Below are 246,584 nucleotides of genomic sequence, written 5' to 3' on the forward strand. Positions count from 1 at the left end.
GCCTTCTTTGTTCTTAGTGGCTCCTAGTAATTGAGGGTCTGCCAAGACCTGTCAGTGTCTGAAAGGATAGGATATCAGGCAGCACCTAGATGCAGGCTGATTAGAAGCCAGACCCTCAGGCAGCAGCTTTTAAAGTATGCAAATATACCTCTTTCAGAGGAAGACCAGGAGGTGGAAGTTTCTGTCTGATCCCACTGCACTGAGTCCTGGGGTGATGGCGAGTTAAGAACTGTTAATTTGGGGCCAGCCCGGTGGCTCAGCAGTTAAGTTTGCACGTTCTGCTTCTCGGCGGCCCAGGGTTCACTGGTTCGGATCCTGGGTGTGGGCATGGCACTGCTTGGCATGTACTTTATACATGCGTCCCATGCATAAAGTAGAGGAAGATGGGAATGGATGTTAGCTCAGGGCCAGTCTTCCTCAGCAAAAAGAGGAGGATTGGCAGCAGTTAGCTCAGGGCTAATCTCCCTCAAAAAAAAAAAAAAAACTGTTAATTTATTGGCTATAGTCCCATTGAACCAGTGGACACAAGCTGCCCACCAGAACTAGGTGATCAAAGGCTGTCCCCTGGGTGGCAGCTGCAAAAAAGCAAGATGCCAGATGTATGTACAAGCTTCTTACTGGGGGATACCAGTGACCTGGAGCAAGGCAGAGGGAGAGAGGGAAGATGGCACCCACCCACCTTGCCAGTCTCTGGAGAGTATTGTAGTCGGCCCGGGATATGTGTGAAATGAGAAACCTGCCCTTCAGGCTGTGGCTATTAGGATAAGCAAATAGGCTGTGTCACAGAAGACTGGTTTTAGTCTGCTTCCTCTGCTGGGCCCCAGGGGGTTAGCCATGGTGAGTCTTCCTGGTCACATTCTCTTCTCCCCAAATACACAGAGAAACCTGATTTGTAAGTCTGAGACTTCCTCTTCCGCTACAAGATATTTTGCTTTGTAAGCCATTCTTGGAGCTTGGCCAGTGACAAAACATAGCTATGGGTGAGGCTGAGGAAACGAGACAGAGCCGCAGTGGACTCAGTGCTGTGTATTTCTTACTGATGCAGGGTTGGTCGGCGAGCTGAAGAGTCGAAAGAAAGATTTCTTGGACTCTCAAGGTCTGGCAGTAGTGCTCTTTTATTTAGAGAATAGTGTGGAATAGCATGGGGATAGGACCCATGGGCAGTCAGAGCTGCTGCTGCAAACATGGGTTGAGAGTAGGGCTAAATTTAAGGCATAAGTATGTGAGTTATCTCCTTACAAGACAAAGGAAAGACTATGTAAAAAAAAATTGTTAAAATGGTATCAGTGCAGGTGGGGTCTGGTTATTGGGTGGTCTTATAACTTTTAGATAAGAATCAAACCAGATTAAGTAAATGGCAGAAGCCACAACCTTAAATATTATCTTCAGCGAAAGACAAAGGAGGAATGTTGGGGGGGTGGGTCAGTTACATGAGGTTACCAGACAGTAAATGACTTAAGTCCTTGCCTTCCCCATTAAGAGTTTCCAGAGATAAGGCCATCCCCCCTTCCTCCTGGTGCAGACAGGGAGACACCCCCACAGATGGAGACTTCCTTCACAAATGCAAATGTCTCTCATCAAAGGGCAAGCAAATTCCACTCCTCAGAGCTTGCTTCTCATCTGCAGTTTTTAAAAGTAACCAGCCTAAAATAATCCTCATCATTATGACTTCCTCCTTGGATCCCAAATGCTAGAAACAATCTATGGCTATCTTCTTATATAAAGCTATTTATTTATTTATAGATTGGCACCTGAGCTAACAACTGTTGCCATTCTTTTTTTTTTAATCATTCTCCCCAAAGTCCCCTAGTGCATAGTTGTCTATTCTAGTTGTGAGTGCCCCTGGTTGTGCTATGGACACCGCCTCAGCATGGCCTGACAAGTGGTGCCACGTCCACACCCAGGATCTGAACCAGCGAAACCCTGGGCCGCCAAAGCAGAGTGTGCGAACTTAACCACTTGGCCACGGTGCCGGCCCCTATAAAGCCATTTATTAAGCAGAACTCTGGAGCATTAATGGTATCAGATTTCATTCTTTTTTTTTTTTTTTAGTAAGACTGGCCCTGAGCTAACATCTCTTGCCAATCTTCCTTTTTTTTCCTCCCCAAAGCCCCAGTACATAGTTAAAGATCCTAGTCGTAAGTGCTTCTAGTTGTTCTATGTGGGACGCCTCCACAGCATGGCTTGATGGGTGGTGCCATGTCCATACCCAGGATCCAAGCTGGCAAACCCTGGGCCACTGAAGTGGAGCACATGAACTTAACCACTCGGCCACGGGGCTGGCCCCTCATTCATTTTAATAAACCAAAAAGTGGTTAAAGGTCACAAGTCTCATCAGAGGAAAGAGACAAGGTATCACGGGGTATGAGTAAGTAGCATGAACTTGGCTGACTGTCCTCCAAGAGGCACAGGTCTCACTGGGCGAAAGCAGCAATTACCCAGCCTCAGAACAGCTCCTTGTGTGCTGCTGCCTTCCTCGCCTCTTCCCTTTATTTGTGGCAGAGCTCCAAAAATGTTTACAGCCAAGTTTATTTTTACTTTATAAAATCAAACATATGAATATTTTAAGAAATACTATCCTGAAGTTGAGAAATCAGTTTAAAAGCTTATTTGATAGGCCTTAAAGGAATATCCCTCTGCTTCAGCTATTATGAAAATGAAAACCATAAGCTATAAGACTTTACTAGTATAAAATACAGCTCTGGAAGAGAATTCTAGGTCACAGGGCAGTGTGCTTGATGGCAGGGAATGTGCATCCTCTGAGACTCATAAGGTGGTTCTATGACCATTGGCATGGCTGACTAGAGTCCACAAACTCTCTGGGTAGCCTGCTCCAGCCCTCATGGGACTACCTCCTCTAAGAATTTTTATAGCTGTTCTGTTTTTTTTTTTTTTTTTTTTTGAGGAAGATTAGTCCTGAACTAACTGCTGCCAATCCTCTTTTCACTGAGGAAAACTGGCCCTGAGCTAACATCCGTGCCCATCTTCCTCCACTTTACATGTGGGACGCCTGCCACAGCATGGCTTGGCACCCAGGATCCAAACTGGTGAACCCCAGGCTGCCAGAGCGGAATGTGCGCACTTAACCGCTGCACCACCAGGCCAGTCCCTCTGTTTACATTTTTTATCTGTGGTCCACAATATATTGGCCTTCTTCACAGACATGATTGAAGTTCACATAGAATTGAATATTACATGTTTCAGCATTTTCCCATTTCCCACTGTTGACTGGGGCCTCTGTGGGGGTGGGGAGGGGAGACAGAGTTGTCAGGCGCTTTTGTTAATGCTTTACATCCAGGGAAAGGCACTGGTGGGAAGCGGGCAGAATGAGAAAATGTTTTAACAAACTTAAGGGAATGTTTAATGAAATTATTTCACAGCATTATCAGAAAATGGAGTCTCTTTTTCTTGTGTGTGTGGGTCTGAGTGAATGACAAAACTTTATTAATAGCTGATCTAAAAGGGAGGGAAAATAATTATGAAAAGTATACTGGAAGCTTCCTATATTTCTTTGGTAAAATAGGTCCAAGTTTCGACACCCTCACAGGTGACAGTTACTGAAACAGCAAATGAATTTCACTAAAAGGCAGCTGATGGGGCTGGCCCTGTGGTGTAGTGGTTAAGTTCAGTGCACTCTGCTTTGGTGGCCCAGGTCCACAGGTTTGGATCCCAGGTGCAGATCTACACCATTCCTCAGCCATGCTGTGGAGGTGACCCACATATAAAATAGAGGAAGACTGGCATGGATGTTAGCTCAGGGCTACTCTTCCTCAAGCAAAAGAGGAGGATTGGCAACAGATGTTAGAGCTCAGGGAAAATCTTACTCAGCAAAAAAAAAGAAAAAAGGAGGGCTGGCCCCGTGGCCGAGTGGTTAAGTTCGCGCGCTCCACTGCAGGCAGCCCAGTGTTTCGTTGGCTCGAATCCTGGGCGCGGACATGGCACTGCTCATTAAACCACACTGAGGCAGCGTCCCACATGCCACAACCAGAAGGACCCACAATGAAGAATATACAACTATGTACTGGGGGGCTTTGGGGAGAAAAAGGAAAAAAGTAAAATCTTTAAAAAAAAAAAAAAGAAAAAAAGAAAAAAGGCAGTTAAGCTACAGACTTGAGGACGGAGTTATAAGGGAGGCAATACCTGCAGAAAAGGAAACCAGAGAGATGCTAAGTGCCTAAAACTGAGCTAGTTTTGGGCATTTGTGTTGAATAACCATTAGTCTGGCTATGTCCAATTATAAAGAGGTTAAGCAAGATTATTCTGTTGAGAATATTGTGTCCAGTTACCATGATGAGAAAGATGATAGCACAGAACTTAGAAAAGGGAGAGTAACAGAAAAAACATTATTGGCCACTCACACAAGGGTAAGAAAACCCTAATTCTGAGGACTAGCCCCAGCCTCCCAAACAAGAAAAGATCCCCCGAAGTGAGGGTGTATCATGTCTCCACGTGACTTAGGAGAAGTATGTGCAGAGACATGATTTGTATCTCTTTGATTCCATATTTACCACGTAACTTTCAGAAAACCAATCCCCCCGGTATTTGGAAGTACTGAATTTGGCAATGGAAGACCTATTTCTGGTGTATAACCAGGTGAGCTTTCTATGTTAAAATAAGACACTTTTTTCTATTGAAAAAATTGGTATTTAAGTTTTTAAAAAGCAATAATGTAATTTTTGCTTTTCCTCTGGCTTCAAGATTAATTATATCTAAATGAAAATGAATATGGAAGATCTACTAACAAGCGGATTCTTAGAACTCTAAAAGGATGAGAGCTTGAGAGCTAAATTTTTCCTATACTACTTTTGCTGCCATTTTTTTTTTAAATTCTAACGTTTGGTAAGGGAATTGCAACATTAATTAGGATGTGACAATGAGATAAATTTACCTCAACTTCAGAAAAGGGTAGGGTAAGATGTAAGCAACGCAGGCTTATAAAACAGATGAAGATAATACCCTTTATAGAAGATAAAATCACATGGCTGTATTTCATATTTTATTCAATTTTAATATGGTTTCCATTATTAACTTTTAAAACAAAATGATTTCCAGTTTAGAAAACAATGCACTGACCACATAATTCCTTTTTCATTTTATACAGTTATACAAATATTCTAAATACACATTTTGTGTTCAAGATGATGGCAAATAAGATTAACTGTACAGTACATAAGGAAAGAAAATATTTTAAGCATATTTAGAAGCAATAGAAATGTCTATACAAAACAAGCAAAAATGGAATAAATTTTTTTATTTTTAAAGTATTGCAACAGGCCCACAGGTTTGTAACAAAAATGTCTTTGCACAGTTCCTCACAATGCCCCATTAATAGCTAAAGCAAGACAGCGGTTTTAGAAAATAATGTTTCAAAATGCTACACATGGTACTATTGTTTGCACAGTTTGATCAAAATAACAACTCTACTCTGAGTCAAGCAAAACCTAGAGGAAATATACCAAACAACTTGAAAATCATTTGTATAAAATTCATTGCACATTATTTTACTCAGTTGTTTGAAAAGTAAAAAAGTGTATTTACAAAATATTTCGCAGTCAAATTATGAAGTGAATGGGTTATCTCTAAGTAACACGTCTTGATACAGACAGTTCAAGGAAACACGAATTTTTTTTTTTTTAAGAGGTTTTCAGTGCTCCTTCCACAGGGAAGTAAATATGATCTACTCAAATGGATTTACAAGATGTTACACATACTGGAGCAAATTCAACACCTGCATTATAAAACAATGTTAAAAAGGTGAAAGGATGAAGACTTTGTACATTGTAAGAAGTGAGCTATTCAGAGATCAACTAGTACAGTTTTTAATTCAGTTAGCATAGAAGTCTTCATAGTCTTCAGATAACAGACAATGACATACTTGACTCAATGAAAGTTGAAAAAGCACCATGCACAACAGTCTAGTGGTAAACACCGAAAAAAATAGCACCTGGGATTTTGTGATATTGACAATTTAAAACTGGTCTAGTAACTGCCGGAGATACGGTGCCTTGGATAATTCTCTGTTTACTTGGGAGAGTTTGAAAAGTACTGGGCAGTTCAGAGAAACACATGGGATATGTCGATCAAAGCAACCTGTACAGTTCTTGCATATCTGAAAGCACAAGAGGAATATATAAAACAATAGGAAAGAAAGTGCCTATGTATTTGTGTAAACAACGAACTTTTACAATCCCTCTGTTCTGACCCACCACCGATTACTGGCGAACATACGACACGTAATACGTTACACAAAGTTTCGTTAATTTTCATCTCTTTGAAGCCTAGACTACCCCATGTTGAGACATTTTGAAAGGATATTATTTCACAAAACATAGAGCACAAAATTCCGTAAGGATTCATTTCATTCCAGAGATCAACTTTCATTTACAGTAAAATTCTATTATATTAAGATCCACATATCATTCAGAGACTGTCTCTTAAATGAGCTATAAACACTATTTTTTCAAATTACTCAGATTTATCTTTTTATATGCCAATCATAAAAAGTTATCCATTTTCTTATTTCAAAGAAAATGCCAGTATGAAAAAAAATCAAACGATGTCAATGTGAAAGTAGTAGTTTAGACTGTGGGTCTCAACCCTGGCTATACACGAGCTTAAAAATATATACGGATGCCTAAGCTCCACCCTGGACCAATGAATCAGAATCTCTGGGCATGAGTGCCTACGAATCTGTACTTTTTAGGGCTCTCAGGTGATTCTGATGTAGAATACGATCTGATCTAAAGGAAAAATAATACATCATAAAGCAATCTTTAAAGAGCAGAAGCATTATAATGTCTTACACTACGACCAGACTTTAAACAATAAGTCTCAATCACATATCCGGTTAAAAAAAGACTACAAACATGAAAAACATCCAAAAATCAGGGAGGATACTAGTGAGGACCCCAGGGGTCAAGAAAGTGCAGGCTGATTTTTCACTTGAATAGTGTATCCAAGTGATTAAAAAAAGGGAACCCCAACAGCAGCTATTACTCTAGACTGTCTTTTCAGAGGAAATTAGCCCACTCTACTTAGTTCTCTGATCTACATCAAAGAGCTTCTGTTTCAGAGGTGTCTCACAGGGAATCCAGTTTTGTTCTTTGCCTCAACTTCTTCCAGGCAACTGAAGGGCATGTTTTCCTGGATCTGACGCTGTGATACAGGAAACTGCTGAGACCTGTGCTTCAGGGTGCTGTCTGAAGACTGCGTGTGCTGTTCATCATGAAGCCTTTCACTAATGAGATCTCTGCCAAGAGACTCAAATCTATTCCCAGATACAGAATTTCTGCAGTACATCTCTATGTACTGCAGCTACACGCAGGTGCCAGGACAAACCGATAAATATTTATGCACCCTCTGTGCCTGTCTGATAAATACGCCAGGATGGAATTACTTGCCTCACTGAATTTAACTCAATGTTTAGTTTCAAGATCCTTTTCTTGGTGATTTAAACCTGCAGCATTGTAGCTCAATTCAGCTTACATTTAAAACTTTAAACACCACAACCAAGCCACTTACTTTTTAGCTCCTAAGGAGGCAGACATTTAAAAAATCTGCTTTAATCTTCATCGATTCTTTCTTTTTGCTATCCTTTGGTATACTTTCTTATTCTTTCAAAAATTTTCAGTCAGATGCTTAATTCATTTATTTCCATTCTTTCATGTTTATTATCACAAGTGTTTAAGGTGATGAATTTTCTCTGAGATCTGCTATGGCTGTCTAGAATCTTATATGTAGTGTTTGTTTAATAGGGTGTATTAAAATTTCGAAGTGTTAAGGATCATTTTGTTTTCTCAGTTTATAATTAATTACTCATTTTATAGCATTGTATTGGTAAAATGTTTTTATTTGTTTATTTGGTGAGGAAGAATGGCCCTGAGCTAACATCTGTGCTAATCTTCCTCCATTTTGCATGTGGGACATCACCACAGCGTGGCTTGATGAGTGGTGGGTAGGCCCATGCCTGGGAATCGAACCCGCAAACCCTGGGCCGCCAAAGTGGAGCATGCAGACTTAACCATTACGCCCCTGTGCTTGCCCCAAATGTCATTTTTAATATTTCTACTTTTTAAAATTTATTGTTTTCTTTACAGACTAAAGATACAGTTAAGTTTTGAATATTCCATAAACACTTGAAAAGAGTGTATTTTCTAATATTGGGTTACAGAGTTAATATATAATCATCAGTTCTACCTTATAATGTTGTTTAGATCTTCCATAACTGTACTTATTTCTGATCACTTGATTGGCCTTGGGCTAAGGAAGTGTATCAAAGTCTCCTGTTACTAAAGTTTCTGACCATTTCTCATTACATCTCCTATAATTTCCACTTTATGAAAATTCCTACAGATTATTTAAGTACAAGAGACACATTTTGGGGCCGGCCTCGTGATCGAGTGGTTAAGTTCACGCGCTCCGTTGCAGCGGCCCAGGGTTTCACTGGTTCGGATCCTGGGCGCAGACATGGCACCGCTCATCAGGCCACATTGAGGCGGTGTCCCATGTGCCACAACTAGAAGTACTTGCAACTAGGATATACAACTATGTACCAGGGTGGGATTTGGGGAGATAAAGCAGAAGAAAAAAGAAAAAAAAGATTGGCCACAGTTGTTAGCTCAGGTGCCAATCTTTAAAAAAAAAAAGAGACACATTTTAACTCTCTTAAACAAAACCCCTAAAGTCAAAAATATCTCTTGAAAGATGATGAACCATCTTTATTTATAAACAGCATCACTTCTTTTAAACTGCATTATTATAAGAAATAAGACCTAATATTGAAGAAGGGTTCTGGTTAAATTGATGGCACCACCTAGTGCAGTGTCTGCTGCTGAGGGCAAAAGACAGGAAGCTCAGGTAAGAGACCACCCGCAGCCCGACTGCAGTGGTGCTCTGGAGGTTCTGCTCACGCTTGCGCCTTGCACTAGGAGTGAACAAGGGAATTTCCTATGAGGGGTGGTGCTGCCCTCAGGAAGCTGGAACACCCAATGACTTCAGTGGTTGCACTGACTAGACTGCGATACGTATTTACAGACCACCACCACAGGCTGGACTCCATGCTGGGCACAGCCGACTCAGCAGTGAGGGGCGGGTAGGGCTCTGCCCTCACTGGGCTCACTGCTGTCTGGTGGGGAAGACAGACACATGTAACCAGAGGAAAGCAGAGGAGGTTACGGCAGGAGCCCACCGCAGGGAAGGCTTCCCCTGGCCTGGGGGTGAAGCTGATTCCTCTCAGATGATGATTAGCCGGGGCAGAGGGCAACATTCCAGGGAGAGGGAACAGGGTGTCTAAAGGCCAGGACGCGGGACGGACTAAGGGGCATCACAGCCTGAAAGAAGTTCATGGTTGGATGATAGAGTGTGACAGGGAAAAGGGCAAGAAACGGTGACAGAGAGGTGGCAGGCAGGGGCCAGAATGGAGAAAGACTTATAAAGCATGCTAAGGAGTTTGAATTTTATGAGAGAGTGAGAACACCGGATTTGTACTTTTAAAAGATTGTTCTAGCTACAGCGTTGAGAATGGCTAGGATGGCAGGGGCTCAGGGCAGGAGGCTGCCGCAGGAGTTTAGGGGAGACAGAATGGTGGTTTGGACTAGGATGGCCACAGAAGGGAAGGAGAAAGATGAGGGTATTTAAGAATTCTTTAGGAGATGGAAGGGGAGAGGGAAAAGTCAACCTATCATTTCGACAAGCTAGGCTTCTGTGGTTGCATCAGAATCATCATACCTTTTAGATCCCACCATCCTTAATGAGATCTGTTTCTGGTTGACTGGCTATCCTCTCTAAAAGTAAAGCATTTTCTGCCAGTACAAATTGAGCAGCTAGAATGGTGCAGAGGAAGCAGTCTATACTTTACCAGTCCTTAATCACCTTTCTATAATCATTCAAATTCTTAAGAGCCTAGTCTCCTAAGAGACGGTTTCTCTCCCTGGTCACCTGCAGGGCAGCTAAGTTCTCCTACTAAGAGGCTGTGGATTGATACTATGTCTTGGTTCAAAAGCTTGATACTATGTCTTGGTTCAAAAGCTTCTTACCTTGAGGACAAGGTGCAGAGACTGGCCTTTACCTACTGCTGGCTGGGTTACATGAGGCCTGTGAGCTGATGAGCTGCTAGGAATGACTGTATAACGAATTTACAAGGTTACAGCTGATGGAACCTATGAAACAGCATCAGGTCACCATTTGCATTCTGATAAAACTGAGGCCAAGGGACATGGCCGTTATTAGGAAGTCCAGACCAGAATCCTGATTTCCTATCAGCATGTTTCATTTTCCACAAAATCACACTGCCTCTCAATTATTTGTTGGTTTTAAAACATTTCAATTACTTTATATACTGCTCTTCTAAAAGAAGACAAAACACAACAAAACAAACTCCACCTCAAAATTGTTCTTCTCTAGCCTGAAGTTAAAAATGTAACTTGAGTAGCCAGCCTGGTGGTGCAGTGGTTAAGTTCACGCGGTCGGCTTTGGCAGCCCCGGGTTGGCTAGTTGGGAAACCTGGGCGCAGATCTACGCACTGCTTATCAAGCCACGCTGTGGCAGGTGTCCCACATATGAAAAATGGAGGAAGATGGGCACAGATGTTCCTCAGGACCAATCTTCCTCAGCAAAAAGAGGACTGGTGGCGGATGTTAGCTCAGGGCTAATCTTCCTCAAAAAAAAAAAAGTAACTTGAAATATGATGGTATAAGATATAATCATTCCTTTAAGAAATATACTTTGTTTTTTAAAAAATGTGTTATGATAATTTTTTTCTTGAGATTTCATTTTCCAACTTATTTCAAGAGATTTCTGTTGTTTATTTCTGCTAGAATTCCTGCATTTGAAAAACCATCTCTGCATTTTAGGTCTTTATCTAGCTCAGCCACTTATTAGCAGTGTGACATGGGGCCAATTCCTCAACCCCTGTGTCAGTTTACTAACCTGTGAGAGGGCCTACAATAATCTCTGGCATATAGTAGACTTAATCATGTTAACTGTTAATTTTCTATCTGGACTCTCAGAATTGAGAACCTTCCAAGTTTACTAGCAATTCTCTAGGACAACCAGATTTTTATGGGAATGGTGAGTAGATATGGCAGATATAGCAACTGGTACTCTTCTTTCTCTATTTTTAATATTATTATAAAAGAAATTGGGTGTATGGATGTTGTAGTTCTGGGATTTAACAAACACAATACAATGCTATATACAATACTATATACAATACTATTTCATAAAAACCAAAATATAAATTATAAAACAAATTAAGCCATTTTTAATATCCTAATTCAATTATGATATTTTAAGAAGTTTATTAACTCAGAATTCGTACTCCATTTTTCACACCACTTTTGTATCTCATACTGTATACCTCAAGAATTGATGACATTTCCCCAAAGAATTAGGCTGCTTGGGATTCTGGGTCTCTTGAACAAGGTCATACCTTTACAAGCTGCTCCTGTTTACGTTCCAGCTCTCGAATCTCTTGGTTGAGGATCACTGCAACATGCTGAGGTTGGCTCCGACATTTATTACAGATGCCGTGCTGAGTCAGGTCATCACACACAGGACAGCGTAAGGTAGTGAAATATTGTGAAATAGTGCTTTTCCGCCCTCCAGGTTCACTTCGAGAGGAGCTAGTGGCTTTCTGGATCTATAAAAACATCAATTCAGAAGTCTGGGCCAGCTTCACAACAGAGCTGCTATTCTCCTGCTAATTACAGGTTTACTAAGGCATTATTTCACTCGTTCAACAAATATTGAGTAGCTTCTAGGTGTCAGGCACTGCTCTAGAGAAGGCAGCCACAGAAATGAATAAAGACCTTCCTTTCACAGAGCTTACATCTCAGTATCATCAGACATATTGTTTTTTTCTTTTGGAAGAAAAGATAGTCTCCTATGGCTCAGTTTTCGGGCTGAGATACATAGATGTGTGAGATCCTACAGGGCAATGGAGAGCAGAGAGGACAAAAGAAGAAATCCAGTTAAGTGTGGATACTGTTTAAGGCTGCACAATTTGAGCCATGGAAACAAGGCAAATGGAAGGTTAAAAATAACTTGTTAGGCAGTAGGGTGCAAAATTCAAGCAAAAGTAAACCTGGAGCATTTCAAATGTCATTAGATATAAGTCACCCAAGCGTTCTTCATTTGAAGCTAATACTGGTCTCAGAGATCTGTCTTCTGGGACTCTTTTTACTTTGACATAACATTATCATATTATTATACCCTTGGCATATTCTCCTGGTGTCTTATAAATCACTTTGCATAAAAGTTATTAGGTCAACCTCTTATAAATGCCATTGGTTTTTCTTACTGGTGACGAAATAAAAAATAGTAAGAGCTTTCTGGTGTAGAGCCAGGGTACAGCACTAGAGAGGTCAGCCAGCACAGATTCTCTGGAGCACAGCTTCAACCAGTTTCCTAGCTTATTCTTTTCCTTGAGGTCATACTGAGAAAGTAAAAATAATTTAAGCATCAACTTTTATCAGTTTGCCTGAATACCATCAGCCTTTCATAGTCTGAGATAACAGCAAATGACTGAGCAGATCTAATTCTAAACAGTAGATAAAAAACTACTACTCTCAGGCCAGCCTGGTGGCACAGCAGTTAAGTGCGCACGTTCCGCTTTGGCGGCCCAGGGTTCACTGGTTCAGATCCGTGGTGCGGACCTACTCACTGCTTACCAAGCCATGCTGTGGCAGGCGTCCCACATATAAAGTAGAGGAAGATGGGCATGGATGTTAGCTCAGGGCTAATCTTCCTCAAAACAAAACTCCCAAAAAACTACTACTCTCCTAGAGTAATCTATCCCTGATTATTACAGAATCATACATCGCTCCTTCAGACTTCTACTGAAAAAACTAAGAAAGAAGAGTTCAAGTGAAACTCCCTTTGCTAAGATTCCACACTGCATCTTTTCCTTTACTATAATCCTATTTTAACATTATTTTTTTAGTCTGGTTTCCTCAGGTCTATGTCCAGATACTACATCTTATACATTTCTTAGACACCCATATCGAAGGAATTTTTGCTCTCCATTTGTTTTTTATTAGCTGGTTTATTCTGAGTTATTTTGTAGCTAAGTGTTTACCACTGAATAGTTGTGGGATTTATTTTAGTATTCTATAATTTGGTCAGTCTGACAGCAGCTGGGAAGGTGTCTAGAAAACTTAAAAGTTTCTTTTAGGAAACTGGAGGAGTGTGGCACCTTAGCCAGTTTAAGATGACGAGCATCTGCTTTGCTTCTTATAGCACATAAATAAAATCTTTAGCTCCACTGGAAATTTTAAGCCAAGTCTTTCTACAGTCATAGAACGGGTACTATTTAGTAGGCTTACCCTTGGTAATTCATGATACCAGTTGAAAACATCAATTCCAATAAGTGAGAAGATTCTTGCCAGGGGTGGAAGGATTTGCTTGGTGATATAGTAGGTGGCATTCAGTCTCAGGGTTGGGTCCTGCAGGACTTCCACAGGACGCCTTACCAGCTGGATAAGTGGTACTCCAGGGGTCCCATAAATGATGACGTATGGCACTCGCTCCCCAACTCGAGGCTCAGAGCGCCGGTCATAAGCAACCATTTTCCTATTTAAATGTAAATAAAATACGCAAAGACTGTCATGGAAGGCATCTTTCCAGAAAATTACATGAGAATTAAACAGTAATGAAAGTATGAGAAGTCTACAAGGGGTACCTTCAAGTTAGAGTTACAACTTTTTTTCAGAACTATATACACTTCACGTAGTTGGCACCAAGGGGATATCCTCTAAGAGTTTAAAACTTACTCTGAATCATTGCTACCTGGAAAACAATATGAGTTGGCAGATATCAGCTAGCTTAAAATGTTTTCTATCCTCTAAGGGTAAGAACTATCATAAATCTAACACTGAAAGATAAGAGAATATTTAGCTGATTAAATAATGAGACTCCAGAATGGTACCATCTACGCAGCCAGCCCTGGTGGTCTAGTGGTTGACATTTGGTGCTCTCACTACCACGGCCTGGGTTCATTTCCCAATCAGGGAACCATACCACCCTCTGTTGGTTGTCATACTGTGGTGTCTGCGTGTTGTTGTGATGCTGAAAGCTATGCCACTGGTATTTCAAATACCAGCAGGGTCACCCATGGTGGACAAGTTTCAGTGGAGCTTCCAGACTAAGGCAGACTAAGAAGGACCTGATCACCCACTTCCAAAAAATTGGCCATGAGAACCCTATGAATAGCAGCGGAGCACTGTCTGACATAGAAGGTAAGAGGATGACACAAAAAGACCAGGCAGGGTTCCGTTCTGCTGAACACAGGGTTGTTATGAGTTGAAATCCACTCGACAGCACTAACAACCACAACCATCAAAATGCTTTAGTAGATTAATATTAAGAACTATGAAGTGATTTTGATGTGACAAAAACAAAAGATTCAAGCTCTACACCGATTACAATTTCACTGAATTTAGTTTCCCAAGGGAAGCCCAGAAGAGGAGCTCCTTCTTCCTCTTCAGAGCTTCCATGGGGAGCACCATTCACCTTTAGTGAGGCTTCATGTGGGCAGGTGAAGAAACAGCTCTGTGTCTGTGCCTGTTGACTAGGTGTCCTTCCATCCACTTGGAGTAGGTGTCCACTACTCCAAAGTGTTCAGAATCCCAGGACTACATTTGCTAGGTATTGAGAGTTGTGCTGTTGTGAGCATCATTACCTTGTAAGTTCAAGGGATGGCACACAAACTCCAGGTTTATAAGAGAAACTTCCTCTGTATTCCTTGGCAAAGATAAAATCTTGTATGCTGGCCTTTCCTTCCAGAAGCTTCATACATTGTCGTTGAACATACTGTTTAATTAAACTTATATCTCTTGTTTCAAATAGCAGCTTTAGAGAACGCTCAAGTATCTTAAAAAAAGAAAAAAGAAGGGATAACCTCACAAAGATAAGACATCTCCTAGTATATTTCCTCATTATTGTTATACTTTCAATTATATAACTACTGGGTAACTTGTTGATCTGCCTTAACAACCTGCTATTTACAATGATTGAATAATAAAAATTATTAGAAATGGGAAAATATTTGAGACTTTATAGCTTGCTATTTCTAAAAGTAGAATATCATGCAGTTTGAGGAAAATGAGATTGGGATGACAGGCGATGAAATACTTGCTATGTGATGAGCAACATGAAACATTTACATTTTCTTAAATAGCCAAAAGCACTGTAGGCACAAGAAGCCAGACATGATTTCATGTATTGTTTTTATCTACCCTGTTATAGAAAGGACCTGATTGAGGTGGACAGAGAGAAGTTTAAATATCACCAAGCAGTGAAGTCAAAATCAGTTTTCTGTGTCAATAAATATATACTAATTGTGACAAGTTTCTGTACTAGAAATATTTCTATTAGGAAATGACTGACATGCAATGGGTTTACGTAGTGGATTGAACTTAAATTAGTTCCAGGTGAAAGTTCTGTATCTTATTCTGAGTACTGGAACCCATACATATTTACAAAACAAGTTTGCTAATTTAGCCCAAGTACAATTCTGCCCTCAAAGAAAGAATGCACTGGATGATATCTCTTCCAGAAACTAGTATTAAACAATATCTCAGATTCACACATTATATCTATATTGACATAATAGGTGGACTGTTGTCTAATGCTCTCATAAAACTCAGTTTGTAGAGTGCTATTCCACTTATACCACTTACTCTTGGTTTGTTAATAGAAGGAATTTGGACTTGAGTAAAGAAAAAATATAAAATACTATGGTTAAAATTACTATGGTTGAGAAATTTAGGTAATTTATAGTACCATTGTTTAGAAATCTTCCTAACTTGTATTTGATAACTGAAGTAAAGAAAATTTCAGCTAATCTAGGCTGGATTATATTACTTATGAAATGCCTCTGTTGCCAGTTCCTCTTTTTTATCTTGCTCCCTAGCTTTTGGGTGTTGTCATATGATAGCATGTATTATCATCTCCAGGTGATCAGGCAGGAAATTCTTTCACGTGCACATACTGTTTTTAGCGATTGTGATAGAAGGAAGGTATGGGAAGAAGTCAGTAACTACTGACTAAATTTTTCATTAGAAATGAAATTCTCAAAAATCATATAGTTCCTCTTAGAGTTATACGGTCATATAGGCTACAGCTCCTCTACCTAGATGTGTGCTTAAGGATTTTCACCAGCTTCTTTAACCATTTATTTCTTAAAGATGAAAATAAGATAGATAAAACTTACCTTAGAAACAGCAGGGCAGGAATCTCTTCTGACTGTTTCTATTCCTTTTGCATCAAATACTGGGTCCTTTTGATCCAGTGTTTCATACATGTAACCCACATACCTCTTTTTTGTTTGTAAGACACAGGGCAAATATACCTGTGATGAAATTAACAAAATGCCTTTCAATAACCACTTTTTCCCTACCACGAATGTATTATTTTTATGTCTTTTTCTCTCTTAACCAAATGTCAATTACAAAAAAAAAAGAAAGAAAGAGAAAAAGAAAAGAATTCTAAATATGGCTTAGGGCCCAAAAAATTCATGATACAACAAATTCACAATTCATGAGAATACACAAAATGAGTTGTCTTTACTTCCCTACCACTCACTCACTCACTCCTTTACTTGCACTATCAATTTTGCTCTGTCCTCAACTGACACTTCTCTCTCAAAAATCAACAATCATCTATCTTTTTAAACAATGAAAAAATTACTTTAGTAACACCTACACATGGTACGAAATTAAAGCGTTATAAGAGAAGATAAAATGAAAAGTCCTAGTTCTCCAGCCTCTACTTTCCCTACCCTAGAGGCATCCTTTGTTATTGATTTCCTGTCTATCCTTCCAGAGATATTCCATGCAAACACATGTACTTATACACATAACAGTAGCTTACCATATACATCATTCTGCACTTTGCTTATTTCACTTAATAATTTATCTTGGAGAGCATTCCATCCATCATTTTGTTTTGTAGCTACACAGTCATCCATTATGTGAGGGTATCCTAATTTATATAACCAGTTACCTACTACGATCATTTAGGATGTTTCCAATCTTTTGGAATTACAAACAGTGTTCTAGTAAACAACCTTGCATGGATTAATCCGTAGGATAAATTCCTTGAAGAGGAATTCCTGGATCAATGGGTGTGTGCCCCCACCCTTTTTAATGTTACCAAGTTGGTCCTTTCCTCTGCCCTCAAGCTTTATCAATAATCGCATTAAATGTAAATGGTTTAAACATGCCAATTAAAAGGCAGACATAGGGGCTGGCCCGGTGGCAGAGTGGTTAAGTTCACATGCTCTGCTTCGGTGGCCCAGGGTTTCACTGATTTGAATCCTGGGTGTGGACATGGCACTACCCATCAAGCCATGCTGAGGTGGCATCCCATACGGCATGACCAGAAGGAACTATAGCTAGAATATACAACTATGTACTGGGGGACGTTGGGGGGGGCGAGGAGGAGGAGGAGGAGGAGGAGGAGGAGAAAGAAGGAGGAGAAGAAGAAGAAGGAGAAGAAGAAGAAGGAGAAGAAGAAGAAGGAGAAGAAGAAGAAGGAGGAGAAGAAGAAGAAGGAGAAGAAGAAGAAGGAGAAGAAGAAGAAGGAGAAGAAGAAGAAGAAAGACTGACAACAGATGTTAGTTCAGGTGGCAATCTTCAGGAAAAAAAAAAAGGCAGACATAATCAGGTTGGATCTAATCAAAAAATGAGACTCAGTGATAAGCTATCTACCAGAAATCCACTTTAAACATAAGGACATAGAAAGGTTAAAAATAGGGGCCGGCCCAGTGGCGCAGTGGTTAAGTTCGCATGTTTCGCTTCTCGGTGGCCCAGGGTTCGCTGGTTTGGATCCTGGGTGTGGACATGGCACCGCATGGCACGCCATGCTGTGGTAGGTGTCCTACATATAAAGTAGAGGAAGATGGGCACGGATGTTAGCTCAGGGCCAGTCTTCTTCAGCGAAAAGAGGAGGATTGGCAGCAGTTAGCTCAGGGCTAATCTTCCTCAAATAAAATAAAATAAAATAAAATAAAATCTTTAAAAAAAAAAAAAGAAAGGTTAAAAATAAAACCCAGAAAAAGACAGACATGCTAACATGAATCAAAACAAAGCTGAGTGGCAATATAATAATATTAGAAAAAATAGATTTCAAGACAAGGAATATTATCAAAAATAACATATAAATTCATCAAGAAGATACATAATCCTAAAAGTGTATGCACCTAATAAGAAAAATTCAAAATGTATGAAATAGAAACTGACAGAACTAAAAGGAAGAAACAGGCAAATGATTATACTTGCAGACTTGAGCCACTTCTCTCTTAGAAACTGATGGAAAATCACTAAGGATACAGAAGGCTTCAACAACATTGTCAATTAACTTAACCTAAGTGACATTTATAGAACATTCCACCCAACAACCAGCATACATGAGGCTCTTCAACATCACATGGGAACATTCACTAAGATAGACCATACGCTGGACCAAACAACAAATTACAATAAACTTAAAAGCATCGAAATCATACAGAGTATGTTCTCTGACTGCAATGGAATTAAATTAGAAATAATAACAAAACAATTTCTAGAATATCCTTAAATATTTGGAATTTAAACAACACCCTTCTAAATAATCTACAGGTCATCATCATTGAAACAAATGAGTAATAATGAAAACACAAGCTATCAACATTTGAAGCTAAAGTAGTATTTAGAGGGAAATTTATATCTTTAAATGCTTATATTAAAAAATATTTGTTTAAAATTAATGATTCAAGCTTCTAAATTAAGAGGACAAGAAAAGCAAACTAAAACCCAAAGTAAGTATAAGGAAGGAAATAATAAATAGTGAAAATTAATAAAATGGTTCTTCAAAAACTTCAATAAACAGATAAACCTCAAACTAGAATGATCAAAGGAAAAAACCCCATAAATTATCAACATCAAAAGTGAAAGGAGGGCTGTCACTAAAGATCTTACAGATATCAAAATCATAACAAGGAACTAAAAATAATTCATGCCAATAAATGTGACAACTTAGGAGAAATGAACAAATTCTTTGCCAACACAAGTTATCAAAACATGGGAGGAAAATGTGAATAATTCAATATATATTAAGGATGTTTAATCTGTAATTAAAAATTTCTCCCTAACCCCAAAGAAAATTTCAGGACCAGATGGCTTCACTGGTGAATTCTATCAATCATTTAAGAAAGAAATAACTGTACACACTTTTTCTTTCAGAAAATAGAAGAGGGAACCCTTCCAACTCATTTTACAAGGCCAGCCTTTTTTCTGTCCCCAAATCAGAAGAACGCAATGTAAGGAAAAAAAAAAAACTACAGACCAATATTCATCATGAACATATGCATCACAATTCTTCTTCTTCTTCTTTTTTTTGGTGAGGAAGACTGGCCCTGAGCTAACATCTGTTGCCAATCCTAGTCTGGCTCAAGGAAGATTGTTGCTGAGCTAACCTCTGTGCCAATCTCCCGCTATTTTGTATGTGAGATGCCTCCACAGCATGGCTTGATGAGCAGTGTGTAGGTCTCTGCCTGGGATCCTAACCTGCAAACGCCAGGCCGCTGAAGCAGAGTGTGTGAATCTAAGCACTACATCACTGGGCTGGCCCTGCATCACAATTCTTAACATACGTTTGTTTTCTTTGAGAAGTTCTGTAGTTTTTGCTTTTATGTTTAGGTCTGTCATCTACTTCAGGTAAATCTTCATGTCTGGTGTTATTTTCCAAGCAAATTACGCTCTTCACTTTGCCAGCTGTCCACAGTACCATACACATACCTCTAGAATAGCATCCATGCTCACTCTGTTTTCTAATTTTTCTCTCCTCTCTCTCCCCCAAATAGAATGCTCTTTAGGGCAGATACCATATTTAAGTCCTCTTTGAATCTCTTCTAGCACAATCCTCACCTCAGAGTAGGTACACGATAAACATTGGGAGCCACCCTTGATTCTTTTCTCCCTCTTTCTTCCTCTCCACATCTGTTCTGCTAAATCAATCACTTATAACTCCTGCCCATACTTCTTTCTCAACAGCTCATGAACTGTTCTTTTGTTATTTTTCACTAGTTCAAGACTATTCAGGTTGCAAGAAGCATCCTGTCTTGAGATTCTCCTCTTCCCAATCTGTCTCATATGCCACTCGCCCAACAGCTCTGACCATGTCATGCTCTTGTGTGATAAACTTGCCTGAATAAAGTTTAAACACTCTAGCTTGGCATTCAAGACACTCTACTATCTGGTCTTAAATTTATTTTTCCAGATTTCTTTCCTGCTACTCTGTATTCCCATACTGTGCTTTTCCACCTCCATATCCTTCTACGTGCCATTTTCTTCCATGCAGAATTGCAGCTCCATGGTGCCTAGTGAAATTCTAACCATTTTCTGAGACACGGTGCAATACGACCTCCTACATGGAGTCTCCCCATCCAGCCCAGGAGGACATCATACCTCCCTTTCTTTGTGCTCTTACAGTGCTTAGGCAGACAGCTCTCATGAGACTTCCGTAAGTTTACAATAAAAGAGATCACTTATATACATTTCTAATCTTTCCTTTTAGATTACCGGCTCTTAGAGGGCAGGACTGTGTTTCATGCTTCTTTGCATTCCATACCTCTCCTAGCTCAGTATCTTTTACATAGAAAGAACTAAATACAAATTTGATACCTAAAGTAAAATGAAAATAGTCAAAGATCCTTGTGGCAGACTAGATTTTCCAAAGAACTAATATCTCCCATCCCACTTAGTCTTCTTACAATGTGACTGACATTCTTCCCATTAAGAGATTCGGGGGGAGGGGTCTGTGTTCCCTCTTAAATCTAGATAGGTTATGACGCTGTGTGACTTTGAGACTAGATCATAAAAAGCAAAACAGCTTTCATCTGTTTCTCTTTGGGATGTTCACTCCTAGAATTCAGCCATCAAGTTATAAAGAAGAACAAGTAGCCTCAGGGAAAGGCCAAGAGTAGGTGGTGCAGCTGACGGCCTGAGCTGATGTCCCAAACAGCAGCCAGTATCAACCCCCAGACATGAGAGTGAACAAGCCCGAGGCGATTTCAGCCCTGAGCTGTCAGTTGGGTCACCTCTGGCCTTTAAGTTTTCCGAGCTGAGGACCTAGACATTGTGGAGCAGAAACATGCCATCCTGCTGTACCCTTTCTTAATTCCTGACCCATAAAATCTGAAAGCATAATAACTCGGTGGTTGTTTTACACCATTAAGTTTGGGGTGGTCTGTTACACAGCAATAGTTAACTGGAACAATCATTTATATAAAGACATTACTAAAAAAATGGAGAAAATTATGGGAAAATATTTTAAATTTAACACTTTTATAGACCCATACAGTGTTACTAATTCTCAAAATGTATCGAGCAAGTCAGAAATCTCTAGAAGGTATGTGTATTTCAGATGTGATTATTAGTATTACATTTCTCTTACCTTTTCAAACTTCAATTTCACTGGTTTAGGGTTGGTAGCAGTTACCGCTTCAGCAATTTCCTGACCAATCTTAAAAGACTGCTCCTTAGTGGCTCCTTTCAGTAGTACAAACATACTAAGAGGATTAAAAATAGAGTAGGGTAATGAGGAAGTCACGGTAACAAAAATGTCATCAAGAGTAACTTTCCTGGCTACTACTCTAATACCAAAGAACACCTTTTTCCTTCCTTACTCTTCCTTATTAAGTTGCTTCTTATCTAAGCTTTGTGTTATTACACTTCCCTTGTGTACTCATGGTATATCTTGTTACAGATCATTAAGACTTAAGACATCTAATATTTCTAGTTTAGCTACACACAGACCAGCTCAGCGATCACAGTTGCCAGGAAAGGTCCTGGGTCATTTCTAGACATTTACAGCTTTGTATAACACACAATTACGTCAATTATAAAATAAGAGAAAATGTGATCATAAAGAAATGGAAATTTATTTGTTATATGGGAGGAAATTTCCTTCTAGAATGACCCAACTTTAAAAAGACACACATACTCTGTAACATATGCTCCCTGAAGAACAGTTAGGAAACACAAAAAGGCACAAAGAAGAAAACAGCCATCTATAATCTTACCATTCAGAAAAAAGACGCTACAAATCATAGTGTATATCTGTAAATCTTTTCTCATTTGGGATAATAGATCATACTGTTTGGTAACTTTCTCCTTTCATTTAACGGTATATTGTGAACATTTTCCCATGTCACTTAGTTCTTTTACATCATTTTAATAGTTGTACTGTATTTCAATTATGATATATTATAATTTAACCAAACCCCTATCACTGAAAATTTAGGTTAAATTTTTTTGCTAATATTTCAATATATAATAATAATTTGGCATGCTCTGTGTCCTTAGAATTCCTAGAAATGAAATTTCTGGATAAATGATATACACCAAGAATATTTTTGGTAAGATACTGCCGAACTGAACTCCAGAAAGATATTTCTGATGTACATTCCCACCAGCAATATATGCAGGTCAAGAGGGGAGGATTTCTAAGGTGGCCAAAAATTCCAATATTAAAAATACTAAAAAATAACAGATAAAACAAAAGTATTGGGCTTTTTTTTCCTAATGCAATCTGGTTAACTTTATAATAGCACTTGACATTTCAGTATATACCACAATTTGAGACTGATAGAAACAACGGCTAATAAATATACTTAAGTAGGAGAACTTATAAAGTTGATCTTCACTTATAGTTTTAGTGGAAAGACAAAGTATTGGAAATGAACAATATCCTGAAACATGAATTTTGGATTCTTATTTCTAGTCTTGGAGCCACATAAACCAATCTCATATTTCTTAATTGTTTTTATATTGGACTTTAAATCTCATTTGGATGGTTTCTTTGGAAAAACTCTTTCTCTGCCAATACTGTAGACAGCACTTGCCTTAGAGTCTGATATGAAAAGCTTAAGAAAAGGAATATTTATTCAATATTACTTAAGGTCTTTAAAATAAAAATGGTCTCAGTCTGAATTAATTTTAACATTCACTAAGGCAGAACCAACAGGGCTTAGATAGTCAATTATACGTTTAAGCTATGCTACACTCTGAACCGCTTGAAGCTTTTTATAATATTTTCTTTTTAGGCTCTTCTGATGCTCATTACACTAATATAGCCTTATTTTTTGAATAGATTACTATGAAATCTCCTTTTGAAATATTATTTTTAAAATCAACTTTGTTGAGCTATAATATGCATATAATAAAATGAACATATTTTAAGGGTACTCCGTGAATGCTGACAAACGTATAGATGTGTTATGGGCTGAACTGTGTCCCCCTAAAATTCGTATGTTGAAGCCCTAACCCCTGATACCTCAGAATGTGACCATATTTGGAGAAAGGGCCTTTAAACAGACAATTAAGGTGAAATGAGGCCCTAATTTCAGTGGTTAGGGCGAGCCTAATCTGACTGGTGTCCTTACAAGACGACGAAATTTGGATATACAAAGAAAGACCAGGGATGCACATGAACAGAAGTTCATGTGAGGACACAGCAAGAAGGTGGCCACCTGCAAGCCAAGGAGAGAGGGTTCAGGAGAACACTTTGATCTTGGACTTCAAGCCTCTAAAACTGTGAGAAAATAAATTTCTGTTTTGTTTAAGCCATCAAGTCTGTGACAGCCCTAGAAAACTAATTCACTTGTATAACTACCACCATAATCAAGATATAGGACATTTTCATCATCCCCCAGAGTTCCCTTGTACTCCTTTGCAATTATTCTCCACTCTACTCCCAGCCCCAGGCAACGTGTGACCTGCTTCCAGTTACTATATATTAGTTTTGTTTTTTCAAGAATTTTATATAAATGGAACTACATAGTATGTGCTCTCTTATGTCTGGCTTCTTTCACTCAGTATATTTTTTAGATTCATTCATGCTTTTTAAGTAATAGGAACTGGTTCCTTTCTCTTGCTGAATTAATATTCCATTGCATGGATATGCCACGTTTGTTTATCCATCACTCATTGATGGACATTTGGATTCTTTGCAGTTCTGGACTATCATGAATAGAGCTCCAATGAAGATTTGCATTAAGTCTTTGTGTAGTCTTAGTTTTCATTTCTCTTAGGTATATCAAAGAGTGGAATTGCTGAGCCATATGTTAAGGGTATATTTAATTTAGATCTAACTGCCAACCTTTTTTTTTTTTTTTAAAGATTATTATGCTTAAAATGTTCAGATGCGATGATGAATGAAAACATTTTGAAATTAAATGTTTTACACACTTCTATAAAGTTCTAGAACAGGCAAAACTAAGCTGTGGTAACAGAAACCAGTTAAGTGGCTGCCTAGGGGTAGGGGATGAAAGTGAGGGATTGACTGCAAAGGGGCAGGAGAGAACTTTCTACAGTGACAGAAATGTTCTCTATCTTGACCGGGGTGTTAGCTGGTTACATGGGTCTATGCATTTGTATACTGAACCACACACGGTGCACTTTTTTTGTTAAAAAGTAAACCTTAATAAAGTTGATAAACATTAAAGGTATACATACTTCACATCTTAAAAGTTATTATTATAGCGTATATATTTGAGAATTTTCCCAGTAGTGTTAGTGGGTTTATCTGAGTCCGTCTACACTGTTTTGGCCAGTTTTATCTGGAGCTAAGTTTCAAAAGAGCTGGCCAGGATTAATGGAAGTTTTTTTGTTTTTTTTTAATGGAAGTTTTTGGTCACTTAAGAATGCAAGTGACTAGCCTACAAAGAGAAAGACTATTTTAAAATAAGTTTCTATTTGTCTGGCACTGATGCTTTTAATCTAGTTAAATAACATTTATCTTTAGGTTTAGAGATCCAAGTACACATTTAGAGCCATGAAAATCACATGGCTTTTCTCAATTATACTCAGACGAATTTCCCAAGGAATTCTTATTTTAGCTCCCCACTGCCCTTCTGCTGCCCTGGACGTGTGTCTTGCCAAATGCCCTTGCCTATACTGTCTGAGAATCACTACTATAGAGAGCTTCACTAACTGATAGAAGTAGGTCAGATTAGTAAGTCATAAATATTATTGAGAACCACATTGTTTGAACCACTATAATATAAAAAATACAGGGTTTATTTATTATACTTTCTAAATGGACAATAATGTGTAATTGCTTTAGAAAGAGAGACACCCTTCTAACAGAGTAATTTTGATGCTTTGGTAACCAATTTCCCTTAGCTAGGCCCCAAGATTCATAAAATCAGCAGTCTTGAAGTTTGAGGGAGGCAATGGTCATTCACCATCATCTATCAGATTTCCTTCATTCTGATGATGATGCAACTTAGCCTCAGAGAGCTAAGCAACTTGTCAATGGCCATGCAATAGCTAGGAGTATATCTAGAAAGAGAATTCAGATTTCCTCACTTTCACTTAAGAACTATTTTTCATTCCACCAGTATTATCTATTATCCCTAAGAGGAGTGTTTCTCAATCTTTTATCATTATTGTCCTCCCAAAGGTAAAAGTTAAAAGTAGATTTAACAAGATAAAGTAATTACTAAGGAATGAAAGGTTGTTGGGTAGGGTTGACCTTTGTGGGGCCAAAACCCACTGTAATATTTAACTATTTTTGCTCCCCAAGGACAAATTTGTATCCTGTTGGGGCGATATTATTACCATTGAGAATGCATGCTTCAGACTGAATTGCCCTCATCTAGTATATTTCAATAAACATTTGTTGAATGAATCAGCTAATGAATAGTGATCAAAAGTTCTAATGATATTGCAAATAAATTTCCTTCATCAGAATCATAAAATACCTAGGAAGTCTGATGTAGAGACAAAGCATCAGCTAGAAATAAAAAAAAACCCACTGAGTACCAATTTATAGCTCTGCTACTGACTAGTTGGGTGATCTTAGACAAGTTTCTTCTTTTTTTTTTTCCTGGTGAAGAAGATTGGCCCTGAGCTAACATCTGTTGCCCATCTTGTTTTCGCTTGAGGAAGATTGTTGCTGAGCTAACATCTGTGCCAATCTTCCACTATTTTGTATGTGGGACGCCACCACAGCATGGTTTAACGAGCAGTGTGTAGGTCCATGCCCAGGATCCAAACCTACGAATCCTGGGCCACCGAAACAGAGCATGCAAACTTAACCACTACACCACCAGGCTGGCTCCTTAGACAAATTTCTTATCCTAGGGGAATGTGCTTTTAAGCAGCACCTGAGAATGTCTCTCCTAGGGTTCCTCTTAATAGCATGAAAACTGCTGACCTAAATAATACCAAAGTCCTCTTCTAGCTCTGACATTCTGTGAGTCTGTGTTTTTTGGTTTGTTTGAATTCCCAAAGATCTGAAAGGTTAAATAACAACTACAAGCAGAATCATGCCAACTGCTGATTTTGTGTGTGTGTTGTTAACCACCGACATGTATGACCCTGAATTAAACTCAACAATTTGTAACTTTTTCCTCTTCCCTAAATACTTTGCAAGGAGCTCTGCTAACAAGGTACAAAACTATGTTCTAGTAACTTTTATTTTGCTAGACTACTCAGTTGAAGTGGTTTTACAGAGATGTGAAATACTCTAAGTCAAACTAAGGCACAGCTTTTGATGGGGAACAGGAGAGACTATGGATAATTAGGGCCTGGATAACCTGAAACTATCCCCACCTGTTGGTAAACGAAACAGCTGCTATAAGAGGCAAGGTTTCATTCAGTATTAATATGATTATGCTGATTGTATATTCATTAAAGAACTGAAGAAGATTAAACACTGTTTAAAGATTACCTAGAATCTATTTTTTTTATTGAGTTCATAAGAGTTTACATCATTGTGAAATTTCAGTTGTACATTATTTCTTGACTGTCACCACATAAGTGCTCCCCTTCACCCCCTGTGTCCACCTCCCACCCCCCTTCCCCTGGTAACCATTGAACTGTTCTCTTTGTCCATGTGTTTGTTTATATTCCACATATGAGTAAAATCATCTAGTGTTTGTCTTTCTCAGTCTGGCTTAAGGATTACCTAGAATCTATTTTTAATAATTAGAAGCATTATCTCCTATTGCTTCGTTGGACTGTAAAGTGATCAGAGCTCCTGAGGTAAGTGCTCTTAGCATGATCACACTGTGACTCTAAGCCTTCAATATGAAAAAAATTTCAGAGAACTAGAAATTTGTGTAATACCTATATTCTAGAAGAATTTTAATAAGTCATACAAATAAGATGTTACACAAATAACTGGACCCTGAAAAATATCAAAGCAAGCAAGCAGGCTGAGGTTATTAATTCAGGATTCAAAGGCAGTCCTATCCTTTGTCAGTCCGTGGATGTTGGGCTTCAGGAAGTCTATGAGTCCTCTGGAATCAAATGGAAAACTGTATTTGCCTATACGAACTTTTTGTAGAAGGTCAACAGATTTTGGGACCTAGTGAAAAGTTAACTACTCAGAGCTTTGGCAACTGTCTTTCAAAATGTTTAATTATTTTAAGACAGATGTTTAAATTCAGAGAGCTGCAGCTTTTTGAAGCATCATTCACATTAAAAGCTGTTTCTTTAAACAGAATAGACTCCGGTGTGTGCAGTTTTTTGTAGATCACTATCTACTTGGCTACCTGGAGGGATGCCATGGGAATCTTCACAGTTTGTGGCTCAGGATACTTACATTTTCTGTCTCTTAAGATCATATCTGGTAAATCAGGACCTCTGCTAACTCTGATCAAGAGATCATAAGGACTGGAAAGAACTTAAGTAGAACTCTACTTTTAGGAAGGCTTCTCCTTAAGCGATTTCAAACATTTAAATGAGTATCTGAGGAAATGCAAAAAGACAACTACAAACAGAAAGCTCATTACCTGTCAGTATCACCGTATACAACTCTAGCACCCCACTTCTTGGTATCATTCACCAGTTTAATAGCTTGTTCCAAGGTCTCTCTGGCTTTGTGAACAATACTATCCCCAACCTGTTGGTACAAACACATTGGAAATAATTTCTTAACATAGCTTAGTATAAGTCAGTAGACTTTAATATATATATTACTAAATATTTCTCAAAACAAGGAGAAAAGAACATAAAGAAGAAAATAGTCACCAGTGTCATCATTCTTTCCACAAGTACTCAAGAAGAAAATGAGGTGGATGAAGAATTTAAAAGAAGGAACCAATCAATCTACAGACTTGCCTGTGAGTCTATCAGTAAGTACAATGGACTGCACTTTATACAAGGTACACAGCTACATTTGATTCCGAAAGAAAAAGCCTTGTTTATTCACGGACTTTCTTATATGCCTTTTTAACCAATTCAGCAGGAAATTACTCTGTGTTTGTGCATGTGTGTGTATCTTTTAAAATTATTCTGCTGGAGTGTGATGATAATTTCTTTCAGTATCATTAAAAAGTTAATGCTGGGGCCGGCCCCGTGGCTGAGTGGTTAAGTTCCCATGCTCCGCTTTGGCGGCCCAGGGTTTCGCCGGTTTGGATTCTAGGCAGGGACATGGCACCGCTCATCAGGCCATGCTGAGGTGACATCCCACATGCCACAACTAGAAGGACCCACAACGAAGAATATACAACTGTGTATTGAGGGGTTTTGGGAAGAAAAAGGAAAAATAAAATCTTTAAAAAAAAAAGAAAAGTTAACGCTGAACTTAAATCCCAGTGACTGTTTATCCATAATTTTTAGATAACACTAAATCTAAGGAGAAATGTATAATTATATAATGGAAAATATATTACAAATGTTCAGGTTAAATCAAGGAGGCAGATATATGTCTAACAAGCGTTCTTTCATTGGTGATTGGTGAGTTTTAACAATGATCATGGTATAAGCTAAAACAAAGACTGGTACATCTTGACAAGTATGAGAAACAAGCTAATTATATTTCATAATTAAGTAAATTAAGGAGACTAGTATAGCATTGCTGCTTCATTTATTAAACTCATTAAAGCTAAGAGTAGGGGAAAGTTGCCCTTCAGTATAAATGGAGCATTCCTTTTAAAATAAAAATCATGTACTTTTTCATTTCTGTTAAGAAGGAAACAACAGTTTCAGTGCTCCATCTTCTTTTACTGTAAAATTTGAATTACTTGAACTAAATGTAGGATTGAATAGTATTGAAAAGCCTGTTTAAAGTTGCTTTACAAAGGAAATATTAAGTGTATGAACAAAGTAATAAAAAACTGGTAGCAGAAACAATTTGGGTTTTAAATTAAGATCATGAATTCTGTTGAGACCTTTAGTGCATTAGAAAACTTTGAGAATGTGAACTATAACCTAATACATTTTAAAAATCATGCTAATTGAAATTCAACATTGAATAAAATGCTCAATTTGTCATCTGTTGCCACTTTCAAACAAGATAAACTTTAAAATATGTGACAGCACATAGCTGGATGGGTGAGCCATCTAGTGTCAGAGTCTAATATGCTTTTGAGATATACACATACAAATAAATACATACACACACTGATCATAAATGTCTGCCTCCTGCTGCCTACTCTGACCCATTGAAGTTACACCTGGAAGTGTAAGTCAGAACTCCTGCCCCTGAAGACCACGCACTGTAAAGGATTCAGTGGCATGTGGGGGAGGGAGGGGAGACAGAAGGGGGGGCAATTGAATTAAAACTGTTTCTGCTACTTTGTGCCATGGTTTCTAATTTGAAAAACATCACTTCATTATGTGGCTAAGATACTGGATTTAAAAAAAGGAAAATTGGTTTCACAATTTAGACAATGGCTGGGATCCTGAAATGTCACATTAAGAAAAGTAAGAAAAATATTTAAAGTAAAAATCCTCTGAAAGGAAATAGAGTGTGGGTGAAGATGCGGAGAAAAGGGAATCCTTGTGTACTGTTGGTGGGAATGTAAATTGGTGTAGTCGCTATGGAAAACAGTATGGAGGTTCCTCAAAAAATTAAACAATAGAACAACCATATGATCCAGCTAGCCCATTACTGGGTATTTATTCAAAAGAAATGAAAATTCTAACTGGAAAAGATATATGCACCCCCATGTTCACTGCAGCATAATTTACAAGAGCTAAGACATGGAAGCAACCTAAGTGTTCACTGATGGATGAATGGGTAAAGAAAATGTGGTGTGTGTGAATATATATACATACATACATACATACATACAATGGAATATTATTCAGCCATAAAAAGATGGACATCTGGCCATTTGTGACAACATGGATGGACTTTGAGGTAATTATGCTAAGTGAAATAAGTCAGTCAGAGAACGATCAATACCATATGATCTCGCTTATATGTGGAATCTAAAAATAATAACCACCTAAAACACTGAACTCATAGATACAGAGAACAGACTGGTGGTTGCCAGAGGCAGGGGGTGGAGGGTAGGTAAAATAGGTGAAGGTGGTCAAAAGGTACAAACTTCCAGTTACAAAATAAACAGGTCTTGAGGATGTAATGTAAAACGTGGTAACTACAGTCAATAATATTGTATTCTATCTTTGAAAGTTGCTAAGATAGTAGGTGTTAAAAGTTCTGATCACAAGAAAGTAAAATTTGTAACTATATGTGGTGATGGATGTTAACTAAATTTGCTGTGGTAATCATTTCACAATATATATAAATACTGACTCATTATCCTGTATACCTGAAACAAACATAATGTTATATGTCAATTATCTCTCAAAAAATAAATAAAAAGGAAGAGACAATGAATAGCCAGTTGAAAAAAAAGTCAAATATACATGTATACTGAATATGAATAGTAAATCATTTAGGAGAAAAATGTGAAGACATCAATTTTTTCTTTTGCTGGGAAAGATTCACCCTGAGCTAACATCTGTTGCTAATCTTCCTCTTTTTTTTTTTCTCCCCAAGCCCCAGTACACAGTTGTATATTCTAGCTGTAAGTCCTTCTAGTTCTTCTATGTCAGCCGCTGCCACACATGGCTACTGACAGACAAGTGGTGTGGCTCTGTACAGGGGAACTGAACCCGTGCTGCTGAAGCAGAGCACACCAAACTTTAACCATTAGGCCATCAGGGCTGGCTCTAAAAATTTTAATTTATGAAGTAAACAAGTCAGTGACGATGTCGAACTGAGACAGAGAGATTAACCTACAACTATTAGCTACATCATTTATTCACCATCTTCTTTTTATAGGAATTCTTACTTACAAAGTCTTGTCTTTCTCTATGAAAGTCCAAATCTAGCACGTTTTGTGGTCTTGGTGGTACTGTCAAATATTTTTGATTATGTGTTCACTGAAGGAAAGCAGGTGGCAGCAGTCAGTAATCCACTTGCGATTTTAAAAATGTGACTAACAGCTTCCATTTTGACTCCACTGGCCCTAACTTTTCACTTGTTCATTAGAGGGCCTTTCTGTTAACAGCTTTTTCCCACTCATGATTTCACATGTAAGTTAACACACATTGTATTGTTGGCATATAAAGAACGGCCAAACACAAGCTTGCAATCATTAACCTCAGAATAACTGAAAAGTCCAGGGTCAAGGAGGCAGACGTTGCTTGGCAGGCAGACTTCAACATGCAGGTAGCAGCATTCTTCCTGGCAGAACTCTATACCCAAATTTCCACTGCCAGATCAAAACTTCCAAATTCCAGTTATTCTCAGGTTAGAATATTTACATATTTTAAAAAGAAGAGTTAATTCCTGCATTGTTTTGTTACCAAAATACATAAACAAATTTTAAACTGAGAGGGAGGGAAAAATTAGGGAATTGTGGACAGGGCCCAAGATAAGATTTGATATCCTGATTCTACATTAGTAATATACTGATTTCCACTTTTTCTATTAGATTACTTATATTAGTGTTTTTCAAATGTGAGTAATAATATGAATCCCTAGGATTGACAGAGTATTTTTTACATTACCTAAAAATAATACAAACATAAAAAGAGATATACACTTCTTATGCTTATAGCCTTTACAGAACTACAAAACCAGAAAACTTTATCCAGTACAAACAACACATGACCAAAAAATTCAAGTTAATGATATTATTTTTTCATTATAGATAGTATTTTGCTGTTCTCAATGTTAATATGCCACTAACCGCTTTGCACAGGTTCTTTTTTTTCCAGTAGACTTTATTTTTTAGAACAGTTTTAGGTTCACAGCAAAACTGAGCAGAAGGTAGATATTTCCCATATAACCCCTGCCCCACACATGCATAGCTCCCCCATTACCAACATCTCCCACCAGATGGGACATTTGTTACAAGTGATGAACCTACAGTGAGACATCATTATCACCCTGAGTCTACAGTTTATATCAGTCTTTTATTCTTGGTGGTGTACATTTTGTGGGTTAGGATAAATGTATAATGATATGTATCCACCATTATAGTATCATACAGAGTAGTTTCTTTCTTTAAAGATTGGCACCTGGGCTAACAAGTGTTGCCAATCTTTTTTTTTTTTTTTTCTGCTTTATCTCCCCAACCCCCCCGCCACCCCCCAGTACACAGTTGTATATCTTAGTTGCAGGTCCTTCTAGTTGTGGAATGTGGGACGCCACCTCAATGTCGCCTGACGAGCGGTGCCATGTCCGTGCCCAGGATATGAACCCTGGGCCGCCGCAGCAGAGCACGAGAACTTAACCACTCGGCTACGGAGCCGGCCCCCAGAGTAGTTTCAATGTCCTAAAAATCCTCTGTGCCCTGCCTATTTATCTCTTCCCCTACCCTTTAGCCTGTGGCAATGACTGATCCTTTTACCATTTCCAGTTTTGACTTTTCTAGAATGTCATATAGTTGGAATCATACAGTATGTAGCCTTTCCAGACTGGCTTCTTTCACTTAGTCATATGTGTCTAAGCTGCCTCCACATCTTTCATGACTTGATAGTTCATTTCTTTTTAGTGTTCAATACTAGTCCATTGTCTGCATGTATCAGTTTACTTATCCACTCACCTACTTGAAAGACATCTTGGTTCCTTCCAAATTTTGGCAATTATGAATAAAGCTGCTATAAGCATCTGTGTGCAGGTTTTGTGTGGACATAAGTTTTCAACTCCCTTGGGTAAATACCAAGGAGCTCGACTGCTTGTTCAAATAGTAAAAGTATGTTTAATTTTGTAAGAAACCACCAAACTGTCTTCCAAAGTGGCTGTTTCATTTTGCATTCCCACCGGCAACTAATGAGAGTTCCTATTGTTGCATATCCTTGCCAACATTTGGTGGTGTTAGTGGTTCTGGATTTTGGCCATTCTAATAGGTGTGTAACGGTATCTTGTTGTTTTAATTTGCACTTCCCTGATGACATATGATATAGAGCATCTTTTCATATTGTTATTTGTCATCTATAAATCTTCTTTGGTGAGGTGTCTGTCAGTCTTTGGCCCATTTTTTTTTCTTTTTAAAGATTTTATGTTTTTTTCCTTTTTCTCCCCAAAGCCCCCGGTACATGGTTGTATATTCTTAGTTGTGGGTCCTTCTAGTTGTGGCATGTGGGATGCCGCCTCAGTGTGGCTCGATGAGCAGTGCCATGTCCGCGCCCAGGATATCAACCGTCAAAACCCTGGGCCACTGAAGCGGAGCACGCAAACTTAACCACTTGGCAACAGGGCCGGCCCGTTATTGTTGAGTTTTAAGAGTTCTTTGTATATTTTGAATATCAGTTCTTTACCAAATACGTCTTTTGCAAATATTTTTCCCCAAGTCTATGGCTTGTCTTTTCATTCCTTTGACAGCGTCAGAGCAAAAAATTTTAATTTTAATGAAGTCCAGCTTACCAATTCTTTCTTTCATGGATCATTCCTTTGGTGTTACATCTAAAAAGCCATCACCAAATCCAAGGTTATCTAGATTGTATTCCTATGTTATCCTCTAGAGTTTTATAGTCTTCTGTTTTATACTTAGGTCTATGATTCAATTTGAGTTAGTTTTTTGTGAAGGGTATAAGGTCTGTGCCTAGATTCATTTTTTTGCATGTGGATAGTCAATTGTTTCACCACCATTTGTTGAAAAGACTATCTTTGCTCCATCGTATTGCCTTTGCTCCTCTGTTAAAGATCAGTTGACTATATTTATGTAGGTCTATTTCTGGAATCTCTATTTTGTTTCATTGATCTATTTGTCTATTCTTTTGCCAATACTACACTGCCTTGATTACTGTGGCTTTACAGTAAATCTCAAAGCCAGGTACTGTTGGTCCTTTGATTTTATTCTTCTCCTTGAACACGGGCATACTTCGTTTTATTGTACTTAACTTTACTGTACTTTGCAGATATTGCGTTTTTTACAAGATCCTCCAACCAGCAAAAAGATTGCAACTCAGTGAAGACTCAGATTATGGTTAGCAATTTTTAGCAATAAAGTATTTTAATTTTATTTATTTATTTATTTTTGGGGAGGAAGATTGGCCCTGAGCTAACATCTGTGCCCATCTTCCTGTATTTTACATGTGGGATGCTTGCCACAGGATGGCTTGATAAGCCATGCTAGGTCCACACCTGGGATCTGAACCCAAGAACCCTGGGCCACTGAAGCAGAGCATGTGAACTCAACTGCTATGACACTGGGCTGGCCCAGCAATAAAGTATTTTTAAATTAAGGTATATACATTGTTTTTTTTTATACATAATGCTCTTGCACAGTTAAGAGACTACATTATATTACAAACATAACTTCTGTAAGCACTGAGAAACCAAAATATTTACATGACTCACTTTATTGCAATATTCGTTTTATTGTGGTGGTCTGGAACTGAACCCGTAATATCTCTGAGGTATGCCTGTACTGTGTTTGCTATTCTGGATCTTTTTACCTTTTCATGTCAACTTTTAGAATCAGTTTGTCAATATCCACAAAATAATTTGCTGGGATTTTGACTGGGATTGCATTGAATCTTTAGATCAATTTGCGATGAAATGACATCTTGACAACAGTAAATCTTCTTATCCATGAACGTGGAGTATCTTTCCATTTATTTCTTTGTTAATTTCTTTCATCAGTTTTGAGTTCTCCTCATATAGATCTTGCATATATATGAAAGTATTTCATTTTGCGGAGTGCTAATGTAAATGGTATTGTGTTTTTTATTTCAAATTCCACTTGGTCATTGCTGGTATACAAGAAAGTGATTGACTTTTGTGTATTAACCTTATATCCTGAAACCCTGCTATAATCTCTCTCTTTTTTTTTTTTGGTGAGGAAGACTGGCCCCGAGCTAACATCTGTTGCCAATCTTCTTTTTGCTTGAGGAAGACTGTCACTGAGCTAACACCTATGCCAATCTTCCTCTGTATTGTATGTGGGACACCATCTCATCATGGCTTGATGAGTGGTGTGTAGGTCCATGCCTAGGCTCTGAATCCGTGAACCCTGGGCCACTGAAGTGGAGTGTGTGAACTTAACCACTATGCCACCAGGCCAGCCCCATATAATCTCTTATTAGCTCCAGGAGTTCTTTCCTGGTCAATTCTTTCGGATTTTCTATAGAGGATTATGTCATCTGTGAACAAAGACAGTTTCATCTCTTGCTTCGCAATCTGTATACCTTGTTTCCTTTACTTGTCGTACTGTATTAGCTAGGACTCTCAGCACAATGTTGAAAAGCAGTGGTGAGAGAAGGAACACCCTTGCCTTTTTGCTGATTTTGGTGGGAAAGCTTCAAGTTTCTCATGGTTAAGTATGATGTTAACTGTATGGGGTTTTTTGGTAGATATTCTTTAACAAGCTAAGGAAGTTCCCCTCTATTCCTAGTTTATTGAGAGTTTTTGTCATGAATGGGTATTGGATTCTGTCAAATGCTTTTTCTGCATCTATTGATATGATGTGACTTTTCTTAGTTAGCCTATATGTGATGTGATAGATCTCATTAATTGATTTTCAAATGTTGAACTAGCCTTGCATACCTGGGATAAATTCCACTTGGCTGAGGTGTATAATTGTTTTTAAACACTATTGGATTTGATTTGCTAATATTTGTTGAGGATTTTTGCATCTGTGTACATGAGAGTTATTGGTCTGTAGTTTTCTTGTAATGTTTTTGTCTGGTTTTGGTATTAGGGTAATGCTGGCCTCATGGAAGTTAGAAAGTATTTCCTCTGCTTGTATCTTCTGAAAGAAATCATAAAGAACTGGTATAATTTCTTCCATAAATGTTTGGCAGAATTCACCAGTGAACCCATCTGGGTCTGGAGTGCTTTGTTTGGGAAGATTATTAATTATTGATTCAATTTCTCTAATAGATATAGATCTATTTAGATTGCCTAATTCTTCTTGTGTGAGTTTTGGTAGTTTGTCTTTCAACAGATTGGTCTATTTCACCTAGGTTATCAAATTTGTGTGCATAGTATTATTATCCTTTTAATATCCATGGGAACTGAAGTGATGTCCCCTCTTTAATTTCTGATATTACCAATTTGTGTCCTCTCTTTTTTCTTAGGCTGGTTAGACGCTTATCAATTTTATTGATCTATTCAAAGAACTAGCTTTTGGGTTCTTTGGTTCTCTGATTTTCTCAATTGATTTCTTGTTTTCCATTTCACCGATTTCTGTTGCAATTTTTATTCTTTTCTTCTGCTTACTTACTTTAGATTTAATTTGTTCTTCTTTTTTTAGTTTCCTAAAGTGGAAGCTTAGATGATTGATTTTAGAAATTTCTTTTTTCTAATATATGCTTTCAATACTATAAAGTTCCTTCTAAGCATAGCTTTTGCTGATCCCCACAAATTGTGATAAGTTGTGCTTTCATTTTCATTTAGTTCAAAATATTTTTTCTCGAGATTTCTTCCTTGACCCACGTATTATTTAGAAATGTGTTGTTTCAATCTCCAAGAATTTTGGGATTTTCCAGCTCTCTTTCTGTGAATGACTTCTAGTTTAATTCTATAGTGATCTGAGAGCAGACACTGTATGATTTATATTCTCTTAAATTTGTTAAGGTGTGTCTTATGGCCCAGAACATGGTCTATCTTGGTGCAGGTTCCATGTGAGCTTAAGAAAAATGAGTAATCTGCCATTGTTGGATGAAGCAGTCTATACACGCCCATCATATTCAGTTAGTTGACTGATTGTGTTGTTGAGTTCAACTATGTCCTTACTGATTTTCTTTATTGTCTTCTATTTGTTACTTTTGTTTTTTGTTCCTACTTTTTTCTACACTTTTTCTGCCTTTTGTGGTTTTGACTATTTCACATGATTCCATTTTCTCTTTCTTGCATGTCAGTTATATTTCTTTTTTCACTTTTTATAATGGCTGCCCTAGATTGTGCATTATATATCTATTTTCAATATACCAGTTTCAGATACCACTACACCACTTCACACACAGTGTATTTTACAATAATGAAATAATCTTCATTCCTCCCTCCCATCCCTTGTATTATTTCTGTCACTCATTTTACTTACATATAAATAAACATAATCACTTTGTTGCTATTATTATTTTGAACTGTTATCTGTTAGATCAATTAAGCAAAATAAAAGTGTTCATATTTTACCTTCACTTATTCCTACTCTGATGCTCTTCCATTCTGCATGTAGATCTGAGTTTCTGACCTATATCATTTTCCTTATCTCCAAAGAACTTCTTTTAGCATTTCTTGCAAGGCAGGTTTACTGCCAATAAATTTTCTCAATTTTTGTCTGAGAAAGTCTTCATTTCTCCTTCACTTCTGAATGACAATTTTGCAGGGCACAGAATTCTAGGTTGGAGGGTTTTTTCTCTCAACACTATTTTACTCTGTTCTCTTCTTGCTTGCACTGTTTCTGAGAAAAAGCTGAATGTAATTCTTATCCTTGCTTCTCTGTAGGTAATGTGTTATTTTCCTCTGGCTTCTTTCAGGATTTTTAATTGATTATTGATTTTCTGTAGTATAAAAATGACATCCCTAGGTTTAGTTTTTTTGGCATTTAAACTGCTTGGTGTTCCTGAACTTACTGGATCTGTGGTTTGGTGTCTGACATTAATTTGGGGAAATTTTCAGTCATTACTGTTGCAAATATTTCTTCTGCTCCTCTCTCTCTTCTCCTGGAAATTCCTATTACACATAGGTTGCATCCTTCTGCAGTTGCCCCACATATTTAGGATATTCTTTTTTTTTCCCCTTTCCTTTTCAGTTTTGGCAGTTTCTATTGAGACTTCCTCAAGCTCAGAGATTCTTTTCTCAGCCATGTCCAGTTTGCTAATAAGCTCATTAAAAGTATTCTTCACTTCTGTTACACTGTTTCTGATCTCTAGCATTTCTTTTTGGTTCTTTCTTAGAATTTCCATCTCTCTGCTTACATGGCCCATCTGTTCTTCATGCTGTCTACTTTATCCATGAGAGCTCTTACCAACCTCATCAGTTGTTTTAAATTCACATTCTGACTATTCTAACATCCCTGGCCATTTATGAGTCTGGTTCTGATGCTTGCTCTGTGTCTTCAAGCTATGTGTTTTAGCTTTTAGCATGTCTTGTTAATTTTTTTTGATAGTTGGACATGAGGTGTTGGGTAAAAGGAATTGCTATAAGTAGGTCTTTAGTTATGTGGTGATAATTTGTGGAGGGAGAGGAAGTGTTCTATAGTCCTGTTGTAGGACTCAGTCTTTCAGGGAACCTGTATCTCTGGACTGTGGACTTCACATGGCTTCTCAGCCCCCCTCCTCCGCCCTGCTTTGGTGGGACAGGAAGGCTAGAGTGGGCTGGAGTAATTTCCCTTCTTCCACGTGGAAGGCTAGAGCAGCTGGAGTCAGGTAATTTCCCTTCTCCCAGGTCAGTTAGGTTCCAGTTAAACAGTTTCTCCTGAGGGCAGACCTTGTTAAGAATAGAATGCTGCGGTGTATTTCAAAATAGCTTCTTTTCCTTCCCTGTGCCAGAAGCACAAGAGAATTTCTCGCTGATATTGACTGTGACAACCTGGTTAAGCCCCTAGAGGTAAAATCCACAGAAGTGTGGGGGTCCCAGTGACTGGGTACCCTGGAGATTTATCTCTCAGATGTGTCTACCTCGGCACTGGTTCCTACAGAGGTTTGTGGTCTTGGGTTTCTGGTCTGGTAAGCTGTGATTCTCTGTATTCACCTCTCAGTCTCTTTAATTTTGGGGGCAGTGGTTTGCCCTGTGCTCTCCCTTCTCTGACAGATCTAAGAAGAGTTGATGATTTTTCAGTTTGTTTAGGTTTTTACTTGTAAGGATGGAATGGCAACTGTGAGCTTCTTACATGCTGGACCTGAAACTGGAAGTTTCTTGCACAGCTTTTCGGAGTTTACTCTGCCTACTGTGAGCTGTGTGGGAACTTCATTCTTCCCCTGCTTCTCCATTACTGAACTACTACAAATATGGGATACCACAATGTTCTGGCCTTCAATTGGCATGAAAAGATCATCAAAAAAACAAAACAAGTCTACTCTGTTCTTTTCTCAATCACTAGTAAATTATTATATTACTCTGTCACACTATATTGTATTCATGTCAAATTAACACCCTAATTTGGTAAATAACAAGAAATTCATCTCATACTATGAAGTGTTTCAATTGTAACTACCACTGCAAAAGAAAGGTTTTGTTTTATATCTACTGATACACTAGTAAATATGGAATTATTTTTGTTCATTCTGATATTTAGAGAAGCCAACCTAACTATCATCAGATCTCTATCAACATATTAAAAGGAATTCTTTAGTACCAAGATTGCTATAAACACTGCTATAAAGGTGGCACTGAAATCTCATTCTGATAGTTGGTTACAATATGGTCATCTAGATTATGCAGAAACATGCGTATGCTAATTTCTAAAATTATCATTGAAAATAAAGACACCAAGAGTTCTTATAGCAAAAACCCACAAATCCCTAAGGAAATATATGTATATAAGCCCTGGTTTGAGAAAAATTGTCCCTATGTCATGGAAATGAAACTCTTTAGTGTAGCTCCAAAACAAAGCAAAATGCTTTAATGAACAAGTATTCATTTAATGCTGTTTTAGTCTCTTTTGAAAAAACCACAGATTCACATCACTTACCTCAATGCATGGCATTCTCCCAGAGAAATTAGCAGCTGTATAGCCGAGTGTGCAATTTGCTATAAGCTTAAGTCCTAGCTGACGTGCATCGAGCATTCGTGAAAGGGCTCTGTCTTGCTTATAAGCCTTCATCGACTGCTTCACCATGAATCTGGTCTTCAAAATTTCTTCAAGCATTCTTGGTAGCACACCCTTTCTTACTGAAGGCTATCATAAAAGAAAAAAGAATGTTCAAAATCCCTTAAACATTATAGATTTAGATAATTAAGAAGGAAGCACAAAGTATAATTATGGCCAACTGTTATGAATTGAAACATACTAATAATACAGTGGCCACAGGACCAGTGGCCATCAATACAAAATCATTGCATTTTCCTTCTTTTGAAGAGGACTTTTTGCCTAAAAGGTTCCTGTAATGTTTATAAATCTAATGTAGTACTACTATGGGAGTTCAGAGACCTCCAGGGAGGAGGATGTCAACTAGCACATTGAGAGACCATACAACAAACAAGTTCAGAGGGAAATTTGTTCAAAACTTTGATCCAAACCCCCACTCTTTCAGAAAGACACATGGGATTTGTATCACTCATAACAAACCTCAGTTTTTAAAGATCTCATCCTAATGACCCCACACAGTAATCTGCATGGAACTCCATTTATCTACCTTGGAAGAATGATGAGCTGGGTTGACTCTGCTGACATTCAAACCTGCAGTTCCAGGGACTCTAGGTATTTCAAATCTGATGCTTAGACCACTAAGCCATCCCCTCCGGCCTATATTTATTAGCAATCTGGAAGAGGGGATGAATAGTGAGGTGATAAAATTTGTTGATGCCAAAAAAAAATCATTTGTATTAATCAAGACTAGGGAGAATTTATGAGAACTCCAATAGGAATGAAAACCACAAAACAGTATTAACTTTGAAGATGATTCACAGACACGTGCAAGGTAATGCATGTTGGACTGACCAAGTAAAATGCCAGGTAAAGGATAATCACACTCCTGAATATTAAAAATCTTATTTTCATTAAGCTTTATACATTGGGTCAAAATGTAGATGCAAAGTATTAAAATGCTGTTAAAGGCAGATAACATAATCAGCTGCTAGGTATGTGACAATGAAAACATATTCTAACCTCTAATTCATTCTGTGTACCTTTTGAAGCAGCCATAATACACATCACTATGTTAAGATGTAATATTTTCCAAAAATGAATATATCATGAACTTTCTGGCAAAAATTTCCTCATATCTAAATGGCTAATTTTAGGGTACTTTTTATTTATTTATTTTTTTGCTGAGAAAGATTTGCCCTGAACCAACCTCTGTTGCCAATCGTCCTCTTTTTGTATGTGAGTCGCCACCACAGCATGGCCACTGACAGATGAATGGTGTAGGTCAGCATCTGGGAACAGAACCCAGGCCACTAGAGTGGAGCATGCCGAACTTAACCATGAGGCCACTGGGGTTGGCCCTAGGATACTTTTTCAACACAGCATCCTCTTACTAGTAGAGAAGGAGGCTACTTTTGCTAAGTACACCAGAATGAATTTGAGAGCTAGTGGGGTCCATGCTGCCATCAACCACCATATAGTCACATGATTCTAGTACAGACTCACTACTAAGGAAACAGAAAAGAGAGAAATGAAGTTGGCATATGAGAGGCAACATAATCTTCTCCTAGATCTCTACTATTTGTCTTTAATTTACTCATTTATAAGGCTTTCCTCAGTCTCTTTTAAGGGGAGATAAGAGAGAGAGAGAGAGAAAAAAAAAAAACCCTGTTATTAGTTTGACTACCTTCTTAAAAATGCAATTCATAATTATATTAGAGTATCACTATTTCTAAGATAGTTTTAATTTAATTTAAAATAATGTAGAAGAACAATTAGTAGAGTTTACACATTCAGGCAATTTAAATCTTTATAAGTTAACATTGTTGTGATCATCAAATAGCTATTTAAGTCTGCCAGATTCTAATAGAGGCAGAAGGTACATACGTCCATTTATTTCCCTAAAATATTGCATTAAAAACTAAAATCTAACAAAAGATTTTAAACCTAAATTCATGCAAAACAATATGACTTTTTTTTAAACGATTTCTGAGAGGATTCCTATATCCTTGACTTTTTGAGATAAGATATTCAAGCAAACTTGTTTTTGTTGTTGTTATTGTATTATACGCCAACAACAACTAAACCACTAGCTCTCCAAAGGTTAAGCCACAGTTAATACCTTTCATTTACAAGAGAGTATTACCTTGACAAAAGCTATTCCATTGGGGGACACTGTGATATCATGCCTAATTTGGTAAAGTAAATCTGGAGGTACTCTTAGAGAGGTACAGCCAAATTTGAACTCATCATACCTGTTAAGAAAGAAAACATTAAGCAAATACTGTCTCAAATCATAGAATACAGATTCTAGGCAATTTTAGGATTCCATTAGAAATTCATTTTCAAACATCTAAACATGAATTCACATACTTAGTAACATGTTTGTCTAATTACCAAAATGAAGTTCTCCAAATATTCACAATTAACAGATACATTTCTTAAATGGCACTAACCTAAAATTTATGGGTAAAATCTATTCTGAAATACCAAATTTCAACTTCACATATGATCACCTTACACTAAGTTCCTTAAAAAAAAACTTACTTAAATAAAAAGACTGTAAATAACTTGTCCAAATTTCTGTTCTTAATAAAAAGATGAGACTATCAAAACAATTTCCACGAATGCTTTCTACGAAGGAGTGAGCACACACTAGACTAAAACTGTAACACTTGGTTTTAAACATACAAAAATCATTACAAAGGAAGACTATATTTTCTTATGAGAAAAATATCTACTCCTTTGAGTATTTAAAATGTTATTCTCATTCAGTTTATAAAATTCAGTTGACATGAAGAAATAAAACCTAACATTTAACAATTTAACTTTTTAAAAAAGTCATAGGCTATTTCTGAGAAAAGTCAAGAGGAGGTGATATCTGGAGTTATAAGATCATAGTCCTCAAACTGTGCCACTGAAAGGTGATTTACATAAACAAACTAAATATAACTCTCATTTAAAAAGAGACCATAGATGCACACGGAGAATGAAACAGATAAGTTGCAAGGCTGATCTGTTCAGTCTTCTTCATATGAGTCATCCATCCATGACACTGAATTAGTCATATGGTGATCCATGTCAATTAGTAAGGTAACCACAAGAACAAATTAGCTGTGCCACAGCCCATTCATCTTGCTCATAAGGATAAGCTCAAGTGCAAAGCAACACTCAAAGAAAGTCTGATTTTAGTAAGAAGTACAAAGCACAACAACATAATTGTAAATATGAAAAAAACTTACTTGCCCAAGTTCTCCACATGGCCAAGGCAGGTGGAAAAACAGTAGTTGTATGCAATCACAATAGAAGGATACAGTGACTGGAAATCCAAAACAAGAACAGAGTTGCTATAGAAGCGAGATTCAGGCTCCATAATTAGGGGAATACACTGTGGGGCTCTCATCTGGGATCTTTGTTGTACACTAGGTGTCACAGGAATATAGTTCATTGGTTTAGCAATACGCAACATCATTGATTCCACACGGTACTGCAGGCAGAGAGGTGGAGGCAGGAAGAGAAGAAACAGTTTAAATATAAATATACTGGTCTTTTGAATATGTGAATTGGTGGATGTTTTGCTCTTCAGAATAAAGATGCATGACTTTCTTACAATAGTTACATAATATTGGTTATTTAGTCAGCTTTCAGGTGCCTGAAGGGGACAGTTGTAAATCCTTTTCCTATTCCTGTAACTTTTACAAAAATTGTAAAATATGTCAAATAACTTACACAAGTCAATTTTGAAAAGATAGACACAATTAGATTTCTTCTTATATTTAAATACAGCTATATCATAACAGATGCAGGAGAGACAGATGTATAGTTCGACAATTTCACTTAAAAAGGTGGCCAAGGGGCCAGCTCCGTGGCCGAGTGGTTAAGTTCGCGTGCTCCGCTGCGGCGGCCCAGGGTTCAGATCCTGGGCACGGACATGGCACCGCTCGTCAGGCCACGTTGAGGCGGCGTCCCACAGCCCACAAGTAAGACGTGCAACAAGATATACAACTGTGTGCAGGCGGGGTTTGGGGAGATAAAGCAGAAAAAAAAAAAAAAAAGATTGGCAACAGTTGTTCGCCCAGGTGCCAATCTTAAAAAAAAAAAGGAAGACAGGCAACAGTTGTTAGCCCAGGTGCCAATCTTAAAAAAAAAAAGGAAGACAGGCAACAGTTGTTAGCCCAGGTGCCAATCTTAAAAAAAAAAAAAAAGGTGGCCAATAGTCTTTGAGAAATTTATGTGGGAAAATTAGAGAATGAAAGTCAGGAGACTTGAGATAGATAAATGTTATTCCAATTTTCCAAGAAGAAAACACAAGGATTCCAGAAGTGAAAGGTAGTCAGCTTAATACTAGTCCCTTGAAAAACTGAAACAATTACTGACTGTTTATAATAACCACTATTAAGAAGACGGTCTAGAGCATTAGGGAAAGAAGCACTCACAGGAAGTATGGGCTCACTGAAACTTTCTCATGTGGTTTTAAGGTATCTTTACCTTCTATCATAAGCCAGCTCAAATAGTTTTTAAAACTTGTGGGGGTCTAGATAAATAAAATAAATAGCTTATACGTGAGAAACTTAAATAAACAGGTAATGTTAAAGTAGGTAAGCTCTATTTTTTCTATAGTTATTGAATTGGTAGGTTGGGGGAATGCCACAGACATAAAGTAATTAAAATAATTAAAATAAAAGATTTTATGAGGTTAAGGAACCTGAGTGATTTAATGTACTATCTCTGATGCCTAGCATAGTGTTTATTTAACGTACCAAAGGTATGCAAATAACTATTTGTTGAATGAATGCATGAAATAATTTTCAGTGAGACAATTGACAAAATCTTTCATTATATCCTTGGAAAATTAGTTAGAAAGATATGAATTAAATGTCCTCTAAGGTCCCATTTTTCATTAATGTTTTAAAAAAGTGATACAGCTCACTCATATTAATTCCCAAATCCTTCTCTCTTTTTATTCTTTAGAGTTGGAACAACTCAAAATTAGGAATGTAAAACAAAAGAAAGGCCGATTTTCTTCGCTGCTTACTCAGTTCTAAGGAGCATCCCCAATCACACTGACAATATTCAGGAATATAATATCTTCCTCAAGGGCACAGTCATGTTTTCCTTAATACCAAGAAAAACTTAGCAGTGGCCAGAAAGTTGGTAAGGAGAAAAAATAAAAAGTGGAGCTGTTAAGTGAAATTAAAGCTTTTCCAGAAAATAACATGACAAGATTTGATTAACCAGTTTTATCTTAGTTGGTATCAGATAGAAAGTTAAGAAAATAAAATGACCTTAAGCATTTCAAAAGTAAGTATATCAGTCACATAGAACTTTCAAGTGTGTAAGAAAATGGATTTCCTACCTGTGAGCCCCTTGTCAATACATGTAAAAACTGAATGCCAAAAAGTCTAGCCATTTCACTGGTTTTCCCAATCACGTCCAGCTGTTCTAACATTTGGAGATTTCCACGGACACGGCTAATGTAATGATCAACCATTTTCCATCTGTTAAAAGAGAATCCATGCCATGAATATTAGGGAAAAATTTGGACACTTGAAACTATTACTGTTTCATTCTTCCAGAACCTACATGTTAAAATCGAGGTTATTTAAGGAGGGAGTCAAGGTAGGAGCCCCTAGCAAAGTATGTTAAGGAGCTAAACATCAGAAAATTTTGGATGTTTCAAGGGCATGAAACCTAGTAAAACTACACAAAATTTAAAAGAGTACTTGTGATAAGGTGGTAAGACTAATTATTTTCAATATTTTTCTTGATGTTACTCTATTTTTATTATAAAAATTAACATTCTCTCTTAGATACCATTGCTGATGATGCAATAATAATACAATTATAATTTATCATTTCTATAGGTTTTTAAAGAACTTGAAGACTTTGGGTTACCATTGAAAATACCAGTCTAAAATAAAAGCATGAACAATCTCCTCATAGAAAGAAACAGGGTAATTTGGTGAATATTTAGAAAAATCAGGAAAATAATTTTAATGAGACCATACATGGGGTAAATATACATCAAATCAGTATTTTCTGGGAAACTAGAAATATTCTGCTCTTTGATTTAAGCCTTGTAAAAGATGAACCTCTTTACTCTACCATTTTTGTTAAGAAAACATGCAAACAATAAAAACCTTCACCAAAGCCATGAAAGGAAATTTTGATTTAATATGATTGTGTTATTAAAATGTAAAAATGATCCTAAGGTATACTATAAGGAATAAATTTATTCATTTAAAGAATATTAACATTTAAATATATTGTAATCTTTAATTATATGGCTTTTAGAAGAATATAGTCACATAACTGTTCAATAAAAAAAGTTTAAAAACCTATTCCTATGATATATGACTAATCCATATAGAAAAACTAGAAAATGAACATAAAAAGAAGAAAAAAATCTTTTACCGTATAATTAAAAAGACAGATAATGAGTGTTAAGCAAGGATGCAGAGAAATTATAACCCTCATACACTGCTGGTGGGATTATAAAATAGTGCAGCTGTGTTGGGAAACAGTCTGGTGATTCCCCAAATTATTATCATCTTATTTATTTATCTTTTTGAGGAAGATTAGCCCTGAGCTAACATCTGCTGCCAATCCTCCTCTTTTTGCTGAGGAAGACTGGCCCTGTGCTCACATCCGTGCCCACTTTCCTCTACTTTATACGTGGAACGCTTACCACAGCACAGCTTGCGAAGCGGTGCCATGTCCACACCCGGGATCTGAACCCGCGAACCCGGGGTTGCTGAAGCAGAACATGGGCACTTGACCACTGCACCACTGGCCCGGCCCCTCCTCAAATTATTAAACACAGAGTTACCATATAATCCACCAATTCCACTCCTAGGCATATATCCAAGAGGAATGAAAACATGTCTACATAAAAACTTGTACACGAATGTTCTTAACAGCATTATTTGTAATAGCCAAAAAATGGAAATAACCTAAGTGTCTATCAAGTGATAAAATAAAAATAAATGAATAAATAAAACGTGGCACACCCACACAATGGAATATTATTTGGTAATAAAAGGAAATGAGGTACTGACATCTGCTGTAACATGAATGAATCTGGACAGCATATGCTAAAACAAGCTAGTCACAAAAGGCTAATATTATGTAATTCTACTTATATGAAATGTCCAGAATAGACCAATTTATGGAGACCGACAATAGATTAGTTGGGGGGAGGGTGGGAAGGGAGGATTAGAGAGTGATGGCTAAGAGATGCAGGATTTCTTTTTGGGGTAATAAAAATACTCAAAAATGTATTGTGCTAATGGTTGCACAACTCTGTGAATATACTAAAAACCATACAACTTATACACTTAAATGGGTTAATTATATGGTATGTGAACTATATGTGAATAAAACTGTTAAAAAGAATTAGGCAAACATAAAAAACCATCCTAAACTTATTATCAATATTCAATTTTTTAATAAAATAGACAAATGGAACTACTGTTCTTGCATTTTTAACTTAATATATTGCTACTATTTCTGCTTATTTTTTATAGCTATTGAGTATACTATTGTGCAATTATCACAACTTAATTAATGGATCTATTATTATCTTTTATTACTCTGAGCAACACTGTGATGAACATCTTTATAGCTAAGTCCATGTACAGATGCTTGAATATTTAAGATAAATTCCTAGATTTGGTTAACGGGTCTGCTATGATTTAGTTTTTAATACATAATGACATGCTGCTTTCTAGAAGGTTTTAGTAATTTACATTCATACTAGTGATGATAAAGTGCTTGCTTCCTTGCAGCTTTGTCAACACTGGGGAGTATAATTTTTTAAGTTATAACTAGTTTGATAGGCAAAAAATTGTATCACATTTTAATATGTATTTGTCTTAGATTATTAATGTAATCCTTCAATAATACAGATTTGCCAAATGTAAATCTGAGATAATGCATTATGTGTGGCTTTGACCAGTCCTTTTAAACAAAACCAAATGCATTTAATGGCTCATCCTTTCTGCAGATTATGTGAATGGTCAATGACCTGTCTGGAGTTTGCTGATTCCTTCTTCTGCTTGATCTAGTCTACTGTTGAATCCCTCTAGTGAATTTTTCAGTTCAATTATTGTGTTCTTCAGCTTCACGATTTCTGTTTAGTACTTTTTTATATTTTCTATTTCTTTGTTGAAATTCTCACTTTTTCCATGCTTTGTTCTCTTGGCCTTGATGAGCATCTTTATGACAGTTATTTTGAATTCTCTGTCAGGTAAATCATATGACTGTTCAATTAGGGTTGGTTTCTGGAGATTTACCTATTCCTTTGTTTGGCACATCTTTGCCTGATTCTTTATTGTCCTTGACTCTGAGTTGGTGTCCCACATTATATAAAGCAGGCATTTCTCACAGTCTTCATGGACTGGCCTTGTACAGGAGAAGACTTCCACCAAACAGCTCAGCCAGAGATTCTGGAGACCTCTACCAACTCTTTCCCTCCCTAGGGAGAAGCAGGCAGCTGTGGTTTTTGTTCACTCACTCTGCTGTGTAGCAAGAAGAGTTACAGTGTCTGCTAGTTCAACCCACTGTCCTCATTCTCCGGCAGCTAGACTGTGCCAGACCTGTTGGAGCTCCAAGACCAGAAACACAAATCCCAGTTTTTTGGGTAGCCTTGGAGAAGTTGGGGCACTAAATGCATGGATCATTTCTCTCCCCAGGGATAAGCTGAGAACTGGAATTTTTCATCCACTTGCTCTGTGCTGAGCAGGGGGGGAAGATCTGTGGTGTCTACCAGCCCATGCTGCCATTTCCATTCGGCTCTGCCAGCTGGACTGTACTGGATCTGTCAGAGCCCCTTCAGAAAAGCTGGGGTGCCAGGCATGCAAACCAATCCCTTCCTTCCCCTGGGCTGAGCTAGGGGCCATTTCCTGATCACATGACTCTGAGCCGGGGCAGGGACTCTGGCAAGAGGGTGTCCCAAATCTCCCTACCAGCTTTGGTGAGTCTGATTCTACATTCACCCTGGGAGCAGGAGCCTTTCAATTAGTTCCTGGATTTTGCATAAAGGAAATATGTCTGTAAATTGTTGCTCAATCAGTGTGTTTGTGGGGAGAAGGAGGGTCCATGGCTTCCCACTCTGCCGTCTTGCTGACGTCACTCCGTGTCTTTCCTAATACATATTTTTTAAGCATTTAAAAAGTAGACTTTTTAAATTAAAAAAGTGATCCTTTTGAAATAAGATCACCTTCATTCCAACTTTCTAGTCCTATCTGGCTAGTCATGTGGTATAAAAAGAGAATGGGTATTGTAACTTTTTAAAAAATAAACATAGCATGACTAAGCGAATCTTGTTAGGTAATTTTTTGTTTGCTATACAGAATTATGCCATCCTCCTAACACTTTGTCAAACTCAAATGTACCAAGCAAATACAAGTTTTGATTGGGGAAGAGGAGGGGAAACATCATCACAAAACATAAGCTACTCAGGAGAGGCCTGGCTAGAAGCTGAAATGGTTGAACTTAGAGCATCTTGAGGGAAGAGGGTATTTTAGGGGACAGAATATCTGGGAAGAAGGTGACAAAAAAGGAGATATGAGAATTCTAAGTACAACCTCACTGGTTTTGAACTTTTTCTATGGGTTGGCTCTATACCCAGGAAATGAAGGAAATTTCTGATATTACCTTCTTGAGCTACATAACCCTCTGCTTCTAGGACATTGCTCCTAGCTCAGAAACAGGTATAGTATTCAATAACTAGTTATTGCATAGTGGATGAAATCAGGACACTATTACGGTTTTCTAGATCAGTAATATTAGGGATTAGGAAAGGTTTTATAAGCTGATTTAGAATTCTAATCATGAGACATACCATTTGGAAAAATGTTTTCTAAGTCCCAAACAATAAAACTTTGGGAATATAACTCAATTCATATAAATCAAAGGCTTCCAAGAGACCCAAATCTGAGTTTACAAAAAAATAATTAGGGCACCTTCTGTAAAGCAGAAGCTTTCATTTCTCAGTGAATTTACAAAAAATATATATATTTCCTTAAAACATTGTAGAAAGCAAATTCAAATTAAAAAGTATGACTTACTTTCTTAGTAAGAATTCACTTAAGTTTAAAAATAAAATTGTCTGATCTTCCAAAGTATCTCCAAAGAAAGAGTGCATGGTCTCTCCATGTAACAATCCATTTAACATGAATGCACTAATGTCTAGTCCAAGCCCCTTATGTAGTATGTTAGGTCTAGTTCTCTATTTCACGTGGCAAAACAGAATTACTTATCATTCTAGATAATACCTAATTAGAGGTAGCAAAATATGCATTTAGAGCATTCTAGGGCCTATAAACAAACTGCTGAATATAGTTTTCACTAAAGTTAATATCAAGTTACATTTTATTTATTGGTATATAATCTCTCCTAAGCTTCTATTTGTATAAAGCTCTGATCATAAACTCAGAGCTTTCTGTGATTTTATCTCACTTTCTTGAGATTCCTCAAAAGAGATTAGAGAATCAGATGACGTGCTCAGAAAGTAGTTTCCCCAAATATATCAAGTCATTTTTAAGGCTCTACCTTTCCATCTTCACCACTGTGTGGCTCTACAATTCAATAAGCAGAGCTTTATTCATCTCAAACATCAGACACATTCTCTTCAGGACTTTGCTCTTTACAGAACTATTTTCTAAGCTTATAACTATCATTTTAACTTTAACTTAAAGGAAAGGTGGGAACTTTCACTTCTGACTATGATGGAGTAACTGGTACTGGACTAGCCTGGATAAAAGATACAATGTAATTGTTTCTGGGCAATAAACACTAGGCAATGCAAGACTGTGCTCCTTGAGAGAAGGGAAAACTCATGACATGAACTCCAGCCCGTGTGGAGACAGTTTCCTAAACATAGTGCAGTATGCTAGAGTCTGAATAGAGCATGGGTGGCCTGCTAGGCTGAGGAGGCAGAGATTAGAGTCCAGGCAGTTCACAGCTGGAATCTGCAGGACAGGGCACCTGTGCAAGGGGCAGGAGTTAGTGGTTGGAAGTACAGCTAGGGGTTCCCTGTGAGTGCCGGGCTGTGCTGAAATGAGCAGGATGAATCCACATGAGAGTTACTAGAGAGCAGCTGCTGTGGGCTTGGGTTTGGAAGAGAACTAGTCAGATAGTGCTGCAGCTGGAGGCTAGGAATGCCAGAGTGGAGAGACTTCATTACCCCCTTATTAACAACCTGGGCATCCAGCTGAGAGCCCAGAAAAATCATGCCTTTAGAGGCCTTTGCCCTAGAGTAACGCCTACTCTAGACAAACCTGAAACTAGGCACTAACAATACGCACTTGGGACAGCATTTGGAGATGGAGTCCTGTAAAGTTGGAGGGGCTTAGGAAACATCATGGGCTTTCCAGAGATCTACCTTAACAAAGCACAATATCTAGGTCTGCACAGGTTCAGAGAACAGCTAATAATTGAATTGACTACTAGAGCAAAAATAAACAGAATTCAGAGGAAGATAACAAAAATCCAGAATCTGTGCAATAGAACATCTACAATATCCATTACATAATCATGCAAATAAACAAAAGATATGACCCACAGTTAAGAGAAAAAGCAATCAACAGAAACTAACACAGAGATAGCCTGACGTTGGATTTAGTAACTATTATAGATATGTTCAAGAATCTAAAGAAAATAACACTCAAAAAATAAAAGAAAAATATAGTCCTAGTGTGTGAACAGACAGGGAAATTCACCAAATATGGAATCTATAAAAAGAAAGAACCAAATGAGAATTCTGGAACTAAAAATACAATAACTGGAATACAAAATTTATTGGCTGGCCTTAACAGCAGATTGGCAAAGACAGAAGAAAGTTAGTGATCTTAAACATAGGTCATTAGAAAAAAGACTGAAGAGAAAGGTACAGGGCCTCAAGGATCTGTGAGACACTGTCAAACAGTCTAACATAGGGGCTGGCCCAGTGGCACAGCAGTTAAGTTTGCATGCTTCGCTTCTTGGCAGCCCAGGGTTCGCCGGTTCGGATCCCGGATGCGGACATGGCATGGCTTGGCAAAAGCCATGCTGTGGCAGGTGTCCCACATATAAAGCAGAAGAAGATGGGCATGGATGTTAGCTCAGGGCCAGTCTTCCTCAGCAAAAAGAGGAGGGTTGGCAGTAGTTAGCTCAGGGCTAATCTTCCTGAAAAAAAAAAAAAGTCTAACATACACGTAATTGGAGCCTTAGAAAGAGAGTAAGAGCAGGGGCATAAAAATATTTAAAGAAATAATAACCAAATATTTCCTAAATTTGATGAAAAACCTCAACTTAAAAGACCTAAGAAGCTCAGCAAACAACAAGAAAGATAAATATAACAATAAAAAAAATCTACTTATAGGAATATCATAGTGAAATTACTGAAAGCCAAAGGCAAAGAGGAAAATCTTGAAAGCAACTAGGAAAAAAAATTATGGAGTTCTGCTTTGGATGTAGAAAGCTGCAGAAGAACATCACTCTAGTCTAACAATGATAAAAAGCTGGATAATCTACAAAATCATAAGTTTTCTTGAAGTCATCAGAAAACTGAAGTTACAAGAGAATCAGGTGAACTAAATTTCACAGGGTGACAAACTCATCTAAGGACAGGCAGGACACAACCTATTTCATCTGTGGCAGAACACAGGAGGGAGAGGCAGCTGCCATAAAATTAGGTAAGAATGAAACAGTTAAAATGTTAACAAATTCTTAAAGGTCATGTAGGGGCTAGCATGACAGTTTAGAATCACTTGGAGCCCCAGACACCAGCACAGTCTTTTTCCATGGACCCCCACCAAATGCTTGTGAAAGACTGGGGGTGGGGCAGGAGAGAGCACAAATAAATGAAACCCCGCAATTTCCTCTGACCCTTCTCTCATATGAAGCAAAGCTTTGAGGTGCTATGGGACCAGTAGGAGACTCTCCAATCCTCAGGGAAAGAATAGACGCAAAAGATGTCTGCTGCTGGGAAGAGGGGTAGCAGCAAAAGCTACACATGAGGGAGGGGAAGGAAACTAGTTTCAACCGTGGGCTTTGTACTAAGCAGCAAGCAACAACTGTGCACCACTGGGAAAGAGGCAGGAAACCTTCCCAACATAGATTTCAGGGAAACATACACTACCGCTGAGAAGGGAGTAGAAGCAAACACCATTTTCCACTGAGAGAGTCAAGAAACCTGCCTAGGGCCAGGACCTGGCATGGTACAAAGCAGAAGTCCATCACTGCTGTAGGAGGAGCAGGAACGCTGAGAAGGCCTCATTCCTGAGCTCCAGGAGAAGAGGAACTTCCAAGGATGACTAACTTCAGTCAGAAGTGAGAACTGAATAACTTCCCCTGCCTCCACACAGAGTAACAACAGCAGTCAACCAACCGTTCGTTAAGCCTGACTTTGAAAAAAAATGCATTGCATACAGTGGAAAAATGAGAATGACTGTTGTTTCTCATCAGAAACAATGGAGGACAGAAGAAAAGGGAATGAAATCTTTAAATTGGTGGGGTAAAAAAAAATCTCAACCCCAAAATTAGACATTGAAAATATCATTCAAAAGTAAGGGCAAGATAAAGACATTTTCAGATAAATAAAGGCTGAGAGAATTTGTTGCCAGCAGACTTGCACTAGAAGAATTGCCAAAGAAAACAATTTAGCAGTTTCTTAACATGTTAAACATGCTAACCATGTGACCTGGCAATTCTACTGCTCAAGAAATGAAAACGTATGTTCACACACACGAAGACTTGCCTTATAGTTTTATTCATAGTAGCCTCAAACTATAAACAACCCAATTGTCCATCAACAGGTGACTGGGTAAATAGTGGTACGTTCATATGATTGAATATTATTTAGTAATAAAAATGAACAAAATACTGGTTTATGCAAAAACATGACTGAATCTCAAAAAATATTATGCTACAGTTTCCTGGTGGTCTAGTGGCTAGGATTCAGTGCTTTCAAAAAACATTATGCTGAGTTTCTTCAAAGAAGTCAGACACAAAGGGGTAGACTGTAAATAATTCTATTTATACGAGGTTCTAGAACTGGCAAAACTAATCTATAGTAATAGAAATTCAACTAGTACTTATGTGGGTGGTTCAGGAATAGGTAGGTTGACTGCAAAGTTGTATAAGGAAATTTTCTGGGTGTTACAAATGTTCTTTACCTTGATCAAGATACTGGTTATAAGGTATTTGCATTTTTCAAAGTTATCACACAATACACTTCAAATGTGTGCATTTTATTGTATATAAATTATATTCCAACAATACTGATTTTTAAAAAGAGATAGTATCCTCTTGAGAGTTATAAAACATTACCTGTATAGATCTGTCTTGTTATCAAACCAATCTGATAAGACTCGGAAGGTAAAGAGGGGAAAACGCTGATGAAGAACGTGAAAGCTCACATTTTCAAAGGTGTAGTTAGTTAGAGCCACCTGAAAAAAAGCAAGACTCTATTAGAATAATGCTTGTATTTATGTGCAAATTTGGTTCTAAAAGACCCCAAATATTGCTTCTAACATTTTATAGTAGATATGGAAGGTACTTATAAAAATGATTTGTGTTATAACTGAATCATAATTAATTTAAAGCTATGGCTATATAGCCTACTGGACAGAAATGTTTATAATAAATTAATATTTAATTGGAAAAAAATCAGACTTGATGAGATTCAACTTGGTCATGTAATACTTAAGAGATCCCAGTTCTTATCATGTCTTTTTATAGTCTATGCCAATACAAATACTGACAGACAGAAGCCCTGTTAAGCAAACTAATTTTTTGTTCCTTCCTACTTACCTTTTGGTCCTTGATGACAGGCTGCTTAACAGGACTCCACAGATTCAAGGATGTGTTATCTAGTTAAAGGCAGGCATTCATCCTGCTCCCAAGAATTACATCAGTACTAAGACCCAATACATGGACATTATGGAGTCACTTAACTTTCAGTCCAAAAGCAAAAGATTAAAAAGGAAATGGCAGAAATGTTTCCCCAACTTCAGATCGTGTAGGTAAAAGTTGTGTTAATAATGGGAAAGGAATACTGAAAAAGGGTCCAAATTAATAAAACATACCTCTAGCTAGATGATCTCTCAGAAATACCTATAAGACACAAGCAATCTAGACAATGGTAGGTATTTCAATGCAAAATGGAAATTAAGGAACCCGTAGTCCCCATTCTTAGGTCAGCTTGAGATTCTGAGGAATAGTTCAAATAGCACTTTACATTTGTATATTATATTATAACTTTAAAACATTTTTCTTTTCCACTTCTACAATCCAGCAAGTAGAAAACCGGGAGTGAACATTAAGCTCATCTAAGTGCAGTGACCCAAATTAGTCTTGATGTACAATTTCTATCACTCTCCAGGACGACAGCATTGGAAAGTAGCATACTTCAGAGTGTGTGTGTGTACTCACTCACACACACACACACACACACACACTCACACACACACACAGTTTTAACCATTGGAATGAGCTTATTCTAGAGTCACCAGTATAAAGCAGATACTAATCCATTATCTTAGAAGTAAATTACCATTTCTTTCCCAAAAATCACTACTGGCCTGGAGTACTTCTCTCAAAAATAAATAACTCATTTTATTATCAAGTCCCAATATTTGAATGGCTCTTCTACCTGCTAATGAATATTTTCATTTAGTTTTTTGTATTTAATTTCCATTTAGTATTACAGAAAATAGAGCCAAACATCTGATCTCAGGCTGTTACATCATTACCTAATATAGAGGATAGCACTTGAGCCTAAATCTAAACTTCTGCCACAGTATATATCTTCATTAAAACAATCAATCAAAAACATATCTACAGAAAAGATCCCCTTGTCCTGTAGCTCTCTCCTGAGGGAAAAATCTGAAGTTTGCCATGTAAATTGACCTATTAAGATTAACTAGGGGATTTTGTGACCTCAAATAAAATCTTAGAAATTGGTCCCCAATATCTGAGGCAGATGGAGACCTATGTTCTGGGTTGATTTTATTTCAAATAGAACAATTTCATAAATTGGATTAAGACTAAACAAGTATTATAACCTTATAACACCCACTCTACTTTGGGTTTCCTTGGTGTCACAAAAGCATAAAAATGCACAGCTATAATCTCAGCTGTGAGTAAAATTAAAGGAAGGAAACATAAACTCTAAAATTAAGATGCCTCATCTTCAGAATGTTGCAATCTTTAGAGAGCGATTTACTCTAGAAGTCGAAATATGAACCTAAAAATATGAATTAGGAGTTGGGGGGAAGTCTGAATAAGTTAAAAATTGGATAAATGTACTATGTAGATCAAAGTCAGAATTGATCAATAAATCAACAAAACGTTACAGTGTTGGACCATTTATCCTATTGATAAAAGGAATGGGCTGATAGAGGGATCACTTTTCCATTCATAGAGTCAAAGTGCAAAACATAATGGTTAATGACTTTGGGAACAAACTTACTCAGAACTGGGAGAGGCAGTCAGAGTATTAGTGCAGGGGAGTAAAGAAAATAAAGGTGAAAGGAAAAAAAGGGAAGGCAACCATAACTAAGCACCTGTGCCCTACATCCTCTAACACCTTATTCCTTCAGTTGTTCCTCATTTCCTGAGTCTTCAACTAAAAATTATTTTTGATTGACATATACTGCATATAAAGAAATGTCCACAAATTTAAAGTGAACAACTCATGAATTTTCATGTTTGCATACATTCATGTAACTATCACCCATATGAAGACATGGGAAATTTTAGGACTCTGGAAGGCTCCCTTGTGCAGGCCCTGTCCCAGTCAATACTTATGAAAGTTAACCACTGTAGGTTAGCCTTGCTTATTTTTAAACTTTATAATAAATGGAACTAGTTATTATGTACTATTATTTATCTAGTTTCTTTTGCTCAACATTACATCTGAGATTCATCTATGTTGTTCAATTTGGCAATATTTTATTCTTCTTAATTGCTGTAAGGTATTCCTTTGTTACAGCTGCTTACCCTGTACTCTAATATGCACCAATTATTTGCTGAGAAGTCTGTGTTTTCTAGAGTGTTAGAGTGTTGTTTGACAGCAAGAATATCTTTGTCACCACACTCCCCCAGCCCCCAAGACACAACAGTCATCTCCTTTCCTCTAAATGTATATACCACTGATGTCTCATTTGGCTCTTATATGGTGCCTATAAGGTCAGTGATAGATGCCCTATCAAAGCCATATAATATATTTAGGAGATCTATAGATACTATAACTATACACACACATACATACACATATACACACACCCTCACACACTCATTCTGAACATGCTCTCTGTCGTCAGAGAGCTTATTATATATTTTATACATATTTTATTTTACATATGCTTAAAATATACAACAAACTCTCTCAGGACAGAGAGCATGCCCACAATGAGCCTGAGTCTTGATCCCTTACTAGCTGTGAGGTTTCAGGCAAGTCACTTATCCTCTGTGAACTTCAGTTTCCTCATTTAGAATGACACCTCACTACTTTGTTGTCTTACTTATGCTGCAACTTTGTGACTATCAAAATTTTAAAATGATGAGTCTGTAAAAGTGCCTTATAAATGATAAAGCAATATATGAATGCAAGGGAGTATATCATTTTACCTCTTTACATAATCTTCATTGCCCATCACAGTGTCTTAATTTTAAAAAGCACCTGAAACATGCTTATTGACAGACTGAAACCATAATAGAGAGTATTAGAACCAGATTCTAATGTTACCAAACTGAGATAACGTGAGGCTTCGATGCATGCACAGAAGCATCTGACCTTCCTAGTGACTGTTGGGAGTGTTCTCTCCCAGTTCCTCATTATCTTATCTGACTACTCTTTCTTAGGATCTGATTCCTCTGTCTACTCCTCAAAATGTTTTCCTTCACAAAAATGTTGTCCTTGGCTGAGTCCTGATGGCTCTCTCCATTCACTTTTTGCTGAGGTCATTCACTCTCATGTGACTTACAAGGCAGTATCTCTAATCCAGACCTCTACCCCATATGTGGGACATTCCTATTGAAATGTCTGTGGGTATCTTCACCTGGATATTTGACTGATACCTCATGCTCTGTATTCTTAAAGCATCATTTTCCCACCTAAACATGATCTTAAACTATCTATGCCAGAACCCCGAAAATCATTCTTGAAACCTCTTCTTCTTCATCTTTTTGTACATCCAGTTCTTGTGGATTTATCCTCTAAATTGTTTTTTGAATCCCTACACCACTGCCAACTTTCATTTGGGCTACCCTAATAATGTTACTGGTTTCCTTACCTTTGGTCTTCTCCCCTCCTGCACTGCCATCAGAGACAGGTCTTAGACGTAAATTCACATGTCACTATCTCTACCCCACCTTAGCCACCCACTCCCAAGATCATACTTCAATATCTATAACCACCAATGACTGTATTCCCTCCATAATCTCATGCATCCCATTCTCTGACCACCATGTCCTATCCTTCCAGTTTACTCCCTCTGGTGCCGCAACCTCTCTTTGCTCCTTATCTAGCTCAAATTCCACAGTCGATCATTATAATCACAACTTTGCACATACTATTCATTTCTTTGCCCCTCTGCTGCTTTATTTGTAATTAACGAAACTTTAGCAAAGCCATAACCCTTTGCTTGCGACTTGTGGTCAAATCTAACCCTCTGTTACTCTCTACTTAGACCTGTGAATGTGAACGTAGCTGGCAGGTATCTCTTTAATTTCCTGATACAAATCTCAAATGGGCTCCCAGTGCTGCCTAGCTTTTATACTATAGTTTCTGCATTAACCACTCTCAAATTCTCCTAGATAACTTTCACACTTTTCTCTCTTCAAACCCCAAAAGCCCCTCCACTATGCGCACTCTCAGCTGAGCACAGTGATTCCTATTTCACTGAGAAAACTGAAGCAATGAGAAGAGAACCTCCACAGATTCTCACTGGCACATCTACCCACCTACCAACATCGGCACCCACAGAATCTGCCTTCCTGCCTGTTAAAATAGAGGAGCCAGCTATACTCTTACTGCTATAAACCCAGGCCCAAACGCGTGTCCTAGAGATGGAACTCAATAAATACTTGTTGAATTAAATCAGATCTGTTCCCAACCTACTTGGCAAATTCTTGAAAGGCCTGGATTAAGCTGATACCCAGAAGGCCTTTAAATATAATCTTCTGGGGAAGAGTCATTCTTTCATTCAAGCAGTCAACAAATATATTATGAGCACTATTTTTGTTACTGAGGATTTAAAGTCCAGGGGAATAGCAGTAATTCTATGTTAAAGTTAACCAGGAGAATGAAAACTAGCATATTAAAAAACAAATTTTAGGGGCCAGCCTGGTGGCGCAGTGGTTAAGTGCACACGTTCTGCTTCGGCGGCTTGGGGTTCACCATTTTGGATCCCGGGTGCAGACATGGCACCGCTTGGCACACCATGCTATGGTAGGCACCCCACATATAAAGCAGAGGAAGATGGGCATGTATGTTAGCTAAGGGCCAGTCTTCCTCAGCGAAAAGAGGAGGATTGGCAGCAGTTAGCTCAGGGCTAATCTTCCTCCAAAAAAAAACATAAAACAAAATAAAACACCAACAAATTTTATTAAACCCAAACTAGGCATAGAAAAAAGGATAGCCATTCAATTGTAAACTGTGTCTGGGGAATGCAACTGCTGTGTACATGTCCTAGAGAGAACAAGGAGATTGCACTTTCATTTTACATACTCTTCTGCATTTATTTTGTCTTTTTTATAGTGCACAGGAACTATTTTTAATAAAGAGCATATTGTAAAAACAAACTGTTAAGATTTAAAAAACAATAATAGAGTCAGAAACTGCTAAGTGTCATGAAGGAGACACAGATAAAAGAAATAAGGATAAAAAGGAGCTTTTGGAACTGCTTAAATCCAGAAAAAATAGTTTGCGGGCCTCTAACATGCAGAAAATTCTCAAGGCCAGCTGACAAAGATCAGAGATAGAAAATATTCAGCCTAGAATTAGAGAAAGGCTTTGACCCTGAATTTTCAGTAAGGACTACAGAAAGCCCTAAACTTTGAAAAAGTACTTACTCTCTAATTTGTGATTTTAAGCTAATAGTAGATAATTGCTACAGCTGCCTTTGGATTGTCAAGGATGAAAACACCCCTGAAATTAAGATTCAATAATTTAATTTTGTGTTTACATACTTAATGTATGCGTTTGTCCCAGGCATTATTAGAGACTTCAGTTTGAAATATATAACGGAATATACAAACCAAATATACCACAATCTCTCTACTTTGCATATCCTATCTCTGTCACTAGGAATTATTTTGAAGTCACTGGAGATTCTTGTGCTCTGATAACATTTTAAGAAGAAAACAATAGGATAAAATTATCTTCAAGCAGATACATATATTGTACATTTTTGAATTAGATGAAATGTGAGCATAACTTTAGGCTCATGGTGGGGAGAGGAAATAAAAAGAAAAATGAGAATACCTGAATTTTATATAAATTATATATATAATTATATATATAATTCTTTCCTTATCTGAAAGAATTACTGTGTTATAGTGCCCAAAAGAACTGCAGAGGGTATGTACGGATAGTCAAATGTTTTATATAAATCTAGAAGAGCCAGAAAGATCATAGTGAATATTTGCATATAATAGAAAATGTATAATGAGAAAGTAGTTTCAAAGAGAAACAACTGAAGAGCTTCTTTTAAATATAAACATTTTATCTGATATTATCCAAAGTTCAAAACCTGAGAATGGACCAACTTACAGTAGGCATCTTTTTTACATTTCAATAAGAGAAATCAGGCAACTTCAAGGACGTAAATATGACCTAGGACCCTATGATCTCACATTTTTAGTGAAAGAATTATTTCTCTGAGTTATTGTAAATTAGTAAGATACAATCACACACCACATAATGACGTTTCAGTCAATGACGGACTGCATATTCGATGGTGGTCCTGTAAGATTAGTATCATATAGCCTAGGAGTGTAATAGGCTATATCTAGGTTTGTGTAAGTACATTCTATGATGTTTACACAACTACGCAATTGCCTAACGACGCATTTCTCAGAATGTAACCTCATCGTCAAGCAACTCGTGACTGTAGTTTGGTGAAATTTATACCACCAAAATCCTTATCTGAGCCCCCAAAGCCTCAACTGGATGCTCCTATTAACTATTTCAAAATTCTCTCTTTCCAATTTACCTTATACACCAGACCCAGTTTTTAAATATCCTTAGTTCAAAAAGTTCTTTCCTATGTTGAGAATAAATTTTTCTTACTGTAATAAATCAAAAAAGCCAAGCTATATTCATCTGGATTTAAGTGCAAAAATGATTCAAGTGCAAAAAATGATGAAATTATACAACATTCAACACACACAACATAATATTTTATGATAGCTATAGACTTTTCTAGCTACTGCTACTTTAGACACAAATAGAAAAAAACTAAAATTCATCAATAATACTAAATACTTTTGTAGCTTTGCATTTTAAAAAGCAGAATTTATTTCTGTAACTAATTAAGTATAATAAAAATAATTCACAAAGAAGCATAAGTTATATAGTAGTATACTAACACTCTATAATTATTAAAATCGTTATATTGATCTAATCTGTTTCCAAACAAAATATTACATAAAGCACCTTACCTCATTTTTCATGATTCTCCAAAGATTCAGCGTAATTCGGCCAACAATATTTATCTCACTCATTGTATCTGATCCATACTCATCTCTTTCAGCTGCAAATCTGTTCTCAATTTTGTCATCTACAGAAGTAAATATGGGTTGCATCAGGACTCACAGAGACCAAATTTCCAAGCAAATTTTGCCAAAGAAAATGAGAATAATAAAGATTAAAGATGAAGATTAAAGATGAAATGTAACTCACAGTCTGTTTTGTATCAGACTTTGAGAATAATCATTATTTTGACTAATAAAACAACTTTTCTTTTTTCTTGAAGTTATGAAAGAATTTTGTGAAATAAATGTATCTGAAAACTATGTATTTTTTAAATTAAAAAATGTAGATACACACACATGTAGTTTTAAAACAATAAACCCTTTCCTCTTTAAGTTTGGTAATTTCTGGCACTATTTTTACAAACTCCTAATGCCACAGCATTTCTTTGATGTTAGGATGAAAAATGTTTAAGTTAAACTGATAATTTCTTGGGAAAAAATGGTAGAGTTTTTAACCTAAACAATTTTCTGAAAATCTGCTGACATCAGTTAGTGATGTTCATATTTAGGATGAAATTCTCTTAACTGTGTATGGAGAACTAGATGAAGAGTTCCTCTTACAACAAACAGAGTTCTGAGTCTAGTTTCTTAGGTGATGATTTTACCTAGAAAAGAAACTAAAATGTGTTTCTCTTATATAACACTGGGTATGTTGTTGATTATAGGCTCTGAATAATAAACATATTTACCATATACTGAACGTCTATTATGATCTAAGATCTTTACTAACATTATTTCTTTTATTTTAATACAGCTATTTTACTATGTTAGTATACTTTTTATTTTACATTGTAGTAAATTCCACTCAGAAATGTTATATCTTGCCCCAGGTCATAAAGTTAACAGAATCAGTATTCTAAACCAGGGTTACCTGATTCCAAAGACCATGTACACACACTTACCCCTTTTCGTTTTTTATTTTAAAGAGATAATGTTTAAAAGTTTTTTTTCTTTATTTAACAAACACACATAATGTTTACTATGTTCTCAGGCACAGTTCTAAGTACTTCACAATCGCCCTATGAGATAAGTTCTATTATCATTGCCATTTTACAGATGAACAAATTGAGCTATAGATAGGTTAAGCTTGCTGGACATCACACAGCTAGTCAGCAGTATAGCCAGGATTTGAACCCAGGCAGTCTTCCTCCAGAATCTCTGTTCTTTACTATGCCGCCTCCCTAACCATGCCCTTTCTATTGCACCATGTTGCCTCATAAAAATAGTTTCAGCAGTGTGCTGAAAGGACAAGCGCTTTCATTCACTCTTATGATCTGACGTCATATACCTTGCCTGTTACAAGTAATTAAAGCACAGTGAACACTCATGCCGCCCCTCCTGAATATTCAAAAACCTATCCCAAATGAAATGCTGAAAAGATTGAGATATACCACTATTCCTATCAAGGAACACAGAAGCTACAGAAAAAGTCATGCAATGAAAAACTAAACAAAGTACTCTGCCTCTTTATTCTAAGCTTTTGCAGTGCTCAAAATATTTATTGTCCTTCAAACGTCTAGCTTCAACCTTTCCCTTTAAATTTACCAGTGCTTAAGACATTTTATCGAAGTCATACCCTTTCTCCCAGGAACTCTTGACTAGTTTTCACCGATTTTGTATTTGGTCTTTTAGCCTCCCAAAGCACATGCTACTTGCTCTAGTCAGACTTGTGGGGAGCCTCTTAAAGTTACTAAAAATTCTATAGGTATAAAGAAAATATAATTTTCAAAAGTGCTCTATAAACTGTAATTTTGATATGAATATTATTATTGCCCTCCCATTTCAATTAGGATCAGACTTTTGGGGAACAGCCTCCAAAATTCACACCATTTTTTAGCCTGACACCCAAATAAAACTCAACAGTCAGTGTTCTTCTACCATCTCCTTCCTTACCAGCCAAATGGATAAAACATAGAAGCAGACAAACGAAATAACATAATGGTACTTCAAGGCAAAGAAATGTTACATGCTTCATAATGATTATGAAGACTATCTCATAATACAGAAAACTACGATAAGATGCTGGATGAAGGAAGCATAATAAAAATAGGATATATGTATGATTTACGTCATATAAAAAATAAAGACCTACAGATGTATATGAAAAATGACTGAAAGAGAAAACCCAACAAATATATTAACAGTATATATAGCAGTGAGATTGGAGTAGTTCTTCTTTGACTTTTCTTGACTTTTAAATTTTCTCTAATGGAGTTAGGATACATCTAGAACTTACACAATTTAGTATTAAAAATTAGGTTAGAATAACAATACTTTTTAACAACTTATCTTTATTTACTTTGTAATTTGCCCTGTAAAACCACACAAGATTCACAGTGCTTCATACCTGGCACCCGAGAGATCATCTGACATAAGTTCACGCTTAAGGCAGCAGCCCTCTGTAAGAGGTAACCCCAGGAATGCATCTGAATCTCGTACCCTAGCAGAATATCAGGATCATATCTAAAGAAGGAATGAAAAATTAAACAAGGAACACACATTTGAACTTTTCACCAGAAGAACTCATTCTTCATGATATAAAGCACAAAAATAAAAATCTATATTCTATAATGTTTCTTAGATGGGCAAGGGATGACATAGTGGAACCTAGAGAATTCCCATACATGAAGGAATGAGGTGATTGGATTAGAGTTCTTGGATTTGAAGCTACTTTGGTAAGGCAAGCATAGTTTTTACTCAGACTATGTATTTATTTGATATAACCTGGGATGGAGGCTGACAGAAAGTGGGGTGGGAGGGAGGCATAACCACTGAAATACATGAGTGAGGGTAATGTGGGTAGGGGCAGGGTGAAGTGTGAGGGCCTGTGTGGCTACTGTATTTTGAAAAAGACCCTCCAGATCACACTGTTGTCACTTCTCTACCCCTCTAACCTATACTGTCCTTAAACAGTTTTAATGCTGAGGAAGAAAATGAAAACGTCTTTCTTTCCCCACTTAATTTTAGTAATGACTTGGTCCTCACATGAATTAAGGACTCAGTAATGACAAATTTGTCCTCTAAACTTAAAAGGAAGGTGACTCAGTTTAATAGAAGAATAAAATATTAATGGGGGTGAGATTAATGTGGGGAAGCTCAGCATCAGAAAGTAGGAGAAAAATGTGCTTATTGTGGTCACAGAGTTGCATCCATAAAACTGAACTGACAATCTGTATCCAACTCAGAAGGAGCTTCTTTGTGGCTCCTCTTAGAACTTCCATGGTGACCACCATAGAAAAATGTTTGGTTACAGTGTAAGGGAAAATAAACATGAAGATTTAGTTCAATGGGAAAATTGTGTGTGGAAGAGAGGATCTGATTATAGTCACAAGTTGAGAGTAAGAACTTTTGAGAGCAAAAACTACAGTAATGCTATCAAATTATAAACTCCAAATTACTCTGATCATTGTATTGTTTATAAAAGCCAAAAAGCAGAGTGAAAGATCACAAAAATTTATAAGTTGGGTTTTACATAACTGCTGATAAAGTCACTATAATGAGTTGTGGGCTATGCAGCCTGTCCAGATTCTATCATTTAACACCTGAAGAATCATCCAATGCCTGTAGTACAGAATATACTAATTTACTGATTTAAGCTATATAGGGCTACTCTGCAAGTCTGTGATATAACAATGGATCATTTTGAGTAGATCAAATCTATTTTTAGAAATGGTGTCAGCTAATATTTTATCATACTTCCATAGCTACTTTCTTAAAATGGGTGTCAAATGGCTTTTTTACTGAGTCAACAAAAATAAGAATGTCACAAAAATGTCTCCTTATTTTTAACCCTGGAGGATTTAAGTAGCTGATATCAAAAGAACTAGGTTTGGGGCCAGCCCGGTGGCATAGCAGTTAAGTTTGTGAACTCTGCTTCAGTGGCCCGTGGTTCACCGGTTCAGATCCTGGGCACGGACCTACATACTGCTCATCAAGCCATGCTGTGGTGGCTTACAAAATAGAGGAAGATTAGCACAGATGTTAGCTCAGTGACAATCTTCCTCAAGCAAAAAGAGGAAGATTGGTAACAGATGTCAGCTCAGGGCCAATATTCCTCATCAAAACAAAAAAAAAAAAAAAAAGAACTAGGTTCAAACTTCTGCAATAGCATTTTTTATTTTTCCTATTCCTTAAAAGCCTATCCAAATACATTCTATAACGTAAATTTTAATATCTGCTAATCTGTTTGTGATCCTGTTATACCATCACAGACTTATGGAGTAGCCCTCAAACTTGTCAGGAGAAAATGATAACATATCTACTATCCATGTGCTTTTCTCCATATAAATAGGGTTGAAATTTTTGAAAAAAACCTGCTTATATAATAAACACTTATTGATTACCATAACAGACCAGCCAAATAGACCTTTTCATCAACCTACAAAAGAAAGTATTTTCTTGGGGGCTGGCCCGGTGGCCAAGTGGTTAAGTTCATGCGCTCTGCTTTGGTGGCCCAGGGTTTTGCCTGTTCGGATCCTTGGCGCAGACATGGCACTGCTCGTCAGGCCATGCTGAGGTGCTGTCCTACATAGCACAACCAGAAGGACCTACAACTAGAATACACAACTATGTACTGGAGGGCTTTGGGGAGAAGAATTTAAAAAAAAAAAAAGAAGATTGGCAACAGTTGTTAGCTCAGGTGCCAATCTTTAAAAAAAAAAGGAAAGAAAGTATTTTCTTGGTAGCAGGTTCCATGTGGCTGTTGATTCTGGAACGAAGAGCAGGATTATGGCATGAGCATGGAGAAGAAAAAGAAAGCAAGGCAATATGTAACAATGGGGCAAAAGCTTAGTCTCAGAGGTCAATTCTTATAAAGGAAGACCAGAAAGATCCTAGGGCACTCAAGAGAAGTTTACCAACACCCTACCTGCTCATTAGTCTTCTAACATAACATCCGATACCTTAATACATCTTTGTTGATAGCAACTTCATCACCTCTTCCATTAAAGTGAAATTCTTCTCAGAGCAGCCAAAGATGAACTATCTGTACAACAAGTGCACCTCCCTGTAAAACTAACTATGTAATGTCTAAATTTGAGAAACTGGGGCCGAAGTATCAAGTGGCTCTTAGGATTGTCAGGGGCAGATGTGAAGGATTCCCACACACACAGAAAAGAACCCATGCAGGTGACTGCTTTAGTACTGAGTCACCTGGATCAGGCATTACAGAGTGGCCACATTGGCCACAAGAAGAGCCCTTCCATTAGAACTCTTATAAAGACAGTTCTTCTAATTTCTTCACCTGAACTTTGCAAGATGCAAACTTATTCTTCTTATTGCAAGAATTATTATCATTATAATCTTATTGCAAGAATTATTATTCTAGCCAGTTACTTGCTCTGTGGTGGCAACTGACTTATAAAGTTGGTTAAGTACACATTTTTTGATAATGTTTTGAAAATAATTTTTTCTCAATTAAAAAGACATTTTAATAAAACAGACATATTTTATAATCTGCTACTGGTCAGAGATGACTGCTGACAAAACAACAAAAAGTTACCCTGCTTCTCTTAACAGATTTACTAAATAAGTTTCACTCAATATTTTTCAGATTATTATTTTTTGACCCAGAGGCTGTTTCATCTCAAGAGACTTTTAAAGCTGATAAAACATCTGTGTCAAGTTTAAAATCCCAAGGATTCTATATTTCTCCTGTGAAAACATTTGGTGGCAATAACAAAATCTTGGTGACTTTTTCTTCAATTTTTGTGAATTTTATTCACTCTATCAGCTCTCCTAAAGTTACAGAAAGAACAAAGTTGGGTAGATGGGATTAGTAGTGGAGAAAAAACAAAACTGTGAAGAAAATGGAAGCAGCAGAAACATGAAAATGATTTTATTTGCTTAGGCAAAAAAAAGTTGCTTCACAATTAATATTTTAAATAACCCATTAAGATCTGTACAGAGGCCAGATAAGGGAGTTCTAACTAGGGCAGTGGTGATGGGCATGGGGGAGAAGGCATGATCTTAAAAAATAATTCTGAGATTAAATGGATAGGATGTAATGTATGGATGTAGGGAAGAGAAAAAAGGAGGAATCAAAGCTTATATTTAAGTTAGAGAGGCTGGGAATAACGTAAAATTATTAATAGTTCAAAGAAATATAGAAAGAGAAAAATGATTGTGACAAGAATATAATGGATTTGGTTTTACTTGTTTAATATCACTTTATATTACCTCTTGTATTTGGCACCTAAGGACATAAATGTTAAGAATGGAAAAACAAAGTCAATAAAAGTCTTTGAGAGTATGTATCTGTATTTTATTCAGTTTTATATATAGCACCTAGCACTGTACCTTACATGTAAAGTTAATATTTAAGTACTAACCAGGTTAAGAGTTTTATTTGCACTACCTCATTTAATTCTCATATTTATTACCTATTTTGCAGATGAGGAAACTAAAGCTTAGAGAGACAAGAAACTTCCTCAAGACAAAAATACAGAGCTGGCTGACTCCAAAGCCTATGCTCTTAACAGAGCCTGTGTTGAGTAGATACTCAACAAATGGGGTGTGAGAGTGAGATAATCTCTCAGGTGGTTGTTTGGAATAAAATATAAAGGACATCAAAAATTGAAATGTTGATATTTAAGCATTTTTCTTCTCTTTAAAATAATCACATGATCTTTTATAGTAAGAACCAGAATGTCTTGTTCTGTTTACTGAATTTTTCTTAATTACTAGTATAACTCATGTTATGGATATTTAAGAAAGTTACTATACTTGCAAATGACTGACAAAATTCTCAGCGTTGGCAGGACTATATCTAACATGGAGAAGACAAGCATACAAAGCCCAGGACATTATTGGATGTGTGCTGGCACACAAAATAGTGTTCATTAATGTTCTGACATGTTCCTTTTGCTAAGTTGCTTGCAGAAATAAATGTGTGGGCACTGAAAGCATCTGACACGTTGATCACTTCTGTGAGAAGGTAAAAGGTAGGACTGACAAGGGCAAGACTCAAAGGGATGAGAATCCATCCAGTCACCAGTGCTATAAATGGTAAAAATACATTCTTCTTTTTTCCTCCCTAGAGTGGTGGCTAGCAGCATATCATTTTTGATGCTCTGACATTTAGTTTTGTTTTGTTGAAAACATTTTCTGGTTTCCAGTATTTAAAATAGTTTGTTAACCTGTCTGAGATTCAACAGATGTTGAGCCTGTAGAATATCATCCTGATCTTTAATGTAGAATATCTCAGTTTTATGGGAAGGAGTTCAACTATAGGAAGCACAACAGAAAGGACAGAGTGTAACCACATGCTCAAGGACAGTGTGTACCTATACATCAGGATCCAGAGTATGTTTTAGCCTGCTTTAGGCATTTAAGAACCTAAACCTAGCAATGGGCAGAAATCTTAAGTTCCTAGAAAAGTGAAGCACTTAATGAGAGTCCATGGCTACCAAGAGTTATAGTCTTGAGAAAATGCAACAAATCCACTTAATTGTTTGATTTTTAAATGAAAATATTTTTGTTTTTAAAAAAATTCTTTTCATAAATTTTGACAAGATTCTACTATCAACCATCAAGGCCAACTATCAAATGGTCAAAAGAGATCTTTAAGGAAATATGTGCACAAAAGACATACCATATAGTCCTAAATTTATAAAGAGACTGCATTCCGAAGATTTTTGGAAATATTGGTTTGTTTAGAACTCAGAAAAACATTTTCTTAAAAAAAAAAAAAAGGTACTGAAATGGTGGCTGGCCCCTAAGGTAGAAGCCCATTTAATGAATAATACAATTTAACTTTAGTAATGTTCTTCATTATTTTACCCCTATAGAAAAATCATGCTAAAATCCAAGTTGAAAGCTAGAGGCTAAACTAATATTTCTCTTTCACTTGCCCCTCAAACTTAGAAACAGCATATTCTTTTTCCTATCCCTAATCTGATGGAAACAGTGATGGTGGTGGGCGGTGAGAGCAAAATCTTTCCAGGGATAACTACTTTCAAGGGCCACAGGCAGGGATTCTCCCCCTCTTTCCTACCTTCACCTGTATTAATCAGCAACAGTATGAAAGGACTCTGAACTAAAACTGGAAAAATCAGAAAATACAAAACAATACCTCTTTATTATAGCTGCAATTTCTTGAAAAAGTGCCTTCTCATCAGCAGCATAGGTAACTTCTAGTCCTGTAATTCCAGATCTAATAAGTAATGGGGTCTGATATCTGATATCTAAGAAAGAAACAAAATGTTTATTATAAATATAATTGTGTAAGTAATATCATTCCTTACATTTTAAAGGTTTTCTAGTTTCATACGCAACTGAAAATTCAAATTTCATATTTTCAGTTATTTTCCTGAAAAGTCTACATTCACAAAACTCCCCAGATAATAATGTCACCTGAAAAGAAATTTTATTACTGTTTCTGTTTTTAATTTTAATCAGTGGTATGCTGGAAAATGTTTAGAACCACCTCTCCAGGGGAAACAAAAGCCTTGATTTGTAGTGCTTGCTTATTTCCATGACATAAAGACTTCACACCATGAATAATTTCAAACTACTAATAATTTCAACTAATTAAAAAAAATTATGAAAATTTAACAATTGGTTCATGAGCTGGTACAAGCCAGCTCAAGCATATCACTGATTAAACTGCAAAATCCTATACGGTTCTGCTCTGTGCTAAGACTTCCTCTTGAGTTGACTGAATTCATGTGTTACCATTTAAAACCGCAGAGGGACATTTTGTATTTTATAAAATGGTATGCTATATGAAGAACCTCTGAACCAAAAGTGTAGATATTTCGGAAGAGATAGAAACATAAGTTAGAATCCATCTGGGAAGACTCTTGTAAAACATTAACTTACAAAAGCACCTTAACTTCTTAAAGCAAAGAGAAACTCTGTATTAGCAACAAAATACCAGCAATGTATACATAAGGAAGATTGTCTACTCCACCTAGAGATACATAATCATTTGGATTCTGTATTAACAATTAGTATTTTATAAAATAATATTTAGAACAGATTAGATATGCTAATTGGAAATTTTGTTAAGACTTTATATATCAACTTTATATTGTATTGCTTCTGACTTCCAACAATAATCCGAGTAAGAATAATGAATCTAGGACAAAGCTATACATGAGACTTCCTACTCCCATCTCTGCAAACATTCTAGAAAGGAGTTCCTTACGCTTGCTTGGTTTAGATCTCTAGCACAGAAACTGTCCCATTAAAAGGTTCATCCTCGGGTGGCTAGGATAAAAATGAACAGTACCTTGACTGGAGACTGTCTTGTCTTTATCGATCACTATTACACCTGTGAGTTCTGTTTTGTCTGTATCCGGTAGTGGAGTGTCAGATGAGATGCAGTAGAACAGAGCACAGATTGGGTCAAACTCCGGATCTGGTTCTAAATCTCGCCTAGTTCGAGCATGTAACTCCACACTGATTAGGGTAAGATTTTGTATCTACAAAAGGAAATACAAATTATGCTTTTAAACATTTTTTTGAGACGTCCCGAAAGAAAGACTCCAAGGAAATGTGTGTGTAAAATTACAGAAAAAAAATCTATAAAGGACATAGTTACAATTTAGCACTCCACAGATTAAAGATTTTTACTTGTAAGATTAGATTAAATCAATTCACCTTTTATTTTAGAAAATCTTGTGCTGTAATTTCTCAATGACAATACATACTTAAAACTATTTGTCTGAAATACCTGCAGTGCCTCCCAATTTTCTCAATTCCTGTTTGGGGAACTAGGGAATCATTAGTCCAAGTGGTCATACATTCAAACTAAAGTCTGTTACTTCTTACTTTCTACCCGGATAACTATACTTTTACCTATAGTTTAAAGTAAAAAGAGGTATTTTTTAGTTTGAAGCTCCTACCTACTAATTCTCTACTACTTGAGGGCTACTTAAAATTTAGACTTTTGTATATACTAGGCAGACTTTTAATTATGGTTTTTCTTGGAAAAAAATCATAAGAATTGTATGGTATCAACTACACAATAGCCAGATTTTTGCCCATGCATATATTCTCTGACATATAATGCAAAAACATACTATTTTGCTTTATATACTATTTTTCTATACTAATAAAAACTCAACTATAATCCTTAGCTCTCTTTCTAAAATCAAGACAGAATAAGTAGAAACTCTGGAAAAGAAAAAGAAAATATAGGTTTAGATTCATGATTATAGCTAAAATTATAGCCATCATTGTACCAGTAATGTATATATACCTGGAAATGGAAAACACCACAATATTGGTAATTATTCAGACCATATAAATTTAATAAAGGATTTGTATTTTGTATTTATCTTGCATTCCAACTGTTGAAGAAATGTAAATACAAAGCTCTCACTAGTGACGGGAGTAGAATTTGGTAAATCTCTTTGGAGGACAATTTAGAACTATCTATCAAAATTAAAAATGGAGGGGGCCAGCCCAGTGGCGCAGCGGTTAAGTTCACATGTTCCGTGTCTCCATGGCCTGGGGTTCGCCAGTTTGAATCCCAGGTGCGGACATGGCACCACTTGGCAAGCCATGGTGTGGTAGGCGTCCCATATATAAAAGTAGAGGAAGATGGGCACGGCTGTTAGCTCAGGGCCAGGCTTCCTCAGCAAAAAAGAGGAGGACTGGCACTAGTTAGCTCAGGGCTAATCTTCCTCAAAAAGAAAAAAAATTTAAAAAAGGACATATCCTTTGATTTAGCAGTTCTACCCCCAAGAATATATTCTGCAGATACATTCACACATGTAGCCAAAATATATACACAAGGATGTTCACTAAAGATTATAATATTCCCAATCTTTTATAAGTTATAAAAGACTAAAACCTGTGTCTATCAGTTGGGGACTGGTTACACAAATTGTGTGGCATCCATAAAGGCTACATACAATGGAATAAATACTCTGTGACCTTTAAAATTTTCAAAAGCCACATCTACATGTCTTAATATGGAAAGCTCACCATAATACACTGACAAATGGAACCAGTGAGTGTACTATGTTTCTATGTATGTAAAAAATGTTAAGCACACACACAGAAAATTTCTACAGAGACATAAAAGACACAGAACAGCTTACTGCCTTTGGGGAAGGAGACTGCTTAGTTTGAGATGGGAGGGAAGCTTACTTTTCATTGTAACTCTTTTTGTCCTGATTGAATTTTTTTACCATGTACATGTAATACTACATACATTCATGAGTAAATTTGTTATTAATTATGCATGGATAGGGCATAAGGAATAATAAAACAAATATCCACCAATCCACCACTTTCCTTAAGAAATACATACTGCTGTTCTAAAAAGACAAACTAGTATTAAAAAAAAAATCAAACCAAGTAAAATGGTGAGTGAAAGGAAAGAACTTTACTTTTAAATATATACTCTTCAGGACTGTTTGATATTTTTCTTTTTAACAGTAAGCTTGTATTAATTTGGTAACACAAAAATGTAAAATAAAAAACCTCTCCCTAAACTCAAACAAAACAAAACCAAAAAGCTAGTTTAATTAGAAAAGGATGAACATGTAGAAAGACTATGGAGAAGACTGAAGACAAGTACAGGTCAAAGGAGTCTTGCAGGTTGATTTATGTACTCAATTTTGAGTATGAAATTTTGCCTTTCTATTCCTTGATACAAAATGCATTACTTAGGGGCATTTTCTTTTTCAGTAAACATATGGGGTGAAGAGATGGAGAGAGATTTATTGAGTGTGACTAGGAAAGAGGTAGGTGAGAAAGCGGGACAAGGATTACAACTCTTCTCTTCTGCATTGAGTATTTATATGCAGAAGAGAGAGAGATTAACCCAGAGTAATGCGAAACAGAAGAAAAAAATGCTACGGGCACAATTTCCGAGAAAAAGGAAGAGTATAGTACAGGAAGAGGAAGAGAGATTTTTTTGGATTCATTCCCTATTTGACCACCAGATGGCTGTCTGGAGTGAGCCCTGAGGTGAAGAAAGCCAGTGTGGGGAAGCAGCTATGAGCAACCCACCAAACCTTCCGAGTGATTGTAACTTTAAGAAGGCCTATGATTCTGAAATGGGGTTATGTAGAATCAAGTAACAGTGTAAGAAGAAAATTACTTTTTTCAAATAATAATAATCAAATGTAACAAGTCTCTTTGCTGAGGTCTATCAAATTTGCTTTAATATTTTTTAAGAGAGTATTTTCTTTAATTTTCTAATTTCAGGTGTGTACTTGATGTGTATTCCTGAGTTTATTGGGTAATTTATCTGGGCTTCAGGGGATAGTACAGGGTCAGGTATAAGGCAGGAACCAAATCAATACCGTTGAATGAAAAAAATTTACAAATATAATTACGGCATTAGACTATGTTCCAATCTAATCCTAAAAAAAGTACAATTCTTAGTTCAAATTCAGGGTAAAAATGTGAACAATATTTAAATTTTTCTCTTAGTCTATGCTCATCCCATCCTTAGAACAGTTTAAGACACAATTGAGAACATAAAAACAAAAAATGAAAAATTGAATTCTCTGCTCTAAGGGCAAAGACATAAAACAACTGTATAAACCAGCATTGTCTAATAGAAATACCATCAAAGTGACATAAGTATTTAAAAATTTTTTTACTAGTCACCTCAAAAAAAAGTAAAAATAGGTTAAATTAAGAATATTTTCATTTAATCCAATATATCTAGAATATCACCCTTTCAATGTGTAATCAACATAAAAAATTACTAATGAGATATTTTACATTCTTTTTTCCTATTACGTCTTCAAAATCAATGTGACTTTTACATTTACAGCACATCTCAATGTGGACGCTGAATGGAAATACTTGATCTGTATTTAGATATAAGATTTACAGCTGAAAAAGTAGTTTTACATAACTAAGTTGTTCCAAACATACTTAAAAGTTTTCCAATAAATCGGTCAAGTATCAGTTTTTAAACCTAAATTAGGTAAAATTAAATAAAATTTAAAATTCAATTCCTAGATGTATAAGCTAAATTTTAAGTTCTCAACACTCACACTGCTAATGGCTACCGTACTGACAGCACAGCTACAAACAAATGAAAATCTACCCTAATTTCCACCTAATTGCCAGTCTCATATGTGCTCTGAGTTGTGTTTTCTTTAATACAGACAGATTTACAGTGACCCATTCACACATATTCTCCAGTCCATCCTGTGACTGATGTACATTTTTACAAGATAGCTCCATAGTCTTTGGCACACGGTCTGTGCTGTGAATGCAACTGGGTTATAGACAGATTATATGAACAAATGAATTGTTGCAAGCACTAATCCACCGAGCCAACCTAATAGAAAAGACAAGTAAATGTCACATTTGGGATGTGATATAACATCCTAATATAACAATCCCAGAATAACATATAGATTTCCTAACAGTTAAAAAACCTTTTCTAATTTCAGCTTCTATAAACTGAATTCCAGTTTTAAGATTTGTGAAAATTGTGAAACCACAAAGCAGCCTCAATAACTGATGGCTACTTTAAAAGTTTCTCTATTTTATATAAATGTATAATTATGTAAAATAGTAAGAATAGTAAAGAACAAAATGAAGATTAACAGGCACAGAATTCAATATATTGCTCCCTCAGTAACCAATTTCCAGACTTCTTTGCCAGAATAAAACATAAAAGTTAAACAGTGCATGTGTCTTTATTGTTGCAGTTTTACCTCATGCAAAGCTTTTGCCTCCTGTAAGTTTTGGACGCTGACTTTGAAACCATAAGTATTGTTTAAAGATGGTCCATCAATCTGAGAAGTTTCTTTCTTTGGGGTATTTACTGATGTAAACTGATTCTATTAAAAAAACACATAGCCAGAAAAAGATAAATGAGCAATCATTTTCTTCCTTTTGATTACTTATTCCTACTTAGAGAATATGCTTTGTGTATTTAGTAAAATATGATAAACTAATATCTCTTTAAGTCCAAGAAGAAACCAGAAAAGTATTTTATTAACATTCTTTTCATGAGAGTAATTCAAGATACCAGAACTGGATATATGTAGAAATATCTAATATAATCTATAAGCAAAGCATAGTTGATCTCTGAGTTTACAAACCTCAAATACTGAAAATAACAGTCCTGTAGAGAATTGACATTTATGACATGGACATTTATCATGACCTTTCTTGGAAGTATGACAAGCAAGCAGGCAATGTATTTGCAACTAGTTTGGCTAAAATTTATCAAAGATTTGAATTCTGGGTTTCAATTTTACCCTAACACAATATGTGTCTGAAAGATGAATTAAAACATAAACAATCCTCAAGGGTTTATAAAGAACAGAATCTTTCTATGTTTTAAAAATATTTTCCTGATTTCCCAATCCATTAACCATTTTCCCCAAAGTGACGATTTATGTTCAGAACACACTCATACTTGTTTTTAATATAAACAGCTTGTAATTCAACAATACTGATTTAAAAATGAAAGTTTTAAAAGAGTATTTATAATCTCAAAATAGATATACTAAAATACATCTTATGTAATTAATAATATCTACCAGAAGTGGTCAATATGGAAGTGATTTCTATCATGTATCTACAAGGATACATGTCTAATGTATACTTTCTTCACATAACTATGTTTCTAAGTTAAGTATTACCATATTTTTAGTATTAAAATAAAGACATGATTTTTCAGAGTTTCAGTAATAAATAACGTTGCTTTCCTTTGCTTCTTAGTAAAATGAAGTGAAAAAAGTCAATAATGTTATATTTGAGAAAAAAGTAATAAACCAAGAAAAAGGATATATTTTTGGTGGGATCAAAAATCACTTACTTGAGCTCTGCTGTCATTGGATTGTTCTGATTTTGCCAGTAATCAGTTAATGTATTTGTATCCTCATAATCCACATTTTGGCTATCATATTCACTTTCTCTGTAATATTTGTATTTACATATAAGAATCTTTTAGATCCCAACAACAAAAAAGAACTAAAAAAAAATTAGGCAATTTCTTGTTGTCTCACAGATATGTAAATAAAGTGATACAAAAACTAATAATTTTTTTTTAAATTGAGACATAAAGTTATCAATTATCTAACTGAAATCTGAGAATAAGAATGGATCTTCCACTGATCTTTAAAAATGTTTAGCATAGTTACCTTTGCTTGTGTTAAGAGTACTCTTCTAAGAGTGGCAGTATTACTTCCTTTCTTATGACTCAATTTCCGCGTTTTTGGTTCTGTAGAAAGAAATTTCATATTTAACATGTACATCAAAATGCCTGTTTCTGTTTTTTCTTTTAATTTTTGTTGTTCCAAACACTTAAGTACCTTTCGTGAGTATCATCCTATAAATTCCTCCCAAAGATTTCATAATTTAAAAATTAAACTAATTCAAACTTCTGATCCCCACCAAAATAACATTAAAATTTTGCATTTTAAAATAAAAACATTAAGATTTTAATTATTGAGTTTTATACCTCAGTCATTATCCTAGGGAATCATTTAACTCATTTATTCACTTATTTATCAAGTATTTATAATGAGGAGGAAAAAGTTTCTACCCTCATGGGGTCAGAGACAGAATTGGACATTTATCAAACATATATAGAAAAATAAAATTATAACTGGGCTAAGTACAACAAAGGAGAATATAATCGGGAATTTTTATCTAGTCAGGGAGATTAACAAGGCTTTTCTGAGCTGAAATCAGAAGAGAGAGTAGTAACTAACTAGGAACAGACTGGGGATTTTCCCTGATTACTGAGCAAAAGAACTGGAAATTGCTAAGGGTGGATAAGAAGGCTAGGGTGGAAGTCCAGGTGAGAGATGATGACAGCCTGGCCTCAGGTTGACAGCCTGGTGGAGGTAGAGAGATTCAGGTAATAAAAGAAAAACAAAAGAGATAGGACTTGGTAACAGACTAGGAACCAGAGGATAGGCAGTGAAGGAATCAGGTGAGTGTTACAAATAAATCCCATGTTTCTGACTTGTGTGACTCAGTGACAGAGAGATGATGGTACTGTTCATTAAAAAATAAGGAAAACTAGGGGCCGGCCCCATGCCCAAGTGGTTAAGTTCTCGCGCTCCGCTGCAGGCGGCCCAGTGTTTCGTCGGTTTGAATCCTGGGCGCTGACATGGCACTGCTCATCAAACCATGCTAAAGCGGCGTCCCACATGCCACAACTAGAAGGACCCACAACTAAGAATATGCAACTATGTACCGAGGGGCTTTGGGGAGAAAAAGGAAAAAATAAAATCTTTAAAAAAAAAAAAAAGGAAAACTGAAAGAGGACCAGATGGATTTCTGTGTGGGCATGTGCGTGTATGTATGAGTGTGTTGGGTGGTTGGTGGTGAATGGATGCAGTGAGATCACGAATTGACGTTAAAAAATACTGACCTTGTGCTGCCTTGGAGCGTTCAAGTACAAATGCCAAATAGGAAGCTGGATATAGTGTTCTGGAGCTTAAAAGAGAGTTCTAAACTGGAAATTTAAATTTGTGAGTTATCTGTAGTAATCCTGTGAGCATTAGGGAGATCATTTAGGGAGAATATAGGATAAAGAGTAAAGAAGGCTTAAGGCCAAGCCTTAATAAACTCCAACATTTAGATAATACCTGAGAATGTGAGATAAGCTTCAAAGGGAAGCACGCAGGAAGAAACAGAGGAGTAGGAGAAAAGCCAAAGGGAGAAGCTCCAAGAAGGAAGATGTGATCAACAGGACAATGGCTGCTTAGATGGCATGTGATAGGAAGACGGAAAAACATCCACCAGCTTTAGCTACATGAAGGTTATCGAGAACCTTACAGGGCCATAGTGGTGGAATGATGGGGGCAGAAGCCAGTTTACAGTGGGTTGAGAAATGAGTTGGAGGCAAAGAAATGGAAGCTGTCAAATCAGAGAAATCCTTAAGAAATTTGGCTTTGCAGGAGAGGAAAAAGAGCAGAAGCTGGCAGATGTAAGGTCAAGGCAGCTGTTTGGTTTTCTTTCTGTTTTAAAGAGTGGGAGAGACCTGGGTATATATTAAAGCCCGTGGGAAAAATCAAGTTAAGAAGAAGGTCAGGTTTCTGAGAGGGTTCCTATATTTCACCCAGAAGGCAAGAAGATAGGATGGAAACAGATGTAAGTAGATTTCACAGTAGAAAGATAAAAGTTTTCAAGTGATGTTGTCTTTCCAAGACATGACAAAATAACAATAATCTCTCATTAGCTGACCTAAAATTTTATTTAAAAAGCTATGATTTTCATTACCAAGTCTAATGTTGTTTTCATTTCTAATCTTTGAGGGACAACTACGGAGCCTTTCTGTTATTTGTAAACTTACCTGACGATAAAGGGCTAAGGCCAGTTGCTTCAGGAAGCTTTTCCAGAAGTTTTCTCTGTATGATTGGTGTACTGTGAAGGCAAAGTGATTCACACATCCCAGTTCTCGTCCTAACGTTTATTGGAGATATCACTAGAGGCTCCCGAGGCTCACTGCAGGGGCTTTTCTGTACATCACCTTTCACCGGCTTTAACAAGTTCTCAAGAGCCAAGGAATGTAGCTCCTCTACTGGCGATGAGGATCTGCCGTCTCCATTTAAGGTTTTGAAATCTGGGGATATTGCTTGTTGCCAAGGGGGAATTAGGGGAGAATCAGGGGAGCTATAACTAACATAACAGTCATCATCATCTTCCTCAGGATCATTTGAAGCAGCAACTGGTGGCAGTGTCTGACTTTCACTTGCAGTTTGACTGCATCCTGTGGTTGGCGCTTGTAAAGCAAGCTGAGAATTATCAACATCTTCCTTGGTATGTGATGTAGTAGGGGGTATATGTGGAATTGTATCCATTTTTGGAGGCACTACAGGTTTGTCATCTGGGTTAACTGAAGAGCTGAAGTTCTCAGCAGATTTTATAACTCCAGTTGGCTCAATTTTAGACAGTTTCTTGGAACGTTCGTATTCTTCTTTGGCTTGAAGCCATGATTGAACCAGTTGTCGACTTGGGGCACATTTGCAAGGCATAATCACAATTTTTTTATCTTCAACCATTTTATGGCTATTACTTGACCCTTTATTGACAATTCCTTGGGCATTGCGAAGGGGTGACCCTGGTCTTGGATTCTGAGTCATTGCTGAGAATGCTGTTTTCCATAGACGAAGGCCTTCCAAGGAAAAGTCTCCCTCAAACTCAGCCAGATCATTTGGAAGTCGAGTTTCTACCATGAGAAGCCGTCCGCCGATCTCCCTATAAACAACATATTTTAGAACAACTGTTTTGTCTCAAAGAGCAATTACCAAAATATTTATCTCCCTATCCTAGAGATTTTTTAAAGTTCCTTTTGACGTCTTAAAAACGCCCATCTATTTTTTCCCTTGCCACACCCCCCCACACACATATTTTATGCACGTATGCTCTATCTTCAGTCTCAATATGCTTTTCCTCACAGGTATGTGACTACTAATTTTCCTTGGAGGGTATCATCAATACCAGGGAAAGAAGGTATTTTTTGTTTTAAGTGCCCCATGAAGCCTTCTTTTCTTCAAAGAAATGTCATGGACTCATCAAATTCCTTTCCTCTACTCATCTTAACTTTCTACTGTCACTACATGTGAATAAAAACAATGGAAGAATTTATCATCAGAGACCATATCGCTAGACTTTATTGACAGCCTCTTTCTACATTCTCTAGTATCTATAGTAGTGTAGCAAAGCCAGCCAGTTCAAAGAAACCTTTGTATCCCCCAAATTCCCTCAAACACTAAAAAAAATCACACAAAATTGAGGTAAATTACAATTCTTTCTCTCTTTTACATGGCAAGGTTTAACACTAACATAAGAACTCAGGAGTTAGCAGAGCCCACGGAATGCATAGCTTAAACGCTACTGTTGTATGTGTATGTGAGGCAGCCTGGTTTAGTTTCCAATAGTTATAAATACTAACCTAAACTCCTCTCTCTCTAACATATATCCATTGGTACTATTTCTGCCTTCTGCAGCAACATAAGTCTACCTTTTCTTCTTTATGCTATCTCTTTCATAAAAAAGAAGATACTTCTGAGTTTTTTCAATTACTTCTCTTAGGGTATGATTTCCCAAACATCCTGGTCATTCTCTAAACAAAACTCAACGAACTGGATTTATGCTTTTTCATTTGGAGTAGAAGGAGGAGCATTAGGGTTACCACAGTTTCTTTTCCCCTTTACATGGAAAGATTTTGGCCCCTACTAGTTAACTCCATAACCAGCATCTAGCACATTCTCTGCACCTATCTCCCAGGTATATGAAAAATCAGAAGCAGAATTATTAAAGGAAATGAATACATATGTCATGGACTATATCCAACTCTAATATTAATGACACAGAGATAATGAAGTAAAAAATAACAAAGATTGGTGAGGTGTGGTAAATTCAGTTTTCTTGAATATTGTCAGCAGCATGGCAACTGTTACAACTCATGTCATAATATATATATCAAGAGCCTTAAATATTTCAGTAAATCTACTTCTAGGGCTATAAGGGAAAACTCCAAAATACAAGAAATGCTTTGGGAAGAAGATACTAGTCACATAATTATCTAGAGTGGCAAAACAGGAACAACCATTCTGTTCAAAAAGATACACGAGAGAATACTATACAGCCATTCAAATGATTTTTCAAGATACTCATAAATTTAGAGAATGTTTACAGTGTTTATAATGTGAAGTGAATAAATCTGGATGCAATACTGTGACTATAGTAATATTTCATAAAACAAAACTGTACACTAAAAAAACTAAGAAAACACATTAAAATATTAATAGTGGTCATCACTAGGTAGAGAAATGGTGTGATTTTTATTTCTTCTTCTTTTATAGTTCCTAAATTTTCTATAGTGAATACATAGTTTTATATAAAAAAATTGTTCTTTAAAAATAATGACTATTGTCTTTTTATTTCAGCTGCAGGACAAGAGTCAAAGTTGGATAACAACTAACAGCAACACACAGTTAATGATGAGCATATGGTAAGTTAACTAAGAGTTAAGAAGATGTATAAGGCTGAGGTAGAAAAAAGTGTGATTAAAAAATATAATCACTATTGATAAAGTCAAAGCCCCAAAATAACAGAAACTAATGTCTAAGGAACAGATATTCGTGCATTCTGGCAGTGAAATAAAGAGAAACAGTCCCACCTGAGTTAAAAGACCACATGTGGGTAACTAAGCAAAACAAAACAAAACTGTGAAACTGTATGGTAGGAAGGGAGAGGTATTTCCCGTCTTTTACTTCAAGTCCTTAGAGGAAGGAAGTTCTATTCTATATCTCTAATCACTGTCTCTCACCCCTTTCTTAAATGGACTCCTGTGGGAATTATCACCAATCTGCTGGGTAAAAGCCAGGCATTCACTGCGTCCTTTAGACTAGGGTCAGGAACACGGTGCTCTGACAGGGCAGCGCATACATGCACTGTGGCCTCTTGCCTTAGCTGGTTTTTCATATCTCTATCATTTAGACTAAGCAGGGTCTGCCTCAGCAGTCCCCGCCAACCTCCTCTGCTTCTGGCTAGATGGCTGAAATCAACTGCCTCTCTTTGCAACTAGTTACGTAAATGGGGCAGGACCAAGAACCACCACTTTAACCTCCTGAATTAAGTCATGTTCCCCCAACTTAGCTCTTATCAGATATGTTCTACCTTGGTGATGCAGGTGGTACAGGATACCTACTTAAATACTGGTTTACAAATAAACCAGTATTGTGATTTTTTTCCCATTTTGCTATTGGCTGTGAGTGTGTGTGTGTGTGTGTGTGTATCTGTCTCTCTGCTTATCAAAAGAAAGAAGAGAGAAGGGGAACTGAAGTCCATCTTGCACCCCTAATAACTGTACAAACAATAATATGATTGAAGATGTGGCAACGTGAAAAGAAGATGGCATATAATAGAAACAATTTAAAATAATCTTCATTTACAGATATACCATAAGAGTACTTAAAACATACATACGCTCAGTTTCAAACACTTTTAAAAAATGAAGTTTTTAAAAATTACAAAAGTTTACCATTTTAGAAATAAGTACCATTTTAAAATGATAATCATAATATTTTTAAAGTACTATGACATCTCTTCTAATTTGGCATGTCACAACAGGCCTCTGCATCTTTTATCCTTAATGTTGACACAGTGTTAAATAATAGTAGATCCAGGACCAACACTCATCAATTTAAATAAATATCTCTATGTGTAACCATCCAGGTAGTTTGTGAATTTTTTTTTTCCTGAGGAAGATTCACCCTGAGTTAACATCTGTACCAATCTTCCTCTATTTTGTATGTGGGTCACTGCCACAGCATGGGCACTGACAAGTGGTATAGGCCCATGCCCAGGAATTAAACTTGAGCTGCTGAAGCAGAGTGCGCCAAACTTAGCCACTAGGGCACAGGGCCGGCTCTGTGAATTTTTCTTAGTAAGTCCCTAATTATGAATAGTTTTTACAACTGTATACTTACAAATACAGTATCAGAGCCAGAAAACTAACAGTGAGGTACCAAATGTTGTTATATACACTAAAATTATTCAGAGTGACCCAAGGGGAAAAAATAATTCTGATTACCTGGGCTTTTCTGGTACATCAGAAGGATTACTGCAAAAAGGTTCCTGGTAAACAGTTTCCGAAAGGTCATGATCCAACAATGTTGCCATAATTTCTTCCCTACTTGGTGGGGACATAAGTGGTTTCAGAATGTGAGCAGTTCGAGGGGTGAAAGTGCCATTTTTAGATTGTGAAGGAGAGCTGGTAGACCTTGGTGAACTATCAGGAGTTGGTGTCAGTATGTCATTGTTTCTTGAAACATATAATTCTAAATCTTCAGAAGCTACATCCACAAGTTCACCATCAGGTGAGGATAGTATTGTGGTAAAAGAGGTATTGACTGAGTCAAGAGCCTGTCCTATTTCTTTTCTGGTATGACCTTGAATCCAGTCTGAATTGCAAGGCTGAGAAAGGCTAAGAAACACTTCTTTGCTTACTGAACTCCTATTCAATCTGGATTTTTCATTTAGACAGTCCTCTGCCTGCTGGACACAGAAAGAATCCATGATGGAATTAGACCGAGTTGTTAGAGGATGAAAGCTACTTTTCCACTGGTTGTGGCAATGATTCTCATTGCTATCTATGGAGGATTTCTCAAACAGTTCAGGGCTTAGAGTACTGGACCTAATCCATGAGGTTGAGTCTGAGGCATGGTGTTTGTCTTCATCACACTTCTGGTTATCATGACTCAAAAACTCAGTTTTTTCTATAGTTTGTCCTGGGAAAAGATCCTGAACGGCATCACTTAGGAACTTCTGAGGCAAATTCAGATCAGCTGGGACAAACTGACTTCCAGAATAAAAGCTACAAAATCCAGTTTGACCTATTGTATTAATATCAAAATTATAATTATGTTCAGGAGACAAACTATCTTCAAGTGAGTAACAACTTTCAAAACCTGGATCTGAAAAAAAGATGGGACTATCATCTGATAGGGAGTTGTCCAACTGGCCAGAGTTTTGTAAATTAAGAGAGTCTACTTTAAGAAGTTTGGGAACTTTTTCTTTAGGTTTTGTACTTCTGGGAGTTCGAGGTTTTCTTTGAGATGTTACCGATCGTGTTCGTTTAATTGTTTTGTTATGCTCAAGGGAACCAGAAATATTTTTGTTTGGTTGATGTTTAGTAGATAATGGGTCTTGCATAGTATTTGCATTTTGTGCTTTCTGCTGTCTTTTCTGTAACAGTTCTTTTAGAACTGCCAGCCCAGACTGTCCTTCACCAAACGCTGAAGGTGTTGACACATTTCGATTTTTACACTGAGAAAGTGCTTTGGTTTGTGAAATTGCTTCTGACAATGACCTTTGTTTTACCCTTTCAGGTTTAAAATTTGACACACCTAAAATAAAGCCCCTTTGTTTTTGCTCCCATGCTATTTGTTTGATTGGACTTTTTAAGGAAGTTACAAAGCAATTATTAGGCATTTGGCTTTCCTCTGAAGCTGCATTTCCTGGAGAACAAGTTTCACTGTGCTTTGACTGTTCTGCCATGCACACAATCTGCTGCTGACTGTCTTTGCACTGTGAAAAATTTGGGGCATACGTCTGATCTGGCTTTGACTCTAGGGAATTATGATAGTCATTTAACTTTCCGATAGATGACAAACAGTTTTTTTGTGTATTTGCATTCTCTTCTGTCTTTGGAGACATTATACCCGAAGATATCTGTGTATTCTGTGCTACCTGAGACAAATGGTTGGAAAGGTCAAATATGTTTTTTTGAATCAAGGTTGATTCCTTTAGAGTAAACATAGCACTTTGATTATGAGACCTTTGAACATTAATTTTTGAGATTCCAGGTCCCATAGAACTACAAACAACTGATGAATGCAAATCATCTCGTGAACTGGGGAATGTTTGCAAATCCACAGGCTTCTTGCTTTCTAAGAAAGAAGAAAAGCAGCCAGATAAATTCTGTTGTGCTCGAATTCCAGTGGGTAGGGGAGCAGAAAGGGGATGATCTATAGCAGAGCCCATTAGGGACACATCTTTCTGTTTAAAAAGTAGTTGAGAGCCTCCAGAACTACTTGAGGTCTCAGACACATTCTGATGTTTCAGCACAAACTTAACTTCAGCACCAGACTGGGATTTTATTTTTTCATCTTTAAGTGTTATGTGCTTTCTTGACGTACCTTTCTCATTTGTTTTTTGTTTCTGTTTTGCTCTTGGTTTCTTTTTTCCATCACCTGCTAGTTTATTTGTCTGATTTCGTTTGTTCCTTTTCTTAGTAACTACAGAAGGATTAACAAGCTTTGTTTTTGATTTCTTAACCTGTGTTCTTGCTCGACTATTTTTTTCCATACGGGAATTAACAGTCTTGCTATTATATGCGTTAAGACCCTTAAGAAGCATTGCTTCCTTATCTGCAGCAGCCATAATTTCTTCAGCTCTTGGATCTGTGGGAGACCAGCAGCGAGGTGGAGAAGAATTTATGGGACTTGTGCTTCTCTCAGAAAGAAAACCTAATTTAGACATAACATCACTATAATTCAAGTCACAGTCTTCGGTTTCAGCATTATAAGATGGTGAGGGAGGAGAAAGAATAGCATGTGACCGTCTTTTCCTGAAAGACAAAGTTCTTTTAACATTTTCACTATTTGTCCTTTGTTGCTTACCAGGTTTTTTCTTAGTAGACTTATGTTTTGATTTTCTTCTGTGACTTTTCTTTGGTGTTAGTGGATAAATGGGATATTTGGTTGCAGGGGAGTCAGGAACTTTTGGCCAAAAATCCTTCAAAGGTGCAAGCTTTTTATAAAGTTCCATTTTTTCCTCTGTTAATATTACTTGTTTTTCTTTAGAGTCTATTTTCCCTAGCTTCACAAGCATATTTTTTCTCCCTCTAAATCTATTAATAATAATATACTTTATGATGACAGGAGGCAGCTTTTTAGACATTTTTCTTCGTTTTCGAGATTTGAGAGTTCCATCTAAACTTTCGCCAATTTCCATGGGATGAGGTAGGCTAACTTTTGAGTTGTGTGTTACAAAACTTGACTCACTATCTTCAGTCTCATAATTTACCTTGCGTTTGGCTCTAAGTGTGTATTTATTTCCATACAATCCAAAGGACTGCTCAGTTTCTAAGCTTCCATCTCCAAAGTGACAGTCTACAAAACTGTCTGTAGGTGTTTTATTTTCAAAAGCTCCACGGGTGACTTTAATTAAATCACTGGCCAATACATTATCCTTCTCAGAATTACTATTACAAGTATTATTTTGCATACAATTATCTTTTGTGGATCCAGTCTCACTAGTTTTGCTAGAAGTTTCTTGATGACCTACAAGTTTCTTTTTACTCATTTTTAACCGGGACTGTTTATTGCCAGGTTGTAGTTTATATGTGACAGGAGCGAGTTTCTGTGGTCTACTGAGACAATTAGAAAGAACAACACTGGGAAAAAACATGTAATGTGCTGCTTGCTGGCTGAGGCTTGGCTTTTCTGTTTTATGTTCTTGAAATTCTTCATATCTAATTTTAAGTTTATTCAGTCCACTTTCATCAGCAATGCTATCAAGAGACTGCACCATAGTTCTGTTCTCCCCTGAACATGACAGCAATTCACAATTTTCAGTTAACGATGAAGGGAATAAACTATTCAGAGCTGTGCTGTTTCCTTTTTCATTTCCTTCAGATGATAATTTATTTTTTGAATGACTTAAGTCAGAAAAGTTGAAAGAATTTTTGCCCAATGTACTTTCGCAAGTGTGACGGTTCATATGTATAAAAGGGGCATCCTTATCAATTTTTCTAATGTTTGTATACTTTCTACTTGGTACTTGTCTTGTAACAGATGGAATCTCTTCTTCATAATCAAAAATACTACTTTCACAGGAAGATACCTGAACGATATCCTTCTTACTACTTTCTTTATGAGAGTTTTCTGAGTGGACAGTACTGCTTAGAGATCCAGGGTATTTCATAGAGTAAGTGCTTTCATTTGTAAAAGAAGCAACTGAACGATCTAGATCTTTTTCTGTGTTGTTTGGCTGTGAAAGGTCTTCAATTAAATCTTCCTTGTTCAGAACATGGGAAGAAAGGGCACTTGTGTGTTTACACTGAAAGGTAATCTTAGCAGAAGATGGGGGTTCTAACGTAGCAGCATCTTTATGAAAGATGGAAGGTTTTACTGATAGCTTGCTTGTTGCAATCACAGAAGAGTGGGTTCTAGAATTTTCGTTGTTCAATGGATTGTCTGAAATGGGGGAAAAAAGAATTTATTTCACTTCCACTCTTTTAATTTTTTGAATATTTTCCCAACCATGACAACATCGCCATGAAAGAAATTATATGACATTAAGTTTGTGTGTTTAAAATGGTTATCTCAACAAAAAGGTCACGGCTATCACTAGGAAAATAACTCAATCTAAATAGTCAAGAGTTAGTTATGTTTGATTATTAGTCGTTATTTTAAACACATATTCCTTTGATCAGAAATAGATTATATTAATATTCAGTGCCTCTAGGGGAAGTAAGGGAAAAATACTGTCACCTTAAAAAGTTTTCAAAAAATAATATGCTTCTTTATCACTTCAGATAAGCTACATATACTTCTTACAGTTTCTTATGCTTCTTAAATATTAACATGATAAACTGATTAAAGTTTATGAAGCTTTAAGTCAGTGATTAACAAATGTTATCCTCTTAGATCTACATTCTTTCAAAAGAAAAAATCCTGGAGAAGGACACAACACAACAATATTGTTATGGCCTCACTTAGTCAATTATATAGGAAGTGTGATTATGGTCTTAAAATATATTTTTAGCCCCTCAATAATGAAATGCTCACAGCATATTAGTTTACTTACCACTATTTTCATCTGCAGTTCCATCTAACTGAGGTATAGAAAGATTGCCTAGAAGCAAATTGTTATTACTCCATTCCATTTCTTCATCTGAAGATGAATCATCTTCTTCGGTTGAACTTCTATGGGTATTTCTGCACGGTGATCTAGAGAATATTAAGATTCACTAGTGAGTACGATTATTAGGAAAAAAGTATACAATTTGCTTAATTCGATGCTGGAACAATAAAACAATTAAAAAACCTTGAGAATTACAAATTTAAAAAGAAAAGCAGATTGGCTTTGCTTTATCATGCTACATTTTGTATCATGTCCTACAAAAAGCTGCTGTCGTAAATAGACTTGATAATCCCTTTTATGTGAGCCAGAAGACACCATCATTCCTGTCTTCAAAGCTCCACAATACCCTGGATTACCACATCTAATCATGTTCTTCTTTATATCCTCCCCTTCATCCTATCAGTACACATACACATATTACAGCTTGGTTGAGAATCTAGTAATTTCTAAAAAGGTAGTATATCCTGGTGTATTTTAAGAAGCCCCCATAAATACACAATCAATACATTATGAATTGGAAAAAACAAACAAAAGGGTAGGTTGGGGGTATTCAGGTCAGGGCTGAAAGAGAAATAACAGTGACCAGAGAGGGGCTGGGAAGTAGGAATAGTGTTGAATCAGTCCCAGCAGTGGCTATAAAGCAGGGTTATACTGAGGAATTCAGATGGACTGTGAAGTCCAGATGGATCCTCTCTTTAAGTTTCATCTCAATTTAAATTTTTCATTAGATCCTAGCTTGATACCTTCCCATCTATCTGGATAGGCAAACGTATTTTCTATCTATACCTAATTTTTTCTTTCTCTTGCCTCGAAAATTTGAACATACACTTTATTATACATGGAACAGTTTCTCCATTAAGACTTTCTCAAATCACAATTTGTCCTAAAATCACTCTCTTAAAAGCTGAAAGAATTATTAGAGGTCATCTAGTCCAACGTTCTGCCCAATGCAAAAACTTTATTTTTAATAGACTCAACACAAGCGCTCTGCTTTTACACTCTCTGCATAAGGGGCTTGCTGTCTCACACAGTAATCTTTGCCGTTGTTAATGGGTCTAATTGCTAGTAATTTTCTTCCTATATTGCACAAAAATCTTTCTTTCCAACTTCTATACATTATTCCTGCTTTGGTCCTGTGTAGTCATATGTGGCAGGCCTATGCCATTTTCCACATGATAACTTTTAAAATATTTGAAGGCATTTATCATTCATCTCATAATTCCTCTCCAAGCAGAGCAAATGTTATCTATTCTTTCTACTGTTGTTTAAAAGTGATAGTATTACAGATCCTTCTAGTTTTCTTCTTCTTTCTTCCTTTACTTTCTCAGTATTTTTAAAATATGGTACTCAGGGCAGAATATAACATCCAATATACAAGCACAGAACTAAATGACTCCTTTTCTAGACACTATACTTCTATCATTCAATCTCTTTCTAATAAACATTTATGAAATGTTTAGATTTGTTTTCCCAAGGTTAAACTGGTCATAGTTTTCAAAGAGTTGGCCCAGTCAATGAACACACAAGCATTAATTAATCATGGGATATACCATGCCATTTTTTCCCCCCTCCCCAAAGCCCCAGTGCATAGTTGTATATCCTAGTTGTAAGCCCTTCTAGTTCTTCTGTGTGAGCCGCTGTCACAGCATGGCAACAGACAGGTGGTGTAGCTCTATGACCTGGAAGCAAAACTGGGCCACTGAAGCGGTGAGAGCACCGAACTTTAACCACTAGGCCATCAGGGCTGGGTGCACACTTATTATTTTAAACAGGCTGACACCACTGGTAAAAAGTAGATAGTGGCTTTATAAGAATTTTATACATTTGAATATGTACTCACTTAACAGAGATATAAAAGTATAAATAGCTAAACAAGGTATAATCTAAGAAACTGTAGAAGAAATGCTAATGATACCTTGAAGGAAAAAGCAAAGGGACAATACCAAAATAAAACAATGAAACAACAATGAAGAAAGGAAAATAAATTGAAATAAGAAAAAGTGAAATGCCACAAGATCATTCAAATAGAAACATCAAATAACCAACAACTTTGCCAAAATACAAAAGAAGTAATCCAATTTATTACAGCAAGACTTAAATATATGAAATAAATACTATAATTATTTATTAATAAAATCCAAAACCTGTTAGAATAATAAATCTCACCCCAGAAACAATTGGTAGCCAATAATTAAACTATTTTGGCAACCATACAACACTACAGACTTATTGTGCCTCTTTTTTTTTTTTTTGAGGAAGATTAGCCCTGACCTAACATCTGCTGCCAATCCTCCACTTTTTGCTAAGGAAGACTGGCCCTGAGCTAACTTCTGTGCCCATCTTCTTCTACTTTATATGTGGGATGCCTACCACAGCATGGCTTGCCAAGCAGTGCCATGTTCCCACCCGGGATCCGAACCAGCAAACCCCAGGCCCCCGAAGTGGAACGTGTGAACTTAACCTCTGAGCCGCCGGGCCGGCCCTATTGTGCTCTGAACAAAGCAAAATCCATGGCTTTTCCAGAGACGTTGTTAAGTCCAGAGTGAACTGAAGATCTAACAAGTCTATATTTGTGAAGCTGACCGATTGAACATGAACATATGACTCTACGCTTTATTAGGCGCCACCTATTTTGTTTCAAGATGTTTTTGAATCTATATTGCTATCCAATGAGGTACCAATCTCCAATATTTGTGACCATCTCAATCCAATCTAGCATGATACTTGGCACATAGCAACCATTTAAGTGGTTTTTGAGTGCAAAATTAGTAAGCTCTTTGTGAACCCACCTAATTGGTCACTACTGCAACGTATTCTCCTTATCCACAAGGATATTATGTAAACTTTCTTAAATGCCTGGCTGAAATTAAGACTCAATACAATGATTGCATTCCCCTAAGTATTTAAAATGGATATAAAGATAGTAGAGCCTGATTTGAACTCACAAAGGGTCCTGATATTCTCTGCTTCCCTTTCTAAATGCCCACAAAGTGTTTATTTAACAATCATAATTATCACCCCTATGATAGAGAGTAGGACGGGAAGCAAGGAGATCAGTTAAAATGTGAATCACAGTATTCCAGGTAAATGGTAATGAAGGCCTAAACTAGGATACTACCTTGGGAAGGAGGGCGATAGAAGGATGGAACAGAGGCTACGGTGACAAGTTGACTGACAGCGCTTAACAACAAACAGATAGGGGTGTAAAGGAGGGCAAGCCACATATAACACTGAAGTTGCAAATTTTCACAAGTTGGGAGGAAAGTGGTGTTATTACAGAACTAAGGAACAGAGAAAGAAGAACAAAACGATTTTATAGCACTGTCATTAAGGATTGCCTATGTTCCAAATGAGGCTGACGTGGTTGAGGCATTTCCCAACAGGATATGATGTCATGAAAAGATTTATAAAGTTTATACAAAAAAACCTGACAAAACAATTTATAGAATAGCTACAAAGAAGTTTTATGTCTTTACTTCACTTCTTTTTTTAATAGAGTAGGAAATATCAGCAAAAGGCATTCTATGACATGGCTGAGGGTCAAATCTATCAGGAAATCAAACAGTGATTCTGTCTGGACCAGGTAAAATTAGGTCTTCAAAGGTCAAGGAGCTGAGTCTCTGAATGATTTATCACTGTGACAGCAAAGGGGAGTGAGTATGTGAAACTAGGAAGAAAGCATGAAATAATATTTTGCAGTTCTGGAATTTCCTACTCATGGAATGAAAATGAAATTCTTTGTAGGAGCATTCTGTGAAAATATAGAAGAGAAGATTTTGATATATACACACATAACAGGAGAAGGGATCAGAAATTTTATTTTTTATATTAGGTAGTGCTGAGAAACTAGAGAAATATTACATATCTATTTAATATATATGTAAACATGTAATATGTATAAATATAATTTATGGATTAACTTCTTTCACCTTTCGATAATGGCTTTAGGGGTGAAAATTTCAAACATAAACTTCAAAAATTTTAGTACTGCCGGGGCTGGCCCCGTGGCCGAGTGGTTAAGTTCACGCGCTCTGCTGCAGGCAGCCCAGTGTTTCGTTGGTTCGAATCCTGGGCGCGGACATGGCACTGCTCATCAGACCACGCTGAGGCAGCGTCCCACATGCCACAACTAGAAGAACCCACAACGAAGAATATACAACTATGTACCGGGGGGCTTTGGGGAGAAAAAGGAAATAATAAAATCTTTAAAAAAAAAAGAAAAAATTTTAGTACTGCCTACGGAAGTTTAAAGGAGAGGCATACTCAGTGTTTTGGGCTCAGAGGCCTAATTTCTTCTATACATAGAGCATACAGCTGAGGGGCAGACTCAAACCAATCAAGGTAACAAGAGAGTGATATAAAACCACAGTGCCATCTTATTCATTTACCTTGAGAAATGAACCAGAATACCAGTGTCTGCTTCTGGGACTCTTTTATTTATTTATTTTTAATATTGAATTCTTTTAGTCTAATCAGACTAGAAGCCATCCTTGTCTTCAAAGCTGACTAAAGTTGTTGCCCCAACCCTTCACAGTTTAACACTCAGAGGGCATTCTTTTTCCCCAAGTTCTGGGATAAGGAGGCACTTCTATTTTGCCCCATTTATTACTCACACATATTAATACTGCATAGATAAATGGATGATTTCTAAACATTAGGTTTATGGGGGAAGGAGGAATTGGAGGAAGGTGGTAAAAAGGTACAAACTTTCAGTTATAAGATAAGTAAGTACTAGGGAGATAATGTACAATATGATGACTACAGTTACCACTGCTAATATGATATATAGGAAAGTTCTTTTTTTCCTCCTTCTTCTTTTCCCCAAAGCCCCCCAGTACATAGTTGTATATTCTAGCTGTAGGTCCTTCTGGTTGTGCTATGTGGGACACCACCTCAGCATGGCCTGATGAGTGGTGCTAGGTCCATGCCCAGGATCTGAACCAGGGAAACCCTGGGCTGCTGAAGCAGAGTGCACCAACTTAACCAGTTGGCCACCGGGCCGGCCCCTATAGGAAAGATCTTAAGAGAAGAGTTCTTGTTACAAGGAGAAAATTTTTTTTCTTCTCTCCCCCAATTTTTTCCCCATTTCTTTTTATTGTGTCTACATGAGGTGATGGACGTTAACTAAACTTACTGTGGTAATCATTTCACAATATATGTAAGTCAACTTTTATGCTGTACACCTGAAACTCATATAGTGATAAAAGTCAATTATATCTCAATAAAACTGGGAAAAAAGTAAATAAAAGTTAAGCTTATTTTTTTAATGTAGCAAAATTTTATTTTTCTTGGAATATGAAATTACACCACGTGAAAGACAAAGCACTACTTAAAAGGGATTTAAAAGTAAATTTATAACATTTTATGTTATGCATAATAGTAAGAAATAATTTCTGATTAAAGAAGAACTGTGATAATTACTAAAGCATGTTATTAAACCAACTGAAATAACTCAAACGTTACCTCTTTTTGGCACAATGTTCTTCAATATTGCTGTCCCATCTCTGAGACATCACCAGACTAAGCTCCATTTCTTCTTTTTCAATCTGTGGTTCATTTTCTTCATCATCACTATTTTGGAGATTTTTAGTGTTTCCAAAGGAGTGACATTGTGACGGCATCCTATTTCTTTCTCCCTGATAGCCATCATTTTCCAAACCAGCAAGAAGACGTACCAGAGCCTCATCAGGACTACTGTCCACTACAAAACAAGTGAAGCATCACCAACAAATAACTTAAGTTTTCTAAATAATTCAACAATTCAGATAATTATAAAATAACAACAAAATCATAGATACTGGCACATGCTGAAAGAATACAGCTGGTGCAAAGACGCTGACAAAGCTCCTCCATCACAGTATGATCCTTGGAACATCTGCATTAGAATGATTTTCTGTCCTTATAAAAAAGAACATCCCCAGACCTCACTCCATATCTCCCGAAACACAATTTCTGAGGTAGGGCCCAGGAACTTACATTTTAACAAGCTGCTCAAGCTCTAACTGCAAACTTGACTAAACCAAATATGGTCACAAGTGTTCAAAATAAATATAAAATATGCAATAAATATATGAAAATGATAAGAAAGTGACTTAGGGGCCGGCCTGGTGGTGCAACAGTTAAGTGTGCACGTTCTGCTTCGGTGGCCCAGGGTTCGCTGGTTTGGATCCTGGGTGCGGACATGGCACTGCTTGGCAAGCCATGCTGTGGTAGGTGTCCCATATATAAAGTAGAGGAAGATGGGCATGGATGTTAGCTCAAGGCCAGTCTTCCTCAGCAAAAAGAGGAGGGAGGATTGGCAGCAGTTAGCTCAGGGCTAATCTTCCTCAAAAAAAAAAAAATAAAAAGAAAGTGACTTAAAATAATACATGTAAACACCTCATCCCTCATATAAGCTTTACTCAGCTCAAAGGATGGTCAAAGGAAAATTGTTGCTGAAAAACACAAGAGAGCTTTAAAAGTGGTTAATAAAATTACTTAAAAAACCTTGAAGACCACAATGAGATACGATTGTATCTCATACAGTAGGGATGCTAAAATCAAAGACAGATAATAGCAAATGTTGACAAGGATGTAAAGAAACTGGAGCCCTCATACATTGCTGGTCAGATTGTAAAATGGTGCAGCCACTTTGGAAAAAAGTTTGGCAGTTATTCAAAATGTTAAACATAGAGTTACTATATGACCCAGCAATTCCACTCCGAGGTACATACCCAAGAGAACTGAAAATATATATCCAAACAAAAACCTATACAGGAATAATCACAGCATTATTCATAATAGCCAAAAAAGTGAAAACAACCCAGATTTCCATCAACTGAAGAATACATAAACGACGTAAGTTATATCCATACGATGGAATATTATTCAGCATTAAAAAGCAATGAAGTACTGATCCGTGCTACAACATGGATGAACTGTGAAAACATCATGTTAAGTGAAAGAAGCCAGAAACAAAAAGATATATGATTCCATTTATATGAAATGCCAAAAATAGGTAAATCCAGCAAAAAAGAAAGAGATTAGTAGTTGCCAGGGGCTGAGAAGACGGAAGAACAGGGAGTGATTGCTAATGGGTAATGGGGTTTCTTTTTGGGGTGATAAAAATGTCCTGGAACTAAATAGTGGTAATGATTGCATAACTCCATGAATATGCTAAAAATCACTGAAATGTACACATTAGAAGGTGAATTTTATAGTATGTGAATCATATACTAAAACAAAAAAAAGACCAGAAAGATGGAGGTTTGCTCTAATCTAGTACACAAACTTTTTTTCTGTAAAATTAGATAACGTATTCACCATTTACTAAAATATCAAGTTTCAGGTTTTCTTTGTTGACATTAGAGAAATTGGTTCAATCGTGCTGCCAAATATAAAGCAAAAATGAAGATATTTGCTTATAAGAGCCATTTTGGAAAAAATGCATTTCTTAAACCTAGAATTGCAGTTTATTTTTCCCGCTTCACACTTTAAAAAGATTAACATTAGCAAATGAATTATAGATATTTGACTCTCAGCTCTTTGACTAACATTGAGATTGCATTTTTGCAACCTTAGGCCAGGTGGAATTATATCTGCTTAGGCCAGGTGGAATTATATCTGCCCAAGATATATGATATTTGCCTAATGTAATGAAATAAGGATATGCCTCTCTCCCTTCTCTTTGTCAATTCTTTAATTTTCTCTATGTTCCTCTGTTTTCACTGTTTGTTTTTTATAACTAGAATGTAATTTAAGTCTATATAAATTTATTTATTTGTTCATTCATTCAGATGGAGAAACAGAACATTTTAGATTATAAACTTCAAATTAATTTTTAAACGTGGTCTTTGGGTCATTTCTTTCTGCATATGCCATTCATTGAAAAACAATTTTTCTTACTCCTGTCTAAAATGTTCTTGAATTTGTGTACAATAATTTTGGTAATGTCCCTAGTCAGCCAATTTGTATTCCATTCAAATGAAAATATAGTTAACAGAGAGAAACTAGGATCACATTTGATGCTATACCTCATTTGATACAATATGAAAAAATAGAAAGTGAGCAAGGAAAGAAACATAAAATCACTATACCAAGCAAAACAAGAGGCATGAAGTTCAATATTTCACTTTCTGCAATGAAATTTTTAAAAAATTTGTGAAAAAGATATCAGTAATTTAGACTAAATTACTGAAATGAAATCTAGCAAACGGCTTATGACGCTAATGAAAATGCCTTTAGGGAGATGCAAGGACACTCAGAAATAACTGTCATGTTCTACAGTAGGCAAAAATTAATGGCTTGAAAGAATTGTCCAGGGAAATTTCTGACACTCACCGAGAAAGAATCATTTATGGTATTTTACTATGTACTTAATTTTAGAGAATTTTAATTCAAAATAAGCACATGTTCCCCCTAAAGCAATATGGTGTTCTTCCAACCAAAGTGAAGTTAAAAAACAAACGGAATTATTTTCCTTTAATTAATTTCTAGAAAAAGCTGTGGAGAAAACAAAAAAGAAAGCTATTTCATTTAATTTGAGGTTTCACTTTTATACTAACTAGAGCAAGGATTTATTGAATATGCAACACTAACCTCTTCAAATCAAAGAAAAAAAATACCCCTCACATACGTACTTTTGCTGATTTAAAATACTGAAAATTTATGGTAGAACTGTTACTTACAGAAAACTGGTGACTCACTCAGTCTTTGAGCCAAAGGCTGAAAAGTCTGACTATTTTCCATAAGGTTCAAAATTGCTTCTTCATTAATAAGAGCTTCTTCCACTTTGTGTCTAGTGTGACCTTAAGATGACAAAGAATACAAAAACATTAAAGCAATGGCCTAACTCTAAAATTTATAGTTTAGAATTTGTGTAAATAGGGAGCATTACAGTGTAAACCTATTTAAAATTTTGAACTGCTGGTGATATATGTAAAATACAAACATAATAAAATTTAATAAAAACCACAGGAATATCTAGCCAGTCACATGGAGTAATTAAAAAAAAAACTCCTGAATCTGTGAATCACTAAAAATCTGCAATCTCTTTAGCCTCTTCAATCCGACCTAGTTTGTACAAATAGGTATATTACTCGGATAAAAATCATTGCACATTAAAATATACAAAGGGAAAAGAAAAGACAAACTGTCTTATTTGAATAATAAAATTCTTTATTCTCTATGGTTTAAAAATTACAAATAAATTCATTTTACTTTAATTTTATATTTCTCAGAAAACTTTCAACTCATGATCTAAACACATGTCTTTCGGGGCTGGCCTGGTGGTGTAGTGGTTAAGTTTGCACCCTCTGCTTAGTGGCCTGGGGTTCGCAGGTTCAGATCCCAGGTGTAGACCTACATATCACTCATCAAACCAAGCTGTGGCGGTGTCCCACACACAAAATAGAGGAAGACTGCCACAGATGTTAGCTTACTGACAACCTTCTTCAAGCAAAAAGAGGAAGACTGGCAACAGATGTTAGCTCTGGGCCAATCTTCCTCACCAAAGAAAAATATATTTATATTTAAATCTTTCGACGTTATTTTTATGAAGGTCTAATGTACAGAGAGATTAAATAATTTTAAGAACAAAAATAAAATAATCTCCTATTAAAATCTAGTCAAAGGGTGAGATAGAGAATACAAAGCAAATAGTAGTAGGGGAAATAAGACTTTAGAGCAAAAATGGCAGGCAGTTGTAAGAGAGCTAACTGGAAAACAGTTCTATTTTTCTCTTTCTAGTATTCAGACTTAATGTTTTCAACAGTTTTTAAAAGAGAGTTAAAAGCTTCAGGAAGAAATATTTTTAAACATCCTATGACCTAACTGGGTTAATAAAGAGTATTTAATCAAAACAAGAGAACAAACAGAGAACTATGAAAATAGCTAATCCCAAAACAAAAGACAATTGAGAGGATCAGTAAAAACAAAAGGTGGTTCTCTGAAACTAATAATAAAACAGACGACTGGCAGGAATGATCAAAACAAAATAGAAAAAAGGCATAAATAAATTATGTTACAAATAAAAAGGGAAGTGCCAAAGGAAAAAGAGAGATGTTAAACTAATACTATGAATAGCTTTATACTAAAAACATGGAAAAACCAGATAAAATGACTAATTTCATAGGAAAAATATGATACAAAACCCAGTTCAAAGAGAAATAGAAAGCTTGAGTAGATCTATAACAACTGTGGAAGTTGAATTTGAGGTTTAAAATTGATCCCCTTTTCCTCCTGCCCCCAACACCAAACCTACCCACAAAAAACTACACTAAGTCTGGATGGTTTTACATACTAGGTCTATCAAATCTCCAAGAAACAGATTACATCAACCTAACAAAAATTCTTGAAAAGAGAGTTGAAAAAGAGGGAAAGCCCCACAACTCATTTAATGAGGCAAAGTATGGATCTTTCTCAATTATTTAAAAAAAAAAAAGTTAAAACTCTATAAATAAAATATTAGCAAAGTAGATATAGCAATGCTTGAAACAACACACCACATTGTGACAAAGAAGAGTTTATTTCAGGAGTGCACAGTTAAACATTAGAAAATAAAAATTATTTTAACATTACTACATTAACAGAATAAAAGAGAAAAATTGTTATTATGTCAATAAATTCAGAAAAGAATATTTGGGTAAACTTTAATATTCATTCATGATTAAAAAAGTAAAACTCCAAACTTCTTGGTAACCAAGAAATGGAAGAGATATTACTTAATCTGATTAAAGTTTATCTACCAATATCCTATAGTAAATATCATAATTGATGAAATATGGAGGCATTCCTTTTAAAGCCAGGAAAAAGACTATTATCATTTCTACTTAACATTATCTTTGAGTCCCTAAGCAGTGATTAAAACATTTGAAAAAAAAATATGACAATGGGAAGAGAAGCAATAAAGCTGTTATTTGTAGAAGACAACTCTACACACAGAAACTCCAACGGAAAAGACATAGAAACCACTGGCACTCATAAACATTGCTGGATATAAGACTGGTATACAAAGGTCAGTGAAGTTCCTAAATATCAGCAATAAGATGACGTAATTTTTTAAAAATAAAACTTAAAACTGTAACAATTATAAAGCACCTGGAGTATATATTACAAAAGATATAAAATAATTTTACAAAGAAAATTGCAAAACTTTATTGAAATATATGAAAGAAGACCAAATAAAATGAGAAATATATCATGTTCACTGATGAAACTATTTGGTATAAAGATTAAAAATGTTCGGGGGGCCGGCCCAGTGGCGCAGTGGTTAAGTGCCCATGTTCTGCTTCGGTGGCCCGGGGTTTGCCACTTCGGATCCCCGGTGCAGACATGGCACCGCTTGGCACGCCATGCTGTGGTAGGCATCCCATATATAAAGTAGAGGAAGATGGGCATGGATGTTAGCTCAAGGCCAGTCTTCCTCAGCGAAAAGAGGAGGATTGGCAGCAGTTAGCTCAGGGCTAATCTTCTTCTTCTTCTTCTTCAAAAAAGATTAAAAATGTTCCTAAATTGGTCTATAAATTCAATGAATTCCCAATAAAATCTCAACAGGGTTCTTCCCAGAAACAAAACAATCTGATCCTAAAATTAATATGGGGGAACTTTTTTTAAAGATCAAATAGACAAGACAATTTTGAAGCCAAATAAGGGAAGATCTGCCCCTTATACTTATAAAGCAACAGTAATTACAACAGCATGATATTAACACAGGGGAACATGACTGAAGTGGGAGAATTCATGGGAAAAAACCCAACTATGTTGGAACAAGCAGCTATTTATTACAATTAGATCCTTACTATATATACAAGTAAAATTTCAGATGAATTGAAGACCTAAATGTGAAAAACCAAAGTGTAAGCACACATAAGCCTTAAGAATGAAAACTTTCATTACCTCAGGGTAGGGAAGGACTTGTAAACCAGGTTTTGAATCATAATGGCAAAAAGTTTTACACCTGGCACTATCAAATGTTGTTGAGGATGTAGGGAAATAGAGAAATATAAGGTCTAATAAATTGTGGGAATATAAACTTAGGTAGATTATTTTACTGGGCAATTCTTTAATACTGGCATTACTAATACAATGTGATATTTTTATTATTAAAATACTTCAAAATCTGAAAAACTGAGCACTGAAAATAAAAGGGTTTGTAGGAGAACAAAAAGGTTAAGGCAAAACTTATGCAACTTTGTAATTAGAGCATTGACAAAATCAGTAATTGGTACCCCAGGAGGTAACTCTGATCAGTCAGGCAGACAGCTCAGTGTGGCTGGAGGCAGTTATAAAGGCTACTAAAAATGCAGGGAAAATAATAGTATGGAAATGTTGGGTGCATTTTGATCAGAGATGTGGCTGGTAGATACTTAGACAAAGCAAATGAAAGTAGAGCTCTGAGCCAGTGGGCTGCCATTAAGGTGAGCTCAGGAGATGTGCAACGTGCCACGAGTCAGAGATTGTGCAATGCTGGGATGCAAATCTTAAGGAGGGAGGAAGCCCTGGTGTAGGTGCTCATTTTTAGTTGCTGTTTCACACAGTCAAAAGAGCCCCTACTGCCAATACAGCAGTGAAAAGACAGCTTTTCCTTTCCTGCTGAAGACTGTAATTCTACTCCTGCTAACCTGGCTGCCCTTGCCTAGAAAAACTCTGGAAAGAACAATGTGACTTCTGGATAAACCTTTCATTATTCTCTCATTTAGCAATCATGTATAAGCTAATTGCATTACAGAAACCCTGTCATGCGATCTAGGTAGAGTACAATACACATACCCTAAAACCTGGCAAATTACACTTCCATATGTCTTCTGTAGAGAAACTCTTGCACAGAGCCACAAGGTGACAGATATAACACTGTTAATAACAGTGCAAAAGTGAAAACCATCTAATAGTTGCAGAGAAACAGATAAATCTGTTTAGTCGTACAAAGGAACACTAATCAGCAGTTAAAATGAATGACCTAGAAACATTATGAACAAGATAGATTTCAAAGTCATAATGTTGACATAAAAGATACTCAACATCATTAGTAATAAGGGAAATAATTAAAACCATAATGAGATGCCATTTCACACACACTAGGACGGATATATAAAGAAGACAGATAATAACAAGGTTAGTAAGGATGTGGGGTCACTGGGACTCTCACATATTGCTGGTGGGAATGTTAAACAGTGCAATCACTTTCGAAAACAGTTTGGCAGTTTATTAAAAAATTAAACACAAATTTACCAAATGACTGAGCAACTTCACTCCTTGGTATACACTCAAGAGAAATGAAAATATGTATCCACACAAAGACTTGTATACAAATGTTCATAAGCAGCATTATTCTTAAGAGCCAAAAAGTAAAAAACGACCCAAATATCATCAACTGATAAATGAATTAACAAAATATGGTACATCCATACAATGCAATACTATTCGGCAATAAAAAGAAATGAAATACTGATAGACACTACAATACGGATGAACCTGAAAAGATTATGCTAAGTGAAAGAAGCAAGACACAAAAGATCACATATTGTATGATTTCATTTATATGACATATCCAGAGAAGGCAAATCTTGAGAGACAAGAAAGTAGATTAGTGGTTATTTGGGGCTGGAGGTGGGAACAGGTGTGACTGCAAATGGACACAAGGAACCTTTTGGAGGTGAAGGAAATGTTCTAAAATTGAATTATGCAGATGTTTGCACAACTCTGTAAATTTACTATAAATCACTGCATTATATACTTAAAATGAGTGAATTTTCCCTCATGTAAATTATATCTTAATTCAGTTGTTAAAAACATGTTAAATGAAAAAAAGCAAGTTGCTTAATGTATGCCAAACAGAACACCATTTATGTAAAATTTAAAATCTAAAATAATAGTATATATTGTGGACATACATATATAAGAAAATATAAAATCACACATGGTAACAGTTTGCACTAACTTCAGAACAATGCTTAGCTCTAGAGATGAAGAAAAGTTAGAGGAATAGGAGAGAGGTTTTTGCCATATTTATGATGTTTATTTCTTAGGGGGGAAAAAAACTTAGCCAACTTAACCACATACTAATGTCTCAGTGCTAGATATATGGATGTCTGTTAGGGTATTTTCCGTATACTTGAAAAGGAAACCTCACCTTTGCTCAACTCTGTGTCTTTATGGACTTCTACCATATTAGCTGGCGTACACTGCAGAATTTCAGGAGACAGAACCTCAGGGTGCAATGTTAACTCAGCAGAGAACTCCTGGGATCCGTCACTGTAGTCCACAGATCCTGATAATGTTCTGCTTAATTAAAACATAACCTTTATAACAAACTAGACAACAAAGCAATAAAATTAGTTCTGAGATCTGTAATAAATAACCACTTACACAGAGAAATCATTCTGTTTGAGAATTTCCTGAAGTCTCTTCTGAAATTTTTTTTCATTTTCTGTTGCTGGCACAAACCTGCGATCTTTGAATTGTAAAAGTGCATTAAAAAATGTAGATAGCAAATGAAAGAAACATTTTCCCTTTCTACTAGAGTAGCTTTTAAAATGGTAGCAACTTCCTATCCTTTTCTTGACACACAGAACACCACCCAAAAGCAGTCCTATTATAAAAATCAAACAAAAAAGAAATGGTTGTTACTAAAGCTATAAAATTAAGCACATAAAGTCAGTTCAAGATTAAGTTCTATAATTAGACTTAAATCCAGAGCAGAAAAACACTGTTCTCTTCCTATAAATGTATCATATGCCCTGAACCTAGCAGTTTTCCCTTTATAAAATATAATATTTTCCCTTTATAAAATACAGTATTCCTATTTTAAAAGGTATAAAAAGCATTAGAAATTTCTCAAGGCATTTTTAGTGTCCAAACACTATAATAAAAACCTTAATTTGACTTCAAATTTTATTAAAAAATTTTAATTGGACTTCAGGCTTACTACTGTATTTCAAATACATTTGCCTTTTGAATTACGTCTTTTATTCTTTTACCTTTATTTTTAAAATTTTGTTGTATCCATGGCATTTATTTGAGCCCCCTCAAATTCTTTTTGAATGTAGCAGGGTTTAATAATAAATAAAATGAATATTTCCCTTCAGAGCTGTACAAGATGATCAAAGTGAGAGTTTATATAACATCTCCAAGAAAACAATTTGGGGGCAGTATTTCATGGGTTACATTTTCAAAGCTTAATGAACTAAATACAGTGTTTCTAAGTTGGGATTCATCATCTCTGTGAGTATTCTACAGTTCATTTGGAAATAGAGAAGACTAGAATATACTAGAGAATGAAAAAGGAGCAAATAGGTGGGGCAAGAGGACAAGGTATGGTGAAAACCGAGGACAATGAACACGTCTATTTCTTACCGGGAGAGAGACAATGAGTGACACTTGGGAGGTAAAAATTACAGTTCAGAGCAACGACAATAAGAAAAAATATAGGAAATTTAAAGGTAATTCAAAAAGTAAAATCGAATGTCAAGGTAAATTAATGGCTTAAACTTTTCCATTAAAATACCTAGTTAAAAAAAATAAACCAGTCCTATTAGGTTCATACCTTGTGATTCGGGTTGGCTAATTTGAGAAGTTTCATTTCTGTTTCTTCGCCGTTGCTTTTCATCTTCCCAGATGGCCTGTAGACCAGGGTTTCCACCAATTTGAGCTGTAATCACAACAACACTTCACTACTACAAAGGTCAAAGTGAAAAATACTTGCTTAAAAAAAGAAATCCAAACTTTTTAAATACTGACTTTTAAGAAAAATAACTACTTATTTTGTGTAATAAAACAGACAAACTATCCCAACCTACATTTATTATGCTACTCCTTTTTTAGTTTTCTTCCTATTGGTTCCCCAAAACCCAGCAGGTGAATAAGATTCAAACATTTGATGATAGCCAATAGACCTAAGGGTCCCCTCCCTGGCATAAAACCTGAATATAAAAATATTAAAAGGCAGACTATATTAAACTCGTTTATAATGGCTAATTTATTTAGTGTCACACTTACTTTAGGTTCATGTCTATGAAAACATACTCATATGAATGAAAATGGAAACTAAAAAAAAATGAGTATCTCATCAGAGATAGAGAAGCAATCTACATGACATCTTGCATCCTCCTATAACATCTTACTTCCCTAGTAATGTTTTCTTCCCTACTTTCTCCACTCTACTTAGGTCATTAATTTTTATAAATAAAAACTTACATTAAGAATAATTGTGTATTACCTTCAATGTCCAGCCGATTTAAGATATCAGCAGCTACAGCATCCACTTCTAATTCACACGTACTCTGAGGTTCAACACCTTCCAGTATTAATGAGCTGTATTAAAAAGATATCAAAAAACACACTAATTATGTAAGAGCAAATTTTCTGAAGATTTTTCTTACTTATACAATTTTTCATGTTTAGGTGATAATCAGAAAAGCCAGTGATATTATATTAATTCACAGTTATTCGTGACATAATTGATACTGTGTGTGTACACATAAAGAAATGAAAAACGGAGAAAAATACAAAACCTATTATATTGACAGTCTATTGAGATCCTTTTGCAGCAAATTTTACATATTTTGGTTCATGACATTTTCTATATAAGAAATATAACATTTTAGCACGTGAGTCATATCCAGGGCAAAATGGGATAAGATAACAGAGGGACGATAGAGGGATGCATCAAAACCATACCCATATGCAATCATTTGCCCAGAGGCAGCTTTCTCAGCAGTCATAGATGGTTTAAAAAAAAATGAGAAGAGAATATGCAACAAGAGACGAGGGTAGGTGAGCATACTGAAAAAGTAGGCAAATGACACTGTTCTCCCTGCCCTCAACTACTGCTGAGCTGGGGAAAGCTTTAAAGTTCTCCCTAATGACAGAACTGAGCAACCACATAGGTTCAACAGTGGAGTGACAGCTAGGAGATGTGGTGACAGCATGAGGTCATTAATTTTTTATGAGAATTACAGAGGGTTGTTCCCACTAATGCTGACTCAAAAGCATTTTTGTTTTTCATCAGAGCCACAAAAAAGATTAGGAAGACACCATATAACTGTCCCTGCTTGACAGAATGAACATACAATGTCTAATGTGGATCTCAGTTTACTCATTCTACAATTTAGATCTCCTACCCATATGGGCGCCAAATGAAAAGGAGAGAACTTTTACTAGGAAGTGGGTGATGGCAGATTTCATTAACATTTTTATTTTAAGAGAAACATATTAGCTAAACCTTATTTTCCATTGTCTATCCCTAAGAAAATTTTGATGGAACATTAGAAATTATTAACTTGTTAAACCACAGAAATCTTACAATTTAAATAAACATACATGTATACAGAGAAACACAAAACACACATGGTTTTGCTTTGTCCTTATACTAAAAAGTTCCACAATTTTTGGAAGAATTATATTGTAAATTTCAAGGGTAAATTGTCCAGAAGTAGCACATTGGTGACAAAGGAGGGAAACAGTAACATCAAATAATGCAATCTTATAGTAGAAATTTACAACTATCTCCAGCTCTTATTACAAAACTACTTCAGACATTCTGAATAGAAGATGTTCCTAGGGAAAGGAAGTAGTTTTCAGAATTAATGACCTGTTTCCAGCATATAGAAAAAGCATGAATAAAAAATTTGAGTCAGCAAATACATGTAGACCATTCATTTTAGTCATGAAAAGTAGATAAGTAACACAATGGCAATTAGACAATTGGGCCTCCCTGAACATTTCTGGTCATAGCTTAACACCACAGACCTACTAATTAGAAACACTGAGGGGGAAGTTCAGACATCTATAACTTTAAAAATCTCTTCAGATCATTCTGATGGACAACCAGGGTTGAGATTAATGCAGTAGACTCTACTTTGTGGATTCAACACTCCAGCAAATGATCCTGAATGTTCGTGATATGTGGTAATTTACAATGAGCTAGCAAATAAGTAGGAGAACTGCTTACTCAGCACTCTCATCTTATTACAAGTTTGTTGCTCTCTATTTGTTATGGCCCTTGTAATAATGTTTATGAAGGGATAAAAAACATTTCTTTGTTAAGAGAAAAAAAAAGGTACCCAGAAGAAGGTGCTAGCACTGGCATAGAAATGAGACTAATAAAATATCAGAGTACTGATTTATGGCAAAATTTTTTTACATTGTTATTTGTACTTGATGAAATTATGGACTTTCATGTTGAATACAATATAAGCATCCCCAGAATACAAATTTATGGGGTAATCTGAGACAAAAATATGTAACTATCCTACATTTATTATAAATTCTAATTCCAAATACCTTGTCTAATTTCACCAGTTTGCCTACTCATATCTGTGTTTATAATTTGCCAACTCTTAAAAGTAACAAAATAGCGGGGCTGGCCCCGTGGCCGAGTGGTTAAGTTCGCGTGCTCCGCTGCAGGTGGCCCAGTGTTTCCTTGCTTTGAGTACTGGGCGCAGACATGGCACTGCTCATCAAACCATGCTGAGGCAGCGTCCCACATGCCACAACTAGATGGACCCACAACGAAGAATATACAACTATGTACTGGGGGGCTTTGGGGAGAAAAAGGAAAAAAATAAAATCTTTAAATTGTTAAAAAAAAAGTAATAAAATAGGCTCCTTAAAAACATTCTAAAATTTGAGCTTTTCATTATAATACAGAGGGTTTCCCCACACTTACTCCTAACCAGTGGGGCTTTACTAGTTTTATGATCTAATCAAAAAGATGTTTGTTCAAAAGGGCTTCAAATACAAATAAACTTTGATTTTAATTGATCGTGCAAAAAACAGTTTAGTAAATGTAGAACTTTGAAAACCAAGGGGGATCTAGCCAGTAGGTAAAATCCTTGGGTCAAGCTGATTTGCTCCAATTTTAGAGAGAGAGAGGGACTGCATCACAGGCATAAAACTGAGACAGCAAGTAGCTTGTTGGTCACTCTGCTCTGGACAAATTGGAACTTGAATCTCATGTGGTAAATAACACTCTCTCTAAACTTAATACCATTTCAACAAGATTATAAAAACAATTCTGCTTATCTCCAAAGGAACCAAGAAGTACATGTGTATGTGTAAGCGCATGTGTGTGTGTGTTTATCAAAAAGTCCTGATATTTGTTGAGCTAAACCAAGAGGTAAGGCAAGTCACTAACTGTCCATGTCACTTTGAAGTTTTCGAAGTCTCATTCTGGTATGATATTCCGGTCATAAAACAATGTATTTCTATTATTATTTAATGAGATTCTTTCTTGATTTTAGGCATTAAAAAGCCCAAGTAATTCTATAACATGGAAATTTTGTCAGCTACATATTACGATCTTAAGCTACATAAATTAAGCTCTAAACAAATATTTTTACGATAGTTTATCTTCAATTAATAAATTCACATTTTCTTATCATGAAATAAAAAATAAAGTCATTTAAACATTTTTTCCACCTTGCATTCTTCATTAAAAATATCTGCTGTTTTAAAAAGCATCAGGGGACGTGTAGTGAAGAGCGGAAAACCATAACCACCCTGCCAATACCCAACTGCTCAATAAAAGGATCAAGAAAGTTTGGGCAATACTTTGTAGAATAAAACAGAACTCCCTCTGAGTTCTATGCAGATAAAGCTATTATTGATAATTTATAAAATAGTCACAAGAAATCACAAATGATATTATTCATACATAGTATGTCAAACCACTTTTTTCCATAAATACTTAATATTTAGAAATTTGAGGGGTTATTTTTATTAAAAGTATTTGCTATTTAGGTTTTAAATTATTTCATTATGTGATTTTTACCTGGCAAGTTATAGGATATCAATTTAGAATGCAAGATGAAGATGGATGTTGGAGAGACGTATAAACATTTACAACCAGATTCCTTTTATTAATTAGGTAATAATCAGGTATATTTTCATGGTCTGTTTCTAAAATCTATGAATCCATCTAACATACTAATGTTGAGACTTGCTTTTTTGATAAACTTACAGATTAAAAAAACAAATATAAGGTTAAAATTAAATTATGGTAACCACTGATTTATGAATACAGTAGGATACACGTGAATAAGTTTTCTTTTCCTCTACAACATCAACTAACCTTGGTATTTCATTTTCTTCCCACCGAAATAAAGTACCAGTAAGAGAATTTCCTGGTAGCCGATCCTTGCAAGATCCAGTTGGATGCAATGGATTACCTAGGAACAGAAAGGTAGAAGTGGAGAAGTTCTACTTTTAACTTGCATATAACTACCCTTTAAGTAAAATAATATATGACCTATATGTCTAGTTCCTAAAATTGTGTCCTAAAATTCACACACAGGTAAGAATACATATGCACAGTTGAGAGTAATGGTTCCAAACGAAGAGGGGAAAAAAGTATTTGCAATATATGAATATGAGAGAGAAATGACTACAATACTTTCATACTAGAATAAAATTATGATACATCTAAATGTACCATTGTGGCAGGTATGTTTAAAATCTCATTTTTTAAAAAAAAGAAGAATTAAGAATTTTTGTAGAGTTTAATCTAAATTCCTAGGATATCCTGTATGGGTCTCAACTAAATTCTAGTGGGAAGCAGATTCCAGATAAAAATAAAACATACTTTAATATACTAATCCCTGAACAACAAAAAATACACAATGCATTCCAAAAGTAATGGCAGTAACAGTGAGTGGAAACCTGGGGCAAAAGCAAATATAATGACCATTAGTACAATACTACTGGTACTGAAGAAGGTACAACACATGTTTGCTTAGTTGTCCCAGTTTCAGAAACTGAGTCCTGGGGTCATGCTTTGGAAATACTCTCTAAATTTTAGCAACTTTTCCGTGATCTCTTGTGGGAATTTAAATCTTCACATAAGAAAAAGCCTGAGTGAGTGGCACAGAAAGAATCTTAACATTAAGAAAGATATTAAAATCCCTGACTACAAAACATACTACAAAGCTACAGTAATCAAAACAGCATGGTAACGGTACAAAAACAGATGCACAGATCAATGGAACAGAATTGAAAGCCCAGAAATAAAACCACACATCTATAGACAGCTAATCTTCAACAAAGGAGCTGAGGGCATACAATGGAGAAAAGAAAGTCTCTTCAACAAATAGTGCTGGGAAAACTGGACAGCCACATGTAAAAGAATGAAAATTGACCATTCTTTTTCACCATTCACAAAAATAAACTCAAAATGGATCAAAGACCTAAAGGTAAGACCTGAAACCATAACGCTTCTAGAAGAAAATATAGGCAGTACATTCTTTGACATCAGTATCAAAAGGATCTTTTCGGACACCATGTCTTCTCACAAAAGGGAAACAATCGAAAGAATAAACAAATGGGACTTCATCAGACTAAAGAGCTTCTTCAAGGCAAAGGAAGACAGGACTGAAGCAGAAAAACCACCACCAAATTTGAGAAAATTCCACCAAAATTGAGAAAAAATATTTGCAAGTCATATATCCAACAAAGGGTTAATCTCCATAATATATAAAGAACTCACACAACTCAACAACAAAAAATCAAACAACCCGATCAAAAAATGGGCAGGGGACATGAACAGACATTTCTCCAAAGAAGATATACGGATGGCCAATAGGCACATGAAAAGATGCTCATCATCATCGATCATCAGGGAAATGCAAATCAAAACTACACTAAGATATCACTTTACACCCATTAGAAGGGCAAAAATAACCAAAACAAAAAGTAAGAAATGTTGGAGAGGTTGTGGAGAAAAAGGAACCCTATACACTGCTGGTGGGAATGCAAACTGGTGCAGCCACCATGGAAAACAGTATAGAGATTTCTTAAAAAATTAAAAATAGAAATACTATACGACCCAGCCACCCCACTACTGGGTATCTATCCGAAGAACTTGAAATCAGCAATTCTAAAAGTCCCATGCACCCCTATGGTCATTGCAGCATTATTTACAATAGCCAAGATGTGGAAGCAACCTAAATGCCCATCAACTGATGACTGGATAAAGAAGATATGGAATCTACTTAGGCATAAATGGAATACTACTTAGGCATAAAAAAGGATAAAAGTGCCCCATGCACAACAACATGGATGGACCTTGAGGGTATTATGTTAAGTGAAATAAGCCAGATAGAGAAAGACAATCTCTGTAAGACTCCACTCATATGTGGAAGTTAAACATGTAGACAAAGAGAACAGATTAGTGGTTACCAGGGGAAGGGGGGAGTGGGCACAAAGGGTGAAGGGGTGCACCTGCAACATGACTGAAAAACAATAATATGCAATTGAAATTTCACAAGGTTGTAAACTATCACAATCTTAATAAAAAGTAAAAATAGAAAATAAAAAAAGAAAGACATTAATGCTCTCCAGCTAAATTTAATACTTTGATTTTCTTACTTGGTTAGCTTGATCACAAAATGGTGTAATTAGGCTGAGACCAGGTATTACTATTTCAGCAAAACATATATAACTGATTCTACACACTTTCAGAAGTTTTTAAAGATTTTGCTGTTATGTAGCTAGGGCATTTAAAAAAATACTTTGCAAGTTGTAAATTACAACATAAATATTATTTTCTAATAAATTCATATGAATTAAGAATCTACACAAGTGTACTGATTCAAAACTATCTATCACATTATAAAAATTCACATTTTACCTACACTGTATGTATTGTTTTAACATATTTCCCTAAAGAACATGTAAACTCTCCAATTTAAATATACATATATAAACATGAAATTTCTTTTCAACTGTGGATGTTAAAAAATGTAATATAAAGTGCCTCTGTGCTGTTCAAAATATTTACTCTATTTAAGTACTTCTATACTTCACCTTAACAACTATAGTAAGTAGCACCATTTCCATTTTATTTGACAACGTATTATATAATTGAATACTGAGACAAAATTGCATATGCATATATAATATTAAAATTTCAAAATCTTTTTCACTTTTGATTTTACTCCACTTTCAAAAGTAAGATAATGTTGGGGCTGGCCCCGTGGCCGAGTGGTTAAGTTCGCGCGCTCCGCTGCAGGCAGCCCAGTGTTTTGTTGGTTCGAATCCTGGGCGCGGACATGGCACTGCTCATCAGACCACACTGAGGCAGCGTCCCACATGCCACAACTAGAAGAACCCACAACGAAGAATATACAACTATGTACCGGGGGGCTTTGGGGAGAAAAAGGAAATAATAAAATCTTTAAAAAAAAAAAAAAAGTAAGATAATGTTATGTACTACATTAACTTGTCTTATAAGACAAAAATGTTGTTATGCATATATAAAAACTATATATATTAATTTACCATAAATTGTTTACTGTCAGTTTAACCGTAATGTATCCTAGGTAACATGACAAAATACAAAAACATGATTCACCTGTTTCTTCCAAGATTTCAGCATAACCTTTCATCTTATACAAAACAAAACAAAAACCTGAGGGCTATTTAATATAATAGAGATAAAAATTTTATTTCATCATATTTGCAATTTCTCTGCTTTTAACCAACTAAATTTTATATATTTCTGCCTTCAAATCATAAAAATCTTCCCTATTAAAAAAAAAGAAACCCTTCTAATTACCATTCTAATACTCAACTAACTTTTATAACTAAAATAAATGTCCTAATGTTTCTGCTAATTCAAAGTGTTCTCACGCTTTCTCACCTATGGAAACAAACTTATGTGAAAATTACCTCCTTTTTCTATAAATACCTCCTGTACATACTCTAGAACCTTTTCCATTCTTCAATATTTCTTGAACTCTCAGCCATATGTGACATTGATAACCAACCTGTTATTCTAATTTTTTGCAATAACCTTTTTATTTTGGAATAATATTAAATTTATAGAAAAGTTGCAAGGATAGTATAGACAGTTTTGATATACTGCTTACCAGGTCTCCCCTACTGTTAAGATTTTATATTACCATGGTATACTTGTCAAAACAAAGAAACTGACACTGGTACATTAGAATTAAGTAAACTAAACTACACACTGTATTTGAATTTTACCAGTTTTCCCACCACTGTCTGCTTTCTGTTTCAGGACCTCATCTAGGGCATCACATTGCCTTTAGTTATGTCTCCCTAGTCTCCATCAGTCTATTTCTCAGTCTTTGTTTTTCAAGACCTTGACGAGGTTGTGAGTACTGGTCAGGTAACCTGCAGAATAGCCCCCAGTCTGGGTTTGTTTGATGTTTTTCTCGTGATTAGATTGTGGTTATGGGTTTTTGGAAAGAATACCACAGAGGTGAAGTGTTCTTCTGATCACATATGAAGGCGCACATGATATCCACATGACATCACTGGGGATGTTAACCTTCAATAGTTGGGTAAGGGACAGTTTTATGGGTTTGACGAATGCAGCGTCACACCACCGTGTCAGTACTGTACAGAATAATTCCTGCACTCTAAAAGTTCCTCTGTACGTTTGCTTCGTGGTCAACACTCCCCTCTTCTCCACATCCTGGAAACCACTAATACGTTTTCCATCTCTATAGTTTGCCTTTTTCAGAATGTTATACGAATGAAAGTGTACAATTTGTAGCCTTTTGGGTCTGGCTTCCTTCACTTAGTAAAATGCATCAACGATTCATTGATGTGTGAATCAATACCTTGATGCTTTTTATTGATAAACAGTATTCCATTGTATGGATACATCAGTATTCTCCACTGTCCTGTTGAGTGGACATCTTGGTTACTTTAGATTCTTAGTAATTACAAAAAAAGCCACTATAAACATTTGCATACAGGTTTTTGGGTGGACAAGTGTTTTAAATCACTTTGGTAAATGCCTAGGAGTGCAATCACTGGGCCACACAATAAATCTGTAACATTATGAGAAACCGCCAAACTGTCTTCCAAAGCGACTACACTATTTCACATTCCTCCCAGCAACGAATGAGAGGTGCTGCTGTTCCACATCCTTACCAGTCTGTCTTATTGCTAGTTCTTTTGGATTTTAGCCATTCTAATAGGTGTGTAGTGGTAGCTCTTTGTGGTTTTAATTTGCATTTTCCTAATGATATATAATGCTGAGAAATATCTTTTTGTGTGTTTGCTATCCTTACATCTTTTTCACTGAAGAGTCTTGTTCAGGTCTTTTTTTCTTTTGGTGAGGAAGATTAGCCCTGAGCTAACATCTGTTGCCAGTCCTCCTCTTTTCACTGAGGAAGATTGGCCCTGAGCTAACATCTGTGCCCATCTTCCTCTATTTTATATGTGGGACATCTGTCACAGCATGGCTTGATAAGTGGTGCATAGGTCTGCACCCAGGATCTGAATGTCCAAACCCGGGGCCACCAAAGTGCAGCACACAAACTTAACTACTGTGCCACCGGGCCAGTGCCGGTTCAGGTCTTTTGACCTTTTTTAATTGCATTGTTTGCTTTCTTATTGTTCAGTTTTAAGACGTCTTTATATATTCCAGATACAAGAACTTTATCAGATATGTAATTTGAAAATATTTTCTCCAAGTCTGTGACCTATCTTTTCATTTTCTTAATAGTATTTTTCACAGAGCAAAAGTTTTTAATTTTGACAAAATCAACGTATCAATTTCTCCCTTCATAGATCATGCTTTTTGTGTTGTATTTAAAACCTTATTGCCAAATCCAAAGTCAAGCAGATTTTTCCTTTGTTTTCTTCTAGAAGTCTGATGTTTTATATTTCATTTAGGTCTATGACCCATTTTGAGTTAATTTTTATATAAGGTGTGAAGTATGTGTCTGTGCTCTTTTATTTTCTGACATATAGATTCTGGATTCCAATGATTCCAGAACTATTTGTTGAAAAGACTATCTTTTCTCCACTGAATTACCACTGTACCTTTGTCAAAAACTAAGTTGACTATATTGTGTGGGTCTATTTCTCGGCTCTGTTCTGTTCCATCAGTCTATGCGTCTACCCTTTTGCCAACACCAGCCTGTTTTGATTGCTGTAGGTTTAGTAATTCTTGAAATTGAGTAATGTGAGTCCTTAAACCTTTACTCTTGAAAATCCCTACATTGGTGGTGGGGGGGCGAGGGAGGAGGATCTCCTAGGTAAGAAATAAAAGATTGAGGGGAAACAAACTCTGTATGGAAAAAGGTTAAGCAGCGGATGGTTCTCTCTCTCTTACTTTCCTTATATCTTCCCTCTTCCTTCCTTTATTTGTTAGTCTCTTTATGGAGAAAAAGGGAAGATACTGGGCAGACAGCCTACCTCATCCTTCATTAGATGATTCTCTTTTGGGGATCCTAAGGACCAAGGGACATCTATTTATTCACACAATTTGGTGTATTTTAAAAATTTTATAGTACTCTAAGATTTTGAGAAGATGAGAAAAACTAGCATTTAGTAAACCATAAGTTGTCATCTAAACCTGAAGTTAGTATTATCTAGTAGAATTAGTTACGAACAAATGAATTATTTTGGTCTACTTAAAAGCAGACTCATGCTGGTCATAATGCTTCAATCTTTGTGGATTTAAATGAAAATGTAATTATTTAATATAAGTTGTCACTACAAAACAATCTCTTTTTAAAAGAACTATTGCATCTAAGTTGTTTCACATAAGGATATTATTAGCATGTTGGAGAGACAAGACAAATACAACTGTAAGTGAATATAACATTATACATTAGAGCATTGCAAATAGCATCACATTTAATAAAGATTCTGAATTACAGTTTTTCAAATCACATCTAATAATTTCAATATCTGAATTCTTTGTAGGTCTGGGATGTGTGTATGTGAGCATGTGTGCATGTTAGGTTTTGCTCATGGAGACAGTCTTCTCGTGTGACTGGTAGGTTCTAAATTGTGTGCTAAACATATTATACTTGAAATTTTACTCTGAGGAAGAATTTGAGACCTAAGATAAAGATAATTCCCTCTAGAGAGGATCTGCATTTGCCTCTGCCATATCTGAATGTACTACTAGAGCAGCACCACCTCAGATCAAATTCTAGATTTGGGAAGCTCTTTTAGTCCCAGGGGATTCAAACTGGGCTGAAATGTCTCAAAGGTTGTTGCACTTCCTAGTTGGTGCTCAACTTAAGGGCATATCTATTTGAGACCCTACCTTACTCTGTGCAGGGTTCTAACCTGTCCAGCAGGCCCCAGGCTTTTGTTTCTGTCTCCCTCACCTAGTAAGGCTGTCTCAATGGAGGTTCTAAATTTTCCAGGATTAGCAAACTCCTCAGGGCAAAGAGTGCTTTCAGCACTCTACTCCCTCTGTCAGCCAGTACTTCTTTTTTGTTTTATAATCTCTTTGATACATTTAAGATTAAAAACAAAATTCATATCTAGCCTTTAAATTGTTTTTAGTAGGAAGGTTGATCCTAATAACCTAGCCCACTATTCATGGAAAAAAAAGTCCTCCTTGGTTACTTTTCAGAGTACAGTTTGGATATGACAGAAGAAATGAAAGGAGTTATACCAAAAAGAAAAAAAGGGCTGGTGAACTACAAGACAAAAAATGCTAACCTCTGGTTCAAGAAGTTTGGCAGTGAAGGAAAAGAAAAAAATGTTAACAGAAAGAACAGTAGAATTGGAGCAAAATGTTGGATTGATTTTGTATTAAGTAGAGGAGATGGAATCCAATGAGAATAAAAGGCTAAAGATGCTAGACCATTTGACCCAGATATTCTATTCCTAGGTGTATGCCCAAGAGAAATGAAAACACATGGCTACACAAATACTTGTACATGAATGTTCACAGCAGCATTATTCATAATAGCAAAACGGTGGAAACTCAAAATGTCTACCAATTGATGAATCCATAAAATGTAGTGCAGCCATAGAACAGAATATTCTTTGGCCGATAGAAAGGAACAAAATATTCATACATGCTACAACATCAGGATGAACCTTTAAAAGACTAGGCTAAGTGAAAAAAACCCCATATGATTCCATTTATATGAGATGAGCAGAATGGGCAAACCTACAGAGACAAAGTAGATTCATGATTGCTAAGGGGTGGGAGACATGGGAAGACGGGAGTGACTGCTAAAGACTATGGGGTTTCTTATAAAGGTGCTAAAAATGTTCTAAATTTGACTGTGGTGATGGTTGCACAACTCTGTGAACATATTAAAAACCACTGAATTGTCCTTTTTTTTTTTTTTTTTGAGGAAGATTAGCCCTGAGCTAACATCTACTGCCAAGCTTCCTCTTTTTGCTGAGGAAGACTGGCCCTGAGCTAACAACTGTGCCCATCTTCCTCTACTTTATATGTGGGACACCTGCGACAGCATGGCTTGCTGAGTGGTGCCATGTCCGCACCCGGGATCTGAACCGACAAACCCGGGGCTGCTGAAGCAGAACGTGCAAACTTAATGGCTGCACCACTGGGCAGGTCCCTCCCTGGATTGTCCATTTTAAATGAGTGAATTGCATGATACGTGAATTATATCTCAATAAAACTGTTAACCAAAACATTTTCTTTTGAGATTCTTTTCCTGATAAACTCTAATACCACTTTGCATATTTCTTTTTATTCTTTATCCACTTGGCACTTATTTTCTAAATACGTATTATTCTATAAATCATCAATTGCATAACACTTGTTTCAAAGCTTTAATTTGAACTTGCGAAATTAACCTTACTTTTCCTTCTTGCTTTTCGGAACTTGACAGCAGCCAGATTAATTAAATTCATTCCATACAGATTGTAGTCAATGAAGAGCTGTAGGAGGTAGGGAATATGCGCTTCATGAGGCTGGTAATATCTATTCATTATGGCTCCACTTTGCAAAAGTTCACATATCCTAAATCAGAAAAAAAAAGTTATGTCATAAAATTATGTTTCCTAAAATATAGTGAAATAATGATTATACTAATATAGAGAATAAAATACATTATACTAGCACACAAATTTTTCATTTCAACTTTACTTGAAGTTTGTATTTTGTTAGAAATTAAAAGTTTAAATCAAGTTTTAAAGAAAGCCGTGTACTCTGAAAGAAAATGACAAAAAACTTCTTGGATGAAGAATATTTTGACTTTTAAAACCAATTTAAGACAAACTACATTAAAAAACCAAAATGTCAAAAAGTTTTTGAAATATGAGTTTTCCTTTTAGAAATGCAGAAAAAGTTTTCAAAAGATTATACAAAAATTCTTAAAAAAGGAAATATGACTCAATCCACCACTCAGGGATGTTACTATTGTAGTATTTTTCTTCCGAATTGTTTTTTCTTCATGATGGGGAATACAAACAATAGGCAATTATAAATAGTGTAAGTGCCATGCAGGGCAAGTATATGAACATCTAGAAGGAACAGTAATCAGACAGAGGTGCAGAGGGAGTGTCTACAAAACTTTCTTGAAGAGAAGTTGCTAAGCAGGAGACCAAACGATGAACTGGAGATACTTTTTCTCTGAAGAGAGGAAGAGTATTTCATGCAAATAAAATTGCACACATAAAGGTCAAGAGAAAACATGGCTTATTCAGGAACTGAAACCATTGACTGAGGGAGGCCTAGTGACAGAGGCTGTGGTTGGTGAGAGAGGCTAGAGAGGTAACGAGAAATCAGGTCATGCAGAGCCCATTAAGACACGTGAAGAGGTAGTGGAATTTGCCTGTGAAGTGAAGAGTAGGAAAGTGAAGTGAGCAGGTTAGCTAGCGAATGCACAAGACTAGAGCTAGGGAGTGAGGAGTGAGAAGGCTACTGTGGAAAAACTAAGATGATGGTGACTTTGACAAGGATCACAGAAACGTGTTGATTCAGGAAGCATATAAGGAATAAAATGGTCAGACCTTAACAACTAACTAGACATGGAAGGTGTATAGAATAGGAGTGGAGGGTAATGCCTAGATTTTTTGCTTAAGCAGCTAGTTGGGGTGCTGCATTTACTGAAATAGAAAGGACTAAAAGAACACAGGTTTATTTGGAGACTTTCTTTTTGGAGAGGGAATAAGGATAAACTCAATTTTAGACATACTGGGCTTTAGGTATAGTGGGGTATTTCATATATTCTCTGAAAATATCAGAAATAAATGATAATGAAGATGAGAATAAGAATAATTTTATTAACACAGCAGACGCAGCTAACGTTTTTGAGCACTACATACTGAACACTCTGTTAGGTGCTTTAAATGCTTAATCTCAAGTAATCCTCACTAAAAACCCATGGTACTATCATCCCCATTTTATAAATAGAGAAACTGAGTGTTAGAGAGATTAAAAAGTTGTCCAAAATCACATGGATATAAAGTGGAAGAGCTAAAATTCAAACCAAATTTTCTTTGACTAGTGAATCTTCACTCTTAACTACGGTGCTATTCTATTTATCCAGTAGATGGTTTGATACCTATACTGATCAAGAGCTTTGGAGGGATAGTTAGGCTACTGATACACACTTGGAAGTCAAATGCATAAAAATCAACAAAAACCAAACCAAACCATGGGAGTAGTTAAGGCTACAGAGGGAGGAGAAATACAGAGAGAAGAGACGAAAGCCTGAGACGGAACCCCAGGGAACAACCACAGATGTTAAAAGAGGAACCAACAAACTGGCATAAATATGAATGATCAGATGGGTATGGGGAAAGCCAGAGGAAGTTTATAGCAAAGAAACCAATATTTGGGATTATTTTAAGGCACAGTAAGCATTGAGACGAGGTCAAAAGGTAAGGACAAAAAGGTGTTAACTGGATTTAACATGGAGGTCATTAGTGAAGGCAATTTTAGTGGAATGGTTGGGGTAGAAGCCATAGCGGAGTATTAACGAGTGAATGGGAGATAAGAAATTGGATACACAAAGTACAGATAAATCCTTCTGGGGGAAGAGCTATGAGTATGAATGCATGTGTGTAAAATTAACAGAGTCTTATTAAAATCTAAACGGTGTGGAAAGGGAGATGGGGATAACTGATAAACGGAAAAAAAGGTCAAAGAGAGTAGATCTTGAGCTTTGGAGGTGAGAGGGAAAATCTTTCACTGTAATAGGCAGCAAAAAGGAGAAAATGAATGTTAATAGAGTTTAAGGATCTTTGACAGAAAATTAAGAGAAAATATTCCAGTGTTTTCAAACCTTCTGGTCCAAGGAAATTTTTTCACTCTTAAAAATAACTGAGTGCGCCAAAGAGCTTTTGTTTATGTTGTTCATACACATTGATATTTACCATATTAGAAGTTAAAACTGAGAAATTTTTAAGAAACTTATTTACTAATTTTAAAATAATAATAAACCCATTATATGTTAACACAAATAACCTTGTTTTATAAAAAATAACTATATTTTCCAAAACAAAAACAATTTAGTGAAAAAAGAGAAACTGGTTTATGTGTTTGCAAATCTGTTTAATAGAAGACAGCTGGATTCTCACATCTGCTTCTACTCAGTCTGTTGTGATATATTGTTTTGGTTGAAGCATATGAAGAAAATCCAGCTTCACACAGATATGTGGCTGGAAAAAGGAAGAGTAATTGAATAGCACTTTCAGATAAATGGTGAGCTTCTTCTTTGATACTACATGGAAACGCAACAGAGTGGTAGTTTCTCAGAGGTTCGCAACAATGCGGAATTTGAAACCAGATCCATGAACTTTTTGTACCATTACATTAAAATCTATTGGTCTGTCTTATACTTTGAATAATTTTACCCATACATGATTTTCTAACATCATGCACTGGTCATTTGGAAAATATGGGTCCACTAAGTTATACAGATATTCTAAATGTTGATACACTTCATTAAACAATATAAAAAAAAATCATTTGTTAATACTATCACCTATCTCATCAGAAAGATCTTTAAGTACTAGAAAGGTTTTAAGTTCACAGTAGCAATAAAGTTTTCCAAACTTTTAATGTTTGCTTAAAAGCTCAAATTTTATCATTGGCAACAAATACTATGAGTTTTCTTCTTTGAAGTGACAGGCCCACTTTGTTCATTTTTCAGAAGATGTCTGTGAGAGAGGCAAACCATTGTAACTTGACTTGGGCCAAGGTGCCAGCAGTTTTACCCAGCAACAGCGAACACAGTGAAGAAGGTGAATCATATCTTAGTACTATTATGAAAATAATTTTGACAATGCATATCCCCTGAAAGGGTTTCAGGAGTCCCCAGTCCACACATTGACAACCACTGTTCGAGACTGATGGGTTCTATTTTCTCCATGAAGTAGGAGACAAAGCCTCAGAAGGAGCTCTACATTTGAGTAAAGAGTGTGGAAAACGGTTAGGAGAGAATTAATAAGAGAAAAATAGAAGGCAGGGCAGAGCCCAGGTGAAGTTGAAGACCACGAATTTACAGTGCTTTTTTGTGGTATCCTGCATAACCAGAAACCAGACTTTAGCAGAGAGAAAGCAAACAAATAGATTAATCCCGAATTGACGTCTTCACCTGGCAGGCAAAGGAGTTGAGAAGATACAGAATATAAGATGGAAAGGAAATAAATTAATTGTAGGAGGAGGCTACAAAATGGGGTAGTAGTAGTGGGGCCAAGGAGTTTGAAGCCTAAAAACAGGTAGAGTGGGAGTAACTCAGGGACAGAATTAAAAAGACAACAAAAACCAGACATAAAGGACTTACTGCAGCCATGAAAAAGTTCTAAAACTGAATTAGAGTGATAGATGCCCAACTCAGTAAATTTATTAAAAATCACTGAATTGCGACACTTAAAATGTGTGAATTTTGTGGCATGTAAATTATATCTCAAAAATTTGTTTTAAAAAAAGAAGACTAGTCAGAAACCAGGAAGTCTGCATTTTAAAGCTCAGAGTGGGGCTGGCCCAGTGGCGCAGTGGTTAAGTTTGCACGTTCTGCTTCTTGGTGGCCCAGCGTTTGCTGGTTCGGACCCTGGGTGAGGACATGGCACCGCTTGGCAAAAGCCATGCTGTGGTAGGTGGCCCACGTATAAAGTAGAGGAAGATGGGCATGGAAGTTAGCTCAAGGCCAGTCTTCCTCAGCAAAAAGAGGAGGATTGGCAGCAGTTAGCTGAGGGCTAATCTTCCTCAAAAAAAAAAAAAAAAAAGGTAGGAAAGTTTCAGGGTGTGTTTCAGGGTCAGAGAATTTCAGGGTCAAGAGAGTAAGTAGTTTAAGAAGAATGGAAGTAAAGATCATAGGAGATGAGCAAGTAGATGAATCAAGAGGCCAGTCCCCAAACGATATGTATAGTGTTCATTTATTCATTCCACAAATAGTTACTGACTAACTACTATGTGCCAGACACTATTGTAAACACTGGAGATTCGGCAGCAAACATAGCAGAAAAAAATCTTTGTCCCTGCGGACTTACCTTCCAACATGATACCAATTTTATATAGAAATTTTTAAAAGAGGATATGTGCATATAGATGTATGAAAAATAGAAGGACGTACACCAAACTCTTAAAAGTGATTGTTTCTAGAGAAGAGAGTTTAAGAGAGAGGGTAAGGCTCATAAGTTGCACTTGAACATTTTACATATATACTATAGCCAATATTTACACAGCACTTATGTATCAGGTACTGTCCTGAGTGATTGACAGATATTAACACATTTGATCGTCAGAACAATGTGTATTAACATCAACCCTATTTACAGATGAGGAAGCTAAGGCACAGAGAGATTAAATAACTTGCCTAAAGTCACCCAGCTAGTAAGTAGCAGAGACAGATTTTGATTGCAGGTAATCTGGTTTCAGAGTCTGGACTCTTCACCACTACATTATGTTTTAGTTAAATACCATAACGCAAACGATTCATGTATAAAGGTACTATAAAAATTAACAAAAAAAAAAAAGAGAGAAAATATCTTCTTTCATAGAACCCTGTTCTTTTCCTTAATTGCATGTATCACATGTTTGGTTACATACTTGGGTTGCTTGTTTACTGTCTGTCTCCCCTGCTAGGCTGTAAGATCCCTGAGGGCTAGAACCATGCAAACTGTGTTCACCACTGTTTACCCAGCAAATTCCATAATGCATCAAATATAAATGTACACATTTTAGAAATATTTATTAAAAAATGAATAAATGAATGAATCTGTCAATAAATCAGGGAATTTCAGATAGGCACTATGATAAGCTAACTATATAATTTAAAGCAAACTTATTACAAATAGTTTAATAAGTATTTGATGCTACAGTCAGAAGGAAGAAAAACAGATTTATACTTCAAATAGAACTACAGTTTACAGATTATTTATAAAAGACACATGCAAATTTTATTCATGGTTTCCTCTCTAGCACAACTGGGGATGAGAAAGAGGAAAACGGCTGAGGTTCACTCTCTTACCACTGTGTGTACAAGAGAGGGTAAGAATCCACAGGGACAGCTCTTTTGTTCTCTAAGGATAAGAGAAAGTGTGACTGGAGGGGAACTGGTCTAAGAAATATCATTGTGGGCTGGCCTGGTGGCTCAGCAGTTAAGTGTGCACATTCCACTTTGGCGGCCTGGGGTTCGCCGGTTCAGATCCTGGGTGCCGACATGGCACCGCTTGACAAGCCATGCTGTGGCAGGCATCCCACATATAAAGTAGAGGAAGACGGGCACAGATGTTAGCTCAGGGCCAGTCTTCCTCAGCAAAAAGAGGAGGATTGGCAGCAGATGCTAGCTCAGGGCTAATCTTCCTCAAAAAAAAAAAAAAAAAAAAAGAAATATCATTGTCTGTTAAGTGCCTATTCTGGAAAATTGTTTTGGTGCCCTACATAACAGAAGATGTTTGGGGTAAGGTTAGGGGCAGGTTTTAGAGAAAACTAGTTTTCACTGGTTACTCAGAGAAGGGAATAACCTTTGGGATTAGGGCTGTGATTCAGTGAAGTACTCAACTGGTCTAATTTAAAGTACACCTCCTATCCTTGGTGGCTGTGCCTCTCTTGGTGCCTAAATTCACTCTGGGGAAACATCCAATTTCTGTCTTACCAAAAGGTTACCTTTTGGAACCTAGTACCTACTAGCAGAGAGGATCTTCTGAAAAAACTACACTCAGAGATTCTCCAAGCCACTTTTACCTTAGCTCGTCACCACACAGGTTTTTTTTTAGGCTTGTTTTGAAGCCTAAAGAATGACTGAAGTCTTCCCTATATGTGTCCTTCCTTCTCTGAAGAACTTGGACTCTAGGATGTTTGAGAGAATAAGCTACAGGTAGAGAGATTTATTGAGAGAAGGGGGGGAAAAAACACCCAGAAACAAACGAAACAAAAACCTGAGATGTAAAATTTCACCAACATCAATAAGGAATCAACAGGATTCTGAGATCTCGGAACCCTCCCACAGTGGCCTCACCCTCAAACACTTCTTCTTGCTTTGAAACTGAAGAGCAAATTGCTCTTGGTACTGAACATCTGGTCTGGCCAGCAGGGCACTAAGATCACACAAGACAGCCATCAGCTCTCCTTATCTACTTCTACAAACTCGCCAAGACAGAAAAGAAGCAGTTAAGAGCTATAAACCAAGGTCCATTCACCCTTAACATATCCTTCCTAGAGTCCAAGCCATGGGTCTCTCTCTTTATACATTATGTATATAATATGGTCTCCTTTTTAGTAATGCTACAAACTATATAGGCCTTTCTTATAGATTTTTCTTTTATTATTAAATTAATGAGTTATTCATATTTTTATTTCACTTATCTTTGTACCTTTTCACCATTGCAGGATTGTAAAGATAGATCTTCATAAAGTGTCTCTCCTTCTCATGATAACCATAAAAAGGCCTGAAATAAAAGAAAAAGATATTTCATATTATTTTCATCATTCAGAGATGAAATAATGCAACTTATAGCCCTAATTAGACTCAGCTGGCTTAATTCAGTCTTACTTATATTTAGTATTACCAAAAAACAACAAAAAACCTCTAAGACCTATCAATCAAATTTACCACAGGTTAACACATGAAATATTGAAATCTGGTTACTTCTTTTAAAAAGTTTAAAAACACTATTTTAAAAAAACTAGGGACGAAAAGGAGCAGCAAACTATTTATACCTTAATTTCAATCACTGTAACTCTATTAAAACGTGGCTCTTTTCTCTTTATTCTGAGCATGTATAAGAAAAACAGAGACTTTTCAGGCACCTTCTTCCATTACCCATGTTTTCTGCCAAAAACTAAAGCTCTTCATTTAATTAAAAGTCCTTTAATTAACAGCATTTATATTACTTTCCTTGTCTCTGTTTATTATTAATTTTGCTAGTTCACTAATCAGAGACAATTTACCTATTTTATGTATGTATGTAGGTATGTATGTGTATATAACACACATCCAAATCAAATGAAGCCTGTGAAAAGTGTGTAGACAGAAACTTAAGAGATTGAAAAGATCATGGCCATACTTAAGGACTCTAATTATGCTGAGGCTGGGTTTTTCTCAGGGCATCAGCTGGAACAGGGAAAGGGAGAAGCAAAAATCCACATGACAGAGAGAGAAAGAAGTCTTCAGTGAAAGATGAAATAACTTGGGCTATCATGTTATATCATTTCAGGAGGTTCTGAAACTATCCAGTACGTCTGATATACAGGCTACCATTTTCAAAGATGATGTAATTAGAAACAATATATGAACAGGTCTGAACTTGTAGACAAAATTAAAGTTTTATATCTGCCTAGAGTTTCTCTGCAAATAAGTGGCTGGTTAAGTCTTTAGGTGGATAAATCCAATCACTTTTCATTTTAAAAATATTGTCCCTTTATGACAGGCACTAGATAGAACTTTCCCTCATTAGGACGCCATTTCTGACATGTCTGATAGTGTAGTGGACATCAAATATCATTATTTGGGGTATATTTAAACAATTTTTTTAAAAGTTGTTTCCAGTCCTTAGGTCAGAGCCACCTGTATGACTGCTGTAAAGCAATTTCTATTAAAAACAATCTAACTATTTACCAAGGTCTAAAGGTTTTTTATCTTGTCCTTGCCACTTATTTCAATCTTACATCACACCTCTCTTCCTTTTTCCTCCACCATTCTAAACATTTCACCCCTCTAACCTGATCCACTCTCAGGTAACTTGCCATTCCCTCTGCCTGGAAAGCTCTGCCCTGAGCCTTTGTATGGCTTGCTTTCAAGCTTCACTCAGGTGTCTGCTTTAAACTCACTTCAGAAAGGCCTTCTCTGACCATCTCTCTCTATCCTTTCCCCCTTCCCCTTTCTTGACTTTTTAAAATAACACTTACCACTTCCTGTCTAGTTTGCTGCTGTTTACCCCATTTTTGCTGCTATGAAGGAAGGCGTGAAAGAAAGACACATTACGTGAATGATCTCATTCTCTCTCACTGGCAAAATTCAACTCTTTATTTGTTCCTCCTGCTGTAGTATTTTTCATATATATAAATATACCTCTCTAAAGACATGGGTTATCTTTAGCCAGATAAATGGGGAGGGGGGGAGTCTCCATTGGTGTGGTCTATATTCTTTGCTTTGTCTTGGTTTTGCTAACAATCTTTAGGTTTTTACAATTAGCAGCTCATAAATTTCAAAAACTGAAAATAAGTTAAGACTATCAAACCTGTAAAATTCTTTGTAAATCTAAGACTCTGTTTTCATATCTATTGCCCCAAGATATAGCCTGGAAATTTAATAAATTCAGTTCTCTGCTTCTTCTGGCCAAGAAAGTCTCCGTATAATTTAACCTGCAACCCTTCCTTCCTGCTGTTGGCTTTAGTTGATTTTGCCAAAAGAATGCCTCAACAGGGAGACTCTTTAGGGGGAAGAAAGTAGAATAAAGCGGAGTTTGAGAGGAGATATTTTTAAGCTTAAAAATTATATCCGATAATCGGAGTTAGTTTTTAAATATAATAAAAGGAAAGTGAGCACAGATAGCAAAAAATCTCAGTTAATTAATTTAGATGGATTAAGACTCTCTCTATAGGATATTTTCTAGAATCATGGTAGCTACGTGGCAAGGAATCCCAGAAATGAGCCTAAGGTCACGGTCCTCTCTCTTAACCCAGCCTCAGGATAATGCATAGTCTAGGAAGACCGGAATTAAACCTTGCACAAATTTTAACTTGGTAGCTAGATGCAACCTTGTCTACCTTAAAGAAGTAAAGACTATTGAAAGAGTAAAGGAATCACAGAAGCTAGAATGTATGGTAAGAGAAAAGGGAATCCAGGTTAAGAAAAAATATATATATATTAGAATAGGAGAAAAAAGAGAAGGGCAGCCATAAATTAGATTGAACAGCTCATCTTTTGCCCCCAGGTATCCAGATTTGTAACTCAACTACTCTTAAAAATATGGCAATGCCTTTAACAAATACCCATCAAAAATATAGACCGATTGGTGACTAATTATTCATTTCACTAGGCTGTCTGGAGATTCTACTTTGAAATGGGATTATGTATAGGAAAGTTCTTAGAAACTACTAAACATAAAAAATTAGGATATAAAGCTAATGATGATCTTTAACCTAACTGTTGTTGTCACAGCATGGGTATGGACTTTCACCTCATGCATTTATTCAAACAAACAGTTACTGAGCCATATCTACTAAGTGCTCAACACCATACAATATGCTAGGGATATAACAATGGACAAGACAAACATGGTCTTTTTTCTCATGGAGCTTACCTGCTGGTGAGAAAAACATAAAAATTAAGTAAATAAACAAAAATTAAAATAATTGAAAACTATATTAAGTGCTAAAGGAAACAAAGAATAGGATGAGATACAGAATAATAATAATGAAACCTATTTTAAGGGAGGAAGTCTCAGGGAAAACTTCTCTAGAGAGGTGAAGGATTTGAAGAACTGGAGAAGGGTACAGCACTCAAGGAAAGGAAACTGTATGTACAAAGGTGGGGAAGAGCTCAGCACCTCAGAGGAACTGAAAGAAAACCAGTGTTTCTGGATGGAACATAGTGAACAAAGTTACAGAGGCAGGCAGGGATCAGATCACATAGGCTGTGGTTAGGAGCTTAAAGTTTATTCTATGAACAATATGAAGCCACTCAAGGATTTTACATTATTTTAAAAGGATCCAATTTCCATTATAAGAAGGGTACTTTTGCAGCTCTGAAGTGAGACAAGAACAGAAGAAAGGAATTCAATTAAAAGAATACTCTGGTGGTCCAGAGGAAAGCCTAGATTAAGGTAGAAGGAGTAGACAGATTCAAGATGGATTTTGTACAGACATACCAAAGTCAAAATGTTCCAGTATGAACCCCAAATCTTTCTTGCCAGCTGCTCTACCTGCTCCGCCCATCCTTATAGCAGTAGACTCAAAATTTTATAGTCATTCCTGACTCCTCTCACAACCCTCATCCAACCAGACAGCGAATCTTGCTGACTCAACCCTCAGAATAGATCCAGAAGCTATTCTGACTACTCTCCTGCTACTACCCTAGCTCAAGCCACCATATTTTCTCATCCAGATTAATGAAACAGACTCTTAATGCTCTCCCTGTTTCCACTCTTATCCCACTACAATCTATTCTTCATACAGTTGCTAAAGCAATCCTTTTAAGTTTAAGTTAGGTCATGGCTGCTCAAAATCATGCAATAGCTCAAAGTAAAAGTCAAAGTCCTTAGAACCACCTACTGCAATGGTTCTCAAACTTTAGTATGCATTTGAATCATCAGAAAATCAGAAAGGCTTATTTAATTCACTTAGTCTTGGGTGGGACCAAAGAATGTATTTTGATGAAGTTCCCAGGTATGTTAGTCTGAATCCTCTGAGAAGTAGATGTCAAAATGTACAAGAAATTTATTAGGGGAAATAACTGTGAGAGAAAATGAGGGACCCAGGAGAGGTGGGGACAGCCACCAGACTTAGATACAGGTCTGATCCCAAGTGGAGGAGAGAGGGACAGAGGGAAAATCAATGGAAGTGTCTTCTATTGCAGTGTGATTCTAATGAAAGATCAGAACGGCTGTTGGAGAGTCCTCAAGTGTCTCCCCGGAACCTGCCTTAGTACCCTTGCCACACTTAGTCATTGGCTGGGAGAAGCCTCTGGAAGCAACTTCAGCACATATGGGATGATAGTTGGATTTCAGAGCAGTAGCTGGGGCTGTTGGTCAATTATGCTCCCTATTTTTTGGAGATCCGAGTGGTACATTCTCATGGTTGTCAAACTAGCTAAAGCTGATGTTAGTGAAACCAAAGAATGGAAACTATACCTTGAGAACCATTGGCCAGCATGTTCTCCATCCTCTCATACCTCTCCAACCTCACTTTGTCCGACTCTCCTCTCTCTCCATTCCAACATGACCTCCATGCTACTCCTACTCCCTCACTTTCAGTCTTTGCTCAAATGTCATTTACCTTGTTGATGACACCTTCCCTGATTATCCTATGTAAAACTGCCACGAGTTCACTTTCCCACCCCAGTACTGATCCTTCTTATCCTGCTCTACATCTTTTGTTCTACAGCACTAATTGTCATGTGATAAATAGATTTATTTATTTCATGCTCTATGTATTGGTTATTTCTGTTTCCCATTACTAGAATGTAACCTCCTTGGGGGTAGGGATCTTTGTTTTGTTCACCAAAATATTCCAAGCACCTAGAACAGTGCCTGGCACATAGAAGGTGCTCAATAAATATTTGATGAATGAACTACATGAATTTCTACAGTTCTAGGAAGCAGAGAAATGGAAAAGGTTAAAACAGAAAACACTGTTAACCATCTTTCATTGCAATAAAAATGTACATTAAAAAGTTACAGCAAGAGATATGCCCCAGTTCCATTAGATTAGAAGTAAAAGAAAAACAAACAGAGTATGTTTGAATCAGATATGTTTTCCTTCCATTAGAATAGCAATAGAAATACTAGAGATAAATTAAAATTTAAAAAGATGTTATCACATACTTACATTCCTGAAACTAATGACACTTTGAACACGTGCTGAGCAGTGGAAGATGGATTGCCTAAAGCCACATTAAGTGCTCTGTCGATACTGAACGCCATCTGAGAAAGATAGCTTTCTGGCTGCTGTCCATAACCATCATATGGCACATAGAGGTAAGGAAAGATGCCATGTAGATGAAGACACGTCTTCTGACCTAAAATGTAACACATCATAAAGTTTAGTCTCAAGATGCATTTCAAAATTTTAACATTACAAAGCTCAGAGTGTAAGTCATTTATATGTTCCATTGACAACAAAGCTTATCTAAGGTAAGGGCTGAAGAAAATTAACCCATAGTTAAACCCACTTATATTAACTATATTTTACAACAGAACATTTAGAAGCATTTTATAAACATAAGCATTATAGTATGATTTAAACACAGTTTTGATGAAAGTATGTTTGAATATGTCACCCTCACAAACTAGTTTTACATACTTCACTGAATTGCCCTGTAATACCACATAGCACAGAGTTATGAAGCTTACAAAAATTCACTGGAAGTTTATTAGATAAATCAATGTCTGTCTTAAGCTAAATGTTTTCACACAAGAGACTTCGCTAAGACAGAGACAGCTCTGGAAGAAAGGAGAGGGTAAAAGCAGTTCCAAGTGTGTAGAATTTTGCTGGGGGAAAGGAGGGTAAAAACAAAACTTTGCTATTAGAAAAAAAAAAACCTAGACAAAAACCAATGAAAAGGAAATCCTACAGATCAATTGTCTGCAATGGGCTTCTGGATTTGCATTTGGTGGAGTGGGACATGAGGAGACACAATGAGAGGAGAAAAAACAAGCATGCACACTCCCCAGGAAGCCACTATATCAGGTAAGGTGCAGAAGGGGTAAATGGTGCTGACTTGCCAACAGACAATCCGGCAGAGCCACGATAAAGAGAGTAATATGACTAAGAATCTACAAAAGAAGTGTCACAGAAACAGTCATGCATCTATGACAAGGTTAAGTAACAACATAAACAAAAAGCAGATGCACCATTACTCTCATGAATCTGGCAGGGTATGGAAGTGGTTCCTGTCCTCAGAGCATTGTCCCTAGTTCCCCTTGGGTACATGCCATTTGTCTAACTCAAACAGAGAGGAGAACAGCAGTGATGGAAGAACACATCCATTTTTCTCATGCTGTCACTCACTATCGCTGTGCTGCCCTGCCAACACAATCTTCGGGCTTCTTCCCCACCCCTTATCCCACTCTGCTTCACTGGGCTTTTCTTTTGGTAGGAAAGTAACTATTTGTTTGATTACTATTTCCTATTTATAATTTAGAATGATCTATATAAAAATAGTTTTGTGTTTTATTGATATCTTGTATTTACACTTCTTATAGTTAATAACATCTTATTTTTAAGGTACAGCTATAACAGAATTAACAAATCTGGAATAGTTCTTAATTATATAAAGTATAGCAAAATTAGAAAGATTACTCACATAATGAAGCAAGATATATGCTCTCTCGAGTACAGTATTTTGATTTGAACTACCAACTTTCACACTTTTGAAGAACTACAAATTGTGTTGGTGTTAGACCAATTTCAGTTTCTATTTTTAGCAGCAGTTATGCTACGTAATTTCAAAGGAATGTAAAAAATATTTTTGGTTAAAATAAAATTCTTTGACTATTTTCTTTCATTTCTAAATATAACATGGTACTATTTTCTAAACATTGCAGTTTTTTAATTCTTCAAATAGAAACTATTCAAATTGGAATGATGAGTGAGTCTTAAGAAAATATATTTAATCAATTTACTGATATCTACCTGAATGCTTTTTAAACATCTCATGAAAAAAGCTTATAACTTTTACCCTTCTGGATATAAACTACAATTTGGTTAAGAGCAACTGGCATGCTAAACCATGGAGTGAGGGAGGTGGGAAGACAGAGAAGTATTCCCTTTTAAGGCGACAAATCTAATACCAGTGATTACAGAATTACTAGTGTAATAGCATATTTTACAAGCAATATTTTAAGTTCCAAAGTTATTAATTTTACAGTCTATATATCTTAATAATAGAAATTTGGGTGAATCTTAAAGAAATAATTATAAAATTTGATTTCTACTAATAGTTCCTTTATAGGCAGGGTGGTCAAAGTTCATAAAATATTTTTAAAATATCTTTTCACAACTCCTGTGAAGTAAGGGCCAGAGAAATTATCTTTCTATTTATAGGCTTTGGAACTACAGTAATTTGTGGTGTATGATTTAGGAGAAAAGCAGGAATTATTTATTCAGCAGGCACTGGACTAAGTGCTTTACATATACTCATTTCTAAAACTTAGAACAACCTTGCAAGTATCACAAAAGTTAACTTTCCCAAAGTCACATACCCATTAAGTAACTGAATCAGGATTTGAAAGCAGATCAACGAAATCTAAAACCCATGCTCTTTCCATTTAACCATGCTGATTCAATTTTTTAAAAAGTTAATGTTGGTTTCCTCAAACCTTAATTTCTCAGTTCTTATTTTGTATTGTAAACATCTGTTTTCTTATGTGACTCTCCCATTTGACTGCCAATTCTTTGGGAGCTGGTGCTATGTTTGAATGATCATAATATCCCCAGGATCCAGCACAAAACACATAGTATGTGTTTAATAAACATCTGTTAAGTAAATGAATGAAGCCTCAGCAAAATAGAATAATTGTGAAAGGAGAAAGGAATGGCGTGAAAGCCCTGAATATCTGAAAAAACATATCTATGAAAACAGAGGGACTCTGATACAACTAAGGAATACCATCAGGATTTCAACAGGACATGGGTGTTGGGACGAGTCCCCAGCTTACTGCACTTTCCTACTCTGCATGACCCAAAGTCCCATTAAAGCTGGAGTCACTACATCAACACAGATGTACCTATTTCTGGTTCTCCAGCAGCTAGGGATGGCTCGGTGCCTTACTCATTACCCTTTCCCAACAATAACCTCCTGAAGAACAACTACAGCACAAAGAATTCTTTCCACGGCACTGATGGCTTTACTATAGAGTAAGAATCACAGAGACGAAAATGATGAGAAACAAAAGAAACTCAAAAAATTAAGTAAGGAAAGAGGAATGTGCTAAAATGAATATGAGTCAATTTTTTTGGCATAGGGTGTCTCTTACTATTGGAAAATTTGTAGTTATGCAATGGCTTTACTTTACCTTGACAAGATACAGATCACTTCTAGACATTTCCTTCCATCAGCTCTACCCCCAACAGACGTGTAGAGCTATACAGATGTAAAGTCTCTTCGAGATCAACTAGTCTACCCCAACCCCCATCACTTAGGATTAGGTTCACTTGTGAGAACACAACCTAAAATCAGTAGCTCAAGCATTAAATTGTGGCTTCTTTTCCATAAAGAAGTATTAGGTGGTATTAGGGATTTACGTTTTTTCAACATATAGTTAGTGGCCTAATTAAGAGGAACTTGAGACTTCAGTCCAGATGCTTTTCCACTATATTTTAAGAACGTTTTCATAAAATTAGTGAAAGCTATGCTATTTTGAAACCTAACTAAATGATTTGGGATTCTTACAAGATTTAGAATATTAGCTATTTCTAGTTAACATGTGGATCCAAACAAAGAATATACCCCTACTTTCTGAGTGTCCCCTCTTATTGTCAAGTTAAACTGAATTAAGGGCAACAAATCCAGTTTCAAAAGATTTTTAAGAGTTTGGATTTTCCACCTGGCCCAATGGTGTAGTGGTTAACTTTGTGCACTCTGCTTTAGCAGCCCAGGGTTTGCAGGTTCGGATCCTGGGCGTGGACCTATACACTGCTTGTCAAGCCATGCTGCGGTGGCATCCCACATACAAAAATAGAGGAAGATGCCACAGATGTTAGTTCAGGGCCAATCATCCTCACCAAAAAAATTAAATTTAAAAAAAAGAGTTTGGATTTCCAATTTGACTGATGTTGCTTTATTCAGAAACTGCAACAAAGCTGTTTCAGGAAAGCTCCATGGAATCTTGTCACAGCATAAATGCTGGCTTTTAAAGACACCATGGCAAAACTGTGGGATTGGCCACTTTTCAATTGTGTGTAAGTAGGGTTTCTAAAACCAAAGTAGGTGTCCCTGTTAACACATAGTACTTGGGTACTCTGAATCTAATCTTTCACAGAACTTACAATTATCTAACCATTAAGTCCTCTGTATTCCAATGTTTCTTATGTCATTTTCCCATCTTTTCTTCTATATTTTGAAATGCCTAGATTTGGTCTCTTAATTAAATTGTGCATCTAAAATCTTGTTAGTTTATCTGTAGCAAAATTACCCGTATTTTTGTAGATCCACTTTTGATAAACAGAAAGACTAACGTACCAATCCTCTTAACTCTCGGGTCTGCAAATTCTTTTCTGTAAAGTGGCAGATAGTAAATATTTTAGGCTTTATAGGCCACACTGTTTCTGATACAACCACCTAACTTTGCTGTTATAGCCTGAAAGTAGCCATAGACAGTATTTAAGTGAATGAGTATGGCTGTGTTCCAATAAAATTTCATTTACAATAACGGGCAACAGCAGGGATTTGGTTCACGGACAGCAGTTTGCCAATCCCTGCTCTAATGGATTAGATTTCTTCATCATCCAGAAAAGTTTAGTGTCTTCTTCCTTTTTTTTTTTTAAACAAGCTGACTGGTAACCACAATCAAAATCATGCTGGCCTAAGAGTATCTTAGGAGACTGAATAAGAAATGCTTATGCGTAATTTGCAAAATTCATCTCCCAAATCTCAAATTCAATCTACACAAGATTTTAAACAACTCTACAGAGCTATAAAACAAAAAAAAATTGATATGTGAAGATGAAAATTCCTATTTATAGAATTTTTCATATTTTCTTCTTCCTGGAATATCTCTTTGTAAGTTTTATATCATTATCTATTTCCCTGCAGTCTTTCTTTGCTTCTATCTTTCTAAAGTTTCACTTCATCTTTCTTTCCCCATCCCCACAAAACTACAAAATGAACCAAACCCCTCATAGTCACAGTTAGAAAGCGTTAGATCACCTATTCTCATTAAAAAAAAAAAGTCTTAAGTATATTACTCTTAGCCCTAGAAATTACATATTCAGAATTTATCCTAAGGAAAAAATTAAGAATGTACATGAAGATTTAGACATTAAGAGGCTAAGACAGTATTACTAATAATAGTAAAAAAATTGATGACAATTTCCAAAAATAGGAGATTAAGTAATTATGATATATCCGTATCATAGAATAAATCTATGGCTCTCATACCAAATCCTGCTTGCTGCCTGTTTCTGTAAAAATAAAGTTTGATTGGAACACACTATACCCATTTTGAATGGTCTAAGGCTGCTTCTGCTGCAGGCAGAGTTGAATAGTTGCATCAGAGACCTTCTAGCCCTTAAAGTGTAAAAAATATATTACACAGCCCTTTACAGAATAAGTTTGCTAACTTCAGCAACAGATAGTGTTGAAGTATATTTCCTACCATGAGCAGATGTTTATAATATTTTTATTTTAGGTAATATTCAGGTTTTATTCAGGTTAATATAAATAATATATTAAATCAGACAATGGATGATTTTCATCTTGCTTATATATATTTTCTAAATATTATACAATTTGTGTAGAGAAAGGCAGGTAGGAAGGAGTCACCTACTTCTAAATGACCCAGAAATTACAAAAAGCAAAAACAAAAACAAAACCAACAACTAAGTACGATCACTAACTTTACAAAAGGCATATGCACATAACTTCCTGTTGAACAGTTTCTCTTCATTTTCTCTCTTCACTGTAAATAATGTTTTGGGGTTTCACATTTATTCATTCTATTTTATTTCTTCAACTAAAGTATACAGGACTTTCTTTAGAATCATTGGTTTTAAGTTACTAATCCCATGTTACTAACAGAACTATATCCCTCAAACACCAGACGTTTCAAAGGTCTATTTTATTCATCTATTTGTCTACGGTATCTTTGTACTTCCAGTGCTAATCATGGTTGGTTCTTTCACTCACAAATATAGGCATAAATTATCCATTCATCAAATAATTTTTAGAAGCCCAGTGTTAGGTGCTAGACCACAGGCTGCTCATAATCACAGTCCTTGATCTCACGGACTTTGCACTCTCCTCAGAGATAAAGACGAGTAAATAGGCAATTACATGTAGTATGGTAATTCTATATCCAGAAGTATCTAACTCAGATTTGTGAGAACATAGGAAACCTTCCCAGAAGAAGCAACAAAAGAGCAAAGTGAGAAAGAATGTTGCAGTACGTACGGAAACCTGAAGACAAATGAGAACATGGGATGGTCTCAGAAAGGGAAAAAATGTAGGTAGGATGAAGCAAGGAGTGCAACACAGAGGAAGACAACGCACATATGTGTGAGTGTAAGAGAGAGTGTGTGTGTGTGAGAGAGAAGACTCTACGACCTGTGTGGATTTGCACCCTATAAAGTTTTCTTGTGGACACATTGTGGAGAAGCTAGGGACGGAACTATAATAGGAAGATCTGTTTAGCAGGCTGTTGGAGTAATTCAGGCAAGAGATGTCAGCAGAGATGGAGAAAACATCAAGAAGGATTTAGGGCATAAAATAACTGACTGAAATTTGACGGTAGGGTAAAGGAGAAAAAATCAAACATGACCCCAAATTTTGATTTAAGCAACTGGATAGATGGGAGTGTCATTCAAAAGAAAACTAAGAAAGAGTAGGTTGATTTGTTTCGAACTTGTGGAATTTTACATCTATAGAATTTCCACATGGAGATTTACATTAAGCACAATTAGGTACACAGATGTGGAGCTTAGAGAGAGATCTGGGCTAGAGAAGAAGACAGATCTGAGAGCACGAGTGGCAACTGGGAAAGACTGCTCAGCGAGAACAGACAGACAAGAAAAGCAGGGCGGCATGGGGGAGCTGGCCCCATTGCCAAGTGGTTAAGTTCACGCGCTCTGCTTTGGCAGCCCAGGGTTTGTCAGTTCAGGTCCTGGGCACGGACCTACACACTGCTCATCAAGCCATGCTTTGGTGGCATCCCACACAGAAGAACTAGAATGACCTACAACTAGGATATACAACTATGTACTGGGGTTTCGGGGAGAAAAAAAAAAAGAGGAAGGTTGGCAACAGATGTTAGCTCAGGGCCAATCTTCCTCACCAAAAAGAATACCTTTAAAAAAAGAAAGAAAGAAAGAAAGAAAAGGGGTAAAAGATAGAAACTTGAGGAATGTTAATATTTAAGGGAGGAATAGAAGATTATGATTTTGTGGGATGTTAAAGAATGAGCCCCTAAGAGAGGTGCCAGGCAAGAAAGGGAGATAATAGTCAGTGAATAACTGAGAATGTATGTTAGCCATGCAACCAGAGTTCCCAGGGTCCAGTAGAAATGTCTAAGAGAAAGGCAAGCAATGAGAGGATGGATCAGACACTGAAAGCAAGACACAGATAAAAGTATATAAGAAATGGGAAGAGGCACTTCCAGAATGGCAGAGGAAAGACCTTTGAAAACCTATGCTCTGGAAAGCAAAAGGAACACTGGCAAATAGTGTCAAAATCAACTTTTTCCAGCACTCTGGAAATTAACTAAAGGCTGTGACAATCCAAGAGTGTCTACTCAAGAAAACCAGTTGAATCTTAGCAAGAATAACAAGCTTTGTGGTGTTTTAATTTGCCCTAATCCAATCTCCCAACCCCAGCTCCAAGGTAGCCTTGAAAACCAAAGCCTTGCAACCATGGTAGCTGTAAAAACCAAAAGCCAAAGCAGGCACTGCAGAGCCCAGAACAGATGTGGAATTACTCAAAAGCCCCATTCTATCAAAACTGTCACTATCTGACCTGCCTTGTAGATTGCTAAAAAGCTCCATTCTCAAGGCTTGTCTTTGATTCAGACTCAAAGCTCACTCTATGTGTATAGTCCTATCTGCAGCATATATTTTATTTAAGTTTTTTAATTTTTTTTTTAGGAAGATTAGCCCTGAGCTAACTACTGCCAATCCTCCTCTTTTTGCTGAGGAAGACTGGCCCTGAGCTCACATCCACGCCCATCTTCCTCTACTTTATACGTGGGATGCCTACCACAGCATGGCATGCCAAGCAGTGCCATGTCCGCACCTGGGATCCCAACTGATGAACCCCGCGCCGCCAAGAAGCAGAATGTGTGAACTTAACTGCTCCGCCACTGGGCCGGCCCCTGCAGCATATATTTTAAAACAACCAGCAGCAATTGCTTAACCTCACAGTTATGAGAGGGAGTTTTACAGTTGCAGCTAATAAGAGCCTGACCAAAAAACTTGAAAAACGGGGGAATGAAATGTCAATAAGCGGCTTTGAAAAGCTCTGATACAGTCCTGGGAAATTAGAAGGCTATGCATATGTGTGGAGCTGTGTGCATGCTGAGGAAGTCCTGAGAAAGCCCTAATCTTCACTTCTGGCTGAACTTGAGGCTCTGCTCCAACACACACACACAACACACAACACACACACACACACACACACACACACACACAGAGTCTCTCAGCAAAAGCTGGAAGGAGACCTACTGGCTCAAGGCATTTAAAGAAATCTCTGACCAGGAATTAACTAACCACTAAGCTAGCTGAATAGAGACTTCAAAGAATAGAGACTATACAGAATTAGCTCAGGAAAGTCACTAAAGAAGCAGACAGCAACATCACCAACGGAACAAAAACAAATCCTGGGGGTAGGGAGGAATATGATTTCCTTAACTGTCACATTATTTAAATTGTCTAGTTTTCAACAAAAAAATTATAAGACATAGAAAGAAATAGGGAAGTATGGCCCATACACAGGAAAAAAAGCAGTCAATAGAAACTGTCCCTAAAGAAGCTCAGATGTTGGTCTTACCAGACAAAGACTTTAAACCAGTTATTCTAAATATTTCAAAGAACTAAAGGAAATTATGTCTAAAGAATTAAAGGAAAGTTCGAGAATCATACCTTACATAATCGAGACGAAGAGACAGAAATTATAACAAAGAATCAAACAGAAATACTGGAGTTGAAAAGTGCAGTAACAGAAATTAAAAATTTACTAGAGAGGGTCAACAGCATATTTGATTGGCACAAGAAAGAATCACTGAGCTTGAAGACAGGTCAGTTGAAATTCTCCAATCTGAGGAACAAAAACAAAAATAATGAAGAGAAATTAACAGAGGCTCAGAGATCTGTGAGACTCCATCAAGCATCCCAACATATACATAACGTGAGTTTCAGGAGGAGAGGAGAGAGAGAAAGGAGTGGAAAGAATATTTGAAAAAATAATGGCCAAAAACTTTCCAAATTTGATGGAAAACGTTAATCTGCATATCTAAGAAGCTCAACAAACTTCAAAGTGGGACAAACTTGAAAAGATCCACACTTAGACATATGATAGCCAATCTGTCAAAAGACAAAAAGAAAATCCTGAAAGCAGAAAAGCAATTCATCATGTTCAAACTTTCCTCAGTAAGATTAATAGCTGATTTTTCATTAGAAACCATAAAGGCCAGTGGGCAGTGGGATGATATAGTCAAAAGTGATGAAAGAAAAAGACTGTCAGCCAAGAATTCTATATCTAGCAAAACTACCCTTCAAAAATGAAGGAGAGCTGGGTGAGGTGGGGAAAAAAAGAAAAAATTGAGATATTCCCAAATAAAAAAAAATTGAGAGAAATCATCACACCTAGCAGACCTGCCCTACAAGAACAACTAAAGGATGTTTCCTTTCAGGCTGAAATGAAAAAACAATAGACAGTAACTTAAATCCACACTAAGCAATAAAGAACACCAATAAAGGTAACTACATAGGTAAATACCAAAGATAATAAAAACAGGGGCCAGCCCTGTGGCACAGCGGTTAAGTGGGCACGTTCCACTTCAGTGGCCCGGGGTTCACCGGTTCAGATCCCGGGTGCAGACATGGCACCGCTTGGCAAGCCATGCTGTGGTAGGCATCCCACATATAAAGTAGAGGAAGATGGGCACGGACGTTAGCTCACGGCTGGTCTTCCTCAGCAAAAGAGGAGGATTGGCAGCAATAAACTCAGGGCTAATCTTCCTCAAAAGAAAAATAATAATAATAAAAACATTTTTTGTTTGTAACTCTTGTTTGCCTATCTCATTTAAAGGACAGGTACATAAAATAATAATTATAAAATTGTCTTGATGGGCTTATAATGTGTAAAGATGTAATTTATACAAATGGTGTTATATTGGAGCAAAGTTTTTATATACTACTAAAATTAAACTGGGATTAATCCAAACTAGACTGTTTTAAATTAAGATATTAGGTGTAATTCCCACGGCAACTATGAAAAAAATAACTAAAATTTTATATATATATATATACACGTATGTATATATATATATATAAGAAACAATAATGGAATTAAAATAGTATAATAGAAAATAACTAGGATAAAAGAAGGCTATAATTGAGGAAGAGAGCAACAAAAAAGCATGAGACATAGAGAAAACAAAAAAATGGCAGATGTAAAACTATACAGAACTATGTAGGTGGCCGCAGGGACACATTATATCTTGGCCTATAGCTCTCTACTCAATGGGGAGGATCAATTTTCCGATTTTTACATTCACCAGTACAATCTGCGGTACTATGCCAAATGAGGAGACTTTACAGAAGCATCACAAGCCAAAGAAATTCTGGAGATTAGAATCCTTTGTCTCAGCCATATACTCTATATCCAGAAGAATCATCACCGAGGAAAAAGGAAAAAGGTTGATGTAAGGGGTATTTTTGAAGAAAATAAAGAATATGATTAGTATTTAGATGGAAAACACTGTAACTGCATCTCATTCTTGAAGGATCAGCTCACTTGCTAATTTAATTATATCCACCTTCCTTTACCTACAATAGTAACTTTAAAACTTGTTTCCTCATTTATGTTCTCACAGCACCTGTACAACTCTACCACGGCATTTATCATATTATGCTATACATAAACTTATACTCAGTGGAATCACATCATATATACACTTTATTTACTGCGTAGAAAGAAATCAAGGGGGACAGGAGGAGACACATGAAGGGAGAAAGAACAAATGAATGAATATGAAAACACAATGAAATGGCACCAGTGTGTCCAATCAATAAATTTAACTTCTAGAGCCATGAGGTAGGGTATACACACAAATTTGTTGTTCCTTAGTTAGTCTCAGTTACTTTGTCCTTCTAACAGCAGAAGCACCTCCTATTGAGAGAGGCAACTAAGTATGATTCTATTGTCTAAAAGCTACATTTCACAGTTTTCATAAAGCATGGCCCTGTTTGCAGACCAACTATTTCAACTATGGCTCAAATGAGGAAACAGTGATTAGTGTCTATATCTAAGCAAAACAAAGCTGTTGGACTTATTGAAAGATACTGTGGCTGGTTTCATGCAATTCAAGAGACTGTCAAGGGAATTCTGCCTGTGAGGTTTTAATCTCATTCCTTTGCTTCAGAACCTAATCTGCATGTAAGATGCAACTTCACTCTGTCTCTGCACCTACAGTGTGAGTTCCTTGAACACACATATCATGTCTTCTTATTCTCCCTATTCTCAATGCCTAGCAGAGAGCCTGGAATACAGTGGATGTTTGATACATGCTGGGCAAGCATGTGTGGTATAATAAAAATATACATATTTGGTCTTTGTGCCTGATTCCTGACACAGAACTTCTAAAACCCTTGGCAATTCCTGAGAGATAGGAATGACTTTTGTTATTCATAATAAAGCCCTTTCAACCATACCTGAATTTATGCTAATGAGGTCTCTTGGTGAGGTCTTTAGATAACTTCTGAACTGGGGCTGGTTGCCAGAGGAATCAATAGTATCATTAGAGGGTTGAAACTTTCAACCCCATTTCCCCCCCTACCTCACTTCCAGGGAGGGGAGAGAGACTTAAGATTTAGTTCAATCATCACCGGCCAATGATTTAATCATTCGTACCTTTAAAATGAAACTTCAGTAAAAACTCTTGAACAATGAGGTTTTGCGGAGCTCCTGGTTGGTGGTGCATCCTGAGTCCACGGGGACAGAGGCATCTGCGCTCAGGATCCTTCTGAACCTTGCCCTATGTATCTGTTCATCTGGCTCTTCATTTCTATTCTTTATAATAAACTGTATAACACTTTCCTGAGTTCTGAGCTGTTCTAGCATTTACTGAACCTGGGAGGGTGGGGGGTTGTGGGAAGCTCCAAATTCGTAGTCGGCTGGGCAGATGCGCAGGTAGCCTGGGGACTCCATTTGTGCCTGGCATGTGAATTGGGGGCAGTCTTGTGGGACTGATTCCTTACCCACTGGGGTCTGCACTAACTTTGGGTAGTTAGTGTCACAAGTGAATTGAATTGTAGAACATCCACAGTCGATCTCAGAGCATTGAGACTTTCTTGTTGGAAAGGTGACAAAATAAGGATGTCATTTTCATACTAGGTAACTCCTAAGAAGGCTTTCAACTGAGTCTAGTAGAAAATCTGACTTCTATTTTCTCTCCTTATAAAGAATTTATTTTCAAATGATAATGAAGATATTTATAATGTCCTCCCATATCCCCCTATTTGCAAGGGGATTCAGAGACTGAAATAAGAACCAATTTTCCATTTTAAATAACAGTAAAATAACCAATAACATATAACATACAAATTCTTTTATAATTAATAGATCAAGAAGCTGACGAAATGATGTGTCCAAAGTCCATATGTAATTTAATTTGCAATTATTATTACAGAAAGGAAATCCGTAATTACCATGACTTTCACAGTGATTGTGAACCTCAGTTTGGGTACTGGTTAAAGGGCCACACACCAAGGTATATCATCATAGTTTTCCTAAAAAGCCTAGCCTTAAAAAATTAAACTAACAGTGGTTTCAAACCAGAATCTCCAAGAAAATGTATACTTTTCAGACTAAATGTCTTATAATTAACTAGTGTTTATTAACCTCTGCTAAAAATAAAATTTCAGCCTGTAAACAAATATTGTTTTAGTTTTGGACATTTTAGCCAGAATGGTCACACACACTAATCTTTGTGGTATTTCAATTGAAAGGTAAGTAATACAACGTCTTGAAGTAAAATTAATAACCTGATCATAGTTTGAAAATTCACCTCAGATGATTTAAAGCAGTATTAATAGCTAATCAAGATAAACTTAGTGTCCAATCAAATTTGTATATAAATGCCTGAATTTTCTTTCAAGGACACATAAATAAAAAATGTCATACGAAATTATGTAAATCTAGTAAATTGTTCAACCATACATTACGGTAGCTGAACAATCAAGGACCTTAAAATTTTATCTATCTACAAAAAAGTGAGAAAACAACCCACAGAATAAGAGAAAACTATTTGGAAATCATATTTGATGAGGAACTTGTATCTAGAATAAACAACTCTTACAACTCAAAAAGACAACTCAATTTTTAAATGGACATGGGCTCTAAATAGACGTTTCTCCAAGAAGATATAAAAATGGCCAATAAGTACATGAAAAGATGCTCTACATCAGTAGGAGTAGTGAAATGCAAATCAAAACCACAATGAAACACCACTTCACACCCACTAGATGGCTGTAATTAAAAAGTCAGACAATAACAAGTGTTGTGGAGAAACTGGAAACCTCATATACCACTGATAGGAATGTTAAATGGTAGGGCTGCTTTGGAAAATAGTCTGGTAGTTCCTCAAAAGGTTAAACATAGAGTTATCGTATAATGAGCAATTTTACTCCAAGATATATGCCCAAGATAAATAAAAATATAAATCCACACAAAAACTTGTACATGAATGCTCATAGCAGCATTATTCATAATAGCCAGAAGGTGGTAATAACCCAAATGTCTACCAACAGATGAATGGATAAACATAACATGGAATATCCATACAATGGAATATTTATTCAGCCATAAAAAGGAATGAAATACTGATACAGGCTATAACATGGATGAACCTCGGAAACATTATGCTAAGTTAAAGAAGACAGAAATAAAAGATCACATATTGCATAATTCCGTTTCTGTTAAATGTCCAAAATAGGTAAATTTATAGGGACATAAATGTAACTAGTGGTGCTAAAGGCTGATGGTGTCAAGCAGAAAGGGTAATGACTGCTACTGGATATGGCGTTTCTTTTTAGAGTGATAGAAATGTTCTAAAATTGACTGTGGTGATGGTTGCACAGGTCTAAAAAACATTGAATTGGACACTTTACATAGGTAAATTGTATGGTATGTGAAATATACCTGAATAAACCTGTTATGTAATTTTTTAACCTATCCATACTCATTATTTTCTTTGGAGGTCTCTAATGAGAGGACCTAACTTTCAATAAGCCACTAGAGTCCATGCATTCATTAAAAGGAATTATTTGTATCATAGAAATAAATTACAAATAAACTGAGAGAAATAACATTAGCCACTAAAACCACTTATACATCTTTATTTCCATTTACTGATACACCAAATATAGTATTTTAAACATTGAGTCACATTAAGATGTTTTCAAATTATAGAGATGTTCCACTTAAAGTGATCATTACCAAAAACAGATAAAGAAGTTAACGATTAAGAACTGACAATGTTAAGTTTTTTCAGACAATAAAAACTTAATGACAATAAAACTAAATACTACACTGTATTTAATATTGACTGTCAAAAGGTAGAGGCAGCATAGCCTTTTCCCACCCCTCAAACTACTCCCCCCTCAAATATCCTACAACTTTTGTTTATGAATTAAAGGGAAGTTTTCTTAGGACTATGTTTAGTTACCTAAGAGTACCAAATTGATATGGCCAGTTAGTTCTACTAAGTTTAACTGGTCTCATGGGGGCCTGAATAAGGAAGAGTTATAAATCATGAAAATCAGAAGTTCAAAATTCTGGCAGAAACATATTACTAAACCTATCAAAAACTGCAAACCAGTGGAGCAACATCTTTAAAATATTAAAAGAGAAAACGAAATTTTTTAAGTGGTTGCTCTAGAGTTTGCTGTATACATTTACATCTACTCTGTATCCACTGTCAAATAACACTATACTATGCTTCAAGAGTAGTGCAGGTACCTTATAACAGTATTCCCAATTCCGCCCTCCTCTCCCTTATAACATCAGTATCATTCATTTCATTTATCCATAAGCTATAATCACCAGTACATTGTTTCTATTATTATTTTGAACAGTTACCTATTATATTAATTAAGAACAAGAAAACAAAAGTTTTATTTCACCTGCACTTATTCCTTCTCTAATACTCTTCCTTTCTTTATGTGGGTCCCACTTTCTGACCTATCTATGTTTCCTTTTCTCTGAAGAACTTTTTAAAACATTTCTTGCAAGGCAAGTAACACTTCTAACTGGTGATAGATTCCTTCAATTTTTATTGGTCTGAGAAAGTTTTTATTTTTCCTTCACTTTTGAAGGATAATTTCAATGTTTACAGAATTCTAGGTTGGTGAGCTTTTCTTTCAACACTAAGTATTTCACTCCACTTTCTTCTTGCCTGCATGGTTTGTACAGAGAAGTCTGATGTAATTCCTAGCCTTCTTCCTTATATAGGTAAGGTGTTTTTTCCCCTCTGGCTTCATTCAAGATTTTCTTTGCCTTTGGTTTCCTGTAGTTTGATTATGATATGCCTAGGTGTAGTTTTGGTATTTATCCCATGTGGTGTCCTCCGAGCTTCTTGGATTGGTGGTTTGGTGTCTGTCATTAATTTTAGAAAATTCTCAGCCATTATTACTTCAAGCATTTCTTTTGCCCCCTCCTCCCTTCTCCTCTGAGGAGCCCATCAAAGGCATTCCTCATTTCAGTGCTTTTGATTTCTAGCATTTCCTTTTGATTCTTTTTTAGAATTTCAATCTCTCTGCTCACATTATCCATCTGTTCTTGCATGTTGTGTACTTTCTCCATTAGAGCCCTTAGCATATTAATCATAGTTATTTTAAATTCCCAGTTTGACAATTCCAAAATCTCTGCCATATCTGACTAGGAGTTATACCGTATTTATGTAGTTAAAGAGCTCAGAGGCTAAAATGTCCTCTAATTCCTTATTTTTGTCTCTCCTGTTGTGTTTGGGTTGTCCTAGAAACTCCTTTAGAGTGCAAGCCATGCAGCTGTTTCATGTGTAATCCTCTATTACTATACAGGAGCCCTGCTGACATGGTGGTAAGATGCAGGGCAGGGAGGAGAAGTGTTCTTAATCCTATGATTAGGTCTGAGTCTTTTACTGGGCCTGTTATCCCTGGTTGTGCCCTCTGCAAGTGAGCCTCAGCCTTTTTTCCCCCTTAGATGAGACGGTAAGATTAAACGGGGCTGGAGTTGGGTATTTCCCTCTCCCCAAGTTGGTTAGGCTCTGGTAGTTTCCTTTTTGGGCAGGGGGAGAACAGAATGCTCTGAGCATGTTTCAAAATGGTTACTATTCCTCTCCCCCTGCCAGAAGCATGAGAGGATTCCTATTCCAGTCTTTACTGTGTGAACCTGATAGAGCTCATGGAGGAAAAACTCACAAAACTGTGGGAACCTCCCTAAAACTGTGCCCTCAGAAGTTTTTAACTCCCAAGATAATCCACATTCAGCTTCTGGCAGTTCATCAGTTCAACCTTTTCTACCAGTTCCTGGCTCTGTCAGCTTCTGCTCCCAGTAAGCTATGATTCTGTGTGTTTGCCTGTCTCTTCAGTTTTCAGGGGACTAGTTTACTCTGTGATCTCAATTCTCTGATGGATCTAAGAAGAGTTGTTGATTTTTAGTTTGTTAACTTTGTTCTTGTTCTGAGGACAAGAATGACAACTTCTAATTTCTTTCATGTCTGAGTGTGAATCAGAACTCTTATGTCCTTTTGCTATGTTCCCATCATTCCTTGAACACTTTCTTATTTTCTGGAACAATAAGATGTTCCAGGCTCATCTTGTACTTTCTATGCCCCAGCCACAGAATCAGTCATCTCTCAAGGGAGTTTTGGTTACTTTTAGTGGAGAATGTTACTTAGAAATCAAGATCTGGATGCAAAATGTGCTCATGGTAGGTGGGTGTCATTACTTCTAGAACCTCTAAGCACACAGAGCTAGGAAAATTACGTATTTATACACATACTCATATCCCTATATTTATTTCTGTATCTACCTATTTATCTTTCCTACTCTATATATAATAAAAACTATGGATTCATTCTCATACCTCCAATTTCAACCCAATAACCTAGAGACATTCTAGTTGGCCCCATTTCCAAGTTTCTCTCATGTCCAACTGTGAGAAATATGGCTCCCATTTTCCTAAATATATTTACTCTCTTGCACAAATCTAAAAAACATAAAAAGTAGCTTCAGAATTACTAACCACTACCACTGAAAAAGGCATATCTACTAACTAGAATTCAATATTTGTTTACTCTTCTGAGGGAGGAAGAATGGTAAAATTCCCATATAGTGAAATACACAAATATTAACTGTACCTTAATTAATTTTGACAAATGTGTGTATCTTTACCAAGTTGCGGAACATTTCCCATTTTCATCACCCCCAAAATTCCCGTATGCTGCTTTTCAGTCAATCCCCACCTCCTCTGAGGGAATTATTGTTCTGATTTTTCACAAGTTTTGTCTAGCACTTCATAAAATTGGAATCACACTGTACATACTCTTTTATGCCTGAAGTCTTTTTGCTCAGCATAGTGATTTTGATGTTCGTCCACGACATCACATGTAGCAGTAGTTCATTCCTTCTTATTGCTCCATAGTAACTCCTTGTGTGGATATATCACAGTTTGCTTACCCATTTTATATATGAGACAAGAGATTCAGAGTGCCTAAACTCACACAGTTACCTGGATGAGAAGAATTCCAAAGATCTCAGAGCCAGAAGAACTCTAAGCTCCTGATTCTTAGTCTGGTGTTCTTTTAATTCTACCAAAGCACCACTTTGAACAAGCTAAACAAGAACACCACCACCAAAAACTCCAGGGACATCTTTTTTAATCAAGTAAAATTAGTGATTTATAAGGAAGTACCTATTTATAATCACATCACAGATGTATTGATATTTTTAAAAATCACCACTATGATACTTTCTAACAAATTCTTAATAGGAAAGGAAAAACATACAAATTAAAAGCTCACTGAATCAAATACAAACATTTTAAAATCTTTAAGAATATCTGTATAGTTAACAACATTGACATTTCTTCCATAATCCATATTCCTTCATAATCCTTACTTCTGCCAATGGTGATTCCAAATATATCTGGCATTTCTCAAATAACATCTCCTAAACAGTTACTTTATATTCTGCCTTAAATAAAACAATTTATATGTTCACCAATTTCTGCTGTTTAATCTTATAAACTGCCAAGAGGAGTACTCTCCTAATTCTAGCATTCCTAGACAACTTTTAGCCTTGTAAGTCTCTTCTCAAGTCTGTCAAATCATCCATTTCTAATCCTCTATTTAGAAAATCTATTAATCTAGCTCTCCTTAAAACACCATATAAAAGATAGTTCTTCTTCAACCCACAATCTTTAAGCTCTCAGACCATAACTAACTTAGTTATTCTGATCTAAGGATGAGAATTTTTCTGTAATATCAAATGCTACCACTTTCCCCTCATGATGAAAGTCTGTGGTGGCACCATTCAAGGTGACTGTAAGTCATTACCATAGACTGAAGAGCCAAAAGTAGGGGGATACCGACAGTGAGATTACCATTTGGTTAGACTGTCCCACCACTTCCCCCTGGGCACCAAACATACATACTCTGCTTCTTGGTCCAATGTACATGAATTTCCTGAAGTTGAAGTAACTGAGAGAATTTGACGTCTCTTCCTCAAAGGCCATGAACAAATCTATGGATCTATTATTATCTGATGTAAGCCTCACTGTAAAGTTCTCCTCTAATAGGTTTCCAGAGCTCTCAAGTATTCCAAAACAACATCCATCTCACAAGAACATGATGAAATATAAAGTGCACCTTAAAGCGCTGAGCACCTGAAGATACGATAAAATTTGAAATGCTCACACAAGTCAGGGATGTTGTGATCCTAATTCTGCTAACATGAGAACAGATTAGCTTTAGACTTAATCTATCACATATATCATGACCCAAGAACTTAGTCTATAACACAAATGAGGTAGATGAGACCAATTAACATCTTATTTCACTTACAAGTCACAATCATTTGCTCATAATTTATGAGAAATAAAATGCCAATTATTATTCTGAGTGAAGAAAACAAACAACTTAAGATGTAATGAGAGCACTGAAGAGAATTCTGTTTAAAGCAGCTCCAGCTCCTCAGTGGTCAACATGATTATAAATAAGGTGACCATATAATCTGTCATCACATTGGGATTTTTGAGAATAAAGGGGGGTGTTTTATTAATAATTATGCAAAGGTAAATTGGGGACATCCCAGACTAACTGGGATGAATAGTTATCTTAGTATTAAGAACTCCTCAAATCACAGAGACTCTTTACTTTTTCTTTCTTAGATTCTCTTCAGTAGGAATCTCCTACTGTGAAGCAGTAGGAAATCTAGCACTTGATATTAAGATTAGTGGCTATGGTATTTTAAAGAGACAGGCACATATTAAAAATGAATAACAGATCTATTCTTTTTACAGTAGCAGAGACATGAAGGGTGAATAACTTCATGCAAATCTGGATAAGACTTCTTTACCTTAACTGATGGCAACCATGAACACAGAAAAACTACACACTAATTACTAACCTTACTCACAAGCACATTTAGATTCAGATGGTACTTCCTGAGCTTCTGTGTTTAATTTTTATATTTGAAAACAATTTTCAACTATACCTACCATCTCAAAGCATATTACTTTTTGTTTTAACATACTGCAAGGGGGGAAATCTGTTTTTATTGCTAAAACTACAGAAAACACTTGATGGTTTGCAAAAGATTGTTACATGGGTGGTAGCAACACTTGGCCTCTAGCCTCTTGCCAAATACCACACCACACGTGTTCTGCATCACCAGTAAACCCAGATGCCCTTATGTGAAGTATTTCATATCCAACCAGAATTAATTAAGAGACAAACAATCCTATGGTCTTAGTGGATGAAACCAAGAACTTCTAATCTAATGTTAGGACTTTGGGAAAGTAATTTAACCTCTTTCTAAATATTCATTTTGGTCAAAGTCTAAGACATGACTGAAGAAGGTCTTGACACTGAAAAAGAAGTCAAACTCTTTATATTAAAAAATATATATAAATACTTTATGCCAGGGGTGGGCAAACTTTTTCTGTAAGAGGACAAATAGTACGTTTTAGGCTTTGTGGGCCATACAGTCTCTGTTGCAACTATTTACATCCTGTTGGACCAAAAAAGCAGCCATAGCTAATATGCAAATGAATGGGAGAGGCTGTGATCCAATAAAACTTTACTTACAAAAAACAGGCGGTGGGACTGGATTTGACTCTGAGGGCTGTAGTTTGCTAACCCCTACAAGCTCTTTTCACTAGTATCACTAGTGCCTTGGACAGTGTCTGGTACATAATACATGCTCTGTAAATGTTTATAGATGATATTATTTAATAATAAAAAAACACAAGCAAAATGTCTGAGCTGTTTTGGTACAAACATTGTGTTTATGGAGTACTTTTTGAGACTTTAACTTCCTAGGTAGAACATAAGGTTGGTATTTCTCACACAAAAATACTTCTTTTTAAATTTTTTAAATAAAAATTTTTACTTTAATTATATTAATCACAGTCATGTCGGTATTAACTCTGCTTAACCAAGATTAATATTAATTTTCTGGCTCCTTGGGGCCATTCACATTAATAAGTAATCTGACCATATAGTATAAGGACTAGAGCTGAAAGGTCATGTTGAGTTAAGGCGAGAGTTAATACCCTGACAAGGGAAAGTCAAAGGTTAGTGGAAAAAAACTCTGCAGAGGAAACTGATGTGCAGAGAAGAGAATGGAATAAAAGACCTGTTTGCACCATGCAAGGAAGATCTGAAAGATTTCTCTGTATTATAATAATAAATTTCCTTTTCATTAGAGCTTCTCTGAAAGGCTTCTGTTCTTTGCAACTAAATGATTCCTGACTAGAAAATGGATTATGAAACATTTTAGAGAGGTGTTAATAAACTTGAGCTGAATCTTTAAAAAATGAATAGACTGGGCTTCCAGTCTACATGTAATAGGGAACAGATTTACGCTGCCGCCTGAAATAATTAAAAAAACAGAAAAAGAAATGAAACAATGGTTTTCAGACATTGGACAATGGCTGGTATAGGAGAGTAATGCCCAAGAGAAGGGAAACAAAGTGAGCCCCCTCCAAGAGCTCCTTGCTTAGAGAGCGCTTCCAGGAAGCAGACGGAGAAGGAACCTAGGTGGAACCCAGCAATTTCCCTGAGTTGAGAAAATAAAGTTGGGAGGCCAAGCTTGCTAGAATTTGCCTGGCAGAGTACCAGAGAGGAGAGATCTACAGAGAGAGAGTACACAGATCTGCAGAGGGTCCCCCTAAAGTCTTCACAGAGTAATATCAGCACATGCTTGTGAGGACTCTACTCAAAGGAGGAAAAAAAATCAACTAAAAGGAGCAGAAGGAACAATCCCAGGGGCTCAGACAGTGGCAGGAATAATTTGTGTTTCATTCAGAAAGGGAAAAATCTCATACTTCACAGGACTTCAGGCAGAACAATCATAAGGTGATTGCCTTAGGAGTGGAGCAAAATCAGCCCGGTAAAGTATCTGCAAAATATATATATTTGATAAAGGATCTAAGTCCAGAATACATAAAGAACCTTATCAATTCAATAAGAAGGAAAACAACTATTTTTTTAATGGGCAAAAGATTTGGATACTTCATCAAAGAAGATAGATTACTATATGAAAATAAGCACAATGAAAAGGTATTCAGTATCCTTAGTTCTTAGAAATGAAAATTAAAACAATGAGATATCATTACATTCTCACTAGAAAGGATACAATTTTAAAAAGACTAAACCAGAACCAAATGTTGATGAGAGTATGGAGAAATTTGATCTTCTAGACACTGCTGGAGGTAATGCAAAATGGTATAGCTACTTTGGAAGAGAGTTTGGCAGTTTCTTATGAAGTAAACTTACCACGTGACTCAGCAATCCCACTCCTAAGTATTTATAAAAGAAACAAAAATATGTACTCACACAAAGACTTGTACATGAATGCTCACAGCAGCTTTATTCATAATAGCCAAACTGAAAACAATCCAAATGTCCAGCTCCTATTGAATGGTACATCCATATAATGGAATATGACTCAGCAATATAAAGGAACATAGTACTGATACATGCAACAATGTGGATGAAGACACAAATGGCTACATACTGTATGATTCCATTTATATGAAATTCTAGAAAAGGCAAAACTATAGTAATTACAGTGACAAGGTAGATCAGTGGCTGCTGGGGGTGGGGAAGAAGGTTTGACTGAAAGGGGCACAGGGAACTTTTTAGGGTGATAGAAATGTTCTATATATCATGATTGTGGTGATGGATGGTGGTTACATGACTGCATACATTTGTCAAACTCATCTAACTGCATACTTAAAATTGGTCAATTTTGTTGTATGTAAATTATACCTCAATAAACTGATTAAAGAAAAAGAACAGAGGAATGAACATATCTTCACTTTGTCTTACCTGTCCCTCACAAGGATTTATAAACGCTTGACAGAAAATGGCAGTAGGTAGGAAAGTAGAGATGTAGAGATCATCAGCAAGAAAGGACAGGGAGTTGATAGGAATGATGAAGTCATAAGGAGAAATAATATGCCACTGTTACTAGATTTTAACCATTCCAACAATGAGAATAATCTGCTCCTAAAAGAGACCCTGACCAGTCCAAAATATCATGTTTTATCAAAAAGGTGTTTCTTATATAACGTTCTAAGGGCTACTTAAATCAGAAGCATCCCAGACCTTCGCCATCAGACACCCTAAGTGAAAAATCCCCAAATCTACCTTTTAAAGATTTTATTTTTTCCTTTTTCTCCCCAAAGCCCCCTGGTACATAGTTGCATATTCTTCATTGTGGGTCCTTCTAGTTGTGGCATGTGGGACGCTGCCTCAGCGTGGTTTGATGAGCAGTGCCATGTCTGTGCCCAGGATTCGAACCAACGAAACACTGGGCCGCCTGCAGCGGAGCGCGCGAACTTAACCACTCGGCCACGGGGCCAGCCCCCCCAAATCTACCTTTTAAATTGCTCCCAAAGAAATCATTTTGCAAACTGAGTCTGAGAGAACCACTATACTGGAAGGAATATACACACGTGTGTGCACATGTACATACATCAACTGGGTTTGCAATGGCTCCAGGTCAATCGAATTCAACAGTACATACGCTCTCCCTACAGGAACACAAAATCATCTGTTTCATGGAGACATAAGGGGCTCAAACAAGATCATCTACAAAAACCGCTGAGGATAATTCCAAAGTACTCAATGTTGTTTTGCTTGCCAATCATCTTGGACTTGAGTAGGAAGACAATTCTAAGCAGACCAAAAAAACACCCTTCGATCTTACTAAGTGTGAAGTTACATGATGCCATATTGCTTCTGTTTCACCATAACATACTAGGTCGTAGCAGGTGATAGCCACTTCAATTTTAATTACTATTTGTAGTATCACAATATTTTCTTTAAATAAGTGATTTTTTGAAAGGTATATGCTATGTTTGCCCCTTTATTTTATAAATTCTGTTGGTTTCTTATAGAATTTCCTATGGGCTTTTTCTCTGTACGTTCAACTTAATTTCAAACATCTTTAAAATCAAGTACTACTATGTCAAAAGAAAACAACAACTTAAAAATGAAACAAAGCAATGTCAGGAACTGTAGAGAACAAAGCTGAGTGAAGAGGCCAAGGTCTTTACCTTCATGAAGTTTTATTTTTGTTGTGCTAAAATATATAAAACATAAAATTTAACATTTTAACCTTTTTTGAGTGTATAATTCAGAGGCAATAAGTACATTCACATTGTTGTGCAACCGTTACCACCATCCATCTATAGAACTTTTCCATCATCCCAAACTGAAACTGTGTACCCATTAAACAATAAATCCCTATTTCCCCCTTGTCCCAGCACCCGGTAACCACTAATCTACTTTCTCTACGAATTTGACTAGTCTAGGTGCCTCACATAAGTGGCATCATACAATATTTGTCCTTCTATCATGAGTTTTTTCTACTAATTTTTATTATATGTCTACATACCAAGCACTGGACACAAAGACTGGCAGCATACTGATTTGCCCTCATGAAACTTATACTCTAATAGAGAAGACAAGACAAAAAACAAAAAACAAAATCCTGCAAGTCAATGTGATAACTGCTCTAACAGAAGTACAAGTACAATGGTGGCACAAGACATGAACTCTGAGGAAACTCAGGAGAGCTTAACAATGAAAGCAATGTCTCAGGAGAGTTTTGAAATATGAAGAATTATCCAAATGGACATGGTCATTCCATCCAGAGGAATGGCATTCATTCATTCATCAAACATTTAATGAGTGACAACACAATGCCAAGCACTCTACACCTAGAAAAGTCAAAGTTCCTGCTTTCCTTAAGGTAAAAGCAAATGCAGAGCCATGAGATATGCATCTGAGCAAGAGCAAGCAGTTCAGACTGAAGGACAAAGTGCTTGAGAAGGAAGATGAGGCTGGCAATGCATCCAGGTATCAATGTAGAAAAACTGACTCCATACCATAGGCCAGTTTGAGAACTTTAGAATATATGAGTCACTGGTGGCACATGCTGGAAGCACATATTCCTAGAACAATCCCAAAGGTTTTTATTTCATATTTCTGGGGTGGACCCCAGGAATCTATACCCCAAGGTGATTGTAAAGCAGGTATATCCATGGACTGGTTTTTTGGAAATACCTCTGTAGAATGCGGCAAAGTAATGATGGCTTCAAAGGAGAATAATATGAACAGATTGTATGTTTAGTTTATTAATTTTTCCCCTAATTATAAAGTAATACATGTTTTTATTTAAAAGATAAAAAAGCACAAAAAAGGAAAAACACTACTCAAATCTACGACCTAGAGCTAAACACTTCACATTCTGGCATAGATTTTTTTCTCTGTGTACATTATATATATTTTTAATCAGAAACATCATGCCGTACAAACTATTTTGAAGCCTGTTTTCTTCACTTAGTCATGCAAGTGAACATTTCCCCCATCTATTCCTTCTTAGTAAGATTTTTTATGACTGCATAGCAGATCACATGTACCATATAGATGTAACTACCCCTAGGTTATTAGCCATTTTTCATGTACTTTCCTGTACCATTATCAATATGTCAACATTTGGATGAAATACGAGTTTTAGAAAGATTGCTCTAGTGACAAGGGCTGAATTTGAAAAGAGGTGAAACTAGAGGCAAGTTGAGGGGCCATCCTGACAGTTCAAGCAAAAATAATGAGACCTCAATTAAAGTAGTAACAAGAGAAATGGACAGAGAATGGATTTGAGAGGCCACAATCTAAATGTAAGGGTTTCTTATCTGTTTAAGATTATATACAAAGAAATATATTTACCAAAGCCCCACAATGTATCCAAGATTAATTATTGACAAAAACATATTAGGATAAAGGAATACTATGTATTTTTACTTTTCCCGGGGGGGGGGGGGGGGGATTTACACTCATATGCGTAAGATCAGGGTTCCAATTGTGTTTAAGTAACTTAGAGTCTTTCTTTTCATCAGAGGAAAAACAATTCCCTCTTGCAGTTCTACAACTGCGAAAGCAGAGCCATAAAGAGTCACAGTTGTCGACAGAAGCTTGATCCTCTGTTCTAGAGCATACACTGGGGCTGGAGCGGGAATTTAACACTCTAAACAAGAAACTGCCCATGATCAGGTTTACTTCAATTTTAAAAAGTATCTGTATATACTGAGGCTTTCTGCCAAAAAAGCAAATGCTTTATGCATTTGGCTCCCTGTCCTTTTATGTGGCTATTCTCCAATATCAACTTGGAGATATTCCCATTTCAAAATCTGCTAGCTACTGAAACAGGGTCAAACAAAATACTTTTCCTCTCTGTGAAAAAGTGTAATGTATCATGCCAAGGAATCTTACTAGGTAAAGCTGAGATCACATAAAAATGCTCACGATGAACCAGTTCCCCTCAAACTACTTTTTTTCCGATACTGATAGCCATTCCACAATATTAAGCTTAGACTTCAAATGTAAGGATGTTTATGATTAAACTTTTAGACACTTGAATCAGATTCTTTTTTTTAGTAAATCTGACACACCTCAATGGATGTAAATGAAAAAAAATTAGAAGTATAATCTTGCTTTCCTTTTTAGATAACATTCCTTTTTATTCATCTCTCGTGTAATTTAAAAAAGTAACTAGATAAGTCTCATTTATCACTTTTGATAATTCAAAGCATCTGAATCTACTCAAAAACTTTTTCCACACTTGAAACTTCCAAATTTTAAATTTGCTTTATTTGTACTAAGTGGTTTACTAATTTTTAGTGGTCTTAAATCTTCTATGCATAAAAACGTCTCTCATTTAAAAGGCATACCACTTACACTTCCAAACCATTTTCTCAATTAACAGGCTACAAAAACAAAACAAAACACTAATGCTGATTTCTTACTTGTATTGTACCTCATGTCTATTTAATTCTACATACTTCTAGGAGAATAAAATAAACATATCTGGGTCTAGCTACTTGATACCGTAATATTAATTTTTTTATTCCAAATTAAATATGTAATACTATAATAAGTGAAGCATAATTCGGAATGAAAATCTAATGAATTTCAAGTAATTAACATACATAGGAAAATAAGAAAATGTTTTTGACATATAAAACTAAAAACACACCTTAGTTCATAAGTCATTAGAATTATTACATTATACTCTATCTTCACAACAACAGCCACAATCCTGGGCCATTTCTCATGGTCCCCGAATCTAATCAGATTTTTTTAGTTGGACAAAAATTATTATAAACTTACATTGTACTAATAATCTGAAAGATCTCCGGACGTGCCAAAAAAGTATATATGCTTCCATACCACAGCTTCACCTTCTGAAATATCAATACTTCAGGAATAGCAACAACAACCCTTATCATTAAGGACATCTCCCTAAAAGATAAATCTCATCATATAGAATAAAAGAGTGGGGGGAAAAAAAGAAAACACCCAGAACAAATCATACAAGAGCTATGAGACAATATTTATGGTCTAGCATATATATAACTGAAATCACAAAAACAGAACACAGAACAGGTCAAAAGAAATATATGAAGAGACAATGGCTGAGAATTTTCCTAATTAAAGCACCAAATCACAAAATGAAGGAATTGAAAGAACAGCATACAAAAGAAAACAGACACATCATATTGAAAAGGTAAAGACACATCATATCCAAAGGCACATCCAAAGACAGAAAAAAATCTTAAAGACTGTGAAAAAAAGAAAAAGACACTTTACATACAGAGAATCAAAGATAAGAATTATAGCAAAACTATGCAAGACAGACCACGACAGTGACATCTTTTAAGTGCTGAAAGAAAAAAAAGGCAATCCACAATTCTATATTCAGTAAAAATACGTTATAAAAATCAAGGAAAAATAAAGTCTCTTTCAGAAAAACAAAAACTGAGATAATTCATTACCACCAGACTTGCTCTACAATAAATGTTAAAGGAAGTTCTTCAGGCAAATGATATATGACATCAGACAGAAACTTGGATCCACACAAAGAAATCACCCAACACTAGAAATGACATAAATGAAAGTAAACATGAAACTTCATTTATTTCTTATTTGTAATTGCTCTAAAATATAACTGCCTCAAGCAAAAAATAGTAGCAATATATTTTGTGTTGATAGCATATATAAAAGTAAAATGTATGACAACAAAAGCACAAAGGATGAGCAGGAAGGACTGGGAGTATAAAATTGAAAGGCGTTATAGTACATATGAAGATAAGTACTATTATATGACGGAAGACTGTGATTAGTTACAAATGTATACTATAAACCTTAGGGCTGTCACTAAAATAATTTCAAGAAGAGGTATAATAAATGAGCAAATAGTGGAGAGAAATGAAATGTTAAAACATCCAAGTAATCCAAAAGAGGAAAAAAGCAGCAAAGAACTGACAGAATAATAGAAAACAGCTACCATAGTGGTAGATTTTAGTCCAACCATATTACTACTTACATTAAATGTACACAATCTAAACACACCAATTAAAAGACAGATTGTCAGACTAGATAAACAAACAAGCCTAACCATATGCTATCTACAAGAAATCCATTTTAAATATGAAAACATAAATGGGGTGAAAGTAAAAGGATGAAAAAGAGATATGTTGGAAGACAATTCTCCATGGGTCTCTGTTGGGGTGGCTATCTTTGAACCTACTTAGCAGTACTTGGCCTACAACCATCTCCCCAATTTCTCCTTATTAATAAGCTATAAAGTGGAGATTCAGGAATCTCATGTCTATTGCCAGCATCTAAGGGATTTTGTGCAAGTTAACCTGTTAGCGTTCAAAAAGGTAAAATCTAAGACCCTTCACAATTCTTGACATGATATACCATGTAAACACTAACCAAAAGAAAGCTGAAGGGGCTACATTAGTAACACACACAGACAACTTCGGAACAGGGATAAAGAGGCCATTTCATCAGGAAGACAAAATAATCCTAAATATGTACGGGCCTAACAAAACTTCAAACTACATGAAAACAAAAGCTGACAGAACTGAAAGAGAAATAGACAAATCCACAACTTCAGTACTCCTATTTGATAGAACAAGCAGATGATAAACATGTGGAAACATCAAGCTTACTAGTAAAAGAAAATACACAAACTCACAATGATATCATTTACACCTATAAGACTTAATTTAAAACTTAACAAGTCTGACAATTCTAAATGTTGGTGAAGATGTGGAGCATCAGAAACTTTCCTACACTGGTGGTGGGAGTCTTGATAGAAGCACTTTGGAAAATAATTTGGCATTACCTAATAAAGCAGAGATGTGCACACCCTAACCAGCAATTCCAGCCCTGGTAGAACTGGGATAAACTCTTACACACTGCACTGGAAGACATGTACAATGGTTTTCATAAGAGCACTGTTTATAATTGAGGATAAAAAACAGGAAACGACTCAAATGTTCACAAATAGGAGAATGAATAAATAAAATCGTGGTAGTCATATAACGCAACACTATACAGCAGTGAAAATGAATGAATGACAGCTATATAAGTCAACACGGATGATTCCCCAAAACATAATGGGGAAAAAAATCACAGAACTCAAAAATAAGTAGCTCCAAAAAGATGAAACTAAACAATATATATGTTTAGGGATATACACAGGTGAGATAAAACTATAAAGAAAAGCAAGGAAATGATTAACCAATATTAGATAGGAGAGGAGGAGGCAATCAGGGACTTCAAAGATATTTGTAATGTTCCATTTCTTATACTGGGTAGTGGACAGGTATTTGTTATATATTCTTTATACATATTATAGATATTATCATACTTATTTTAATTTCATATTTTAAAATTCTTATGAAGAATAAGTAATAAATACAGATTCACTCAGCAAATATTAAAAACAAACCCCCCAGGGCTGGCCCAGTGGCGCAGCGATTAAGTGTGCACATTGCACTTCTCGGCTGCCCGGGGTTCGCCGGTTCGGATCCCGGGTGTGGACATGGCACCATTTGGCAATAAAGCCATGCTGTGGTAGTGTCCCATGTATAAAGTAGAGGAAGATGGGCAAGGATGTTAGCTCAGGGCCAGTCTTCCCCAGCAAAAAGAAGAAGATTGGCAGCAGATGTTAGCTCAGGGCTAATCTTCCTCAAAAAAAAAAAAACCCAAAATAAAATAAAATCATGAAATACAAGTGCAACATGTTCTGTTAGGCCCAATTAGATACTGAGACTCACATGACCCAAACAGGCCATACAAGACATTGCTCATAGTTAGCAGAATATAAAACATGAAACAACATGCCAAGAAGACAGTGTCAAGTAGTTACTCTTCAGCAGAAATCTGCACAGTAATTTAGGGACTATTCTTTCTCCACCCCGACCCCTACTCCCCACCCCCAGGGCAGGTCAAGTGTAAGAGAATGAGATCACAAGGATCGGTATAGTAGCTAGGCTATCTTAGAACTACCAAATAGCAACCACTATCTCCAGTCCCATGGACATAGCTTCCTGAACCTCACAACTGACTTGCTCAATTACAAGAGTTATCACACCCAGTGAAGCCCAAAGCTGTAGTCTATCACGGGTATTTACAGTTCATTCACAGCCCTTCTAGTTCATATGTAATTTACTAACCACGAGTCACTTTTACAAAAAGCAATAGTGTTAGGTTACACAGTGCTGACATTCTATCTTTATCAGGTTTCCAGGTGAATAAAACTAGGAAGTTAACCCAAGGCCCCAGTTGTCCAGAGAAAAGAAAAGCTATTATTAACTCTTTACTCACAACAAATAGGGAGATTCAGTTTAGAATGGCACTGAGCTAAACATCTATTAATATATTTCAATGACTCTAAGATGCCAATGATTCTAAGACATCATTAATTTTTGCACTGCCAAGAAACAACAAATGCTGCTAATTATATACGGTGCACCACTGATTGTAAAACACATCCCCATTACTGAGATATAGAAATGGGGGGAAACACACTTTTTAGAATCAATGAAATACAGAATAACCCTTCTCCCAATTTTTCACTAAAATATTTAAGATATACAACCCTGGGGCTGGCCTGGTGGTGCAGCGGTTAAGTGTGCACCTTCCACTTCTCAGCGGCCCGGGGTTCACCGGTTCGGATCCCAGGTGTGGACATGGCACTGCTTGGCAAAAGCCATGCTGTGGTAGGTGTCCCACGTATAAAATAGAGGAAGATGGGCACGGATGTTAGCTCAGGGCCAGGCTTCCTCAGCAAAAAGAGGAGGACTGGCAGTAGTTAGCTCAGGGCTAATCTTCCTCAAAAGAAAAAAAAAAAAAAGATATACAACCCTATTTTCCATCTTGGAGAAACAGTCTGCTCCAAAAGAAACCAGATGCCTACTAAAAACTTTCTGAGATGTCTAAGGTTGTATTCTCTCACTGAATACCTCTCGTTTTTCATCTATTCTAAAAAGACAATTCCCAATATCAACATAACTGATGGGGCAAAGCCCTCTCCATCCTGGATGTTGAATTAGCTTGTGTGACTGATTAAATCATCAAAAAGCCCAAAGGGCCTTTACAACCTGGAGACTTTCATGTAATGCTCTGGTTAAATACAAACAAAAAGCCCCCAAAAAACATACTGCCTCAGGCTATCAGGAATAAGTTTGTTCTCACAAGACACAGAGACTGCGCGGTGAGAACAGGGGAAAACTCTTAAACCTCAATCCAGTAGAGGCATACTAGATGAATGTTTTCATCTAAGCGTTGTCCACAATGATTAGTTCTGTATATCTGGGAGGCCGATTCTATCAGCTTATAAGTGGAAAATGACGACAACTAAGTGGACTCTCCATACTCTGCCTACTGGCAAAACACCAGTGCTGGATAAACAGCTTCTTGTTCACAGACCGCTAAGTATGGGACCTATATAAATATTCAACAGCATACATAACATATCTTCTCAAAACGCCAAAGAGAAGAATCTGTGATAATTTACATTGGGAAACAGACGAAATGTAGAAAGTATTTTCTGTATGTCTTCAGTAAGATACAACAAAATTAAGTTTCTGTGAAACATCTTTTCATAAGGAAAGATGATCAGTTAAGAACACTAGGAAGGAATAAACACACAAGAAACATATGCAGACTAAGATACAGATGGAACCCTAAGAGATAAGGAAAAAGGAAAGAATATAAAGAACAAAATTAAAATCCACTTTCGAGATGAGAAAGAACAAAGTCAATACTGCAGAAAGACATATCAGTAACACAGAAGATGAAAACAAAAATGTTCCCCAAGAATGCGAAAGGAAGAAGTTAAAAATTAAGACGGAGGACAAGTATAAAAAAGAAATGTGATCCAATCCATAAATAATGGGTATTTCTTTCAAAAAGAAACAGCATAACATATGGAATAGAAACAATAACCAAAGGTATAACAGAACAGCTAACCCCAAATAAAAAGCACCCACTTCTCCACATCAAAAGGATTTTCCCGTCTCAGTCAAAATTAAAAGACACCAGAATAATGTTCAGAGAATTTTAAAGGAAAAAGCTGGGACACACGAATACCATACTGAGCCATGCTGTCATTAAAACATTCAGGAACAAAAAAGCCATTTTCAGATATTCCAGGGTTCAGAAAAGTAACCCACAAGTGTATCTCCTGAAAAATAGTACCTGAAAACAAATTTGAGGCAACCTAAAAAGAGAATAAAAATTGGAACTCAAGAATGGATATCAAAGAGTCATATAAAGAGATTAGTGGTGGTGCTCCATACCAAATTAATATGTACAGGTGAAACTGCTCTACCGAAACTGAACACATAAGCTAAAACTTTTTGAAAGAGATGATATACAGTTTAAAACATTCAACATTTATAAGTTAAAGATTAACTTGGGGAGCTGAGAGCATTAAAAAGCTAAAATAAGCTAAATTCCTTGTGTTATAGAAAAGAAAATAATACTTTTGTTTTTGAATGTTATAATTACAACTACATTTCTGTACAGATGCTTTTAAAAATGATTTCTGTATCTATGCTTTTAAAAAAATAAAATACATAAAACAAGGTCTATGTCGTACAAAACAAAAACCAAAGGAAAGCATAAAATAAAATTATTAAAAAGTGTAAAATTAAAGGAGTAAAAATCAAACACATCAATTATAACAAACTTTTATTGTTTAAAATCTCCCTATTAGAAAGATACTCAGATGGGGTTAAAAAAATGAAGTGACACAAAAAGGATTAAAAACGGTGACAGGCAATGAATGATTATTGAGGAAATAGTCAAACTAAAAGGAAACAGGAATAACAATTTTGACATGGGACGAGAAGTAGGATTCAAGAAGAAAAAGAAATAAAGGGTCTCTTTAGATTGATGAAAAGATATCTACAGTGCAACTCAAATACTGTCTAGGTCTATAGCTGTTCGTTATAGGTCTGCAACAAGACAAGTATAAAACTTGAAAGTAAGCATTTAGATAATCTAAAAGGGGAATTCTATACCTGTTTAATATAATAATAAAAAAGGAAGCTTGTATTCTGCTTGTTGGTTTTTCTTTTTCATTTCACTTTTCCAGTAACTGACTTTTTTTTTTTTTTGCTGAGAAAGATTACCCCTAAGCTAACATCTGTGCCAATGTTCCTCCACTTTTTTTTTTTAAAGATTTTATTATTTTTTCCCTTTTTCTCCCCAAAGCCCCCCAGTACATAGTTGTAATTCTTTGTTGTGGGTCCATCTAGTTGTGGCATGTGGGACGCTGCCTCAGCGTGGTTTGATGAGCAGTGCCATGTCCGCGCCCAGGATTCGAACCAATGAAACACTGGGCCGCCTGCAGCGGAGCACGCGAACTTAACCACTCGGCCATGGGGCCAGCCCCTCCTCGACTTCTTATATGGGGGTCACCACCAAAACATGGTTGATGAGTGGTGTAGGTCTGGACCAGAGATCTGAACCTGCAAACCTGGGTTGCTGAAGCAGAACATACTGAACTTAACCATTATGCCACAGGGCCAGACCCCACTTTTAATATATTTTAAAGTATCAGAAAAAATATTGATGCTCCACCACGAATAGTTTGAAAAGCACTGCTATAAAAGACAGATCAGTTATGAAACTTTAGAGATGTAAAGAAAAAGTGAAGAACAAAATGGAAGTGGGAAACAAGCCCATTTCATGACAGATGAGATATAAGTATATAGAGGATGAAAACAAATTACAAAGTGTCATATTTTCTTTAGAAACTCATCTATTATAAGATGTCCCATCAATTTAATATCAGCTGTCCAGGAGGGAAAATTTATGTATTTATGTGTATTAAATGTACACATTGTGAGATGTCAACATCAGAAATGTTAAGTTTCTAAAAAGGATTAATCAAGGAAATGATAGTAAGTCAACAATTTGGTATAAATAAACAGAAAACTTTAATTATCAATGAAACATTTATAAAGATACTGATGATATAATAGACCCTAAAGAACACCTCAATAACTTTAAAAAATAAAAACTACATAAAGCATGGCAAAAATTGGTTTTCAACCATTCCCCACGATAAATCATTTTAAGATTTCTGTTTATTTTTGCTTTTTTGATGCTGCTGGCAAAATTACATATGAAGAAAGGGTCTACCTACTTTAAAAACTTTTGAAAACTCTACTAAATGACTCAAAACATACTCATCTGTCCAGCCTCTCAGTTTTCTAATTCCCTTTTCATATAGAAGTCCAGGGAAGAAGTCAAAGTATTTCATAATGTCAGATAATACACAGGAGCAGATGCCTCTGCTCCCCTTTCCTAGCTCCCCTCTATCTTATTAAAAATGCAGGATATTATTTGGGTAGTGGGTGTCATTATTGCTTTCTTAAAAAACGTCACTGTCTGTCTTTCTTCTACGGGGCCCACTGGGTAAATGCTTGCCTGATCTAGCCACCCTAATAAATAATAAAGGCTAGCTGCATAGGTAAAGGGTTATATATGAGTTAGAGCATTGCCTGAACCACTACAACTATATATGTGTTGTACACATTACTCACACACACACAAACTGAAGTAGATGAGAATCAAAGCAACATTATTAACGATGGATCCTAAGTGAAACAAAGTATTTTCCATCTATGCTACAACAGTCTATCTAAAAACAGCTCTCCAAAGGATGATCCTACTTCTTGGATTGGTCTGTCAAAAGGAGTGGTCTCATGACAGAACCAAACCTAGAAGAGAAAAAAGTAAATCAAAGATAGGATCCTTTTGAAACTGTTCATTTTAAGTCACAGAGTTTTAAAAGGTAAGTTCTCTAAATAAGATGTGATAAAGTTGGGATCTTTTTGTTCCATTCGTGTGCCTAATATTTAAACCTAACTTCAACTAAACATGATCTAAAAGCCTCACTTAAGATATAAAAGTTCTTTATAAAGATGAAAGAAAATTAAATAAAAGGTATTTACCATAAGGATAAACAAACTGAGAAAAATATTTGCAATTCACCTCAGAGGGAAACCAATTCCTAATATATGAAGAGCTCCTTGGAATTAATAAGCAAAAGACCAAGACTTTCAACAGGAAAGTAGGTTAAAAAAAAAATTAAAGACAAACAAGTAGTACACGGAGAAGGAAATACAAATGGCTCTCAAGCATATAGAAAGGCACTCGATATCACTCAAAATAAAAGAAATACAATTTAAAACTACACTGAGATCCATGTTTTTACCTGTCAAATTGGCAAAGATCAAAACATTTGAGAACACAATCTTGGTGAAGACATGAAAAAAGTCTCATATTGCTGGTGGGAGTACAGATCGAAACAACCTCTGTATCACAGTTTTTCTCACTCAACGAAATCCTCGTAGGACATTTAAAAATTGTAGAACACAAGACATATTCAGCCCAGTATGGGCTGTTGGTGATTTTCAAAAAATTGTTATAATTGTCAGCTTTTATAGAATTTTGTTCACATAATGAAGCAGATAGGTGGGCAAGTTTAAGAAACCTGGATGATGAACACAGCACTCTGGCTCCATCTGCTGCTCATCCCATGATACCTCATTGTGCTCTTAGTAGGTGCTCAATAAATATTTGTTGTGTGAATGGGACCAGGAATGATGCTAAGGGATGATGAGAATGGAATAAAACAAGAACAAGGAATTAACTAAATTTATCTGAATTGTTGAATACACTGCTTACATAAACAGTACAGTTTTTTAAGATCAGGGCACCATCACTCTGGCAAATGTTTCCAGAAAAATGAGGCAGCCAGCAAGAGTGGTATAGTAGACTGTTGCAGTAATGGCCCACTCATGAGTCACACACTCTTAGGAAACCCCTCCCCACACTGACTCTGGGCTTGGCCACATGATTTGCTTTGGTTCATGGGAAAACAGAAAATATATGGGGCTTGCCTTCACTTGCTGTTCCTGTAACCGCTACTAGTGCCCCCAGGTGAAGGCTAGTCAGCTAGAGACACAAGGCCCTCCACCACCCCAGCCAACAGCCAGCCCCAGAATCCAGACATATGAGTGAAGACATCCTAGACCAATCAGCTTCTAGTTGACGACTTATCAGCTGATTGCAGCCCCAGAAGCAAGCCCAGCCAGAAGCAAAAGCAGAACTGCAACTGAGCCTAGCCCAGAATCTTGGGCTAAGAAATGGCTACTGTTTCACATCATCACTAAGTTTGGGGGAGGTTTGTTATGCAAAGACTAATACAGGTGGAGGCCAGCCCCGGCGGCCTAATGGTTAAGCTCGGCATGCTCTACTTCAGCTGCCCAGGTTCAGTTCCTGGCACAAATCTACACCAATCATCTGTTAGTGGCCATGCTGTGGCAGCCGCTCACATACAAAAAGAGGAAGATTGGCAACGGACATTAGCTTAGGTGAATCTTCCTCAGCAAAAACAAAAACAAAAAAACTGATGCAAGTTGGGAGGGGAATAGGATTGGTGGACAAGGAAAATTTTTGCTTTACTTGTTTCTGTTTTTTAAATTTCATAAGAATACATTCATATACTACTTGTTTAATTAAACTAAACTTATAAAAATATTTTATATCAGATTGATAGTAAAGTCCTATCACCTTATAAACATACACATGAAACAAAACAATTCAGTCCAAATGGGAAGATGAATTTGAGAGGAGACATTAATATTACTCAGAAACAAATGGGTCAGTAAAGAGTACCAAGGTATACCACCACAAAAAAATAGTGAATAAGAATATATTCACAGTCACTGCCACACCTCAATAACGGCTAATCTCAAATTCTGGAAGTGTCAGGAAGCATACATCTCATATTTTGCTTTCTCTGTTTAGGCAGGTAATGGCCTAACACATGTTCCTTCATTTTAATCTTCACATGCTAAGAGATAAACATATGCTGAATAACTTCAGGCAAAAGTTAATTGACCTCTCCATGCCTTATTTCCTCAACTGTAAAATGGAGATAATAATACCTATTTTATACCATTGTTGTGAAGATTAAATCACTCAGAACAGGGCACAAAGCAAGGGCTCAATAAACGTTCTATCACCTGTTAGTAAACGATATCAAATTAAGGTCTTTTGACTAACCCTGGCTTCTATTTTAAAATCACTAAGCATCATCAACCAAGGTATGAATCATCAAAATTAATTTGAAAATTTTTCTAATGACTTCATGAAAAAAATTAAAAGACAATGTTACTAAAAACCAAAATAAAACAAAACAAAACCTGGGAATATATGTAGGAAAAATATGGTGAAGAGCATCAAAACTCCTGGCAATAATGAATTCATTTGGTCCACATTCCACAATCTCAAATAAGTTTAAAAACCAAAGGTTTCAATTTTTGTGTGTGTTACAACTTCACAAAAGGCAAAAACAAGAAGAGAGCAGTAAATCCTACCATCATCTTTATTGTGATCTCTGGTGCACATACTTTCAACACGTTCTACCATCATTTTAAAAAAAGAAGGCACTACTGACGGCTTTGGAAAATAAAGCTTTCACAAGAAATACACTTAACCTAATCCACAGCACTGGAAAACTGTAGTTACTCCTTGATCGATGACTTAACACTGCCCTTTTTCAAGGAAAGATCAGGCCTGTCTACATATATATACACACACATCAACAGTTAAAGAAGAAAACTCAGGCCTGAGCGGGGTACTTATAAAAAAAGTCAATTTTTTAAAATGTGTTCTTAAACAGGTAATTACCTAGCCTGTAGACATGAGTCAGGGACCGACTATAAACAGCCTTATACCACAATGTGCAGGTATTTATACTATTGTGAGGAACAAATAAATCCTACAAAAATGGAATTTTCATTTGAACTCAATTCAAATATTTTAAAGAGTACTTAGCATTCATGAAGTAATGTGGCAGACTGTGGAGTCAGAAGGGCAAGGAAAGTAACATTTATGTTACTATATAAGCCAGACATTTGCAGGTTATTGTATTTAACCATAATAATCCAATGAGGTGGAAATTATTAAAACTCATTTTACAGAGGAGGAAATTAAAGCTCATAGAAGTAAAATAACTTGCCCAGGGTCTCTCAGCAGCAGAAAGCAGTGTGAAGGGTATGGGGGGGGAGGGGGGGGAAGGCATAGGAGGGTAGCGCCATGTGACTATTACACCCACAGACAAACACAACACCCAGTGTCAGTCCTTTATCAGCAATGTGAAAGGGGGCCAGGACTATGGGAAACCAAAGAGATGATCTTTTGGAAATGGGCAAAGGGTCACAGCTGGCTTTAAAGAGATTGATATTTGAGTTGTTACTTCAAGGATGAGTAGGATTTATCAATTTCAATGCCAAGGCTCACCCCCACCCCCCTCATCCCCAATATATTAACCAAAATAAATTACTTACTTGAAATTGAGAAAAACAATTTTGAGAGAAATCTTCCTCAGATATATTATTCCATAGTTTTAAAACAAATAATATGATGACAGTTTAATTTTTAGGTTGCTTTTATGTGGCTTGTCTTGGTTTTTATTCTGAAATGAAATTTAGATTAGTCATTTTCTTGTTCTGAGAAACTAGGAGTATGCCAACATGTTTTAATTTCACATTTTTTCACATATCAACATGTATTCTTACTTACAAACTCTTTCGTTTCACCATCTCAAACAAAACCTAATTTAATATATAAATTACTTTGAAGTGTAAATATATATACAAAATAAGATATTTCTTTTAATTCCTGTTATACTTCCTTGGAAATTGTAATAAATGGAAGAAAAATAGAAAACTCTTGTTATACTATTATATATTACACAAGCATTTTTGAGGTAACACGCTTTCCTTTATTATTTGAATCATTTATATAGTAAAAGTTCTCTCAACCCAAAGAAAATTAAATAACTGCCCCCAAGAAAATTGACCTCAAATTCTTAGTAATTCCCACAACTATCATCTAAAAAAGAAAACAGAATTGGACCCAAAAAACCCCTAAGTTTTCCAATGGCAATTACTCCCCTTTTTTCTCAGAATTTACTCTGCTAGGCATATATTCAATTTCTGCTGCAGAAAACAGTCCAGTTTGCCAATACTAATTAAGCAACAAAATATTTTTCATTTAAAAAAAATGAAATATTTAAAAATCTACAGAGAACTAGAAGAAACACAAAAGATCATCTGGAAAACTTGAAAAGAATGACCAAGAAAAATCCCCAAAAAATCTCCACACACCAAAAGGTTAAATAGACTGTCATTAAGAGGGTTTTACTTTTACTATAACTAGTGTTTGTCTCAAAAATGCATCCACTTTATGTTTGGATAGTGGAGCTTTCTTTTAATTGCCTAAAACACCTATTCCCGCCTTAGCTGTATCTTACCTGGAAACCATAAGTTAACACAATTTTACCCAAAGTTTACTGTACCTGAACTCCCATTATTTCCTCTTTTATTTAGTATCACTGTGGTGTCAGAATGGCAGCCAGGTATCAAAATGACATACACCATACCATATCCCTTACCTAAAAAAGTTTTTAAGTATTTCTTTGAAATATCTAGGGCTAATGGCAACATTCTTTGAAGCCTGTTTAACCCCAACCTACTTTTTCACTCATGTTATTTTTAATTGAACAAATTCTAATCCAATCAAAAGCCAGGTGAGAGAAAATTTCACTACAGCACAGGAACTTGAAACGTCTCCTGATACATTTCCCTTTTCTTTGAAAAACTGTACACATACAATTCTAGTACCAATTTTTGTTTACATCCATCCTAAATTCCTCTTGCTATAGTCTAACCTTTATTTGTTCTTCTTTTTTTTAAAGGAGATAGGTACAATCATCTCAAAACAAATCCTACTACAACCTATTCTACAGGAAGATTCTAAGCACTATTGGACACAGGAGGCCCTCAAAGATTTCTAAACTGTGTACATGCAGTTCTTTTAATAATTCTTCTAAGGTTCTGTATATTCATCTTTCATCAATGCCTTCTTCCAATTTTCCCTCAGGTTTGGGGTACCAGTGGGAGGCAGTGAGAACTGAGAGTCAAGACCCCCAGTTTTCAGACCAAGCCCCAGACCCAAAACTATAGGACGCTGGACAAATCCCTGAGCTTACCTACCTAGATTGCAGTTTTCTTTATATAAAATGAGAGGATTTGACCAGAACAGTGTTTCCCAACCTTTTTCACATTGTAAATAATATTTGCTCAGCACACTGGCCAACAGGAGGGCATTTGGAGGCATCGACATGGTGCTTGGTGAAAAAAATTTATCACATTTTCTTTATATAATTATAGATGAAAAATTAAAATTTAAATGAAGTTTGTAATAATATGAATGAATCTCAAATCCAACTTTTTCCACATCAGGAACAATATTTCAAAATAACAATGATGCTTTATTTTTGCAGAACATACATGCACTATTTAGGCAGTCACCTTGCAGCAAGCTAAATGGCACATTAGATGCACATGGCTAGGAGGATCCCACACAGGCGAATACAGAAATTCAGGCCTAGACTGGGGCTCCAAAAGGCAACATCCCTGCTACCCTGTCCTCTCATCTTCAGTGGGCTGCCCCGTGCTCTGGGTGACATGCTCCTCAGGCACCTGGAATACTACCAACTCCAATAGCAGCTCCATCATCCCTTCTCCACACGAGGCAGCCACACACTCTGTAGCTGGCTGGAGCAGATTCCAAATAGTAAAGCACCTCCTTCAAACATCAAAAGCAGCAGTAACCGCTGGTTGTTGCTCATCATGCTATCCGCTTACAGGAACCCCACAGCCTTCCTTCAGACCCCACTCCACTAAAGCCACTCTCCCTGTGTTAGTGAGCCACATAACATCAACTGGAGGCTCTGAATGGGAAGACCTCTAGCAAAAACTAAAATAAACAGTATTGCAGTAACCATTTGACAACTGTTTACAATTACTATGGACTTTTATTTTCGTTCTTCCTTACCAATTCCTGTAAGCACAACTTTAAAAAATCAACTCTGAATAGATATTACATGCACATGGTAAAAAAATAATACTCAAAAATTACCAAACTGTATTAAAAAAAATTTACTCTCCCACCTTTGTCCTCTAGGCCACCAGTTCCCCTTACTGGAGGGAACTATCGTTATCAAATTCTCATAGCCTTTCAGATATATACACACATATTTTAAACCACAGATGGCAGCATACTATACATGGAGTCCTGCATCTTGCTTTTTTCCTCTTAATAGATCTCAGACATGCACCATAGCAGTACACACAGTGTTCCCTCATTATTTTTAAGGTCTGCCTAATGTTCCATTGAATAGATGATGCCATAATTTACTTATCCACTTCCCTACTAGCTTATGTTTAGGTTGTTTCCAATCTTTTGCAATGACAAATACTGCCACAAATATTCTTACATGTTCATTTGAAACATACATAAAATCTTTTAGAAGATAAAACCCTTGAATGAAATTGCTAGATCAAAATATATGTGCATTTTTAATTTTGAAAATGATTTCCAAATCGCTTTCCATAGAAAATGAACACTTTATATTCCCACCAGCAATGTATGAGAATGCCCATTTCCCCTTTCTCTCATTCTCCCCAAGTTATACTATGTAATCAATCTTTCCTAATTTGATAGGTGATAAATGGTTTGTTGTAGCTTTAATTTACATCTTCATTATAAATAAAGTTGCACATCTTTTCATATGAATTCTCTTTGCTCATTTTTTCTACTGGATTATTTTCTGGGAGCTCTTTGCATATTAAGAGAAAATTAGTCCTTTGAGAAAAACGTACAAATAAGATTTACTAGTCTGTTTCTCTTTTAACTTTATGATTTTCTTCTCTATACGGAATTTTATTTTCATGTTGTAAAATTCAACAATCTGGCTTCAGTTGTTTGATGCTTTGAAAGGTCTTTGCCATTCCTAGATTTATATTAAAAATAATTATCCTACTTTTTTAAGGTTTTTTTTTGGTGAGGAAGATTGGCCCTGAACTAACATCTGTTGCCAATCTTCCTTTTTTTTTTTTCTCCCCAAAGCCCCAGGACATAGTTGTATCTCCTAGTTGCAAGTCATTCTACTTCTTCTCTGTGAGATGCCACCACAGCATCGCTTGATGAGCAGTGTGTAGGTCTGTGCCCAGGATCCCAACTGGTGAACCCTGGGCCACTGAAGCAGAGTGTGCAAACTTAACCACTTGGCCACGGGGCTGGCCCCAATTATCCTACATTTTTTGTTTTTACATTTAAATCTTTGACTCAGCTGGAAGCCAACTTTTTATTTTTCCAGATGACTAACTGGCTGTCTCAACACTGTTTATTAAATAATTCTTCTTTTCCCTACTGATAGGTAAAGGTAGCATCCATTACCATATACTAAGTTCTTATACATATTTGAGTCAGTTTCTGGCCTTTGCTCTGTTTCATTGCTGTCATGTGCCAAAACCACACTACTTGTCAAAGCATTTTAACATTAAAATCAGTTTACATATAAATTGGTATAATAAAACCAGAAATTACTGGCTTGCTTCAATATAAAAATCATTTTGCAGTTCCTAAATTGAATTTATATAATCAAGTTCAACACTATTACCATGCAATCGTGCATTTTGGTTGACTTATTTTGGAGCTCAATATGAACCCCAAATCTTTTTTACAGTATTTCTGAACCATATCTAGAAAGCCAATTTTTCCTTAATTTGGTACACGAATAGTTTTTAATTATAAAATCAATACAGTTCTCTGTAGAAAATCTGAAAAATACAAAAAACACCTCCCAGAGATAACCAACCTTTACATTTTGGTAATTCCTTTCCGCATTCTTAATAAATAACTATTCATAAACTGATTTTTTTCACATACTATATTGACAGCATTTATCCATATTATTTTATATTCTCCTAAAACATGATTTTAATGACAAATTCTACTATATGAATATGCCCAATTTATGCAACCATTTCCCCACTGTTGGATATCTGGGGTTGTTCTCTGTGACGACTATCATCTACTGAATAATTCTTGCAACAAATGCTTGAGTTTCAAGCACTGTAGTAAGCACTGACTCCACAATGGTGAGCAAAAATGAACACATTACCAGCATTTATGGAGGTTATCGGGAAAAACAGACATGGATCTCCAACATATATAAAATTACAACTATAGCAGGTGTTATGAAGCAGAGTTTATGGAACTTTGAGAGTCTATGATAGGGAAGGCTTCCCTGAGGAAAGATAAATTGGAGTTTAGGTGAAGGAAAAGGAAAAACATTCTAGGCAGAGGGAACAGCAGGTACAAAGGCCTCATTGTGGGAGGGAGCATGGCAAGAATAAGGGACTGAAATAAGGCCAATATGGCTGGAACACAAAGAGCAAGGCAAGAAGAACATGGCTCAAGCCATGACTGGATAGAAAGGTAGGGGCCAGACTATGCAAGACCTTGTAAGATATGTAGACGCCACCACATAAGACATGTAGCTTTGTCCTTATCCTAAATGCAAGGGAAAGCTACTGAAGCATCTCAAGTAGTAGGTGATATAATCAGGTTTGCATTTTGAAAAGATCCCTCTGATTACAGTGTAGAAAACAGAGTAGAAGGGAACAGAGTGGACTGGGGTAGGCCAAGATTAGGAGGCTATTGTAAACGCATCCAAAAATGCCAGTACTTTAGACTAAGGTGGTGATGGATAATGACAAGAAGTAGATGGGTTCAAAAGATAATTCAGATTTTGCCAAAAGATTTATATTCATAGATTAAAATCCCTAAAACTAGAATTATGGGGTCAAAAAAGAACATTTCAAGGATTCTGATATGCATTGCCAAGCTGCCCTGCCAAGAGCAGTTTTCTCTTCATTTGTGAATTACCTTGTATCTGTTCCTCTATCAGAATTTTTAAATTTTAAAATTCCTTTAAAATGACTTAATCCATACTTCCTTCATGAAGCCTTCCCTGACTCACTCCCCTGTCTGCCTGCTAGGTGCTCACTGAACGTGTCCTTCTTTGAGTTTTCACTTTGTCTTATACCCATTTCTATTATACTCCAATCAAGCTTTGTTCGACTTACATGTCTATCGTCCCTACTACACTGTGAGCTTCTGGAGGGTAGAAGGTGTTCATACTGATGGTACCTAACAAAGTCTCTCAATACACATAGTACGTTCTCATTAAGTGTTCACTGAATGAACTGAATCACGTATTACCAGATTCTACTGTGTCCAAAGACTCTAAGAGAGCTACTGCTTACGCCTCTGATTTCCTGATTGTGATTTTAAATCAAACACAATACAGAAAACTAATAAAATTTGCTACTCAGGGCTTAAAATACCTACTAAATAAAGTGACTAATTTTGTTTGTGGTAAATCACTAAATCTCAGTAGTGTTCCTCAAAAATCTACTAATTATATCAAATAGGTATTATGTGATCTTAAAATATTTTTAAGTGGTTTAGCAAGAAAGGGGCCATGAACAAACAAGATTTTTATTAGAGAAATTATTTGTAACCTGAGTATTTGATAAATGCTAGTTTTCAAAACTGTACTCATCTCAAACATTTAATAAGCCACCAATTTATTTAAAAAAATGAAGTTATTAAGCAACTACATAAATTTATACAGCATTTCAGAATTGTCTCTCTCTCATGTGAAAAACTTGATTTCATGTTTCACAGTCAGCATCTAGAACAGTCTACTAAAATTTTCACTAGCTGGAGGAAGACTCAGAGTGGGGATTGGCAGAGTTCCTTACAGTAATCTGAAAGACAAGCAGCTCCCTCTATAGTCTGTTTGGCCTACTTTGTTTAATTACTTGCTTTGTGAACATCTCACTCACACTCTTCTATTCATTCCTACTCTGCGTCTCAGCAGGGAAGCTTTTCGAAAGAATAATTCTGTTGAACCCTGTGCTGAGAAGACTGAGAGAGCTGTCTAAGCTCAACATGAAGTGAGTTACATCAAGCAACTAAGCAAGAGTTGGGATGTGGACACTGGACAGCTTCCCAGGTCCACCTGAGTCGGGTCCTCACAATGAAGTCTTAGGATTTTATTTGAAGTGAATTCCCACAGCAGTCACACCCATATCCAATCTAAGTGAGAAAAAACACTGTCCCGTACTTTAGTTATTTATAACCTTGCTTCCCTTCATCAAAACAAGTTACCAAAATGTTGTTATACTGCTCAACACATTGCTATATCAAAACAATGTTCAAGATATTTTAAAGATGAGCGAAAGAAAAGCAGAAGCGGCTTTTGTTTTTTTTAAATAATTCTATCACTCGCACAAAGAAAATTTAAGTGAATCTCTCAGAAATCAATATCCTCAGTCAGCAAGGGATTAAATCAGTCAGGATTTACCATTCAAATTTGAATACGCCACTTTTTTAATGCCTTTTCAAATTTCACCAACTTAAGATATGAGAGCTTTTAAACCTAACACACCATTTATTTGTTAAATTACTCAAGATATGCTCTTAAAACATAGGACCATCAGAAGTCAACTGGACTGTTTTCTACAGCAGAAAAATACTTTTCATGCTATAACAGAAAAACTGAACTGGTAAAAATGTAATAAACCTATTCAGAATTTATAATATAAATCTGATATGGCCACTTTATTTGGGAGAAAATTTCTTCTGCTACTATTTTTCAGGACCTCATTCATAAAGCAAATTCCGTTTAAAAACATCTTTTCTGCAAACCAAGGTAAAAAATTAAGGACTTCTAAAATTAAATTTATAGTACTTTATGTAACATAGGTTTATCGTGTTACAATTTTTCATTAATTTATTTTACTAATTAGTAAATATATAAATATAAATTATACTTTCAAACAATAAAGCTGTCTTCATTAAAAATTCTAGCATTCAGACTTTTATGAAGCCAAATTGATCTCTCTTTTATATTAACTATTTTCAAGTTTTATTTTACTGGGTAGACTGGACTAGTTTTCTTTGAGGAGAGAATTCACAAGCAGATTATTGGACAGTTTCTGTTTATATTTAATTAACGCTAATTTTACTGAGTTTCTGAAGTGCTAAAAATGCTGACTTGATTTCTGAAAGCTGTAAACTCTAAATGTATACCAGTGACTTCAAATTTTTTCACCTGTTGAAGAAACATAAAAACTTATGTTTGAAACTGTGAATTATATTTATAGCAAACTCAATTTGATAATCCTTAACAACCTGAAGTTTGGGTTTCACTGTACCAAGTTTATCTTTCAATGTATACACAAAAAGTCTTACTTTTATATTCATTTATACATTTCAAGGCATATAAAAAAAAAGTTTGGGTTTTTTTTTTTTTAAAGGCGGGGCTGGTAATCTATTGTAAGATGTCCAAGAAGGAAGAAGTAATGTTTCTAATCATAGTTCATACGTCTATTTTTTTAAACTGAGAAACAAAAGTCCATCATATTCTTTATTTTTTAAAGAATATTTTCTCAGGTAGTAGAATTACTACTAGTTCACAGTGCAATTCATTTATTTCCACAAACAAAAGTTTCCTATGAAACAAAGCTTGAAAATCACTCAGCGATACATAGTTAACGACTTGTGTAGAGGAAAAAAAACTGTGTGTAGAAAAGTAAACCAAACCATACAAACTGTAATACTCAAAAATGCCACAGTATATCCTATGAGCATATCGCTTTATAATCTGGAAATCTACTGAACAGAGACATATCAACGTCACTATCTTTTCCTTTCTCTGCACCTGAAGTGAGAACAAACAGAATATTACACTGAAATTCCAGTTAGAAACAAAGACAGCACCGCTATACTTAAAAGGGCAGAAAAATCTATCCTTCAGAACACTTCATTGCCTTTAATTTCCAGCCTCCAAAGTTTCAAGTGTTACACGTTCAACGAATTGTTAACAGCACTCAAATTCCCCATCTTACAAGGTCCATATCATCAAAATCTTTCCCACTATTTTAAAAAGGAATACTCTACCAAATCTTACTGACGACACTGAAATTTTTAACAAAGAGAATTCACATTAAAAGATAACTGCTTCGAATGAGCGCTTGTGTTTGGGAAAGTAGTGCTATTATCGCGGTAGTCCACAGAAATTGACTAGTAATAAGATGAATGGTGATTAGGGCAAGGAGCATCAAGTGGGAAACGCTGTCTAAAATCCCATAGGGCAATACACAGCTAGAGGCAAGAGCATCCCTTTCTAGGAGGCAGCTCCATTATTTCACGTAGGCAGTTCAAAGCACGTAAAAACGCAAAACAACTCAACACATCTCGTAAATTTGGCCACTATCCTATTTACATTATCATAAACCCCCAAAAGCTTCTGAGAAGGTAGCTTGTCACTGCCGTCTCCCCATCTGGCTCGTTCTTCTAAATAGTTCGTTTTAAATATATTATCTGTATACAAATGCAACCCGACAACCCAGCAAAGGGGCATCTTTTAATGCTTGTGTTGCTGAGTTGAGCTGTAGTCCGCAAGAAATTCACGCTATTAAGTGGGGTGTTCTACGTTGGGCAACATAAACACGCATTTCCTCCTTCCACGGATGCACATTTCCCTGAGAGCACCGCACCTGAGGATGCTGCCCTGTCCCCAGACTCTGGGGCTACAAACTCGAAGGAGTCACGACCTGCGCTCCCAGCAGAACCACATGGTCACTTCAATGAGAACGATTCTCTGGCCCCAGGCGCCACGCTTCAGCCCACCGCCTCTCCGGAAGGGGCAGAGGAGAGCGCCGCTGAGAAGCGGCGAGGAGGAGCGACTGACAACAGAGCTGACACTTCCCCTCTCCTCCCCGAGCCATTTCCAGAAAGGGGCACTTGGGAGACGCAGGGGATGTCCGCGGTCCCACCGGCGGCCGACCTGAGAGCGGGACCCGGCGAACCCGTCCCCCCCAGACATGGCGCGGTCACCTGGCCCCTCCTGCGGGGCCAGAGCGGAGCTCGCGGGCGCTCGCGGCCCCTACCCCGCGCCCCGGAGCGCAGAGCCAGCTCCCGGCCGCCGCACGCAGTGTAAACACTCGGCGCCCGCCGCCTCCCCGCAGACCCCCGTTTCTGCGCCGCTTGTCACGCGCGGGAGGAAAGGCGAGCCGGGCGGAGGGAGGGCAGACGCGGCGGCCGGCCGCCGACAGGGCCGGCAGCGTGCGCGCGCCGGGGACTGCACCCCAGCGCCCCCGGCTCCCGCTCCCGCCCGCGCCCCGCGCCCGCTTACCTGCCGGGGTCGCTCCGAAGACTCGCACCACCGGCACCTTCTTGACAGGGGCCTGGGTGACGGGGGATTGGCAGATATCCAGCCCCTGCAGCGGGCTGGCCATGTAATAGTCGGCAGTCACTATCCGCACTGAGAACATGTTCGCCGCCGCCGCCACCGCCTCCTCTTCACTAGCGACCTGGCAGCGGCAGCAGCGGCGGCGGCGGCTCCTTCCGCAGCGGCAGCCCCACAGCAACGGCGGCGGCGGCGCCCCCTCCCCTCCTCGGCGCGGCCCCCTCCCCTCACACACACACACACACACCGCGAGCGGCGGCGGCGGCGGGCGGGGTTGGCACTGCTGCCGCCGCCTCCTCAGGAGCACCCGGCGAGGGGCAACAGGAGAGAAGCCGTCGCGCTTTCGTCGGTGTTGGTGCTGCCGCCACCGCCGGGAATCACACGGGCTCCTCGGTCCCAGGCTGCAGCTCTTGTTGCCATGATGATGATGTCACGGACGCAACCACTGGGGGAGGGGAGGCCGGGCTTGTGTGTGGCGAAGGGAGGGCTGCGAGTAGTTGGGGGAGGGGACGCGGCGGGAAAGGGAGGGAGCGGGGCGCGCGCCCGAGCGGGACACCCAGGCGGGGCCGGGTGTTTTCTTTCCCGCCCCCGGGCACGCGGCGGGGGAGGAGGCTGGCGGAAGGCTGGGCCGGCGCCCCCGCCGGGGATCGATGACTCGGCCGCTGGGCACGGCCACCTGGGTCAGGGGCAGCGGAGGGGGCGGCGGAGCGCCGATGCCACGGATGGGTTTGGAGGGGCTTGCAGGAGGCGGGCACCCGTGTTCAGGGCCGTTTCGGAGGCTAAGCGGGACCGGCCGGAGCTGCGGTGCTCGCGCTCGCCTTGCCGCCCGCCATTTCGCATCCTGCAGAGGAGGCGGGGGCCGCCGCGGAGACGGCTTTTTACAAGGTAAGAAAACCCGCCCGCGGGAGGAGGGAGGCGAGGCGCAGATCTCGTGCCGCCGCGGCCTCGCGGGAGGGCGGGCGGGCGGCGGAACGGGCGGGGCCAGGCGGACGCAGCCGGCCCTTCTCAGGTAACGCGGCGGCTCCGCGCGTGGCCCGAGGGCGGCGCGAGGGGCGGGGGCGCGCGAGCGCGGGCTCCGGCCTATAAAAGGGCCGCCCCGACGCTCCCTCTCGAACGTGCGGCGAGAGCCGCCGCGCCCCCTCTTCCTGCGCCCAGCTGCAGTGTGTGCGCGCGGCCACTTAATGAGATTTATTCACGCTCTGCTCTGCTCGGCTTGCCAGGAGTTGGCAGAGCCGGTGCACAGGGATTTCCCACCGCGGTGTTCTTCTCCCGCCCCTTCCCTTGCCTCTCGCCCTAGCATACCCTTCCTTGGTTTCCTTTTCGGGCCCGCAGGCTGCGTCTCGGGCGCGCGCGTGAACATGTAAGGACTTGTCAGCTCGCGGTGACCGCTCTGCTCCCCGCCCTCCCCCTGCGGAATGTAGGATTAAGAGCCTTTCAGAGAAATTTTCGGCCAAAGAAAAAGGCCCGCGAAAGTCGCCGCGGTAGATGTGGACTCCCAGTGCTATTCATTAACAGGTTGTGCGAGGTTTTACTACCCGATGGCGTAAAAGCAAAAAGGGGAGGGGAAGGACCGTGAACAAAACAACTTTATCCAAAAAGAGCAGGGCAAATAGGGGTGCAGTTGAGAAATCGGAAAAAAAAAAAACAACAGTGGTAACAGATGCAGCTGGATTGTCCATTACATTGGAACCGATGGGTTTTTGTCTGACTTGGTCACTAATATTGGGCGTGAACTTGGACCAATAATTTGTGGGTTTTTTGAGCCTATTTCCTCATCTGTGAAACGAGAGAGCATCAATTAAAAATCCGTAAGGGTTTCTTTCCAACATAAAGATTTACGCAGTAGGAGGCAGAAACCATGATTTCAAGTTCGAAATACACCGCTGAATTAGGACTTTTGACAGTCGTTTCAATCTACCCAAATTAGGGCTCATACTTTCAAGCTTGTATATTATACGGGTGTGTTTTAATGGTGGTTAGGTTGCCATATATTTGAAGTGGTGTGAGAGATCCTCATTTGGAACCATTGTGATTCTTCAAATAGAAAAATCAAAAGGCTCGAAGGGACAGATCATGGTAAGAAGCTGTCTATAAATTCCATAGCATATAATGCTAATAAGAATTTATGCTCGAAGGGGTTTGAGACTGACTACCACAGTAAATGAGCCTGCAGAGCGTGATTATAAACATAGGTGGCAAGATTTGTACTAATACGCAGAAAATTACCTAATAATATTTTTAAGAGGCAAAATTTCTTCGATTGATTTAAGTTTTAGAAGGCTATGGAAGTGCTTTAAAATAGGACTGCCATGGTAAAAGGCATCTTCTGGTAATTAAATATTTTGTACAAGCTGAATGTCAGATACGCAATACCAGTGATTCTCATAGAATTCTATGGCACTACAGCGTTCTTTAAAATTTAACAGTTTAGGGGGATGGGGCCTGGAAATTTGTATTGTTGGCAACCCCACCCACCACTCTCATAATTCTTAAGTAATATAAATTGAGAATCCCTGTACTATATTATAATCAAGCACATCCATAATATTTAACTTATACTATTCCTAACTAGAAAAAGGTAAAAGCATTGAATTCACAGATTATCTCTTTCCAGAAAAGGGTCTTTTCTCCCATCTCTTGAACAACATCATTTACTTTAAGAAAATGCAATTGCAACCACAATTCAGATCCTTCTAGAATTCCAAAGAAAGAATGTTTCCTCTTGAAGAAAAGCATTTGCAGCGTGAAATTAGGATATTGTGTCCATCGCACATAATGGAGTTTAAGTTCATGCTTGAATTGAAAACCTGACAGTTCTCCCCTAACTAATCACTATCAAATGTGTGTTATAAATATGTTCTACAGAGGAAAGAAAGAACTCTGGAATCTTGAGTCAGAGAATGAAAATTTTAAACCAGCATTTACTAGCTGAACAAGTTTGGACAGCTCACTTTATTTTTTTGGAGTTTATTTCCTCATCTCTGAAATGGGTAGTAATTCCTTTTTTAACCACTCAGTGATGTTATAAGGCTCAAATGAGATAATGTATGTGAAAATATCGTAATAAACTGTTGACATGCAGAAGTTTAACTCATCTAAAATCAGTAAAATCGTTTGGAATTGTCTTATCTACATACAATGTGAGAAATGCCAAAATTAAACTCTATATTTAATATCCTTAAAGCATCTCTTTTTTTTTGTTACTGTTGAGTGGCTTCTATTTGCCAGGTGATTTGAGATATAGTGAGAAACAAAACAGGCATGGTTCCTGCCCTTGTGGATTTTATAGTTTAGCATCATAGAAATGCATTTTAGTCATATCAACCCACATTTTATCATTTTTTCTATTTCACTGATGTAGACTCATCATGTCATGCCTTTAGTAAAAGCCTATCCAGCCTTCTGTACCAATAACGTTTAATGTGTGTTAACATCTTTTTGTTAGCAATTTATAATCTAGAACGGAAGGCAATGGCTACCATAATTTTTGGGCAGATATTATAAGACAGCTTATGCAACACTCATCCAGTCTCCTTTCTGCTTGCTTTTCCATACTTTAGAAGCTAGAAAATTAAAAACTACGGTTTCTAGACTCTCTTGCAGCTAGAGTGCTGGCATGAGATGAGTGGTGTGCCAGTAAATATTTAACAATGCCTGGGGGAGGGGAAAGACCCTGATTTGTAGCACTGTCCAGTTTTCATGTTGTGAATGCTCTCAGGCTATCAAAATGACTTCACTTCAAAATGTGGAGTTAGCTGGAGAAGGATGCTAACAATTGCGAGCTGGCTTTAGCATAATCACTATATATGACCTAGTTTCCAGCAATCAGATGCACCCATTCAAGACACAAATGTGGAAGTGAGCAACATGATGCCTCAACTGCACTCAGGGAGTTAGGATTTTCTGGCAAACACCATATGGAGGTGTCTGGTTCTTCTGGGTAGCTGGGGAGGAGTTCTGGCATCCATTTTTAGAGTCATAGGTGCTGACTGGCAGGTGGTGCTGGGGTGGGTTTCTGCTAGAATAGCCCTGTGATGTGGAGTAACTGTTTTTCCTGGTTTGGTTTTTCCTGTATGTTGTTTCTAACTATCTATTATCAAAGCCTGGTTCTCTGGTCCTCTCAGAGATCTGTGATCTAAATGCTGGCCTTTAATCTAGCTCAGACACACCCAGCAACATAATTTGTGGGGCCCAGAGCAAAACGAAAAATGTAAGTCCCCTTGTTCAAAAAGCAAGAAAAAGTGCCATTATATGTATTAAAATATAAAGCTTTTTCTTTCTTCTGTTATCTTGCCCTCAGCTTGTCATGGCGTTTTATTTGCTTTTTAACATCATTCTAACTAAAGAAAAATTGGAATTTTAAATTATTAGAATGAATTTTACCACTCATCTTTATATTGTACAATGCCATTTATAAATGCAAATATAAGAGCCTTTAACTCATACATGGAATCACCAAAATTACACAATTCATATTTCGTAGCTTGTACATGCATATGTATTTCGTGCTTGTCAGAACAGTGTAAATGCTACAGAAAACCAACTCAACTGTTTTTATTTCCCTTCTTGATAAGCACACATCCTACCAAGCTGAGTAAGGAAGGACTGAAAGGAAAGGGAACTATGGGCTGCCCTACCTTTCCTCTTTCTTCTAGTCATCATTTTCAGTGTAAATGGTATTACAGGGAAGTAAAAATACAAGTAAGAAAGGATATGATAGGGTCCTTTGGTCACTTGTATTTCTTAGGATGCCATTGCCTTCTTTCTGCCCCTAAAGCAAGTTCTGGTTCAAATGCAAAGCATAGCCTCTTGGAACTGTCAGTGCCTCCTCTAAATCAGTCATAGATGTAACATGCTTGCCTTTTCTCACTTTGTGACTCCCTGAGTTCCTACACCTCATGGGTCCACCAGAATCTTGTGCTTATGAGGCATCATGAAGACTGTACGCAAATAGGGTGGCAAGAAAGAAAGGACACACACATTGCCTGCTCAGCTTGCATGTGTAATCCATTGTACCACTGGACTTCATTTATGAAACAGCCATGCAAACATAAAAGTATTACGATTTTCAAAGCGGTGACTGCAGAGCATTAAACCAAACAATGAGCCCTGTTTGCACAGTCTGCATGCCCATGAAGTTCACTCTGAGCTCAGTGTTTCTCAAGAGGGCTTCTCCTGGTGTTTCAGGTGAAACACTTCTTCATTGTGCAGGATATTTAACATCCCTGGCCTGTGGGCACTACATGCCACTGTGACAAAACTACCCCTAAAGAGGAGTTACTGCTCTCCACTGAACTCCTAGAGTGGACTCCACTATCTACAGCTAGAAACCATAATCATTGTAGATCCAAGATAGGTCCTGTGCAGCTTTTGCTAGTGATTCTCAAGCAGAGCAAAATACAGAGTTGAGTTTAAAAGATTTCAAATTTCTCATACTTGGGAGAGCAGAATTATTCTTTTTTCCCATTGTCAGAAACATAATGCCAGCTATATTAAGGATGAAACAGTATTTGAGATGAAAGTTTAAAGGTGATTAGTGAGTTTTAGGTGTCACATGCTTATAAATAGTTGACTCCAGATACGTGGCAATTTCTGGTAGTTAAGAAAAAGAGCAGAGGCTGACCTGGTGGCATAGCGGTTAAGTTCGCATGCTCCACTTCAGCGGCCCGGGGTTGCCGGTTTGGATCCCAGGCCCACACCTACACACTGCTTATCAAGCCATGCTGTGGCAGATGTCCCATGTATAAAATAGAGGAAGATGGGCACAGATGTTAGCTCAGGGCCAGTCTTCCTCAACAAAAAGAGGAGGATTGGCAGCAGATGTTGGCTCAGGGCTAATCTTTCTCAAAAAAAAAAGAAAAATAGCAGAGAACCACAAAAAAGCAAAGAAAACCATCTTGCTTTCATTATCTTCATCAACTGGCTGAAGGGGGAAAAAGCCCCCAGGAAAAACTAAGAAAGTTGCCATAAGAAGCTATAGTACTCTTCATATGTTAGATTTTGAGCTTAGTTTCATTGTCTCTCTACTTTTTTTAATGTTTTAGTTCTTGATTTAAGAATATTAACATCATAGCATAATAGAGCTCAAACAAATTATCCCAGATCGTTCTGTTTCCTTTATCTCTATGCTGTTAGCTACATTGAAATTAAAAGCTCTAGTTCTATACACCTGGCCTTCCCTTTGCTAACTCTGAACCTCAGTTTTCTACTCAATAAAATGGAGATATTGGTATAATTAGGTTCTAAATCATTTCACCAAAAGCCAATTCGTTAAAAAGTAATTTTACCAAAAAATACATTTGTTAACTTCAAGATGAATATTCCCTAAAACAAGTATTTAGTGAATATAACTGATTCTTTGGCAAATTAGCTTTTAGTAGATTGGACTGTTTTCCATCCCTATTAGGTAGATCATAAGGATTAAATGAGGTATTGCAAAAAAGAAGTGCTTAGCAAAATCCTCCATAAATCTTAGCTATAATCCCTCTAACATTCTGACTTCAAATCTTGCCCATTCTCTCTCCTGAATATTCCCCATTCCTGTCCACATAATCATTGTCCGTCTGTAGGCTTTCACTGCCTTTAGGTGGACTATTGCAATAGTCACTTAATTGGTCTCACGGCTCTTCCTCTCCAAACTTATTTTCCACACTCCTGAAAGATCTGTCTATCACATAAGTTTTAAATTATCTTCTACAATATAATAGCTCATTTCACGTTCTTTTCCATTTATCCTCTAGCACCACTGGAGTACTTGTAGTTCCTTAAATATACCTTAAATATTATTTTTGAAAAAGCATCAAATCTCTAAGACTTTGCCTTTCTAACTGGAATATCTTCCCCCTTGTCTCCTGTCAAGATTTCTACTCTTCTTTCAAGTTTTGGATGAAATGCTGCTTCACTGTAAAGATCTTCCTAAGCAGATTTAGGTATTCTTTCTAGGCTTCCACTGCTTTTTGTACGTGCTTCTGTTATAACTCTTAGATTATTGTAGTAGTTTGTTAGTTTGCCCATCATTCTAATAGACTGTAATCTCCTTGAAGGGAGGGGCCATGTCTTTTTATCTTTTCCATACTAGCTTCAGGTATAGTGCCTAGAATATGTCTTCAACATTTATTGAATTAAAAAATTAAAAGATCTGTTTACAACCCTCTCTACTGCCCTCCTACCACGCCTCCATTGTACAGATCAGGAAGCTGAGGCAGAAAGAAATGAAGCTATTTATTTAGTGAGACCCCATGCCTCCTAGCTCCAGGTCTGTCACTTGTACTCCTGTGCTGTAGAGAGTACTATGTATCTATGTACTAGTCATTTCTGTTGTAGCAAATAACCTGTCTTGTCAGTGTCTTTCCATTCATCTCTAATCTAGGAATAGGCAGAAGGGCATAGCAATTTGACAAGATTTATATTTTCTTCTTTGTTCAATTATTTGGCTGCTTTTGTTTGTTTTCTAGTAAATTCAGCGGAATTTGGGGTAAATTCTTCTTTGCGTCATTCCTTTCCTTTACCTTCATAGAACTCAGTTTTCTTAACTACTCTAGGGTTGAATGTCTGATGCATTTACTCTAGTGGTCCTCAACCAGGGCAATTTGCACCCTTGCCAAGGAGACATTGGTAAAACACCTGGAGACATTTTTGATGATCACATCTGAAGGAGTGCTTCTGGTATCTAGTAGGTAAGAGTCCAGGGATGCAGCTGAATGTCTTAATGCATAGGACAGTCCCCACAACGGAGAGAATTATCTGGTCCAAAATGTCAATAGTGCCAAGGTTGAAAAACCCTGATCTAGACTAAAGGAAATTTTTACCCAGCCCTTCATCCAGTGTCTTGCCTCTATGAAAGCATGATGGAAAAGAAACTCGTTCCTTTCCAGAAGGGATTTGGAAGCCCTAGGTAAGTATGGCAAACTCTGGAGGCACCTGCTATCAACTCGACCCACTCTCAAAAGACTATGCAGGTTTCCCCAATTTTCATAGCATGTGCCTGGGTATAAGATAGGCACATAAATATGTATTGCCTGAATGATTAATAAAATATTTTTTGTCTAAAAGAAGATTTAAAAGAGATTTTATTTCTCTCTTTTTTAAACTAAAGAGAAGTCAAGTTAATCATTGTGGTGAGAGCTGAATTTCTCTCTGGTTCTTATCTTTTTAACCAATTAATCTACTTAGTTACAGGAAGAAGCAAAACTTTTTAAAAAGAAGTCTCAACTCTCCCACTTTTATAAATTATAGTTTTAATAATAGTAATAGTTTTAAGGGAGAGACCAATAAGCCTAGAAACTAAAGATGATGTTTGAGGAGCAAAAATAAAAGAAGCTTTCAGAATAGAGTAATATTAGAACTGATGCTTGAGCTCTCCAGGACCCTCATTTAAATTATGTAAACAGATTGATATTGGAGCATTTCCGATGGATTATGGCTAGACAGGAAGAGAACAAACACATACAGTAAGATTAAATTAAGTTCCCAATTTAAATACTCAAGATACAAAACCTCAGAAGCAAAATGTCTATATAGAGCAGCGTATCTCAGGGTAGTTTTCCCTAGCCCCAGAGTCCCTACTGCACTTTTATATGCACAGCTTAAATCACATTCCAGGAAAACTTCCGCTAATAATCTTTGTTATTGACAGTGAACTCTCCTGGGTTTTAATCTTCATTTTACATCCTCATTCCGGGGGCCAGGAAAGACTATATATTGTCAGATGTGTAGCTACAGATCTACACTTATATTTCCTTATTTTCCCAATAAAATGTATTTTTTCAATCTTAAAGGTTTTAAATGCATAGCATAGAAAATATGGAAAACCATAAAGAAAATATGGGACACTCAGTCCCACCCAGAGGCAGTCATGATTAACATTTTAGTCCACTTTTTTCTAGAAAATTTTTCTATAAATATATGACATAGTGGAAATAATGTCCTTTTTTTTTTACTTTACATTATAGCAGAGGCATTTCCCATGCAAATTAAAATTCTTCATATACGTTATTTTAATGGATGCAGATTATGCTGTGCTGTGAACATACAATAGTTTGCCATTTTCCCACTGTTGGCCAACAACAGAATGTTTCAAATTTTACATTATTAAAAGTATCCCACTGGGGGCTGGCCCCGTGGAATTTTACATTATTAAAAGTATCCCACTGGGGGCTGGCCCCGTGGCCGAGTGGTTAAGTTCACATGCTCCGCTGCAGGCGGCCCAGTGTTTCGTTGGTTCGAATCCTGGGTGCGGACATGGCACTGCTCATCAAACCACGCTGAGGCAGCATCCCACATGCCACAACTAGATGGACCCACAACGAAGAATATACAACTATATACCGGGGGGCTTTGGGGAGAAAAAGGAAAAAAATAAAATCTTTAAAAAAAAAAAAAAAATCCCACTGAGCATTTGCTCCATTTTGGATCCTACCCTTAACTTTTCAAGAAACTTACTTTATATTTCATTATTTGACAAGAACATCAGTTCTTACCTAGTACATGCCATGTTCCTTTTCTCCAAATAAGAGTATTTGTATGTGATATTCTTTCTGCCTGGTTTGCTCTTCCTCTGTCCACCTCTTTTTGTCCACTTCATTCACTCTTTAGATTTCAGGTCAAAGATCACTTCCTCAGGGAAGCCTTCCCAAATTCTGTATTTGAATATGGTTCTCTGTTACATACTCTAATTGTACTGTGTTTCTTTCTTCCATAGCACTTACCTCTGGTTGTAATAATCCATTTATTTGTGTATTATTTGATTAATTTCTGCTTCCCCCTTTGGACTAGAATGCTACAATCATTATCTGGATAAGCAGTGATTATAATGCTGTCTTAAACACAGGCCAATTAATGTGATCTCATTCATATCACTAAGATGGGTTAAAGCTTGAGACTGAAATACAGTTAGTCAGGCATTATGTGTCAGGCACTATGCCAGGTGCTAGGAATATAGAAGTGAGAATGACCAGCATGATTTCAGCCTTCATGGTGCTTATAGTCTACTGCAGCGTTTGGCAAACTTTTCTTGTAAAGCGACAGATAATAAATATTTTAGGCTTTTCAGGCCATGTGATCTCTCTTACAACTACTCAGCTTTGTTCTTGAAACACAAAAGCAATCATCAATACATAAACGAAAAAGTGTGTCTGGGCTCCAGTAAAACTTTATTTAAAAAACAGGCAGGGGGGCTGAATTTGACCCATGGAGCATTTTTTAATGACCCCTGGTGTAGGGGACAAGACAGCTATTAAACAGATCATTGGAGATGATGAATACTTCAAATGAAAAGAATAGGGTGCAATAAAGTCACATGGCAGAGCTGTCTAACTTATTCTAGGGAGAGGAATAAAGACTTCCTTGAGGAACATGGCTGTAAGATTTAAGAAAGAAGAGTAGTTATCTGGATGAAATAGGGGCAACAGGCTCAGTGAAGACCTAAAGCATGGAAAGAGCAAGAATAGAAATAAATTTATTTGTAAGCTTGGTGATTGATAGGAAGAGGATGATGAAATTGCAAAAGGATAGAGTATAGAGTGAAAAGACACACTCAGTATTGAAAATTTTTCAGAATCTAATACATCCCTAGAGGAAGAGATGCTAGCAGGAAGGACTGAGAAGGAACAATGTATGAGGCATAGCAGTAGCAGGAAGTCTAAGACTCTACAGACATCCTAGCCTCTTCTTCCATCTGGATGTGTAGGATATGTAGTTGGGAGAGGGATTAGACTAAATTAGACCTTTAGACTTGATTAGTCTCAAGGCTATGGGAACCTCAGAGAAATGACATACTTTCTGAAGGATAAGGTATATATACAGAAAGAAGAAGAGAGCTGAGGGCCAACAAGGCGTGCATGGTGGGTAGAGAATGAAGAGGTAGTGAGGAATTAGAAGTAATAGATAGGAACACATTGCTGGTATATAGTAGGTGCTTGATAATTTTTTGATAAATGAATGGAAGGATAACAATATAAGGTCAAAGAATCCAAGAGGGAAAGGGTTTCAATAACAAGTTGGTCCATAGTTTTGCATGCTTAAAAGAGCTATTGCTCAAGGCTGGTTTCCTTGGCTGTCTGGGAAAGGATGCAGGTAAGGACTGAGCCACTCTTGACGTGTGGAGGTCAGCCACAGCCTGACCTCCAATTCCTACCTCTAGGAAAATCTTACTTGGCTCTTTTCTTCACTGAAGAGAAGAATTAGGGACCTTCTGGTGTCAGTACATACTCAAAATAAAAATGCTGTAAAATTAGAATAAGAGCAAGATTTTCCATAGATTACAATGACACCAGCTCAGCTGTTATCTCTTCTCTTGGTCATCTGTATTAAACGTGTATTTTATTACTTAATTCTTAAGTTTTTCTATTGTTGTTTTAACTTCTTATTAACTTCTTGTCGATATCTATAAAATTATATTAGATGCTGTGGGTGATTCAAAAGAAATGTGAGACATGGCTCTGGGCTCAAGTGTTATGTCATTGACCAATAAGTTGTAAGCTTCTTGATGTTAGGAATCATATTTGACGTTTCTTTTTTTTTTTTCCTTGTACAGTATCAGATGCGTGGTTGGTACTGCAGAAATAACTTTCCCTTGCCCACTGCTTTACACCATTTGGTGACCAGTGGTGTCCATCTAGGCACTTCTGTAAGATTGGGACAAAACATGCCGCTTTCTGAGGCAGATGATATTCTGAAGGCATCAGTAACAGTAATTTCAGCTTGTTGAAGGTGAAGGTTCTTTGTGTAAAGGTCAGCCTGTCAGTAAATAGCATGCCACCCTGTTCTTTCAAGATTATAAGAAACCTTTGTATAAGTGTGTTTTTACACTTAAAAAAAAGAGTAGTGGGAAATTGTACTCAGTGGTCTCACCATATGTTTTCAAATCAGAACTGGGGCAATTGAATTGTAATTTATTTTTAAAACATTTATTTTCACAAATTTATGAGAGCAGGGAGCTGAGATTTTTCTCGTCTGAATTAGTAGGTAATTCATTCTCCATTCGACTTGAGCAGAGAAGACCTAGCCTTAGGATGAAAATGTGAAGCAGAGGTTCTTGCCAAGTATGAAATGTGGAGCAAAGATTAGTCTTAAGAATGAAGGGAAACATTACTCATTTTTCTTAAGCTGCTGCTTACCTCTGCATTAGCATGAAATGTTTTTAGACTGAAAGCCCATACAGAAGGGGGAAGGACCCCCTTTCTAGAAGATCCAGAACCCTGTACCCAGCATATCCAAAGTCTTTCAAGAATTAATCTGTTAAAGACTGTGACACATAGTTTACAATCTTCCTCTTAACCTTAATTCCTGATCTCACCCTGACTGGATTCATCACCCAAGGAGACGGCCCACCCAGCACCAGCCTCGAACTTTCTTGACATGTTCGTCTCTAGTGATCTTCAGCTACTCACTTCTATTTCCACCCCCTGGATCTTGTCGTGCGCCCAATCTGTTTCACCTCTAACTTCATAAATGCAGTCTTCCCATTCTCTGACCAGAACTTTCATTCTAGCTTTCTCTCTCAGTTACTCCCAGTACAACCATTCTCAGTTCCCTGACATCTCATCTCCAGTGCCCTTCCCACTCTGCTTCAGCCTCTCACCCTTCTCAGACTTCTCAGACTTTTGACCGCCAATCCACAGACTTTTCTCTTTTCTCCCTTTCAGCCTTCTCCTGCCTTCACTTCCTTTGATCTCCTGCTGCATTGTAAGTTACTTTACCACTGTCTTGTCAGGAACCACATCTCCTTTGACCTGTTGCCCGGCTATCCTTCACCTGGCAAAACACCAGCTCTAACTGGGTACCTGCAACCAGATTGCTGAGTGCACCCAGACAGAAGAAATAGCACTGCTGTGCAGATTGGCATTTGGCACTAAATTCAGGACCACAAACTTCAGCTAGATTACTCTCTATACATACTACTGGGAAGGGAAGGTTATCCTTATAATGTATTAGCCTCTCCCATCTGAACCTCATACTCCATATGCCAAGATGGAATGAATTATAAATTCTCCTTTGTATATCCAAAATTAATAATAGGCTGAATTATTGCAATTATCATTACCTTCTCTCTGACTCTCTAATTAGCTTTTGTGCTTGCTTTCCTGTTTTACTTTATAGTTTTGGGTCCAGATCATCCGATAAGGTAAATTTCTAATGTTTTTTCAATTAATATTTGATCAGTCAAAGAGAACACGTCTCAAACACTAGGGAATGAAATGATAACTGAAGGAAAATCCCTCCTAGGGATAGTGACCCTTTTTAGAGAGGCTCTTGTGAATCTAAGTCGTCTCCAATTGTTGTAACTCACAGCCACAGGCTTTAGGCTCAGCTCCCTCAAGTTATTTCAGTCCTGCCTTTCCCAGCTTCCCCCTTCCATCATTTCTGATCCCATGAGTTCTCTAAAAACACGCCCTTCTTGTTTCCTAAAGTAGCAAGGAAAGCAGTGCTGCTTGGGTGGGGAGCAGCTGTGGGTACTGTTTGTATGTCTAGGACATTTATTGAACGGCAGTGTGGAGTGCTGGTTAAGAGTTTATGCTCTATAGCCCGGTTTCCCTGCTTACGTGCTCTGTGACTTTGGGCAAATTACTTTCTGTGCCACAGTTTTCCCGTCCATAAGATACAGATGATGATAATAGTACCTACCTCACAGGGTTGTTGTGAGGATTGAATTACATGTATTAAATGAGTTAATATCTCAGAACTGGTAAGCACTCAGTAACTGTAAGCTATTATTCATAATTTAGAGGCAGCGTCTCTATTTCCTAAAATACATTTATTCATTAACAAGAAGAGAGTAATGATGAAATCTAGGACTTATTAAAATTCCATTGATTGGATATAAAAAGTAGACTTTTAGAATTGCAAAAGACCAAGAAATTATTTAGACCCTTGGTTCTTAACCAATAATATGCATCAGAATCACTGATGAAGTGTTGTGAAGCTGCAATTACCCAGGCCCTCCCTTCTCACATCCACCAAGTCATAATGCCCGCAGGCAATTCCAGTGCAGTCTGCCTCGCAAGAATCACTGAAATAATTCAAGTCTTTAGATTTTATGATGAGAAAATTGAGACTTAGAATAAATGACTTGCCTAAGATTTCATAGAGTAAGGGGGATCCAGGTCATCTAGCTCCTTGGTGAGTGATCTTCCTATTCTTTGTTGCTGGCCACATATATTACTTTCTAAAGATACTAATATGGGGGTTTATTCTTCTCTCAGTAATATCAGGGAGAATAATATAGGCTTTAAAAGTGTACTTTATTTAGCATTTAATTTAATTCAAAATAACAAAATTTATTTTACAATTCATGCAGAGGACTACTCACATTAATAATAGGATTTAAAGTGAGTTTTGCTATACTTTTCATGTAGACATTAATCTTTCCCACAATGCTTGTGCTAATTAGTACAAGGAAACACTGTGTGTGGCAGAGTTGCTTAACCCAACCTCACAGATTGACAGGCAAACAAATGCTTAAAGGGCAAGGTATCTTTAGGAATTAAACTCTTTTGAGCTCTCATAATAAAATATGCATTTCTTATAATTAGGATTTTTTATTTTACACTTTTCAGTTTTTTAAAAAAACCTTTGTAAAATATTCTTGGAGTTTTCTAGTCTATGAACAGTTAATGTAGAAAAATCAGAAGTTACTAGGTTCAGTGTTCTTATTGTAGCTTTACTGATTGTAGATTAAAAGTCAAAAGAATTTCTGAGTTTTTGTATAGTATTGAGTACTATGATATTATCTCTCTTAAAATATGTTTTTCTTTATCCATAATACAGAGGAATCAAAAAAATATGTTAGAACTTGGATGTGAAGTTGCACAAATGTGTGAAGCAAATTAAGGTGACAAGGAAGAAACAAGAAAATGTTCAAATTAAATCTACCTTTCAAAGCAGGTCTATTTATATTTCACTATATTTGCTATTATAAATTTATTTTCATGTATGTGTTTCTTTGCTAGAAATGATAAATGGCTGCCAACCCAACTTCTGATTCTTAGGCACCTCCATTTTACCCACAAACCACTCATTTTGATTTGGTCAACACTGTGCACAAGCCCCTAAAGAAGTCCACCATCCCAGATCCCCATCAACCTATTAAACTACTGTTGCTTCTGCTGTGTCTTTGCCTCTTTCCATACCCTTCGCTTTACACTTCATCTCAGGTTCAGCCGTTAAATCTTTTTACTTGATGCTTGAGTTTGGCTTCCTGGCATTTGACTCTATGCTCAACCTGATTATCTTTGGTTTAGACTCACCTTCCAGTTCTAAGATGCCAAGATTTCTGTCCCTTGATTCCAGCACAGCCACTGGCTGCCACCTCAGTGGACCAGCCCCAAACACTAGCTCCGTATTATAAACATCCGTTTATTCATCTGTTCAACAGATTTTATTCATCATTACTATGTGTAAGGCACTAGAGTAGTTTCTGGGTAATACAGAAGATTAATTAGTGACAGAAAGCTCCTTAAAGCTCTTAAAATCTGGTAGGACAAATAATACAAGTGTATAATGATCATTTAAGATAGTATGTGTTGAACTCTTACGAAGTATGCATACAAACGAGACATTAATTCATGAAAGCTTCAAATCGATCCTTAGCCAGGGAGTTAAGGGGTATGGAGTACAAGGGGACATGACCAACAGTAACCTGAGATGGTAGGTCATGGATTGAAAAAGATTGAGAACACTGACAGCTGTTAACTAGACTTTGAAGGTAGGGTACGAAAGACACCATGGTAGAAAGACATTCCAAAAAGTGGAACCAAATCAATAGGAACAGAAAAAGTAAGTTATGTTAAAGAAACCTTATTTATCTAGATTGGTTGACAGTATAAATAAGGGATGAAAGAAAGCCTAGAAAAATTGGTTGGAACCAGTTTATGAAAGCCTTTGAATACTGAGGAGTTTAGAATTGGCAAGCACATTGGGGAGTCAGAAGGTTTCAAGCAGGAAATAATAATTGGCTTGCTTTAGCAGTGATGTACAGGAAGGAGATAGGCAGGCAGAGACTGCAGACCAGGAAATCAGTTAGGAGGCTAACACGTACGGTAAACTAAAGTAGGGAGGGCCTGGAGATGAAGACTATTCATTTGATTAAGTGCCAGTTACCCGCTAGTTGTGGGGATCTGATGAGGACTAGGCCCTTGTCATGAGGGAGTTTTCAGTCTAGTGAGACATTGATCTCTTAAAGGCTCCTAACTGGGTCGCTGCAAGATTTTGGGACCACTTCTGAGCTTTGCCAGGTTACTAAGGAATTAGGTCCTCATTTAACAATGGGATATTTTCCTTATTTTCTAAAACTACTTTTCAATTTTATGAATCAGCTAAGACAAAAGAACCCCAACCACTTATACATAAATAAAAGCAATTTATTACTTAAAACAAGACAGTAGCACTAAACCAGACAAGGCAAAGAAGATGACATGTGTTTTAAAGAGATAACTGAAGATGATGTGGAGAATGAATTGGAGATTAAATTAGGAGCAAGAAAACCAGTTAAGAGGTTGTAGTTGTAGTAATCCACCCACTTGATGATGAGGGTCCGTATGAAAGAAGAGGAGTCCTTACTTCCACCATAATCCTTTCTTTCGCAGCCCTGGTACAACTAAGGGATGGGTAGGCACACTCATTTGGAATTGAATCTTGAACAGAGGGACTCAAGAACAGAAGAAACACTGTTTACCTCTTCACACTTAGAGGTGATGCTCCTAGTGTCAAGTAGTCTCTTTTCTGATTCTTTTCTTTTTTGGAGCATGGTTTGCCAGCCTTCACATTGATTGTGTGAGCTCCCTGATAAATTCTTGGTTTTGCTTTAGTTGGCCCAAATTGGTTTCTAGGGCTTACAATAAAAAACCCCTAATTGAGACTGTGGTGATGTTTGAGGCACCTATGGATAACCAGGTGGAGACCGTTAGTTAGTTGGAAATATGAAACTAGAATAGTGGTTCTCAAAGTGATGCATCAGAATCACTGAGAACTTGTTAGAAATGCAAATTCTCAGGCCCCACCCCAGACTCACTGAATATGATACTCAAGGAGTGGGGCCCTAGCAATCTGAACATTAGTAAGCCCTCATGGTGATTCAAATGCACATTATAGTTTGAGAACCAACTGAACTAGAGCTTAAAAGGGAGATTGTGGGCTTTGCTCTCGGCTGGACTGTTTCGTTTATCTGTCATCCTCCTCCTGGAACTACCTGGCTTGCCTGGGCACACTTCTCTCACGGGGATGAAAGAAGAGTTTTAAGAGGACAAGCAGAAACATGCATGGCTTCTTGAGGCCTAGACTCCAAACTGACACACTGGCACTTCTGCCTCATTCTGTTGGCCATAACAGGTTATACAGCCAAGCCCAGATTCAAGGAGTGAGGAATAGAATTCACCTCTTAAGAGAAATAGCAAAGTGACATGGCAGAGGACATGGATTCATGGAGGGGTGAAGCATTGGGACCATTAATATCACAGCAGGGATGACCTGAGCATGCTTGAAAGTAGAAGGGAAGGAATATGCAGAACGAAGAAGAAGGTGAAGTAAAGAGCAAAATCGATACCATAGGTCAGAGAAGTAACCTTTAAGAAAAGGAAGGGCGTATCTGGGAGTGGAGGGAAGGGAATTTGATTGAATTAGATTTAGACAATTAAAATATGGGATGCCCAGTACAATTTGAATTTCAGGTAAACAATAAGTTTTTAGTATTAAGCATGTTCTATACAATATTGAATAGGCTCTGAGTACATAGTTTGCTATTTTTTGAATTATTTTAAGTACCATTTAAATATTTCTATAATGCAATGTTTGGGACACACTTGTACTAAAATATGACTCCTTGGTTGTTTGAAATTCAAATTTAACTGGACATCCTGTATTTTACCTGGCAACCCTCCTTGGGATGAATTTTAAATAAATCAATGGTGAGATAATCTACAAAGGGATAGATGGGTGCATTTGGGGATTTAATCCTGGAAAAAGTTTGGAATAGCTGCTATGAGTGCTGTGCGGCGTCAGTGAAAGAATTGCTGAGCAGTAAAGGCCCACTTAACAGCAGGCAGCATGCGTGTTTCCTGGATTAAATCAGCAGTCCTGCTTTGCTGCTGGGAAGCAATAGTAATAACAGAGATGGCTGGTGCAGGTGACCACCTCGGTTTGACTTCAGCAGGAGAGGTCTGGGCGGGAGTTTGGGGTGTAATTGAAATTACTTAGGGGTCCAGGTTGTACAGGGGAGCAGGTGAAACCAGAGGTGAATTGGGAGGCAGAAGGTGAGCAGTGAGAGAGGTGGAAGTTCACAGAGAAGAAACAGAATTTACAATCTTGGAAGAATAGTTCTGTATGATAATGAAGTTAAAAATCCAATTTCACTTTACAGAACTGGAGCTAAATTAAGACCAAGAGCTCTGGAGACAAGGTACCTGATTTTGCATTCTAGTTGTGTCATCTTGGTCAAATAATTTAACTTCCCTATGCCTTAACTCTTTATTTGTAAAATAGGAGTAATAATGGTTCATACCTCATAGGGTTATTGTGAAGATTAAGTGAAATAAACCATATGAAGTACCTAGAACAGTATGTCTGGTACACAGTAAACCCTTAAATGTTTGCTACGTTTTATTATTTTAAATATCACTTACATGTATCTATAATCAATAAATGTGAGTGCTTTAGAAAATATTATTTTAAAAACAGATGGCAGGTATACACTGTGTGTTTTCTACCTTAGCTAACAAATGCCCTGTTTAATAAATACATACACAATTAGCTACCTGTTGAAGTTGGAGCTCATGCAACCTTTACCATTTAAGGTTGTTTTCTTTACTGTTATTACAGGAAAATAATTATCATGCTCAAGTCATATCTGTCTCCTCATTTCCCCTAGGTGACCACACTTGGGGATTGTCATAGTTTGAGTAATTCCTCTGGGCTCTGCCACCCAGCAAGTTAAAGAGGACAAGATTCCTCCCAGGGGATTGTGGTTCTGGGAATGTGAGCAGCTTGTTTTCATGAGATCTGCACCCTGACCTGGCCTGGTAGGAGCTGTGTGTGATGGTCTCGTTGTTTGTAGTTGCTTCTTCCAGCTTACACAGTTATTTGTATATAAAGATTTATGAAAAGTGAAGCTTTTACCAGGATGTTTTGCTTATACAAAGAAAAATTAAAACTATTTTAAAGTAATTACTTGTGTCTTATATTTTTCTCTTTCAAAATAAATGAAAGTATTAATTAACGTTGTCTGGAAATAAAATGAAGACCAAGGAAGTGGCTATACTCTTAATGTTTTAAAATAAGGTAATATTATTCTCTGTTTAATTGGAGCCTTCTAAGGAATTACTACAGTCTCATACACAATTGACTTAAATGCATTCTTTATCTTTAAAAGGAAGCAGAATAGGATCATTGAGTAAATCACATGTGTTCACAGTCTTGTCTGGTGTAATCAGATACTACACAAACACATTATTCTCTAGTTGGGAGGGTAAGGGGATAGTTGGAGCAGGACTTGCCCTTGCAGAGACCTTTTTTTGTTTAAAGAATAGTGCAGTGAAAGACCACACAGTAGAAGATAACAGAAAATATCTTCCATGCCTTCTTCCACCTTTATACTTTCTCATTCTCCTTTGTTCTCTAAGGACATCTGTTGTAATGATTATTCCGTAAAACTCATAGGTACGCAGCAGAAGGCATATCGTATTTCACTTATTGTTTTGTCTACTATAATTATTGCTCTCTTTTATATCATGCCATTGTAGGTTTTTAAAATATTTTGTTTATAAAAGATAAGAACGGATGATATAGAAAGTTTATTAGTTAACTGTAGATATCTAAAGAGTAAATGTTTTAACTCTGAATTTAATAAAATTATATTTTAGCAAGTCTAATAGACTTATTAGGCTACATCTTAAAGAGACAAATACACTAAAAAGATATACTTTACAAGATGGATTTAATTTTCCTTTTTTATATTAATTACAATGGATTTTTAAAAATGTCATGCTTAGGCATTTGAAAGACATTCTTAATGATGAACATCAGTGATGTGAATCTTTGGAGGCTTTGAAATAGGTCCATTGTTTCAGATGTTTTCAACATTTTAATAGCTGGTTTGCTGTCTGTTTTATGGATGCAACTCAAAATTCAAGTTTTTACTTCTTATTAAGGGTTCTTATATTGCATCCCACTTTTGCCCTAGGTTGATCTTTTGGGGATTTTGAAATTCATGTTTGAAGGGTTTTTTTATCCTTTTTTTAATGAAAAATGTCAAACATATACAAAAGTAAAGTAAATAGTATGGTGAACCCCCAAGTCATATTTGAGCTTAAGTGATATGTTAGTACAGGTACTACATTTGGTAATACAGCAGATGCTCAGGAACTCAAGAGATGCTTGTGGCTTAATACACACTTGGAAGAATTTGTGTAAATCAAATTCTTAAAAATATCCAACTGTTTCCCAACCTATGACAGATTGTATTTCAAATGTTTGTTGGTGCTCAGCCAATTTTTGGACCTACAAATGTGTTTCTCATAGAAATAATCTTAAAATGGCTATTAGCTTTTCAGGCCAACTCTCAGTACCTAATTCACAGTTAAGGCAAACCCACGCAGCATTTTTAACATTGTTTCAATGAGAAAATGCCTCCCGTGCAATTGGGATACTAGGGAACAACCACTGCCCATCTTTCCTTCTGCTAAGTATGGTTGATAGGACAGTGGGGAGTCAGGTTCCCCTGTAACAGAGAGTGATGGGTCCTTAATTCTCTCAGCAAAACTCGCAGGAACTCAAGAGAAGACAACAGGAGGGGTGGAGGGTGAGAGTGCACTCCATACAGACCATTCTGAAATTTTCCCCATTTCCTCTGCTAGTGGAGTTTGTTTTTGTGGTTTTTTTTTTTTTAAAGCCCTTTTTATTAAAAAAAAGAAAAAGAAACCTTCCTTTATAAAAGAAATAGTCTATGTTGTATCTAAAGTTTACATTTTACACACTTTTTTTAAAAGTAGGCTTCGGACTATTTTCTTTCTTGAATAAGTTTCCGACATAGGGGGAAAATTATTTTCACTGGCTAAGATATGCCTAAGATAATAAGAAGAAATTCCTGACTACTAAAACATAAAATTGGAATATAAACATAGGTACTAAACTGCCAATAAGCTAAAATCAGGTTATTGGAATAACGTTTATAGTGAACCTATACTGAAAATAAGGCCAGTTCAGAGTGAGGAACTCTAAATATTACAGTGTTCTCTCATCCTGAGAAAGTCATTTAACCTCCCAGGATAGTTAGTAAAATGAATGATTGAAAGAAATCAGCCCTATTCCTTCTCATTCTGAAAGTCCCAACTATGAATAGTCATCTTAGATTCTGTGAACTCTTCAAATGCCTAGCATGGGTGGCATGGCTATTATCCTGTCAGCTATTACAGGCTCCAGTCTTACATCCCCTCCAGAGAATGCGTATTGCGTGCTTTGAGTGACTTGTCAGCAGGCCCCCAAAGCTAGCTAGCCTCGTTTTCCAGAGGGAGTAATACCAGTACCCTTACGTACAAAGAGAATCAAACATACTTTGTGATGAGTCCGCTGAAGGTCCCACAGCATGGTCTACCACAGCTTCACTACAGACCCATGCTCCCATTAGATAAAGAGGGGCCCACTGTGTGTAGCAAACTAACGAGGTACTTTGCATATCTTACTGTATTAATCCTCCCGGTAACCCTGAAGGGTGGGGATGTTGTCCTCATTTTACAGGTGAGGAAATTTCCCAAGAACTAGTGATGTAGCTAGTATATGGTGATACTGGATTCAAACCTGCTATGAGGGGAATGAACCCACAGATCTCTATTTGAACCTGCCCACCAAACTAGCTAAGGGAAGGAAACCAAAAAGCCTTCTTTGCAGTTAGCTTTACACTCACCAGCAACTCTAAGAACTCGGACTCCTCTGCCTGTGGGACCTGGGCCCTGCAAACTCCCAGAGCTAGCTCATGTCCTCAAGACCCCTCCCAAGTCCAGGGTAATCCTGCCCCGTCCCAGCCCTTCTGAAGTCTCAGGCAAATGCCCTGCAGCTTTCACAAGGCTCTTGCAGCTAGAAACTCTGTCACTTCTAACCCAGAGGAGGACACTCTGGAGCTCGATATTAACACACTGCTCCAGAAGAACCCGTTCAGTGTCAGGTCCGTCCATACGTACTGGTGGTGCTGAGAGTGCCAGAGGACAAGTTGTCCTGCCAACTAGCGTAACTCAGGGAAGAACCTGCATGAAGAGAGTAGCTTAAGAGGAATAGAAATAAAATCCGAGGAACTGGAGTTGTCAGGTGATCCTACAAAGGAACCTCTAGGCCCACAGAAGTGTCTTCTGCATCAGTAACTTCTCCAGTAACTTCAAAGATAGCTCCTTCTAGATCTCTGAATTTCTAACTGCTGATAAAGTTGAGTCCAAATTTAAGATATCAGGCCCAGAAACACACAAAAGTAGCTTAGGGAAGTTCTCACAGTATGGTCCTGGAACCAGCAGCATTATCCTTGCCTGAGAACTTGTCAAAAATGCAAATTATTGAGGCCAGCCTAGTGGCATAGTGGTTAAGTTCACATGCTCGCTTCAGGGCCCAGCATTCGCAGGTTTGGATCCCAGGTGCAGACCTAGCACTGCTGTCAGGCATGCTGTGGCAGCATCCTACATAAAACAGAGGAAGATGGGCACAGATGTCAGCTCAGCAACACTCTTCCTCACACACACAAAAGTACAAATTATTGGGCCCCATCCCAGACCTACTGAATCAGAAGTGGGGTCCAGGAATCTGTGTTTTAACAAGCTCTGCTGATGTACACTAGAGTTTGGAAACCATCTGATGCAGGACGATGAAGGATGATCCCAGGTTTTCCATAGTAACCTAGAATTAACCTGCAACAGCTACCTAGAGCTGGATTCTGCCCTCCCACCCACCACCCGACTCTAACCAGTGCTGTGGTTAGAGTTAGGTGACTCCCCATCAAGACTACTGCCTAGTGTTTTATTGGTTTTTTTTTTTTTTAAAGATTTTATTTTTTTCCTTTTTCTCCCCAAAGCCCCCCGGTACATAGTTGTATATTCTTTGTTGTGGGTCCTTCTAGTTGTGGCATGTGGGATGCCGCCTCAGTGTGGTTTGATGAGCAGTGCCATGTCCGCACCCAGGATTCGAACCAACGAAACACTGGGCTGCCTGCAGTGGAGCGTGCGAACTGAACCACTCGGCCACGGGGCCAGGCCCTTTTTTGTTTTTTTTTTAAAGATTTTATTTTTCCTTTTTCTTCCCAAAGCCCCCCGGTACATATTTGTGTATTTCTAGTTGTGGGTCCTTCTAGTTGTGGCATGTGGGATGCCGCCTCATCGTGGTTTGATGAGCAATGTCATGTCTGTGCCCAGGATCCGAACCAGCAAAACCCTGGGCCACCAAAGTGGAGCGCGCGAACTTAACCACTCAGCCACGGGGCCGGCCCCATGCCTAGTGGGTTTTTTTCCTTGACAATTCCTAAGAAAATTTGAGGCAGATAGCAGATACTCAGTAATGATTGAAATGAAATTTTAAAACTCATTGTTTATGAAAGGGGAATTAGAAATAAATATCTATTAATAGGGATTTTATTAAAAACCAATTATATGAGGATTGGGACCAACACTACGTTCACTATATTCTCATTGCCTACTACTGTGTAAGTATTCAATATTTGTTGATTGAATAAATAAATGAATATATACTCATATATATTCAAGTCCTGAAGTACAATGAAGCCATTAAAAAAGATGTTTTCTAATAGCAATCCCACTCCTACGTATTTATCCAAAAACCTGAAAGTCAATGTTTTTAGCAACTTTATTCATAGTTGCCAAAAACTGGAAACAACCCAAATATCCTTTACCTGGCGAATGGATCAGGAGAGGACTGCATTTGGGGAAGTAGTTAAAGGGACCTAATTTTATATGTTGTTGTTTGAATTATGTAGAAGAATTTATGTATTATGTAATTAAGAAATAACATTTCAGGGGCTGGCCCGTGGCCAAGAGGTTGAGTTTGCGCGCTCGCTTTGGTGGCCCAGGGTTTCTCCGGTTTGGATCCTGGGCGCAGGCACCTGGACATGACACCGCTCATCAGGCCATGCTCAGGTGGCATTCCTCATAGCACAACCAGCAGGACCTACAACTAGAATATACAACTATATATTGGGGAGGTTTGGGGAGAAGAAGAAGGGAAAAAAAAAAAGAAGATTGGCAACAGATGTTAGCTCAGGTGCCAATCTTAAAAAAAAAAGAAAAGAAAGAATAACATTTCAGAAACTGAAAGGATAGACACCAAAAATGTCAGTAGTAGTTATCTCTGGTTGGTAGGATGACAAGTGATTTTTATTTTCTTTTTTCTTATTTGTAGTTTCTAATTTTTCTATATAAACAAGTTATGCTTTTGTAACTAGAAAAAAAAGTTATAAAAAAATGGGGGAGAGAGACCCAGGAAACATTGACTCATAAAAAATTTATACAAGTTAGAAATGTGAAAGTTATAAAAATATATAAAACAAAGTGTCACTGGAAAGAGAATTCGGATACTCCCTCTAGAATAGTGCTTCTCAAACTTAACGTCCATATAAATCACCTGGAGTGTCATTGCAATGCAGATTCTGATTCCAGGGTCTGCAGTTCCAACAAGCTCTCACATGATTCCAGTGTTCCTGGTCCACAGAGCGCTTTGAGTACAGAGGCTCTAAAACTATACTGTCAAAAGAGCAGCTACTAATTAGCCACATATGGCTATTAAATACTTGAAACGTGGCTAGTCCAAACTGAGTTGTACAAGTGTAAGACACACACAGGATTTTGAAGACTTAACACAAAAAGAATGTAAAGTATCTTAATTATTTTATATTAATTACATGTTGAAATGTTATTTTTGGACATAGGGTATTAAATAAAATATGTTATTAAAATTAATTCACCTGTTTCTTTCTCCTGTTTTAATGTGGCTACTAGAAAATTTTAAATTACACTTGTGGTTTGTATTTTTGGCTTGTGTTCTGTTTTTATTGGACAGCACTGATCTAGAATAACTATTAACAGGATTTTACTTCACTCTGGGTCTTAAATCACCAACATAATGCAGGAAAAGGATTAATACTCCATTAATGACCAAATTGGTAACTTTTGTATAGTCACATAAACGTTCCCAGGAGTTCTTAAAATCCGTAGGTAGAGGTTGAGACAAGTAGAAATCATATAATTTTAGATCAGGAAGAAACTGTGAGGTCATCAAGTTCAAACCCCTTGTCCTATGGAATTATTGATCAATTTGACAATGAAGTATTCAGTACTTAATATCTGTAAGTACTGAATAAGTACTTAGGTGACAGGTGAGTGAGTAAGGTGAGGCACCTACCCTGGGGAAGCTAAGAATGATGGTAGTGGTCTGTAACTGCACCCCGTGAGGCATGTTGACAGAGTGCTCCCAAACACAGAGGCAGAGGCTGACTCAGACTTTGATTTTCCTGAGGAGGAACCAGACGAGTTCCACACAAGAGGGCTTAGTCAGGCCAGCTTTCAGTTTCCTCAGGTTTTATAGCTTCTGTTTGAATGTTACTGATGTAAATAAGGCTTTAGGATTAACTTTATTTAAGTAATCAATATAAGGCATGCTGTCCCCTCTCCTCTCTCACACAAAATAGATACACTGTTATCAGAATAGATACACTGTTATCAGAAAGCAAAGAAATTTAAACCTCAGAAACTTTGAACATGGTTGATGGTAGCAGAATAAAGTTTGGAGTGCAGCACTGGCACAGCCAGCCTTCAATTATATGTGCAAATGAGGGGCAAAAATTGCTGAGATGACTAAAAGCTATGAATAAAACAAAAAGTTCAGGGCCCAGCCCTGTGGCCTAGTGGTTAAACTTCTGCATGCTCCACTTCGGCAGCCCAGGTTTGCAGGTTCGGATCTCAGGTGTGGATCTACTCCACTCACCAGCCATGCTGTGGCGGTATCTCACATACAAAATAGAGGAAGATTGGCACAGATGTTGGCTCAGGAGGAGTCTTCCTCAAGCAAAAAAAAAAGGAGATTGGCAACAAATGTTAGCTCAGGGGGAATCTTCCTCAGCCAAAAGAAAATAGTTCACTTTAGCAATTTTTTTTTTTTTGAGGAAGATTCGCCCTGAACTAACTACTGCCAATCCTCTCTTTTTGCTGAGGAAGACTGGCCCTGAGCTAACATCCATGCCAATCTTCCTCTACTTTATATGTGGGATGCCTACCACAGCATGGCTTTTGCCAAGCGGTGCCATGTCCGCATCCGGGATCCGAACCGGTGAACCCCAGGCCACAGAGAAGGGGAATGTGCGAACTTAACCGCTGCGCCACTGGGCTGGCCCCCAGCAATTATTTTTTAAAACCTGTTTATCAGGAATATCTTATACCAGAGGCATTATGACCGAAATTTGTTCTTATTTGAGTTACATTTCCTTTCTGTGAGGCAATGAAAAGGCAAATTTAGGATGCGTAATAAAGCATTTCGGTGAATTATGAAAATTCTTGTTACTTCAAGAGGTAGTATGGGGTGAAAATACGAATAATCCTTTAACAATTTTTTTGGTTAAAATCTGGGTCTCCCCCATAACATTTCAACCCTTCATAATGTAGTATTAAAGAATTCAGGTTGCTTTGGTATGCAGTCTTAGTCTGTCAAGAAACAGCTTCAGGGGACGAGCCTCCCTCATTACATGCACAGACCCAAAGATCCTCGTGATCATGGGTGGATCTAATCTGAACGCTTGTATTATTCATTTTCAACCAATATTTTTTAAATTGCCCTTCTGGAAAATGTCAAACCTACCTGAGCATGGCTGGATGCACCTTGTCCAAGAGTGAAAAACCGCCTGTAGCCTTTCAAAACTAAAACTTGAACTAAGCAGAATACATAGTTCTGCCTAAGAATTGCAGCTGCTTTCTTCTGTCTTTAAAAGTAATTAGAATAGCATTTTTAGAACCTTAAATGTTTGCTAGGAACCAGTGAGTGAGTTTGGCTAATGTTGCTTCATTCATACCAAAAAGTAGTGTATCGAGTCTTTGGTTGGCTTTGAATATTCCTAATGAGTTTTTTAAACATCTGATTCCCAAACATGAGCAGTAATTATTTATAGGAAGTGGTCTAATTTTCTTGAATAATAATCTTCCATTGCACACACACACAAAAGGAAAACTCACTACCTCATTGTTAAAAATGTGTCAGTTGTAAGGATGCCTGTCCTTGGATCAGCATGTTGGGAATGCAGGAGATCTCTGTCTTGGAATACCTGTAATAAAGATCCCCTAATAGAGGGATTTGGGATGATGAGACATTTACAAAAGGTTTAGATTCTGAAAAAATATTTACATGTAAGTGTAGTCCAATAATGCTGTAATTTAGGTATGAATTCCTTTTTCTCAAATACAGAGTTTCAGGAGAATAAGATGTTATAGAAGAATCAACACAATGCTCATGTGTCAAAACACCAAGATTGCTTTTCTATTTTCCTGAGGTACATCAATAGAAAAAATACAAAATGATAATTAGTCTACTTGTCACCTCATCAGAGGTTTTATAGATTTATCATTTGAGTGTATAGTATATTTATGATACAACTTACACACTTATTTATTTGAGATGGTTTTATTAGATGATATCTTCAGGCTATGAAAATCTGACCCACTATCTTTTCTAAGCTTTCCTTGCCAGATGGACATTAGAAAGCTTCATGGTCTGTTTGAAAAAATTCCTAATATTCCAGCCTCTTAAATAAGCAGTTTTCCCACTATGACATTAATTTCTCCTTAAAGTTTTTACCTCAACTGTAATTTTTAGGGTAAATGGGAAATACACATAATAATAAGTGCAATTAAATTTATAACGCTGATTCTCTTTTGAAGATTGCCTTGAAATAAAGAAGGAATTCAAAATAGAGAATTTCAATCTAGTTTCTGTGACAGTACAAGATATCTACAAATCTCCCAGCATTTCATTCGCATTGAGCTATACATTTATGATGCATATCTACCCTTACTAGAGGCCAGAATTTTCTCTCTGGAGTACAATATGCATAATAATAGTGGATAGATTTTGATAAATTACTTGGCTTCAAAACAACGCTTTGTTCATGTACATAGATTCAGGAGCAAAATGTTTAGAGAACTGTTTCAAATGTATCTTGAGTTGAAGAGACCAACCATGGCAAATCCAAACTGTTCATTCTCTTACTCTTCTAATCCACTGTTTCATACCTTCTCCTCCTCAAGCCACCAATCCCTCCTCCCCCTTCTTCCTTGTCAGCCCTTGTTTCCTTTTTCTCTGAGCAATAGGAATAATCAGAAAAGAACTTCCACAGACCCCACCACCACCACCACAGTCACCTACCAGTATCTGTGCCCATATTCTCTGCCTTCCTTCCTGTTACCATGAATGAAACGATCCTAGCTCGGTATCTCCATGGCTTGTGCACTGGGTCCCACCCCTTGAATCACCAACTTTCTTCTCTGTCCTGCAGCATCATTCCCACCCTCTCTGTTGGATCATTCCCATTCACATAACCTACTCCCACTTAGGTGGAAGCAACCATCAGCTCTCTCCTGGGTTCTTGCCTCCTAGCTGGTTTCCTCTCTCAGTCCCCGCTCCCCTTCAGTCTGTGCTGATCACAACAGGCAGAACGCTTCTGTGAGAATCCAAGATCTTGTCACTCCTTTGCTCAAAACCCTCCAAAGGCTTCACATCTCACTGGGTGTAAGAGCTAAAGTCCCTACAAAGGATTTCAAGCCCCTATGTGGGCTTCCCTGCCCTCACCTTATCCTTACTACTCTAACTTCGACTCCTGCTTCTCTCCCTGGGCTCTGCCTGCACCAGCCACGCTGACTTCTTTATTTTTCCTTCATCGCCCAGGCACACTCATACCACTTGCACCAGCTTTTCACATCGTTTGTTCCCTTACTTTTTTAATCTTTCCTCAAATGTCACTTTCTCAATAAGGCCTTTCTTGCCCACTCTTTAAATTATCATTCCCCCAACCTCCCCTGCTCTGTTTTTCACTTATCATGTGGTGAAATACTATATATTTTGACTTGTTAATTGTTTATGATCTATCTGCCCCCAACCCCCTACCCTAGGGAAGATCCATGAGTGGTTGGGATTTTTTTTTTTTTTTCCTTTTTAGCTCCCTTCCATATGGCTGGTATATTCCTGGAACATAGTAAACGCTCAATAAATATTTGTTGAAAGAATGAATCTGTCTTTATAAGAGTGTGACTGGAAAACAACTTGGGAGTATCAGTCATGCTGACTAAATTTCTTTAATCTACTTCACCAATTCCATTTTATAGACATGTTTAAATACACTTTTAGCTTCAGTTGAGTTTCTATAGGCATTCTTCTTCCTATAGAGGAATTGTAGGACTCTCATATACTTTAAGAGAAATATACTGTAAGAAAAAGTAGGTATCTTAATTCCTTTTGAACTTTTGTATTTTTCAATAGTTTTGTATTTAAAAATTTTTTAATGCAATTCAGACATTCAGATATTTATACTTATTCTATTTTGGTCCCTGTACAAAGATAATAAGCTGTAAATTTCTCTCTAAGCACTGCTTTAACTGCACTACACAAATTTTATGTTGTATTTTCACTATCATTCAGTTCAAAATATTTTCTTGTAATTTCCCTTGTAATTTCTTCTTTGACCTATGGACTATTTAAAAATATGTTAATTTCATTTTATGATCAGAAACCATCTTTGTATAATATCAATCCTTAAATTTTCTTGGATTCCTTTTTAATTTTATTGAAGAAAATATACATAGAGAAAATATATGTCTATCATAAGTGTACAACTTGATAAATTTTTAAACTGAACAGAACCCTGTAAACAAGACCAAGACTAGGAAGTAGAACCTTGGCAGAACCCCAGAACCTCCCTTATTCTGTCTTCTCAACACTATCTCCCCTGTAAAGATCACACTATTCTGAAGCAAAGACTAATTTAGGTAATAGGTTTTTGAAATCAGGGTTATTGAGTTTTAATCTCAATCCAGAAGGACTACCATTGATAGGTACCAATTACATGAATTTTAATAGATGCATACAATTGTGTAACCACAATTATGTTACAAAACATTTCTGTCACCCTAAAAAAAATTCCCTCTTACCACTTTGTAGCCTGTCACCTCCCTTTACCCTCCCTTCTGGCAACAACAGATACGTCAGATGTGTTGCCCATTCTTGCAATTTTGCCTCATCCAGAATATGATTTAGGTGGAATCACATTGCAGGTGAGTTTCTGAGTTTGCCTTTTTCCACTTAACAGGATGTATTTGCGATCCATTCTTATATTTGAAAATATCAACAATTGTTCCTGTTAATTGCTGAATAGTATTCCATTTTAAAGACTCAGTAATTGAAGGACATTTGGATTATTTTTAGTTTTAGAATATAGTGAATAGAGTTGTTATAAATATTGGCATACAGGTCTATGTGTAGCCATATGCTCTCTTTTATCTGGGTCAATAACACAAAGAGAGATTCCTGGGTCAGCTGCACCATTTTGCTTTCCTACCAGCAATGGATGAGAGCTCCAGTTACTCTGCATTATTGTGAATACTTCATATTGTCAGTTATTATTATACTTTTAAAATTCTAGTTATTCTGATAGGTGCATGGGATCACATTGTGGTTTTAAATGGTATTTCCCTAATTGCAAATGGTATTGAACATTTTTTGTGTGTGTGCTTAGTTGCAATCCGTGTATCTTCTCTGTTGAAGTGTCTGTTCAAGTTTGTTTCCTCTTTTTTAATTTAGTGTTATTTTTCCTTTTATTTATACTGAAGGAACTTCAATTGTAATTGCTTTTTTTTGTTTTTCTTTTCTTTTATTGAGGTCATGATAGTTTATAACATTGTGAAATTTCAGTTGTACATTATTATTTGTCAGTCACCATATAAATGTGCCCCTTCACCCCTTGTGCCCACCCCCCAATCTCTGTCCCCCTGGTAGCCACTACACTGTTCTCTTTGTCCGTATGTTTGTATCTTCCACAAATGAGTGAAATCATTTGATGTTTGTCTTTCTCTGTCTGGCTTATTTTGCTTAACATAACACCTTCAAGGTCCAACCATGTTGTTGCAAACGAGATGATTTTGTCTTTTTTTATGGCTGAGTAGTATTCCATTGTATTTATCCTTTTAAATTTTTTGAGAGTTGCTTTATGACTCAACAAATGGTCTTTCTTGGTGAATATTCTGTGTGATCTTGATAAGAAATGTGTATCCTGCAGTTTTCAGATAGTGTTCATAAGTGTCAATTAGACTAAGTTGGTTTATAGTTTTATAAAAGTCATCTGTATCTTTGCTGATTTTCTGTCTACCTGTTCTATCAATTACTTTATCAATCAAAGAGGAGTTAAAATCTCTAACTATTATTGTGAATTTGTCTATATCTCTCTTCAGTTGTATTGGTTTTTACTTCTTGTATTTTGAAGCTCTGTTATTAAGTGCATGCATATTTAGAATGGTCATATCTGTCTGATGATTGACCCTTTTATCATTATGAAATGTCCCTCTTTATTTCTGGTCATATTCTTTGACCTGAAGTCTACTTTGTCTAATATTGGTGTAGACATTTCAGTTTTCTTATGATTAGTGTTTCTACTGTATATCTTTTTCAATCCTTTTACTTTTAATCTATCACTATATGTTTCAAATGTATTTCTCATAGACAGTTTACAGTTAGGTCTTGCTTTATTCTCCAGTCAGGTGATCTCTGCCTTTTAATTGATGTGCTTAGTCCATTTACAGCTAGTATAATTACTGATATGCTTAGATTAAGTCTGCTCTCTTGCTATTTGTTTTTTATTTATCTCCTCTTTTGTAAATTATTTTTTCTTCTTTTCCTGCCTTCTTTTGGGATATTTGAGTATTTTTTAATCATTTTATCTTCTCTATTGTATTTTATTAGTTATGCCCCTGTTTTAGCTTTTTAGTGGTTACTGTAGGGGTAACAACACCCAGCTTTAACTTATCACAGTCTACCTTCAAATACTATTATACTATTGACCTTACAATGATATACTTCCATTTCTTTCTTCCAGTCCTTTGTATTATTGTCAGACATTTTACTTCTGCATATATTTTATATACCCACAATACATTGTGATTATTTTTGTTTTAAACAGTTAATAATATTTTTTTAATTTATTTTATATTTACCCACATATATACCCTTTCCAATGTTCATTCCTTTCAATTTTCCACTGGTATTATTTTCTTTGGCCTGAAGAATTTCCTCTACAGTTTTTTGTAGCCCAGATCTGCTAGCAATAAATTCCCTCACTTTTGTTTACATGAAAGGGTCTCCCTTTTGCTTTCATTTTGAAGGTTATAGTTTCTGGATGAAGAATTCTAAGTTGACAATGTTTTTTGTTTGTTTGTTTTACTTCAACACTTCTCTTCTGGCTTGCTTTGTTTCTGATTTTAAAAATCAGCAGTCATTCTTATCTCTGTTCCTTTGTATATAATATGTCTTTTTCCCCCCTCTGGCTGCTTTTAAGATTTTCTCTTTATCATTGGTTTTCAGCAACTTAATTATGATGTTCCTTGGTGTGATAGTCCTGTGTTTGTCCCTCTCGGGGTATATGAGATTTCTTGGATCTGTGAGTTTAGAGTTCTTACCTAATTTGGAAATATTTCAACTATTATTTCTTCAAATGTTTTTCTTTGCTACAGTCTTTTTCTCTTCTCCTGCTGAATTATACTTCTTGATATTGTCCCACAGGTCACTGGGGCTCGGTCCCATTTTAATTTTTCCTCTATGCTTCAGGTTGTATAATTCCTATTGCCCATTTTTCAGATGCACTGATCTTCTGTAGTGTGTAAGCTGCTGCTTTTAAGCCCATCCAATGAAATTTTTAATTTTGTTTCAGATAATGTATGTTTCAGCTCTAGAAGTTATAATTTTTTTTTTTTTTTTTTTTGGTGAGGAAGGTTGGCCTGGCGCTACCATCTGTTGACAATCTTCCTTCTTTTGCTTGAGAAAGATTGTCCCTGAGCTAACATCTGTGCCTATCTTCCTCTATTTTGTATGTGGATTGCTGCCACAGTGTGGCTTGCTGAGCGTTGTGTAGGTCTGAGCCTGGGATCCGAACCTGCGAAACCCAGGCTGCCAAAGCAGAGCTCGTGACCTTAACCACTACGCCACCGGGCCAGGCCCTGTATGATTCTTTTTTTATTCTTCTATTCTCTCTATTGAGATAGCTTATTTGTTTTCAATTTTTTTTGTGTTTTCCATTACATCCTTGAATGTATTTATAAGAGCTGTTTTAAAGTCCTTTTCTATTAAGTCTATCATCTTTGTCAATTCTAAGTCTGTTTCTGTTGACTGATTTTATCCTAGTTATGAGTTACAATTCCTTGCTTCTTTACATGTCTAATAATTTTTTATTGGTTCTGGACGTTGTGGTTAACATGCTATTGAGTTTCTAGATTTTCTTGTCTTCCTTCCAGGAGTATTCTATTCCACCAGGCAGTTAATTTATTTGTAGATCAGCTTGATCCTTTCAAGTCTTGTTTTAAAGCTTTGTTAAGATGGTTCTAGAGCAGAATTAGACAAAGTTTTTCTTTCAAGGGCCAGATAATAAGTATTTTGGGCTCTACAGGCTATATACAGTCTCTTTTGCATATTCTTTTTTTTTTTTTTTTACCCCTTTTTAAAAATGTAAAATAACATTCTTTACTCAAAAGCCATGCAAAACCAGGCTTTGGGTTGGATTTGGCCTGTGGGCCAGCTTTACCAACCCCCGTTCTAAAGAATTCTTTATTCTAGGGCTACTGGAGCCATACATTTATAGTATGGCCTTCCTGAGGTCTCTATTAAATGCCTGCTATCAAGTCAGAGCTATTGAGTGTCTGCGATTTCACCCTACTTGTAAGCCTGCAACAGTTGCCTGGATGCTGGCAGAAGATGTGAGACTCCTAGGTCAGAGACAAAGGACTTTATTACTCACAGCACAGCAGCATCATAAGCTTCTTATTCTCATTGATTTCCCTTGCCCCCAAACCTCATGGGGGCAAAGCAAAGTGGGTCCAAGTGGATGTTACACACACAGTGGGTTTGTATCACAGCTGAGGAACTCTGAGCTTAGGAAACCTCCCATCTTATGAGATAGCTGCTAGCAAACCTGCCAAGACTTTGCCCTGGAAGAAGCCATTCTCCTTATTATCCTGGTCAGGAAACAAATCTTCCTTTGTCCTGGAGAGTGCCACTATACTTTCCAAAGGCTGTTGACTATATAAACATTCTTGGAAAGATAGTCCAGGACAAAAGTTGTCACATGACAGGGAGAAATGCCATGGAAGATTATCTCTTGGCACTCACAGTTCAAGAGATCTCTCTACTGGTTGGAATTCAAATGCTTCCCAGCCCTGTGGAAATGTTGCTCAAGTCTCAGATCCCCAGTAGTTCTTTCTCTCAGAGTTGTTCTTCTCCCAGAAGTTGTTTTGCCTGGCCTTATGGGGTCTTACCTTATGCATGTGCATCTTAATATTCAAACAAACACTCAAGATGACTCTTATGCAGCTTTCTGGAATTCTGTCTCTGCACGTCTTTTTCCTCTCTGGTACTCTTGTTTCTCAAATTGCAGTCACCTTCTTGAGTTCCAGTCTGTCTTAAACTTGGCAAAATCACTGTGCTCTGCTTGAGTTCTCCCTCTTTGCATGTCAGTCCGCAGAGAGCCTCCAGGCAGAAAGCTGGGGCATTTGTGGAAGTCAGCTCATTTGTTTTCCTTCTCCCAGGGATCACAGTCTCATACTGCCTGTTGTTCAGCTTCCGAAAATGGTTGTTTGGTTTACTTTGTCTATTTTTATAAAATATATTTTTATAGCAGAAGAGCTAGTCTGGTACCAGTTACTCCATCATTCTTAACTATCTTTTTTACCATTAATTTCTTTATGTGTTTTGGAATTTTGATTTGCACAATGACTTTGAATGGGAAATATTTCTGTCATCTTTTATTATTCCATCTCTAATTTGATGAATATTTCCATCTACCTTTATCCCCATTCCATGCCCCAGTCCAGAACAAGATCTTAAAATGGCTTTCAGAGGGCTCCTTCTCCTTATCAATATTAGGAATATGGCTAATCAAGTAACTGAGCCAGCTGGAATCTCAGTTCATTTGCTGTAGTGATGTTTTTCTTTTGTCCTTTTGCTTTCATGGGTCTACTGCTTCCCATAAATCCACAGCTCCAGGCAGTATATTGGCAGTAGTTTTATTCAGCATCCTTTCATGGAGCTGGGGAAAGTCGGGTGACCAATCACTGCTGTTTGCCTGGAACTAAGGAGTTTCCTGGGACTTGGAATTTTTGGAGCCAAGACACAGAGAGTCCTGGGAAAAACAAGATGGACGATCTGCCCCAGTTCCTGGCTTTCAGTAAAGATGCTGGCTTTTGTCTCCACCTTAAGTAGAGCATTTTAGCCCCAGTATTCCACCGGAGCTGAATTTCCAGTTGCCACAGCTGCTTCAAAACCCAGACCCTGATAGGCTGCAGCTTTAACCCAGCTCATTGCTTGGCATTTCTGTTGTGTTTCTGGTCCACAAAGATGTTTATCTTGTTTTCTGAGCCCAGCAATGACCTTTTGGTTTTCTCTTTTTCTATTTTATCTGTCATTACCATGTATTTAGAGCATAAAGGATGAATTGAAGCATGAATTCACTGTGCCATCTTGACTGGAAATTCTTCTGATTCTTTTTCAATTTGATTTTGTGTTAGTTTAGGAAGTAATGTAATTTAACAGCCTGCTTTCTTTAGAAACCCTCCTAGCCCTTCCTGTCATTTTTAGGGATCCCAGATCACAGAAATTCAGGTGAAATGTAGTCACTGTCCATATAGGGGTTCTGTTCTTTTTGGGGGGGTCCTCGTAACTCAGTACTTGAGTTAGAATAGCATCCTAGCTTTGCTCCATCCTACATCTTCCGATTGATGAAAATGGTGTCAAACATTGTTTTACCATCATCCTCACCTCCACTTCTGGCTACTCTTGTTTTCTTGTTCCCCCATTCTTGAAGAGGCAGAAGGAAAAAAGTTGAAAGGAGGTTAGGGCAGTGGTTTCCAACCTCTTTGAAACTGACGGTTCTTTTTTTATGTAACCCGTAATCTGTTTTTAGAGAACGTATGGATTTTCAGACCCTTTTAATAGCTTTGGAGCTCTCCCAAAGAGTTACTACCCCTGAAATTGTGCAAAAGGAGCAGGAAAATTCATTCTACTTCCTTGTTTGCCTTAAACTATGCTTCATCTATATTCTTTTAGATGTGAAGATTTTTTTAAACAATTTTGAGTCTTTTGCTCTTCCATTCTGTTGACAATAACAATCTAGTTAATTGTCTTGCAGACTTGCATTGTGATTTATAGTAAGCATTTTAAATATTTCTACTGGATTAAAGAGTTTTTGAACAGAGAGGTTTTCACATTTCAAACCTAAGTATCTAAATATCATGCAAACCAAGCTTCTGTCAGAATACAAAACTAGTGAAGCAGCAAAAATACTTCCCGGAGCAAAGTAGTTCGCACTAACCATCTTAGCTCTACTTAGAAAAATATTCCCATCGCTCAGCTTTGGTTTCCTGTTTTTAATTGAAGTGGTAGAAATGCGTATGTGGCCATTCTCATTGAGACATTTAAAAACCGGTATTGCATGGTATCATCTTTAAGAGCCAGTCTATTTTTTTTTCTTCAAGATTAACCCGGAGCTAACATCTGTTACCAATCTTTCTCTTTTTTCCCTTTTTTTTTCTTCTCTCCAAAGCCCCCCAGCACACAGCTGCACATTCTAGTTGTAGGTCGTTCTGGCTGTGCTGTGTGGGATGCCGCCTCAGCATGGCTTGACCCAGCCCTAAGTCCACACCCAGGATCCGAACTGGCAAAACCCCGGGCCGCTGAAGCAGAGCTTGCGAACTTAACCTCTTGGCCACAGGGCTGGCCCCAGAGCCAGACTTTTTTTTTTTTTTGAGGAAGATCAGCCCTGAGCTAACATCTGCTGCCAATCCTCCTCTTTTTGCTGAGGAAGACTGGCCCAGAGCTAACATCCGTGCCCATCTTCCTCTACTTTATAAATGGGACGCCTACCGCAGCATGGCTTTTGCCAAGCGGTGCCATGTCCGCACCTGGGATCCGAACTGGCGAACCCCAGGCCGCTGAAGCAGAACGTGCAAACTTAACCCCTATGCCACCGGGCCGGCCCCAGAACCAGACTATTTTTAACAAAAATAAAATAAATACGTGAGTTAAACTGCTCACATGATGAAATCAAATATTTTCTGGGAGATAATTTAGTAAAAACCAAATGATTCAAGAAATCATTACCTTATTGTTTTGTTTGTTTTGTTAAAGAATCTAGTTGGAAAACGCCTTGTTGGGGTATCTTAAAATGACTCCGTAGGTAGCTGGTCTGTGATTCCTGACTGGGCGTATGGAAAAGTTACAAAATGAAATGGAGAACTGTCATTTAGAAATTGAGAACACACTTTACTTATTTAACTGGGACTAAATACTGCTGGAGCAAATTTTGTGCTAAAATTAGACATTGGGGTTGGTCCAATAGCAGCACAAGTTATAATCCTTTAGAAATCATAGTCTGTTGGTTCAAATCAGGACACTGCAATGTGAGACTATAAATCACTTATGCCATGTTCTTATGAGACCGTTATACCATGGCTGTCTCCATTACAGGACAGTGGAGTTACCAAAGTTAGAATTACTTCTACCTAAAGGTTGAGTTTTGTTTTATTTTTTGCTTTTCTTTCATATATGAGAAGGTCCTCTGAAAATGATATTTAATTTCCTAACACTCTGGCCTCATGACCCCCTCACACATAAAATACATAGGTACATTGGGAAGCATGTATTAGGTGAGTACTGTGGACAGCGTACTAGAAAATTAGAAAATTAATGAGAAAGGTAATGTGGATGGTGGAAAGAGAATGGGTCTTGGAGTCAGACGTACCTGCCTGTGAATCCTGGAGAAATCACTTAATTTCTCTGGGCCTTGGCTTTCTTATCTGGTTGAAAAAAAAAAAGCAGAAAATGTCAGGTGCTGAGAAAATGTCCCCCCCCCCCCACCACTATGAGAAGACATTTAGATAGACAGATAGAATTTAATTCAGTTAATGTTTACTATATGCCAGGCATTGTGCTACACATTATCTCCTTTAGTCTTGACACACCCCTGAAGTGCTGGAGTTTATACTGTCCTTCTCTATGTCTTTAGGCCTTGCTTGCCGAAAGGTGCGTGCCTAAAAAGTGGCAGAACCAAGAGTAGGGCCCAGTGCTCTTAACCACTATGATTTCAGCCTCACAAAAAGCAAAACCTCTTAGAGATATCCTACCAATTTAATGCTGTCAGAAATGTCAGGACAAACCATTCATTTCTCATCATATGTAAATTTTTTTTTTACCAAATTTAATTTTGATGCATGTATTAGCTTGTTAGAACTGCCATAACAAAATACCACAGACTGGGGGGGCTTCAACAGCAGAAGATTGCTTTCTCACAGTTCTGGAGGCTAGAAGTCCAAGATCAAGGTGTCAGCAGGTTGGCATTCTTCTGAGACCTCTCTCCTTGGCTTGCAGATGCTGCCTTCTCTCTGTGTCCTCCTGAGAACATCCCTCTTTCTATGTCATCTGTGTCCTATTCGCCTCTTCTTATGAGAACACTAGTCATTTTGGATTCATGACCCCATTTTAACTTAATTACTTCTTTAATGTCCCTATCTCTAAATACCGTCACATTCTGAGGTCTTGGGGCTTAGGACTTCAACATACGGATTTGAGGAGACATAATTCAGCTCATAACAATGCATATGTGTTATATACCATGTGATACCAAGTAAGAAAGAAAATCACTAACCCCTATAGAGTGTTTACTATGTGTCAAACACTGTTCAAAACACTTTACACGTATTTATTTAATCCATATGAGCTAGGTACTATCATATGACTTAGTAAGTAGTAGGCTAGGACTTGAATCCACACAGTCTGACGCCAGAGTCTGTGCTCATCCAGTATTTTATGCTGCCTCTCTCAACCAGAAGCATCCCGTTTGGACCAAAGAAACAAAACACAGTAATGTCTACTGGAGGTAAAATTATGATTAACATCAAAAGTCTGTATATGTTTAATTAACAATTACTAGGCTATCAAACATGAAATATAATGAAGCAGCTTTCATTTATTCCTTTGTTATGGCACAAGTAATAAATCAGAGTTACTTAGAAAATGGCAAAGAAAATTCTAAGTAAAATTTGTAGCATTCATCTCTGCATAATAAAGTTAATTAATACAAGTATTTTTCTTCTAAACCTTCAAAAGCAAATAGTATGCACAATGAAGTATTAACATTTGAAGACCTAGGACCCATATGCTTCACTTCTGCTTTTTCTCCTAAGCGGGCATGATTCCTGCTTCAGCCCGTCTTACTGAAGCAAAAACGTTCCATGTCTGGAGATGGGCTCAGGGATAGCACTGTGTTCCTTCCAGCCCCTGAACTAAGTCGACAGAAGCAAGCACTTTTTGGAGCCAGAAGTGACTAGGAAAGAAAATCGTAGACTGTCTCCACCACTTCCAGAGTCCCCAGACAGTTAAGAAGGAAGGTAGGGCTCCTACTGCACAAAGGAATAGGATTTGAGACAGTGTAGTTGGGTCTCAAAGGACAGTGTTCCTCAGCTTACAGCTGGTTTAAACCCAAAGTGAAAAGAAGAATAGATTTGGGGTTAGGACACACTGCCGTGGTGCTCTTTTTGCCGGTCATTGTAGTGTGTTCACAGAGCCTCTGCCTTCGAGATGCTTACAGTCTGGCGACTGGGGGATTTACAAAGATGAAATAATGAGAACACTATTATTCTGTTAGTTGAATTGCTCATTGAAATTATCTCAGTTCTCTAAACAGGTTTATAAGAACGTGTCTTAACAGAACTCAGTGCTTTGCATTTCACAGCATGCTCGTTGTTCTTAAGGCTGCTCAGACTACAACAACATACTCTGTGGACCACTGACCCTTCCAGAATTGTGTCATGCCTAATTGAGCTGGGAGATCATGCCACTGTTAGCCTCAGGCCTCCATAGACTCCAGCCTGGCTGGAGGCCTTGGAGCAAGCTTAAGTGGTTCTAAGTGTCTGGCTGGAGTGGGGAGGAGACTGCCAGTGCCCTGCCAAGGCACAGAGCCTGAGAAATGGCTTCAGCTTTTTTTAATCAATGAAATACACATTGTCTGTCTGCATTTTATAAACCTTCAGAGGTAAGAGCTCTACAGAATCCCGAGACCCCCATGCCGTCTTGTGGTAGTAGAAAGAAGTTTTGGAGTCTCACAGGTCTTTATTTGACTTCTGACCCTCCTATATGACTTCAGACAAATTACTAAATTTTATGAGCCTGTTTTATTTTTTAATCTATAAAACAGCCCAGTAACTATGCAGTTACTGTTAACTCTCTTCCTCGCCCTTTTGTGACTTCTCTCAGTCCCTGACATTTTTGAAGAACATCTTTTTCTGATCATAAATGCTCTCTGCTATCAAGGAGGTGAAAACTCTATGGTTTAGGATGTCTGTGGATCCTGAAGAAAACGTGAGGTGGATGGAGTTGGCCTGCCCCTGTCCTACCTGTCCCCAGCTATGTATTTATTTCCTCAGGATAGGATTTCCAGTCAACCAGGGCGAGTCCTTAGAACAGTACAGAGTTCAGTAGGGTCCAGAGTTCTTGGAAATCATCTCAGCGTAGAGAGATCAGCTACCCTTATTTGTACTGAATTTAAAACAAGAAATAATGGCTTAAAGCCATTATGTGGCCTAAAGCCTATGAAAGGTAAGCTTACATGTAACAAAGCATTTTATGAGTTCAGAAACAGTTGGGCAAGGCCATAAACTATCATATTACTAAATTGCTACCATTTCTAATGTTCAAGGCTCCAACTACAAGTTTGTCCTTAGAGATTGCGACGTCCTCTCAGTAATTTGGGTGTACCCACTTGTGCTTGCAGCTAAGGAGCACATAGGGTTTGCTGGTTAGTATGTTGCCTATATTTGAATCCTAAAAATAACCACCTCATGAGAACTGGCTGAGCTTTGTGAAGATTATGCTCCAGTTGGTTAGAAATGGAAGGTACATTTTTCCTCTCCCCTCTTGCCTTTCATTTCTAAGCACATTTGCCTCTACTCTGAAGCAGAGGCGACTATTAGAGCAGCTGCCGTGAGCAGCTGTAGAATCTTCCATGTCATCTGCTCCTCTGCTGTGCAGACTTTGTCCCAGCCTCTGCCCCCAGTTGTCCTTTTCTTCCTTTCAAAATGGCCCACTGCCCTCTTCTGCCCAGTGCCCCGCCTGGGTTCTGGCAGTGTCCCTGCAGTGATTTCAGGGGACTTTGCCTGGTGTCTCCTGGCTTTTACCATTCTGTATAGCGAAAACAAAATTAGCAAAAACATTTTTATGTTATGAAAAACAACTGGAAGGAAAAAAAATATCTATCAGCCAATAAATAGCTGCTTGCTGCTGTCCCCGCCACTTCTGCTTGTCATTTTTGGTGGTGCTCTTTTCAACGTGCTACCACATCGGTACAGTATAAAGCTATAATTTTATATTTGCATGCAGAGACCAGACGATTATGTCTCTTGGAGGGGAACCCCTCCACCGGATTACCTTGATTTATTCATCCTGTTCGCAGTAAACAGCTATCCCAGAGGCCCTTCCCGTAACTGCGCCGGGACTGCTGAGGGACTGTCCGAGCCGCTCCCAGCGTTCCTCTCAGTGCACAATAAACTGCTAACAACCAGCAGCTATGGAACACTTCTTCTTCTGTAATGTATGACTGAGCAGAAGCTTCTCTCTAAGGTAGACTATGGGAGCTAGTGCAGGACAATGCCTTTGCACAATATGTTAAAGTAATTTATGTTCCATGGCTTTTAGAGAAGGGCCAGCTCATTCTGACTGGTTCTTTTAGTGTTGTTTGATTTTGAACACTTAGAAAATGGGCTTGCATTCTTTTTCTCTTTTTGAAGAAGCTATTATGTTGCTTTAAAATATACGTACTTTAGACTTTAGGTAATATATTATCCAAATACTAGTTTACAATAAAATATTATTTAATATATTTGATTTATAACACATTACATGCAAGAAGCTTAGAAAGCAGGTAACAACAAATTATGTGTTTTCTTTTACTATGTGGGCAACAGAATTGTCTGCCTTAAAGAACAATATATATCACCTTTTACCACTGCTCTCTGAAAATAATGTGGGGTTAACAAAATCTAAATTGCACCTGTCAGACTGCCTGTAGTATCTTCAGTTTTCACTGACTGTACTCTCCCTTCTCTCTCTCCGTACCTTTAGAATAATGGACCAGCAGCGCAGTTTCCACAATAAAAACAGAAGTGAAAGAAAGGAAAGAAAGAATTTATAAAATTTCTTTTGGGTCTGTAAGAGAATGGATCCTAGCATGAACAGCATATAAGTATGCAGGCAAAGTATACCTAAAATAAGGCGGTACACACACGCCAGGCTTGATAGGTGGGTGTAGTGTGTGCACGTGCCAAACTGCCCATTTTCTCACATAAATATGGCAGCTTCACTACCTAGCGACAACTGTATTCATGCTTTATTGGGAAAAAAACCCCCACTAAATTGCCTTCTTAAATATCACAACATATAATAAGTGTATCTTTGCTTAGAAGTGTAAAAATAATGTGCTTGCAAATACTTATTAACTAGAACTGAGAGTAAATACTTTGAAGAATAGATAAGAAACTAGAACAATTAGACCTCAGTTGGCCTGGACCAACTGTGAAAATATAGAATCACAGAAGCTCTGAGCTAGAAGGATTTGATTACGCCTCTATAATACAAAAATCTCTCTCTCCTTTTTTTTTTTTTTTTTTTTGGTGAGGAAGATTGGCCCTGAGCTAACATCTGTTGCCAATCTTCCTCGTTTTTTTTTCTCCCCAAAGCCCCAGTATGTAGCTGTATATCCTAGTTGTAAGTCATTCTAGTTCTGTGTGGGATGGTGCCACAGCATAGCTTGATGAGCAATGTGTAGGTCCGCACCTAGGATCCAAACTGGCAAACCCCAGGCTGCTAAAGCTGAGCATGCGAACTTAACCACTCAGTCACAAGGCTGGCCCTACAATCCAAATCTTATTAGAAGCCTGAACCCCTTTGTAACATCCCAGTGAAGTGATCGTTCTGCCGTTGTTCTAAATACTTTTAGTACAGGGATATTCATTACTTACCCATGCGACTGGCCTCACATTCTTCTCATTCAGGAAAGACATAATTACTTATACCTTTACATTCATTTTGTTCTTCTTCTTCCCCTTCAACCCGCATAGAATAAATCTAATCACTCCTACAACCCTTCAAATATTTGAAGACAATCATCATGACTATAACTGGCCTATAACTGAGCCATTGTTAACCAAGTGTCATCTCCTAAACCAGTCAGAGCCAGGATGTTTATGCATCCATACCACCCAGCAGCTGAAATATCCTTGAGGTGGTGGTGCTTCCTAGATGATGGGCCTGTGATGTGGTTGTGCTGTATCGATGAGTTACTGCTAAAAACACTGGAGCCAGTGAGGGGAGGTCCTAAGCCTAGAGAGCCCAGGAAAGAGCCTCAAGTCTTAATAAGGTTGGTGGCAGCAAAGGCACGGACTGTGATGTTTCCCTTGCAGCAACCCAAAAAGTCTTCCTTCCTGTCATTGACATTCAACCAAGCCTTCGATTTTGGAGTTAGGGCCTTGAGCTTCAGTTCCACCACCGGCTCTACCCTGGACGATTGCATGCCCTTGGGCAATCCCCTCCACCATTCCAGAGCTCCCTCTTTGACATGCTGCTTTTCTGCCTAGAAAAGTGGCCCCCTCTCCTGGCCTCAGCTTAGATGTCATTTCTCCAGGAACCCTTCCCTCACTCCCACCCCTACCCTACCCTGAGACTGGCCTCTGTCTTCCATTGCACCCTATACTCACCTCTCTGGTAGCACTTACTTCCTTGTGTTTTAATCACCTGTTTACTTGTCTGTGTCTGCTGTACTAGAAGATCTTTAAGGCCAAGGACTCGGTCTTGGTCCCCAGCACTTTGCCCAGTGCCTGGTGCATACCAGAACTCAGAAGATATTTATTGATAAAGGAAGAAAGGAAAGAGAAGACAAAGAGGGAGAAGACAAAATGAGGAAGCTGGACTACATTACCTAAATAGCCTCTTACAGCTACAACGCCACAATTCCTTGTTCTTAAGTTTCATCTTTAATGTCAACCTCAGAGTTTTAAAAATTCAGGTTTTCTCTAGTAAGAGGATGAGTTTCAAGTGGTTACACCAAATTAGAAAACTGGGGGCTGGCCCCGTGGCCGAGTGGTTAAGTTCGCGCACTCTGCTCCAGGCGTCCCAGTGTTTCGTTGGTTTGAATCCTGGGCACGGACATGGCACTGCTCGTGAAGCCACACTGAGGCGGCGTCCCACATGCCACACTGGAAGGACCCACAACAAAGAATATACAACTATGTACTGGGGGACTTTGGGGAGAAAAAGGAAAAAAATAAAAAATAAAAATAAAAAAATCTTAAAAAACTGTAAGTATATGTTCATACATCTAATACAATTTTAGGACTGAGATTTAGATTTCATTTAATGAGCCCAAACATTATCTTATATATGAGGAGACTGAGGCACAATGAGATTAAGTTATCTGCCCAAACCTACCTGGTTAGTGGGAAGACCAGATTTTTAAACATACCTCTCTTGGCCAGGATCGTTGGTCTCTAGTCTCCTCCCTTTTTGAAAGAGTTGCTACGAACTTGTCTACAAATTGAAGTGACAGACATTTCCCCTTCTATGTTATCCACGACTTTCTGGCTGTACATTAAATTGTGAGAAACCCCCTTCTCTGCCCCTAGACAAATTAATGAAAATTAGTTCTCTTTTCTCCCAGAAATGTCAGAGGGTGCCATAATGCTACACGAGGTGTTCCTGTAAGTTGTTTACTAAATGGAGTTGTAGTCATGTGGATTGCTTTCAGCCAGGTTGGGTATCGAAGCTCAGTGTTCTGGGGTTAAGTCATAGGGTAGTGCTGCCATGAGCCTAGCTTCTTGGCAAGCAGCCCTGAGGTGCAGCTGTAAGGTGACCCAGTTCAGGCTTGAGGCCAGGGTCCAGTGCTCAGTGCCAGAAACCTGAGCTAAACACTGGAACTCATTCCCAGGGCACTGAATTGGTCTCAATTAAGATTTTAGATGAAAAGATTTTTTGTTTGCCCCGAAGAACCACTTCGATTTATAAGCTCATAGGCAAACTGAATGTTTTGCCATTATACTGGGAATACTTTCTAGAGGCCAAACCTTTAAAAAGAAAAAGGAAGAGGAGGAAAGGAAGAAGACTTTATTTAAGAAGTCATGAAATATTTCTTGAAAGCAATAGTTTTCGTAAGATATGCTTCCTGGAGAACCTTTATTTTCCTATGTCTTTGAATATGCTGTGTAAGTTGTAAAACTCCTTCAAATGTAAGGAGATGTTGGAGTGGAAATGGTAGAAGTAGTGGTCAAAGTGATGGTGATGATTGAACCAAACTCTGGACCCATACGGATTTGAATTCAGAGCCCAGCTCCACCATTTACTAGCAGCTGACCTTGGGTAGTGTAGTTAAGCTTGGAGACTGTCTTATATATTGGAGTTTTCAACCTGGCTGCGGTAGAATCATCTGGATGCTTTTAAAAAGTATCCCTGCCTTAACTCAAAATGGATCAAAGACCTAAAGATTAGGCCTGAGACAATAAGTCTTTTGGAAGAAAATATAGGCAGTACACTCTTTGACATCAGTTTCAAAAGAATCTTTTCGGACGCTGTAACTCCTCAGTTGAGGGAAACAATAGAAAGAATAAACAAATGGGACTTCATCAGACTAAAGAGCTTCTTCAAGGCAAGGGAAAACAGGATTGAAACAAAAAAACAGCTCACTAATTGGGAAAAAATATTTACAAGCCACTTATCCGACAAAGGGTTAATCTCCATAATATACAAAGAACTCACACTGCTTAACAACAAAAAAACAAACAACCGGATCAAAAAATGGGCAGAGGACATGAACAGACATTTCTCAAAAGAAGATATGAATATGGCCAATAGACACATGAAAAGATGTTCATCATTGCTAATCATCAGGGAAATGCAAATCAAAACTACACTAAGATATCACCTTACACCCGTTAGATTGGCAAAAACATCCAAAACCAAGAGTGACAAATGTTGGAGAGGTTGTGGAGAAAAAGGAACCCTCATACACTGTTGGTGGGAATGCAAACTGGTACAGCCACTATGGAAAACAGTATGGAGACTTCTCAAAAAGTTAAAAATAGAAATACCCTATGACCCAGCCATCCCATTACTGGGTATCTATCCTAAGAACCTGATATCAGAAATCTCAAGAGTCCGTTGCACCCCTATGTTCATCGCAGCATTATTTACAATAGCCAAGACGTGGAACCAGCCTACATGCCCAGAAACTGATGATTGGATAAAGAAGATGTGGTATATATACACAATGGAATACTACTCAGCCATAAAAAAAGACATAATTGGCCCATTCACAACAACGTGGATGGACCTCGAGGGTATTATGTTAAGCGAAATAAGCCAGTCAGAGAAAGACGAACTCTATATGACTCCACTCATAGGTGGAAATTAGTAGATTGATAAGGAGATCTGATCGGTGGTTACCAGGGAAAAGGGGGGGTGGGGGGAGGGCACAGAGGGGGAAGTGGTGTACCCACAACATGACTAACAAAAATGTACAACTGAAATCTCACAAGGTTGTAATCTATCATAACATTAATAAAAAAAAAAAAAGTATCCCTGCCTGGGCCTCAAATCAGACTCTCTCGGGGTGGGACCCAGGCATAAATATTTTTTGAATGCTCTCTGGTGATTTTAATGTCGAAGACCAATGGCATAATGATTAAAACTTTGGCTCTGGAGTCAAATCACTTGGGCTTAACCTACAGATAAGCCATTTTGTGGAATTTGACCTTGGACAATTTACTTGATCTGTCTGAGCCTCAGCGTTCTTATCTGTAAAATGAGTTTAGTTTAGTCACTGTAGTGTAGAGTTTAGTGTAGGGTTGTTAGAGGATTAAGTTAGGTAAGTTGTGTAAAATACAGCACAGTGCCTACAACATAGTGAGTGTTCAATTATAGATGCTATTTTTATTATTAGTATCCACACTTGCTTTCATTCATGTTGGGTTTAAGGCCCTGTTTGATCCTGTTCACAGTCCTGCAGAGAAGACTGAAAAATCAGAAGTATCTTACTAATGAACATAAAAATAAGTGGAAAATCCTATAGGGATAAAAGTGTGTGTGTAACCTTCTTGTCGGATTTTGAGTGAAATGATGAAGTTCAGGGTCTTCACTGACTCAAACCCCTACAGGACCTTAGTATTTATCATTTCTCCACTTCACAGAGTCTTGTTTAAAAAATAAGCAAAGTGAGAATATATAAGCACAGAGGCATTCAAGGGAGAGACATATTGGAAGAAGCGAAATGGAGGCTGGAGGCCTCTAGTTAGAAAGATATTTCCTGGCTCGACAATCTGTCTCAGTAGTTCTCAAACTCTAGTATACATCAGAGAATCATCTGGTTCTTGTGAAAACACAGATTGGTGAGCTGCACCCCCAGAGATTCTGGGAGTAAGTCTGGAATGGGGCCTAGGAATATGCATTTCTAGCAAGTTCCCAGGTGCCGCTGATGCTGTTGGGCCAGGGACCACACTTTGAGAACTACTGGTGGCCAGACGTGGTAGCTCTTGGTTGTCTATGTTTTCTTTGACCCTGTTAGCTGTGCAGGTTGCTTTCCCATCTACACCCCTACAGAGTTGGCGGGCACCCCAAAATCTCTTTGTCTTCTGATGACCTAGGTACTGCCATGGAACAGAGTGTTGGTTTTCAGTTCAATAGTCTCTTCTCAGCCTCAGGTCTTGAACTGCACTTTCTTCTGCTGCTGCTTGAAGGGTGCTTGTTGTGCAGTCTTAAGCTCCCGTTTCATAGTTCATTTCAGAGAATGGTGGGTGTTCCTCTTTCCCTGCTGACCACCACATACCACCTCATTCCCAATTCCCTCAGGGCTCTTTTTTTTAGAGATTGGCACCTGAGCTAACAACTGTTGCCAATCTTCTTTTTTTTTTATTCTTCTCCCCAAAGACCCCAGTACATAGTTGTATATTTTAGTTGTGGGTTCTTCTAGTTGTGGCATGTGGGACACCGCCTCAGCGTGACCTGACAAGCGGCGCCATGTCCGCACCCAGGATCTGTACCAGCGAAACCTTGGGCCGCCAAAGCAGAGTGCGCGAACTCAACCACTCAGTCATGGGGCCGCCCCCGCTCAGGGCTGTTGCTTATGGAGACAAAGCCCAGATCCAGCAGCACAGAATGAGTGTCCTTCCACAGAGGCCTCTAACTTCTACCTGGCACGGGTCAAACTCAAGAATCTGGGACTTTTGGTTACAGTCTCTACTCCTTTGTTTCAAGGACATTGGGTCACATAGGCAAATCCAGACCAAACTCTGTAACAGTCCTGGGTCACATATGTTACTAGAAACTTGGGATGATAAAGGACTCAATACGCTCACACTGAGCCTTGCCTCAAGACCATCTTGTCCTTCCACCTTCACAATTTCTGTTAATATCACTTTTATCCTAGTTACCCAGCCTCAAAATTTGGGCATAATGATCCCTAATATTTGCTGAGTACTTAATCCTCACAAAAACTGTATGAATGGATACTATTCTATCCATTTTATGTATGAGGAAACTGAGGCTTAGCAAGACTAAGACGTAGCTAGAATATAAGCTCTAGAATCTTTGTCAATTTTCTTCTGTGGTGTAGCCTGAGTGCCTAGAACTGTGCCTGGCCCATACAGGTGTTCAATAAATATTTACGAAATGAATGGAGGGTGATACAACAAACACGTGGGATCTGGGATTTGAAACCAGATCTGTCTCGACCACTGCACCACACCTTCTCTGGCTTCAGCTTTGACATTCCTCTTGTCATCCCACAGACTCATCGCCCAAATCAGTAATGGTCCAAGCAAGTCCATTATCATGATGTTTCTTGCATTTGGCCCCTTTTTTCATTTCTGCTGCCACCAACCTAGTTAGAGTGATTGCTATTTATTTCCTGAACTATTGCTGTTCCTTCCCCACCTGCAGTCTTTACAGGCCCCTGTGTGGCCTACCCAACTTTTACCAGATGGCTTTTTTCTTAAAGCACATTCAATACATCATACCTCTGCTCAAAGACAAGGTAGGTGGTGTGGTATAATGAAAAACTGAGGAACTAAGAAAACCAGGATTCTGGTCTCAATTCCATGACCTTGGACAAGTTACGTATCCCTCCTAGGCTTCATTCTCCCCACCAATAACATTACGAAGTTAGACTGGGTAATCTCTTCCCTTGCTGACGTTGTCTGGTGGTTAGACGCAGGGGCTGTTACACCCTGTCAGTGGAATCCTACCTGGAATCAGGTACGAAGGGCAGTTGTGCCTCCAAAGGGTTTAGAATAAGATGAATACATTCATTTTTATCAAACAAAGCAGAGCAGTGTAAGTGCCATCAAAGACGTAAAATGAGGAGCTCTGGCCATTAGGGGAGGGTAAGATCACATCTGGTTACTAATGGGAGGTATGGACGGGGCACAGACACTGCTCTTCCTCTGATGTCAGCCTGTCCCTGGTATGCAGGCCCTCGCCTCATTGATGAGAGGAGGAGAAGCTGCTAAGATCCCAGTAGCTTTAAGCTCTTGCAGAAATCAGTCATAAACACTAACTCTCTAATTCAGAAGTGTTGGCTCAAGACACACAAATTGGTGTAATGCTTAGGAACCTGCTTAAGAGGCAAAGAGGAAAGAGAAAATGAAAGTGGTTGTCATGTTCCTGATGAATGCTCCATATCTTGCTCGGCCACTTACTAGTCAGGTGGCCTTGGGCAGGTCACTTGTCTTCTCTGAACCCTGGTTTTACCTCAGTTCCTCATCTAGAGATTGGGGATAATAATACCGACTCCGCAGGATAGTGGTGAGGAATAAATTAGATAGAGTATGTAGGGCCCCTAGTGTAATGCCTGTAGCACAGTAAGCATTCAGGAAATTTCATCTTCCATCTTACCTTCTGCCCCTCTAAACACGTCCGTTTTTAAACACCCTTTTAAAATCCCTGGCCGGGGGCGGGGGAGTGGAGGGAGAGAGAGAGATCATTTCACAGCGATAACTCATAGAATTCTATATGCTCCACCCTTGCATACGTTCAGATTTGGGAAATTATGTGCCATCTTAACTTAAGAAGCTTCCCACCCCTTTACAGCTATTAAAAGGACAGAGTGGAAAGGGCAAATCAGAAGTTGTTGCTGTCTTATCTGTGGCTGAAGGAGGAACTAGGGAGGTCCAGCCTGCAGCCTTCTTTCTTCCTCCAGGTGAACTGATGAAGACTTAGAAGCAGCAGCTGCATCATGGCCAGGGTGGCCTGCCCTTGTCCTTTCACTTTCATCCTATAGTTATCAGGCCGTTAAGGAGCGGTTGTTGCTATATCTGTGGTTGACAGTCATCATGGCAGCCAAGAAAAATTTATGTGTCAAAACAATTGCATTTCATTAAACTTTGGAATGAGGAAATATATGTGTAGGATATAATAATTTTTTTTAGAAATTAAGGAAAATCATCCACTCATTCAGCCTTCAAATGCTTATGGACAGCTGCTATTGTGACAAACACAGTGCTAGGCACTGGAAATACAACAGTGACTAAAACAAAACTCCCTGCCTTCTCAGAGTTTATATTATGGTGGGAGATGGAGAAAATAAACAGGATAAGTTAGTAAGATATATATTCCTGATATTATGTATTAGGAAGTAGTTGGTGCTAAGGGGGAAAATAAGGCAAGAAAGAATATAAAATATCTGTGGGGATGAGGTATTCAAGTGTTAGATAGTTGTCCAGGGAAAGTCTCATTAATAAGGTGCTTTTGAAGTAAAGACCTGATGGAAGTGATGAGCCAGCTGTGAGGGTGTCTGAGGGACAACTTTCAAGGCAGAGGGAACAGTAACTCCAAAAGTCCTGAGATGGCCTTGTGTGTCTGAGGAAGGTGCCCAGTGTGTCTGAGGAAGGTGCCCAGTGTGTCTGAGGAAAGTGCCCAGTGTGTCTGAGGAAGGTGCCCAGTGTGTCTGAGGAAAGTGCCCAGTGTGTCTGAGGAAGGTGCCCAGTGTGTCTGAGGAAGGTGCCCAGTGTGTCTGAGGAAGGTGCCCAGTGTGTCTGAGGAAGGTGCCCAGTGTGTCTGAGGAAGGTGCCTCATGTCTCTGAGGAAGGTGGCCCGTGTGTCTGAGGAAGGTGCCCAGTGTGTCTGAGAAGGTGCCTCATGTCTCTGAGGAAGGTGGCCCGTGTGTCTGAGGAAGGTGCCCAGTGTGTCTGAGGAAGGTGCCTCATGTCTCTGAGGAAGGTGGCCCGTGTGTCTGAGGAAGGTGCCCAGTGTGTCTGAGAAGGTGCCTCATGTCTCTGAGGAAGGTGTCTCCCATGTCTGAGGAACAGCCAGGAAGCCACTATTTGACCTGACGGGGAGGGAAAGCAGTCAGAGATCAGTTCCAAGAGAAAACAGAGGCCAGTTGTGTGGGGCCTTATAGGACATGATAAGGACTTTGATTTTCACTCAGAGTAAGAAGAGAAGCCACCGTGGCGTCTGGCCAGAGGAGTAATAAAATATTATATAACTCATTTTTATGAGTGCTTACCCTGTTTCGTTCTATTTTAAATGCTTTATTTGTAATCCTCACGATAACCTTAAGAGGTAGGACCTACATCTCCCATTTTGCATCTGAGGAAACAGAGGCCCAAAGAGATTAAGTTTTGGCTGAAGTCACACAGCCAAAATTTAGATCCAGTCCAACTCTTAACCACCTCATCGTCCTGACTCCCCAAATGCTTAAGCGATTGAGACTTTCTTTTTTTTTTTTTCTCAATACCTGTTTTTCCAGAGCACACTTACAACAAAATTACTTCATACTCATTCATAAATACAGAACTTCTTCACTTAACCTGATGAATATTCCCAGTATTCTGCTTTATGATTTCAAGTTTTTTTAAAAAGCTCTCAGGTTAGCATATTAACAAGCATGTTGACATGTCTCTCTTTAATTATGCAGGCAGCTATTTCTTTTTTGCTCCTAATGTAGAGGTTGATTGGGAAAATTTTTATTTTATTGCTTACAACCTTACCCTAGTGCTACTTAAATCACTACTATATGATTTGGCATCTATAATTTATCATTTTCCTCTGCTATTAGATGAAATGCCCTTTAAAGCGTTCCACGGCAAGGTGAACACGAGTCAAGCTTGCAAAGTTCTAGACAAAAGAATCGCAAAGAATCATTAAAGAATAATGAAAGTTGATTTACATAGCATACAATTTCAGGGCTGCCCGATTTAAAAAATATAATTACTCCACGTCATTTTCAGAAGGCATCTAAATTTCATCACCTAATTTTCATCATCTTTTAAGGAATAACATCAAAAATACCTTATTTTTATAAATATTCTAAGAGCAAAATCTTTAATTCATTTAATTTTTAAGTCATTTCTCTGGATGTCACTAGAGTTAAGGCTGAAACAATAGACAATTTAAAATATAGGAAACCCAGATTCCTTTTACTGTTGTGTGGCTTTAACATTCTACTGCTGTAGCCAAGAGTCCTTGGCTTCTGGGGCCAACTGCCTTTTGCATGCTGATTTTCTGGAGAGAGTCTCTCGGGAGTTATTCCTTTTGAGTAGTATCTACTATGACTTTATTCCCTGCAGGAAATTGGGGTAGCAGAGTTTGGGAATGAAAACACTGAGGGAAAAATCTCTCCCAACTCAATCTAATTTTAGCTTTCGCAGACCACTTAGCTGTACCTTCAGCTACCTGCAAATATATGCCTCGCAGGTGCCCATCATTGAAGGACTACAACCAAGACTTAAAGAAAAATAATGTTTTCTATCATAATATTTTTCAGTAAAATAGGTGATGTGTATCAATGTGTGTGTGTGTGTGTGTGTTTGCGTGCGCATATGCATGCAAACCATATGCATGTATACTCACCTTCAAGTATTCATTCAGAAAAAGGGAGACAGTCCAAAAGGCTTTCTTTCTATTTTTCATAAACTCTATTTAATTTTTCCTTTCAACCCCTCAAAACCAAAAGGACCAATAGTTCTCGGCTCAAGACCTCAGAAACCATATTATTGAGTTATGTGAAACAGGAACAGGAGGCTTTTTTGGTAATAAATTTTATGTGGTAGCTCTTTTGATATGGAAATAACTAAATAAAATCTAACAAAGGTCTTTTGCGAGGAAATGGTTAAAAGGGCACGTCTTGTGGCCAGGAAAACCACAGCGTATTCCAATTAGGAATAAATTAGAGAGTGCTACACTTTTCTGGAAGGGTCAGGAAGTCAAACTCTTGGCCTTGAGCTGCCTCTCACCTCCACCCCTGCTGACCCTAAGAACAAGTCGCCCCCGTCTCTGTGTGAATCCAACAGTTGCAGCCAAGCCTTGCCATTCCTCTGCAGAAAGGAGCCAGGGATTTTCACCAGAGGCTCCTGGCCAGCATCAGAGTCAGAGGGAGGTAACCGGGTGCCAGGGGCTTTCTATAGGATCCCAATGCCAGCTTTCTGTCTGCAAAGGAAAATTCACTAAATTTGCTCAAGCCAAATCTGACATAATTAAAAGTCTCCAAAAGAAGTTTTGTAAGCTGTTTTGCTACTGAAGATTAAGTTCTCATTTTTCAGATTATATTTTCTGTTTTCCTTAAATTCAGCAGCACTTTTAATCCATGGCACTCATTGGTATACAAGAAAACCCATTCTGCTGTCCTCATAATCAATTGAAAGCGTACAGCTCTGACACCTTGGTACTTTATATTGTGAATTGATCGCCTTATACTAACATCTGATGAATATTTTTTTAAAGTTCTTTAGATAACCTGTACAGCTGATGTGTATGGTTAGTTGGGAAACTGGGGCTATGAAGCAAGGTGCCCAAAATAGCTGAATTTGATCAAGATGTCATGCATTCTTGACCTCTTTAATAGAGTATTTTGCTCTTTGACAGCATCTAAAACCTGTCCTTCCAGGTCCAGCTCAGTTCCTGCCTCCAGCCCAAAGCCTTGCCTGACAACTTCAGTTCTCACTGAGATCTTCCCTCTGGGACCACCTAAAGCCCTACTCTCTGTGCAGCTGTTATGGCATTTGGATATGTCATCACACGCCATCATTTCTTCACTGACTTCTTTCAAGTCAAAGGCCATGTGCTCTGTCTCGTCAGCCCCCTGCACAGTGCCTAGCTCTGTAGGAGAAGTTAACTGAGTTGATTTATAGCCTTTTTCATCATTTCCCCAATCATCGTATCTAGGACTAGCGTTTGCACTATTGCTTTTTATTTCTCCATGCACTCTGTGTTCCTTAGTGACCCAGAAGCATCCAGAGTGAGCTGCACATTGGACCACTCCTGGAATAGATTCATCACTTGTGTTTTTTGGCTTGGATATCACTGTTCTGTGCCACCTGTGGAAAATGGGAGACAAATTATATCCCTTATGATTGCAGTTGTTAGAGAATTACCGATGAGTATAAAGAGAAAAAAAAAAGCTAGTGGAACAGGGAAAGAAAAGAAATATAAAAAAGGGTGGGAGGAAAAGAGATGGTGAGGAGGGAAAAAGCCCCTGCTCTCTGATGTAAATATGTGTTTCCTTTTTTAATGATAAAACATAAAGACTCCTTGCAAATGCGTTTCGTGGAGGATTACTTGCACATCTTAATAATGTTTGCTCTTTAGGGAATTGTATGCAGAAATGACTGCCTTTCCAGTTCGAATTAGGAATAAACTGGAAAGGCAGTTACTTTGGAGGAAAGTAAAAGCAAAAGCCTAGTAACACTGGTGTATTGTATGCGACAGTAAGAAATGACAACTCAGACTGAGGCAGCTTCTCTCTTATGTGATCAGCTTGCTATGCCCTCAATGAGGCCATGAGGTTTCGCATTTTATAGGTTGAGCTTCCCACTGGCAGCAGCTGAAGCAGTTCATTATGCACGTCTGTCATGTGATCCACTTCATCAACCAAATGGAACTGGGAGAATAAGTCACCCTAACAAGATCCTTCAGTACACTCTTAAAAACTACTTACAGATGTACTCTTCCTCTGAAGGGATACAATGAGTTTCCTTGTGCTGTGCCACATGATACAGGAAATGCATTATCCCCATCCAAATTCACGCATACCAGGAGGAAGCACGTGAAAAGAAAGCAGCACACAAAAGCACACACTGCTTTTGCAGAAGTCCTGAGAGGGGCTCATACACCAATTTATGATAACGGCAGATCAAATCCCGGGCCTCTGAAGCTCAGTTCATTACAAATGCTAATGTCCACACAGGGAAAGGAAACCACATCAGCATTCAGCATCGACACAAACACTGCTAATGCTTTTTATTTATGGCTGTCACTGAGTCCCCTCAGCAGTGTGCCAGACCTCCATTTGTATTGCAACTTTAGCTACTTTATGTGCTTTCATGACCAGCTATGTTACGTACTCATAGGCGATTTGTGTTTTCAAACTGTGTCTGCTGAGAAAAGCAGCCACACTTCTGATCTTGAATCCGGAACCATTTGTTGACATTCAGATCAGGTAGAATAAATGTTTTTGTAGATAAGTCTAGGATTAGATTCACCTGCCATTGTTAAATCTTCCTATTTCAATTGGTGTGATCAATTTATCATTCATTCAGTCAGCCAACAATTATTTATTGAGTACCTGTGATGGGCCAGGCACTGGAGATACAACAGTGAACAGAGAGAGTCCTGCCATCCTAGAGATTACATTGGGAGAGGGGGCAGGGGGAGACAGTAAACAAATAAATATGTAATGTGTCAGAGAATGTGTCAATCAGGATAGGCTAGTTATTTTGTGGCAGTAAACAACTCAGTATCTCAGTGGCTTAAAATAACAGTTTATTTCTCACTTACACTGAGTGTTCCTTGCAGCTCAGCTGGGAGCTCTGTTCTTTGCAGCTTCACTCTGGGACCCAGGCTGCCTGGAGAACCACCATCTGGAGTATGGCTAGTCTCTGTGAGAGAGGGGAAGATAGAGTGGTGAATTTCTCACTGGCTTTTAAAGCTTACACCTGAAAGTGATACATGGCACTTCTACTCAGATGTCACTAGACAAAGCAAGTCACGTGGCTATACCCAACTTCAAAAGGCGAAGAAGTGAAATCATACCCTGTGTTTGGGAAAATCGGACACACTTGGTGGGCAGAACTGTCCCAGATGATGACAGTTGCTATGAAGAAACAAAGCCAGGTAAAGGAGATGATGTCTGGATAGCTGGTTTCTACTTGATATAGGTGGTCAGGAAAGGTCTCTCTGATAAGGTGACATTTGAGGAGAGATTCTAAGAGGGCCATTTGGATGGGCGTGGGGCAATTTCCTGCAGGGGATACAGCAAGGGCAAAGTGTGCCTGGCGTGTTTGAGGAACAACTAGGAGGTCCAGGTGGCTAGACTGGAGTGAGCAAGGGGAAAGCTGTAGAAAATTAGGTCAGAGAGAGAACCAAGAGCTGGGGACACAAGGTAGGGCCTTACTGTAAGAGCTATGGCCGTTGTAGATTTTTGTGTAAAGACACAATCTGAGTTAGGCTTTAAAAGCTGCTGTGGCTGCTGTGTGGAAAATACACCAGGGGGCCAAGGATTGAAGCAGGGAGTGGTTAAGAGGCTGTTTCAGTAATCCAGGTGAGGTAAGAGACGGGGTAGTGGTCAGATTCTGGATATAGTTCGAAGGTAGAACCAACAGAATTTGCCAATGTGTTGGTGTAAGAGAAGGAGGAGATTTGAGGATGACTTCAAAGGTTCGTTTCTCCTAGTAGTGCCTGGACACACATAAGGACTGCCTCAGGTGGTTTTTGAGACTCTTCTAACTTGGCAATATCACCATAGCATATAACTTCCCCCATAAATGAGTCAAAGTTGGACAGCCAAGTGGAGATATGGATGCTGGGGCAGTCAGCCTGATTCATGCACCGGCAAAGGGACTTCTGTCCCCACATTGGCCTCATATCTGGTCTCTCTTTGGACTTATGACCCAAGTTAATTTATAAAACCAGAGAAATGAGCTTCATAATTACAAGCAAAATAGGAGAAAATGACTGAGTCATCCCAACCTCATCTCACCCCGCCATTCCTCTGTGAACCTCAGATAGCGCTACCAAGAAACCCAGCTATTACAACATGGGCTCTATCCTCATTGGACACTGGGATAGTGATGTGTTGCCTCCCATTCTCCTGGAAATACGTTGAGTAAAATTCTTAACAAAGACGACAAAACAACACTGTGGTGTTTTTCTGAATAGTGTGTCCCCCATTTCTGCGCACCCTGTCATCCTGTAACATGGCTCTCCCCATCACTACCACCCAGTAAATGGCAACTGGAACTCCCTGCTACACCTGGGCCTTCTCTGTGTCTTCTCCAGCATAGAGTAGCATAGGTTGAGTGCAAAGTTTGCCACCTACCATAACGGACTGAATAAATGAAGGTCCGTGCTGTTTCTAAGAACTATTTTGGGGGTATTTATACTCAAAAGCATTCATTTGTTCAAGAAATCTTCTTGCACTCCTACTATGTGCCAGGTACTCTTCTAAGCACTGGAGACACAGCCATGGATAGAATATATAAGTAATATATATTGTTGAAAACTGGGAAAGCATAGAAAGGTACTCAGAAAAGATAACGTTTCCACTAACTCACCACCGAAACATAATTGCTAGTAACATTTTGGTGCCCAGTCTTTTTCTGAGCATATATATCTTTCCTTCCTCCTTTTTTGAATAAAATTTACAACTTTGGGCTGACATTGTACATTTTTTCTTTTAAAATTTTTTCTTCTCATAAAAATAAATCATAGCAGATGCTCTGTATTTGTTGAATGAATGAAAGAATTAATTATAGAAGCAATAAATTACAGAGAAGCAAAAATTGAAAAATGAAAATCACTACTAAGAGATAATATCACTATTAATAGTTTGGGTTGTTCAATATGGATTTGAATAATCAGCATATTTTTATAACAGTACTCCACAACAAATGATTTTTTAAATGACAGCTTTCTCTTTTTTTCTAATTGCAAAAGCAACATGCTACTGTGGTTATTTTGGAAAAGAGGGAAAACTATAAAAGGGAAATGAAAAGTCATTCATAGTCCCACTGCTCAGAGACTACTGCTATTAACGTTCTGGGCGTTTTTTCTAGGCTTTTTCTTGAACAGTACAATAGGTTAATTAAGAACCTGGACAAGTTACTTAGCTTCTCTGAGCCTCAGATTCCTTATCTGTAGAATGACACTAGTATACCCACTTTGTAAGACTGGAGTGAAGTTTAAATAGATCAGGTATGCAAACTGCTTAGTCCAGTATCTGACACATAACAACTGCTCAATGAAAACTCTTACTCTTTTGGAAGATAGTTCTACATAGTTGGTCATACATTATACATGAATTTTAATCCTTTTTTTAAAAAACTTAACATTGGGGGCTGACCCTGTGGCCGAGTGGTTAAGTTCGCACTCTCCGCTGCAGGCGGCCCAGTGTTTCGTTGGTTCCAGTCCTGGGTGTGGACAAGGCCCCGCTCATCAAGCCACGCTGAGGCAGCGTCCCACATGCCACAACTAGAAGGACCCACAACGAAGAATGTAGAATTATGTACCAGGGGGCTCCGGGGAGAAAAAGGAAAAAATAAAATCTTTTAAAAAAAAAAAACTTAACATTGTATTATTAAATTTTAAATTTGGAGACAGTCTCAAATTTTCTGAAAAGTTGAAAGTACAAAGACCTTTTCTCCCCCAGACCATTTGAAAGAAAGTTGCCGATCTGATTTGCCCATTACCCCTGAATATCATAGAGCACGTTTCCTCAGACAGAGACATTTTTCTCCATAACTCTAGTTCAGCAAAATTTGGAAATTAACATTGATACATTGGGGGCTAAACCTCAGATTCCAGTCAAGTTTCTCCATGGCCCAAGAACATAACTTTAGCAAAAGGATTGCTGTTCAGAACCACATGGTGCAATGATTCCTCACGTCTCCTTAGTCTCCTTCAATCTGGAATAGTTCCTCCGTCTTTCCCTGACTTTCATGTCCTTGACACTTTTAAAAGATATAGGCCAGTCATTTTGTAGAATGTCCCTCAATTTGTGTTGTTGGATGTTTTCTCATGATTAAGTTGTCTGTCTTTGTCAGGAATGTCACATGCTGTGTTTATCAGGAAGCTCAGATGCCGTGTTCTGTAGGTAGCACACCTGCTTTGGCTATAACACCTGTGCTGGACCACCTTCCTACAGAGACACCCCCTCACCCTGCCTGGGCTCCGAAACCCCACACCACGCCGCCGCTCTAGAGGGATACCCTCTTCAGCTGGCCTGGACTCTAACACCGCACGTTAGACTGTCCCTTTGCAAGAACACTCCCCTCCTCCCACGTGGGCTCTGAAACCCCATGCTGTGCTGCCCTGCCACCCATCCTCAAACCACCTGCGATCCAACACCCTGCACTGAGCCGTCCTCTCAGACCTCTTTGGTTCTGACACTGAGCCAAGCTGACCCTGTGCAGGGATGTCCCTCTCGTCCCGACACCCTGCACCAGACCTCCCTCTCATGGATGCCCTCCTCCCTCCTCTTTCCTGGTGTTCTAAGTCTTTAAAGATTTGTGGGGTCTATGTATATAATATCAGTTTTTCCTCAAACTAGAGAAGTCTGTATGTATATTATTGATGGTCCGTCAGTAATAATGTGTTTTCGTTTCAACGATGATCTAAAAAAACGTAAAATGTAACCTTACTTGGCTCACCTGGGGTGTTCATTTTATAACCTCATACTTTGAGTGTCAATGCTTTGTGTTTAAAATTGAGTTGGCAACATGTGATGGCTAACATGGCTATATTTAACTTTTCTATTTTTTTAAAGATTGGCCCTGAGCTAACATCTGTTGCCAATCTTTTCTTCTTCTTCTCTTAAAAGCGCCCCCGCCCCTGTACATAGTTGTATATTCTAGTCATAGGTCCTTCTAGTTCTGGTATGCAGGACGCCGCCTCAACATGGCTAGATGAGCTGTGCTAGGTCCGTGCCTGGGATCTGAAATGGTGAAACCCTGGGCCACTGAAGTGGAGGGTACGAACGAACTTAACCACTCGGCCACAGACTGGCCCCCAGCAATATTTAGCTTTTAATGTGTTGGTAGTCTTTACTTATTTTTTTAGGATCTACTCTTTTAGCAACTTTCCTATATGCGACACAGTATTATTAGCCATAGTCACCATGCTGTACATCACAGTGTTTATAGTCTTTAGATTGGCATTCTTGGCATCAAAATAACAGAAACCATCTTGCTTTCTGTTTGATAAAAATCATATTGAATTATCTTACCAGTTGTAAAGCTAAAACCGCTCCTTTTCAGTCGTAAGATGCAATTATTAAGTGTAGTCTTTTAATTTATTTAATAAATTAATTTTTATTTTCCATCATAAAAATAACCATGCTACTTTAATTGTCACAGGCTAATGAGAAAAGAACTGGGCCGACCTCATACACAAATGATGCATTCATGCAAAATGAAGGCCAAATGAATCATGGCAGCAGTATAAATGAAGTTTTATACTTCACAATGGTTCAAATAGGGGAAAATGGCAAGAAAACTGAGTCATTACAGGTTTCATGGTAGCACGGGTGGAACTCAAAAGAAGCTAGGCAAAGCAGTCACTTTATTCAGGGTATAAGGAGATGTATTGGTTTGATTCTGTGTTTATATCACATGCGAACTTCCAAGTATTCTCCATGAAGAACTTTTCATTAGAAGTTTTTTTTTTTAATTTAACATTATCATATTTTGGAAAGCACCACTTTTAAGTCAGCTGGACCAATTAAAATAGCCAACTGATGGTTTCAAATGAGTGACCTGATGGGAAGAAAAGTTATAATAATGATAATGACTGTCCATCATGCTCAAAATCAAATATTTAAGTCAACAGTTGCAACATAAAATGGGTAAAATTTCTTATTATACTTTTATAATTATGTGTATAAATTGTAATTAAATCAACATTGGCTGTTTAATGTCAGCAAAATATTACCACCTTTACACCAAATTAATGTTTTTTATTTGAATTTATCTGGTGATTTTGTTTTTATTTGATTTGTTCTTATAGATTTTTTTAATTGTGGTAAGAAACACATATAAAATTTACCATCTTAACCATTTTTAAGTGTACAGTTTGGTAGCATTGAGTATATTCACATTGTTGTGCAACAGATCTCTAGAACTTTTTCACTTTGTATTCTTATAGTTTTTAATGAGCTACGAGTAAAAGCATTTATACCTAATTGTATATTGGTGCATATTTAAGGAACAATATGATGAAAATTATTTGAGTCAACAGGGGGGCAGTTTCAAGAGAACTTTTTTCCTTTAAAAAAAAAAGAGGTTTGAGAAACGCTAACCAATGTGGTAACTCTCTTTCTGTTTAAACGTTTGCTTAAGCAGCCCTCCCCCCTTTTCTTCGCTGGGGAGATAGTTCAGAGTGGGCTGTGTTGGAGAAGACAATGATAACTTGTTTCTTGGAAAAGCAGACCCAGAGGAGAGCATAGCAGTTTTCCCAGCCTGAATTCAACATTTCCTTTTTAATAATAGGTATAATATGAACACAATACTGCCTTTCAAATTACTTTTCAAAATACTTTCAAATCCGTTATCCTATTTTCGAGGCCCCATTGTGAATCCTCTAAAGTTAGTTTCCTTTAAAGTCTAACATCACTGCCAAGTTTGGTATGTTGGACCTTTAATCATTCCAACCACTGCTGCTGGGAGTCTTGCTCCTTAGCAAGACGTCGGAGGAGAGGAGGCTGTCTCCAGATGGCTGTGATTGCTCTGTGAGTCTGCTATGGCCGCTTCCAGGTCTTACTAAGAAAACAAAGTAGCTGATTAGCTCCTCTGAAATACTGGATGGAAGTTTTAAGCTTAAAAGTTCATAGGTTGAGGACAAAGAGAACTGATCAGTGGTTGCCAGGGGAAAGGGGGATGGCGGGAGGGCACTAGGGGGGAAATGGTGTACCTACAACAAGACTAATGATGTACAACTGTAATTTCACAAGGATGTTAACTTTCATAACCTTAATAAAAAAAGTGAGAAAAAAAAAAACTTCATAGGTTGACCTCGCCTAAGGCTTCACTTTTAAAATGAAAAAATTTTTTGTTAGAATTTGCTATTTGACTTTTTGGAGATAATATTCAAAGTCCCCATAAATAATCATTAATTATGAGCTAGAAAGCAAGAACGAAAGGACAAGAAAGGAAGGAAGATTTATTGAGTCTTTACTATATGCCAGGCACTATTCTAGAAGCTTTATGTCATCCATCTTACCTTATCCTGACAGCCTCCCTGGGAGTTGGTTCTGTTGTCCCCACTTCGTGGCTGAGATTGAGAGGTTAAGTAACTTGCCTAAGGTCACATAACTAGTCAGTAAGTGAACTGGGTTTCAAACTCTGGTTTGTCTGATTACAAAGCCACACCATGCTAGAGTGAGAAACGTGTTTAAAACATCACAGATTCAGCCTGGTCAGTGTTTTCTGCCACAGATTCTGTTTGAGGAAATCGGACAGTGCCAACATTCATTCATGGAGAGAGTTTCTTTGCCCATTCCAGCAAATTATCATTTTCTGCTTTCTCTCTCAGTTATTTGTATATTTAGCTGACAGGCTGAACTTCAAACATTCCCCCACACCCCACTGAGAGTGCAGAATTCCATTTGCTCTCTCCCAGCCGATCCTCCATCGCCCGGTTTCTGCCTTTCCAGATGTGAAGGTTGCGTGTAAAAGCGCATCCTCACCTTCCCACTTCTGCAGTGCTGTCAGGCCCTTTGAGGCATGCATGGGCCTCGGCTGCTCTTTAGAGAGGGCTGATGTATATGCCCTGTGGGCTGCCTTGTCATTTATTGGTTTAATATGCACACTCTGTGGTGCTTTTTCATCCTTTCCCATTTCTTACATTCTGTCTCCTGATCTCGGACCTCATTTACATGGTGATTTATAGGGATTCTGAATATTATAATCTAAAAGCTGTATGGGGGGAGAAGGAGTGAGCAGCTCTTCTATTTATTAGGAAAAATCTCCAGTCATCTGCTTCTTTGAAGATCTGACCTTGAAACTGCATAAGTGTGTGCCCAGTCCTGGGTCATAGTGAAGGTCAGGGAAAGGGAGCAGCTGGCCCACCTGCTTAGCATTTACTGTACACTGCCTTGGGTGTGAGCTTTTCATGTTATGTCCTATCTTCCCAGCTAGATTTTAAATACTTGCAGGGCAAGAGCACGAGTCACTCATCTTCATGCGAAGCATAGTACCATGCACATAGTAGGCATTTAATAAGTAGTTGGAGATTTGTTGCTGATCTATTATCTGCTGCTTAATTCCTTCTCTGTGACCTTCCTGGGATTAGCTTTTGAATGACACTTTCGATTGAAATGGTACATGATGGAAGCAGACCTCCCGTGCTCACACTAGGGTGTCAGGAACTTCTGCTTCGTGGGATCCAAAGACCTAGTTCAGAGCACTGAATTTGAAAACCATGAATGTGGAAAGGCCCTGCCTGCCCACTTTGGAACGGCCTCCTTAAGCTCCCCTCACAACGTGGTTTAGTGCCTGAACTTTGTGATACCATTTTGCCTGGGAGGGTTGGTGTATGAAACTCTTTCCTCCACTGACACCAGAGTTTAAATTGGTCCTCAGTCAGCCGTTTTTTTTTTTTTTTTTCCTATTAGGGTCAAAGGTAAGGTGATGTGTGAAGGGGCAGCCAGGGCATGGACTGGGAGGATAGGGCTGGAGGAGAGGGGCAAGAGAGGAGGTCCTAGGCGTCTGGGAGGAAAGAAGGAGCACACACAGAAGTGGGGAGGGGCTATGCTGTGCAACATCAGCCACAGCTTGACAGCTCTTCACGGAGCCGGCTGGCCCTGGATGTACAAGTTCTCCTCAGTTCACTGGTTTTGCCACAGCCCAGTTTAGAATTGTCTGTGTTCTGGGAGCCCGTTGTGAATGAGCATCTTGTTTTGAAAATCAATTTGAAGCTAGAGTGGAAGAAGTTTTCTTTTATTTTATTATTTTATTTTTTTAAAGATTGGCACCTGGGCTAACAACTGTTGCCAATCTTTTTTTTTTTTCCTGCTTTATCTCCCCAACCCGCCCCCCCATCCCCCCAGTACACAGTTGTATACCTTAGTTGCAGGTCCTTCCAGTTGTGGGATGTGGGACACCGCCTCAACATGGCCTGACGAGCGGTGCCATGTCTGCGCCCAGGATTGGAACCCTGGGTCACCGCAGCGGAGTGCGTGAACTTAACCACTCGGCCACGGAGCTGGCCCAGAAGTTTTCTTTTAGTCACAAATTAAAAACAATAAAAATTTGACTATCTTGCTTTATCATTATTTTTGGCCTCATAACAATAAAAAGTAGACTTTTCCTTTTAACTTGGGGGGGGGTTTATAAAACCTCCACATTTTGTGTACATTTCAGACGTGGGAATCTACCACCCCAGAACCCATTTGAGAGGGATTTAAGGCTCAGGGAAATAGCAGCTCTCTGCACATTTCTGAGTAACTGAACTCTGTAGATAACAACAGATTGGAAGATGGAATCAGTTAATCCCTGAACTGAAGGAACCCTTGGCCCACATCCCAGATAACACAGGAGGCTGAAAATTGGTCAGCTCCCAGCCTCACCTGAACACATTTCTCCTCCTCTCGGCAGAAGGCAGCTTTTGACCCTCACCAGCCTGAGAGCCCGGCCTCCCTGTTATGCCTCAATGAATGCGTGAACAAGTGGCTTTCTATGGAGGGCATCGCCTGGAAGGTGGCAAAGGCTAGACAGCTACCTGCAGCCCAGCTGCTGCCCACTGACGAGGCTGGCAGCCAAGCCGAGTGCCAGCTTTTCCAAAGCAGCCCTTTTGATAACACTGATTACATTTCCCTCACTAGAGCCTTGGGCTCATTGAGCAACAGCCAACTTCTCCGGGTAACAAAGAGGAGGGGAAAGTAATCCAAACACAGGTTTTATTATAAAAACCAGGGAGTGAGAGAAGTATGTTTATTCTGTAAGATAACACACCTGCTCAGTGCCCGGGAGGCTCGTTTCCATCAGTTGCCATGGCAAACTCGTTATACTTCAAGGCCATGTGGCTTTGTTTCCTTCTGAGATCTGGTCCTTGTCCTACCTTTTCTAACAACTCCAACACAATGACATGGAAGCCTGCAACAGCATAATTGATTTCTCCTTCCCTCTATCAACGGTTCACATTTGTTCGGCACAGGACGAGGCTGCCTCCTCCTTTGAACTCCTAGCTAACCATGAAGGCATGCTTCAGAGAGCCGTCCTCATTAACATTCCAGGTCCGCCTTCCCTGTCAGCGATAAACAAGCCGGGCATCAATGGCCTCCTTCCTTCCAGTTTTACAAATGAGTGGCTCAGTTCCATGTTTTGCTGCCGATCCAGGTGCCCAGGCGTACACTCGGGGCTAAGAAGCACGCGGGGGAGACTAAAAATAGAACAGCAGTTTTGGACGCATACCAGAGCAGCTACTTCATCTCAACTTGCTTTGCACACTAAGCCTAATGGGATCCATCAGGCATGAGTTCTCTCGTGCGCTCTCTCTCCCCGCTCTCCCCAGCTGCCGTCTACCATCAGCGCCTTCCTGGTGAAGGGAGCAAAGGGAGGTCAGGCAAGGGACAAGAAGTGTGTCCCCTCATGGTTTTAGTTTACAAGTCCTAGGAGATCTGGGGGCTGCAATTACTCCTTCCAGACAAGGGTTTCTAGAAAAGAGCAGGGAGGCCCAGAACATGGTCACCTTTGCCCGGGTACACTTGGGTCCAAGACATTTATTGTTTAGCAAAGGCTCAAATATCACTTCCTAAACACCCAGGGAAGTGTGACCTAGACCCATACTCATATGCTCCTTGAGAAGCAGAGAGCTGAACTACCCTGAGCATTCCTCTTACAGGTCCCACCTGCTTGGCTTGAGGTTAAGGATTTGGGAGCAAATGCACGGTCACAGATAGAGGGACTGTGGCACACGGGGGTAGGGGTGAGGGTGGGGGCTCGGCAGTACGTGACTGCCTAGGGTCTGCAAAAGCCTCCTACCTCCCACCGAGTATGCTGTGATTCTATCTGAAAGCTTTTTCCAATAGAAAATGGAACAAGTCAGTATGAAGTTACTATGCTATCCTGCCTGGGCACAAGGCCTCCCAGAATGCCAGCTAGATTGATTGAGCTAGGCTCCTTGCATTGTCGATGTGCCTCCTGATAAAGGGAGCCCTTCCTGCAGCCTTCCCCCACTGGAAGGAGAGTTAGCATGACCCATTTCTCCGTCCGAAAGGTAATGCAGATATTTCAAACAGCCGTGTATCATTCTAACGAGTGCCACTCTTGTAGAATCAGAAGTCTGAGGGAAAAATGAATACCACAGTATTTAAAAATAAAATCCTGTTTCACTGTTGTTTGTTTTGGAGATTGGTCAAACCAAAATAAAAGAAATTGATCTAGTAGCAGGTTTTGCCTGTAAGCTTCAGGTGGGTGTCAAGATCTTTTAAAATGTGCCTTGGTTTCATATAATACTGGTATAAAATAAATATGCCAAACTACTTCAGGAGAGTCACACTTCATATAATCACAGTAATAATTAATTCCCCAGAGGATTTCCCACAGAACAAGTTGCAACATGATCATTTAATCCTCCAGCCACCAGAGGACAGGGGTGCATCTTCCTGAGGGCCTCCTACTTTCATGAGGCTCAGTTTACCTCCGGGAGATGCTGGGTCATTTGCTGAACAAATCTACCATCAAAAGCCAGGAAGCTTTCTAGGTTCACCAAATAAATGCCTGCAGACTGGAAACCAGAATACCTGGGTTCTAGTCCTGGGGTGAACATCGACAAACCATGGTTTCCATGGGCCCCACTTTTCTCGTGCATAAAACAAAACTGCAGAGGGGCGTGATTTCTGGGGTCCTTTCCAGACTGCAAATTCCATGACAGAAATAAATGAGACGAGAATTAAATTGATTCCAGTGCTTTCTTTCTTCCTTTCTGGTTTTTGTTGTTTATTTGGTTGGTGGGCTCATATAGCGCCATTTGTCTTGAAAAATAGTGCATAATTCTTCAGGGTGAGAGGCATTTCTTCTTTGTGGTATTTTCCCACAGTCGAACCTTCCTTCCCTTTTCATTTGTCACTAGGAGGTGGGTCTCCTGATTCTTTTTGGTTCATTAAGAAGAAACAGAAAGATCCTGTGTTTTGAGAGACTCTTTCTGGATCATTTCCCAATGATCATAGGACTTTGCAATCCATTTGGCAAAGGTGATGGTGACAATGGGGTGTTTGGCAAAGTGGTTGAGGTGGTTGATGAAGTGGCTGAGGTTAAGAAAAATGCTCTTGGCAAAACATCATGAAACAAGGTCCGGAATGTTCAAAATGGAGACCTTGCCTCCCCTTGCTGAAATGACTCTGAGAAAAACTCCATCTTTAAATAGGTGTTTTATTTAAGAGGAAAAAAGAAAAGGGGATCAACAATAATTTTTCTGAGCACTGAGCTGAGAAATAGCTAGTCTAATACTTTCATTGAAGCCATGAGCTGAGATGTCTTTGAATAATATAGAAGTTAAACAGGTGGATTTTTTTTTCTTTTTTTTTTTTTTGGTGAGGAAGATTGGCCCTAAACTAACATCTGTTGCCAATCTTTCTCTTTTTCTTTTTTTCTCCCCAAAGCCTCAGTATTTAGTTGTAAATCCTAGTTGTAGGCCATTCTAGTTCTTCTGTGTGGGATGCCACCACAGCATGGCTTGATGAACGGTGTGCAGGTCCACACCCAGGATCCGAAACAGCGAACCTGAGCCACTGAAGTGGAGCATGCAAATTTAACCACTATACCACTGGGATGGCCCCCTAAACAGGCAGATATTTTGAAACCAGTCGCTGAAATTAAAAATTACATTTTTAAGTTTAAGTTAGTCACTAAATATTAGACAAGAATCTCACCTTGCCTTCTGCACACCTCATTCCTAATGTCACTTTAGGTCTGAATAAAGCCTGAGGCTCAGAGGTTTTTCTGAGTCAGCCCTACCCCACTTCCACCCCCAAAATATCTGCAGATGAGTGCATGAGGACCAGGATAACATCTAAATAAACCGGGTGTTAATCTCAGTGTCAGTGCTCTAAAATAGTTGTTAAAATTCCTTTGATGTTCGTGGTCATCAGATTTCATAGAATTTTCAGGGGTCAGACTTTCATCGCTTGGCCAGGTGTCGTGTGTGTGTGTGTGTGTGTGTGTTTGTGGTGTCTGTGTACTTTTTGGTTTTTATGTTGCTACCAGTGCTACCAGCTGTAACACTTTGCTGACTCTTTGCGGAACACCAGGGACCTTCCCTCGTCGGCCGCCTGGGGTAGGAAGAGTCACTGAGAGCTCAGGACAGGTCTCTGAAGGTAGAAGGGGTCATAACATCCCGTTGTTAAACCTTTGCAAACCAGAAACATTTCAGAGCAGTAATTGCTGATGTTATTTTATTTACAGTTGTGTGAATCCTTAATGATAGTGTCACCTCTAAAAAACATAGTAAAAAAAGAGGAAGAAGAGTTGAAGTTTGCGTTTGGGCTATTTTTCAGGCATTTCAAGTTAATCAGACAAGAAAAACTACCAGGTCTCAAATGTTCCAGAGCTAAAGATACTTGAGATAGAGTCTTATAAATGAGTACTTAAGGTATACTAGCTTTTCTTTTCTTTTTTTTTCTTTAAAACAAAGACATCCACCTTACCCAGTAGATATCTAGGTTATAATGTAAACAAAACTAACGTTCTTTGCAATTCATTAGTAAGGTTTCTTCTTTAGAGTTGATAAGTATTTGTCTTTTCCCTATGGTGACGTGCAAGGGTTGAACCAACTCATAGCACAACTGAGCCTTGTTTAAGAGGTTAAGTAGACAGATAAAAGATAGCGGGAGCTCTCACTCCCCAGAAGTCTTCATATTGGCTTACTCTCTCGGGCCGTGAAATATATGGGTATGTTTGTGTATTCCTTTTTTCTTGAGATCAGACCAGCAAGATATATTTCTAAAATTATTAATGTAAGGATGAAGATATTAAAAAAGAAGAATAAAATGTCTCTGTTAAGAAAAATGTAGTTTTATCCCCTGGGAGACATAATTATGAAAACTCAGTCATTCCTTAAAAGAGTATTTACAGTTTAGGTCCTAGACCTTAAACCTTTGAGGATCATCCGAGATACTTTCTGTCCATGTCATTTTATAAACGAGTCCCCAGAATTTCAGAACAGTGACAGGACTTGCTTGAGCCACACAGCGAGTTAGTG

General features: G+C 37.6%; 1 protein-coding gene and 1 long non-coding RNA gene across 9 annotated transcripts; both read right to left on the reverse strand.

Annotated features, from left to right (window-relative positions):
* Positions 1-4,983: 4,983 nt before the first annotated feature.
* REV3L (REV3 like, DNA directed polymerase zeta catalytic subunit) lies at positions 4,984-177,490 on the reverse strand. Of its 8 annotated transcripts, none has more exons than XR_011497869.1 (33): positions 177,051-177,189; positions 128,733-128,922; positions 123,557-123,631; positions 116,593-116,753; positions 108,105-108,201; positions 104,250-104,344; positions 103,578-103,682; positions 102,401-102,485; positions 102,165-102,316; positions 96,724-96,843; positions 93,521-93,758; positions 88,001-88,143; positions 83,220-87,387; positions 78,972-79,876; positions 76,807-76,886; positions 75,370-75,495; positions 70,962-71,154; positions 69,801-69,912; positions 64,077-64,192; positions 61,637-61,755; positions 54,299-54,417; positions 45,342-45,483; positions 43,228-43,472; positions 42,132-42,240; positions 40,536-40,662; positions 39,872-40,078; positions 27,782-27,891; positions 21,433-21,547; positions 16,211-16,348; positions 14,678-14,868; positions 13,323-13,569; positions 11,429-11,638; positions 4,984-6,109 (listed from the first exon to the last, which is right to left on the reverse strand). XR_011497869.1 is itself a non-coding variant. In XM_070496644.1 (33 exons), exons 3-33 carry the CDS (start codon positions 128,825-128,827, stop codon positions 5,969-5,971), a joined length of 9,159 nt encoding a protein of 3,052 aa, XP_070352745.1. In that variant the 5' UTR covers positions 128,828-128,922; positions 167,278-167,405; positions 177,352-177,488; the 3' UTR covers positions 4,984-5,968. The 8 variants fall into 8 exon arrangements, 7 of the variants coding, with proteins under 7 accessions (XP_070352745.1, XP_070352747.1, XP_070352744.1 ...); XM_070496644.1 differs by lacking the exons at positions 40,536-40,662; positions 177,051-177,189 and adding exons at positions 167,278-167,405; positions 177,352-177,488; XM_070496646.1 differs by lacking the exon at positions 40,536-40,662 and adding an exon at positions 167,278-167,405 and having other exon boundaries at positions 102,165-102,313.
* A 9,116-nt stretch (positions 177,491-186,606) lies between these two features.
* On the reverse strand, positions 186,607-218,922 carry LOC139041852 (uncharacterized). The gene is made up of 3 exons (XR_011497871.1): positions 218,787-218,922; positions 215,107-215,161; positions 186,607-186,742 (listed from the first exon to the last, which is right to left on the reverse strand). It is a non-coding gene; the product is annotated as an uncharacterized lncRNA (long non-coding RNA).
* Positions 218,923-246,584: the final 27,662 nt, after the last annotated feature.

Source organism: Equus asinus, chromosome 24, assembly GCF_041296235.1.
Source record: "Equus asinus isolate D_3611 breed Donkey chromosome 24, EquAss-T2T_v2, whole genome shotgun sequence".
NCBI classification, from domain to species: domain Eukaryota; kingdom Metazoa; phylum Chordata; class Mammalia; order Perissodactyla; family Equidae; genus Equus; species Equus asinus.

Excerpts from the sequence above, each read along its gene's own strand:
- REV3L (XM_070496640.1), bottom strand. The coding sequence starts at position 177,189 with ATGTTCTCAGTGCGGATAGTGACTGCCGACTATTACATGGCCAGCCCG. Across the intron at positions 16,349-21,432 it reads TGAAATTGAAGTTTGAAAAG|GTATATTTGCCCTGTGTCTT; the intron begins GTAAGAGAAATG and ends ATTTCATCACAG. Across the intron at positions 14,869-16,210 it reads CCTGCCCTGCTGTTTCTAAG|ATACTTGAGCGTTCTCTAAA; the intron begins GTAAGTTTTATC and ends TCTTTTTTTAAG.